This window comes from Macaca nemestrina, chromosome 8, assembly GCF_043159975.1.
Source record: "Macaca nemestrina isolate mMacNem1 chromosome 8, mMacNem.hap1, whole genome shotgun sequence".
NCBI classification, from domain to species: Eukaryota; Metazoa; Chordata; class Mammalia; order Primates; family Cercopithecidae; genus Macaca; species Macaca nemestrina.
In genome coordinates, this window is record NC_092132.1 from 51,541,665 (window position 1) to 51,828,715 (window position 287,051).

The 287,051-nt window shown below is 39.8% G+C and overlaps 3 protein-coding genes, 1 long non-coding RNA gene and 1 pseudogene across 20 annotated transcripts; 1 reads left to right on the plus strand and 4 right to left on the minus strand.

Annotated features, from left to right (window-relative positions):
- Positions 1-13,924: 13,924 nt before the first annotated feature.
- On the minus strand, positions 13,925-26,822 carry LOC139355661 (uncharacterized). Its single transcript, XR_011606483.1, has 3 exons — positions 26,553-26,822; positions 15,043-16,007; positions 13,925-14,206 (listed from the first exon to the last, which is right to left on the minus strand). It is a non-coding gene; the product is annotated as an uncharacterized lncRNA (long non-coding RNA).
- A 13,293-nt stretch (positions 26,823-40,115) lies between these two features.
- On the minus strand, positions 40,116-103,787 carry LOC105497251 (transmembrane protein 67). Of its 10 annotated transcripts, none has more exons than XR_011606882.1 (29): positions 103,533-103,787; positions 102,815-102,903; positions 99,852-99,945; positions 91,897-91,996; positions 90,374-90,443; positions 90,203-90,277; positions 83,201-83,263; positions 77,720-77,874; positions 77,488-77,596; positions 76,740-76,826; positions 75,912-75,977; positions 73,008-73,164; positions 71,735-71,858; positions 69,840-69,945; positions 66,431-66,487; positions 64,840-64,938; positions 62,655-62,753; positions 62,207-62,293; positions 60,994-61,093; positions 60,760-60,899; positions 58,521-58,661; positions 54,255-54,335; positions 53,075-53,191; positions 48,914-49,030; positions 48,705-48,809; positions 47,977-48,079; positions 42,802-42,944; positions 41,711-41,854; positions 40,116-40,446 (listed from the first exon to the last, which is right to left on the minus strand). XR_011606882.1 is itself a non-coding variant. In XM_011768232.2 (28 exons), exons 1-28 carry the CDS (start codon positions 103,753-103,755, stop codon positions 41,774-41,776), a joined length of 2,985 nt encoding a protein of 994 aa, XP_011766534.2. In that variant the 5' UTR covers positions 103,756-103,787; the 3' UTR covers positions 40,556-41,773. The 10 variants fall into 10 exon arrangements, 6 of the variants coding, with proteins under 6 accessions (XP_011766534.2, XP_011766533.2, XP_070924105.1 ...); XR_011606880.1 differs by having other exon boundaries at positions 40,116-40,527; XR_011606881.1 differs by lacking the exon at positions 40,116-40,446 and adding an exon at positions 40,556-41,007.
- A 217-nt stretch (positions 103,788-104,004) lies between these two features.
- On the plus strand, positions 104,005-140,036 carry LOC105497253 (RNA binding motif protein 12B). Of its 7 annotated transcripts, none has more exons than XM_071068006.1 (4): positions 117,807-117,987; positions 118,172-120,373; positions 121,473-121,521; positions 122,385-140,036. In XM_071068006.1, exon 4 carries the CDS (start codon positions 122,413-122,415, stop codon positions 125,416-125,418), a length of 3,006 nt encoding a protein of 1,001 aa, XP_070924107.1. In that variant the 5' UTR covers positions 117,807-117,987; positions 118,172-120,373; positions 121,473-121,521; positions 122,385-122,412; the 3' UTR covers positions 125,419-140,036. The 7 variants fall into 7 exon arrangements, with proteins under 7 accessions (XP_011766544.1, XP_070924107.1, XP_011766539.1 ...); XM_011768237.3 differs by having other exon boundaries at positions 118,172-118,239; XM_011768242.2 differs by lacking the exons at positions 117,807-117,987; positions 118,172-120,373 and adding an exon at positions 104,005-104,023.
- On the minus strand, positions 129,522-159,906 carry CIBAR1 (CBY1 interacting BAR domain containing 1). 2 transcript variants are annotated; one of them, XM_071068008.1, is made up of 9 exons: positions 159,749-159,905; positions 158,961-159,195; positions 156,397-156,465; positions 155,070-155,171; positions 152,239-152,244; positions 149,862-149,966; positions 140,527-140,640; positions 132,551-132,670; positions 129,522-130,565 (listed from the first exon to the last, which is right to left on the minus strand). In XM_071068008.1, exons 1-9 carry the CDS (start codon positions 159,772-159,774, stop codon positions 130,473-130,475), a joined length of 870 nt encoding a protein of 289 aa, XP_070924109.1. In that variant the 5' UTR covers positions 159,775-159,905; the 3' UTR covers positions 129,522-130,472. The 2 variants fall into 2 exon arrangements, with proteins under 2 accessions (XP_070924109.1, XP_070924110.1); XM_071068009.1 differs by lacking the exon at positions 140,527-140,640 and having other exon boundaries at positions 159,749-159,906.
- Positions 159,907-208,692: 48,786 nt separating this feature from the next.
- Positions 208,693-209,855, minus strand: LOC105497355 (zinc finger protein 317-like; annotated as a pseudogene).
- Between the last annotated feature and the right edge of the window lie 77,196 nt (positions 209,856-287,051).

The window sequence follows — 287,051 nt, forward strand, 5'->3', positions numbered from 1 at the left end:
TGACGCCTGTGTTAAACCTGGAAAGTTTGAAGGTGAAATAGAATAAGAGAGTTGAGGCAAAAGGACCAGCTTAGACAGACACAGAGACAAATACGGTGAGTTCTCATATGAAATTTATTCATTCAACAAACTTGTATTGAGCATCTATTATGTGCCAGACACTGTTCAAGGTACTGGGGATACATCACTGAATCCAACAAAGATTCTTGCCTTCATGGAGCTGATATTCTAGCAGGGCAGACAAATAAGAAATAATAAACATAATAAGTGAAGAATGCAGCATGCTAGAAGGTGCGAAGTGTCTGAAGAAAGGGAAGAAAGAAAAAATAGACCACAGTGTGGAGCGGGGAATGCCCAGGATAGGTTCAGGCCTCTAAAGGGCAGGATGCAAGGGTCAGGGAGACCGCTCAGCGTTGCCGCTATCCTTAACCTTCCAAGTCCTCCTCCCCAGTCCTTCCTCCAACTTGTGCTTGAGCCATTTTGCTGAAATGGATTATGTCCCTCCTCTGATTCGAATGATTCCGTGGTTGTCCTCTGGTTTCAGGCTCAGGTCTAATCCCCTGAGTGTGGCTCGCGTGGTCTAACCTCTACCCACATCAAGCTTCTCTTCTGGGGTTGTGTAGCAGGATGAGCCACAGACAAAACTCCTCAGACACCGAGTTAAAGAAGGAAGGGATTTATTTGGCCAGGGGCATTGGCAAGACTCCTGTCTCAAGAACTGAGCTCCCTGAGTGAGCAATTCCTGTCCCTTTTAAGGGCTCACAACCCTAAGGGGGTGCACGGGAGAGGGTGGTGATCGATTGAGCAAGCAGAGAGTACGTGACTGGGGGCTGCAAGCACTGGTAATTAGATCAGAACAAAACAGGACAGGGATTTTCACAGTGCTTTTCTATACAATGTCTGTAATCTATAGATAACAGAACCGATTAAGTCAGGGGTTGATCTTTAACTACCAGGCCCAGGGTGTGATGCCGGGCTGTCTGCTTGTGGATTTCATTTCCGTCTTTTAGTTTTTACTTTTTCTTTCTTTGGAGGCAGAAATTGGGCATAAGACAATATGAGGGGTGGTCTCCTCCCTTAGTTGGAGACATCTGTTGACTTCCTCCCCACCATCTCTCTCTTTTTTCTTTTCTTTCTTTCTTTCTTTCTTTCTTTCTTTCTTTCTTTCTTTCTTTCTTTCTTTCTTTCTTTCTTTCTTTCTTTTTTCCTTCCTTCCTTCCTTCCTTCCTTCCTTTCTTTCTCTCTCTCTCTCTCTTTCTTTCTTTCTCTCTCTCTCTCTCTCTCTCTCTCTCTCACTCTCTCTCACTCTTGTTGCCCAGGTTGGAGTGCAGTGGTGCAATCTCAGCTCACTGCAACCTCCGCCTCCTGGGTTCAAGTGATTCTCCTGCCTCAGCCTCCCGAGTAGCTGGGATTATAGGCATTAACCACCATGCCCAGCTAATTTTTGTATTTTTAGTCGAGATGGGGTTTCATCATGTTGGTCAGGCTGGTCTCGAACTCCTGACCTCAGATGATCCGCCTGCCTTGGTCTCCTTAAGTGCTGGGATTATAGGCATGGGCCACCGCGCCCAGCCACCGCCATCTATTTCTCCCCCGATGCTTCCCTTGGGATCCAGTAGTTCCAGGGAAGTTGGAGGCACCCCCAGCACCAAGCAGAGGCCAATCCACAGCCTCCACACCTGGCCAGGGTAACTGGTTGAAGGGGGCTTCAGATCTAAAGTGATCTAGTTTGGCTTGTTCCAGGAATGCTGGGGACGCAGGGCGTTTCTCCTGTTCTAGACGATGTGGTGTGCAGATGTGAGACCTGGAGCTGGGGCAGACACTTTAGCTCTCGTGGGGAGAATCAGCTTGCAGGTAAATTGGAAGATGGAGGAGAGAAGCAAGATACTGGGGAAGCAGAGCCCCAGACCCGTGACACATGCGCGTTCCAGGACACAGGGCTCTCAGAGCAGCCTCGGTGTCCCATAGCAGTGGCTGCAAAGCCAAACCCTCGCGTCCCACCCCAGCCCTCCTGGGTCAGAAGCATGGCATGGGGTCCAGCCAGCTGCATTTTCAAAAGCTTCGCCTGCTCCTTAAAGTTTGATAACCACAGGTCTAGAGCAGTTGTCTTAGCCAATAAATTCACTTTATAGTTTAAGCCCATTTGAGTCAGTTTTTCCATACTTGTGTCACTTGCCCTTTGAACCAGAAGACTCAGGTGCTGTAAAGAAAAATGGGACTTCACTTGTGTCCCTCATGTTCTTGTAAACCTGCTCAGTGCAGGCCGTCCTCTTGCCACTGGGTGAAAATTTGGGCAGGCTGCATCACTTTTCCACCCTGTCTTTTTCTTTCTTTCTTTTTTAAAAAAAATTATTTATCGTGGTAAAATACATGTAACATAAAATCTATCACCTTTAAGTGTATAGTTCCTTTGCACTAAATATATTCACATTCTCATGAAACCATCACCATCATCGATAAGCAGAAAATTTTCACCCCTAATTGAAATCCTGTTCCTATTAAACACTATTTCCTTCTCTCCCCACCCCTGGAAACGACCATTCTATTTTCTGTCTCTGTGAATTTGACTATTTCAGGTACCTCATGTAAGTACCTACAATAGGTACTTACAGGAAACATACGACATTCCATACAACCTTCCAGGTACCTCATATAAGTACCTAGAATAGGTACCTAGCAGCATCATCTGTTCAAGGTTCATCCATGGTGCAGCATGTGGTAGAATTTCCTTTCTTTTTAAGGCTGAGTAACATTCCACTGTGCGTGCATTCCACATTTTGTTTATGCATGCAGGTGTCAGTGATCACGTTTTGATTATTGTGAATAATACTGCCATGAACGTGGATATTCAAGTACCTGTTCCAGTCCCTGCTTTCCCTTCAGGGAAATTCTTATCACAGATTCACTTCCCCAATCTGCTCTCACTCTCTTTCTCTCCCCTTGGAGTGAGAGGTGTCCTGAAATTGGTTCTGGATACTTGGAATACTTTCTCTTGCATCTCGAAGCCTCAGTTCGAACAAGCAACTCAGTATCCTGTAAAGCCCATGAACTGTAGCTAATCACCTGTTATCTCTCTGAAAGTCTGAGTCATAGCCTTACCCTCAAAGAGGAAAGAAACTCACATGTGTTTTAGAGGCTGCCAAGCACTCTGGAAAGGGCTTTACATGTTTTTATCTCATTATACTGTGTAACGACCTTGTCAAATAAGGATTCTTATCTTCTTTTACAGAACAGGAAGCAGCTTCAAGAAGGCAAGTAGTGTGTCTGAGTTCCCACAGCCAGAAAATAGAATCAAAACACAGGTCTGGGTCGGGCACGGTGGCTCATGCCTATAATCCCAGCACTTTGGGAGGCCAAGGCGGGTGGATCTCCTGAGGTCAGGAGCTCAAGACCAGCCTGGCCAATATGGTGAAAATACATCTCTACTAAAAATACAAAAATTAGCTAGGTGTGGGGGTGCACGCCTGTAATCCCAGCTACTCAGGAGGCTGAGGCAGGAGATTCACTTGAACCCAGGAGGTGGGGGTTGCAGTGAGCCGAGATCATGCCATTGCCTCCAGCCTGGGTGACAAGAGTGAAACTCCGTCTCAAAAACAAAACAAACAACAACAACAAAAAACACAGGTGCTGTTGGCCTGCTAAGCATTTCCATGATTTCTTCATTCTACTCTATATTCTTTTGTTGTTGTTTGTTTTTGAGACAGGGTCTCACTCTATTGCCCAGGCTGGAGTACAGTGGCACAATCATGGTTCACTGCAGCCTCAAACTCCTGCCCTCAAGAGATCCTCTCACCTCAGCCTTTCCAGTAGCTGGGACTACAGGCACACGCCACCATGCCTGGCTAATTTTTGTATTTTTTGTAGAGACAGGGTCTCACTATGTTGCCCAGGCTGGTCTCAAATTCCTGGGTTCAAGCGATCCTCCCGTCTCGGCCTCTCCAAGTGCTGGGATAACAGATGTGAGCCATTGCACCCTGCCTGTTATACTCTAGTTTCGTGTCTAACTGGAGAGACGAAACTGTGAACAAATGAAGTGTGGAGGACTGACCACATGTTAACTCTTAGAAGAGAGAATACAGGGTGGACTACACTGTTTTGAGAGTAGCCTGTGGTGAAGGTTGAACTTGATCAGGACCTTGGAGAATGAATAACATTTAGATAAACAGAAGGTAGAAGAGAGAACATTCTGGGGTGAGGGGTACACTAAGGCAAAGGCAGGGAGGAGAGCATTCAAAGGACAGACATTGGACCTTCCTAAGTAGTAGGTGCCTGTCAGAGAGAAGTAAGCAATAAGGTTAGATCAGAAGGTTCTGCTCACATTTGAACCAAACTGGAAATCCAAGCTTTTTGAAAGCAACATGGCATAACACATACAGTACGGGGTTAGACTTGGACTTGGAACTCTGCCCTGTCCATGTGGAAGTCATTTAAATGCTCTGATGCTCTGTTTCCTTCGCTGTGAGCTAGCGATGATCATAGCTACTCCGTGCGGCTTTTGTAAAACTCCGTGATGGTGTGTGTATAAAGTGTCTGTCCCAGGCCTGGCACAGAAGAGCTCAGACGTGGTAGAGGTTGTTGCTGTCATCACTGTTATTGTTATACTCAGCAGTGCATTCATTGGTAGGGAAGCACTGGGAGTTCCCAGAAACAGAAGAGGTTGACTAGGAAAATTTGTCTAGCAACAGAATGTAGTCCGGATGGTTTAAAGATAATGTGGGAGGCAAAGGAGACTAGGAAGAGGTTCTTAGGTTATTGGGACACAAAACCACAAGGGGCTGAGGCACGGTGGAAGGAACTGAAATGAAGAGGAAGAGATGGCAGAGCTCACTGGGGCTTGGAAGTAAAGTATTAAGTAGAGGAAAAAGTCCAAAACAACACCAAGCTTTCTAGTAAGAATGATGAGGAAGAGGATGGTGTCTACTAGTGTCAGACACTAAACATAAGGAGGGAGAGCTGATTGCCTGGGAAGTACAGAGGCCCCAGGGAAGCTATGAGGCTCAATTCTGGGCATGTTGAATTTGGGAGGATGATAAGACATTAAAATAAAATAAAACCCACTTTGTTTTATACATGGGGTGAGTTGGAATTGACACCAGAGTATATGGGGAAAAATCAGAGTGCCAGAGAGAACATAGCAGGAGTGGATTGGGGAGTGAACTGACAACACTCTTCATATAAAAAGTTTTCATTGCCTGAAGTTAGTGGCAGAAAAACCATGCACTTGCTTGACTGAGAAGGAAGCCACAGACCCCCCGGCACCATGAGACCTGAGTGGCCGTCCTTTCTTACCTAGTCCGTGGATAGTACTGCACCAGGCAGAGTGGCGCGTGCTCCATGCTATGGCTGAAGGAGGGAAGCCCGTGTTTATGGAAAGTTTCATGTCTTCACTGCTGGGGAACTCTGATCTTTTGTCTATATATACCTCATGTGTCAGTTAATATAATGCAAAGTTAATACAACAGCACTGATCCTCATGTGACGATGCTGGCATTCAATATATATTCTATTGGAAATTTCCTGAATATTTCTAGTTTGCTAGGATACTATTCAAGACCACTGCAGTATATATTACTTGAAAGAGTTAATATCGGTCCCCCAATACTTTAACTATGACCCATTGCTTTAGAAAATTAAAATGGAATTAATTTGGTTTAACAATCACCTGATTTTATCTTTCTTAGCTTTTTAGAAAAAAAAGCTTATTTCAGCAAAAATTACCTAATGCAAGAGCTGTTCTGTGAGTGAAGACTTTCTTTTGATTTCAAATCATGTCTATTTCTATGTAAATCACAGTGTTGATAATTTCTCCAAAGAGCCAGCACATCAGAATGTGGTCCATTTATTATTTAAATGAAATGGCATGCATCATTAGTTGAGTCCTTGAGATAGGTTCCATCTTATTGCTACTCTGAGTTCAAGCAGATTGTAAATAAAAGTCTAAATTTTATACAAGCAATGCAATGTCTTTAAAAGTGCCTTCCGGGTAGGAAGGGGGTGAAAGGAGAGAATTTCATTCTTGCTTTTGTTTCAGGGCTACACTAATGTCCAGTGTCAACTTGAGCATTTATTTGTATGTACAAACAGACAGCAAACACAAACCTGAAATTTCAAATCTCTAACTTTTCTTTTTGGCACATGTTGCACTATCATAAGCTGCTAGATCAGGTAAATGGAAAACCAAGCATACAGAAGGATGTTTTGATTTTTATTTAGAGAATCTGAATAATAACATTTAAGATTTACTGAGGGTGTCCCTTCTATGTACTCCCATTATACCCTAACAATCTCCGGCATAGACACACTGGGGTGTGTCTATGTAACTCTTCTTCCATGAGATTGTTGATTCTATGAGAGGAGACCACATCTGCCTTGCTCACCATCAGATCCCCAGTATAGTTCTTGTGTCAAATTGTAATATGCATGCAATACATATGTGAATATCTAAATCCATGAACGATGGCAATTAAGCTGTTTCATTTAACTAGTTGCATGGAATTCTAAGATATCTTTTTTTATTATGAAAGGCTGGGCGTGGTGGCTCTTGCCTGTAATCCCAGCACTTTGGGAGGCCGAGGTGGGCAGATCACTTGAGGTCAGGAGTTCGAGACCAGCCTGGCCAACATGGTGAAACCCTGTCTCTACTAAAAATACAAAAATTAGCCAGTCCTGGTGGCATGCATCTGTAGGCCCAGCTACTCGGGAGGCTGAGACACGAGAATTGCTTGAACCTGGGAGGCAGAAGTTGCAGTGAGCCGAGATCGCACCACTGCACTCCAGCCAGGGCAACAGAACGAGACTCCATCTAAAAAAAAAAAAAAAAAAAAAAAAAAGGAATGATAGAAGCTTACAGCTATATAGGCCTTATAAGTGATTTAGTGCAGTGGTTTTCAACTTCAGATGCACTTTTTTTTTTTTTTGGAGATGACTGCAGTGTGGTAACATGATCTCGGCTCACTGCAACCTCTGCCACCCGGGTTCAAGCAATTCTTCTGCCTCAGCTACCCAAGTAGCTGGGACTACAGGTGCGTGCCACCATGCCAGGCTAATTTTGTATTTTTAGTAGAGATGGGGTTTCACCATGTTGGCCAGGCTGGTCTTGAACTCCTGACCTCAAGTGATCCACCTGCCTTGGCCTCCCAATGTGCTGGGATTACAGGCGTGAGCCAGTGTGCCTGGCCCACTTACTTATTTTTATTCATTTTTAGAGTGTATATTTGCTGCATACAATATGTTGTTTTGAAATACGTATACATTGTAGAATGGCTAAATCGAGCTAATTAACATATGCATTACTTCACATACTTTTTTGTGGTGAGAACACTTAAAATCTACTCTCTTAGCAATTTTCAAGAATGCATTATTACCTATAATCACCATGTTGTACAATAGATCTTTTTAATTTATTCCTCCTGTCTAACTGAAATTTTGTGCTGTTTGACCAATATCTCAGCCCCACTCTCAACTCCCAGGACCCACCATTCTATTCTTGCTTTTATGAGCTCAACATTTTTAGATTCCACATATAAGTGAGATTGTGTGGTATTTGTTTTTCTGTGCCTAGTTTATTTCACTTAACACAATATCCCCCAATTCCATCCATCTTGTTGACAGAATTTCCTTCTTTTTTCAGGCTGACTAGTATTCCACTGTGTATATGTGCAGTGGACCCTTCATATCTGTGAGTTCTGCATCGGTGGACTCAACCAACTATGGATTGAAATATTTGAGAAAAATATGAATAGTTGCATCTGTACAGAACACGTACAGACTTTTTGTCTTTGTTTCCTAAATAAGACAATGTAATAACCATTTACAGAATGTTCACATTGTATTAGGAGTTATAAGTAATCTAGAGATGATGTAAAGTGTGCAGGAGGATATGCACAGGTTATATGCAAATACCACACCACTTTATGTAAGGAACTTGAGCATCTGTGGATTTTAGTATCTGGGGAAGGTCCTATGGATACTAGGAGAAAACTGTACCACATTTTCTTTATCCATTCATTTATTCATGGACACTTAGGTTGATTCTACATCTTGCATATTGTGAATAATGCTGCAATGAACATGGGAGTGCAGATATCTCTTCAATATACTGATTTCATTTCCTTTGTATATACACCCAGTAGTGGGATTGCTGGATCCTATGATAGTTCTATTTTTAATTATTTGAAGGACCTCCATAGTGCTTTCCGTAATAGCTACACAAAGTTACATTCCCACCAACAGTGTGCAAAGGTTCGCTTTTCTCCACTCTCTCTCCAATACTTGTTATCATTTGTCTTTTTGGTAAGAGTCATTCTAACAGGTGTGAGGTGATATTTCTTTGTGCTTTTAATTAGCATTTCTTTGATGACTAGTAATTTTGAGCATTTTTTCATAAACCTATTGACCATTCATTGTATGCCTTCTTTTGAGAAATGTCTATTCAGATCCTTTGCCCATTTTAAAAATCAGATTATTTGTTTTTTCCTTTGAGTTGTTTGAGTTTCCTACATTTTGGCTCTGCCAAGTCATATGTTGAAATTTGATCTCCATTGTTGGAGGTGGGGCCTGGTGGGAGGTGTTTGGGTCATGAGGGTTCTCCCATGAATGGCTGGATGCCATTCTCAAGGGTCTGAGTTCTCACTCTTAGTTCCCAAGAGAACTGGTTGTTGAATACTATAAACACCTCTATACAAATGAACTAGAAAATCTAGAAGAAATGGATAAATCCCTGGACACAGACACTCTCCAAGACTAAACCAGAAAGAAGTTGAATCCCTGAATAGACCAATAACAGGCTCTGAAATGGAGGCAATAATTAATAGCCTACCAACCAAAAAAAGTCCAGGACCAGATGGATTCACAGCTGAATTCTAACAGAGGTAGAAAGAGGAGCTGGTACCATTCCTTCTGAAACTATTCCAATGAATAGAAAAAGAGGGAATCTTCCCTAAACCATTTTATGAGGCCAGCATCATCCTGATACCAAAGCCTGGCAGAGACACAACAAAAAAAGAGAATGTTAGACCAATATTCCTGATGATCATTGATGTGAAAATCCTCAATAAAATACTGGCAAACTGAATCTAGCAGCACATCAAAAAGCTTATCCACCACGATCAAGCTGGCTTCATCCCTGGGATGCTAGGCTGGTTCAACACATGCAAATCAATAAATGTAATCCATCATATAAACAGAACCAAAGACAAAAACCTCATGATTATCTCAATAGATGCAGAAAAGGCCTTTGAGAAAATTCAACAGCCCTTCACGCTAAAAACTCTCAATAAACTAGGTACTGATGGAATGTATCTCAAAATAATAAGAGCTATTTATGACAGACCCACAGCCAATATCATACTGAATGGGCAAAAACTGGAAGCATTCCCTTTGAAAACTGGCACAAGACAGGGATGCCCTCTCTCACCACTCCTATTCAACATAGTGTTGGAAGTTCTGGCCAGGGCAATCAGGCAGGAGAAAGAAATAAAGGGTATTCAATTAGGAAAAGAGGAAGTCAAATTGTCCCTGTTTGCAGATGACATGATTGTATAGTTAGAAAACCCCACTGTCTCAGCCCAAAATCTTCTTAAGCTGATAAGCAACTTCAGCAAAGTCTCAGGACACAAAATCAATGTGCAAAAATCACAAGCATTCCTCTACACCAATAACAGACAAACAGAGAGCCAAATAATGAGTGAACTTCCATTCACAATTGCTTCAAAGAGAATAAAATACCTAGGAATCCAACTTACAAGGGATGTGAAGGACCTCTTCAAGGAGAGCTACAAACCACTGCTCAACGAAATAAAAGAGGACACACACAAATGGAAGAACATTCCATGCTCATGGATAGGAAGAATCAATATCATGAAAATGACCATACTGCCCAAGGTAATTTACAGATTCAATGCCAGCCCCATCAAGCTACCAACGACTTTCTTCACAGAATTGGAAAAAAACTACTTTAAATTTCATATGGAACCAAAAAAGAGCCCACATTGCCAAGACAATCCTAAGCCCAAAGAACAAAACTGGAGGCATCATGCTACCTGACTTCAAACTATACTACAAGGCTACAGTAACCAAAACAGCATGGTACTGGTACCAAAACAGAGATATAGACCAATGGAACAGAACAGAGCCCTCAGAAATAATACCACACATCTACAACCATATGATCTTTGACAAACCTGACAAAAATAAGAAATGGGGAAAGGATTCCCTATTTAATAAATGGTGTTGGGAAAACTGGCTAGCCATATGTAGAAAGCTGAAACTGGATCCCTTCCTTACATCTTATACAAAAATTAATTCAAGATGGAGTAAAGACTTAAATGTTAGATCTAAAACCATAAAAACCCTAGAAGAAAATCTAGGCAATACCATTCAGGACATAGGCATGGGCAAGGACTTCATGACTAAAACACCAAAAGCAATAGCAACAAAAGCCAAAATAGACTAATGGGATCTAATTAAACTAAAGAGCTTCTGCACAGCAAAAGAAACTATCATCAGCATGACCAGGCAACCTACAGAATGAGAGAAAATTTTTACAACCTACCCATCTGACAAAGGGCTAATATCCAGAATCTACAAAGAACTTAAACAAATTTACAAGAAAAAAGCAAACAACCCCATCAAAAAGTGGGTGAAAGATATGAACAGACACTTCTCAAAAGAAGACATTTATGCAGCCAACAGACACATGAAAAAATATTCATCATCACTGGCCATCAGAGAAATGCAAATCAAAACCACAAGGAGATACCATCTCGTGCCAGTTAGAATGGCAATCATTAGAAAGTCAGGAAACAACAGATGCTGGAGAGGATGTGGAGAAATAGGAACACTTTTACACTGTTGGTGGGACTATAAACTAGTTCAACCATTGTGGAAGACAGTGTGGCGATTCCTCAAGCATCTAGAACAAGAAATATCATTTGACCCAGCCATCCCATTACTGGGTATATACCCAAAGGATTATAAATCATGCAGCTACGAAGACACATGCACATGTATGTTTATTGCGGCACTATTCACATTAGCAAAGACTTGGAACCAACCCAAATGTCCATCAACGATAGACTGGATTAAGAAAATGTGGCACATATACACCATGGAATACTATGCAGCCATTAAAAAGGATGAGTTCATGTCTTTTGTAGGGACATGAATGCAGCTGGAAACCATCATTCTGAGCAAACTGTCGCAAGGACAGAAAACCAAGCACTGCATGTTCTCACTCATAGGTGAGAATTGAACAATGAGAACACTTGGACACAGGGTGGGGAACATCACACACCGGGGCCTGTCGTAGGGTGGGGGGAGGGGGGTAGGATAGCATTAGGAGATATACCTAATGTAAATGAAGAGTTAATGGGTGCAGCACACCAACATGGCACATGCGTACATATGTAACAAACCTACATGTTTTGCACATGTACCCTAGAACTTAAAGTATAAAAAAAAACCCACAAGAAAAAAAAGAGATTTCTCTGAACAAATTGTATGCCAACAATTGGATAAGCTAGAAGAAATGGATTAATTCCTCAACACATATAACCTACGAAGACTGAATCATGAAGAAATAAAACATATGGCCGGGTACGATGGCTCATGTCTGTAATCCCAGCACTTTGGGAGGCTGAGGTGGGTAGATCATCTGAGGTCAGGAGTTCAAGACCAGCCTGACCAACATGGTGAAACCCAGTCCCATCTAAATACAAAAAATTAGCTGGGCATGATGGAGCATGCCTGCAATCCCAGCTACTCACGAGGCTGAGGCAGGAGAATCGCTTGAACCCAGGAGGCGAAGGTTGCAGTGAGCTGAGACTGCACCATTACACTCCAGCCTGGGCAACAAGAGTGAAACTCCATGTCAAAAAAAAAAAAGAAAAATAGAGAATATATGAACAGATCAGATCAATAACCAGTAAGGAGATTGAAACAGTAATAAAAAAAGTCTCTCATCAAATAAAAGTCCAGGATCTGATAGCTTAATTGTTGAGTTCTATAACCACTTACTCTTATCATTTGATATTTTCCTTTATATTGACTCCCTTTTAGGCATTACAACTATTTTAAAATAAAACTGTATATCATTTGATAACTGGGCAATCTGTTTCAACTGCTATACATAGATGAAAAATGAAAATAAAAGTAAGGAGAATAAAATGTAATTAAGTTCTAGGTAGATAAAATTGTCTGCTGATGACACTCAGCCTGAAACTTGTCTCATTAAAAAGAAGTACTTGGAAAAATGTCATTAAGTTGAAACTTTCTCCTTGACAAAATGATTCAAAGAGAATCGAAACGGGGTGACTTTTCTATTGTATGTGAGTCATATAATAAATTCTGAAATAATTAATTCTGTTATTAATAAATACATCCTGCATTCACATAGCACCTATAATTACCTCAGGAACCATGGTGTTCTACATAACATACTCTGTAAAATACCATGCTCCAGGCACAATTGGAGAACTGCTTGTTTTATGGATATTTTTGCAATGGCTGTCTAATCAGAATGATTAAAGATCGAAATACATTAAGGATAGAATTCTGGCATTAAAAAATCTGTAAAAAATGGGGAAGAAAATAAAAAGACAACTTTCTTTTGATATGCCCCCAAAAGGAAATGTCTACTGAGAACCTCTTTTACTGAGTTTCAAGCTCTTTACAGATTACTAAGTAATCAAGTCTGATGCCGATTACACACCAGTACACACTGTTTCAGTGCTCTCTTCAAGCAGAAGAAGCAAAAACACTGAGTGCGATTAAGAAGGTGACAAGAAAGAGATGGAAGACCCTACTGTTACTTGCAGCCAAGTCAAATGCAATTAACCTATGTTTTCTAAGGCAAAAATTTTTTTCAGGCAAAGTTTTTCTTATCAGACATCCCTCAATGGGTTGAACCAGTGGTACAGGACAAATCATGAAGGGGCATGAAACTGATGTGTGCTTCCTCAAGCATTACTCTATAATGAGAAAACATTTGCTGGAACAAGCCTTATACTCTCCATCAAATGCAGACTTGGCACTCATTCCATTTCTTTTTTGGAGGCTGAAAATGCCTTTGTCTACTGGCGCTGTTTAAAAGTTGTCTAATCAACATCATCATAATGCTGTGTCCCTCCTGCGAAAGCCAGCTGGGATCTCTGGTTCTATCAGGGAGCAAGTTTTAATACAGCCACTTTTCTTTCAACATATTGGCTGGGAAATCTCCCCTGCTGGGAAGTAAAAAGCTTTAATTTTGTGAATCATCAAAGCTTTTTCTTATACATGGTGTAGAATAACCTTTCCTTTGCAGAAGGTCTAATCCAATAGCCTCCCAGACCTCAGGATGTCACCAAATGGCATGTGCGTGCAAGAAGAACAAAGGAGGAAGCCATTCAAAGCCCAGCTGCATATTGCATAACACCTTGAATTAGAAAATCCACGACCCATAAAACGCTTACCTACTTTGTGGAGTTTAAATAAAGCAGAGTGCTGCTCCTCTTTAAAGAACTGCTTTACAGTTATCTTCCTGTCAAAATTCCAATTATTCTATGACTCAGTGGGTAAGTGTTTAGCTTTTTGAAAACTTTTTTTGGGGTAAGAATGTGAACAAGTTTTTATGAGAAGTTTGTAAAGGAAAAGTTTATATAATAATGCTCAGCTGCAACAAATACAAATATATTTTATTTCATTATTTGAAATAAAATACTTTCTTAATGTTTTAAGAATTAGATCTTCTCTATGAAATTGATGAACACTTTCTTTGGCACCTCTGAAGAACATAGTAATTCCCTCCTATCTAGGAATTAACTGGTGTCTGTGACAGCGTTGGGAGTATTCAATATGCACCTCTCTCAGACCTTCGGGCTAAGATTTCTGTATAAGAAGAATCCCAGGCTGAAAATTTTTATGTACCAGGGATTCATTTTTCCTCATTTTTACAAAACCTGTGCATGGGCACTTTTTGTTTCATCTGTACCAAAGACCAGCTGCTGCTCACTTTCTCCACTTCCATTTAGCTCTGGGGACAAGGCTAGATGATACTTCTCAACTCCCCTTGCAGATAAGCCTGGCTCTGTGGCTCATTCTGGCCGAGGGAACGTGGAAAGAAGTGATGCGCTCACCTTCAGCCTGGCCCATAGAAACCTCTCCCATGCAGTCTTCTCATCCACAATCCACTCGCTAAGTGGCAAAGGATCCAGGCAAAGAAGTAGAGGCTCTAAAAACGTATCCAAGTCACAAAATGAACCATTACATGCTAATCATAAATATCCACAACGTTGAACTTTGAGTGAGAGATAAATTTTTATTGTGTTAGATCACTGATATGTTAGAGTGCTATTGTTTTTGTTTTTAAAGTAGCTCTTAATATAATCACCCGGTGTCCTTGCTTCTTTCTTTTGGCCTCCCTCTGCTCTCCTCTTTTTCTTGCTCCTATTATCTTTCCTTATCATATGATTAAGTGTTTCTGATTTAATGACCAAATCAAAATACCCTTAGTGGATTTAGGATTAAACCCTTGATGGTGTTGAAATAATAAGCAGACTCAATTGATTTAATTTGGAGAAAAGGTTTCGCCAATTCGACTTCTTAAAACATTTACAAGTTAAATATTTAAGATAACTTTTATTAAACAACTGCCTGGGTGGATGGGCATTTATCTGGTTTAGAGATCACATAAGAATCAAGGTAATTAGGACTAACATGGTGATCTCAGTGCGAATGACCCAGAGGATGTGTACAAGACAAGCCTCTGCTGATAAGAAGGAAAACTAATGTGCATGAACTTGGAAAGACAGACTTGGAAACTCAGCCAACTATCTTTATTTGAATGGCCCTGCGGCTTCTGTTGGGCACACATAGATGTTGAAACACAGGGTCAAACATCTGTATGAGTAGGCCAGAATGAGTATCAGTACTGCAAATAACTGGGTGAAGCTTCCAAAATCATTAAAGTTTCAAAAAAGCTTTTCACAAAAAATCTAAAATGAAAATTCCAGTCTGATTTTGCACAAGCTGCTTTCTTTCAGACTCCGTTTAGTGGTTATAACTCACCCTCTTCTCTTTTCCATGTAGGCGGTTCTCAAACTGGGCTCAGTTAAACCTGTTCAAAGGCTGTCTCAAGAAGTGGGCTCCAGGCAATTCACTCTGGATTTAACCAGAAAAGCTTCATTTTGAGCTGTTTTGCAAACTGGGTTTTAGCATAAGCATTTATTTTTGTGTGTGAGTGGAAAGGTTCCTTGACTTTAAAGGGGCACAAACCATTGCTTTACATCTTAGCTGGACATCACATCTATTGTCAGAGTTTTAGTCTCACAAATACCCAGTGATGTCCAAATCTGAATCTATGGCACATCTCTTTTCTGAGCACCCCCCTCATAGTCCCACTCACATTTCACATGTCCGCTTACTGGATGTCTCATAGACACCTCATCACAATATTCCTGAAATAGAACATATTATGCTGCCTACTCTTCTTCCTTAATTAATGACATCACCATTCACCCGATTACTCAACATAAAACTCTGAATCATTCTGACCCCCTTTCCTCTCCCTCTCTGTATCCAATCTGTCATTAGGTTCTGTTTTGTAAAGCGTCCTAAATATCCTTTAAATATGTCCTTTCTCTCCACCCTCACTACCACTGCCTTGGCGTAGGCCCTTGTCATCATCCTTCATCTGGATCATTAAAATAGTCTCCAGATGGCTCTCATATCACTCTGCTTCATGGCTGCCTTGGGGGTTTATATAAAATACAGCAGAAAGCATAACAGTTAATATTTACGTTTAGCTTTGTAGTCAACCGATGCTTTCATGTACATTGTCATATTTAAGTCTCACAACATCCCAGCAAAAAGACATTGTGATTATTCTTAATTCAGAACAGGAAAATGATGCCTAAGAAAATTACCTTGAACAAGGAGTCTCACCAGGTCATAGTGATTTGAACCCAGATCCAAAGGCTCTAAAGTTTATGCTGATGACTTTAAGCCATACCTCCAAACAGGCATCACCATGCCTAAAAGAGAAAGTGCACAACCTTTAGTCTGAGAAAGCCTCTTTACAGTCATGCCCCACAGAGCATATTTAGTAGTTAATAATAGAGTTCTAGAGTTAGAACTCACATTATAGCGTGAAACCTTAGAGAAATCATGTAAACTCTCGAATCTGCAGTTTCTTAATTTCTTAATCTGTGAAGTACGGCTAATAATAGAGTTTATCCTACAAGGTTGTTGTGGGGCTTAAATAAGGTCGTGAGTGTGAAGCCCTTCACACTTGGCCTGTTCCAGAGAAAGTGCTCAATGAATGTTGGTTCTTGGTACCGATTTATCAGCCTCATCCTGCACCATTTCCTTTCTGTCCTCCACCCTTCAAACAGACCAGACCACATTCTCCACGACTTCTTCTTTGAAGCCTCAAAAATTCAGGTTGATGACTCCCTGACCACTTTATACCACCCCTACAGTTATATACTTGGTCGGAGAGTATAGCCTTTAAGTCAGCAGTGGATTGTTCCCTGGGGTTGGTCAATAGGGCCTTGAGAAAGTCCCCACACAACAGAATGTTCTTCCCACAAACTCTCACTGGTCTCCTGCTTTAGGCTTCCCATCTCCTTGCCCTGCCTCTTCCCCATCCCCTACCATTTCTGACTTTAGATGTGTCCCCTAGGCTTGCCCTGGCTCCACTTCTGATCTCAGCTCCACACCAGTGCTGTGCTGCTGGGCAAGGCTTTGGCATCTTGGTCCTACTGTCTCTGGCGTATGACCTCAGTCTGTCCTGTTTCTAGCTTTCCTGGAGCTGACAGCTCCCAGGGACTGATCAACAATGGTTCAGATGGGATGATCATAGTTCTTATCATACTGTTTCGTGTTATTTCTTTGTCTTTCTTGTCCATTAGGATAAACTCTTCCAGGACAGAAAGACCTTGTCTTTGATCTTAGCAGATCCTTCACAGCACCAGGTTTAGAATAAGTGAGTGCCTGTTGATTGAATAGACTATTCTTTCTCCACATAGAGGCATCTGATAGCACAATCTTCTGAAACTGCTGTTGTACAACCACATTCAAATTAATGGGAGGTACATACAACTGTGGTCATATGTGAAGTTTTTTTCCCCACCAGAATAATATTTTAAAAACCTCACCCCTAAAATAGTTTTAACAAATTATTTTCCTGCTGGGTGCTGTGACTCACACCTGTAATCCTAGCACTTCGGGAGGCCGAGGCGGGTGGATCGCCTGAGATCCTGAGTTCGAGATCAGCCTGGCTAACATGGTGAAACCCTGTCTCTACTAAATATACAAAATCAGCTGGGCATGGTGGTGCATGCCTGTAATCCCAGCTATTCGGGAGGCTGAGGCAAAAGAATCGCTTGAACCCGGTAGGCAGAGGCTGCAGTGAGCCGCAATCGCACCATGGCACTCCAACCTGGGCAACGCAGTGAGACTCTGTCTCTAAAAAAAAAAATTATTTTCCATTATGTGCTGACAAGTTTCTATAAATTCGACTATGTCATCAACTGTCCTCATTAATTTAGTTTCATTCTACACATTTTCACTGTTAACCCTTTGCTTTTCATCAAGCACTTTGTTGATACTAATCCCTTACTTCTGTACATAGAGTCCTTGAAAGGAGTTTTATGTTTGTGTTTTCTTGCTGCACCTTATTGAGTAACTTTTTCCAAGTACAGTATATGCTACATAATATTGCTTAAATTGAAATACACAGACATTTTTGCAGCTACAAAATAACCTCATTTTGTGTTTGATTAAACTATCACAGCTTTCATTAGACACATTTTTCTTTAACCACTGGGCCTTATTTTTATTTATTTGTTTATTTATTTATTTATTTATTTATTTATTTATTTATTGAGACGGAGTCTCATTCTGTCACGAGGCTGGATGCAGTGGCATAATCTCGGCTGATTGCAACCTCCGCCTTCGAGGTTCAAGCAATTCTCTTGCCTCAGCCTCCTGAGTAGCTAGGATTATAGGCATGGACCACCACGCCCAGCAAATTTTTGTATTTTTAGTGGAGACAGGGTTTCACCATGTTGGTCAGGATGGTCTTTATCTCTTGACCTCATAATCTGCCCGCCTTGGCCTCCCAGATTTCTGGGATTACAGGCGTATGCCACCACGCCCGACCTAGTTTTATTTTTTTTACTTTTATGTTATTATTATTTCTCTGAGACAGAGTTTCACTCTTTTTGCCCAGGCTGGAGTGCAATGGCGTGTTCTCGGCTCACCGCAACCTTTGCCTGCTAGGTTCAAGTGATTCTCCTGCCTCAGCCTCCCGAGTAGCTGGGATTACAGGTATGCACCACCACGCCTGGCTAATTTTGCATTTTTTAGTAGAGACAGGGTTTCTTCATGTTGGCCAGGCTGGTCTCGAACTCCCAACCTCAGGTGATCCACCCGCCTTGGCCTCCCAAAGTACTGGGATTACAGGCGTGAGCTACCGCGCGCCCGGCCTTATTTTTTTAAATCTGTAAAACAGTAAGGTTGCTTAGATGAGCACTTTCTTTTCAGCTCCACTGCCTGTAGTGTGTGGTTGTGAGATGTGACTAAAAACTCTGGTGTCTCCTTGTCTCAGGTGATCTCAGAATAGAGGAAAATTTAAAAATTCTATTGGTTTACTAAAAAGAAAAATGTACTTTGAAATTATTACTTTTTAAAGGAAATAAACTTTAGAAAAATGCAAATTAATGCAACAACGAGATACCACTTTTTATCTATCACCTAAAAACATATGGGTTAGGGAAATGCGCATTAATGAAATGAGATACCACAAATTGCCTACCAAAAACATGATTATCCCTGGTGTTGGGAGGCATTATTGTACACCACTGGTGGGAATGTAATTTGGTGCAATTTTCATGGAAGGCAATTTGACAGTATGTATTCACCAGACTTAAAAATGCATATAACAGCTGGGCGCCGTGGCTCATGCCTATAATCCCAGCACTTTGGGAAGCTGAGGTGGGCAGATCACTTGAGGTCAGGAGTCTGAGACAAGCCTGGCCAATATGGTGAAACCCCGTCTCTACTAAAAATACAAAAAATTGCTTGAACCCAGGAGACGGAGGTTGCAGTGAATCAAGATCGTGCCACTGCACTCCAGCCTGGGTAACAGAGTGAAAGTCTATCTCAAAAAAAAAAAAAAAAGTATATAACCACCCATCTGCAAGGGGTTAATAACCAGAATATACAAGGAACTCAAACAACCCTATAGGAAAAAAAAATCTAATAATCTGATCAAAAGATGGACAAAATATTTGAATAGACATTTCTTAAAAGAAGACATACAAATGGCAGAGGCATATGAAAAACTGCTCAAGGCTGGGTACATGCCTGTAATCCCAGCACTTTGGGAGGCCAAGGTGGGTGGATTACCTGAGGTTGGGAGTTCGAGACCAGCCTGACCAACATGGAGAAACCCTGTCTCTACTAAAAATACAAAAAAAATTAGCTGGGCATGATTAGTGCATGCCTGTAATCCCAGCTACTCGGGAGGCTGAGGCAGGAGAATCATCTGAACACGGGAGGCGGAGGTTGCAGTGAGCTGAGATCATGCCATTGTACTCCAGCCTGAGCAACAAGAGCAAAATTCCATCTCACAAATCAAATCAATCAATAAATAAATAGAAAAGCTGCTCAATATCATTGATCATTAGATAAATGCAAATCAAAACTACAATGAAATATCATCATTGATAGCAATGAGATATCAGCTAAAACGGCTTTTATCCAAAAGATAGGCAGTAACAAATGCTGGTGAGGATGTGGAGAAAAGGAATCCCTGTACACTCTTAGTGGAAATGTAAATTTGTACAACTACTATGAAGAACAATTTGGAAGTTCCTCAGAAAACTAAAAGTTGAGCTACCATTATGATCCAGCAATCCTACTGCTGGGTATATACTCAAAAGAAAGAATATCAGTATATTGGTGAGATATCTGCACTACTATGTTTGTTACAGCACTGTTTACAATAGCTAAGATTTGGAAGCAAACTAAGTGTCCACTGACAGAAGAATGGATAAAGAAAATGTGGTACATATACACAATGGAGTACTATTCAGCCACAAAAAAGAATGAGATGCAGTCATTTGCAATGACATAGATGGAACTGAAGATCGTTATGTTAAATGAAATAAGCCAGGCACAGAAAGACAAACACCACATGTTCTCACTTATTTATGGGATCTAAAAATTGGAGCAATTAAATTCATGGACTAGAGAGTAGCAGGATTGTTACCAGAGGCTGGGAAGGGGAGTGGGGGCTGGAAATGAGTTGGGGATGGTTAATAGGTGCAAAAAAATAGTTAGAAAGAATGAATAAGACCTACTATTAGATAGCGCAGTAGGGTGACTGTAGTCAATAATAGCTTAATTGTACATTTTAAAATAACTTACAGAGTATAATTGGATTGTTAATAACTCAAGGAATAAATGCTTGGGGGATGGATGCCCCATTCTCCACGCTGTGCTTATTTCACATTGCATGCCTGTGTTAAAACATCTCATGTACCCCATAAACATATACACCTACTGTGTACACACACAATTTTTAAAAAAAAGTAAAATTGTTCTTATTAAAACAAAATAAAGAAATAAAAAGGCATATAACCTTTAAGCCAGAACTTACTCTTTTAGAATGTTCTCCTAAAAATATAATTGAAAATAGATGCAAAGCTTTAGCTAAATGGTGGTTCACAGCAGTTTGATTAGAAAAGAAAAGCTCTTTGAATGCTTGCAAATTGAATGAAGTACCATTTCCCAAACAAGCAAGGACAGATGTTTGGGGCTACTGCTCTGTAAAAATTGTGTGGCTGGACACACAATAGAGAAGAAATATCTAATCACTCCTCTCTGAGGCTGAACCATTGGCGGGAAGGAGGTAAAGGCCACTTTTCTTTATCCCTTCCCCAGCTCCATTTCAGGACAAACCAGAGGAAATTGCACATCTTACAAGCTGAGCAGCAAAAAGCTAGAAGGTAGAAGAGGAAGAAAGGAGGCCAGGTCAGACCTACTTCCAGACCCCATCTGAGGGGGCGGGTTCCGGAACACCAAGAAGACTGGGCGCAAGGAAAGCTCTCTTGTGCCACCTTGTAATCCCCACGTGGGTATGCATCAAATAGAAAGGCTCCCTTCTGCTCATAGGCTGTACTGATGTTTCTTCTACATGGTTAGAATTTATTTTAAAGTTTATGACAGAAAATAATTTAAAGGTCCAACAATGGAAGATGGATTGAAAAAAATGTTTATAGAAGACTTTACTAACATGAAATAATATTTACAATATATAGATGAGTGAAAAAAGCAGGTTACAAAAAAAGTATGCAAAGTTATCTCATTTCTATGAAAAACAATACATACACACACATATATATATGTACAGCCACAAACAGAAAAAAATATGGAATAGTGATATGGTTTCAATCTGTGTCACCACCCAAATTTTATGTAGAACTGTAATCCCCAGTGTGGGAAGTGAGGCCTGGTGGGAGGTGATTGGATCATGGGGGTGGTTTCTCATGAATCATTTAGCACCATCCTCTTGGTGCTGTTCTAGTGACAGTGAGTGAGTTCTCACGAAATCTGGTTGTTTAAAAGAGTACGGCACCTTCCTTCTTCCCTCTTGCTCCTACTCTGGCCTCCTGCTTCCTCTTTCCCTTCCACTGTGATTGTAAGTTTCCCGAGGCCTCCCTGGAAGCCAAGCAGATGCCAGCATCATGCTTCCTGTACAGCCTGTAGAACCATGAGCCAATTAAATCTCTTTTCTTTATAAATTACCCAGTCTCAGGTATTTCTTTATAGCAGTGTGAGAATAGACTAATACTGATAGCATACTTTAAGGTGTCAACAGAATTCTAGGTACTGGTGTTAGATTCAGTAGCTAATAAGACAGACAAGACCCCTACTCATAGTGCTTTTATTCTCATGGGGAAATACATAACATAAAAAATAAGCCAATAAATAAACATATAATATGTGCCACATACTGTTGTCCGTACTGGGGATACAATTTTGTGAACACACTAGGCAGTTATGGTCCCTGTCCTAACAAGTTTTCTTGTCTGCCTTCTGTGTCTGCTATGAATAGCGAAGTGAGGAGGCTGTGGGGACCTAGGAAAGGGACGCCTGACCCGGTCACGAGGGATCTGGGAAAGCTTCCTGAGGAGAGAAGTGCAGACTAACAGCTAAAACATGAGTAAGGAGTAAGGCAGCTGCAATAAGAGAGAGCTTTCCAGAGAGAGACCAGGGCAGGTTTTCAGACCTCAAGGAGAGAGGGAAGGAAGGAGGGCAGACAGACACACGGACTGGCTGAATGACTGACTGCTTTATTCCAGGAATTCATTCTGGTATCTGTGGCACTTAGGGTTTGAGCATGGATGGAACAATGCGGAGTAAAGCAGCCCGGGAAGCAGGTCATGAAGCCATGTTAAAGAGGGCTTGGGCTTGACCTGGAGTGATCTCTCAAAGGTCATCATGAGTAGTTCAAGGGCTCAGTAAATCAACTTAGCCCTAGTGTGTACTTCTTTAGGAAGAAACCATTTTTTAAAATAATAGTATCTTTGAAACCCATTTCTGAAGAATATTTAATTACAGGGAGATATACTTATGCTGTGGTGCTTAAAAGAGCAGGCTACAAAACAATGTGTATAGTATACATGGTAACACCTTTATGGAAAAAAGTACAAATATGATATATGTTATTTGTAATGCAAAGAAAAATGTCTTAGGGAAATACGCTAAAACCAAAATGTAATCTGTGGTTATCTCTAATGATGGAATTACAGGTAGTTTTTGTTTTCTTTTCTTTATGTTTTCTATAGTTTTCAAAATTTCTACAATGAAGTGAATATAAACTCTTTTTATAATCAGAAAAAAATATTTGAGTGTGCTTTAGGGACAGAGAGCAGAGCCATAAGGGTTATACATCACCAAGTGACCTTGCCTATAGGCAATTATTCAGGAGAAAAAAATAGGCTCAGCATTGAAGTCTGTCCAGGCACAGCAGCACACGCCTGTAGTCCCAGCTACTTGGGAGGCTGAGGTGGGAGGATCGCTTGATCCTGGGAGGTCAAGGCTGCAGTGAGCTGTGATTGTACCACTGTACTCGATCCTGGGCATGGGCAACAGCGCAAGACCCTATTTCAAACAAAACAAAACAAATAACAAAAAACACTGAAGTCCGGGTGGGACTCCAGGACTCACATTTTTTACTTGCAGTAGATTTTACTCACATTTTTCTGTAACAATTTGAATTGCAATGTGAGCTGCACTAAAGGAAGCGCTGTTTTTTGACAGCACACATAAATTTCTCTATTGGCAGATAGGTTTCACCAGTAAAACTAATATGTATGCACATATTTTTGCATGCCTAAGCATATCATTTGTATATGCTTTAAACTTTTAAGTCCTGTTTCTAAGAATTCTGTGCCACACTCGTACTTGACAAGCCAGGTAAAACAGCGAAATTAGATCATTTCTCTATTAAACTATTCTCAGCCTGGCTATGGCTGTCCTAAGGAGACTTGAGTGCTAGCTCTCCACTGAGGGGCTTGCCAGCGACCTTGGACCTACCACAAAACTGCTTTGGGCTTCAGCTTTCTGAACCACAAATGAGCGAGGTAAGCTACCATTGCTAAGGTCGCCTAAATTCTATGATTTTGGGACTTCTTTCCCATTGAAAAACTTGACAACATCCTAAAAACAGAGTGAAGACTGAACACTCTTTCATTTGTTGACTAAAGAAAAAGCGTCAGGCTTTTTTTTCTGAGATGGAGTCTCCCTCTGTTGCCAGGCTGGAGTGTGGTGGCGCGATCTCGACTCACTGCAACCTCTGCCTCCAGGGTTCAAGCAATTCTCCTGCCTCAGCCTCCTGAGTAGCTGGGACTACAGGCGCATGCCAACACGCCTGGCTAATTTTTGTATTTTTAGTAGAGACAGGGTTTTACCGTGTTGCCCAAGCTGGTCTCGAACTCCTGAGCTCAAGCAATTTGCCCACCTTGGCCTCTCAAAGTGCTGGGATTACAGGCATGAGCCACCGCGCCCGCCCGAGCATCAGGCTTTTAAAGAATTAAAGCTAGCTTTATTTAGAAGTCTTCCTGGGGACTGTGGACCAAGGCCTGGAGCCTGGGAGCAGTCTCTTGGCTCTGGCACAGTTTTTCATCCCACTGCTTATATATAGGTGGTGGGGGTTCAGTACATGCAAAATCACATCAAACTTCCTCAGAAGTTACATTAAAGAAGAATCACATCACGGTTCGGGTGTAAGAGTACATCTGGTTATAAATTACAGAGGCATAATCACTAACCCCATCTGACGTTATCTTATGTGTAGGACAAGGCAAGGACCAGGTCATTTATCTTTTAAGGAGTGTAGTGACTCAGGCAAGAGACATGGGGGGCCTATGTGCTCTCTCCTGTTTTGTCTTCAAAGCATCTTTCCAGAGAGCTGCATGTCCCACAGAGTCAGGGACTTTATGAAATTGTGTTGCCAGGAAGAAATGAACAAATATGGCTTCTTATGTTTGCTACTTTGTCTCATATATTTTACAAGTTTTACAGAAATGAATCAAGTGCTATTTTATTATGCTTAATTTTTTTAAAGTTACTTATTTATTTATTTATTTTTTGAGACAGAGTCTCACTCTGTCACCCAGGCTGGAGTGCAGTGGCGCGATCTCGGCTTACTGCAAGCTCTGTCTCCTGGGTTCACACCATTCTCCTGCCTCAGCCTCCCAATTAGCTGGGACTACAGGTGCCTGCCACCACGCCAGGCTAATTTTTTTGTATTTTTAGTAGAGACGGGGTTTCACCGCATTAGCCAAGATGGTCTTGATCTCCTGACCTCGTGATCCACCTGCCTCTGCCTCCCAAAGTGCTGGGAGAATTTGTAAATTTTTTTTTTTTTTTTTTGAGATGGAGTCTTGCTCTGTCGCCCAGGCTGGAGTGCAGTGGCCGGATCTCGGCTCACTGCAAGCTCCGCCTCCCGGGTTTACGCCATTCTCCTGCCTCAGCCTCCCGAGTAGCTGGGACTACAGGTGCCCGCCACCTCGCCCGGCTAGTTTATTGTATTTTTTAGTAGAGACGGGGTTTCACTGTGTTAGCCAGGATGGTCTCGATCTCCTGACCTCGTGATCCGCCCATCTCGGCCTCCCAAAGTGCTGGGATTACAGGCTTGAGCCACCGCGCCCGGCCGTAAATTTTTTATTTATGTATTTTTTGAGATGGAGTTTCACTCTGTCGCCCAGGCTGGAGTGCAGTGGCGCAATCTCGGCTCACTGCAACCTCTGCCTCCCAGGTTCAAGCGATTCTCCCGCCTCAGCCTCCAGAGTAGCTGGGATTACAGGTGCCTGCCACCACACTCAGCTAATTTTTGTATTTTTAGTAGAGATGGGGTTTCATCACGTTGGCCAGGCTGGTCTCAAACTCCTGACCTCAAGTAATCTGCTGCCTTGGCCTCCCAAAGTGCTGGGATTACAGGCATGAGCCACCACACCCGGCCCAATTGCTATTTTAAAAAGAAATGTCTGAAGTTGCTTTCACATTCTGGAAGGTGGAATAAACAAGTCTGCTCTTTTGCTTGAGAAATACCTAGAGGGGTCTTTTGATTATAGAAGGTGGTCTCTCCAAGGCATATTCTGGAAAAAGGGGATTCTGGCAGATAACTAAATTGTACTGTAAGTAGAGAGATGGTGGAGTTGCAGTGCTAAAATGAGGGGTGGCTGTATCAATGGAAGTGACTTTAGCTCTTTCCTGTAGCCTCCATTGGAGCCCCTACCCAATCCAAGTAACATACAATCTAAGTAAAAATAGTGTGCTTCAAAGCAAAGCAGACTTTGAGGTAAGACCTCTAGCCCCAGTTCCCAATCAGGCTGTTCTTGCTGAGCTCCTTCTTCTGTATAGAGAGTTTCTGAGTCTCTGCTGGCGAAGGAGAAAGGTACAGGAACCCTGGGGACTCCAAGAAGATGATACAGAGGAATGAGGGTAGAGAGGAAAGTCGGCCCTAGGAGCACAGCAGCAGGCAAGGCCCTAAAAGGACGGATAGTAATGTAAATTTCCTGTGCTGGAGAGTTGACTAAACGACTTAGAGGATGGCAAGACCTGATGTACAGCTTGAAGTTGTTTTCCAAGCAGTGCCCCTCTCCATCACCCCTGACTTTCAGCAAAGGTTAAAATATGCAATTGTCTAATGTTAATGGTGCTTCAGAGAATGAAGGAAACGGAATCCGTGTAGGGGATTCACCCAATGAGGTGAAGTGGTAGAAGTAAGAACAATAGCTGCAGGGCAAGATGAGAAACGGGAATTCAGCAGAACCTTTCAGAGAGAGATTACTTGAAGAACAGAAGCCACCAGGCCTTCTGCACACTCTGCTCCTCTGCTGTGACGTCCACCACACACACAGGCTAACAAGCACACGCACACGCACACATGCACATGCACACAAGCACATGAATGCACTCATGCACACCCTCCCAGGAATCCTGAGAACCCTGGAAGGAGGCAGGGCTTCTCAGAATATTTGGTTTGGGAACTGGATACTCACCATTTCATTTGGATATTACACGACAGAGTATTCTCAATAGATTGGAAGATTGGCGAATGGCTTTCATTTGACTGTAAATGACAGAAAAAATAGTCCCGTTATATTAATAATATTAAACCATCAACAGCTGTTATTTTTCTTCAAAAGAGAGTCAAAATGTCCATTGTAATAGAAATCATTTGTCCAATTGTTGGCAAAATGTTCGACAAGTTCCATGTTTTAATCTCTTGCTTCATCAGCTGAGCTAAATGCACACCTTGCACTCACATGTGCTTGTTAACCTGGCCATTCTTTCATTCTCAAGGCCCCCTGTCTTCCTTGGGCCTTTTCTAAGATAACTTAAACTTAAGGGGGCTCAAAGAAAGGCCTGGTCGACTCACATGGGTTGTCTCCTCTTACTTGGCACAGTGATTTTAAAACTGGAAATGATTTTAGTGCTGGGTGCTTTCTATGCTCCCCACGTGGTGTGTGTGAAAGTGGGAGCACTGAACATGTGAGTGTAACAGGAGTGAATATTCCAGATGTGCTGCGGGTCTCAAGGACCTGGCTTCACCTGGATTTACTCTGTTAGTGTCCACGATCATCACAAGCTGAGGAAGGTCCAGACCCTCACTGTACTGTCACTTCTAAAATCAAAATACGAGATCATGAAATGATTGTGTGAAGGCAGAACTTTCTTGGATTATTCATCGAAATATGTGGGCAAATGCCTTTTGTGTATGACAATTATAACAAGAATTCCTGCCAGGGAGAGCTTGGCCTGTGTTAGGAAAATACCATCCTGCCTGAGGTAAAAACAGTCTACAGAAGCTGGGCTTGGCTTGTTATATTATAAGAAGCTCCTGGGTGAACCCAGAGGGAGGGTCTAAGTGTGGATAAAATGATACTCAGTGTGCTTTTTCTTATTGTCTTACAACAATCAACACACAAGATTTCTGTGATCAAATGTCTGCGAGTTTCTCCCCAACAAGCAATCAGTTCTGCAGCAGACACCAACCTGGCGCTACAGTTCAATTTTGACACTATCTGTCTGGAGATAGTGTCAGATCCCACAGGTTGAAGGCTCAGTCCCCAGGATCACCCCAGCTCCCAGATACCAGTCACATGTCAGGGCCTCCCAAAGTCCTGACAGACTGGCTTCAATTTGGGATTGCTACAACCACTCTTTGGGTTGGGTTAATTTGCTAGAGTGGCTCACAGAACTCAGGGAAACACATTGACCAGTTTGTTATAAAGGATATTACAAAGGATACAGATATATGTAGAGTGAGGTATGGCGGGAGGGGTGCAGGGCTTCCACAGGCACTCCACCCTCCAGTTATCTCCTGTGCTCAGCCATTCGGAAATTCCCCAAATGCTGTCCTCTTGGGCTTTTTATGGAGACGTCCTTGGATAGACATGATTGACAACCATGTAGAAATGTGTTTGGACAAAAGGATATGATCTCATGCTCATAGACTGAGTGGGGAGACCCAGCAAAGCCTGTCTGTTCAGGTTCTCCTTGGCTTCTCTGTGCAGCGCTCCTTCCTCCAGGTTATGGGGCAGGACCCCTTCTGAAATGGGAGTCTTACGGCCTGCAATCACACAAGGTAGCTCAGGGAATTTATGGTCAGCTCCAAGACGGAAAAGTAGGGGAAGATTCCTGTCTTGGGGAGAGAAAGAAGGGTGGGGGAAGGTCAGAGAAAGATTCTATTTTCTAAAGCCTGATTCTGAGGCCTAAAGTGCCCCCCCAAGATTATAACAAAATACGGTAACAAGGGCTATGGGAGTTATGAGCCAGGAACTGTGGATGAAAAAATATATATATTTATACATTTATATAAATTTTAATATATTTATATATATTATATTTATATATATTTATGCTTTATATAAATTTTTATATATTTATTTATATATTATTATATTTATATATAAATATATATATGTATATATTTTCATCCACTATATTTTAAAAATACCATGGAGAGAAGGGGAGAGAAAAAGAGAGAGAGGAAGAAAGGGAGAGAGGAGATGTTGTGCTGTTTCATAATGGGGCCTCTTGAATCCTCAGAAAGTTAAAAAAAAAATCACAGAATGCTTGGTGAGACTGCATTTCTTGTGGGAACCATAGAGGAACTGAGGAGCCAACCAGTTCTAAGCCTACGTGATCACAGGGAGCAGAGGCCCCTGGCTGCATTTGAGGGATATGGCCATGCTTAGAGGGAGTTAGAGGAGCAGACCCAGTGAGCAGGAGTGGAGGTGCTGTAGCAAGTGTTAGTGCTTGGGAAGTGAACACGGCTCATTAGTGAAAAGACACACACACACACACACAGCACCGATAAAGGAAATCTCCTGATTTTGAGGAAAGACTTGAGTGAGAGAGCTCAAGGAAGTAGTTTGTTCTGTCCATCTGGGACATACGGTGACAAATCCTTACAGGAAGAAGAAAACTATGCCTATTTCTGCGCTTGAATGGAGTGCAGGCATTCCTGGAAACTGCGGCCGGTGTACTACTACAAAGAAGAGTCTGTTTTCCCCCTGGGACGATGCTTATAACAGAGCGGCATCCTGACCAATAACTCAGCATCACGCAAGCCATAAATAGAACCAACTGCGTGTCACAAAAGCAAAGTATTAACTTATATAATTACCTCAAATTGTAAAATTATTTCTTAATTTCTATAAAATAGGCATAAATGTACTGTACACATAATGTTACAAGAGACTCCAATATGCTATAAAATGAATAACCATAAAAACAACTAGTGTTAACATGAATATAACATGAAATGTTATAATAAAAATGAACTAAACACTTGACTAACGATATTTTGTTTGCCTTCTTAGCAGTTAAATATAGTTTTATGGCCCAACATATAGGTATAATCTTAAAAGGGCTATTCAAGAAAGTGAGTTAATACTTTTTTTTTTTTTTGAGACAAGGTCTTGCTCTGTCACCCAAGCTGGAATGCTGTCGTGTGATCTCAGCTCACTGCAACCTCTGCCTCCCAGGTTCAAGCAATTCTCCTGCCTCAGCCCCCCGAGTAGCTGGATGTTGGTCAGCCTGGCCTTGAACTCTTGACCTCAAGCAATCCACCCACCTTGGCCTCCCAAAGTGTTGGGATTACAAGCGTGAGCCACTGCCCCTGGCCTCTTTTCTCTCGATAAGTGTTCCCGAAATAAGCACTGCTGTTTGAAGTCAGTCAATTAATCAAAAGTTCCTTAAGACACATGGTAAATACTTACTACTTATTTGTTGCTCTTGTTGTTGTTGAGGGTGATGATGATGATGGTGGTGATGGTGGTGGTGACTTCTCCAAAAACACTTCATGGCATATAGCTACATGTTCTTTTAAGAGGTAGGACCTTCTGGAGGGTATCAAGTGAAATAAGTTCATACTATGGTGTACCTGACATGGAACAACTGGGGAGCAGTGGTTTGGAGGTACTTTATGAGTCAGGATTGCATTAAGCTGCATGGAATGTAATCCTACCTGTCTGTAAATAGGGCTTTGTCCTTCCCAATAACAAGAAGTGGATGCAGCCTGGGGCTGACACAGCTGCTCAAGATAGTGGTCAAAGACCCAGCTTCTCTACCCGCCTACTGTACATCCTCACGCTCCTGCATCTCCAGACATCATGAACACATTCCAGGCAGGAAGAGAGAAGAAGGGCAAAAAGTGTGTACCAGCATATTTATTCCTTTTTTTTTTTTTTTTTTTTGAGACAGAGTCTCGCTGTGTCGCCCAGGCTGGAGTGCAGTGGCGTGATCTCAGCTCACTGCAAGCTCCGCCTCCAGGGCTCACGCCATTCTCCTGCCTCAGCCTCCCGAGTAGCTGGGACCACAGGCATCCGCCGCCATGCCCAGCTAATTTTTTTGTATTTTTAGTAGAGACGGGGTTTCACCGTGTTAGCCAAGATGGTCTCGATCTCCTGACCTCGTGATCCGCCCGCCTCGGCCTCCCAAAGTGCTGGGATTACAGGCGTGAACCACTGTGCCCGGCCATTTATTCCTTTTTATGAGGAAATCAATAGCCTTCTCAGATGCCCCATCAGCAGACTTCTCCTTGCCTCTCATTGGCCACCATGAAACAGGGCTTCTTAGCCACAATGGAAACTAAGAAGATTCCATCCCAAATGAAACCAGTGTTCCATAGTAAAAAAAAAAAAAAAAAAAAAAAAAAAAAAAAAGAAGAAGGGGAGCCAGGCACTGTGGCTCATGCCTGTAATCTCAACACTTTGGGAGCTGAGGCGGGAAGATTGCTTGAGCACAGGGGTTCAAGACCAGCCTGGGCCACACAGTGGGATCCTCATCTCTACAAAAAATACAAAAATTAGGCAGGCAAAAAATTAGGCAAAAAATATCAAAACAAACAAACAAACAAACAAAAACAGAAAGAAAGAACAAATACAAAAATTAGGCAGGCGTGGTGGCACATGCCTGTAGTCCCAGCTACTCAGGAGGCTGAGGCAGGAGGATCACTTGCCAACCGCCCAGGCTGAGCCTGGTAGGCTGCAGCTGCAGTGAGCTATGATTGCACCACTGCACTCCAGCCTGGATGACAGAGTGAGACTCTGTCTCTTTTTTAAAAATTAAAATAAAATAAAATGAAGAAGGGGAGAATGGATATTCCACAGGCAACTATCAATATCCTCCTACAGGTTGATTTATTTTGAGGTAATAAATCAGGGCTTTGCTGCAGCATAATTCATACTATGAGTCATGTTTAAATGGCAAGGTCATAACAATTTTTTCGCATATGTTGTCTGAGTTTAAACTGCTGTACTTTTTATAAATTCTGCCATGCTCACCTTCTCAAGATTATTATCTGCCATTTAAAAATATATAAAACTGGCCGGGCATGGTGGCTCATGTCTATAATCCCAGCACTCTGGGAGGCTGAGGTGGGCGGATACCTGAGGTCAGGAGTTTGAGACCAGCCTGGTCAATATGGTGAAACCTTGTCTCTACTAAAAATACAAAAAATTAGCTGGGTGTGGTGGCATGCACCTGTAATCTCAGCTACTTGGGAGGCTGAGGCAGGAGAATCGCTTGAGCCTGGGAGGCAGAGGTTGCAGTGAGCTGAGATTGCGCCATTGCACTCCAGCCTGGGTGACAAGAGCGATACTCCATCTCAAAAAATAATAATAAATAAAAATAAAAATATACAAAACTAAATTTTAGGATAAATGACATGTCCAAGAACAAGTGGGCTCTAATGAGCAGGAATCATCTTCATCCAGCATTTTACATGTAGAACATTATCAATTGCAGATCATGACATTAGAGAAAGAAGAGGACTTAGAGATTATTGGACTTATAAATGAAACAGAAGCCTAGAAAGTGTACCTGATTTAGCCAAGGTCTAGTTATCAACAGAGATAAGACTAAAACCTAAACTTTAGAACTTCCAGTTCAGTGTACTTTCCACTACCCAATTAAATATATATCTAACTTTGGAGCCCATTTCTTTTGGGAGGAAGAATTGAGTCACACAGCTTTCACTTTATCCCCATCATTTCAGATTCTTTTCTAACCCACTTACTTACAGAGTCCCTCAAGACCTGAATAACAATGCTTGTTACTTAATGACTTACTGAACACATCATTATGGAATAAGTTATACTTCCCAAGATAGTACAACTATATAAATGAGTCTATTATGATCCAGTTATTCTGCCTGTAAGGCAGTTAGCTTTAAGGTTTCTTATTTCAGTTCTCAGAGCTCACCATCACAGGAGGCCAAATAGGCAGCCTCCTTCGATGTTGTAATTTTGTATGGGAAGGCTTTATGTGTACACCCAAATGGTCAATTGGGAAAAGATGGTGCAATCCATGTGGTCTATCCCTCCCTCAAGAGAGATAACTCCTTTCAGCATCCCTGTCTCATTTCCATAATGCATATGCAGAAGGATGTAAATGTCAGGAAGCCACTATTATTTGAGCAGCTCTAAATTATCTAAAAATTCTTCCCTCTTGAGCCGAAATTCACCATTTCATAGCTTTCATTCATTGAGCCTAGTTCTGCACCTGGGAGCTATATGGATATCAGCTCCTTCTTCTATGGGACAAATATTTGAAGAACACCATCATGGTTCTGGTTCATTTTTTCTCCAGTTCCTTCTATTATGCATGGGCATCTCAGCATCCTTCACCATCCTGATCACCACCCTCCCAATAAAATCCAATTATCAAAGTACTGATACCCAGACACGTTCAGAACCAGAAACAATACCATGAATAAGGTTTGAATAGCACCCAATAGGGCCATTTCCTCCTTTATTTTGGACACTCAATTAATGTGGCCTTAAATTACATTAACAATCTCATCCCAGTGTTGTTCCATATTGAACCTGTGGTCAGTTGAAACTGTTATTGTTTTTTCTGGAGCACTGTCCTTGCACCAGCTTTCCTTCTCTGGAATGTTGTACCTATACTCCCCTCAGGCATACCACAGAAGCGGTCAAATAAGTAAATGTGTCACATGAATTTGTTTTGTGGCTGTCAAAATAATAATTCAGTCAAAATGACGTACTGTATTCGTTGTATGCTGACCTATTCCAGGCACTGTGCTAACAACTGTACTTCTATTATCTCCCTCAATCCTTATGACAACCCTTTTGAAGCAGATATTATCCAGGTTGACAGACAAAGAAGAGGCTCATAGGCTGGGTGCGGTGGCTCATGCCTATGATCCCAGCACTGTGGGAGGCCAACGTGGGTGGATCATTTGTGGTCAGGAGTTTGAGACCAGCCCGGCCAACATGGTAAAACCCCATCTCTATTAAAAACACAAAAATTAGCTGGGTATGGTGGCGCATGCCCGTTAATCCCCGCTACTCGAGAGGCCGAGGTGGGAGAATTGCTTGAACCTGGGAGGTGGAGGTTGCAGGGAGTTGAGATCGTGCCACTGCACTCCAGCCTGGGCAACAGAGTGAGACCCTATCTCAAAACAAACAAACAAACAAACAAAAACAACAACAAAAAAAGAGACTCATAGAGGTGGGAGAGTTTGCTTATGATCATATGCAAAGGAAATAGAGAAGTTGGGAAATCAAAGCCAGGCCTGTCAGAATTCAAAGTCTTTGCTCTTAGCTAAAATTCTACTGTGCCTCTTTATCCTTAGCATACAGAAAAAAAAAAAAGTAATTGAATGATGGCTCTTCCTGCAGTTTTATAACCAAGGAGAGCAGACAGAATAAGAGGAATGGGTTTGGAGTTCCATTTTGTTTAGATTACAGGACAGATACTCTTGGGCGTAAAACCTTATAGCCTTTTACTCTCTGGGAGTTAAAGCTAAAGTGTTCTAGTCATTTACAGAAATATTTAAAATGTCAATTTAATGAGTCTCCCTGGCAGCTGGCATGGTTGTGCTCATGCGATACAAAGTAGCTAAAAAAATATACAGAAAGGCATCTAAATTCTTATTAAAATATCAAAAATCAAAGCACCATGCAAACACTGGCCACGATTATCTCCAATCAGCTGGCTTGAGTTTCAAAGCTCAATAAGTGACATAAGAGGAAAAAGAGCTCTATGATTCATTTTAAAATCTTTTTTTTAAAGCCCTGGTCTGCTACCAGCTGTCCCTTAACTCCTCACAATGAGAGCAGCTGCAAAAGAAAACTGCCAACATGAAAACATGATCAGAATAATAGCTGACCCCAGCAAGGAGCAGACCTTTCCCAAACAGGATTAGATCACTGACTTTGGCTTTGTGTTCTGAGCTTGGTCTGTCACCCTTCTAGGTAACAATCCTTTGAAACTGTGTGTAATGACGGCTTTGAGAGAGGTTCCAAAAAATGAGAACTGTTCAGTGGATTGAACGATATTCAGCTAGCTAAAAAAAAAAGACAAAATCTTGTTCTGTTTGCTGTAATGGTGAAGACTGAAAACCCGAAATTAAACGGAATAAGGCACTTAGTTTTTTTCTTACTTTGAAACTATATTCTTAACTCTAAATAAATCCCTTTTTGAATCCGGTCAATTCTGTCAAATGGTCAATCTAGACCCTCTGTAGACAAGGATACCCCCATATCAGGGCCTTTGCACATGCTGTTCCTTCTATCTGGAAAATTTCAAACTCATTACCATCCTATAGTCCTCGCTAGCTACTGCTCTTGCTTTGTCTCAGTTAAAGTATCCCCTCCACAGGCCTTTCCAGACTACCCAAACTATCATAAGTATGCTAGTTTTATGTTCTTGTACCCTACAGATGGATAGTGCTCTATAGTAGGCAAAATAACGCCCTCACACACCCCCACCCACCCACCAAAAAAAAAAAAAAAAAATTCATATCCTAATCCCCAGAGCCTATAAATATGTTACCTTACACAGCAAAGGGGACTTCGCCAATGTGATTAAGCTAAGGATCTTGAGATGGGAAAATTATCCTGAATTATCCAGTGGGCCCAATGCAATCACAGAAGTCCTCGCAAGTCAAAGAGGGGGTCTTCCTTAGAGCCTCCAGAAGAAACCCAGCCAGGCTGACAAGTTGATTTCAGTGCAGTGAAACCCATTTCAGACTTCTGCCACCCAGAATTGTAAGATACTACTTTTATGTTGCTTTAAGTCACTCAATTGTGGTAATTTGTTACAGCAGCAATAGGATAAGAACACAGTACTTACTGTGCTTTTATTAATTTGTTGTTCTGTCTTTTCTGTTTAACTATAAGCTCTGTAAAAGTAAAGGCAAGGTCTTATCTACCTCCAAATCCTTAGCACCTAGTGTCCCATTGGGGACATTGTATATAGAAAAAGGGCGTTATATACTTTTGATAAGAGTTTGATTTTTAAAGAGATTTTAATGTAATATGTATTTCATTAAAATGAAGGAAGATTCTCGAATCATTAGATAATTCGTTCTTAAATTTTTTCTGAAGCATGACCTGTTTTGTGACCCTATTCCCTAGGAGATGGATGAAAGTATATCATCTCTAATTTTAGCATTCAATTCCCTAACCTGGGTTTTAAAAACTCAGCACTAGATTTAGAATGCACTGTAGTCATCTGAGCTGCCCAGCACTCCGGTGCAGTAAAGGGAGAGACGACAGAAGTTAGGAGGCGGACAAAGAGTGAAGTGGAGGACAGGGAGAATGGCGTTCCTCTTGCTTCCGCCATCCTGTGAGCACACCTACCTGTGAGCTACAGTCAGAAGGGCCCCAGCCCGGTCCTGAAAAGCTTACTGTGCGCTCCGCTGCCATCTGCTGTCAGCCATGGGTTTGGTTAAATACAAACTGCAAAGGCTTCAGGTCTTCCTGTCTTTAAGATTCAGGATAGTCCAACCAAAAGTTACAGATTAACGCGAATCCCCTCACTTTACATAGTAAACGGTATGAAAGTTCTTCTGCTCCACACATTCTTGCCCACACATGGGATTTTAAGTTTTTAACTTTCAGCCATTTTGTTGGTTTTGTAGTGGTATCACATGGTTTTATTTTGCCTTCTTATGACTAACAAAGTTGAGCACTTTTCACAGGTCTTTATTGGTCATTTGGAAACCTTCTTTTGAGGGATGGCTGCTTAAGTCTTGCTCATTTTTCTATTGTGTTGTCTGTCTTCCTTATTGATTTGACGAGTTCTTTATTCAGGACAGGAGTGCTTTGTCCAATCTGTTTGCAATTTGTTTTTCTCATATCGAGGTTTGTCTTTTCATTCTTATAATGGGGTCTTCTGATGTACAGTGTTCCTGATTTTAATGTAAATTCCAAATTTACACATATAAATTTATAAAAGTATAATTTAACGCAAATTGTAAAGTCCAATTTACAAATCTTTTATTTTATGGTTCATCTTTTTTGGGTCTTATTTTGAGACAGACAGGGTCTCACTCTGTCACCCAGGCTGGAGTTCAGTGATGCGATCTCGGTTCACTACAACCTCCACATCCCTGGGCTCAAGTGATCCTCCCTCCTGAGTAGCTGGGACTACAGGCACACGCCACCATGCCTGGCTAAGTTTTTGTATTTTTGGTACAGACAGGGTTTCACCATGTTGCCCAAGTTCTCTTGAACTCCTGAGATCAAGTGATCCACCCACCTCGGCCTCCCAAGGTGCTGGGATTACAGGCATGAGCCACCGTGCCCAGCCTTTTTGGGATCTTAAGAAATTTTGGCAGGCTAGGTGCAGTGGCTCACGCACAGGTGTGTAATCCTAGTGCTTTGGGAGACTGAGGCTGGAGGATCGCTTGAGGCCAGGAGTCTGAGTCCAGCCCGGGCAACATAATGAGACTCTGTCTCTACAAAAAAATTTAAAATTATCCAAGCAGGGAGGCATGTGCCTGTAATCCCAACTACTCTGGAGACTGAGGTGCGAGGATCGTTTGACCCTGGGAGGTCAAGTCTACAGTGAGCCATGATTGTGCCACTGCACTCAAACCTGGGCAACAGAGAGTGACCCTGTCTCAAAACAAAACAAAAAACTAAAAGACCTACATGAAAGTCATGAATATATTCCCCTTTTATCTTCTAGAAACTTTACCATTTACCCTTTCACATTTAGATTTAGCATCTACCTGAAAGTGATTTTTGTGTAAGTATGACATAGGGGCATGCGTTTTTTCCACTGAGATATTCAATGGCACATCTATAAACACCTTTCCCTTGCTGCACTGCATGCTACCCTTGTCATGTGTGTATATACATATCCACACACCTGTGGACTTCTTCCTGGACCTCATTCTACTGATCATCTGTGATTATTTATTTATCCTTGGGCCACAGCCATGTATTCCTTGTAATGATAATAATTACAATGGAAGCAATAATTATTATAAAAATAACAGAAGCAGTTATTTTTTAAAACCCACAGACAACTGTGTGGCAGGCAGTTTGTCTACCGCTACTTCTAGCACACTCAGTAAGGAGACAGTGTCTTAATGTAGTCTCTAGTGGGTCTAATCTGGGTCTCTCTTTCTGCACTAAATATTAATGGGCACTACTACTACTATTACTACTACATAGCTTATATTCACATAGCATTTACTACGTGCCAGGCACTTTTCTAAGCACTGTACACAATAACTCATTTAATCTTCCCAATACGTCTTTGAGGTAGGTGCTATTTATCTCTCTTACAGATGAGAAAATTTAATCATGACTTGCTCAAATTGCCCAGCCAGTAAGTGATGCAGCCAGGACTTGAACACAGACCAGTCTGGCTCCAGGGTCTGTGCTCTCAACTACTACCCTTGGTGCCTCTCTTATGGGTAGTGGGGCAATGTATTTTCTTGCAAACCACAACATGTAGCCAGGCAACAGAGAGCAAGAGCACTTATCTCCAACTTGGTTAAACATTCCATGCAAGTGATGGAGATGTGGCCCAACATAAAAACCTTTAATGATGTGACTCCTGTTTTCCTTTCCAACCTCATCGCCCTCCAAAGCCTCCAAACATACTGTTCTGTGTTCTTTTATGTAGTGATGAGTGAGGAATGACAAGGGGAGACAGGAAAAAGTTTCTTACACTCACAGGTCCTAGAAACAGATGGCGCAGCACACCATGCACAGCCACAGGGGAAAGCGCCAGTCAGGAGGCGGGAGCACCAGGAGCCAGGGGAGAGCCTGGGCGCTTACTGGAGTTTCCGAGGAAATGGTAAGGCAGGGCGGGGTCAACAGTTTGGGATCGGCTCGTTGGAATAATTTCAGTGTGCTGTAAACTACAGAGGTAGTCCCTAGTTGCCTGTTACCTGGCCCTGGGATGATTTAAGGAAGAGGAACATTGCCTCCTGGGGTTTCAGGGCCACAGAGGAGGTGTGGCTCAGGGCTATAGTTCGTATATCAAAGGTATGCTCCCACCTGAGTCCTTTGCTGTCTAGAAGAATTGGGGACCCCCAGGAGGGGCAATCACTCCCCAGAAGGGAAGTTTCTTGAAATGACAAAACATCTTATACAATTTTTAAAATATAAGTAGTACATATACTCTGTATTCAAACTGCCCGTAGTGCCCTAAACTGCCATGTGCTGCTTTGTCTCTGAGCACATACTGTTCCATGCTTTGGTTGCATTTTGTTTGTTTGTTTGTTTGTTTGCTTATCTTAAAATCTTAGATCAAATCCGCTTCCCTGAGGTCAAAGCCCTGATGACCCAGAAGTACAGTTAAGAGCTTTCCTTACATCACACCATGGAACTGCAGCACGTTTCATATTGCTGTCATTATTGGTTAATTTACCTGTTTCTCCTGCTAATTATAAGACCCTTCTGAGGTGCTGGGAGTGGGAAGAGGTAGAAACACTGTTGGAATGAATGAGCAAATGAAAAAAACTCTCCCTCCCAGAGACAATACTACACTCTTCCTGTTCTCTCCACCCTCTGTCATGAACCGTGTCTCCCACAGGGGTGTTTTCTCCTTTTATGTTTTATGTGTATCGCTGACTTCTATCTGGGCCTCTTCCTGGTGGAGCTGGGGGTGGCTGAGGAAGAAGGTGGGCTCAGAATTTTCATTGGTCAGTTATTGAGATCAGTAATCTGAGTTTTAATATCATATTATTAATTTATTAGCAATATAAAAATATACTTCGGGGCAGATATTTTGAACTAAAAATAAAAATTCCCGCATTCGTATTTACTCAACGTTAAAATCACATTTTAAGAAACTAATCCTGGCCAGGTGTAGTGGCTCACACCTGTAATCCCAGCACTTTTGGAGGCCGAGGTGGGTGAATCTCTTGATCAGGAGTTCAAGACCAGCCTGGGCAGCATGGTGAACCCTTGTCTCTACAAAAAATCCACAAAAAATTAGCTGGGTGTGGTGGCGCACACCTGTTGTTCCAGCTACTTGGGAGGCTGAGGTGGAGGACTGCTTGAGCCTAAGAGGTGGAGGTTACAGTGGGCTAAAATCATGCCACTGCATTCCAACCTGGGTGACAAGAGGGAGACCCCATCTCTCTCTCTCTCTCACACACACACACATGAAACTAAGCCTTACAATAAGTGGTAAGCAAAAAATATTATTTTCATTGTAGAAATGTAGAATGAAGCTCAATGATGGCAAATTACTTTGTTCAAGATACCAAAGTTTGTAAGTGACGGGCAAAATTCTAATTTGAATCCAGGTTCTGTTGCTAAATTTGGAGGATTTTCCATTAAGCCGCACTGCTCACTGCTCCTTGACTTACATTTGTTTCCCCTCAGCTTTTATTTGTCACTATTTACAAAAAAGATACATGCTTCACGCTTGCAAGCGCTGAGTTAATGATCATTTTGAATGTTCCTCAATGTAGGTAATCAGCAAAGCCTTCTGAAAAGGCAGTTAGGACAGCAATGCCAGAGAAGCAAGCATTTACAAATCTCCCATAACAGAGACACTGGTCTACAGAAGTATTTTAGGGCCCTGTACATTTCTAAGGAGCACACAAAGTACACAACAGCTTATAAAGAACCTCTCTAGGTTTTGTTTCATTATGAAATGATGAAGAGACATCAAATGTTTCTAGAAAATCAGTAAAATCAGGGATATAAGATTCAAAGTACAGTGATTGGGTACTACAGAAATAGACAAAGGGTAATGAATCTAGTGAATAATTATGCACATGATCAGGAAATGTAAATTGTGACAATGTGAACAAAGGAGTCGACAGTGTATGAAAATCTGAACACATTTTTATGCATCTAACCAAAATAAAAATATCATACAAAATTAATTTAGAATGATTTTAAATGTTTTCTCTGTTTTAATTTATCAGCAAGTAAGCCAATTGATCCTTTATTGTGAAATTTAATACTTAAAAACATTTGCACTAAAATTAACTTCTTCTATGTTGAATGATGGTTGAATTTCTTTCATACGTTTCTGACTGAGTGGTTTTAAAAATCCATGCCGGTACATGTATTTATCTCTGCAGCTTTTATAAAGGCATTCCTGTACTGTGATCCTTCAGAAACTGCACTTTCAAAGACTTCCTTTTCAGTCATCCTCAAGATTCAGGGAAATGTAAAAGATTCAACTTTGGCAATGGCTGGGACCTCTGCCCCAATAATGCTATATTCCTAAATGCTACTCCGTGAGATATACATTAATGAAATAGAAAACAGAAACACCAAATGTTTTAGTATATATTTTCAACTGAGAAAATATAAACAATATTTATACAGTATTCCATTTTAAGTATTTACACAGCATTAACATAGAAAGCAGTGAGAAACGATACATTTACAGTTTTTTGTTTTTGTTTTTTTCTGAGACAGGGTCTTGTTCTGTCGTCCAGGCTGTAGTGCAGTGGTGCTATCTGGCTCATTGCAGCCTCCACCTCCTGGTTTCAAGCAATTCTTGTTCCTCAGCCTCCCAAGTAGCTGGGATTACAGGCCACCACATCCAACTAGTTTTTGTATTTTTTGTAGATATGGGGTTTTGCCATGTTGGCCAGGCTGGTCTTGAACTCCTGACTTGAAGTGATCCACCCGCCTTGGCCTTCCAAAGTGTTGGGATTACAGGCGTGAGCCACAGCACCCAGCCTTACTGTTTGCTATTTACAATCTTTAAACATAATTGAAAAGCAAAGATAACTCTTAAAATATTAAGTAATTAAAAAATATAAAAAATGATATTGGGAAAAATGTCATATATGATAACTTAATAAATGTAAACTATATTAGAAATGCAAATATATTGCATGGAAAGAGCATACTGACCTAATACAGGTATACAAAGGAATGAAAAGATATCATTTCATGAGATGCATATCAATCCAACAGTGAATTAATCCACTGCCAACTAGGGTAAGCAATTAGAATAAGGCAAATTGAATCAGCAATAATACAATTTAAAATTTCTAAGTAAACTTGAAAATATCTTTCAACATTTATTTAACCACAAGCACACAAAACATGAAAATATCAAACTGAAAACTAGTCTTAAACTTGGAATCGAATTACTTTGTCAATGTGAGAAAATTCAGGCAGCTGTCAGTTTATAAAATAATCCACAGAGAAAATTGATGGGGACTGTTTTAATTATCATTAAAAAGTATTATGCTGAAAGCAACATTTAGATTTTTTTTTGGCCTCACTGTCAGTGTTAATTTATTATTTACTGCATTAAATACCACACACAATGGGAAAACAATATTTTCTGTTTTATCACATTATATATTCCAAGTTATAAAAATAAATCTTTCTGCAAATAAAAAACAAAAACAGAATAGTTTGCATTAAAAGTTTTTAAAATATGGCAAACTAACCTGATATCATGACATTTTTTTGGCCATGATTATACTGAGTCTTTAAGTTATTTATTCAGGAAGTTAAATCAAAAATCTTTGATCCACCAATGTTTTGGACACCAAATTCTTTTGTCCTACTGTATTACGGATATATCTAAAAATCTGGAAAATTAAAATAATTCAGAATGAAAAGAAATATAAACAAAATTAAATATGCACATCAGTTAAAACATCTAGATTAAATTAGCTAATTCTCTCAACTATTTTCATGTATCAGGCATCTGAATCCCATGGTGATACACAAAATTATTTCAAGATGATAATTTTGTTCATAGTTTCAAAGCAATGTATGTTCCCATTTAGAGTAAATTCTTATGAATTAATAATACAAATTCTCTCATGTTCACAGGGATACATTTTAAAATATTTAGAAAGGCAACTTTCTTCTAAGTCTAAAACTAAGGAAACATCAAAAGAATCTACTCGCTAGGGAGAGAATTTCTGCACAATTCTAGATCACTGTCAAGGACTAATAAATTGCATCTTACTCATATATACTTCTTTGACATAGTGGAGAATATTTAGTTGATAATAACACCATTTCAAGAACAGATTTGCCATTTCTTGAGATCTCTATTTCAGGGTCCACACTCATACACAAAGTTGCTTTTCATCGACACTGGTAGACGAGGTGTCAAAGCTGCAGGCTAAAGGGGGCTTCCCTTTGGTGCTGAGCCCTGAGCTAGCTCTCCAGTGCCTGTTTTTTTGTTACTTAACATCTGGTGGAGAGGGTGGATGGGACTCTAATTACTGTTCACTTGTAGCATCTAGGAGACTAGTAGTTAAATGTCTTCCTATAGGATTCCTCTTCCATGTATAATCAAGCAACTGATGCCCTCCACTAGACCTCAGTATTTCATTGACCCTAAAGGACAGAGTACAGTTGGTTGAAATGTTATTCCTCCTTTTGGTGGGGTTAGTCATATTCTAAACCTTTACAAAATTGTAGTAAAAGTAGACATTGTTACTCTCTGCTATGAAAATATCTACTTCTAACATATTTCTCTCAAGAAAATGAAGGGAAATGTAGAAAAATTTTTAAAATTTACCTCTTGTTGTAGATATGTAAGGAAGGATGCTAAAATAAAATTTTGGCAAGCCAAATCCACAACACAGAAGAACAGCAGATCAAAAATAAGAAGGGTAGCTTCATTTCCATAATACAGGACACTGCTGAAAGAATAACCTTCATCTATTAAAAAAGTTTAGAAAATATAAATTAGAAATTTAAAAAAGGAACAAGTCTGTGATAAATTTCTGGTGACAAAATCTGGATATTTAAAAATAGCACATTAGAAACATACTATATACAATAATTCATGGCTTACACAAAAATAAACAAAATAATTAAATTAAAAATAAACAAAAATTTTAAGATTTGCTCATCTAAAAGAGGTTAGTTAAAAAACTCATAACACCTCCTATAAAGCAGTTTTAACATTAGGACCAATGGTTGGTAACTGCTAGTAGTGTAAGTTTCAAAGACCAGTTAATAAATAGCCTTTCTCTATTTCTTTATGTAACTAAAAGCTAAATTAATCTTACAAACATTCCCTAAGATAGAGTATATTAGAGAAAAAACCCAGCAAGGCACAGAATAGTACACAGTGTTCAAGAGTTCAATAATTTATTTCAAATAGTCCCCTTAAGGTTTTGCTCTAAGTTCTCTTCTCACTCCACCAGCGGGTTTCATCCTTATTGGGATGTGAACACCCTTTTAAAAAGATTATGATGAGGCCGGGCACAGTGTCTCATGCCTGTAATTCCAGCACTCTGGGAGGCTGAGGCAGGAGGACTGCTTGAGGCCAGGAGTTCAAGACCAGCCTAGGCAACATAGCGAGACTCCATCTCTACCAAAAAAAAAGAAAAAGGATCTGGTGGTGCACACCTGTAGTCTTAGCTATTTGGGAGACTGAGATGGGAGGAGTGCATGAACCCAGGAGTCTGAGGTTATAGCGAGCTATTAATATGATTGCACCACTGCACTCTAGCCTGGGCAACAGAGCAAAAACCTGTCTCTAAACAAACAAACAAACAAACAAAAAACTACAAAAGCCTGATGAAAGCTAAAGACCCTTCCACCAGGAAAAAAAAAACAAAAAAAACTATACATATACAAGTCTTGCCAACAATTTCAGGGAAATCCAGAAAACCACTGAAGCAGCCCGGGGATACCCAGTTAGGAACATCTGCTTTATACAAGGGGGCATCTGGAGTGCTGGTAATGTTCTCTCTTGAAAGGGTACTAGTTACAGGGGTATATTCAGTTTGTGAAAATTCACTGACCTATAAGTTATATCCTTACAAAATATGCACATTATACTTGCATATATAATCTTAAAAATAAACCTGTTTTACATACTGTCTCTTGGTGATTTTCTACTAACACTGCTCCAGCAATGACTTCATATGATAGCAACTCCTCAATTTATTGTGTGCTTCTACTTTCTCCTACGACCTGGTCCCTTATATTTAATGCCTACTGGATACCTCTTCCTAGATGTCCTAAAGTACCTCAAGATGCAACATACTGAAAACTAAATTCATCCTCTTTCCCTCAAAACCTGGTCCTCCTTCTGTATTGCCTCTGTTATTGAAAGGCACCACCACCCACTTAGTCACACAGCCAGAAGTCTGGATAATTTTTGACTAGTCTTTTCCCTTAACATTTCTGGCAATCCTTTCTTCTCTAGCCCCACTGCTACTGCCTTAGCTCATAGTCTCATCAGCTCTTGATGAAGACGAAGATAGTGAGGCCAGGAGCGGTGGCTCACACCTGCAATCCCACTTTGGGAGGCTGAGGTGGGCAGGTCACTTGAGGTCAGGAGTTCGAGGCCAGCCTGGCCAATATGGTGAAACTCCATCTTTACCAAAAACACAAAAATTAGCCAGGTGTGGTGGCAGGCACCTGTAATTCCAGCTACTCGAGTAGCTGAGGCAGGAGAATTGCTTGAACCTGGGAGGCGGAGGTTGCAGTGAGCCAAGATTGTGCCACTGCACTCCAGCCTGGACAACAGAGCGAAACTCCATCTCCAAAAAAAAAAAAAAAAAGAAGAAGAAGATAGAGAGATGGAAGAATACAGTTAGAAAGAGGAGGAAGAGGAAGGAAGACTGAAGGAGAAAGGAAGAAAAAAAGCAGGAAGAAAGAAGGTGACTATTGTATTATTAAAAATAATAGGGCCAGGCGCGGTGGCTCACGCCTGTAATCCCAGCACTTTGGGAGGCCGAGGCGGGCAGATCACCTGAGGTCACGAGTTCAAGACCAGCCTGGCCAACATGGTGAAAACCCGCCTCTACTAAAAATGCAAAAATTAGCCAGGTGTGGTGGCACACGCCTGTAATCCCAGCTACTTGGGAGGCTGAGGCAGGAGAATCACTTGAACCTGGGAGGCAGAGGTTGCAGTGAGCCAAGATCACACCACTGCACTCCAGCCTGGGCAACAAGAGTGAAACTCCATCTCAAAAAATAATAATAATAATAATAACATTTCCTTTTCTGAGTGCCTGTCCATAACAGATACTTTACTGGGTTCTTTATATTAACACATAATAACTCCACAAAACTTTTAGAGGATTGTAACCAATTTTACAAAGAAGGCATTAAAGTTCAGAAAGGCTAAGCAAGTTTCTCAAAGTTCACAAAGCCAGTAAATGGTAGAGTCAGGTTTTGAATCCAAGACCAGAAGACTTTGAAAGCTACAATATTTTTGTTTGTCTGTTTTTGTTTTACAGAGACAGGGTCTTGCTCTGCCACCCAGGCTATAGTGCTACGGCATGATCATAACTCACTGCAGCCTTGAACTGCTCAAGTGACCACCTGCCTTGGTCTCCCAAAGGGCTGGTATTACAGGTGTGAGCCACTATGCCCTGGAGGAAAGCTATAATCCTAATGTCTAAACTATGCTATTACAATTTTGCATCTATTTAAACTCAACTTGTAACCTACTAACAGAGTAATTCTCCAATTTACAAATCAGATCTGCTTAGCACCCTTCAGTGATATATCCATGTTCATTAGCAGTGGTTTCTTTTTCTTTTCTTTTCTTTTTTTTTTTTTAAAGACAGAGTTTTGCTCTTGTTGCCCAGGCTGGAGTGCAATGGCGCGATCTCAGCTCACCACAACCCCCGCCTCCTAGGTTCAAGCAATTCTCCTGCCTCAGCCTCCCAAGTAGCTGGGATTACAGGTATGCACCGCCACTCCCGGCTAATTTTGTATTTTTAGTAGAGACAGGGTTTCACCATATTGGCCAGGCTGGTCTTGAACTCCTGACCTCAGGTGATCCGCCTGCCTTGGCCTCCCAAAGTGCTGGGATTACAGGCATGAGCCACCGCACCCGGCCCCATTAGCAGTGGTTTCTAAATCATTTTGATCATGCATCCCTATCAGAATAAGATGTTGAGCATGCAACCCATAATAGATATAATAGAAATATTTTATTAATTACTACTCCATATAAATTTAAAAATAGATTAATGGTGATTAAATTGCAAATTTATACAAATAGACATTTTAATATTTTCTTCTCATGCCTCCATGGATCAACTTATATACATCTTGTGGGGCAAAAAATTTAAAAAAAAATTTTAGAAACAACAGGTTTACAGAATAGAGTGAAACTCCTTAGTGTATCAGGCAAGGCCTTTGTAATTTGGTCTCTGCCTTCTTTATCTTTCGAGTGCTCTCTTCCACTGTGTCCCACTTCATATCAGACTTTATAAAGTTTGAAAGTGCATAATGCACTTTGTGCACTGTTTTTGAATCCCCTTTTCCCTGTCTGCATGAATGTCTTTGCCTCCCTCTCTTACCTTAATCCTCTCGGTTGACAAACAGCTACTGAGTTTTTAAAACTCAGTTCAAACTTCTCCATGTTGCCTCTTCTGGCTTTACCTCATATCTGGTTAGATTTTCTATGCTCCCTTCTGTCCTAGGCACAACCTGTGCCTGTACAGACTTCTATGCCAGTACCACCCTCTTTATTCACATGTTTGTCTTCTATAGTCTGTTAAACAAGATACCCAAGGTAGGGATCATTCGTCTGTGTATCTCAGACTGACACAATATCTGGCATGCAATAACATATGGGTAAAGGATATCTAGGCCAGGGTATTGGTTATACCACTTCCATTCTTACTCATATGTCATCAGTCATACTACAAATGACATGTATACTATCTTTTTAATATGAAACCAGGTTTAATCACTATTCCTGTCACAAATATTAGCAATTTTTACAAACTTGGATAAGATAAAAACTTAAGTATTAAAGATTAATCACAAATGTTATTCTTCTTTAAGTGTTTCATATGTTTGGCACTAAATGAACGTTCCAATAAAATCTGAATTTTATTTGTTTTACTATCTCTTCCATGTGGACTGTTGATTCTGAAATTCACCTTTTCTACTTTCTTATAGAATCTTTTATGTGTTTGTTTCCTGCTATATGACATAATAAAATAGAACACAGAAAAGAATTATAATTCATGAGGTTAACTGAGTTCATTGTATTTCCTTTGTTTTTATGTAAAGTTGTTATTATTATTTGAAACAGAGTTTCACTCTTGTTACCCAGGTTGGAGTGCAATGGAGTGAACCCAGCTCACTGCAACCTCCACCTCCCAGGTTCAAGTCATTCTCCTGCCTCAGCCTCCCAAGTAGCTGGGACTATATGTGCCTGCCACCATGCCTGGCTAAATTTTGTATTTTTCAAAAAGGCAGGTTTCACCATGTTGGCAGGTTGGTCTGGAACCCCTAACCTCAGGTGATCCACCTGCCTCAGCCTCCCAAAGTGCTGGGATTACAGGTATGAACCAATGCGCCTATCCATAAAATTATTAAATCAAAAGAAAAATATCAGCTGGGCTCGGTCGCTCATGCCTGTAATCCCAGCACTTTGAGAGGCCAAGGTGGGTGGATCACGAGGTCAAGACATCAAGACCATCCTGGTTAACATGGTGAAACCCCGTCTCTAGTGAAAAAAATTAACCGGGCGTGGTGGTGGGTGCCTGTAGTCCCAGCTACTCAGGAGGCTGAGGCAGGAGAACGGCGTGAACCCGGGAGATGGAGCTTGCAGTGAGCTGAGATCATACCACTGTACTCCAGCCTGGGCGATACAGCGAGACTCCATCTCAAAAAAAAAAAAGAAAAAAAGAAAAATATCTACAAGCACTTTTTTCTCAAACTTTGAAAACAGTTATCAAGTTCTACAAAGGGATTTAAAAGATACCATTGTAAAAGATGCTTTTTTCCATTGGTTCCATGAATTCCATTCCAAGAATTCTTTCAAGAAGCAACTTATCTTTTATAAAGTAATCCATTTCCTTATGAACCTAATAAAAAAAAAGACAGCATCATTTCAAAAACAGCAGTGAAATAAATGCTTTGCAATTAATGTAAAATCAGCAGGAGAGAAAATGAAAAATGAACAGTACACAAAGAAAATCTGTTCTTCAAAAAGACTGAATTTACTACACTGAAACCTGTAACAAACTTCTCTATAGGAATGTTTTAAATTTTAAATGCCCTTACTGGTATTTAGGGCTAGATATACTGAAAATCAATTTATAAAATGCTTTTCAGAAGTACAATCATAGCATAACACAAGGATTTCAATAATGAATAATGCAGTAATATTTTGGGAACTGGCTAACAAAATTCCAGTGTAGATATAGTATAAGGGAATCATCATTATGTTAACAGACAAAGAAAATTTCATTTTACTTTTGCATAACCTAACTCTATCCCTAAGCCATAGTTTGTTAATGGCTAGAAATGTCTTTTAAAAATATATTATTCCTAAGTATTGAATGTGACAGACAAAAAAAGGGAAGGTCCTAAGCAGGGGAGTTCTAAGTTTACTGACTTGGTTGACTTGAAGAAATAATTGACATTCCCACTTAACCTTTTAAAAACTGCATTTGATCCCAGCTTAAATATAAATGTTGACATACATACATGGTCAATGAAGGAGCCAAGAAATTTATTCATCATATGATATGCCTTTATACTCTGCTCAAAAGTATTTTCTGATGAACTCAATAGTCTAGCAGGACCATTCTTCTAACGTAAAAAAGAGAAATGAATAAATACAAAGTCTTATGTTCTTGGTATCTAAAAAACATTAAATATTGACAGAATATATCTGAACTGTACTTTATACAAACCCTTATTAGTGTCTCATGAATTCTGTCATAATGTTGTCTCATCTGGTTAGAAATTGCAATCTCAAAAGTCTGACCATCTGTGTTGGGTACCAAACCTCGCTGGCTACACAAATTTTCCTGAAAAGTTAAAGAATTTAAGTTAAGATCAAAATTATAAAAAATTTCCTGCCTCAAAAAGAAAATACAGACTGTTTTTTAGCTGTTATCATGTATTACAAGATTCAGGTGCTAAGTGAAATTCACTGAAACTGTATTTGAGAAACAGATTCTACCATTATCCAAGGTTCCCAGATTTTGCTAATTTCTGCTTTATTCTAATTCATACTCCCTTACAGGTCTTTATATCATCTCCTTTGCTCTACTTAAAAAAAAAAAAAAGAAAAATACATGTATATTTATCTATATATTTACATGTATATTTATATTTATATTATGTATATTTACATGTATATTTATCAATATCTAAATATATATATTTATATATTTATATTTATCACATATACATTTATATATTTAAGTAGAGCATATATATATTTTTAGGTAGAGTATATATATTTAAGTAGAGCAAAGGAGATGATATAAAGACTATATATATGTTTATTGTATATTGATATTCTTAGCTTCCCTTATAATGAAGATTATTGCTCTTTTAATGTATGCTGAAAGGTCTTGCTTTGGAGTTAACTAGTTATATAATTGCAAATGATCTTTTTTGTTTTCTAAACATTTTTGAGATGCTTCCTTAATTAATTCCAATAAAACATAGTGATACATGACCAAACAGTTAATGTTATGAACCAGATACCCATATTCATTTTGGGTTTCCCTGATACAACTTGGATCCTGACAACCACAAATATGTAAAAAATTTTTGGCCGGGCGCGGTGGCTCAAGCCTGTAATCCCAGCACTTTGGGAGGCCGAGGCGGGCGGATCACGAGGTCAGGAGATCGAGACCATCCTGGCTAACACGGTGAAACCCCGTCTCTACTAAAAATACAAAAAGAAATTAGCCGGGCGTGGTGGCGGGCGCCTGTAGTCCCAGCTACTCCGGAGGCTGAGGCAGGAGAATGGCGTGAACCCGGGAGGCGGGGCTTGCAGTGAGCCGAGATCGCGCCACTGCACTCCAGTCTGGGCGACAGAGCGAGACTCCGTCTCAAAAAAAATTTTGATTGGATTGATGCTTCAAGGCTCGACTCAAGTTCTCTGGCCTATATAAAGCCTGTCCACCTACTCCAGAGGTTAATATTTTCCTTCTTTGTCTAAATCTAACCTGAAAACATAATATGGCACTTGGCTTTCTACACAGTTAAAGGGAGAATACATATAGTGAACTTCTTTATTGAAATTTTTTTTTCTTGATTAAAAACATGCATGCCATTGCAGAAAATTTACAAAATAAAGAGAAATACAAAAAAGAAAAGAAAAAAAATTACCTAGTCTCAACACCCAGAAATATAGATATATTAAGGAATTTCATTTCCAGTCTTTTGTCTAAGGGATGTACATATAAATCGCATAAAATTGGGATCACAATGACTTCTTTTTCACTTAACGTTATAGCCTGAGCAATTCCCCATGTCATTAAATATTCTATAAAACATGATTTTACCATCTACTTAAGATTTCACCATAAAGGTAAGAGAATTTATTTAATATTCTCCAATTTTTACATACTTTTTCCCTTATAAATAATTCCTGTGATAAAGATCCTGAATTTAAGTAGCTGTTCATATTGTTAATTTTTCCTTGAGTTAACATTCATAAAATCAGTGAATTAAAGATCATGAACCTTAAAAAGCTCTTGGTATATACGTTGCCCAAACACTTTCAAGAAGGTCTGCATAAATTCAACCTGCCACCAGTAGCTTTGTGATTGCCCATTTCACTGTGTCCTTGATGCTATTAAGTATTAGCTTTTCTAAAAAAATTTTGCTAATTTGAAGAGGGGAAAATCATTATTTTTATATTCAGCTCTTTGATTATGAGTTAAAATCTTTTTAGAGGTTTATTAGTGTCTATTGGTCATTTTTCCATTGAGATTTTAATTTAGTGTTTTCTTAGTGATTTGCATATCTTTCAATATTGTTATCAATATCTTTGTCATATTTATTATAAGTATTTTACTCTAATTTACTACCTTTTATTTATGATTGCTTGATATGTAAATGTACTATATTAATAAAGTAACATCAATTAATATTTTTTTGATGCTTTCTATTCTTTATCCTTAGAATATCATCCTCCAGTCTGAAATATTCTTTTCTAGGTTCTTATGGCTTCATGTTTTACATTTAACTTTTTAATCACAAGGTAATTTCTAATGTTTAATCAAGTGATCCAGTTCAATGTATTAAATAAATTCTTCTCTGAAATGCCATTATCACGTATCAAATTCTTACAAGTCACAGGTATGGCCCTTAATCACTAAATCCTCTTGGTTTTTCTGCTTAAGCACATCCTATTCTCTAAAACATTTTATTATGGAAGTTTTCCAAATGTACATAGTAGAGAGAATAGTAAACCATTCACTACCTAGCTTCAGCAATTACTAATATTTTATCAATTTTGTTTCATCTATCCTCCCAAATTTTCTTTTTTCTTAGAGTATTTTAAAGTAAAACCCAGACCATGTCATTTCATCTGTAAATGCTTTGTATGCATTTCTAATAAGAACTTTAAAATAAATAACTACCATGCCATTTTCATACCTAACAAAATTAGTTATTTCTTAACATTTAGTCCACTAAAAATCTCCCAGATTTTTTAAATAGTTGGTTTGTCTGAATCAGGATCCAAATAAAGTCCACATATTGTATCAGATTGGTTTGTTTTTCAAATCTTTCTTATAATGTAATAGTTCGTACACTGCCACCATCATCCTTCCTTTTCTTTTCATGCCATTGATTTGTCTGGAGACACTAAGTAATTTATCCTGTGAGGCAGCCTATACCCAGACCTGGCTAATTACTTTCTATGGCGCTATTTAATTTGTCCCTTTATCGCTTGTATTTCCTGTAAACTGGTGATTAGGCTAGAGGGTTGATTATACTCAGGTTCAGTTTTTTAGGCAAAAATACTTCATTGGTGTTATATACTTCCTACTGCATCATGGCAGGAAGTGTATATGTCAGTTATCCTTATTTTTATTTACAGGGCGTCTAAATTACGTCAACCTGATCCCTCATTATAAAGTTCCCTGTCAACAATGACTTGTTTAGCATCCACTGATGATGGCAGATTACATTCATCAATCCATTAGTCGCTGCAAAATGTTAATTTTTCTAACTTAGAATTCCTTCTACTTTCTTCTATAAAGAGAAACTTTCCCTCATGAATTATCTGGTTACTGTGAAATACAGTTCATATAGGAACTACAAGATAAAATTAGATTCTTTGCCTCTGTGGATGTTCAGGGTGAGCTGGTTCCTAGCAATTTTTTTTTTTTTTTTTTTTTTTTGAGACAGAGTCTCGCTCTGTCGCCCAAGCTGGAGTGCGGTGGTGCGATCTCGGCTCACTGCAAGTTCCGCCTCCTGGATTCAGGCCATTCTGCCTCAGCCTCGTGAGTAGCTGGGACTACAGGCGCCGGCACAATGCCCAGCTAATTTTTTTTGTATTTTTGGTAGAGACGAGGTTTCACTGTGTTAGCCAAGATGGTCTCGATCTCCTGACCTCATGACCCTCTCGCCTTGGCCTCCCAAAGTGCCGGGATTACAGGCGTGAGCCACCATGACCGGCAGCCTCTAGCAACTTTCAAAGTGATCAATAGGCCAGGTGCGGTGACTTACGCCTGTAATCCAAGCACTTTAGGAGGCCAAGGTGGGTGGATCACCTGAGGTCAGGATTCAAGACCAGCCTCGCCAACATGGTGAAACCTCGTCTCTACTAAAAATACAAAATTAGCCGGGTGTAGTGGCAGATGCCTGTAGTCCCAGCTGCTCAGGAAGCTGAGACAGGAGGATCACTTGAATCCAGGAGGCAGAGGCTGCAGTGAGCCAAGATTGGGCCACTGCACTCCAGCCTGGGTGACAGAGCGAGACTCCATCTCAAAAAAAAAAAAAAAAAGTTATCAATAAAGACTTAAAAAAAAAAAAACAAATCCAAGATTTATAAGAATCCATTTCTCAACTTAAAAACAAAAAGATGTAAAACATTTTCATACCGCTTCTCTTTTAAGGTTCATATTCATTTCTTCCATATTAGTATCTGCATGCCCATGTACTGATCTACCATGAATGTAATATCCAAAACATTTGTGGGATAATAGAAACACTGATATCTATAAAAAGAGAATAAAAAGAAGCAATTAGCAACTCTTATGCAAAACAACAAAAAATTAAGTTTTCCTTAAAATTGCTTTCTTTTTCCCAAAATAATGAAGATTGTATTCTTGGGAAATATATAAAGAGGATAATACAGTAATCAAGGATAATAAGGTTTTTTTTTAAAGTGTTTGAAAAAGAGATTGAAGATATTTTCCAAGAAAGGGAGAAATAAGTCTGTGCAACATAGGGAGACTCTTTCTCTACAAAAAAAAAAAAAAAAAAGTTGAGTCGTTGGTGGTGCACACCTGTGGTCCCAGCTACTTGGGAAGCTGAGGTGGGAGGATTGCTTGAACTCAGGAGGTCAAGGTTGCAGTGAGCTACGACTGCACCACTGTACTCCAGCCTGGGTTACAGTGCGAGCCTTTTCTCGAAAAAAAAGAAAAAAAAAAAAGAAAGGAAAAGAAGAAACAGCGTTGATATACAAACAATTTTCAGGGGTGCTGGAATTAATGAACTACTTGGAAGCATAAGAAATTCATAATTAAGAAACTGTAAATAAAGGTGAAAAAAACAGGCTGGGCACAGTGGCTCACACCTGTAATCCCAGCACTTGGGGAGGCTGGAGGCAGGTGGAGTTCAAGACCAGCCTGGCCAACATGGTGAAACCCCATCTGTACCAAAAATACAAAAAAAAAAAAAAAAAATTAGTCCAGCAGAGTGGTGCACACCCGTAATCCCAGCTACTCAGGAGATTGAGGTGTGAGAATTGCTTGAACCCGGGAGCCAGAGGTTGCAGTGAGCCAAGATGGTGCCACTGCACTCCAGCCTGGGTGACAGAGCAAGACCGTTTCCAAAAACAAACAAACAAACAAACAAAACACACAAAAAAAGATGAAAAAACTAAGGCAGTAAATATTAACTTGTAGCTCATTATAATTATCTCTGGAATTAACAACCAGTGGAAAATTGGACCAAAAATTCAGTCATACCAAATGACTTTTAAAGCCTCTCTTAACAAACTCATGACCTTTAAAAAGGGAAAGTAACAGTTGCAAGATGAAGTCAGAAAGTACTTACATTACTCATAGAGCATAAATCAACGAACTGTCGAATTTTATCTTCTATAAATCTCTCATAAAAGACAGCAAAGAACACGATCTGAAACATTAAGCCAAGTTTATGTTTATTAGCTTTTAGGATTTTAATTTTCTGTTACAGCCAGTGTAGTATCTTAAGAAAAAAAAAGTTCCAACCAAAAGCACAGTGGTCTTTAACAGTTCCTATGTGATAAAGTCCTACTTATCATTTCTGAGTCTTCTGTCGAAGGGAGGAGGATTTTGAAATTGTGTTGAGTCATTGAGGGAATCTATTTTGAGTTTTGAAAACTTTCTGTGTCATTAAAACAAGCTATGACAAACACGTGGGAAGAAAGAAAAAGTCTTTTAAAAATGTAGGACAAATCAATGCATCGATGGTCAGAATTATGTTTGGTTTTGTCATTTTGCTCATCTAAATTCCAAGACATGAGAAAATTCTCTACTTTTCAAATTAATTTTCTCTGCCAGAACAGCACATAAAAAGCATATATCTAGTATTCTAACTATAAAGTATTAAAAATTCATATGGAATGGTTTCCAGTATTTTCTTAGATTTAATAGTAGAAACAGAAATTTTATAAATAAAAATTTTACCTGGTACATCTTTTTAGACATGTTTCACAAAAAGGTAAAATTTCCTAACTCCCCTATTTAAAGCTGTCCCCACTGTCCCCCATTCCTACCCTCCACTCTCCTCCCTTCTTTTTACTTTCTATCTCATGTCCCTGCTGCATCTCTTCACAGCACTTGGCACAATCTGTCATTTGTTCCTGTAACAGCATATCCATAAGCTCAGCACAGCATCCAGTACATAAAATGCACTTAAATATGTGAATGAATAGATAAGTGAATCTACAGTAGCTGACTGCTGAAAATGTTTTCCTACATACTCTATATACATATTTTATTTTATTTTATTTTATTATTATTTTTTTTTGAGATGGAGTCTCGCTCTGTCACCCAGGCTGGAGTGCAGTGGCGGGATCTCAGCTCACTGCAAGCTCCGCCTCCCGGGTTTACGCCATTCTCCTGCCTCAGCCTCCCGAGTAGCTGGGACTACAGGCACCCGCCACATCGCCCGGCTAGTTTTTTGTATTTTTTTTAGTAGAGACGGGGTTTCACCATGTTAGCCAGGATGGTCTCGATCTCCTGACCTCGTGATCCACCCGTCTCGGCCTCCCAAAGTGCTGGGATTACAGGCTTGAGCCACATCGCCCGGCATATATATACATATTTTAAACCTCTTTAAAGGATGTCAAAAACAGCAATATTCAAGGTTTAAAAATTAAAAGACACCACTTAAAAGCTGAAGAGGCTGGGTTTAAGGAAATAGAAGGAGTGAACAATAAAGCCTGACATCATTAGAATCAAGAAGAGTTTAGACAAATTTACAAAACTGTAACAGGTTGTTAAAGGAACTCTCAAAGATTCTTGACAAATATATAAACACTGATCATTTTAGAATATTACCATGGAGAGAAAAGGTTTACTATCCAGCTGACAGCAAAGTGAGATGCAAAGAATGAAGTTAGATGGTGGTGTCTGAGATTGCTAGGTGCTGTCCCAACAACCCTTTCTCCTTAGTAACAGATTCCTTCCTTGAGCAGGATATACTGCTGCCCAGCTGAAAGGTTCTAGTGCGGTTAGGTGTGGCCATGCTATTAAGTTCTAGCCAAGAAGATGTTGAAAGGCACTTCTGAAAAGGCTGTTAAAGAAAAGGTGACCTTACCTACTTCAATTCCCTCCTGTAACTTCATTGACCATTATGGACCATGAAGGGACTGTGGAGATGGAAGTCCCTTGTGGCTGGGCAGAAGGACAGGCTTCTGGGTCCTGACAGTAGCACTAAGCCACCATTCCACTCCAGCCCTGTACTTTGGACCTCTGCTCATCTTTTTCATGGGAAAGACAAGGTTCTCTTTGATTTCAGCCACTCTTATTTTGTTTTTGATTGTGTTATATTCAACCAAATATGAAAAGTTTCAGATGATACTGCTTTAGACTATCTACATCCAGATGAATCTGATATACTCACAAAATACATTGGTATATTGTACAAAATATTTCCTTACTATTACATTGATGGTAAACATCAAACCCCATAGTCTTTTGATTCTATCTTGTTTCCAATTCTAATATGTTTGTTTTCTTTTTCTGGTTGTCAGCTGTCCTTTACTAACTCTATCCCTGTAGTTTCAAGTTTGAGTAAGTCTCATCAATTTAAAATAAATATATATTTAAAAAGTTAATACACAGATTACTGAATACCACCACCTGGACCTAATTCTCTAAGAATATGCTCTCTTAAAAATATTTCAATCTGGCTCACACCTGTAATCCTGGCACTTTGGGAGACCAAGATGGGAGGATAGCTTGAGCTCAGGAGTTTATGACCAGCCTGGCCAACATGGTGAAACCCCGTCTCTACTAAAAACACAAAAATTAGCTGGGCATGGTGGCAGGCCCCTGTAATTCCAGCTTCTTGGGAGGCTGAGGCAGGAGAATCGCTTGAACCTGGGAGGCGAAGGTTACAGTGAGCCGAGATCACGCCATTGCACTCCAGCCTGGGCAACAAGAGTGAAATTCTGTCTCAAAAAAAAAAAAAAAAAAAAAAAAATCGCTGGGTGTGGTGGCATGTGCCTATAGTCCCAGCTACTCAGGAGACTGAGGCAGGAGGATTGCTTGAGCCCGGGAGGTTGAGGCTGCAGTGAACTATGATTGCATCATTGCTCTCCAGACGGGGAGACAGGGGAAGACTGTCTCTAAAAACAAAAACCAAACAAACAAAAATCTCAAAAGATCCTTAAAAGTAGGCTGTTCTAGGTAGATAGCTATTAGCCAGCTATAGGAAGTTAAAATTGGTCTCTCTAGAGGTCCTATCTTCATGTGCTGATTATAAAAGTTAAGGAAATTTTAAACAGAAGGACTCTTTCTGTTTATGAGTACCTGAAAGTTAGATGCTTGCTGCTGCTTCTTTCTTTTTCCTTTTTTTCTTTCCTTTTTTTTTTTTTTTTTCTTTATAGCCTCTACTAGATCCATGGGACCTGAGGCTAAAAAGACTTATTTTTACTTTTAGTCATTTTAATAAATATTTCAAGAAAAACTCCACAAGGGGTATGAGCAATTTGAGTAAGGTTTCATGATATATAAATAAATGTAAACAATAAGTTATGTTTCAAAAGAAAACAACATATTTAGGGTAGCTTATCTGTCCCTGTATTTACATATAAACTAAACAAGGAGTCTGTCCTATGACTATAAAGCTGCAGACTCTCAAAGGCCCTTCAGAGCCCCACTATCGACAAGAATGTGAACTCTGAAATCAGGCTGTCTGAGTTCAAATTCCAGTTCTGTCAGTTCCTAGTCACATGACTTCAGGCAATTTTTTTAGCCTTCCTGTGTCTCAGTTTCCTCATCTATAAAATGAGGATAATAACAGAGCTTATCTCTGAGGGCTATTATAAAGATTGAGGCATTATTAGGTATAAAGCAATTACAATTGTCCTTTAGTATGTTGGGATTGAGTCCAGAAACCCCAAGTATACCAAAATCCACCCATATTCAAGTCCCACATTCAGTCCTGCTGGAACCCATCTGTACAGAAAGTTGACCCTCTACAGATGCAGAATTTGCATTCTGTGAACACTGTATTTTCTACTGTCAATGAGTTCAAGTAGTTTAACCCCATGTTGTTCAAGGATCAACAGTAATTACACTTGATCTTAGCCTAAAGGCCAAGAAGTGATGGATCAACAGTAGTTAATCAGTACAGTGACTAACACAATGTAAGACTTGACTACTGGCTGGGTGTGATGGCTCACACCTGTAATCCCAGCACTTTGGGAGGGGAGGAGGGTCACCTGAAGTCAGGAGTTCAAGACCAGCCTGGCCAACATGGTGAAACCCCATCTCTACTAAAAATACAAAAAAATTAGCTGGATGTAGTGGTGGGCGCCTACAGTCCCAGCTACACAGGAGGTTGCGGTGGGAGAATTGCTTGAACCTGGGAGGCAGGGGCTGCAGTGAACCAAGATCATGCCACTGCACTCCAGCCTGGGCGACAGAGTGAAGACTGTTTCAAAAAAAAAAAAAAAAAAAAGAACTGACTATTAGCTTATTGCTCTTGTCACCTTCTTTCTGCTACAGAAAGAAGGATGTGGTCAATGTTTGATGATAATCAGTAAGTAAGCAGAGTTATAAATAAGTAATGTTACTTAGAAGTAATATTACCTGTATAATTCCTTACCTGTATAATTCCAATGGCTAGCCAAAGAGCAGCAGACACTGCATATCTCAAAATGCGGCTATAAGGAGCTACATAGCTAGATGGACTTCTAGAAAGACTAGAAGATGAGTCCATTAATGCCAAGTTCTTGAATCCCACAACCTGGAGTAAAAAGGAAAAGTAATAATTTAAACAGACATGGATAAAGAAAACTACTTGACTGAAAATAGAAAACCTCTCCCTACTCACCTTGAAAAACTAAAATATCCAAGTTTGTATAAACAGTAGAAAATCTAGATAAAAATAATTATTATCCAGTATCTTAACTACAAAGTATTTATTACACAATATTTAGTTAGTTCATTTGGCATTCTTCTCAATATGACTAAGGGTCAAATATAACCTTATTGTCATACACACTGACAGGAATACAAATTTAATTCAAAGGATAAAACTTTCATTAGTAAACTACCAATGAGGGAAACCAACAACTAGTATTTCATGAGTATTTGACATGTGCCAGGCACTGTACTAAACATTTTTATACTTTAAAACAGTATATTACAAAATGTCTTCTAAAGGGCATAAGTTCTTTGAAAAAATAATCTATGTTTAAATACATTTGGTCCATCCATTACACTCACTTCCATGCTTCCCACCCTTGTAGAATAAAGGCTCTGAGAAGTTTTACAGTAAAAGGTACTACATGATTATACTGAATCCAATATTTTCCAAACTTACTTGACTATAAAACTTTTTCATGTAACATCTTTTAAAGCTGAGGAAACTCCTAAACACACACACACACACACAACTTCAAAAAGAAAAGAAGTATGTGAGGTAACAGATAAACTAGCTTGATTTAGCCATTCCACAATGAATACATATATCAAAACACTGTATTGTAAACTATAAACATATATAAATTTTATCTGTTCATTTAAGAAAAACCAAAATACTACTTCAAGTGAATTTTGGAAGTATTGCTCATATTATTTAAAGGCTCTAAGGATACAAACAGTCTTCTACCAGTTTTACAAAAATAAAGGAAGGGAAAGGGGAAAGAGAATGGAAAGAAAGAAGAAAAAAGAGGGAAGACAGACAGACCTAAGAGTTAATGATTTATATTCAATCTTAATTAAGCAGATAATTCCTGAGAAAACCTATTCCCATATAAACGGTTTCCATGTTCAGTCTTATACTTAGTACTGAATACTTTCTTTAATAATTTCAACTAAATCCATGAACTGCAAATGTATAATAAATATGTTGCATCTTGTTCATTTTAGCCCCAGCTCTTAGCACAGAACATAGTCTATAGTAAGTTTTCAATAAAAATTAGTTGAAAAATATCAAACTTATAATAGTGATTCTAATGCAGGGGAGAATACGGATCAGGGAGTAGGGAGCTTTTTCAAAATATAGATACCTGGGGTTACCTCAAAGCTACTAAATCAAACATAGTCTCTAAGGGTGAGCCCGAGCATAGGTATTTTACAAAAGATCCCCGAGGGCTTCTGATACAAACTATTGGTTTTAAAGCCACCCCTTACACCTAAAGCAGTCAAACACACAGAGACAGGAAGTATTATAGAATGGTGGTTGCCAGGGGTTAGGTGTAGCAGGGAATGGGTACAGGGTTGTTTAAGGGGTATGGAGTTTCAGTTTTGCAAGATGAAGAGTTCTAGAGATGAATGGTGATGATGATTTTGCATGACAATGCGAATGTACTTAACACTATCTTTTTTTTTTTTTGAGATGGAGTTTCGCTCTTTTTGCCCAGGCTGGAATGCAATGGCGCGATCTTGGCTCACTGCAACCTCCGCCTCCCGGGTTCAAGCACTCCTCCTGCCTCGGCCTCCCGAGCAGTTGGGATTATAGGCATGTGCCACCATGCCCAGCTAATTTTGTATTTTTTGGGAGAGACAGGGTTTCTCCATGGTGGCCAGGGTGGTCTCAAACTCCCGACCTCAGGTGATCCGCCTGCCTTGGCCTCCCAAAGTGAGGCGTGAGCCACTGCGCCTGGCTGACTTAACACTATTAAACTCTACACTCAAAAATGCTTAAGATGGTAAACTTAAAAAAAAAAAATTGTGGTAAAATATATAACATAAAGTCACTCCTTTTTAATGGCTTCACAACAATATTTCAACCTTTAGAGAAATCTTCCACTTTCATGAAAACTTAGTTGGAATTATATTAGTTTAATATTTATAAGGTACATGTAAGTTGCATATAATCACATCAAAACAGTTTATACCTCCAAAAAGAAGAGGACAGTAAGTACTTGAAATAGTGAATTAATTTTTCTCACAGTCTGAATTTCATTCCATTCATTTGCTACAAAATATGTTCTCCATATGCTTACAGGAACAGTGGCACTTCGTACACCACCCTCACCTGGTCAGAAAAATAAAATGAGTAAAAGAATTCTACCTCCTTTGCTCTGCAAGGATAGCAAAAGAATTTTGGTACAAATGTATATTTCACTTACCTTCAACAGCTTTAAGAACCTTTCCTTTAGGTCGCTCCCAATCAATAAAGAATACATCTATTGTAATCTGCGATATGAGCTTATGCAAAAATTGTAGTGCCTGAGAATGACATATAATAAAACACCTGAAAGAGTACCAGCATTAAGCCTGCTTATAAAACCAATATTGACTCTTTAAGAAACATACTGTTATCACAAGAACATATACGTTTATAAGTGAATTCACATGAAGTTATAATACCACTAGGGGATCATTAGAAGCTCATCAGATAACCTGGAATCACCAAATTCACAGAATTTTCATATACATTTTACTTTACCTTCCCTTTTTATTTATTTCTTTAAAATAGGAATATGAAAAGAGGAGACATTTTTCCTCCTCACATAGGGACTTATATAATTGACTCTTTCCCAAAGATTCTAGAAGCACACCTCGTTTTGTAGATCAGTTGACTTCTTTATAAGTAAAGATATTTTCAACTATAGCTTGTTTTTCCTAAAGTTTTTGAATGCTCTGTCTGTTTTTTCTATTTCTGCTATTAAGATTTCTGATTTTTACAGAATGCGTTGTTGAAACACATCTTTCTCATTTATAGAAGCAATATGTTTAAACTGAGGCATTCTTTCTAGTTGCTGCATTATTGATCAAATAAAGGATAAAAATCTAAGTATGGGATACTTCACTTCGAGAAGCTCCCAGCCAGTGGAAAAAGGAGACACTTAATATTCACAGTACAATGGGATAAGGACTATCAAGAGGCATATAAAGAGCTTCACCTACATTGATAGAGAACACTGAGTTCAGGATGGGGGTCATAGGAAGAAAGGAGCAAAGGAATCTGGAGACAGACAAAACAGCTTTAAGATCTCAACACTTTATCCTTGATTAATGGAGACAAAATTCATGCCTGAAGACATTTTGTCCCATTGTGAATGTATCATCAGACTTTAAGGAAAGTTATATACTGAAATATCATTTTATCAAATAAGCCATACAAATTTATGGCTTCTTTGAAAAAAATATTTAAGGCAGATTTTCAGACTGAGCATCTACTACAAATAAAAGTAAATTTACTGCATAAAATAATTAATGCTTTCTTTCAAAACCAAAGTGAATTTCACACCAAAGATTTTTGAAAGCATTTTAATTTTAAAGACTTATTAGTTCATTAGCAGGCCTTTTAAATTTGGTAACCTGTCCTTTAAAACTTACCTTCAGAGCAAAGGCACATCCAACATAAGTGACAAAACGTTCTTCCTGAACTGGCATTGGTAGCAAAACAGAGACAGACTTCTGTGCCTATAATAAAAATTACTTGATTAAATATAATCACACAAAGTGTTTTTTTTTTTTTTTGGGAAAGGAGGGTCTCAGTATGCTGCCCGGGCAGGACTCAATTTTGGACTCACAGGATCCTCCCACGTAAGTCTTCCAATTGAACAAGGTTTTTCTTAAGCACAATTTAAAAACCAAAGAAAGCATAAAAGAGGAAGATAGCGATGTGATCGATAAGCTCAGCACACTCAAGGAATGGAGAGTTGGGCACTTTTCTTAATACTGTTGATCAAAAATTCTCCCAAACAAAAATAGTTCCTTTATAAAGAAAATTTTTCAATTATTCCGATATTGGCAGTTGGGGTAAATTCAGAAACTCACTCACTTTGAAGAAAATAAGCCAGTAAAGACCTGTTCCCACTGTGATGATAAAGAAAACATTGGCCAGATCACCAGCATAGTACACCAAGAATTTCATAACTGTCTGCAATTAAAAAAAACGAATTAACAGCTGTTTAAGACTCAATGTATAAACCACTTTTAGTAATATTACCACTTTTATACATCATCCACTACGTTTCTTAAGCCTGAAACCTCGTTTCACATATCCACATATGATCTGGCTATAAAGACCACCTGCTTCCTCCTCCTTGCTACCTTTTGGTTCCTTACCTTTCTGGCCATTCCTGGTAGCCTCTTTTTTCAACTCTTCTCATCTTTCACTATCTAAGAAAATTGAACTGCTTCCTAATTTTCTCTTAGTCCCCTTTAATCTCTCCTCCACACTAACACCAGAGTTAGTTTTCTAAAATGTGAATTGGATTGTGTCACTTCCCTTGTTAAAAATGAACAACTCCTCACTGCAATATAAATTCCTGATCCACAAGGTCTTTCACAATATGGGCCAAAATTAACTTTTTAGCCTCATCTGCCAGTTCTAGTCATGTAGTTAGTCAATGACTAACCACTCCATACTTTCATCTCGAATATTTTGTGGAATAAAATGGGCATTGTTTTACCAAATATTCTTCTCTTTCTCTCTCTGGCAAGCTCTCATGATTTCTGAGAGCACAGACTATGTCTGTCTTTGCTCACTATCACATCCTCTAGTTCCTGGCAGAGTGCCAGACACTTAGACAGTAGAGCCTCAGTGACTACTGTAGAATGAAGAGATAATCCCACTTAAAGTTCACTTCTCTAGGAAGCCTTTCTGGACTATCCCAAGTAGTAAATCAAGTCCCCCTGCTGATTCCTTAGCTCACTGGCTTTGGAATCAGAAAGATACTTTGGTTAAAGTTACCCGGTAACCTTTCTCATGTTCTTCATCGGCAAAATGGAAATGTCTATTACTGAGTTGCTGTAAAAATCAAGCGAGTAGAAAATTTAACCTTTGCCTCAATTTCATCATGTGTAAAATGCGAATAATGATAATAACCTAACTTCAAAGAGCTACTGTGAGGATTAAGAAAATTACATACATAAAGCTTTAAAAAGTGCCTGGTACATGGTAAATATTTTTTAAATGTTTGATAAAAATAAAAGGTTAAATATGAAGTGAAAGTATAAAGTTAATAGAATAAAATGTGGACTATCTTTGTGATCTTGATATAGGGAAGGTTTTCCTAAACAAGATCCTAAAAGCACTGAAAAAATATTCAGATATGATGATATCAAAACTAAAAGTTTCTGGCCAGGCGTGGTGGCTCATGCCTGTAATCCCAGCACTTTGGGAGGCCGAGGTGGGTGGATCATGAGGCTAGGAGTTCAAGACCAGTCTGACCAACATGGTGAAACCCCGTCTCTATTAAAAATACAAAAATTAGCCAGGCAAGGTAGTGCATGCCTGTAATCCCAGCTACTCAGCAGACTGAGGCAGGAGAATCACTTGAACCCGAGAGGTGGAGGTTGCAGTGAACCAAGATCGTGCCTCTGCACTCCAGCCTGGTGACAGAGTGAGACTCTGTCTCAAAAAAACAAACAAAAACAAAAACAAAAACAAAATCAAACCTGAAAGTTTCTGTTAAACAAAGGACCACATGGATAAAAATGACAGATGGGTCACATATTTATTTGTTCATATATTTCAACATCAGAAACCAAAAAGGGGTTACTATTTAGAAAATAAAAAAAATCCTTCACATAAACAAGAAAAACTGGAAACATAATAGAGAAGTAGGCAAGGGATATAAACAGGCAGTTAACAGAAGGAAAAACCTGAATGATTAAAATGTATATGAAGAGTACAGAGAAATGAAAATGAAATCAACAGTGACATACTACTATATGCCATGAGATTGGCAAAAATTGGAAAGGCTGGAAAAATATCAAGTGTTGCCAAGTTTGTGCAGAAATAAGAAGAGCATTGCTGGTAGGAATATAGACTGGCATACAGTATGGTGGGAAGAAAATGAGGTATGCATTTACCATATGACCCAGCAATACTTATCCTAATTACATACCCCAGAAAAATTCAATGCAACTTCTTTACTTATCCTCTAGCTGTGTCTTATGAAAAGGATCCAGAAGAGTCAAAAGATTAAAATATTATTTAAAAACCGCTGAGATTATACCTGTAAGTCAATCATGGGACTCCCAATGCGCCTCTTCCATCCTGCTGTCTTCAAAAGAGATGCTAAAACAGCTAGCCCACCCAATACACCCAAAGCAATCTAAAAAACAAAAGAACAATTGAGAATTTATGTAATTTCTCTCATTGGTGTTCAAAAACACTGTGAACAGAAAGTAAGGAAGTGCTCAAAAAAATGGTGGGGTGGGACATGTTGAAAGGACACAGGAGTCAAGTTGGAGGAACTTGTAATGGCCAAATGTGGGACAATTTGAACAAGAAAACAAATAGTAACATATTATAATTACTAGAATAAAATAAATACGAGTTCACACTGATTTAAAAATAAATAATCGAATAAATAATGTGAGCAAAGGGAGAGTTTCTCCTTATAGTAAAGTTCCAAATAAATAAAAAAGTAATTAGGGAAACAGAAAATCACCATCAGGCAAATATCACAGTGAAACTTTCTGCAGGTAAGAATCATCAATCGATGCTATTCAATAAAATTAGAGGGCTGGGTGTGGTGGCTCACGCCTGTAATCCCAGCATTTTGGGAGGCTGAGGCGGGTGGATTGCCTAAGGTCAGGAGTTCAAGACCAGTCTGGCCAACATGGTGAAACCCCGTCACTACTAAAAATACAAAAAAATTAGCCTGGTGTGGTGGCATGCACCTGTAATCCCAGCTACTAGGGAGGCTGAGGCAGGGGAATTGCTTAAACCAGCAAGGTGAAGGTTGCAGTGGGCCGAGATCACACCACTGCACTCCAGCCTGGGCAATAGAGTGAGACTCCATCTAAAATAAAATAAAATTAAATTAAGAGGGCCGGCTGGGTGCGGTGGCTCACCTGAGGTTGGGAATTTGAGACCAGAATGACCAACATGGAGAAACCCCATCTCTACTAAAAATACAAAAATTAGCTGGGCGTGATGACACATGCCTGTAATCCCAGATACTCAGAAGGCTGAGACAAAAGAATCACTGAGATCATGCCATTGCACTCCAGTCTGGGCAACAAGAGCAAAACTCCATCTCCAAAAAAAAAAAAAAACAAAAAACGAGAGGGGGAGAATAAGAAGAATAGAAGCAGGATGTTTGCATAATTTCAAAGAATCTTCCCCATGAGATACTTATTTTTATTTATTATTATAGCATCACTTTGATGGCATCTTTGCCAAAACTATATGAACTCAATTTGATCATGGGAAAATACCAGACAAACCCAAATTAAGGGCCAAAATAATGGACCAGTACTCTTCAAAAGTATTACGGTCAAGAAAGACTAAGAATCTGTCACACATTGTAAAACACTAAGGAGCTATGACAGCTAAAAGCAATATGTGACGCTAGATTGGGTCCTAAAACAGAAAAAAATTCAATAGTGAAATTCAAATAGCATGTAGATGAGTTAATAGGACTACATCAATATTAATTTCCAGATTATGATCATTGTGCTAAGGTTATGTACGCTAACATTAGGGGAGGCTGGGGAAAGAGTATCTGGCAAATTTGTTTTAGCAACTTTCTTGCACATCTGAAATTATTTAATTATAAAATACACTGTATATATTTTAATAGGTTAAAATAAACTTACATCTGTCTGGACATGTGCTTCTCCATGATCCATTTCGTATGTGACTGAGAAAGAAACCTGGTATTTAAAACAAAACAAATTAGCTATACTGAAATTATGTAATACAAACTTACTTTTCTTATAAAAACACATTTGTAGCTGGGTTTTACCATAAACACTATAGTTTCTAACTATCAATATTATTAGAGTTGACCTTTACTTACATGTAAATAGATATGCTTTTGAGAATTATTTGTGCTACTTTAAATATCTCTTTCACGCACATTAAAAACGGGGCTTGTTAGGAGATAAGTTAAATTCATGCACAGACTAATCATATTTCATTTTCTGATAGACTTCTGTAACTGAGGAATTTGACTAAACTTGTACATTAGGAATTTAGCAACTGGGTAAACCACCAGTTGCTAAACCATAGATTAATCAAAGATCTGAACAAAATCTTAAAGATACCACTACGTTAAGAGACAAGAGAAAGAAGAACCTAGTAAAAGGTCAGAGAAGAGGACTGTGAGGGGTAGGAGAGGAAGATACTTAAGTCTTACCATGGTCACAGAATAGGGAGTTTCAAGAAGGAGGAGGACATTGAGTACAGTTTCAAATGTTGTATAAATGTCAAGGTAAAGAAAGCCACTATACGTGGAAACCATCGCTGACTTTCATGAAAGAGGTTTTCAAAGAAGTAAATGGCAAGAGCCAGACTGCAAATGATGAAAGAGTAAATGGTTGGGAAATGAAGAGATACATTAGCAAGCTGGGCAGCTGGCAGAACTGAATAAAATGTTTGTTTGTTTGGTTGGTTGTTTTAGTTTGTTTTTAAGATAAGGAAATCTGAGAGTTTTTATAAACAAAGGAAAGGGACTCGCAGAGAGGCTGTCTGAATAAGACATTAGGGATGGAACAGGATATTGGAAAATGTACTATAAATGAGTTTAGATAGAAGATTAGTTTAGGAAGAGAGGAGGGGACCTTCTTTCTTGGAAACAGGAACAAGAAATGGGAAGGACAATGAAACAGAGATTCTGAAATATTAAAGAGGAAATCTTAAGGAATTCATGTTAGATGGTCCTGATCTGCTCAAGACTAGATAAAGAGCAGAGACATAGTTGGATGTTTACAACTGATGTAAAATTTTGCAACAGCTGCCATGAGAAATTAAGAAATGATGAAAGAATTGTATATTTTATAATTAGAATAATTTGAGGTAGACTTCATGTAGTTTCATGACTTAACTTTTTTTTTTTTTCTTTTTTGAGACAGTCTCACTCTGGAGTGCAGTGGTGCAATCTTGGTTTACTACAATCTCTACATCCCAGGTTCAAGCAACAAGAATTCTCCTGCCTCAGCCTCCCAAGTAGCTGGGATTACAGGTAACCACCACCATGCCCAGATAATTTTTTTTTTTGTTATATTTTTAGCAGAAACAGGGTTTCACCATGTTGGCCAGGCTGGTCTCTAACTCCTGACCTCAACTGATTTGCCCACCTTGGCCTCCCATAGTGTTGGGACTACAGGCGTGAGCCACCACAACCAGCGGACTTAACTTTTTTCTATTTGTTATTTTTCAATTTATCAAGGCTTAGTTTAGAATTATTTTGGACAAGAATAATATTTAAAGAAAAGACTCAGAAGTGTTTTACATTAAAATAAATATATATATATATACATACACACACACACACACACAATTATTTTATTTTATTTTTTTTGAGACAGAGTTTTGCTCTTGTTGCCCAGGCTGGAATGCAATGGCACGCTCTTGGCTCACTGCAACCTCCTCCTCCCGGGTTCAAGTGATTCTCCTGCCTCAGCCTCCCAAGCAGCTGGGATTACAGGCATGCACCACCATGCCTGGCTAATTTTGTATTTTTAGTAGAGACAGGGTTTCACTATGTTGGTCAAGCTGAAAATAAATATATTCTTGATTACTCATAACACCCCTCCAGGAAGTTTTAAACCAGGCAGTCTTTTGTTGTTACCAAGTATGTTTTGGATTTTCTTCTCCTCTCATTACAGTGTATGCAAGCTCGGTCAATGGAAACTAATTTTAGCACTGGATTAGGTAATACAAATGAGGATGGAAAATCTTTAAAAGTTATACTACATATGTATTTTTACTTAATTAAAGTTTGAATCCAATAGCAGTCAAGTACAAGTACAAGCACAATAGAGAGGCCAAAAGCACCGGCTGAAGGAACTAGAATATTAAAATACAGAAGTAAAATAGTAGAAATTCAAAGTTCTTACAGAGTTTGGAGGTAAGAAATGCTATGCTCCACTTCTCATGTTTTTACAGAAAGAAGGGAATAGCCACTTAATCTCTAGGAGGAAAAATATAGAAGAATTACCTCTGTTTTTTTACCTCTATCCCTCTCTCATTTATCCCTCCTCAAAGCAAGATGCTTTATCTGACTGGAGAAGTTGAGAAGAGGAACTGAGCATGTGTAGCTCAACCTTCTCTAAGCTCATTCTCTGTAGTGCAGCCTAAGAGGTCTCGCTTCCATATACAGGCCCACCCAGGCAGAAGAGGCCTTCTGTCCTGTAGTTAAGTTTAATTTAGTTGACGAAGTAGTGGGAAACCTATTTGGCTGCAGGTCCAAACTACATCCTCTAGTTCATGTTAGCTGTACTAGTTATAATGCTGATAATTATCATCTCCTTCTGCCTGTTGAAGTATGTCTCTATTAAGTAGGTCACAGATTGGTGAGCACACATATGCCCACTGTAAAGTCTGAGTTCCTGGCCTAATTGGGCAAAGACATAAGATTTTTTTTTTTTTTTTTTTTTTTTTTTGAGATGGAGTCTCACTCTTTTGCCCAGGCTGGAGTGCAGTGAAGTGATCTCGGTCTTGGCTCACTGCAACTTCGCCTCCTGGGCTCAAGCGATTCTCCTGCCTCAGCCTCCAGAGTAGCTGGGATTACAAATGCGTGCCACCACCCCCGGCTAATTTTTGTATTTTCAGTAGAGACAGGGTTTCACCATGTTGGTCAGGCTGTCTCAAACTCCGGACCTCAGGTGATCCGCCCGCCTTGGCCTCCCAAAGTACTGGGATTATAGGCGTGAGCCACCGCACCCGGCCCACAAAATCTTAACAAAAGCAAGGTGGCCAAAAAGAACAGGAGCAGACATTGCACACCTCAGCATACCCCAGTATCCCGAACAAGGATACTAGGCTGCTGGTGAGACTTCTACTGAAAAACATAATCCATTCTTACTTTTTTATACTCAGGATCCATACGAACTCACCTCTCACCATTATTAGTAAAAAATAATTAAGACTTGACTATATGTAGAGAAAGGTTTATTTAGAACTTAAAAAAAAAAAAAAGACTGTCTTTTGACCAAAATGTAAACTGAATCAGTATTATACTCTATTTATACATACAAGGGCACTGATTAGTCAGGAACTCACCTTCACAGACTGGCTATTGGCGTCTTTGATATCAATGTCACTGTAGGCAATGGTGATTAAGGGAGGGTAGATGTTTCCATTTATTGTGTTGGGTACAAGGTGGACGCTATTTAAAAGAAAATACATTTATAGTAATCAGTATATCTAGGCCCTTAAACATACATTTAATTTACCATTTGTTTTGAATTTAATATGAATTGTCTGATGATCTCAGAACCAATCAGTTAACAAGGACTAAGGAAGGTTACACATAAACTAATGATGACAACATAAGCCATCTTCAGTGATCAAGACTTGAACATTAAAATATACCATCTGATGGTGTAAGATTAAAGAAAAAACAAACTAAAAATGTACCATCTGAGATAAATTAGAAGCTCAATCCAAGTCCTATGAAGTTTACAGATGAAATCACTGAAGAACTATAAACTATCTTTGAGGAATAATCAAAAGTACAGTGCTACATGAAGCCTAAAGAAAGGCAGATAAGATCTTGATTTCAAAAGAGAAAGATGAATTCTTAACAAAATAATATATGTCAAGCCAGGTGCAGTGGCTCATGCCTGTAATCCCAGCACTTTGGGAGGCCAAGGTGGGAAGATTGCTTGAGCCCAGGAGTTCAAGACCAGTCTGGACAACATAGCAAGACCCTGTCTCAAGATAAACAAATAAATAAATTTTTTAATTAAAAAAAAAGTGTCAGCTGTAATATGGTTATGGCACAAAGTGAGGTTCATTTTAACAAATTCAATGCATTAGTACTGTATAGTTTGTGAATTCAAAAGGAAAGTGCCAATCACTAGGGGCCACCATGGTTTCATCAAGAACACATCAAGTCTGACTAGGTGCATTTTCATTTTTACTAGAATACCGTATTAGCAGATTGAAGAAATGCTGAAAACACAGTACATTTGGATTTCAGCATGATACATAACAAAGTTTCTGCACTGTTTACCTCATAAGATTATGAGAATCAAAATGAAACAACTGAAAAAAAAAGTATATTGAAGTACTTCAAAGTACCAAACTACTGTGAGATGATGGTGTTGATTTTTTTTTTTTTTTTGAGACGGAGTCTTGCTCTGTGCCCCAGGCTGGAGTGCAGTGGCGCGATCTCGGCTCACTGCAAGCTCCGCCTCCCCGGGTTCACGCCATTCTCCTGCCTCAGCCTCCGGAGTAGCTGGGACTACAGGCGCCCGCCACCTCGCCCAGCTAATTTTTTTCTTGTATTTTTAGTAGAGACGGGGTTTCACCGTGTTAGCCAGGATGGTCTCGATCTCCTGACCTCGTGATCCGCCCGTCTCGGCCTCCCAAAGTGCTGGGATTACAGGCTTGAGCCACCGCGCCCGGCCTATGGTGTTGATTTTTATCAGTGTATTCAAGGTACACATCATAAAACATTACAGTGGGAAAGTCACTAAGATTTTAGAGATCTCACACTGGAAAAGAAAGAGAAATTTAAGTGGTGCAGTACTAACCTAAGGTACGATCACAGTTAGGTTATCCTAGGAAGAGGGGGGTGTTGATAATTAATCTGGGTAAACCCAGAACAAAAGTCACTGAAAGAAATGAGGATAGGGGAGTCCTAAATATCACCAACCATCTGGCAAGCTCTTTCTAAAACACCAATTTCAGCTCACTGGTATTTACTTAGCTATTCACAGCCCATTCTAATTCAGCAGGTCTAGAGGGGGACCTGGCATGTGAATTTTGACCTAACTCCTCACTCTTCTGTTATAGTTTCCCCCTTGGCTATTCACTTTTACTGGTCTATGCCAATCTACACATATACCTAAAATAACCTGACCAACTTCCTTATTGTTTTCATCTACTAATGACTGGCAAACACTTCCATTATATTTTCCCATAAATAATATCATTAGACATTTGTTTACCTCAGTGATATTTGGGTAGCAACTCGAATTACTCTTGGCTGACTTCCTAAGTCATTTTCTCGTCCACTTACTGCATCCACTAAGAAAATGCGCCGAGTTAGAAGCCACTTGCCAGAGTTGCTGTCTTTTATTATAAAAAGAAAAAAGTTTACTGTACAAATTTAAAAGATAAAATTATTGTTTTAGATAAGATGGCTGCAAAAAGCTACTAGTATAAGAAACACCTGACAATGGCCTTCTCTAACTCATGTGAATGTCTTCTGATTTTTTTTTTTTTTTTTTTTTTTTAGAGTCTCACTCTGTCGCCCAGGCTGGAATGCAGTGGCGCAATCTTGGCTCACTGCAAGCTCTGCCTCCTGGGTTCACACCATTCTCCTGCCTCAGTCTCCCGAGTAGCTGGGATTATAGGTGCCTGCCACCACACCCAGCTAATTTTTTTGTATTCTTTAGTAGAGATAGGATTTCACCATGTTAGCCAGAATGGTCTTGATCTCCTGACCTCGTGATCTGCCTGCCTCAGCCTCCCAAAGTGCTGGGATTACAGGCGTGAGCCACCGTGCCCGGCCTCTTTTGTTTTTTTTTAGACAGGGTCTCACTCTGTTGACCAGGCTATAGTGCACTAGCATAATCATGGCTCACTGCATTCTCAACCTGGGCTCAAGTGATCCTCCCACCTCTGCCTCCAGAGTAGCTGGGACTACAAGCTTGCACCACCACACCAAGTTAATTTTTTTTTTTTTTTGTAGCAACAGGTTCTCATCATGTTGCCTGGGTTGGTCTTGAATTTCTTGGCTCAAGCAATTCTCCCCTCTTGGTCTCCCAAAGTGCTGTGATTATAGGTGTGAGCCACTGCGCCTTGGACTTGAATGTCTTCTGATTGTTTGAACTTTGCATAAATTTGGAAGGCTTTTCCCTGCAAATTACCTGAAAAAGCGGAATTTTATAATATGAGTAATAACAAAAGAAACTAATTTGTCCAAAAAAGCATATTCAGGACAGCTTGAAGAAAAAGCCCCAATTTACAGTTATACTAATGTTTCTCAGGATATACCCTCAGCAACAGTATAATTTCTTCACGATATGTCTGGTAATAAAATTAGTAAAAGTTTCTAAATCCACCATCAATATATTGTTTTATTTTTTGGTACATTGTATAGAACCATATAAGAGAGAATTCATGACCTTTCTTATGTGGTTTATTAAATTATCGTGTAGGTTAACTTATTTATTGATTTCTGCTCAGGGAAAAAAGTGGTATGTATGGATGTCTTACCTTGGTTCACAAATATCTTATTGTGTTGAAGATTTAGGTTTAACACAGGCACAGCCAAAATATATTGATGTTGATTTTCATCAGCATATTCAAGGTACACATCATAAAATATAGGAGTGGGAAAGTCAATTAAGATCTTAGAGATAGGAATCTCACACTGAAAAGTAAAATTAAAAATAAAAGCACATAAAACAGCAACTTAAAGTACTAAAAAGCAAAAAAAAAATCACAATTGAAAATTAGCAAGCATATTTATTATCTTCAGAATGTTTTTCTAGTTGTGCAAAATATCTTTATACTACCTTGTTTATATGCATTTCCATTTGCCTTCCAAAACCTGAATACTGTAAATATGATTATTTTATAAGGACCAAAAACACTAATAGTAAATAACTGCTTTGAGAACTTTGAAAACTTCTTAAGCCTCAACTCAGATGAAGGAGGTATGTTTTCATTCTCAATATTAAGTGTACATCAGTGAAAAGGTTTAAAACTACTGTCCTATGGGATAAATTCCCAATTTTTTCTCCTGCTGTACAATGATGTCTATGATCTGCCTTCCATTAACCAAGCCAGGTTTCTCTCTCATTACTCCCTATCTGTCTATGGTGGTCCATTCATACTAATCTACTTGTAGTTTCTAAATATGCCATGCTACTGTATGCCTCTCTGTCATTGCAAATGTGGCTTCTGTCTGACATTTCATTCCCCACTGTATTCTCCTGGAAAACTCATATTCATTATACAAGCCCAAGTATCACTTACTTTGTGAAGCCTTTCTATACTTCCCCAGGAATCAGTACCTTATACAAACCTATAGAATGACACTTACATTCTTTGCAATTCTTTGTCTATATAACTGTTTTGCCTACTACACTACGAAGAACTTGAGAGTTGGCCAGGTTCAATGAAATAAAAATGCTTTTTAAACCTGACGGAACATTGGCTCCACAGTTTATGTGACACAAGTCTTTGAGTAAATTACCTAATTACTTGGCATAATTTCCTCATCTGTGAAGCACAGATATTATGTATCTCACATAGTTATTTTATGAATCAAATGGAATAATAATGATAAAATGCTGAGCACACAGAGACAGGCATTACATAAATGTTGATCTTTCTGGCCTATGTTAGAAGCACAATAACATTTATTTTAAAAACAACAACAACAACAACATGTAAATCATTTCTGACAAAAGAAGTAAATTCATGTTCATGGTAGAAAATTTGGAAATTATAAACAAGAAAACAAAAACAATTTCTGACCCCACTATCCAGAGGTAATCACTGTTAGTAGATTCTTCCAATCTACTTTCCATAATGGTATTTTTTGTTGTGGTTTTGTTCTATGGTTGTGTGTGGAACTTTATCAAGATGTATTTTTACAGACTAATGAATTTATATGGTTTGGCTGTGTTCCCACCTAAATCTCATCTTGAACTGTAGTTCCTATAATCCCCATGTGTCATGGGAAGGACTGGAGGGAGGTAATTGAATCATGGGGGCGGTTACCCTCATGCTGTTCTCATAATAGTGAAAGAGTTCTCATGAGATCTGATGGTTTTATGAGGGGCTTTTCCCTTTTTTGCTCAGTATTTCTCTTCCTGTCACCGTAAGTTTCCTAAGGCCTCCTCAGTCATGCTGAACTGTAAGCCAATTAAACCTATTTCCTTTGTAAATTACCCAGTCTCGGGTGTGTTTTTATTAGCAGTGTGAGAATGGACTAATACATGCATGTCTTTCAAGTATTTAATGGCTCATAATATTCCTTAGTAAGATAATGTAATTTCAAAATAGGTACCAAAGTAAGGAATGTCAGAGAAGGAAGGAGAAAGAAAAAAATGGAGGAAGATGAAGGAATTATTTTTGTTTGTTATTAGGGGGTAGAAGAAGGGAGTAACCTTTATTAGTCATTTAAAAAAAAGTAGCATTTTTACGTTATTTCAAAATGCTCAGAAGTAAGCATTACTTTTTAAGACCTATAAGCCTAGAAGCAGATAAACAATTTATTACGAAGATGTATTATATGATGTTTAAGACTCTAGGCTGGGCGAGGTGGCTCGCACCTGTAATCCCAGCACTTTGGGAGTCCGAGGCTGGTGGATCACTTGAGGCCAGGAGTTTGAGACCAGCCTGGTCAACATGGCAAAACCCCATCCCTATGAAAAACACAAGAATTAGCTGGGTGTGGTGGTACATGCCTGTTGTCCCAGCTACTCAGGTGGCTGAGGCACATGAATTGCTTGAACCCAGGAGGCAGAGATTGCAGTGAGCCAAGATTGCAGTGAGCCAATATCGCACCACTACACTCCAGCCTGGGCAACAGAGTGAGATTCTGTCTCAAAAAACAAAACAAAACAAAACAAAACAAAAACCTCTATAGATAACAAGGTGCTCTGTTTATGCCACTGAAATTAAGCTTTTCTGTACCCAGGTAATAAAAAATTATATTAATTAGTGAAATTATTCATCACTATTAAAAACATTTCCGGCCAGGCACAGTGGCTCATGCCTGTAATCTCAGCACTTTGGGAGGCTGAGGAGGGCAGATCACCTGAGGTGGGGAGTTCGAGACCAGACTGACCAACATGGAGAAACCCCGTCTTCAGCCGGGCATGGTGGCACGTCTGTAATCTCAGCTACTCGGGAGGCTGAGGCAGGAGAATCGCCTGAACCTGGGAGGCGGAGGTTGCAGTGAGCTGAGATCGCGCCACTGCACTCCAGCCTGGGCAATAAGAGCAAAACTCTATCTCAAAAAAAAAACACAAAAAACAAAAAACAAAAAACAAAAACAAGAAAAAAAAAATTCCAATCTCAAAATTTAAGTATTATTCCAATTACTGCTGATATGATATTTTGAAAAATAAAGCTAAAATATAGTCTAATATAGTTCAAACTTACATTTTGTTGGTAGGTTGTTCCAAATGAATAAGCAGCATTTAGCCTTGTTTCTGTGTCTGGACAAAGCTACAGTAAAATAATACAACACATAAATATCTCTCACAACTGTTTTCTATTCTTATACTCACCCAAACATGGATATATGCTCTACATCATACTTATGTAATGTATCAAGGATATGAAAAGTTAAGGGAACATCTGTTATAAATTAAAGTCATAACTTTAAAGAAATAAAGCTTTGCCAGGCACGGTGGCTCACGCCTGTAATCCCAGCACTTTGAGAGGCCAAGATGGGTGGATCACGAGGTCAGGAGATCAAGACCATCCTGGCTAACACGGTGAAACCCCGTCTCTACTAAAAATACAAAAAATTAGCCGGTGCTGTGGCGGGCGCCTGTAGTCCCAGCTACTCAGGAGGCTAAGGCAGGAGAATGGTGTGAACCCGGGAGGTGGAGTTTGCAGTGAGCCAAGATCGTGCCACTGCACTCCAGCCTGGGTGAGAGAGCGAGACTCCGTCTCAAGAAAAAAAAAAAAAAAAATTAGCCAGACTTGGTGGCTGGCGCCTGTAGTTCCAACTCCCAGTTATTCGGGAGGCTGAGTGAGCCAAGATCGCGCCATTGCACTACAGCCTGGGCGAAAGAGTGACACTCCCTCTCAAAAAAAAAAAAAAAAAAAAGAAACTTAAGAAATTCTAATTTAAAGCATCAGAAAAAAAATCAACTTTAGTATGTAACTGATGCTTTATTCGTACAATAATCTAATCTTTTCCTCTTTGCCTCAGGCAAAAATAATGCACATTATTAATTCTTTAACTAGAATTGTGCTTACCTGTAAAACACCTCCTTCTAAAGTTTGCCACTTGAGAAAATTTCCTCTTATGTCATAGGAAGCAGCAACAAACTTCAGTTTTGTATTCTGATTAAAGAAAACAAGAGCAAAATCAGGTCAAATACTCTGAAAGTCATACACATCCTATAAAGAAATGTTCATCGTTGACAAATTACATTCAATTACCTTTATTTTGAGGCTCAATTAATCTATTTCTATGACTAAATACACCTAAAATAATTGGACTGTTTTTTTGCATGAAAATTATTATTCTAGAATTGAGAGGCAGCACTAGTGACAGAGAGACTCCTTTCGAACCTGTTAAATAGGAGGCAGTGTGGGAGAACAGTATCTCCTCATTCTGGAAGGTCAAAAAATTAGAGGTGGGAATTTGGCCCTGTGAAGTGCTGAGCAATGTCACAGAGCCCCAGTCAATCTTTGGAAGCACTTCTTTAAGGTATGGAAAAACAGGACAGAGATTTTTTGCATTTGGTGTTGAAAACTACTCTTCCCAACCCTACAAGTATTAGTTCTTGTCATAACCACATAATCCAGAAGTATCCACATATTCAATACGACAGCTAAACTCTATACTGTTTAGTTCTTGTAAGTTGTTGACATTTATATTTAGTTTAGTAACTGAGTTTGTAGCAATAACCTAAAAAGGTAAGAATTATAACTTTCTTATTACCTTTTAAAATTATAAATCAAAAGGTAGTTATCCTCGAATGATATTAGACATTTTTACCTGGTTTTCTCCTTTAAAACTGAAATTTGTAGGAAGAGAGGTAGAACTGAGCACTTGAGGTGCTAATCCTAACTGGTCTCCATAAAACAGCCAAGGAAGATTCTGTCTCCTATAAACAGTTACAACTGTTTTAATAATGGAGAATAAATATTTCTTATTAATATTTGTGAATATATTAATAACTGCACTGAATTCAGTCAAAATAACATTTCATCAATCAAAATATCCTTACCAAAATGAAATAGAATGAACAGTGCTCAGTCCAGCAGTATTTTCAAAGATAAACTGAAATAGTCGACATGCATCAAATGTGGCAAAGTCGTAAGAATTCATGTTCATCACACATATATTTCCAAGAGCTTGACAAGATGTTAGATTGGCATATACCTACAACAGAACAATGGCAAAGAAAAGTAACATGAACCTGAACAGTCTATGCAAAAGTTGATATAAAAATTTTACTTTGTGCAGGTCCGTTCCAAGATGGCCAAGTAGGAACAGCTCCGGTCTGCAGCTCCCAGCGTAATCAACGCAGAAGATAGGTGATTTCTGCATTTCCAACTGAGATACCTGGTTCATCTCATTGGGACTGGTTGGACAGTGGGTGCACCCTATGGAGGGTGAGCTGAAGCACGGTGGGGCATTGCCTCACCTGGGAAGCGCAAGGGGTCGGGGGATTTCCCTTTCGTAGCCAAGGGAAGCCATGACAGACTGTACCTGGAAAAACAGGACAACTCCACCTAAATACTGCGCTTTTCCAATGGTCTTAGCAAACGGCACACCAGGAGATTATGGGTCCCATGCCCACGGAGCCTTGCTCACTGCCTGCACAGCAGTCTGAGATCCACAGCGAGGCAGCAGCCTGGGGGAGGGGCATCTGCCATTGCTGAGGCTTGAGTAGGAAAACAAAGCAGCCAGGGGAAGCGCGAGCTGGGTGGAGCCCACCGCAGCTCAGCAAGGCCTGCTGCCTCTGCAGACTCCACCTCTGGGGGCAAGGCATAACTGAACAAAAGACAGCAGAAACTTCCACAGACAAACGTCCCTGTCTGACAGCTTTGAAGACAGCAGTGATTCTCCTAGCATGGCGTTTGAGCTCTGAGAATGGACAGACTGCCTCCTCAACTGGGTTCCTGACCCCGTGTAGCCTAACTGGGAGACACCTCCCAGGAGGGACCGACTGACACCTCATACAGGCAGGCGGGCACCCCTCTGGTACGAAGCTTCCAGAGGAAGGATCAAGCAGCCGTATTTGTTGTTCTGCAATATTTGCTGTTCTACAGCCTCCGCTGGTGATACCCAGGCAAACAGGGTCTGGAGTGGACCTCCAGCAAACTCCAACAGACCTGCAGCTTAGGGACCTGACTGTTAGAAGGAAAACTAACAAACAGAAAGGAACAGCATCAACATCAACAAAAAGGACATCTACACCAAAACCCCATCTGTAGGTCACCAATATCAAAGACCAAAGGTAGGTAAAACCACAAAGATGGGGAGGAACCAGAACAGAAAAGCTGAAAATTCTAAAAACCAGAGCATCTCTTCCCCTCTGAAGGATCGCAGCTCCTTGCCAGCAACAGAACAAAGTTGGATGGAGAACGACTTTGATAAATTGACAGAAGTAGGCTTAAGAAGGTCAGTAATAACAAACTTCTCCAAGCTAAGGGAGGATGCTTGAACCCATCGCAAGGAAGCTAAAAACCTTGAAAAAAGATTAGATGAATGGTTAACTAGAATAAACAGTATAGAGCAGACCTTAAATGACCTGATGGAGCTGAAAACAATGGCACAAGAACTACATGATGCATGCACAAGCTTCAGTAGCTGATTCGATCAAGTGGACAAAAGGGTATCAGTGATTGAAGATCAAATTAATGAAATAAAGCGAGAAGACAAGGTTAGAGAAAAAAAGAGTAAAAAGAAACGAACAAAGCCTCCAAGAAATATGGGACTATGTGAAAAGACCAAATCTACGTCTGATTGGTATACCTGAAAGTGATGGGGAGAATGGAACCAAGTTGCAACAGAGCAAGACTCCGTCTCAAAAAAAAAAAAATAATTAAAAAAAAAAAAGAAAACCCCATTGTCTCAGCCCAAAATCTCCTTAAGCTGATAAGCAACTTCAGCAAAGTCTCAGGACACAAAATCAATGTGCAAAAATCATAAGCATTCCTATACACCAATAACAGACAAAAAGAGAGCCAAATCATGAGTGAACTCCCATTCACAATTGCTACAAAGAGAAAAAATACCTAGGAATCCAACTTACAAGGGATGTGAAGGACCTCTTCAAGGAGAATTACAAACCACTGCTCAATGAAATAAAGGAGGACACAAATAAATGGAAGAACATTCCATGCTCATGGATAGGAAGAATCAATATCATGAAAATGGCCCGACTGCCCAACGTAACTTAATAGATTCAATGCCATCGCCATCAAGCTACCAATGACTTTCTTCATGGAATTGGAAAAAACTATGTAAAATCCATATGGAACCAAAAAAGAGCCCACATTGCCAAGACAATCCTAAGCAAAAAGAACAAAGCTGGAGGCATTACACTACCTGACTTCAAACTGTACTACGAAGCTACAGTAACCAAAACAGCATGGTACTGGTACCAAAACAGATACATAGACCAATGGTACAGAACAGAGCCCTCAGAAATAACACATCTACAACCATCTGATCTGTGATAAACCTGACAAAAACAAGAAATGGGGAAAGGATTCCCTATTTAATAAATGGTGCTGGGAAAACTGGCTAGCCATATGTAGAAAGCTGAAACTGGATCCCTTCCTTACACCTTATATAAAAATTAATTCAAGATGGAGTAAAGACTTAAATGTTAGACCTAAAACCATAAAAACCCTAGAAGAAAACCTAGGCAATACCATTCAGGCCGTAGGCATGGGCAAGGACTTCATGACCAAAACACCAAAAGCAAAGGCAACAAAAGCCAAAATTGAAAAATAGGATCTAATTAAACTAAAGAGCTTCTGCACAGCAAAAGAAACTACCATCAGAGTGGACAGGCAGCCTACAGAATGGGAGAACATTTTTGCAATCTACCCATCTGACAAAGGGCTGATATCCAGAATCTACAAAGAACTTAAACAAATTTACAAGAAAAAATCAAACAACCCCATGAAAAAGTGGGTGAAGGATATGAACAGACACTTCTCAAAAGAAGACATCTATGCAGCCAACAGACACATGAAAAAATATTCATCATCACTGACCATCAGAGAAATGCAAATCAAAACCACAACGAGATACCATCTCGTGCCAGTTAGAATGGCAATCATTAAGAAGTCAGGAAACAACAGATGCTGGAGAGGATGTGGAGAAATACGAACACTTTTATACTGTTGGTGGTATTGTAAACTAGTTCAACCATTTTGGAACACAGTATGGCGAATCCTCAAGGATCTAGAAATACCATTTGACCCAGCCATCCCATTACTGGGTATATACCCAAAGGATTATAAATCATGCTACTATAAAGACACATGCACCCGTATGTTTATTGCAGCACTATTCACAATAGCAAAGACTTGGAACCAACCCAAATGTCCATCAATGATAGACTGGATTAAGAAAATGTGGCACATATATACCATGGAATACTATGCAGCCAGAAAAAAGGATGAGTTCACATCCTTTGCAGGGACATGGATGAAGCTGGAAACCATCATTCTCAGCAAACTGGTACAAGGACAGAAAACTAAACACTGCATGTTCTCACTCATAGGTAGGAACTGAACAACGAGAACACTTGGACACAGGGCGGGGAACATCACACACCGGGGCCTGTCTTTGGGTGGGGGACTGGGCAAGGGATAGCATTAGGAGAAATAAGTAATTTCTTATTTCTTATAAATGATGAGTTAATGGATGCAGCAAACCAACATGGCACATGTATACCTATGTAACAAACCTGCACGTTGTACACATGTACCCTAGAACTTAAAGTATAATTTAAAAAATAAATAAATAAAAAGAAAAAAATTACTTTGTTTTCATTTTGCCTATTCTAGGGCAGGCATGGTGGCCCACAGCTGTAATCTCAGAACTTTGGGAGGTAGAGGCAGACAGATCACTTGAGGTCAGGAGTTTGAGAGCAGCCTGCTCAATGTGGTGAAACCCTGTCTCTACTACAAATAGAAAAATTAGCCGAGTATGGTGGTGGCATGCACCTGTAGTCCCAGCTGCCCAGAGGCTAAGGCAGGAGGATCTCTTGAGCCCAGGAGACAGAGGTTGGAGTGAGTCAAGATTGTGCACTCCAGTCTGGGCAACAGGGTGAGACTCCGTCTCAGAAAAAAAAAAAAAATTTTTTTTTAACCTATTTTAATGATAATTTATTTTTGTTTGTATTCTCTTGCTTGTTAAAACCTTTCCTCTAGCTTAAGTAGAAAATAAACTTTCCGCTTGGGAAGAGAAATAACACAAACATTTTCATTGTAAATTTTAGCCTAAAATATAAAGACAAGAAACTGAAAGAAGAACTAAGGAAAAACTCATAGTATGACATTAAAACAAACTCAGACTATATTTGAAAGAACAATAATTTATATATTAGATCTTACACATAAAATCTAATCCATTTTGTTTAAGTAATCTGCTTTATAAATAACAAAATGAGATCACTTGTTGAGTTTGCCTCTCAACTTTCTTTCTCAGTTTTCCCTATCAGGAAAAGGCAATTCCATTTTTACAGTTATTCATGTGAAAAACTTGGAACTTTTTTTCTCTCTTGCCCCTTATCCAGCTCATGAGTAAATTCTGCCAGCTAAATCTTCAAAGCAAAGCTGAAGGTAAACGCTTCTCTCATTTCTGTAATACCACCCTTGTGCAATGAATGGTCCACTGCCTCTCACTCAGATTACTCTAATATTCTCCTAAATGGTCCCTTACCCCAACAAATTCTATTCTCCATGCTACAATGATCCTTTCAAGAACTGAAGTTCTATCATGTCGTCCTTTGCATGAAATCCTTCTATTTCCCTTAAAGTAAGCTCCAGGGCTTTGCCGTAGCCACTCCCTACATCCTTGACCTCATTTCCACTCGTTTCCCTGCTCACTCTGCTCCAGCCACTCCAGCCTCCTCCTCCTCTCTTAGGCATGAATAAGCCAGTAAACTCTGCTTTCAGGTCTTTGCTCCTGCTATGGTTTCTGCTTAGAACATTCTTCTCCTTGATGTTTACATGGCTCACTCTCACTTTTTTCAGTTCTTTGCTCAACTATAACCTTGTCAGAGATGTCCGTCCTGATCACTATATAAAATATCATCCCCCACCCCCTCTATGTACTTTACTCTTAACTATTTGCCTTCATAGCAGTTAGCACAACCTGACGTTTACTTAGGCTGTGACTCCATGAAGGCTTGTTTTTTTCTTTTTCTGAAATATCTAACCTGATTTAAGAATTGGGCCTGGCACACAGTAGGTCATCAATAAACATTTACTAAATGACAGTCAGTTTCCCCTAACACTCCATTTCAGCTAAAAAAGCTTGGAGACATTCAATATATGTACACTAAATAACATCTTCTTTATATATTCCCTTTCAGCCCATAAGAAAGGGTTTATTCTTCTTATAAGATTATGACCAAGAAGCTATAGCTACTTAGAAATAAAACTTTTATTATCTGGGTAAATAAATGGTATAATTCTTCAAAATAAAATGAAATTTATTTTTAAAAATTCAAACTTACCCAACATGCAGCTGCTGATGATTGCAAATACTTTGCAAACCATTCTGAAGTTAAAGACACGCCCTGTAAACCAAAAGATAAATTTTAAGTTCAAATGATCTCAATATGCATATTGTTGAATGGGAAATGTCTCACATTACTTTCACAATGTTAGTAGAAAAAAGATACCAATAGGAATACAAGAATTGATTTTAACCAATGTCAGTTATTATAAATAGGACCGCATTACAAAATAATCACACTTAGGCAAAAGATATAACAAGACAAAATGTGTCTATAATCCAAAAATACTACATGCCTATTTCATTAACATAAAAAATAAACTGGCAAAAGAAAAAATAACAGATCCTGACTTAGTATTGAGTGGTTAACATTTACTGGTTTAGAATTATTGTAAATACTGTACTGAACTGGCAAGCTATAAAACAAAATGGGGGGAAATAATTTCACGTCTCCAAAGTGGTGGTGCTCAAACAATGGTGGGCATCACAATCACCTGCAGAACTTTCTAAAAACAAAACATGCCTGGCTTCATCCCAAACAAAAAGGAATCAGTATCTCCAGATGAGACCAAAGCAATTACATGGGTTTTGAAGGCTACAGATAAAAACCTCTAGTTAAAAAACACTGCTTTAAAGCTTATCTGCACATCTTGCTAAAATATGAGAAACTAAGAAGCACCATTCAGAGAAAATTATCTGGGCACACACGTAAGTGATACAACTAAATTATATGAATATGGCACCACAGTGATCAGAGAAATCTATAATAAAATTATGAGGTACTATTTTTGTATATTTAATAAGCAAAAGTTATTTTGTAAGAAAAAATATGCATAGAAGGCTGGGGAACACATGCACAAGAACTGGTAAAAAATGAAATGCAACAAAACAGTACTGACAAATGTATGTAAAATGGAGCCACATACAATGCCACTGATAGTGTTAAAGTTGCGTGATACTTTTATAAAGCAATATCCATATACTCTAACCCAGAAATTTAGGAACACTTAGGAAATTTATCTAAAAGCAATAATCCCTCTAAATGGGAAAACATTTATGTGCATAAAATGGTTGATGGCAATATAGTTAATAACTGAAAACCTAAATATTCTCTGGAGATACCATTATACAAATTTTAATGCATAAGCCAGAATATTGTGGAACTATTAAAAAATATAATTATACAAGGTGAATCTGGAACATGGTATAGAGAAACCAAAGAAATCCCTAAAGTCTAAAGTCACGTCAAAACAACACAGGAGCTATGCTGAAAGGAAGTTCAAATTTGGTACAACTTGAATGTCAAAAAGAAGAATAACAGTAACAGATTATAACACAATGAGTAAACAAAGATTCTATGAGTTCATAATAAAGCTTTTTTTTAAAAAGAAAAAAAGCACAGAGAAAAAGTAAAGTGCTTCTACAGACAATTGCTAGCTAATAAATGTAGAGGGAATAATAGGATTGTTATTAGAAATGACCAGTTTAATAACTGATACAGGCAAGATTCATTAATGAATACTAAAATGGATATGGATAATTTACAATGTCTCAGACTAACGTATTAATCACAATACCTTTACAATGGAGAGAAGTGACAGACATAACTATGAACAAGAAATCAATTTTTTTTTTGAGACGGAGTTTTGCTATTGTTGCCTCGGCTGGAGTGCAATGGCGCGATCTTGGCTCACTGCAACCTCCGCCTCCTCTGTTCAAGCAATTCTCCTGCCTCAGTCTCCCGAGTAGCTGGGGTTACAGGAGCCTGCTGCCATGCCCGGCTAATCTTTGTATTTTCAGTAGAGGTGGGGTTTCACCATGTCGGCCAGGCTGGTCTCAAACTCCTGACCTCAGGTGATCTACCTGCCTCAGCCTCCCAAAGTGCTGGGATTACAGGAGTGAGCCACCACGCCCAGCCTAGCAATCAAATTTAGTACCACCAATAACTGGACAACCTGACAGACATTACATACCCCTTGTTGTGATGCAATGGGAGGTATACAACATCTATATAATATCTTGCAAAAATATGTTTCACTGAGTCTAATCACGAGAAAACAATCAGAAAAATAGAGGAGAAAACCACAAAAGCAAAGTGAAGCAGGGATATGTTCTAAATTAAAGGACACTAGAAAGACTAACTGCAGTTAGTCCTTGATTGGATCCTAGGTATCCCTTCCCCCAAAAAAGGCAGGGAGAATAAAGAACACTTTTGAACAACTGGGAAAATTTGGGTATGAATGAATATCAGTTAATAATATTATGTTAATTTTAAATTCCTTGGGTGTGATTCTAGGAAAATGCCTTATTCTTTGGAGATTCACACTAAAGTATTTGGAGTGCAATGTCATTATGTCTACAACTTATTTTCAAATAGCTCAGGGGAAAAAAACATTGTGTGTGTGTATATATTTATATAGAGAGAGAGATAAAGCAAATGTGGCAAAACATTAATAATTCGTTAACCTAGGTGAAAGACATATGCATAGTCATTGTTTAATTCTTTCAGTTTTTCTGCAATTTTGAAATTTTTCAAAATAAAAGTTGGGAAAACCAAAAACCACAAAGATAGTTCACTATTAATGTCTTTGAGGGAAAGGGAATGGGGAGACACTAACTCATGTATGTGAAAATTTTTTCTGATTGGCAAGTATATTCCAAGAGTAGGATGAGTAGGATTGGATGCCTTGTTATAAAATTATACAAACAGAATTATGTTCCAATTTTGTTCTCTAAGAAAACTTCCAACCTTAATGTTCAAAGCAGACTTTTCCAATTAGGAAGAATGTATGTTATGGAGTCAATACAAATATTTCAGTCTAACTGGCAATTACAGTCTTAACATAAAACTAATAAACATGTATTCTGGTTTATCAATTAATCTAATCTCGTCTGAGTTTAATTACTTTAAACAAGCCCTTAGAATCTGACTGACTTACAAGTACATGGATAAAATTGAGTTCTTATTCTTGCAAACTGAGACTACGCTAGGGTAGTCAAAACATCTTAACTAGATTTTGCTTACACGTTTTATACTCTGGCTACACGGCACCAATCTGAAAAGCAGCTGCAACATGATTTAAAATCAGGAATCTCAAATCTGTCCTTAGGAAAGAATCAGTGTTCAGAACTGGTATGTTCAGCGCACAATTGCTGTGGTGATGTCATGCTCTCCCTGGCCAGGTCTGAGCCTCAACAGATGAGAGACAGACATTCATAGCAAATGGAACCACTCTTCTCATTCCTCCTATGGGCCCCTCGCCTCTCCTCCCTGCCCTTGGGCAGTATGTGGGATGCAGGGATGTGGAATCCGGCTGACCTCGTTTCCTCCACCCTCTGCCTCATGGCATCTTGGCAGGACTGGGGGGTCCTCTAAGACAGCAGGCACCCCTTGCTGGCCTCTTATGGCCATTGCCTTCCAGGCAGCCTTTTTCACGGTGGCGAGAGCTACCCCATAAGCCCATCAGGCTGCTCTTCCCTGCTTGCACCAGTGTTGGCTCTGCTAGACCTTTGCTGTGCTCCTGGAGTGCTCCAGGTTGTCCTTCAGGTGCCCCAGGCCGAGCAGTGGTGTCCTTCCTGTTTCCAGTGCCCAATCCTCCAGTCGCCACTGCAGTGTCTGCATGTGGGACCTGGAAAGTTTTGGGGAGGGTCGAGATGGTTTTTTTTTTTTTTAATTTAGTTTTAAATTATTTTTAACTTTAAAAAAATCTGGTATGTTTAAATGAAATACATTAACTGAATCAGAACAACATTAAGGATGGAACAGTTCCTCCCTACCCACCTATCAAAGAAGTCTATAATGGGTCAACTGCACGGTGCTAGCAGAGGAGGGAGAATGTGGGGGTGGAACAGAAAGTGAGGGGGTTGGAAGATTGGTCACATTGAGCATATAAATAAATTGAGGATAATGAACCCCAGATTTCTCACTCCTGGAGAAGATACTTCAAACCTATCAAACGGAAAGGTGAGAAAGAACCCTGAAGTATTGCTTCAGAATTAAAGGGATCAGTATGAGCTATTTTATTTTATTTTATTTTATTTTATTTTATTTTATTTTATTTTATTTTGAGACAGAGTCTTGCTCTGTCACCCAGGCTGGAAGGCAGTGGCGCGATCTTGGCTCACTGCAATCTCCACCTCCCAGGTTCAAGTGATTCTCCCGTCTCAGCCTCTCGAGTAGCTGGGATTACAGGAGCACACCACCACACCCAGCCAATTTTTGTATTTTTAGTAGAGACGAGGTTTTACCATGTTGGCCAGGCTGGTCTCAAACTCCTGACCTCAAGTGATCCACCTGCCTCAGCCTCCCAAAGTGCTGGGATTATAGGCCACCACGCCCAGCCCTTTTAGTATACATACATAGACACAGAAATAGTCATAGATGTGTGTATGTATATATGTGTATATTTCCTAGCTATGTTTGGTGAGAGGACATACTAAGTGTGTTAATCTCGGTTTCTAAATATTTATCCTACGAAACTGATTAAGGAAATGGCTGATTCTGGCCTGTAATTCCAGCACTTTGGGAGGCCGAGGTGGGCATCACCTGAGGTCGGGAGTTCGAGACCAGCCTGACAAACATGAAGAAACTCTGTCTCTAGTAAAAATACAAAAATTAGCTGGGTGTGGTGACACATGCCTATAATCCCAGCTACTCGGGAGGCGGAGGCAGGAGAACCACTTGAACCCGGGAGGTGGAGGTTGCGGCGAGCTGAGATTGTGCCATTACACTCCAGCCTGGGCAACAAGAGTGAAACTCCGTCTCAAAAAAAAAAAAAAAAAGAAAGAAAGAAAGAAATGGTTGATTCCAGGTCTGAGGCAGGAAAAGTACAAGCTTAGCCTAGAAATCTTGTATCATAAAGTAAGCAAATGTTCAAAGAATGATGGGAACATGTCAAAGAAAAAAAAAAAAAACACGCAGGAGCCAACTTGAAGGGACTTTTATTCCAGATATAGGACAATTTGAACACCTAAACAAATAATGAGTATGCTGGATTATAACTAACTGAATAAATTAGGAACCCACATATCCACGTGGACATTAATTTTAAAAAATAAGTGTATAAATTGGGAAGAAGAGATAGTTCTTCCTTATAATAGAATGTCAATTAACAAATGTGGAAGTAATCAAATGTGGATAGAAATAAAAAATTAACCTTTGGCAACCATCACAGTAGTGGTCAACAATGGAGACTAGTGCTAGTGAGTTAAAGGTTAGTGAGGAAGTGTAATCTCAGAAATACGCCTCACAAAATACTAATCAATTACAAATGGTAAATGGTAACTTTATGGTAGTCATGGTGACTTTAGGGCAGGTGATCAAGGTTAACAGCATCAGTGGTGGCACAGGTAGATACTGTGTGCCCCTGGATGTGATGCAGTCCACTGAGAAGAACATGACATCTTTTTTGTGGCTTTCATCTAAGCAGGTACTCAGTATGAGGAAAGTATCTATAGGATGGTAAGGCCTGTAATCTTCAAAACTGTTGCATTCATGAAAGACAGGAAAACACTGAGGACCTAGTTTCAGATTGGAGGAAGCTAAAGGGACATGACCACTAAATGATTGGGGATCTCAGACCAGAAAGAACAAAGAGTCATTGCTGGGACTTCCAGCAAAATTATTTCAACTTAAATTTTTTGAAAAAGGAAAAAAGGAAGATTAAAGGCCTGCAAATGTAATAATCATATACAGATATGCACTCCAATCTGGAGAAGAATGCCCCAGAAGACACATATCTTGTTACAGATCAGCCAATTTTTGGATAATCTCAGAGCTCCCTATGTATTTTAGCTTTATTTTGCTGTCTTGTAACTACTTGGTACTTGCCTGTCTTCCTCACAAAACTATACTGGAGGAGAGCAATATTTGCCGGATTCATCAAGATCCTAGATCCCACCCTCATTATTGCTATCCTCGCAGTCCTCTTAATCACTCCTATATTCAATAATAATATTAACAATAATGATATTAACAACCAGATCACACTTTGTCCACCCTTAACTCTGGCGTACTAAGCATCTTCAATGTTTATTCATTAATTCCTATTCTAACTCTCAGTCATCTAACTCCTGTTCTCTCTGATTTGCAACTTCTGTAGTTCCAATTCCTCTACTTACTTTCCATTTTATACCCTAGAAGTGGTTATCACCAACACCTGCTGCCAAAGCTCTAACTCTAGGCCTCAATGCTCTCATCCATAAAATAAGAAACAATTGGCTGGGTGTGGTGGCTCATGCATGTAATCCCAGTACTTTGTGAGGCTGAGGTGGGTGGATCACGAGGTCAGGAGTTCGAGACCAGCCTGGCCAACATGGTGAAATCCTGTCTCTACTGAAAATACAAAAAATTAGCCAGGCGTGGTGGCAGGTGCCTATAATCCCAGCTACCTGGGAGGCTGAGGCAGGAGAATCGCTTGAACTTGGGAGGCGGAGGTTGCAGTGAGCCGAGACTGCGCCACAGCACTCCAGCCTGGGCAACAGAGCAAGACTCCATCTCAAACAAAAATAAAATAAAATAATAAGGAACAATCTGGCCAAATGAGAATAATCCTGATTTCTCCAATGATTACTATGTACAGACACTGTGATAAAGGTATTTTTATTATGTCCAATTTACAGACAATCAACTGAAGCTTTGAAATCTTCTCAAGGTCCAAGGATACAAAACTAATGACTTGCAAATCCAGGGTTCAAATCTAGAGTTTCTGGTGCCCGTAAATGCATTATACTGCATCCTACACAGAACATATACCAGATATTTCTGGTGTAAACATTCTGTAGCACACTGAAAAACAAACAGGCTATGGTACAGACTCAGTACTGTACTTAGAAATTATAATGCTGAATTATTAGACTAATGTTTCTTAGATTGATTTTTTTTTCTGTTTTAAAATGATTTATACAAAAGTGTTTCTCATTCTAGCCTGAAATTAATTACTAATGGATGAAATGTAGAAAATTTCTTAACAACAGAACAAAAAAATTGAAGCATACTCACAACTTCTCCATAACGTGCAGTTGAAATTCTACGTAGAGGAAAATTCCCTGTGTTGCTGAAACATAATCCCCCTGTCTTCATAAATAAATGAGGGAAAAAATAGAAGCTTATGAAAAGGCATAAGCAATTGAATTAAAAATATATATACTTTATCAATTTGGTTAGCCTTACTAAAATGTTAGGTTCTGAACATGCACAGGACTTGCTGGTATTAACAAATGTTGGCTCACATCGGATGCACCTGTTCAATATAACAAAAATAATTTTTAAAATGTTAATAAATTATACTAAACCTAATTTAATAGAAAAGCTGTCTTTCTAAACAATGGATTAGAGTAGATTCATTCAGTGAGCAATTATGTAAATATGTTAAACAAATTTAAAATAACACGGATTTGAACAGTTTTAGGCCATTCTGTGTTACAAAGTATAAAGTAAGTAAAACTAATCAATAGAAGAGTATTTTTTAACTACATGGAATGTACAGAATGAATAATTCTGAATATCAAAGATAATTAAGTCACTCAACTAACAAAAGAGACCAACAAACTCATATAAATGAAACCCAATCAATTTTTACAATTAGTTATATCAAATATGCTTTCCTTATTTTATGTGCCACAAAGTAAAAAGGTAGCATAAGCTGAAGAGAAATGCATCTCTAGCTCCTATCAAAGCTACAGCCAACACTTTTAAATAAATTCTATTTATCATCTTTGCTTATTTTAGAAAAATACTTCATATTTTTCATTAATGAATGAGATAGATGGGGGAGGGTACTGGACCAGTGATGAGTGAATATATAGGTATTCTTCACTTGCAAAATAGAGCAGGTAGGAGTGGGGCTGGGGCATGACGTAAAACAGACGAGGCTTGGGGAAATATTAGAGGGGCAAAAAAAATCGGTATTTGGATGCCGTAACTCAGGTCAGCCTTAGAAAAAAGATGATCCAACACTAAGTAGCCCTCAGAAAAGTTGCTCAGCTATTTTCTATATTAAACTTGGAAACTAAAGAAAAAACTGTGCCTGGAGGGAAGTCATGATGTAGGCCTCTAAAAAAATTAAAGAAGCTGAAATTGGTATATATGCTTAAATTAGAGGGAAGTATATAGGCAGGCAGGGGTGTGTGTGTGTGTGTGTGTGTGTGTGTGTGTTTCACAAACACATGCACAAAGGGGGAACAGGAAGCAACAGAAAATGGGACTATAAATCAGGGTACCTGGGCTATTATTAGTATACATTAATGTTTTATGTATTATAAGAGCTTTAGTACAGTACTTAGCACATAATTATATTATAGATTATATACCAATTACATAACAACAAACAAAAATAGCTACCCTTTACAGAGTGGTTACTATATAGCACTATACTAAGAACTGTACTTACTTATTTCTGAGCCATTACAGCCTATGAAGTGGGTGGCAATAGTACCATTCCAAAGACAAGGGATTGTGAAGTAGTGAGCTATCCAAGGTCAGACAACTAATAGACTGGACCAAAATTTGAACCCTAGTGTGTCTCATGCTCTAGGCATCAACTTCTGTATCTGTTAATGTCTACTTCTATCCTTCCTTGGGTTATTATGAAAACTAAGTGAACTAAGTGATATGATAGGAAAACATTCTTAAAAGTACATATACATTAGTATATAAGATGATATTAATGAAGTCCGCCCCATCACACTGCTTACCTGTCTCCTAAAGCATTTGCTACCATAAAAGAGTTTTCATTTCCATCACAGAGCTCACAAGTTGCTTGAGACAACAATGTTCCATTAATATCTCTTTCCACTAAACAGTTTAGAAACAAAAAAAAGATGTAACTCATAGTAAACATATAAGCTTCTACATATTCAGAAAATATTTAACAAAACCCAAGTGTTACTATTATTCTATTAATTTTCAAAACACTTTATTTGCATTAAAGGCATAACAAGTATCTCCATAATAAAGTATAGAGAAGTGATCCCTTCATACCCATCCATGCCTCCAAAAAAAAAAAAGAGAAGTGATGCCTTCCCTATTTTCACATAGTAAAATACAGAAAATCATTTTCCAAGTCATCATAACAATTAAGTCAGTATTTTTTTCCTCAAAATTGTCTTACCTCTTATCTATACATTTCTGTCACACTGGGATAGTGAAGCAAGTATTTTCGTAGATTACTGATAAGTTTCTGTAACTTAGAAGGCTTTTAGTAGTATCTATTAAAGTTTCAAATTCACATCCTTACAACACTACAATTTTGTTTTTAGATACCTAACCTACAGAAACACTTGAATATGTACATAAGTATATTCATTGAAGGATTATTTGTTAGAAACAACATGAATATTTAAAATAGCAGAATGGTGGTATATCCATGCTACAAAATACTATGAAACAGATGAAAAAGAATCAGGTAAGGCCAGGTGAGGAGGATCATGCCTGCAATCCCAGCCCTTTGGGAGGCTAAGGTGGGTGGATCACATGAGGCCAGGAGTTCAAGACCAGCCTGGCCAACATGGCAAAACCTTGTCTCTACTAAAAAAATACAAAAATTAGCTGGGCATGGTGGCTTGTGCCTGTAATCCCAGCTACTCAGGTGGCTGAGGCATGAGAATTGCTTGAACCTGGTAGGTGGAGGTTGCAGTGAGCTGAGATCACACCACTACACTCCAGCCTGGGCAAGAGTGAGACCCTGTTTCAAAAAAAAAAAAAAAGAATCAGCTAAATCTAACAGAGTATCAGAGTATACCACTAACTGAAAAAAGTATGCTAGAACAATATTTGTGTATGAAACATTTATGCAAACATACCACTTATGTTTCCTGTGGCTATATAATGTAGATCCTTATAACAGGGAAAAAATTCTGAATGTGCACACACACACGCACACACACACATGTACACACACACACACACAAAAATAACCAGTTACTTTGGGGTTGAAGGAGCAATAGAAAAACAGTATTGGGAAAAATGGTCAAAAAGGACTTTAGTCTTATCCATAATGTTTTAAGTTTTTGCATGGTAGTAAAAAGTAATTTTAACAAAAGTAAAGATGAGCAACTTGTTCCTTCTACAGTCATCCCTGTCTCAATAAATGACAGCTCCATTTGACCATTTACTGTGGTCCCAGTCCTTAAGAGTCTCCTCATGTTCCATATTAAAAAAATAAAAATAAAAAAATTAATGTGCAAATTCTGTCAGCTCTCTCTTCAAAATATATTCAGAAACAGAATTATTTTCTCTACCTCTACAACTAATATTGTGGCCTGCCGGGTACAGTGGCTCATCGTGGCCTGCCGGGTACAGTGGCTCATCTCGTAATCCCAGTATTTTAGGAGGCCAAGGCAGGATGATTGCTTGAGGCCAGGCATTCAAGACCAGCCTGGACAACATAGCAAAACCTCATCTCTATACATACACACACACACACACACACACACACAGCCGGGTGTGGTGGCACGTGCCTGTAGTCCCAGCTACTCAGGAGGCTGGGGCAGGAGGATCACTTGAGCCCAGGAGGTCGAGGCTGCAGTGAGCTGTGATAATGCCACGGCCCTCCTGCTTGGGTGACAGAGCAAGAGCCTGTCCAAAAATAAAAAATAAAAATAAAAAAAAAAGAAAGAAAAAAGAAAAAACTCTGGCCCAAGCACCATCATCTATCACCTGGGCTTTTGTAACAGCATCTTAACTGGAGTGCTGGTTTTGTGCTCCATGCAGAAGCTAAAGTGAAGCTTTTAAAACTTCAGTGTGATCATGTCACTCTTTTGCTTAAAACCTTCCAAATGGCCTCCCATCTCACATAGGACAATTTCAAAGGTCACTAACACAGCATAAAGGTCTTACATGATCTGCACACTATCACCCCAATTTTTCAGACCCAGATGCTTCTACTTTACTTTACTTCTTTGCTTTAGCCACATTAGTGTACTTTCTGTTCTCTGAAAAATGCCAAATATACTCCCATCTTAGAACCTTAGTACTTGCTATTCCCTCTGCTTAGAATGATGTTCCCCAGTCATCCTCATGGCTCTGTCCCTCCCTTCCTTCAAGTCTTTCTTAGATTTCACCTTTCCAGAGAGGACTACCATGATAATGTATGTAAAATAATACCCTATTCTCTCTCCCTTCTCTTGCACCATAGAGAATTTTAATCACGAAATAGTACCCTCTAAAATAGCAAAATACTGTTTCCACAGCTGTAACCTAACCCGAAGGGGCCAGAAGATGTCAGAGCCACTGTTTAGAGAAAGCAGCGAAGAACGTTCCTTTCCCCTACTTCTCATCCACAGATATCTCAAGAGCATCTAATTTAGGGAATGAAGAATTATAAGAATTACAGTAACATAGCTACAGTAATAGAAACATAACTTGAGTGGTTAACTATATAAGATTTCAAACTAGTTTTTATTCTTCCAGTAATTAACTGGCTTACACACATGGCTGATATCAAGTGTACCAGTATGTATTTTCTCTTGATATTAACTTGTGCTGTCCAATACAGTTACTGTTGACTGTGGTTACTAGCCACTTGTGATTACTGACCATTTGAAATGTGCCTAGCCAGAATTGAAATCTCAAAAATTTATTAAGAACAAAAGAACAGGCTGAGCATGGTGGCTCATGCCTGTAATTCCAGCAATTTGGGAGGCCAAGGCGGGCGGATCACCTGAGGTCAGAAGTTTGAGACCAGCCTGGTCAACATGGTACAACCCCATCTCTACTAAAAAAATACAAAAATTAGCTGGGCGCAGTGGCAGGTGCCTGTAGTCACAGCTACTCAGGAGGCTGAGGCAGAAGAATCACTTGAACCTGGGAGGCAGAGGTTGCAGTGAGCCGAGATTGTGCCATTGCACTCCAGCCTGAGCGACAAGAGTGAAACTCTGTCTCAAAAAAAAAAAAAAAAAAAACAAAAGAATGAAGATATCTCAAAAATTGTTCACCTTGATTACCTGTTCAAAGGATAATAGTTTAAATAATATTAGGCTAAATAAAGTATATTATTAAAATTCATTTCATGTTTCTTTTTACTATTTTTAATGTGTAGACAAGAAAATTTAAAATTACATATTTGGTTTGCATTGTATTTCTACTGAACTGCACTACTTTAAACAAACGCCAGCATATTTGGCCTTAACAGTTTTTATTCCAAATTTATGATTAAATCTGACTTACCTTCATCTTCCCATAATCCTAAAATTTACAGTAGAAATAGTACATCATGAAGTGTAACAAATTTCATATTGCCATCCAACTCATAAAACTTTCATTAGCCCCATCCCTAAGAATACACCCCCCAAATACCGTGAGAATCAAGTTAATATTTTCAATGGAGGCAAGAGTGCCAATGAAACTACTAAGAAGCCAGATGCAGTAGATTGCTTAAGCCCAGGAGTTTGAATCCAGCCTGGGTAACATAACAAGATCTCGTCTCTAAAAAAAATAACACCAGGCAACTCTAATCCCAACATATGGGGAGGTCAAGGCAGGAGGACTGCTTGAGGTCAGGAGTTCGAGACCAGCCTGAGATATATAGTAAGACCCCCATCACTACAAAAAAATTTGTTGAAACGAAAAAAAAAAATTGAGATAATTTAAAAATTAATCTTTGAATGGGTAATATATAAAATATAAAAATGAAAGGCACAAAAGGATTTATTTTATTTTTTGAGACAGTTTTGCTCTTGTCACCCAGGCTGGAGCGCAGTGGCATGATCTCACTCACTGTAACCTCCGCCTCCCAGATTCAAGTGATTCTCCTGCCTCAGCCTCCCAAGTAGCTGGGACTACAGGCACCTGCCACCATGCCCGGCTAATTTTTGCATTTTTAGTAGAGATGGGGTTTCACCATGTTGTCCAGGATGGTCTCGAACTTCTAACCTCAGGTGATCCACCTGCCTTGGCCTCCCAAAGTGCTGTAATTACAGGCGTGAGCCACCGCACCAAGCACAAAAGGATTTAAAATGAAAATTAAGTCTCTTTCCCGCCATTCCCAGGCACTCAGTTCTTCACTCAGGAGGCAGCATTGTTACCAGTTTCTTATGAATCCTTTCAGAAATAGCCTGTGTATATACAAGCACATATGCATACATAATGGTCTTTAAAAAGCTAAATAGTGGAATACCAAATACATAAAATAGTGCTGATAACAGGTTCTCAATAAATACTTGTAGATGAATGAATAAATTATTCTATATCTTGCTTTTTTACTCAATATATCTTAGATTTCTTTCCATAGTAATATGTGTAGAACTGCCTCTTTATTTTTCCACAGTTGCATTCTATACCATTGTATGACTATATCATAATTTATTTGGCTGATCTCATCTTGATAGACTCTTATATTGTTTACAATCTTTTGTCTCAGGAATAATGTTGCAAGAAAAAAACATTCAACACTTCTTCAGGCATATAGTTAAGTGTATCCAAGTAAGAAATTTCTAGATGAGAGCTTTCTAGGCAAAGATAATCTGTATTTTTAATTTTGATAAACACTGTAAATTTGCTCTCCACAGAGGTTGCACCAACTTATAATTTTCCCTATTAATACATGAATAACTATTTCCCTGTATCCTTATAAATACATTGTCAAAGTTGAAAAAGTTTCTTTTTGTTGTTTTCATATGGAGTTTCACTCTTGTTGCCCAGGCTGGAGTGCAATGGCATGATCTTGGCTCACTGCAACCTCCACCTCCTGCGTTCAAGCAATTCTCCTGCCTCAGCCTCCAAGAAACTGGGATTACAGGCACGTGCTACCATGTCCGGCTAATTCTGAATTTTTAGTAGTGACTAGGTTAGTCAGGCTGGTCTTGAACTCCTGAACTCAGGTGATCTGCCCACCTCGGCCTCCCAAAGTGCTGGATTACAGGTGTGAGCCACTGTGCCTGTTCGAAAAAGTTTTATAATAAAATCTGGTAAGTTAAAAATAAAATCTCATTTTAGCTTTAATGTACATTTCCTTACTCTGAGTAAGGTTCAACATTTTTTCTCATGTTTTTTTCTATGTGAACTTTATTTACGATTTTTGGCTATTTTTAAAATTGGGCTATTCATCTTACTTTTATTTATCTGTAGGACCTTTACATTTATTGAAGAACTTTGACCTCTGTCTATTGTATGCATTAATATTTTTCTTTAGTTTGTAGTTTGGTTTTTGGTATTATAATTTTTATGGCATTTTATAAATTCACCAATTTTTCCTTCTGTGGTTTTTCTTTTCTTTTTCTTTTTGTCTTTTTTTTTTTTTTTTTTTTGTAGAGACAGAGTCTCTCTATGTTGCCCAGGCTGGTCAGGAACTCCTTGGCTCAAGTAATCCTCCCACCTAGGCCTCCAAAGTGATTATTTTTGGTCACACTTAGACCTATTACAACAAAACTATACAAGTTTTTCCTACATTTTCTTTAAGAACTTTCATATATTCATATTTAGTATTTGACTCATTTGGAGTTTAATTTTCTCAGAAATAAGGTAGAAACCCAACTTGGTGTTTTCTCAGTTTTCCCAGCACCATTTACCAGTTTTATCCCCACTTGGATGAAATGCCACTTTTTGCACATACCAAATTCCCATATGAATTGAATCTATTCTGACTAAGTTCCATCAATCAGTCTGTGTACCCATAAGCCTGTCATACATGTGATTATAGTAGCTATATAATATGCATATTATCTGATGGGGTAGTTCCTTCTTTCCCTTCTCAGAATTTTCTTAGATCTCATATATCTTTCCTGATAAACTTCAGAATTTATTTGTATATTACCCCAAAACAAACAAATAATAACCTGATAGAATTTCCGAGGGTCCTTTAAAATATACAGTCTGGTAGGAGAGTTGGCATCTTTCTAATATTTAATCTTCCCATGCAAAAATAGAGAATGCATTTTCACTTATAAAAGCCTGCCTTCATATCCCTCAGTAATACTCACAAATTTCTTCAATTAATTATATTGTACATTCCTTCTAAAGTATATGCCAAGGTCGGGCGCAGTGGCTCAAGCCTGTAATCCCAGCACTTTGGGAGGCTGAGGTGGGCAGATCACCTGAGGTCGGGAGATCAAGACCAGCCTGACCAACATGGAGAAACCCCGTTATCTACTAAAAATACAGAATTAGCCAGGCGTGGTGGCACATGCCTGTAATCCCACCTACTCGGGAGGCTGAGGCAGGAGAATCGCTTGAATCCGGAGGGAGGCTGCAGTGAGCTGAGATTGCACCATTGCACTCTAGCTTGGGCAACAACAGTGAAAACTCTTGTCTCAAAAAAAAAATCCAAAAATTAAAATTTAAAAAAAAGGATATACCTACTTATTTTTTCTTTTTTGTTGCTATTGTATATGAGGTATTTTCTTTCATCACTGTTCATAGTAATTTTTAGTCATTCTCTTGGGTGTTTTAAACATACAATCAAATCATCTGTAAACAATGATATTTTACTTTTTTTGCTTGTTTGTTTGAGACAGGGTATTACCCTGTCGCTCAGGCTGGAGTGCAGTGGCACCATCTCAGCTCACTGCTGCCTTAACCTTCCAGGCTCAAGCGATCTTCCCACCTTTGCCTCTCGAGTAGCTGGGACTACAGATGCATGCCACCATACCTGAATAATTTCTTTTTTATTTGTAGAGATGGGGTTTCACTGTGTTGCCCAGACTGGTCTCGAACTCTTAAGCTCAAACAATACACCTGCCTTGGCCTTCCAAAATGTTGGGATTAACGGCCTACCTTTTCTTTTCCAGTGATAAATATTTTTTTTCTCTTACTTAAGTGCATAGTTTGCACCCTTTTCCAGGTCCTGACATTAATAGGAACGCTTACACTTTTTGCCTATTAAGCATCAACTGGGCCGGGCGCGGTGGCTCAAGCCTGTAATCCCAGCACTTTGGGAGGCCGAGACGGGCAGATCACGAGGTCAGGAGATCGAGACCATCCTGGCTAACACGGTGAAACCCCGTCTCTACTAAAAATACAAAAAATTAGCCGGGCGAGGTGGCGGGCGCCTGTAGTCCCAACTACTCGGGAGGCTGAGGCAGGAGAATGGCGTGAACCCGGGAGGCGGAGCTTGCAGTGAGCTGAGATCCGGCCATTGCACTCCAGCCTGGGCGGCAGAGCGAGACTCCGTCTCAAAAAAAAAAAAAAAAAAAAAAAAAAGCATCAACTTGGTTTTTGAGTTGAGACATACATATTTTATCATGTTATGTTAAAGAAGTAACCATCTAATCCTACACAATTAAGAGTTTCAAAAAACTCAGACAAAACTCTGTATTTTCTTCTCAATGCCTGCTGATGTCTTAAGTATCACTAAATTTGTACAAAAATAATTTTTATAAACACTATTAAGGGCTGGACACAGTGACTGATGCCTATAATCCCAGCACTTTAGGAGGTGAGGCAGGAAGATCTCTCGAGGCCAGGAGTTCAAGACCAGGCTGGGCAACATAACAAGACCCAGTCTCTACAAAAAATTTAAAAATTAGCCAGCTGCAGTGGTGTATGTGTGCAGTCCTAGCTACTCAGGAAGCTGAGGTAGGAGGATTGTTTGAACCACTACAAAAATATTAAGTAATCATTTAACTATTTAAATTAATGCCCTTTTCAAAAAACAAAAAACAAAAACACAAATGAAGATTTATCACTACTTCTTTGTAAGGAATCTAATTCTTACCTAAAATATGGCCAGCGGGACAGTGGCATTTTCCTTCGGCAGTTAAGCCACTAGGGCAAGAAATGCAGTTCCAGCCATCTTCTGTAACACCTTTCTAAATTAAAAGAAAAAAAAAAGCTTTTCTCTTTTTTAATTAACTTTCTTCTTCATAATCATGTAAGTTCAAAATGCCACAAGAGTATGTAACTGCAGTGAATATTCAAATAAATCATACATATATGAGCCACATAAAAATTCCCTGGAGAGATAATTCATGCTTATATTCCAAAATTAAGCTCTATATTATTACTATGTCCTGACAACTATTAAAGGATTAACTGTGGATAATAGTTCTCTCTTCTTCAGGATCTTTAATTCAAATGGATGCCTACTTTCATAATTATTTGTCATTTACTTTTTCTGTTTACAAATATAAAACACAACACAACACAAAAAGATTGAATCAATAGTCAGTTAATAGGTTAATCTCACCTATTCTAAAACTTTATTCTAATTTTAAAAAATTCAAATACATAAAAAATTTAGTCCACGCACGGTGGCTCACATCTGTAATTTCAGCACTTTGGGAAGTCAAGGTGGTTGGATCACTTGAGGCCAAAAGTTTGAGGCTAGCCTGGCCAACGTGGTGAAACCTCGTCTCTACTAAAAATACAAAAATTAGCTGGGTGTGGTGGTGTATGCCTATAATCCTACTTGGGAGGCTGAGGCACCAGAATGGCTTGAACCAGAAAGGTGGAGGTTGCAGTGAGCTGAGATCACGCCACTGTACTCTAGCCTGGGCAACAGTAATACTCTGTCTCAAAAAAAAAAAAAAATTCATTTATGATTCAAAATGGGTAAATTTTATGAAATATAAATTATACACAGTCGTTGAAATTGATTTATGAGAATATTTTCTTCTATCCATTTATGGCTTGTACTAGTACACTTTTTTTTTTTTTTGAGACAGTCTTCGCTCTGTCACCAGGCTGGAGTGCAGTGGCACGATCTCGGCTCACTGCAAGCTCCACCTCCCGGGTTCAAGGGATTCTCCTGCCTCAGTCTCCCGAGTAGCTGGGACTACAGGCACATGCCACCATGTCCAGCTAATTTTTGTATTTTTAGTAGACATGGGGTTTCACCACGTTTGCCAGGATGGTCTTGATCTCCTGACCTCGTGATTCGCCTGCCTCGGCCTCTCAAAGTGCTGGGATTACAGGCATGAGCCACTGCGCTCAGCCTGGTAAAGGTTTTTGATAAAGTATGACAGCATTCAAAATTGGGCTTATTATATTATATGGTTTAGGAAAAGCCTGGGGCAACAAACACAATAATTACAAACACAGTTGTACCCAAAGTTCATAAAGAACAAAAATAATGCCACAAATTATTTTAAATTTTGGTTGAAAAGACTGAATTTATCAAGAAATACTCCTATTTTGCAATACATTTATATAGGACTATTTATTTATTTATTTTTTTATTTTTTTATTTTATTTTATTTTTTTTGAGACGGAGTCTGGTTCTGTCGCCCAGGCTGGAGTGCAGTGGCTGGATCTCAGCTCACTGCAAGCTCCGCCTCCCGGGTTTACGCCATTCTCCTGCCTCAGCCTCCCGAGTAGCTGGGACTACAGGCGCCCGCCACCTCGCCCGGCTATTTTTTTGTATTTTTTAGTAGAGACGGGGTTTCACTGTGTTAGCCAGGATGGTCTCGATCTCCTGACCTCGTGTTCCGCCCGTCTCGGCCTCCCAAAGTGCTGGGATTACAGGCTTGAGCCACCGCGCCCGGCCTATTTATTTATTTTTTGAGACAGAGTCTCACTTTGTCACCCAGGCTGGAGTGCAATGGTGCGATCTTGGCTCACTGCAACCTCTGCCTCCTGGGTTCAAGTGATTCTCCTGCCTCAGCCTCCCAAGCAGCTGGGACTATAGGTACACGCCACCATGCCCAGCTTATTTTTGTATTTTTAGTAGAGATAGGGTTTCACCATATTGGCCAGGCTGGTCTCCCGAGCTCATGATCCACCAGCCTCAGCCTCCCAAATTGCGGGGATTACAGGCATGAGCCACCATGCCCGGCCTATATAGGACAATTTAAAGATTACAATAACTTAAAAAATGTCACTGAAAAACAAAATGCTTAGCAGCATTTTATCATGGGTAATTCAGGTAGGATCAACATCTGCAAAGATATAAAATAAATGGTAATCTATTATAAAGATGTAAAATAAATGGTAATATAAAAAATGGTAATCAGACCTACAAGTAATACAGATAGCTGTAAATCAGGACAATTGATAACTTCAGATTAAATTCCCAGAATTAATATTTTTTATATGACAACGAAAAGAAACATTACTGTAAATGTCAGACTGTTACACAGACTTTTAATTATTCAACATGATTGAAAAATATATTTGTTAATTGAGAATTATCATATATAGTAACTACTAATTTTTCAAAAATTACGATATAATGAAATTACTAACAAAACAGAAACAGACATTATTTAACCTATTTATTAATGCAATTGGTATTTCATGAAATAATTACACCTCAGATATCATTATGAACATCAATCATCATATAAACTGTTGACATGATAGGTCTAAGACAACTCCATTTGCATCAGTCAAAGAATATACACATCCCAAATTGCACACATCCCAAACTGCTCTATATATTCCTTATTCATCTAATTTTCTTCATAATCGAGTTATTCTATGAGTAAAAACAAAAACTTAAATTTTTACAGCTTTGTGGTTTTTGGGATTTCAGATTTTTAAAAGAAATACATTTCTGTTTTCTCCAAGTTTGCATAAAATTTCGCTGATTTCCCAAAACTTACTCTAGTAAAAATAAAGTTAGCATAGTAATTTTAAAGTTTGTGGGGAAACATTAAACATTACATTATAGTTTGAAAAATAAAGATATTTAACTTATTACTTTTACAGTTAAGTTATTTTAAAATAAATTATGCATACCATGTTTTCTGGGCACTTTTTACAAATAACAGCAGGTCCTCCATTATTAGAGATCATCTGAAATCCTGGTAGACATACACATGAAGTTCCTAAAAAAAAAAAAAAAAAAAGCCAACTTTATCCTTGATAAATAAAAATAAAGTTCCAAGATAGTGAAACTTTTAATAAGTCTGAAGATCTTGAGAAGCAGTATAGTGATTAACAGCAGGATTCTGGAGCCAGTACTGCCTGGGTTCAAATCCAGAAACATACTTCTTGAGTTAGTACTCCTACTCGGTTGCATGACCTTGAACAAGTTACTAAACTCTCTGCCTTGGCTTCCTCTACAATAAAAAGGAGAAAAAAAATCGGTACCTACCTCATAGTATTAATATGAGTATAAAATTAGTTATTATACATAAAGGTCTTAGACTGTCACACACAGCTGGTATTGTGTTGCTACCATTTTAAGCGCAAGTATAACTAAACTATTAAACTACTTAACTGCTGCTGGAAATTTTACATTTCTACGTCACTAAACAATATATATGTATTCGGGCCAGGCGCGGTGGCTCACGCCTGTAATCCCAGCACTTTGGGAGGCGGAGGCGGGTGGATCACCTGAGGTCAGAAGTTCGAGACTAGCCTGATCAACATGATGAAACTCCATCTCCAGGGACTAGGGATCGACCAAGGCGGGAGTGTTACTTTTGCCAGGGCCCACCTCAAACCGTCTTACCTCGGGCATCCTGCCTCTGGTTAACTCCACACGGAACACAGGAGAGCGCGGAGATATCAAAGTACTGGTTGTTGTCGCACTTCTCTGGCTGCTGGAAAGGGAAAGAGAAGGTCTGGGCCTGTAAGAAGCGAGGGAGGGACAACAGGAGGAACACGGTCACGGCCCGGGCAGATAAGAGGTACCAAGCCGCCATTGCCACCTCAGCCCCACCGCGCGTCGCCATGGTACCGACGCTGGCAGCCTCACAGGCGTCAGTCCCCCATCAGCCTCTGCGGCAGCTCCGCTGAGCTGATTGGACAACCCAAGTCTGGGTACCGGAAGTCACTGCTGGTGTTGCTTGGTTGCTAGGTTACCAACCCTGCGCGAAGTTGGCAGGTCCAGTAAAGAGTAGGTTAGAGGCCGGCTAACCCTGAAGCCCAGCGGTATTTTCAAAAGTGTATAGAGTTCCTCTACTTACGATAGGGCTGCCTCCTCCCCTCAATAAACCCATCGTAAGTTGAAAATATCATAATTTGTCGAGTTATATTTACATCAGAATTTATTCAGACTAGGTAATTTTCACGTTAAAGGAAACATGACTTGTAGTTTAACAATTTGATGTCAAAAAAACCCACTGACTTAAAACCTAGTGAAGGATTACTATAGCTTAAGCACTGAAAAAATAAAAAATTTTTCCTGCCAGGTCTGAGCATAGGAAATCATGTATGTGAGACAAAGTAGGAAACGGAAGAAACCATGTTTGCTCATTCTGTTGCCAGCGGAATTTCACAAAGCCCCTGATTCAGTGACTGAACACAGTCCTCCAGAAGAATGCCCTGAAGACAGTAAGAGGATAGAGCACAGGTTTCCACAACTGTTGCTTGAATCACTTCATTTTCTAAAAAAACACGTTCAGTGATCCTAGCTCTTGCCTCTTTCTGTACGTAAGATAACGTCTGACAGGATTAAAGATTATGCCTCTGTAACCTATAATCAGATGTACTCTCCAACCAAAACTTTGATGAGATTTTGCTCCAGTGTAACTTCTGAGCATGTTTAGTGTAACTTTTGAGCACATGCAGAGCTCCATCCCTTGATAATAGAAACTGTGGGCAGAACCGCTGCTTTGGAGCAGTATAACATAAACTCTTTGAACGACTCCCCAGTGTTGCATTCCTCAGTAAGACTCCAAATAAAACTAACTTTGAGTCTTTAAAAGCCTTATTTTTTTCTTTAGTTGACATGTATATAAAATGAGATCACCTTTACACCTCTTGTGAATAAAAGAATCTAAGCCTGGTGCTGTGGCTCACGCCTCTAACCCTAACATTTTGGGAGGCCACCGCAGAAGGATTGTCTGAGCCCAGGAATTCAAGACCAGCCTGGGCAACATAGTGGGACTCCACCTCTACGAATAAAATTTATTTTAATTAGCTGGGTGGGTGGCACATGCCTATGGTCCCGGCTACTTGGAAGGCTGAGGCGGGAGAACCATTTCAGCCCAGGAGGTCAATGAGCCCAAAGGCTGCAATAAGCTGTGATCGTGCCACTGCACTCCAGCCTGGATGTCAGAGACCCTGTATCAAAAAAAAAAAAAAAAAAAAAAAAAACTTGGACAAATATATGGAAACTTTTAGAGTTAGAGACCACTTGCGAGGCTAAGGTAGAAATCTAGAGTCTAAATTGGAGCCATGGAAGAAAGGAGAGGCAGGAGAGGATGAATAAAGGAGCTATTCAGGAAGAAGAATTATGAGAATTTTATGATTTGGACATAGGAAGTAAAGAAACAGAATCAAGGATAACTTACAGGTTTCTGATTTGGGTGGCTGGGTAGATGGTTGTGATATTAAAGGAAGATACCTGTGGCAGATAGCTTCTAAGCGAAAACTTATTGGATAAATAAAATTTTAAGGTAGAAATGAAAGTTATAGGAATATCTAACATGGTGGGGCGCTGGGGGGTGAATAATAATAGAAATAATAGGTATTAATAGCTTGTTTTTGTTATCAAGCAAATGAGCTCTGTATCCAATGTGCGCACAGAAGCTAATACTATGTGGCACAAGCTTTTGAGGAAAAAAAGGCTTTATTTGCACAACTATTCAGCAAGGATATAGGAGTGCATTCAAATCTGTCTCCCTGATTTGGCGTCTGGGGTAAACTCATGGGCTTGGAAAGCCAAGGGAAAGGATTTATGAATGTGTCCTGGCAGGCTGATTGGAGGATTTAAATTTGACCATTTAGAAAAAGGTATGTAGAGGCCGATTTTAGGCCCGATCCTCCAGTCAAATGGACCCATCACTTTTGAAAGAGTTCCAAGTTCAGGTTCCAGTCACGTCCTGGTCTTCTTGGTTCCAAGGAAAGGATTCATTGGTTTTGGGTGTTGTTAGAGGTCCAAGCTTTTTCTATTGTACACGCCTGGGCTACATGACTTGCAGTTTTTGGCTCTGTTATATCTAAAAGGTAACACGATATTTTGTTATCAACAGGGTAGGCCCAGTTTGGGCTAGTCCCATGGAGACACTTTTAATGTGTCCGGTATTGCAATATCTCATTTGATCCTAAATTGGGACTGTTATCATCACCTTTAATTTACATGAAATAACCAAGGCTTTGAAAGTATAAGTGACTCTCTAAGGTCACACTTAATTCATGGTTCTAACCCTGTTAATTTGACACCAGAGCCCATACTTTTCTTCAGTTTGTTGTTGTTGTTGTTTTAAACTTTAATTTAGGTTCAGAAGTACATGTGCAGGTTTGTTATACAGGTAAATTGAGTGTCTTGGGGGCTTGGGGTACAGATTATTTCCTTACCCATGTGATAAGCATAGTACCCAATAGGTAGTTTTTTGATCTGTACTCTCCTTTCACCCTGCATCCTCGAGTAGCACCCAGTATCTATTGTTCCCTTCTTTGTGTCCATCTGTACCCAATGTTTAGCTCCAACTTATAAGTGAGAACACACAGTATTTTATTTTCTTTCCTGTGTTAGTTTGAGATAGGAGGTTGGCAGGACCGATTTCACAGGATAAGGTCATAAAGACCTGGCTGATAAAACAGGATAGGTAAAGAAGAGGACTGAAACCTGCTAAAACCAAGATGGTGACCAAAGCGACCTCTGGTCATCCTCACTGTTCATTATATGCTAATTATAATGTGTTAGCATGCTAAAAGACACTCCCACCAGCACCATGACAGTTTGCCCATGCCATGCCCACTTAGAGAAGTTACCCTATATGGTCTAACAAGGGAGGACACTCTGTTCCAGGAACTCTCCACCTTTTTCCTGGAAAACTCATGAATAATCCATCCCTTGTTTAGCATATGATCAAGGAATAACCATAAATATACTCAGTCTAGCAGCCCATACCATTGCTCTGCCTATGAAATAGCCACTCTTTATTCCTTTACTTTCTTAACAAACTTGCTTTCACTTTATTCTGTCAGATTGCTCTTGAATTCCTTCCTGCACGAAGCTGAGAACCTACATGGCCACTCAGGCTGAACCCTAATTTTGAAGTTTGTTCTGTGACAAGTTCGCTTTGGATAATGCAGAGCCCACACTCTTAAGTCCTGTTTTTTATTGTTGCCTTTGAATCTCTGGATGTGCTTTTCTGGGCAGGAATAAAGAAAAGCTAAAGGCAAGTAAGTTCAAGACGAGATTAATGAATTAAAATATTACAAAGAAGGTGAAAAACAGAAGTGGAGGTTGTGCAGAAAGGGGAATTAGTGAGGTTCAGATCTTACAGCTGGGGTACTTTGTGTGGTGAACCCTGTGCTTATTCCCAATCTCCAGACACTTAGTGCCCTTTTGATTTGTTAACCTTTTGTGTGTAACTTGTTTTTTACTCACTTGAAGTCTTCAGGATGTTCCTCTCTGTGCCCTACCTTCTCATTTTTCTTAATTTTACAGTGATATATCTGGGCATGTTTCATTGTCATCTTTTGTGTGGAACACGTGTTGTAACGTTGCAATCTAGCAAAGAAACTCATGACCTTTAAGACTGGGAAATGATTTCTTCTATTAACTATTCCTTTGAAGACTTTCTCTCCATTTTTTTTTGCCTTTCGGACACCCTATTTTTCAGATACTAGACCTCATGGACTGTTCCTCTAATTTTCTCAGATTATTTTTCCATTTTTCTTTTTTCTTTTCTTTTTTTTGAGACGGAGTCTCACTCTGTTGCCCAGGCTGGAGTGCAGTGGCGTGATCTCGGCTCATTGCAAGCTCCGCCTCCTGGGTTCATACCATTCTTCTGCCTCAGCCTCCCGAGTAGCTGGGACTACAGGCACCTGTCACCACGCCCAGCTAATTTTTTTTTTTTTTTTGTATTTTTAGTAGAGATGGGGTTTCACTGTATTAGCCAGATGGTCTCGATCTCCTGACCTCGTGATCTGCCTGCCTCGGCCTCCCAAAGTGTTGGGATTACACGCATGAGCCACTGCACCCAGCCTCTGTGTGTATGTGTGTGTGTGTGTGTGTGTGTGTGTGTGAGAGAGAGAGAGAGAGAGAGAGACGGAGTTTTTTTGCTCTTGTTGCCCAGGCTGGAGTGCAGTGGCACTATCTCGGCTCACCACAACCTCCGCCTCCTGGGTTCAAGTGATTCTCCTGCCTCAGCCTCCCAAGTAGCTGGGATTACAAGCATGTGCCACCATGCCCGGCTAATTTTGTTATTTTTAGTAGACACAGAGCTTCTCCATGTTTGTCAGGCTGGTCTCGAACTCCTGACCTCTGGTGATCCGCCCACCTCGGCCTCCCAAAGTGCAGGGATTACAGGCGTGAGCCACCAAGCTCAGGCTTCATTTTTCATTTTATTTTGTTTGATTCTACTTTCTGGAAGATTTTCATGAGCTTATCTGTCAAACATTGCATTGAACTTTTCATTTCTTCTATTATAAATTTAATTTCTAAGAGCTCTCATTTGTTTTCTGGCTATATCTTAATTATGGTATTTTTGAATTCTTCCATGCTGCAATATTTTATTTCCCGGAGTACATTACAAATAGTGTTTTAAAGTTTTCCTCTGTTGTATAATCTGTTTCTTCAAAGTTCTGTTTTGTATAAAAGGCTTTCCTCCTAAATCTGGTGATCTTTTGCCATTTACACACGTACAAAAGTGGGTGGCCAGGCACAGTGGCTCATGCCTGTAATCCAGCACTTTGGGAGGCTGAAGCAGGTGGATCATCTGAGGCCAGGAGTTCGAGACAAGCCTGGCCAAAATGGTGAAACTCCGTCTCTACTAAAAATACGAAAATTAGCTGGGCGTGGTGGTGCATGCCTGTAATTCCAGCTACTCAGAAGGCTGAGGAAGGAGAATTGCTTGAACCCAGGAGGTGAGGGTCGCAGTGAACTGAGACTGCGCCATTGCACTTTAGAACCGGCAACAAGAGCGAAACTTTGTCTCAAAAAAAAAAAAAAAAAAAGTAAGTACACTGACAAGCTAATTAGAAGCTCTACAAAGACAGGAAGGGCTTGTTGACCAGGCTACAATGTGTAGAGTGACTTGCCTGGGTTGTTTCTTAGGGCACTCCCTCATTCTTCCTGTCCCCTTTCCCTATTCTATTGAGATGATCAAATTTCTCAGAAAGATTCTTCTCCTTGGAGATTTTAATCCTGGGTGTAATATTTAGAGGGTGTGAGTTTCATCGTTCACATGATGCCCTTCTTTTACATATATTAAATAGAATCCCCGTTTGCAAATGCACTGAGAATAAACTTTCAATCTTTTGTTGGAGTGGGAGAGAGACAGGTTTCTAGGTATTGGAAGGAAAGTGCTTTGAAAGTTGATGTTCAGTCACTTCTGTTTTCACTCCCCTCCACAAACAGAAGGTATTATTGTCTCCTAAGCCTTTGAGGACTTCTCTGGTGCATGTAAGATAGCTTCTTAGCTCTTCCCACTGTTAATTTAGGATTCAGCTCTCTTGGATCCACAGAAGAAATGATCACCTATCCACTTGCTTCCTGCTTGCAAAGTTTTATTGCTGTTCCTCTTACCCTATTCTCTTTATTCTTGTTAGTTTTTGTCTTTTTAAAAGTTTCTTCTCTGTTATTTTATTAGAATTTCCGGAAGGAGTGGAGATAAATACCTGTGTTTAAACTGTCACATTAAACTGGAAGCCAAAATAACCTGTTAACCCCTCTTCATGAACATACTCTTACCACTCTCTAATCTATTCTCCATACCTCAGCTGGAGTACTCTTTTGAAATGCAAGTCCTAATATATCCTCTGCCTGCTGTTTTTCCAATGGAAAGATCAAAGTCCTTAACATGAACCCTAACCCTCAGCATGGTCTGACTTCTTCTTGCAGCCCTGCATTGTCCTGTGTGCCCCTGGTCTGTACCTGCACTGACCTTCTTTTCCTTCCCTGGATGCTGCCAAGCCTTTTCACTTCTCTGCCTGGACCACTCCCTCCCCTTCCCAGCAATTTCCTTTTATCTTTTTAACTCCTCCTTTCCAAGCAGCTCATTCATTACTTCTTCAGGGAACATCTCCCACCCTTCCTGACCAGGCCAGGCTCTCCTGTGAAATTCTTTCAGAGTACCATGGGCTTCTCATCCATAGCACTTATCCCTGTAGTAAATTCACATTTAGTTGGGTAATTCTTTCATTAGTTTTACTTTTCAGAACTGTAGGCTTTGTGAAAGCAAGGATCGTGTGTGTGTGTGTGTGTATATGTGTGTGTTTTGGTCACCACTGCCTCCTCAGCATAGCACTGTGCTTGGCATATTGTAAGCATTTATTTCTGTCATTATTTTATTTTTATTTATTTTTGTATTTATTTTGAGAAAGGGTCTCTGTCACTCAGGCTGGAGTGCAGTGGCATGGACATAGCTCACTGTAGCCTCGGCCCCCTGGGCTCAAGCAATCCTCCCACTTCAGTCTCCTGGGTAGCTGAGACCACAGACAGGCACTAGCATGCCCACCTAATTTGTGTATTGTTTGTAGAGATGAGGTTTTGGCGCATTGCCTAGGCCTCAAACTCCTGGACTCAAGTGGTCCTCCTACCTCAGCCTCCCAAAGTGCTGGGATTACAAATGTGAGCCACCACCCCTGGCCAATTTTATTTTGTTTTCCTATTTTTTCTTAGAGATTGGGTCTCAGACTGTCACCCCGGATGGAGTACAGTGGTGCTGTCATAGCCTACTGAAGCCTTGAACATCTGGGCTCAAGCAATCTTCTGGCCCCAGCCTCCCAAGTAGTTGAGACTACATGTGTGCACCACCACATCTGGCTTTTTTGTTTTTAAAATTTTTTGAGAAGCAGGGTTGGGGGTGTCTCACTATGTTGCCCAGGGCTCACCTAAAACTCTTGGGCTCAAACAAACCTCCTGCCTTAGCCTCCTAAGTAGTTGGGATTATTGGTGCAAGCCATCACACCTGTTTTACATTGTAAGCATTTAATACACATTTTTTGTAGTGGAAAAAATAAAATGTGTCTCATTTCTTTCCTTTAGTTTATTGTTGGCTTCCAAACCATGAGGGGAACTTGATGTTTTCTCCTCTCATTTCATCACAAGGAAGAGGATAGAGGGCCAATGTTGGTTTGGGTCCAGGACAACAGAACCTCTGAAACTGCCTTTGCAAAGATTATGACAGTGAGAGAAATCTAACGTGGCTTCACCCCATCTTGCTTCTAGCCTCACAGGCTAGGGGTGCTCATTCCTGGGTGAAGGCCAAGCTAACTATGGGAGGAATTAGTTTCTAGTTTAACTTGAAAGCAAGGATGATAATAGCCCTTTCCTAAAACTAACCCCTCTTGCTCAGGGCCCAAAAATTGCCCTTGTGAAACTAATGAAAGGGCACAAGATTAAGATTATGGGAGGGGCCTGAATTTTGCTAAACTGTAGATGTAGTTTCTACAATCCCTTATTGCTCAGGAGTCATGTGGCCATAGGTCACAAGATTTGTGACTTCCTCAATTGCTCCCATAGAAAACATCACTATTGTAAAACCTAAGATTGTTCTTTTGAGATATTTTTCAGACTGACCCCACCTGGATTCATGACTTATGACTCAATTGGTCCTATGCCTGCCCCCGCAACCCCTCCCCCACATAGAGGTGTACTCAGTGCAAGAGGATTGTTTTCCAGCCCTCTATGATTTCATCCCCAACCAATCAGTTGCACCCATTCCCTAATCCCCTGTCCACCAAACTATCCTTGAAAAACCCTAACCTCCAAACCTTTGGGGTGACTGATTTGAATAATAACTCCATCTCCCATATGGCCAGTCTTGCATAATAAACTCTTTCTTTACTGCAATCCCATGGTGTCAGTGAATTGGTTTCATCTGTGCAGTGGGCAGTAGAAACTTCTCAGGCGACCACATCTCTGACCACTGTCCTAAAGGACAGAAGATTTTTTGTGTCCATATGACATGGTCTTTGTGAGACAGAGTAGGAACAGGGCACAGTTTCAGCTCACCGTCACTTAGAGTACTCTTTCATGCATTCCCACTGATCACAAAATCCATACCACTATCACACTGCTAAGAGTCCTTTTACTTAAAGAATTCAAGGAACTGGCCTTAGGAGATAAGCAAGGTTGTGGAGTGCCCTACCTTGGGAAGGAATATTAAACAAATTATTTATAGCCTTGTTGCCTCAGGCCAATCTACCAGGTGGCCCATTACTCAAGATAAGCATTGCAACCAGTAATGCTGACCTGCATACCCTAATCCTGAAGACAATTCCCATGCTTTGCCTAATAAAAAAGCCCAACTGACTCTTTTCTTTGGAGAGTCGGTCAGGGAATTCTCTCCCTCTTATGCCTTGGCATAAGCTGTCCCTCTTATGCCTTGGCATAAGCTCCAATGAAACCTTGCCTGGGAAAACGTTTTTGGCCTCATATCAATCTCTATTGGATTGAGAGCCCAAGAACCTATTGCTGTTAACATTTGAGTTTACACTTTTTGGTTTTCTCCTTAAATTCTCTCTCTCTGTAGAGTTTGTTTTTAGAGCTTTAGGTCTTCCTCTTACTGCTTTCTTCTGTTTTATACACCTGGGATTGGATGGTACCCAGGCGGAAAGGAAGGCTAAGCAGAAGGACATCCTGTTTTACATGGGGTCTTGCCCTATTCACTAAATGGATTCACCTGAGATTTGTGATCCAAAGCTCCAGCAGTAAATCAAGAGATTTTATCCAGTATCCTTTCTACATACCTCCTTTCTGAACCTATAACATTGATAGAGTGTCAGTCAAGACCCCAGAGACAAGACTCCCATTTAACTCAGGCAAAAAATTACCCAAGTTGGAATTTGGAGGTCCTGTTCAGTTCTATCTACCACAAATCATTTGTTAATTCTGTTGAGTCTCTTGAATCTAACTTCTGTCACACACAACTGACCAGACCAAGCTCCTTTATTTGATCAGCAGTGTCCAAATCATGCTCCAATAATCCCTAGGAGTTTTGTAGTTGCATCTCTGAGGACCACTGCAGGGGACAAGTTGGCAAAGAGCATGAGGGACATCAGAGAAACATGCTATGTGACTTTCTTGGTGCTTTACTACGTGTCTTGCTTAATGTTTATATGTGTATGTGTGAGTGTGTGTATATGTGTGTATGTATGTGTGTACTAATTTTATCTACACAACAACCCTACTATTTTCATCTTCCTTTGATACATGAAGAAATTAAGGCACAGAGAGATTCAGCAACTAAAGTGATATAGCTGGCAAGTAGCAGAGTTAGGCTTGGAACTATGATATTCTGATTTCTGAGCCAGCTTTCTTGATTTCTACTTTATACTGGAGTTTACTGTGTACTGGGGATTGTGCTGAATGTTAATGATTTCATTCATTTTTCATGACTGCTCTGTACAGTGGGTACTATTGTCTTTACTCTTTCTCTTTTTGCTTTTTTTGTTTTTGTTTTTGAGACAGAGTCTTGCTCTGTCACCCAGGCTGGAGTGCAGTGGCATGATCTCGGCTCACCGCATCCTCTGCCTCCCGGGTTCAAGCAATTCTCCTGCCTCAGCCTCCTGAGTAGCCGGGACTGCAGACACGTGCCACCATGCCTGGCTAATTTTTTGCAGTTTTAGTAGAGACTGGGTTTCACCATATTAGCCAGGATGGTCTTCATCTCCTGACCTCATGATTCGCCCGCCTTGGCCTCCCAAAGTGCTGGGATTACAGGCATGAACCACTAAGCCTGGCCTTATCTTTACTCTTTCAATGAAGAAATATAAGGAATTTGTTCACAGTCATGGAGTGGCAGAGCTCTATTCACACTTGGGTCTGCCTGCCCTGAGAGCCCACTGTCTTAATCCCATTACACACACATCTTCCTGTGTGTAATGACTAGTGGATTGTGTGTGCTTTCTCCTCTGCTAGAATGTGAGCTCTTTGAGGAAAGAGGACAATACCTTTTTTATCTTTGTCTTTCAGGAGACTTAGCAAGGTTCTTCTTCTTCTATCTTTGTCTTTCAGAAGCCTTAGCAAGGTGGCGGTTGTTTTTGTTGTTCTTTCTTCTTCTCCTTCTCCTTCTTCCTCTCCTTCTCCCTCTCCCCCTCCCCCTCCTTCTTCTTCCTCTTCTCCTCCTCCTCCTTCTTCTTCTTCTCCTCCTCCCCCTCCTCCTCTCCTCTTCCTCCTCTCCTCCTCCTCCTCCTTCTTCTTCTTCTTCTGGAACTGTGGTACAGAGGACTTAGCAAGGTTCTTGACTCATAGTCAATGATGCTTAATAAATGCTAGATTTGTTACCTACACAGTGGGTGGATTTGTTAGCTTGGAAGGTGACAGTCCAATGACCACAACCAAGGAGGATTTAATGAGGGGATTTCATTACTTGCAACAAGTAAGGAGGACACTGGGGATAGTTCCTAAAGCAGTGCTTCTCCAAGCAACACTGAAAACAGTGCTTCTATTGGGCTGGTTAGCTCAGTCATTGTATGTACAGGTGGAGTAAAGACAGCAAAGACACAATTGTCAATCATGCTTCTACATAAGTTGCATGTATAGAAAATGGTGAATAAGCTCTTCCCTGGGCGGGGATTTTAGCAGGGTAGTAAAGGGAGTTCACCAAAGTTCATCTTCAACTCAGGCATTTCTGGATCCGAACGGTTTTGGTTTTTGTTTTTCTGGGGCTGAGCTTCTTCCTAGAACTTTTTTGAAACAAAGAATGCAAGGTGAAACAGTTATAAGTGGGTACTTTTTCACAGTGCATACTCAAAACCCAGGACCTTGGGTTACAAATTGACTGGAAGTCAAGGTATGGAGGCTCTCAGAGTAGAAATCAAGGAATTAGTTGAGAAGATAAAGGTCCCAGAAGTTGAGAAGATTAAGGAACTCTGAGACCAAGTGATAAAAGGCTCTTCGTGTGGATGCTAAAGACCGAGGAAAGGCAACTGAAAACTCTCTGACACCAAAACTGTCCATGAAGGGTGGGTGGTGGTGCAGTGTGGCGAAACACCCGGAAGGCTAATTATCCAAGCAGAGTCACAGAATGGCCACAGCTCAGGGTGGTCACCATGTTTGGGGTCTAGTCTTCTGTTTTTCCATTTGAGAAACTTCATTTTCTCTCGATTCCCCAAAATGATTAGGTTTTCATGCTGACACACCAAAGGCATAAGAAACTGTTCAATAACCAGAATATCATGTGACTATGCTCAAATTACCTTGACCAGAATTTTCTTGTTCTGATTATAATGGTATGATCATCTAAGAAAGGCAAGGGGCAGACTAGAAAAGGCATTCAGGTGGAGTATGGTGGCTCACGCCTATAATCCCAGCATTTTGGGAGACAGAGGCAGGCAGATCACTTGAGGTCAGGAGTTCAAGACCAGCCTGGGCTACATGGCGAAACCTCGTCTCTACTGAAAATAGAGAAAAACTTAGCCAGGCATGGTGGCACATGCCTGTAATCTCAGATACTAATGAAGCTGAGGCACAAGAATCCTTTGAACCCAGTGTGCCAGGATTGTACCATTGTTCTCCAGCCTGGGTGACAGAGTGAGACTCTGTCTCAGAAACACCCAAAATGGACAGACATTCAATATAGTGTCCTCACTGGAGAAAGTCTGTGTGAATAGAAGGAGAGTGGTCAGCCCAGAACAATGAAGGAGGTCATGGGAGGCTGGCAACGCCTGTCAGAGCTTGCTCAGGGGACAGAGTCTGATCTGAGCACACTTGCTCAGGTGAGTCCTGTAGTAAGTGGTCATTAAATGACAGCTGTTATTTTTGTTAAGATGAGTGAGGATGTCTCCAGGGAGTCTTAACTGAGAATCACCTTTTGAGATTAGGTAACTCATGTTCTATTTCTTAGAGTATTGCTTCTGTATTCTTGTTTGAAGGAGTCTGCCTCTGAGGACAGAGTCCTCTTTCTGTGCAATACAGAGTAATGGCTTCTGCAGGCAAACCAAGTAGGGTTCAATTTTGCCTGGCTTTTTGTGCAAGCTATGTAATCCTCCATGCCTCAGTTTCCCTTATCTGTAAAACAGGAATAATAATAGTACCTACCTCCAAAAGTAGTTGTAAGAATAAATTGAGATCATGCATATGTCCTGCAACATAATAAACTCTCAATAAATGTTAACTTTTTTTTTTTTCTTTTTGAGACAGAGCTTTGCTCTTGTCACCCAGGCTGAAGTGCAGTGGCATGGTCTCAGCTCACTGCAACCTCCTCCTCCTGGGTTCAAGAGATTCTCCTTCCTCAGCCTCCTGAGTAGCTGGGATTACAGGTGCCCGCCACCATACCCAGCTAATTTTTGTAATGTTAGTAGAGACAGGGTTTCACCATGTTGGCCAGGCTGGTCTCGAACTCCTGAACTCAGGTGATTCGCCTACCTCTGCCTCCCAAAATGCTGGGATTACAGGCGTGAGTCACCATGCCTGGACAATAAATGTTAACTTTTAAGGTCATGTTCCTGAGACTGCAAGGCCAGGACCAAACTATGGATTACCAAAGTAAATGATATCTAGTCAATGAGCCTAGCTCTTCAGAGTGACATCCTCTGCTTCTCTACAGATCGCCTTGACATTTCAAACAAGTCACAAATACTTATAATAGTCTCACTTATTTACATATATCTGAGACATACATATTTACTGAACGTTTCCCACAACCCTACTAGTAGTATCCCCATTTTACAGATGAGGAAACTGAGGCACAGAGAGGATAATTTGTCCAGTGAGTAAAAGATGGCTCTCATTTGTGTTAACCATCTTTTTATTTTCTTATTAAACTACCTCTTCTTTCTTATAATCTTATCATTCAAGAATGGGTATTTTGCAGTGAGAAAGGGATCCACAACTCACTTTTTCTGTCATCTGTAACAATGTTTTTAAAATGTACTTTCTGCTTAACGAGCTTTGAATCCATCCACAAACGCACCAAGTAGCTATATAACGTGGTGGACAACTTTGTTATTTGCAATTGATAAAACCAAACACAAGGTTGTTCACCAGCTATTATGTAGCAGGCATCACAGAGTATACCTGTAATAGTGATTTTTCATTACTGAAATTTCAGTACTGGCTCATCTGTTCTCTTGTTTCAAAAATCCAGAAGTTGGGAACACATTTATAAAGACACTTTACAAGGTTATTAATGTCTATAAAACCGACTAAGCATGCATTTATTAAGCCCCCAGGTGTTGGGATTGTACTTGGCGAACATCTAAGGCAGTAAAATTACCTTTTCTGTGGTATTCTACGGTCTACAGGAGCTTTTTTATTTTTATGTTTTGAGATGGAGTCTCACTCTTTTGACCAGGCTGGAGTGCAGCGGTGCGATCTCGGCTCACTGCAGCCTCCATCTCTCGGGTTCAAGGGATTCTCCTGCCTCAGCCTCCCGGGCAGCTGGGATTACAGGCGCCCGCCACCATGCCAGGCTAATTTTTTTTTTTTTTTTTTTTTTAATTTTTAGTAGAGACGGGGGTTTCGCCCTGTTGGCCAGGCTGGTCTCGAACTACCGACCGCAAGTGATCCGCCCGCTTCGGCCTCCCAAAGTGCTGGGATTACGGACGTGAGCCACCGCGCCCGGCCACAGGAGCTTTTTAGAAGATGCTTTACGCCACACAGTAATGCAACACTGAAAAGACAAGTCGCCTTTTCTCTGCTTTTGCATCTCTTTCCTTAACTTCTGGAAATCTTGAATTTCCACAGTTGTCTACCGAAGATTCTCAGTACATCTACCATCTGAGCCTTGACTGTGTCTCCGAATTTTCTCCTGTTGCAAATCGAGGTCCCTGGACTGGGCACAATCTGGGCATGCGCAGAAGCTCAGCCAACTCGGGGCTCCGCCTCCCCTCCTCTAGCAAGGGGAAGCGGGTGAGCGGCAGCGCGCGTGCGCAAGCGTGGTGGTGGGATACGCCTGGAGAGCGCATGGGCAGAGAAACCTTACGTCCGTTTGTCCGGACCGGAGGGGCAGTGGGCGCCATCTTCTTCTAGGCTCACTGAGGGCTCTACGTGTTCTGGGGAGGCTGCTGCGACGAGGAGTGCCCTCAGCCTCCGGCCTTGTGTGTCCGACTCGGCAGCAGTGGTGTGTGTTTATTGCCAAGTGCGAAGCAGTTCCCCTCGGGGCGCCGGGGGTGGGGAGGGCTGGGCGACCAAGCCGGAAGAACCGGGAAAGGCGGGACCGGCGGCCGCGCCAGTATCTAGCGTAGCTCCTGCCGTTAGGGCACCCTCTTTTCTTGCTAAAACACCGACTCTCCCTTTCCCGTCAGCTTCCATGTGGTGGTGTATGTGCGCTTCCCAGGGATCTTGAGAGTGAAGATCTCGAAGGATTTCATAGGTATTTCTTTTTCTTTGCTATGTCATCGTAGTTAGTAGTGGCAGAAAAGCGCTGCAGGCCCGGCTCGTTAGGCTTGAGAAGGGCAAGTGTTTTCAGTTAGATTTGGGGGCAGTTCACCCTCTGGCGAGGTAGGGTGGAATGTTTGCCCTTGAGACGGCGTAACGGAAAGGCACAGAGGTTGGGCGGTCCAGGTTAATTTGAAGGCTGATTTTGGCTGAAAGTCTGGCAACAACATCGGATCCCACGTAGCAACTTTGGCCTGGCGCGAAAGAAGGAAGCTCTGACCCCTGGGAGTTATGGACAAAGGCTTTGGGCTGTAGAATCGATGCCTTCGGATGATTCCCGTTTGAGGATGTTGGGAGAAATCCTGTGCCGTGTGGATTCGTCTTCATTTACAGTTCTTCTTAGGGACTATGGCTCTCATTGGTCATTCCTTTGGTTTTTATTTTAAACATCTACATTATAAAAGGTGGATCATCATAAAGAATAATTGTGGGTTGGTGTAGATTATTTTCTCCAGGGGAAACTCACGTTTAGAGTGCGAATATGCTACATCATGACTTTGGGCTTTACGAATTAGTCGCAAAGAGTTAAAAAAATTCTCTCTCTCACCATATCTGGAAAATGACTTTTTCTTCGCTAGTTAAAAATCAAATGGATCTAATGAGATATTACTTATTCAAATTCTGCCTCCCTCCCCTTTCCCTCTCTGTATCCCGTTAAATCTTGATTAGAAGATACACATTACATATTGTTTAGCTATAATGATGATTAAGTGGGATGAATCGTATAAAAATAGAAGTTATTTAAAATGCGCTTTTAATTTCACTGACTTAAGTGACCTTTTAGGGACCCACTTTCTTTTCATAGAAATTTTAACAGATTATTGTCTTCAAATGAACACAAAGGCACGAAAATACTTTTTGCATTCATAACTAGAAAAATGCAAAATTTTAATTGCAGACTAGGGTAATTTTCGTGTTTTGCTTTCTGTAATTTAGTGTGTTAAGAGCTGAATTTCTGGAGAATTTGCTTAAGGAAATAGCATGTTGGAACCACAGAAGTGCCCATTTTGAGAGCTGGTCTTTTATAGTTGGTCTCCAAGGTGTGATACTGTGGAGGCATAAATGGTACATTACCCTACTGTCTCAGGGGCAGAGAAGTTTAAGCATTAGTTGTGTTTAACTGTGGCAAATGAGAGTAAGCTTTTTAAATAGTCTGCTTGAATTGGAATTCATGAGATTTGTGCTCATGAAACTACTTAGTTAAAAGATCTTACTAGAGATTTTTTTGAATTTGAGATATAATTATTCCTTGAAATGTCTCTAATTTCTCTTGTAGATGAATTTATGTTCCCAGGGTAAATCCCTTTAAATTTTTTTAAAAAGCTTAGGAGAGACAAGAATATGTATATCTTACGGTGCTTTCTAAAATATCTTAACAGTAAAAGAGTAGCTAAGCCAATTTGCATAGGAGGGAGTCTTGGGACTTTAATATGGATAAGCATTCCAGAAGCCATTTATAGTTTTTGTTGAAGTGTTTGTATGGATATTGGTTTGTTGAAGAAAATAGGCTTTTTTTGGGTTGTTACTGTGCAAATACTTGAATAGCAAACCTCATTAATATTTTTCAGATGTAGAATGTGTGAAGTAATTTGATGTCTTTGCTAGTTTAGCTTCTAGTTAATCTATGGACCCTTTTTAAAGGAAAACAAACAGACCTCAGTGAATGTATCTTCAGACCCCCACTTTGGGGAACAGTGGTACTTAAGTGTAAGTACTGGATTCTTGATTAATGCAGCATTTATTTGTACATTAAAAACATGTAAATTACGCCAGGCGCAGTGGATCATACCTGTAAATCCTAGCACTGTGGGAGGCTGAGGCAAGCTAGTTGCTTGAGCCCATGAGTTCCCTACCAGCCTGGGCAACATGGTGAAACCCTGGCTCTACAAAAAATACAAAAATTAGCCGGGTGTGGTGGTGCACACCTGTAGTCCCAGCTACTTGGGAGGCTGAGGTGGGAGGATTGCCTGAGCCTGGGTAAGTCTAGGCTGTAGTGAGCCAAGATCGCACCACTGCACTCCAGCCTGGGTAGCAGAGCGAGAGAGACCCTGTCTCCTCCACCAAAAAAAGTGAGTGTAAATTATAATTATTATTTTGGCAAGTCTTCGTGAAATAGTTTGGGTATCCCTGAAAGTATTAAACACAGACTTCTTTAAAAAAAATACATCGAGATTTTCAGTAAACTGGTAATCCCAGTATTCCAGGTTAATTTTTACTTTTACTTTCTACATCATCATTTGGGTTTCCTTAGTAGAGTGAAGAATAGTTGTTTGAAATGGAAATCTGCTATTGGCATTACTAATAAGATAAATAGCATTTTCTGTTTGGCTGAGAAGAATTTTACCAGTTAACTATTTTTGCAGTATAAGGAGTGCTATTGAGATTTTTAACTTTAGGGATATTGTAGTATTTGCCTTAATTATACTGGTATTATGAAATTTGGTTCTGTGCTCAGACGTGTGAGCTGTTTATGTAGACCTTTAAATTGTATCCAAACAGTAGCCCATAGGTTTGGATTTATTGTTATAAAAATTGATTTTTGAATTTCAGGCTTTGCTGTTTTATTCATTTATTGTATAATTTTGAATGGTTGCCTTAATTTGATTTGGTCTTATGTTTTGAAAGGAAGGAGAACAAACAGCACGAGAGTTGGATATAAATATGTACTAGGTATTTGAATTTTCATGTGGCAAAATGATTGAAGGTCTTTTTTTTTTAACTTTTGGTATTGAGATTTTACTTGTAGAACAGTTTTTTGAAGTAGATGTAAAACTTGTGTACAGCAAAATGTATAGACCATAAGGATAGAATTCAGTAAACCTTGATAAATTTATACACCCATGTAACTACTACTGCATTCAAAATATATAACATTTCCATCACTCCTTTTTTTCATGCTACTTCCAATCAAGGAGCAGTTGTTCAATTTTCAGCAAGTTTTAAATTTTTAAATAATTTTTATGTCTATTTGAATATTGTATCTCCTTTTTGCAGAAGGATGATTAATTTCCCCTTGGAACAAAATACCATTTTGTAACACCTGTAATTGTGGTTCCTTATACTGCTTCACTTTTGATAGGTAATTCTGAAATGGATATCCTAATCTGGCGTTGTTTAAGATAAATTACAGGGTTCGAGGATTAATTATATTTCATTTTCTTTCCACAGTTAAGTTGCTTTTACAGAATTAACAGGTCTCCAAGAAATTGTAAAAAAGGTAAGATATCCAGAGTTTAAGGCTTTTTACAGAGGCTTGACAAAAAACATGTGAAGTAGAATAGTACATCTAGGTACCCATGGCTTCTGTTCCCTTTTTTTTTTTAAAGACAGGGCCTCACTCTGTCACCCAGGCTGGAGTGCAGTGGCACAGTTGCAACCCATTGTATCCTGAAAATTTCAAATTGGGCTCAGGCAGTCTTCCTGCCTCAGCCTCCTGAGTAGCTGGGACTACAGGTGCATGCCACCCTGCCTGGCTAATTTTTTCTTTTTAGAGACAGGCTCTCGCTCTGTTGCCGAGGCTGGTCTTGAACTCCTGGCCTCAAGCGATCCTCTTGCCTTGGCCTTCCAAAGCCTGGAATTATAGGCGTGAGCCATGATGCTGGCCCTGGCTGTTGTTCTCTGTGTCTGGCCAGTAGTAGGCAATTTATTATCATGAGCAGAAATTACATACTAACCATAGATGACTTTTCTAAATATGTAAAATTCATTGCAGTTGATAAAATAATCTACAAAGCTGTCATGTTTCAGTAGAAGATAAGATTCTAAATGAGTCTGAAAGTAGTTTGGTCTTCTTGTGAAGCAGCATTTGGCAGACTTACAAAGGAAGATTTGATATTTTTGATGTTCCTATTGTATAGAATAGGTGATACGAAATGTTTCTTCAAGGTAGTTGGTTTATTTGTATTTTTAGATGGGAGAAAGTTTTCTTTAATAATTAGATATCAGTATTTTTGTGAACTTGTATCTTGTTTTCATTTATAAATGTTGAAGGAAGCAGGGGCCAGGTAATTATTAAGCTTAGTTTGGGCTAAGGTACTTCAAAAATAAGACTTGCTATTATGTGTACCTTTTTGTCTGCAGGTCATTATTGCTGTGGTTTGAACTCAGCATGGCTGTAGTCATCCGTTTACTGGGGCTTCCTTTTATTGCGGGGCCTGTGGATATTCGTCACTTCTTCACGGGATTGACTATTCCTGATGGAGGAGTGCATATAATTGGAGGGGAAATTGGGGAGGCTTTTATTATTTTTGCAACAGATGAAGATGCAAGACGTGCCATAAGTCGTTCAGGAGGGTTTATCAAGGATTCATCTGTAGAGCTCTTTCTTAGTAGCAAGGCAGAAATGCAGAAGACTATAGAAATGAAAAGAACTGATCGTGTAGGAAGAGGGCGTCCAGGATCTGGGACTTCAGGGGTTGGCAGCCTATCTAATTTTATTGAGTCTGTTAAGGAAGAAGCAAGTAATTCTGGATATGGCTCTTCAATTAATCAAGATGCTGGGTTTCATACTAATGGTACAGGACATGGTAATTTAAGGCCAAGAAAGACAAGGCCATTGAAGGCCGAGAATCCTTTCTTGTTTCTACGAGGTTTGCCTTACCTAGTAAATGAAGATGATGTACGTGTCTTTTTCTCTGGTTTGTGCGTGGATGGAGTAATTTTCTTAAAACATCATGATGGCCGAAATAATGGTGATGCCATAGTAAAATTTGCTTCATGTGTTGATGCTTCAGGAGGTCTTAAATGTCATAGAAGTTTTATGGGTTCAAGATTTATAGAAGTAATGCAAGGATCAGAACAACAGTGGATTGAGTTTGGTGGTAATGCAGTTAAGGAGGGTGACGTTCTTAGGAGATCTGAAGAACATTCTCCACCAAGAGGAATTAATGATAGACATTTTCGAAAACGGTCTCATTCAAAATCTCCCAGAAGAACACGTTCTCGTTCCCCTCTTGGATTTTATGTTCACCTAAAAAATCTGTCCCTCAGTATTGATGAAAGAGATTTAAGAAATTTCTTTAGAGGTACTGATCTGACTGATGAACAGATTAGGTTTTTATATAAAGATGAAAACAGAACAAGATATGCCTTTGTGATGTTCAAGACTCTGAAAGACTATAATACTGCTCTGAGTTTACATAAAACTGTTTTACAGTATCGTCCAGTTCATATTGATCCAATTTCTAGAAAACAAATGTTGAAGTTCATTGCACGTTATGAAAAGAAGAGATCAGGGTCACTAGAGAGAGATAGGCCTGGACATGTTTCACAAAAATACTCTCAAGAAGGTAACTCTGGCCAGAAGCTGTGCATCTATATAAGAAATTTTCCATTTGATGTTACAAAAGTTGAAGTGCAGAAGTTCTTTGCAGACTTTCTTCTTGCTGAGGATGACATTTACTTGCTTTATGATGACAAAGGTGTTGGTCTGGGAGAAGCATTAGTGAAATTTAAATCAGAAGAACAGGCCATGAAAGCTGAACGTTTAAACCGACGAAGATTCTTAGGGACAGAGGTATTATTAAGACTTATATCTGAGGCACAAATGCAGGAGTTTGGTGTAAATTTTTCCTTGATGTCCAGTGAAAAAATGCAAGCTCGCTCAGAGTCACGTGAGCGAGGTGACCATTCTCATTTATTTGACTCAAAAGACCCACCAATATACTCAGTTGGTGCCTTTGAAAACTTTAGACATCAGCTAGAGGACTTGAGGCAACTGGATAACTTCAAGCATCCCCAGAGGGATTTCCGGCAGCCTGACAGGCACCCTCCAGAAGACTTCCGACACTCCTCAGAGGACTTTAGGTTCCCCCCAGAGGACTTCAGGCACTCCCCAGAGGACTTCAGGCGACCTCGGGAGGAAGACTTCAGGCGGCCTTCTGAGGAGGACTTCAGGCGTCCTTGGGAGGAAGATTTCAGGCGCCCTCCGGAGGATGACTTCAGGCACCCTAGGGAGGAGGACTGGAGGAGGCCCCTTGAGGAGGATTGGAGGCGGCCGCCGGAGGAGGATTTCAGGCGGTCTCCCACGGAGGACTTCAGGCAGCTTCCCGAGGAGGACTTCAGGCAACCCCCTGAGGAGGACTTCAGGTGGCTCCCAGAGGAAGATTTCAGGCAGCCACCTGAGGAGGACTGGAGACGGCCCCCAGAGGAGGACTTTAGGCGGCCTCTTCAGGGAGAATGGAGGCGACCACCCGAGGATGACTTCAGGCGGCCCCCAGAGGAGGATTTCAGGCATTCCCCTGAGGAGGACTTCAGGCAGTCACCCCAGGAGCATTTCCGGAGGCCACCTCAGGAGCATTTCCGTCGGCCACCCGCAGAGCATTTCCGGAGACCACCTCCAGAGCATTTTAGGCGGCCTCCCCCAGAGCACTTCCGGCGGCCACCCCCAGAGCATTTCAGGCGCCCACCCCCAGAACATTTCAGGCGCCCACCCCCAGAGCACTTCCGGAGACCGCCCCAGGAGCATTTCAGGCGGCCGCCTCAGGAGCATTTCAGGCGCTCCCGAGAGGAAGATTTCAGGCACCCACCAGATGAAGACTTCAGGGGCCCTCCTGATGAAGACTTTAGGCACCCTCCTGATGAGGACTTCAGGAGCCCCCAGGAGGAAGATTTTAGATGCCCTTCTGATGAAGACTTCAGGCAGCTCCCAGAGGAAGACCTTAGGGAAGCTCCGGAGGAGGACCCTAGACTTCCTGACAATTTTAGACCTCCTGGTGAGGATTTTAGGAGCCCGCCTGATGATTTTAGAAGTCATCGCCCTTTTGTGAATTTTGGTCGTCCAGAAGGTGGCAAGTTTGATTTTGGAAAGCATAATATGGGAAGTTTTCCTGAGGGGAGATTTATGCCTGATCCAAAGATAAACTGTGGTTCAGGTAGAGTAACTCCTATTAAGATAATGAATCTTCCATTTAAAGCTAATGTTAATGAAATTTTAGACTTTTTCCATGGTTACAGAATCATACCTGATTCAGTTTCAATACAGTATAATGAGCAAGGCTTACCTACAGGGGAAGCCATTGTTGCTATGATAAACTATAACGAAGCTATGGCTGCTATTAAAGATCTAAACGATAGGCCAGTTGGGCCCCGAAAAGTTAAGTTAACTTTGCTGTAGAGAGAGAGCATTTCTAAATTCAGTTATCTTCTTTGCAGTATTGATGGAGTAAAATACATTTGTTTTAAAAAGTGTGGTTTTTTTTTTTTTTAAATTATCTAATGAAATATTTTATTTTTGACCTGTGAATAGAACAAATGTAAATAGTAGAATGTGAATCTGGTTTTCTTTTGCTTGCAAATTGCCATTAATTTTTTTTTCTAATTTAAAATTACATATGCTGTTTTTTCCTTTGATGGGGAGAAAGAACTAATTCCCTGAGTTCATTCATTTTTGTTGATGTCATGGGTAAGCTTCAAGACTTATTGAAGTAGAGTTGTATTTGGGGAAGATACATTTTATATTCACTTTTTTTTCCCCATTCTGTAGTCTACATCGTTTACTCAAACTGTATAAGGAAATAGTGACTGTTCAGGTTTGGCATTTTCATTGCTACTTGCCTGCAGATATAATGCCCTCTTCCTTGTCTGAGATATTACTGTGTTAAGTGTCCTGTTAATTATAAATAGTTCAAAATGGACAGACTGTCAACTTGAAATTTACTTATGTAAAAAGCTTAGGTGATTCTTAGGGTTTCCATGTTCATAACTTTACAAAGTTTTATAACAATAAAATTGCAACTTAATAGAACTAATTAACTTGTATTTGTATAAAAAGAAAAAAGAATTGCAGCTTGATACTGTGAAGTTTTTCAGTAACTTCATTAAACCATATTTATGATGGGAGGGACCAGACATTCTATAGTAATAATGTATAGTGCTGTGTATAATTCCATGGTTTCTTCAACATCTTATCAACCAAATACGATTAATACAACATACGCAAAAGACAGTAAAATAAGAATCTAATTATAGGTGCAAGAGGACTCAGGCTTATGCTGGGAAGAATCTGACAAATGGTATAGTTTTCCTAGGAAGAATTTACTGATGAGTCACATAACTTGCATGTAATATTAGGTTCTCATTTTTTAGCTTCAAAACTTTGTGTCCATGCAAAGACTCCATAACTGTTAAGACTCGTGTGGTTGAATTTTGACTTCTTTGATATTCAGCATTTAGTGCATACATTTTGCAAATAGGGAATTTGATTTTCTGTACCCATAATATTATTTATGGCTAACATTTATTAGGCACTTACTATGTGCTAGGCACTGTAAGCACTTTACATGCATAATCTCAGTATTCCCTATGAGTACAGGGTTAATTATTTACCTCTATTTCACAAATGAGATAATGAAGTGGGAGGTTAAGCAACTTGCTTGAAGTCACAGGTAATAAATCATGGGGCCAGTTTTAACCCAGACAGACCACTGACTCCAGTTCATGCTTTTACTGCCTCACTTTTTTAAGTGGTATTTTTAATTAGGAAGACCATGCTAAAGATACTTTCAAGGATAAGTGATATATTTTCTCACTTCAGTTGTTGGTTTAAAATTAGCATAAAAAGGTAAAACCAGCATGCTCAAACATTGAGCTCAAACATTGACATTATTAATAAAACCCGAGTGACTTTAAAAGTTTTTTTCTATCCAGGGTTTCTCTTGGGATACGCACATTGTATATTACTGGCTTATATTTCACAATTGCTCATTTTATTCAACATGATTGACTCTGGTTGGCCTTTTATAATTTTCATGAAACATAATTTTCCTCAGTTCTGTAATCCAGATTTTCCCCATTGAGTAAATAAGAATACAATTGAATTTGCATAGGGTAATTTAGACATTTAATAGGATATTGCATAGGTAGAATACTTTGTCAGTACTTAGTTACTACCTGTATGTATTTTTGTGTTACTTTTCAGTGATTTAAATCTAACAAATCTGCTTAAATTTGTTTTAGTGAATATCCTGCTCACTATGGAATGAATAAACAGGTAAATTTGATACAAAAAAGCACCGCAGTATGATTCTTTAAGCTTGTAAGTAGCTAAGATAACATTAAATTGTTTGGAATATCCAAACCAAGCACAATAAAGAAAGTAGAAAGAAATATTTTTAATTGAGCAGAGATTGTATAGATGGTTCATTTGGTCACCCATCTTGAATATATGGAAAGTTAAAAAGTACTTCTCAAATACAAAGGAATAAAGCTAAGATGAAGCTTAACGTGAGGAATTACTTACTGTGGAACTGCTTTTCAAACTAGGCTGAGGTGGGATGGTGGTGGTAGTTAAGAGGCCAGCTATAGTAAACATAAGCTTTGTAGTTTTATTATTTTAAGAGCCAGAGTCTTGTTCTGTTGGCCAGGCTGGAGTGCAGTGGTCTGATAATGGTTCACTGCAGCTTCCAACTCCTGGGCTCAAGCTGTCTTCCTGCCTCAGCCTCCTGAGAGCTGGGACTACAGGTGTGTGCCATCTTGTCTGGCTAACTTTTTTTTTATTTGTAGAGACGGTCTCACTGTGTTGCCCAGGCTGTTCTCAAATTTCTGGCCTCCTGGCCTCAAGTAATCCTCCCTCCTTGGTCTCCCAGAATGTGTTGGGATTACAGGTGTGAGCCACTGTGCCCAGCCTTGTATTTTGATTTTTAAATTATGTGAATATTTCATTTTACTCCATAATATATCCGGGCTTAATATTTTTAAACTTCATTATAAAATGTTTATTACAGAAGTGGTGTCTTCTAGTTGGGAGCCATCTTTGCACATCTCTCTCCAACTCTGCCTTTAGTGATATGTCAATAACAAATTGGCCATGACAGGAGTATTTTACACCATGGAAATTGATAAATGCAGCAAATCAAGGAATTCCCCTTCCGTTGTCCCCCAGAGAGCCAGCTTCCCAGCACCTCATCAATTTCAAATATAAAAAAAGAACAGTAAATTTTCATGTACACATAACTCAGCTTCAGTAATTGTCATCTCATAGCCAGTTTTTCCTCTCCTATCCTCAAGGTATACCAGGTACACTGGAGGTGTATTCTCTAGTCTGATATCCAGTGGCATTTGTCTTAAACATTTTTGTCTAGAAAGTATCTAAAAAAATGTAGATCATGTCTAGAAAGTCAATCCAACAACCAAGAGATAGGTAAAAATCATATTAGGAATGCATTTCTATTAATTTACTGATATCACTGTTAAGAGCAGTGGTTCTTGATCCATATGTCACCTGTTAAGTAGTGACCTTGCTGCCTCTGTTTTTGCAGTAAATAATAGCTGTTGTTTATTGAGGTGTATTAGAAACTATATGATGTATAATTATGTATGAATTAACTATCATTTAATTCTGATAATCCTAGTAAATGTACTACAGGTCGAGTATTCCTGATCTGGAAATTTGAAATTTCAAATGCTCCAAAAATTGCAAGCTTTTTGAGTGCCAACATGATGTTCAAAGAAAATGCTCATTGCAGCATTTAAGATTTCAGATTTTTGGGTTAGGAATGTTGAGCTGGTATAATGCAAATACTCCAAAATCTGAAGAAATCCAAAGTCTTAAATACTTCTGGTCCCAAGCACTTCAGATAAAGGATACTCAATTTGTATTCCTATTTTGGAGATAAGAGATGGAGACTTACAGGCTGGGTTGGTTGGATTGGTTGCCTGTTTTTTGTTGTTGTTGCAGTGGGAAGCTAGGAATGGTTTTTTACATTTTTAAGTGTACTTAAGTCTTAAATGGTTACATAAGTACCCGTATAATAGTCTTGAATTTGCCTCAACCCACCAAGAGTAAAAATGTTTACTATCTGGCCCTTTAAGAAGTTTGCCAACCTAGGTCTGGTCTAAATAATGAAAATTTTACATTAATGAAGGTATTTTCATGGATAGTATTCCTTTTGTTCTTAGAATATTTCTCTGAGGTAGGCAGAATGTATGTTTTATTCTAGAATTATTGGTTTATGCAGTTTTAACTTTACAAATAAAGCAAATCATACTCAAGAGAAGTTGCTATTTAGTAAACAGCAAAATAAATATAATAACTGTTTTCCCCTGAACTACAACCAAATTTAAATACTAAGTGAGGAAGCAGTAAATATCCAATGATAATCTTGAGTTTCTTAATATCAATTTATTTAGGGTTTTAAAAAAAGTACTGAAATAACTTTGTCACTTAGGACTATTCTCAGGAAAGAGTGCTTTGTTAAGAGCCATGAATGACAAAGTCAGAAGCTTTCTAGAAATCTTTATTTTTCTGTTATGAATAATTGCATTTTCTAATTATCCCAAATGATTTTATAAATTCCCTTTTATATGCCTGCCTGGGATCCATGAAATAAAAGTATAATTCCTTACCAAAAGAGAAGCATCAGAGACACTGAAAGGCTCCAATTGTTTTATATTTTCAGAAATAAAAGTGATTGTATACCCTTTTATTAACTGCATGGTAGCTTGGTAAAATTTTTATAGAATTTTTAATGATTTATGGTGTTCTGTGATGAGGCAACATTCCACTAAATTAGCCTTCCAAAAGTTGCAGTATCATGTATAAGTATGACAGTTTTGTTTTAAAACCAGAGTCAGATTGAATGTGGCTTTTTTTACAGCTGAAATGTATGCCTTATGTGTATTCATAACACATTGATATCTTAGTGTCACATTATCTTTATTCTTTGATTATACTCTTGAAAAGTAAATTTACTTATCAAATGATAAAGTTTTAAGGGAAAGTAAAAAAAAAATATTTTTTCTTAAGGCTTCATGGAATAGAATTACATGTAATCAGAATGACTACATAGGACCCTTTTCTGGTAATGAAAGCATGGAGTCTTAACCAAAAAGCTAAGCAGAATTGTTAGATCTTTTGGTTTCTGTCATAATGTACTATTGGAACTTCAAGTAGATATAGTACATTAATATGAAATACTTTGAAATACACCATCTTTGAAAAAAAAAGGTACTTACACAAAAATCACCTAACACTAGTTAGGATGTTGAAATGACTGGTATGTAATATTTTTTAAAGCCTTCATTTTTGGTCAGCATAAGTTTCCTTTAATTATTTTTCTGTTTCCAGTTGGACTTCACTTTGAGGCTTAACATATCAAAGTGAGTATAAAGTTCTATAGTTTAGTCATTGTGGATTCCATGTCATTTATGATGAAAATGGAAATGTGTAGTTTACTTAAGAAAATTTTCTTCTTCTGTAACATCTAACTCTTCATCCTCATCATCATCTGCTTGTTGATCCTTTCTTAGTCGACAAGTGGATACCTGTTAAAAGTCAACACACTTTTTAAAATAAAAATACTAACTTAAAAAAATTTTACATGCTTGGTATGTTTTTATGCTATTAAAGGGCACACAACAAATATTTCAAAAAAAAGTCCATGTCATAATTTTTAGTAGTGACAATTCCCTATGAATTTTAAGGTCAGAGGCCAGTTTTTTCATTCATATTTTTTTTTGAATAAAAATGTGTAATTAGCCATTTGATTTTAGTTGGATAGCCATCAATACTTCAGAAACACTACTTTAAAAGTATAGACTTAGTATATTATGAATGTTAAAAATAAATTTTGGGTCACAAAAACAGCATTTGAGAATCATAAAATGGATGGCAAAAATAGAAGGATATTTCAGCTAGGCAGTGGGACAGAAATACTGATGTAAAAGTAGTGTGATTTAAATGGAATGAGTTGAGAATCTGAACTCACCAGTTTTAAGTTGCCTGACTGCTGCCACATAGGGCATGTTGCTTAAAACTTCTCTGAGAGTGATTGTATCTAACCCAGAGGACATTTGGGAATGTCTAGAGACACTGTTGTTTGTCACTATTGGGGCTGTGTGTTTATGTGTGCTGCTGGCATGTTGTGGGTAGAGGCTGGGATGCTAATATCTGCCTAATATTGTCACAATATACAGGACAGTATTCCATCCCCTTCTTCCTTCCTGGTGGGCCCAATTATTTGTCCCAAAGTCAGCAGTGTTGAGGTTGAGAAACCTGGGATAATGCATTCTAAAGTGCTATACAAGTGTTAGCTAAGGTAACATTATTAGTTGTAGTCAAAACCTTTTTTTTTTTTTTTTGAGACGGAGTCTCGCTCTGTTGCTTAGGCTGGAGTGCAGTGGCCCAATCTCGGCTCACTGCAACCTCTGCCTCCCAGGTTCACGCCCGTCTCTCGCCTCAGCCTCCCGAGTAGCTGGGACTACAGGTGCCTGTCATCATGCCCAGCTAATTTTTTTTTTTGCATTTTTAATAGAGATGGGGTTTCACTGTGTTAGCCAGGATTGTCTCGATCTCCTGACCTCGTGATCCAGCCACCTCGGCCTCCCAAAGTGCTGGGATTGCAGGCGTGAGCCACTGTGCCCGGCAAAACTTTATATGGACTATAAAAGTAAATTTATAGAATTTATGTTCAAAGCACTTAATGCTGGAATAATAAAAATATAATTGGGTTGGGGGAGAGATACATATAAAACAAAATAAATGCTTAGAGGAGAATCAAATGAAAATAGAAGGTATGAAATTTACCTAAAAGTTGTATTTTGAAAATAGTTTGTTGAGTTGCATATTCTGAAAGCTAGATATGAAAAGGGCATAGCTCTCTAGATGAGGGTTTGGCAAGTTGTGGCCCAGCCAGCCTCCTGCTTTTGTAAATAGAATTTTATTAGAACATAGTCATACTGCTTTATGTGTTACTTATAGTTGTTATTTATAGTTGTTGGGGTAGAAACCATATGGCCCACAAAGCCTAAGATACTTAGTCTCCACATCTTACAGAAAAAGTTTGTCAGCCCCTGCTCTAGATACTGGGAAACTCAGGCTTTCTGGATGTAGACAAAAATGATTTCTGTGTTCAGTAAAAGCCATTTTTTGGTATAATTTGGTATTTAACTTTATAATTTAATCAGATCCACTAAGTCTTGATAGTGAGATTTAAACCTAAGTTTGACTTCAGAATCTATGCTCTTCATATTATAGAAGATAACACATCTGCATGAGCATTCTTCTGTCTTTTCCACTTCTGCTCTGAAGTGTTACGTTTTAGAGAGTAATATGTAATTACAGTATAAAAGATACTTAAGAAATAACAGAGCTGCAACTTAGTGCAATCTTCTGTCATTATAGAAGAGGAAATAGGTCCAGGGGAAGGTAAATTACCTGAGGTGGTATGACTGAGGGGAAACATTTTTAGAACTCAACAATTCCAAAGGCAGCAGCTCAAATTCCTTTAAGAGTATGGTTTCTTGCTCACCTGTCCTGTTCCAGATACACACTTAGCTGACAGTGATCTCTGAAGAGGTGACTTTGAATTTGCTCGTACAATATCTAAACGAGATGAATAATCTGGTGCATACAGAGAATTTCGGAAAACCTATTATAATGATAAAATAGCATTATAAAGTAGATGCTAAACAAAAGACAGTCAAATTAAGTTCCTTAGTTTTTTGTTTTTTTTTAAAACAACTGCCCCCAAATAGACAAAATTCCAATTATTGTAAATGTAAAAGAAAAAACAAAAGCTAGAAAGATAAAAGCTAAAAATTCTATTTGAACTATGCAAGATGATGATAGATATTAAACAGTAATTAGTCATGAAACAAGCATTTAAATGCTTTTGCCAGGAGAACTGCAAAAGTTGAGACCTTCCAAGAGCATGCAGGCTAGTAGGGAGGCTGCGACTCATACCTTTGAATCCTTCTGTTCTGCATATGGTCAACTCCTACCAATTTAACTCTGCAGTACTGCTATGAAAATTACATAAGACTAAATTGGAACCACTATAATGTATGGATTCCAACCTTACTAGGGTCTGGAATGCCATGACTTGTCAGTTCTCTTTCCTTAAGGCACTATTTCCAAATGTTACCACTCTCAAGCCTTTCTAGCTCCATCTTTTCTACCCTATCCCCACTACTACTCTAATAGACTAATTAGGTAAGGTTATCAGATATGAATCTCTTCAACTTTCTTCCTTTCCCTTCTCTCTTTTTAAAAATACCATTCTCATTTATTTCCAATGTGCATTTTTTCCTTTAACCAAAACTTCAAACCCAACCAGCAAACAAAAGCTTCTGTTGTCCACAGGTTCCCTCTCCTAGAAAACAAGCTCAAAACCAGTCTCTTTTTTTTTTTTTTAAGTTATCTCAAGGTATAACTTCTTAAACTTTCTAGAATATTCGACTTCATCTCCATTTTTTTTTTTAAATTTCTATTTATTTATCAACAAACTACAATTGAGCTTTTCACCTTCCACTAAAATTGCTCTTGCTCACATCACCAAGGTCTTTTTTTCCTTTTCATCCTCACTGACCCCTTCCTGAAACTTAAATGCTACCAAGCTCTTTCATTGTCCTAGTTTCTCTATTTCTTTACATCTCTTTTTCTACTACTTACACCTAAAATATTTTTAAAGGGTTTCCGTTAGGCCACTTTTTATATATAAAAACAATGCTGCTGTGCACAGTGGCTCATGCCTATAATCCCAGCGCTTTGGGAGGCCAAGGCAGGAGGATCACTTGAGCCTAGGAGTTTGAGACCAGCCTGAGCAACATGGCGAAACTCCATCTCTCCAAACAATTAAAAAAGCAGTCAGCCAGGGGTGGTGGTGCATGCCTGTAGTCCCAGCTACTTGGGAGGCTGAGGCAGGAGAATCACTTGAGCCTGGGAGGCAGAGGTTGCAGTGAGCCAAGATCACACCACTGCACTCCAGCCTGGGCAACAGAGCGAGACCCTGTCCCAAAGTTTCTCTGCAAGATCTTATCTACACTGTTAATGACTACCCTTCAACTAATCCCCTGACAAGCATACCCTGTGATAGCTGTATTCATGCTCCCAATTATCTCCTGCTCTAGACCAGCACTGTCCAGTAGAACTTTCTGAGATGATGGAAATGCTTGCTGTTCTGTACTGTACGAAAACGTAGCCACTGGCCATGTGTGGCTACTAAGTACTTGAAATGTGGTTCATGTGGCTGAGGAGCTGAATTTTTAAATTGAACTTTAAATAGTTATGTATGCCTAATGGCTACTGAACAGTGTAGCTCTAGATTAGCTATTACAATAAAAGACATTATCTTTTACCTAGAAGACCAAGCTATAAGCCTGGGCATTCTCTCTAAATTTCTCACCTGACACTTTGGGAGGCTGACGCAGGTGGATCGCTTGAGCCCTAGGAGTTCAAGACCAGCCTGGGCAACATGGCGAAATTCCATCTCTACAAAAAATACGAAAATTAGCCAGGCATAGTGGGACGTGCCTGTAATTCCAGTTACTTGGGAAGCCGAGGTGGGAGGATCACCTAAGCTCAGAGGTCAAGGCTGCAGTGAGCCATGATTGTGCCATTGCACGCCAGCATGGGCAATAGGATGAGACCCTGTCTCAAAAAAAAAATTTATATAAAACTTACAGATTTTCTCACCTGAGGCACTTCTCTTTTATTGACTCTACATACCATGCCTTTATAGCTTACTTTTTATTTAAGGCCAAAATATGTTATTGCTGTCTTTTTTTAGACAGGGACCCCTCTGTCACTCAGGCTGAAATGCAGTAGTGCAGTCATAGCTCACTGTAGCCTCGAACTCCTGGGCTCAAGTGATTCTCCTGCTTCAGCTTCCTGAGTAGTTGGGGCCACAGGTGTACTTTGGCTAATTTTTTCATTTTTTGTGCAGACAGTGTCTTGCTATGTTGCCCAGGCTGTCTCAAACTCCTGGCCACAAACCTCCTGCTTCAGCCTCCTGTAATGCTGAGATTACAAGTGTGAGCCACCATGCTTGGCCTCTTTCTCTATTCTAAAACTTTCTGTGACTCTTGACTGTAAATGCAGAACCTAAGTTATACTATGCCTTTGCAATGCTGGTTCCTTAGCCTAGAATTACAGCAAACTGTCCTTCAAGAATTACTTGTCCTTCAAGAACAATGTAAAACGCCATCTTTCTTCTACATTCCCCTATTGTCTGAGTAGCTCCTACTGTTCATACTCTCAAGTATGGCTTTTAACTCAGTGTTTTGTAATCGATTATGTATCTGTCTCAAGTTCTCTCTTAAGCAAGGGAGCCCTGTTTTATCTATGCATCTCCCCCTTGGCAAATAGAAGATGTTAATTAAATTCACTTTTGCCAAATGAATGATGTTAACCGTTAAGTTGCAAACATAGTTAACATCATTCATTTGGCAAAAGTGAATTTAATTAACATCTTCTATGGGGGGGAAAAGGAGACCCAAATTAGGGGATGGCTATACATTCCTTTAAATCTCAGAGAACTGCAGGACACGGAAGGAATCAAGGATAAAACATAGGAGGTAAGACTTGTGTTTTAAAGTAATTCAGGGATGCTAATTAGGTAAACAGGTTACCAAGGACCAAATTCAATTTTGGTGCCAGACATGGACCACTGACATCCTGGTATGATATAAAAATGCAATGACTTGGGCCAGGTGCGGTGGCTCACGCCTGCAGTCCCAGCACTTTGGGAGGCTGAGGCGGGCGGATCATGAGGTCAGGAGATCGAGACCATCTTGGCTAACATGTTGAAACCCTGTCTCTACTAAAAATACAAAAAATTAGCTGGGCGAGGTGGTGGGTGCCTGTAGTCCCAGCTACTTGGGAGGCTGAAGCAGGAGAATGGCGTGCACCCGGGAGGCGGAGGTTGCAGTGAGCCGAGATCATGCCACTGTACTCCAACCTGGGCAACAGAGTGAGACTCCATCTCCAAAAAAAAACAAAAAAGCAATGACTCATTAAACAACTGGTATTTGGAGGAGAAACATTTTTCTTAAAAACATTCCTTTAACTTTTCTAGCAAAGATGGAATTTAAAGTGGGAAATGGAAAATAGTATGTAACCCTTGGAATACAAGTCTATACCAGTTAAATATTTATTAAAATTAACATTTTACTCCAATTTATTGGCAATAATGCATTTTCCAACATGGTCCAGTATTTCTTCTAAGAGCAGTTCTCAAGATCTGAATGTGCTCTGAAGTTAATACAGAGGTGACCTGACAATACTTTTTTTTTTTTTTCCGTGAGATGGAGTCTCACCCTTTCACCCAGGCTGGAGTGCAATGGCGCGATCTTGGCTCACTGCAACCTCTGCCTCCCAGGGTCAAGTGATTCTTCGGTCTCAGCCTCCCAAGTAGTTGGGATCACAGGCACGTGCCACCATGCCTGGCTAATTTTTTTATATCTTTAGTAGAGACAGAGTTTCACCATGTTGGCCAGGATGGTCTCGAACTCCTGACCTCATGATCCGCCTGCCTCAGCCTCCCAAAGTGCTGGGATTACAGGCCTGAGCCACCGCACCTGGCCGACAGTATTTTTTTGTGAAAAACAATTAAGATGGTTTGTGATACAACTAGAGGAGCCTAACTACAAAACACTGGCTGCAGCTGGAATACATCTCAGCAGTTCTCACAAAGCATGGACTATCTGGAAGAATAGCAAGTTATTTCTCAGTCTTTTTCTGCATGTTTTCTTTGCTTCTTTCCAAGAAACCTTGTATTTACAGGATCCTTCCTCTTGGTAGGTACCTGTTTGATACTGTATCAGTTACATGAATTAGTTACTTCCCCTGGTCCCACAATTCTCTCCAGACTGTTCTCTCCACAATTGCTATATGGCATAATAATAAATAGTTTATGCCCGTGGTTCATTGAACATGTGCTCGTGCCCTATACTGTGCTATTTTGCTTTTGTTTTTTTCCATGACATGCCATGATTCTCAACTGTATTGTTTTAAATACACTGTTCTTTCTTCACAACAGTCCTGCCTCAGGACCTTTGTATATCTATCTATGCCCTCTCCCTGAAAGTTTTTGCCAGGCACCCTCCCATGCATCTCTCAAGATTCTAAGAGATCACTCTGATTCTCCAGACTATTTGTAACCCTCCATTACACACAGCACACTTTTTTTTCCCCCTTTATAGGACTGGTCATATTATTAAAAAATCGTTAGTTATTTTTTTGCATGTCGAATTCCCTGGTAGATTTAAAGTTACTGCTTTGACAACCTGGACTGTTTCTAACTTAGAATGCTAAATCCTTCACACTTAGAATGGTGCTTGGCGCATATGAGGTGCTCAATAAATAGTTGTTGAACAAACACGACATGAGGTAAGTACTACAGTATCTCCATTTTAGAAAGGAGGAAGCTGAAGAGCGAGTAAGTTAACTTGCTCAGTATTACTTCACTAGAAAGTAGGGGAGTTGATACTAAAAAAAAAATCTACCACATATTCCTGAGACCTTTAGTTTTACATAGAGCTCTTTTCCCACAAACTACTTAGATGGCTGATTAAGAGTAGTGGTAAGTTATAAAGGAAGTGGTGTAACAAAAAAAATACCTAGGGCCTCTGGGATAAGAAGGAAAACCTTGGGGACTGAAGGGCTTGAAGGAACTTTAAGGTCAGTTAACAAATGGCATGTCAAAGGTATTATACAAAGAAGAATGAAAATACTTATAAAGTGGACTACAGTCTTGAAGAAGAATTGGGGGATCACTTTTGAACCGGCCACTAAATGCAGTGTTATTTCTTGCAGGAAATGATTAATGTTACTCAGCAAGAACCATACTTCTGGAAGTCTAATGTAGAGAGGATTAAAGCATAATGGGCCTTGTAGTCAGACTTCCGGATCAGACTTTCAGCTCTGCTACTTAGTAGCTATGAGATCTCTGGGAAGTTTCTTAACTTCACTATGCTTCCGTTTTCTCATCCACAGAAATCAGAAATAAGTACTTTCATCAAAGTTGTTGAGAGGATTAAAATAATATAGTTAAAATGCAAAGATCAATAGCTGACTCAATGTAATATGTAAACATTTGCTATTTTATTATTTTATAAATGACAGATGAAAGCTTGATAGTCAATTTTTTTTTGGGGGGGGATGGAGTTTCTGTTGCCAGGCTGGAGTGCAATGGCGTGATCTTGGCTCACTGCAACCTCCGACTCTTGGATTCAAGCGATTCTCTTGCCTCAGCCTCCCAAGTAGCTGGGATTACAGGCGTGTGCCACCAAGCCTGGCTAATTTTTGAGATGGGGTTTCACCACGTTGACCAGGATGGTCTCAATATCCTGACCACGTGATCCGCCTGCCTCGGCCTCCCAAAGTATTGGGATTACAGGCATGAGCCACCGTGCCCGCCCTTTTATTTTTGGAGATGGAGTCTCACTCTGTCACCCAGGCTGGAGTGCAGTGGCACAATATAAGCTAACTGCAACCTCCGCCTCCCGGGTTCAAGTGATTCTCTTGCCTCAGCCTCCCAAGTAGCTGGGATTATAGGTGCCCACCACCATGCCCAGCTAATTTTTGTATTTTTAGTAGAGACGGGGTTTCACCATGGTGGCCAGACTGGTCTTGAACTCCTGACTTCAGGTGATCCACCCGCCTTGGGCTCCCCAAGTGCTGGGATTGCAGGCGTGAGCCACTGCGCCTGGCCTTCATAATCAAGTTTTAAAAGCAGGACATGAAAAGGAGTGAAAGTTAAGAAACCTTAGCTGTAGTGTTTGGAAGTAACACTTGGGAAGTCATTACTGACAAATAGAGAAATATAAATATGTATATATAACTGATATAAAACAAATTAGATTTTGACATTAGAAACATATATACACATACTGTAATATGTACTTTCTTCATTTTATTTAACCTATATTCTGGTTTTAAGTTTCCTGAAGCCCATGGAGTAATGGGACGGGAAGGCTCAGAGGATCTCTTTATTGATAGTTAAGATACAAATAAAAATTAGGCCAGGCGCAGTGACTCACACCTGTGATCCCAGCACTTTGGGAGGCCAAGGCGGGCAGATTACGAGGTCAGGAGTTCGAAAGCAGCCTGGCCAATATGGTGAAACCCCATCTCTACTAAAAATAGAAAAATTAGCCGGGCGTGGTGGCAGGCACCTGTAATCCCGGCTACTAGGGAGGCTGAGGCAGAAGAATCACTTGAACCTGGGAGGTGGAGGTTGCAGTGAGCCGAGATCGCACCACTGCACTCCAGACTAGGTGACAGAGCAAGACTCCGTCTTGGAGGCAGGGGGAAGATACAAAAAAAAATTGGGGGGAATCTTCAAATTTGTTAAGTGGTAGACACTTCCATATTTTATTAATACAGAATTCTTGTTATATGTTGGGATTACATGGCTTTTTTCACTTCTGTATTAGAGATGAGATGGGGAAAGTATGTCCTGAACAGTTTACTTCAGCATAAATACTTTCGTACCTTTATTTTTTCCTTTTGGAAGGTAAGAGGGTTGGATATTTACAGAACTGCTCATTGAGGACCAGGCTTTGATATTTACTTGCTCTAATGTTAGTTGGCCAATCAGAATCTGCATTTAACTAAAACCATCAGCATAAAGCAAGCTTACATAACCTACATTTATTTCATAGCTTAGTGATTACATTACATAGTCAGAATCCTGATTCTGCTATTTACTAGCTAAGTGGCCACAAATAAGTTATTTAAATCCTCTTGGCCTGTTTCTGTAGTTGTAAAATGAGAGTTACAGCAGCACCTACCACCTAAGATTTTGAGGTTTGAATGAGAAAATGCATGTAAAGCTTTGGGTATTGTGCATGATGTAAACACTCAAATGTTACTGAAGTCACTAAATGTTAGTTATTTTTTAGCACACTTCAGTGGGCTTATATCACCAGTCAAAATGATACACAGTATTTTATTTAATGGCTTTATGTAAATTGTATTTTACTAGCTATTAATAAATTAACTCCTGGAACTTTTGCCATGGTTAATTTGAAAAGTTGAAAATAAATGGAAAATCATAAAAATTCATCTGTTTTGGATTATACATAATAACCACTGTAGTGTTCAAATTTAAGATATTAATCATGGCTGGGCGTGGTGGTTCATGCCTGTAATCCCAGCACTTTGGGAGGCCGAGGTGGGCGCATCACTTGAGATCAGGAGTTCAAGACCAGCCTGGCCAACATGGTGAAACCCCATCTCTACTAAAAATACAAAAATTAGCTGGGCATGGTGGTGGGCACCTGTAACCCAAGCTAGTTGGGAGGCTGAGGCAGGAGAATTGCTTAAACCCACAAGGCGGAAGTTGCAGTGAGCTGAGATCACACTACTGCACTCCTACCTGGGCAACAGAGTGAGACTCTGTCTCAAAAAAAAAAAAAGATACTAATCACATACAAACTAATGTTCTCTTTTAAATATTTCCACATTAAAAGAAGAACTGAGCTTAGATAGATATAGTCCTACCTCTAAATCTTCATCTTCATCAATGTTTTGTATATTCTGGTAGGCAGCAGTGTAGACCTCTAAAGCTTTGCCGTGAAATAACATTTCGATTGTGATAAATTCAGAAAATATAGTCTAAAAAAAACCAAAGAATTGAATTTAAACAACGATTTAAATTTCTTTATGAATATAGTAACTTTATTCCTCACTATAGTCTTGGTACTTTATAAAATACAGAAGTATCTGTTTTTCTACAGGGCAAATAAAGTACAAAAGATAACTGAAAGAGAAACAGTTGTGAAGACCTTTTGCTGCCAAACCTTCAAATTATACAAAGTATTTCCTTTATCACCATTCACTTCCATCTTATTTTTTATTTTAGTTAGTTCTCTTTATACTTAGTAACTGACATTTATAATAACAGAAGATCTGACTAAAATGTATGCTACTGTATACTTTTAATACCATATGCTTATTATTAGAGCAGTTCAGTTATGAAGCTGGTGTTTTAGCAATTCCAACTGATGTTTAAACAGTAGAACATTTTTTCAACAGGAATTATGTTCCACACTATATGCTACTTGTATTCTCTAAACATAAAGGAGTTACTTGGTAGTAATGACACTCCTGCCACTGATGATAATACCATATATTTGCATAGAGCGTTCCAGTTTACAGATATTGACTTGCCCAGTGTTGCTCACAGATAAGACTCTTTAGACACAGATCTGATTCTAAGGCTATAAGGTTATAGCTCATTTAAGGTTTTTCTGCTATTGCCCACTGAACTGTGCTGTTCTTGCCGGAATCAATAATTTCCTTCACAGATAAACTGTGCAGGTAACCTCTATATAAGCATGATGGAAACTTATGACAAGGAAGATCATGAACAAAAAGTATGAGTGAAGATGTGCATGTTGATCTAAGCAGGGGGTGAGGTAATCAGTGGATAGGGAAAAGATGGAAACCAGGCAAGTTTTTAATAAACATGATCGTATCATCTTGTTAATTATAACAAAATAAGCAATGTAGAGAGAACTGGGCTGAATAAGAACAAGGCAGAAAATACTCAAGCATGGATTATATTAGAAGGCTAGTCAAATACACATTTCCCTTCATCCCTGCTCTCCTAAGATAACCCAGAAAAGAGTGGTCATATACTTTGGAGGACAGCCATATAGATAATTATCAGTGGCCTGTGATTCTTCCCTCCAGCCCCATTCTTTCCTAGATGATTAGAAAAACACTTAAGGGAGCATTAAGAGGCTTTGATTGCTACTCAGTGATATATGTCATTCTAACTGAGAGGACAGGGCCTAGGTTAAAAGAGACTTGTAACTATGATTCACAATCACCCTTATTGTCACTTCATGTAAGTTAGAGAGGGCTCAGGTATACCAGGCTGGCAACTGACTGATAAACGGCCTTATGCTAAAATACAATTTTGGATTTCATATTAAAGTATCTCTAGATACCCAGGAATACTTTAGAGGAGGAATGGCTTCTGACCAGGGCTGGGATCTACTCTTAGTTGTTAGTGTCCTTATGATAGTTGCAAACCAGAAAGGAGTCAGGTTTTCTTGAGTGTGGAAACTCCTAGAGGGAAAACTGAACTAAGAGTTGATGACAAGCCAAAACACCCATTTTTAATGCTCAAGAAATAAACTAGTCAGGCACAATGGCATGTGCCTATAATCCCAGCTACTTGGCAGGCTGAGGCAGGAGGTTCCCTTGGGTCCAGGTGCCCCAGACTAGCTTGGCAACATTTGGAGACTTCTGTCTCAACAAGAACAACAAAGTCAACTAGCTAAATTGGACGTAGTGACTAACAGTAAAGCCTCTATCTTGTTTGATTAACAAAGATCTTTGACGAAAAGGTTTTAAGAACATTTTGGCAAAGAGGAAATGACAGCTCTCCAGAGTATAGGATATAAAGGATGTCAGGAGAACTGTCTACCCATTTGAAAATTAAAGTTATATATCCATGTCATAACACTGCAAAACACAGCTGCCAGCTCAATATTTAATGTTTAAAATATGTTAAAAATCAAGAAAGTATAAGCAATACTTATATAACCTAGGGGATGAAAACCTTTCTAAGCATGACACCAAGGAAGAAACCAAAAATAAGACAGATAGATCTGGCAATAAAAAGAAAAGAGGTGGCAAAAACACTGTAAGCAGTAAAATGAGAAAAGACATTTGCAACATACTTTCTCTTTCATTTGAAGGGCTAACTGTCTCAATATAAACAATTTTTAGAAATTAGTAAGAAATTCCAACATCCAACAGAAATATAGGTTAAGGAAAAATATAATTTACTAAAGAAATGTATTGCTAAATATATTTAAAAAGCTCAGCAGTAATAATGCAAATGATACTGATTTTTTACCTATCGTCCTATTAAAAATACTGCAACTTATGGTGTCAACATTGTCATATAAAACAAAAAACACATCAGGTGCAGTGGCTCATGCCTGTAATCCCAGCACTTTGGGAGGCTGAGGCAGGTGGATCACCTGAGGTCAGCAGTTCTAGACTACCCTGGCCAACATGGTGAAACCCCATCTACTAAAAATACAAAAATTAGCTGGGCATGGTGGTACACGCCTGTAATCCCAGCTACTCGGGAGGCTGAAGCAGGAGAATCACTTGAATCCAGGAGGCAGAGGTTGCAGTAAGCCAAGATCATGCCACCATACTACAGCCTGTGTGACAGAGCGAGACTCCGTCTCAAAACAACAACAAAAAAACCAAACAAACTCATCATTGTACCTGTGCTTATGCAAGGTTTAGTAGGAATGTAAACTGGTTTAACCTTTGTGGACAGAAGTTTTAAAAATATATATTAACATTAAAAGTGTATGCTCTGAAGGAGGAGCTCCACATCTGGTAATTTATCTCAAGAGAATAACTGGGCTAGCAGTTAAGGCTGCTGTTTAACGATGTGTAATGATGCAGTGACAACTACAATTGCAAAAATAACCTAGACATTCACCAATGAGGACTGGTTAAATGAACTAGTATAACCATACTGCAGAATATCATAAAGATAACAAAAAATAATATGGATCTGTTTCTTGGCATAAATATATCCAAAGTTTTAAGAAGAGATGCTATATATACGGTGGTCCCATTAATGTATAACTGTCAGGGCTAAAAATAGTACCTTCTTCATAATGATGTTTTGAGGAATTAATGAGTTTATTCATGCAAAATGCTTAGAATGGTACCTGGCACACAGTGTTTAAGAAATGTTTGTTATTGTTATTACCATGTCTCTGTATATATGCATAGGAAAAATCTGGAAGGGTAAAATAAAAAATGGTGAATATTTTTGGGTGGTAAGACTAAATTTTTCTCTATAATTTTATGGATAAGTTTTACGATTTATATTTATAATAAAAATAAAGCTATAAAAAATTAATTATGTTTCTTGCTTATGTCAGCTACTTCACTACATACTGAGTTCCTATCCCCGTTTGTTACAGGAGTAACTCCTGGTTAAGTACCTTTTTTGTAATTGTGAAATTCCCTTGACATTCATCATGTACTGATGACTTTTCCTAATACATGGAAACAAATGGGATTGTGATTTTTCTCTCATTTTGTACACTAAGTTCTATAACAGCCCATTTCAGAGAGACACTCTGCAAAGTTCCTATGAAAAGTCTGTCAAAAATGTATTACTTTGCTGTTTAATTCCAATACCAAAATTCAAATGGACTTATCAATTAAACTCACCTCAAACACAGTAATGCACACACAGTTATGAGTAGTGCTCACTACTGCCAATCATTTCTGCTTCCAGAGTGGTTAAAGGAGCCACAAACTCTGCCCCTTACCAGAAGCAGTAGCCTGGTAACAGGTAAGAATAGGAATGTTCTGTCTGTTTCTCCCCAAATTAAGAGTGGTACCAATAATCTCACTTTTCCAAGTATTCTTCTCACAGAAATGTTTATGAGACATGCTAAGATCAACATGGCAATATGTGAATATTGTTATTAGAAATAAGGGGGCCAGCCAGGCATGGTAGCTCACGCCTGTAATCCCAGCACCTGGGGAGGTCAAGGTGGGAGGATTGCTTGAGCCCAGGAGTTCGAGACCAGCCTGGGCAACATAGGGAGACACCAGCTCTTTTAAAAAAAACAAAAACAAAAAAAGGAGCTGTAATGTAACCCTTTTGACTGATCTTTGAGGCAACCTTGTGAGATTTCTACATCCCTCTTTATCATAAAAGATCCCAAATGTGGCCTTACTTGGAAAGGAAGCAATTTGACAGTAATGAGGAATGATGTGCAGAATGGAGATTGAGAACCCTAACAGACTCTGGTATTGATAATCTGGTGCTCATGTTTCTGGGAGTTTGCTAGGGTTATGGGAGGTTGCATTTAAGTTGTAGGTTGTTGCAGAAAACAAAATTTATATGTGGAAAATCCAATTTATCTCAATTTATTAAATTTATCTCAATTTAACGAATCTACTAAAAAACTATTAGAACTAATAATCAAGTTTGGCAAGGTTGTAAGACATAAGTCAGTATGCAAAAATCAACTGTCTTTCTATACATTTGTGACAAGCAATCTGAAAATGAAATTAGGAAAACAAACCCATTTACGATAGCAACAGGAAGTATAAAATAGGAAGAAGTTTAACAAAAGATATGCACAATTTATATTCTGAAAACTACAAATAGTGCTTAAAGAAATTAAAGAATATTAAAATAAATGGAAAAACATCCCATGTTCATGGACAGGAAGAATTACTCTTAAGATGTCAATACTCCTCAAATTAATCTACATATTTGATATAATCCTTTTTTTTTTTTTGAGGCGGAGTTTCACTCTTGTTGCCCAGGCTGGAGTGCAATGGCACGATCTCGGCTCACCACAACCTCCGCCTCCCAGGCTCAAGCAATTCTCCTGCCTCAGCCTCCCCAGTAGCTGGGATTATAGGCATGCGCCACCACGCCCAGCTAATTTTTTGTATTTTTAGTAGAGACGAGGTTTCTCCATGTTGGTCAGGCTGGTCTCGAACTCCTGACCTCAGGTGATCCACCCGCCTCGGCCTCCCAAAGTGCTGGGATTACAGGCATGAGCCACTGCGCCCGGCCTCGATATAATCCTTATAAGAACCCGAACTGACTTCTTTGTAGAAATTGACAAACTGATTCTAAGATTCATACAGGATTGCAACAGATCCACAATAGCCATATCAATTTTAAAAAATCTGAAGAAAGTACGAAGACTCACATTACCTGATTTAAAAACATACCATAAAGCAATGTTAGGACAGTGTGGTACTGGCATAAGGATAGACACATAGATTAATGAAAAGGAACGGGAGCCCAGAAGTAAAACCATGTCAACTGATTTTCAACAAAGATGCCATGACCATTCAATTGAGGAAAGAATAGTCTCTTCAACAAATGGTGCTGCAACAACTAGACAGTCACATGCAAAATAATGATATTTAACGTTTACAAAATTTAACCATATATAAAAATTAATTCAAATGGATCAAAGACATATAAGAGCTGCAACTATAAAACTGTTAGAGAACATAGGAATAAATATTCATGACCTTGGATTTGGCAGTGGATTCTTAGTTATAACATCAAAGCACAAGTAAGAAGAGAGAGAAATTGGATTTCATCAAAATTAAAAACTTGTGCTTCAAAGACACTATCAAGAAAGTGACAAAGCAACCCACAGAATGGGAAAAACTGCAGATTATCTGATAAGGGACTTCTATCTAGAATATATAAAAATCTCTCACAACTCAGAAATAAGACAATCCAGTTAAAATAAGGGTAAAGGAGCCGGGCATGGTGGCTCACGCCTGTAATCGCAGAGCTTTGGGAGGTGGAGGTGCACAGATCACCTGAGATCAGGAGTTCACGACCAGCCTGGCCAACATGGCAAAACCCCATCTCTACTAAAAATACAAAAATTAGCCAGGCGTGGTGGTGCATGCCTGTAATCCCAGCTACTTGGGAGGCTGAGGCAGCAGAATCACTTGAATCTGGGAGGTGGCGGTTGCAGTGACCTGAGATTGCGCCACTGCACTCCAGCCTGGGCGACAGAGTGAGAATCCGTCTCAAAAAAAAAAAAAAAAAGAGAAAAAAAGGGTAAAGGATCTCAATAGCCATTTGTTCAAGGCAGATATACACAGATGGCCAAAAAGCATCATCAGGCAAGGCACAGTGACTCACGCCTGTAAATGCCAGCACTTTGGGAGGCTGAAGTGGGAGGATCACTTGAGACCAGGAGTTCAAAACCAGCCTGGGCAACATAGTGAGACCTTGTCTCTATTTTAAAAAAAGAAAAAAAAAGCATCATCATGGAATGCAAGTCAAAACTATAATGAGATGACTATTACAATGAAACTACTACTTCAAACCCACTAGGAGGGCTGATGAATAGCAAGTACTGAGGATGCAGAGAAGTTGTAACCCTCATATACTGCTGGTGGGCAAACACAATGGTGCGTTCACTTTAGAAAATAGTCTGGCACTTCCTCAAATGCTTAAGCATCAAGTTACCAATAATTCAGCAATTCCACTCCTGGGTATATATCCAAAAGAAATGAAAATGTATGTTTACATAAAGACTTGTACGTAAATGTTTATATTAGTATTCACAATAGCCAAAAGGTGGAAACAACTGAAATGTCCTTGAAATGAGTAAACAAAATGTAGTATATCCATACAATGGAAGTTGGTCAAAAAAAGGAATGAAGTACTGATACATCCTACAACATGGATATGCCTTGAAAGCAGGCTAAGTGAAAGAAGCCAGTCACAGAAGTCAATGTATTTGATGATTCCATTCTATGAAATGTGCAGAATAGCTCGATCCATAGAGATGAAGATTAGTGGTGGTTGCTCAGGGTTGGGAAGCAGATGGGAGCAAAAGCTAAACTGTACAAGGTTGAAGTGATGACAATGTTCTAACATGGAGTGGAGAGACATACATACATACATACTATATCTATCTATCTATCTATCTATCTATCTATCTATCTATCTATCTATCTATCTATCTATCTATCTATAGATATATATATATATCTGTGTATACACTCAAAACCAGAGTTGCACAGTGAATTATAGCTCAGTGTTTTTAAAGTGTAGGTTTCTTCCTGTCTTTTTAAAATTTTCTTCTGTGACCAAGAGACTTCCTGAAATCAAGAGACTTCCCTCTTTTGGGGGCATAATAGAGAAAAGCTTAGAAGCTCTTTTCTTCTCTGTGCACCCTCCACCGTACAGCACCTTACTACCATCTCCTGTTGCTTCAGGAAATCCCAGGTAGCAGGAATTGTAGCTGGGAATGCTGCACTTTCTCTGTGGGGTTTGGTACTCTGTAATGCTCAGGGAATTAAAACCAGCATCCAGGCAGAACACAGAAGTGAGCCCAAAGATCAGAGTAGAGACAAATTTCCATGTGTAAATGAAAAATTTGCAGGTCTGAGGAACAGCGATGGAGCAAGGAATCAGTTTCCCATCACTAAAGAAGCCTTTACCCAACAGTGGAATCAGGCATAGCTCACAAGTCTCCATTCCCATTTTTCAGGTTAAGGTTAATTAATTATCTTAATAATTCTCCTTCCTCCCTCAGTTTAAGAGGGGATGTCAGCAATTATAAAACTTTATACCCCGACCATACTCTCCTAGCTTGGTAAAGGAATTTGTCTCAGGACAGCCCCCTGAGATGTTCTTCTGTGGGTAGCAATCTACTATTACACAGAAGAGTACAGAGCCTGTGACTAAATTGAGAAGCTCAGAGATCCTTTGAAACTATGACAGGAAATTAAAGAAAATAAAAGATGTAAATGAATACTGTTTCATGGATTTCAGAGATAAATAATATAATTAAGTGGCAGATAATGCTTATTTTATTGAAAGAATATAGCTTATGAAGGAAGATTTGTCAATAGTAGCAAAACAAATATTTAAAGCTTGTTACAGGAAAATCTTCAGTGAGCCAAAAAGAGCCTTAGATGAGTTTTAAAGTCTGTAAGATGGTCATAAGAGGTCCTTCAAGTGTTTCCACGATGGTTATCAAAAAGACCTGCTGAATTTCATGATCCCCAAGAAGTTTCAAATCTACAAATGTGTTAGAATAAGGCAATTCTTGTGATTTTGTTGACTAAGATACCATATCATAGTAGATGCAAATTTATGTGGTTGGCTACTATTACCCTGTTTACTTATTTGATAATATGTAGTTACTACAAAGTATTAAGCTATAAAAATTAATGACTGTATTATAACAGAAATCACACATTAAAAAATTGGTTTATAGCTCCTATTTCTGGCTATTGTACTTTGGGTAAAATATTTATGTCTCTGCTTAATTTCTTTTTTTTTTTTTGAGTCAGAGTCTCACTCTGTCACCCAGGCTGGAATGCAGTGGCATGCTCTTCTTAGCTCACTGCAGCCTCCACCTCCTGGGTTCAAGCGATTCTCCTGCCTCAGCCTCCTGGGTAGCTGGGATTACAGGTGCATGCCATCATGGCTAATTTTTTTATTTTTAGTAGTGATGGAGTTTCGCCATGTTGGCCAGGCTGGTCTCAAACTCCTGACCTGAAGTGATCTGCCCGCCTTAGCTTCCCAAAGTGCTGGGATTACAGGTGTGAGCCACTGTGCCTGGCTGCTTAATTTTTTAATAACACCACCTCATCCTCACGGAGTTGCTGTGAAGACTGCAAGAATTTATGTCAAGTGCCTGTTGTAGCGCCTGGTATATAAAAACACAATAAATGTTAGTTCCCCTTGATTAAATAGTATTTGTTATAAAAAGCTGAATATCTGGCTACTGTTTGGAAATGTTGGTCTTTTATATACCACTGTTTCCATTTTTTTAAAAAAAACCCACGATATATTTTATTTATAATATTTTTTGCTTTTTCTGTTTTCTTTTTGTTGTTGTTGGGGGGTGGGGTGGGCAGGGTCTGACTCTGTTGCCCAGGCTGGAACACAGGGAGTGCAGTGGCGCAGTCATGGTTCACTGCTGCTTTAACCTCCCCAGGCTCAGTTGATCCTCCTGCCTCAGCCCCCTAAGCAGCTGGGTCTACAAGCATGTGCCACCACACCTGGCTAGTTTTTTGTAGAGATGCGGTTTTTCCATGTTGCCCAGGCTCGTCCCAAACTCCTGGCCTCCACTGATCCACCCGCCTAGGCTCATGCTAGGATTACAGGCATGAGCCACTGTGCTTGGCCCCTTATTTATCATATTTTCTTTATAAGGGGTATTTATGGGCTAAAAAATTCAGAGTAATTTAAATTTTTCATGAGTTTAAAGTAAAAAATAAGGTTAAAAACACATTTTGAACCCTAACAGTTACTTTATTACCTTTATATCCTTCATTTTCTGCCTTTCAAAGTTGTTAATAGTTTCCTCCAGATGACGACTTGTTCGGCTAGCATCCATTGCAGCTCTCTGTAATTCCGTTTCTGCCTACAAAAGTATTCCCCAACCAAAGATATAAAAAAATCAAATGAGAATTCATTCAGTTGAGCTTACTGGTAAATTCTACCATTGTGCAGTACTGGCTTTTTGGTATAACAGTGTAAATTGTTAATATTATATTTTACCATATATAATAAAATGATCTATGTAAGCACATGCAGAATAAAAAACTTTAGTGACATGATTCACGATCTAGAAAAAAAAAACCCAAGGACAAAAACTACCCCCAAATCCTTCCCTTTCTGTCTACAAAATCATTTTTTTTTCCCAGACATCCTTGGATAACCTACTGTAAAACCATGTCCCATATTTTCTACTGCTTCCCTATTTCACTACCTGTGCCATTTATCAAAAATTATTTTTCTTTTGTCTCTCTCTCCCCGTTAGCCATTTCTCCCCTGAAAAGGACTTATGACTTAGTAAAGATTATTTCAATTCTCTCAATTACAGATTATCTCTTATTTTTTTTTTTGAGATAGAGTTTTGCTCTTGTTGCCCAGGCTAGAGTGCAGTGGCGCAATCTCGGCTCACTGCAACCTCCGCCTCCTGGATTCAAGCAATTCTTCTTACTCAGCCTCCTGAGTAGCTAGGATTACAGGTGCATGCCACCATGCCCAGCTAATTTTGTGTATTTTTAGAAGAGATGGGGTTTCATCACGTTGAACTCCTGACCTCAGGTGATCCACCTGCCTCAGCCTCCCAAAGTGCAGGGATTACAAGTGTAAGCCACCGTGCCCAGCCTATTATCTCTTACTCTTTATGCTTATCTCATAGGACTATTGTATGGATTACATGAAATCATCTTTGGAAAGGACTAAGGAGAGTGGCACACAGCAGAGAGACCTACAGCTATGACAAGTTCTACCACTGAGAGTTTGATTTTTTAAATGTACAACATTGAGGTATTTTGGGTTAGCAGGTATATAACCAAGACTCTTTCTGCCTTGCTTGCTTCTACTTGTTCTCCAAATGCGTTAATATTCCTAACTCTATAATATCCTCATCAGGTGGAATATAATATACACTACAAAATATTTCAGCATGGGATTTCTACTTGTAGATTCTTCTTTACAAGACAACCATGTTACACTGCTTCTATTTAGTTAATGCTTATTACAAAAAAAAAAATACACTAGTAACTAATGAATTAGATGGCAAGTCTAACACATTTGGACATGTACTCATAATATCTGATCTGTACTGTCCAATCAGTATGGTGGCCACTAGCCATATGGGGCTATTTTCATTAAAACTAATTAAAATTAAATAAAAAATTAAAAACTAGCTCCAAAGTTACTCTAGTTGTATTTCAAGAACTCAATAGCCATATACAGCCAGTGGCTATAGTACTGTCAAGTGCAGAATATTTCTAATCTAATTGTGTATCTCTCTTTAAGCACCTCCTCTGCTAGAACAAAAGTTGCCCAAAAATATTTAAGATTTTTTCTTAAACAGTAACACAGAAATTTAAAAAGGCACAGCCCAATTTTCGGATTAAATTCTTCCTAACAAAGTTTTGTTTCTTGTGCTAATATTATATTTACTCAAAAGTCACATATATCATCATTTAATAATTAATCATAGAAAAAGTTTGCATTTGTTGTCAAAGTTCTGTGATAAGTAATACCGTGACATTTAGCTTTTGCTTTCTTTTTCAAGAAAATGTATAAATTGAAACAAGTAAAAGGGTTTACTATAAGGATCCATTTCTTGACACACCACTCTATTACCCACCTGTGACTGAAATTTTTCATAAAGGAAAAAATACATTTCAAAGAGAGTGTAACAATTCTTTCAACAAATTTATATACCCATAGAATTATAAACACTTACAATTAGGTTATATATTAATTGTAACCATGTATCAATTATGGTTACTTTTGTAATTAGGTTCATTCAACTACACATTTTCAAGATACTAAGTACTTAAAATTATATTCATTTATACCTCTCTGTATTTGTATATACATTTACCATATGGCTGCAGAGTTTTTAAAAATCATACAAACTTTCAACTTATTCATAACCAGGAATCAAAAACAATTCTCTATATTTCTGTGTTTGAGATTCTTTAAACTACAACTTCATTACAGGAAATTCAAAGATAAAATAGAGCTCCTCTGAAGACTTACTACTATGAAAAAAAATTTATTATGAGTAAAACAGTTACTTGATACACGTTATCCTTGTGCTAGTGAGAATATTCAAGCAGACTAATTCCTAATACTGTTTATTACACCTGACTGATGCAGCTCTTTACTTGTGACTACTTCCTTTTGACTCATGTCTTTACCCTCCTCATTTATTGATATTTTCATTTTAAAATTTAGAAGGCTAAGTAGAGTTGGCTAAATCAGGAAAGCATGGGGAAACAGAAGCCATAGCTGGGATATGTATAGCTTCACCTTCTATCACCCTCCAGCAACTACTATTTATTTCTGAAAGTCTCAAATCCCTTTACTTGAGCATAGCAACTCACCCAAAGTAACACATCCATTTTTAGCAAAGAGAATATAGATTTCTAATATTTCTTCTTTTCACTGAAAATTCTTCAAAATTCTATAATTCAAAATTCCAACTTGAATAGGAAATGCTTTGGATTAAAATACTAAGACACAACTCCATGAATAAAGATACTGGTATATTAAATAGAATTAGTTAACAGTTTAAAATGATTTTTAAAAGGGTAAGCCAGATTGGTATTTGTCACACTGCATTACAGGAAGCTCGTTTAGAAGTCACCCGGAGTCCTACTTTGGGGGTGAGCAGGCAGAGCCCTGGAATTCTTCTTTTCCCTATCCTCTCTATCAGAGTGACTCTATCTTTTCTTACATACCAAACTTAAACATACTTCTACATAGATGAATTTTAAGAGTTTATCCTGGGAAATATTCCATGATACTATGATTGAATATTTGTATATTTATATTGACTACATTTGTATGTGGATTGTCCTTCATGTTTTGGTCTCAGGTTGTCAAAATACACAAGTTGCAGATCTTATCCAGTGAGCACATTGATTCACCTGTGGCAATAACCTCTTAGGTAGTATTTATTTCCCCACCATGTGAACCCACAGACCTGCTTCATCTGTGCTCTAAGATTATCTCCCTTCCCCAGCAGTTTACAGCACAGCATCCAAGTCAGAAAAATGTTTGTCTTAGGAATAGATTCGTTTCTGTGTTTAGTGTAGATACCAGTACTCCTGATTCAATCTTGCCAACTACTCAGGATTCCAGATGTCTTCATATATCACCACCTCCCCCACTCCAGGCCACAAAGAACAAAATAAAACAAAAAATTTTGATCCCTAGCTTAATTCTTAAACACTGGTGAATCCCCCCGCCCCACCCCACAGCCTCTGCCTTGATCTCTAGTTATCAGTCATAAATTTTCCAGCATTCTCTGGTTTGTCTGACTTGCTTAAAAAACAGATTCTATCATCTCCATTTGCAGATCTTATGCCACTATGACCATCTAGATGTTTCTGTCCCAGTCTCCAGTAGGCACTCCACTCCCAGCCCTATGGCTGCCCATTTTTGTTTAGTACAAAGTTGGGCTTCTGTACCTTTGGTCCAAAGGAAGAAGGACCAAGCAACTGGTGCAGCCCCAAATCGCTGCTCAAGGGACTCCCCTCAGGAATGGAGGTGTTCTGGAACCTCAAATGCTCTCAAAGAGCCACTCCTCATGTGGTTTCTGGCTGAGCTGGGCAGTAACAACCTTAAGGAAGTAGGAAGGAGACACATAGAAGAAGGAATGGAAAAAAGAGGCAGTAGGGATGTTAGTGCTTTCTTTTTCTTTTTTTCTTTTTTTTTTTTTGAGACAGAGTCTCGCTTTGTTTTCCAGGCTGCAGTGCAGTGGTGTGATCTCAGCTCACCACAACCTCCATCTCCCAGTTCAAGTGATTCTCTTGCCTCAGCCTCCCAAGTAGCTGGGACTACAGGCACATGCTACCATGCCTGGCTAATTTTTGTATTTTTAGTAGAGACGGGGTTTCACTATGTTGGCCAGGATGGTCTCGGAACTCCTGACCTCATGATCTGCCCGCCTCGGCCTCCCAAAGTGCTGGGATTACAAGCGTAAGCCAATGCGCTCGGCCAGATGTTAGTGCTTTCTACACAGTCCTACCTATCTTAGTTGCTGGCAGTTAGGCACTATTTTGTATGCTTTTGTTTAGTAATGAATAAGGCACATTGTAGTTTAAGAAATAGTCATGTTTAACAGAAGAAACTTATTACAGTAGACAGTCGTATCTAGGTTTGTGTCCAACTTGGATCTTAATTTTACTCTTAAGTCTCCCTCCTGAGGTTAACTGGCTGGAAGTCATGATTTCACATAGTTGTTTTATTTCTTTTCTTTTTTTTTTGAGATGAGTCTGGCTCTGTCGCCCAGGCTGGAGTGCAGTGGCGCAATCTCGGCTCACTGCAAGCTCTGCCTCCTGGGTTCATGCCATTCTCCTGCCTCAGCCTCCCGAGTAGTTATGACTACAGGTGCCCGCCACCTAGCCCGGCTAATTTTTTGTATTTTTAGCAGAGATGGCGTTTCACTGTGTTAGCCAGGATGGTCTTGATCTCCTGACCTTGTGATCTGCCTGCCTCGGCCTCCCAAAGTGCTGGGATTACAGGGGCGAGCCACCACGCCTGGCCCACATAATTGTTTTATTTCTAAAAGATGAAGGAAATTAAATGGGAAAATTTTCTTTCCTTTTCTTAAAACAGGGCATAGAGGACACTGATATATTAGGATTAATGATAGATCTTTAAGTTAATTGTAGAATTAATATTTAGTCATCACCATGTGAAAATAAAATTCAGAAATCTGAATTTACTCTTTATACAAACATCTGAATTTTTTGTTTGTTCGTTTGCAAAGTCTACTGTGTAAAACAATATAAGGGGATTTGAATTAGGTGGTGTAACCTCTTTAAAATTAGCCAATTTCTATACTGAGAATTCCTAAATGCATTTCTTTTCAATCTTTATATTCAAATTCTCTACTCATTTAAAAGTAAAAATGCACAATTTCTATATACATTTACTTTTGTACTCCATACCTTAAACATTTTTTTAAAGACCCAAATTCAAAGGATACAATAACATGTCGATCAGATGGGTTTCGCTGACGTGTTCTTTCTAACTGAGTTAATTGCTTAGCTTCTCGATTCCTTGCTGTGAATGTTGCCTTGAGGTCATCCTGCAAATTGACATTTTTTTGTTAGTAAAAATGTCTGACTTAAGAAAATTCACACACTCTGTTTTAAGAATGGAAGAATACTTCTTGTGTGATCCTGGTACCATTACCACAGGAATTACAAGTATTACATAATTAGTGTCTATGTATATGAGAATGTGTTTAATATTCTCTCAAAATAATGATACAATTTCAGTGCAAAACTATTAACCATAATAGATATACGTATATAAATGTGTAATTTTGATGATGGTAGTGGTTACATGGGTATAAACATTTGTCAAAACTCAATGATCACTTAAAATGGAAGAATTTTATTGCACATAAATCAGGGGCTCCCAACTCCCAGGTGTATTAGGAACTGGGCCAGCACAGCAGGTGAGCGGTGGGCGAGCTAGTATTAAGGCCTGAGCTCTGCCTCTTGTTAGATCAGAGGCAGCATTAGATGCTCATAGGAGTGCAAACCCTATTGTGAACTAAAGAAAAATTGTCTTCCACAAAACCGGTCCCTGGTGCCAAAAAGGTTGGGGACTGCTGATGTAAATTACACTTCAATAAAGTTAGTTTTAAAAATAGAACTCTCTCACACATTTTAAAAGTCTAAATGCTATCACCTGCTTTAAACAAAAACTTATATTCATATAGTAAAACAATTTCTGTCCATATATTTTTCATGATTATAATTATTTTAAAGTTTCCATAATAATGTCTGTTGTCTATGTTGCTACAGTATACTTAATAAGCTCACTAAAAATATTTCATTATTCTTAAAGAGCTAAGGGATCTTTCAGAGTAAAAAGAATGACTATATACTAGTTTGTATTTCTTTTTTTTTTTTTTTTTTTTTTTGAGACAGTCTCGCACTGTCGCCAGGCAGTGCTAAGATAGTGCAGTGGCACTATCTTAGCTCATTGCAACCTCTGCCTCCCGGGTTCAAGCGATTTTCTTGCCTCAGCCTCCTGAGTAGCCAGGATTACAGGTGCACGTCACCATGCCCAGCTAATTTTTTGGTATTTTTAGTAGAGACAGGGTTCCACTATGTTGGCCAGGATAGTCTCAAACTCCTGACCTCATGATCCGCCCTCCTTGGCCTCCCCAAGTGCTGAGATTACAGGTGTGAGTCACCACTCCTGGCCACTACTTTGTATTTCTTATTAAAAAAACAATTGGAAACCTCATACTCTTTGCCAGAGTAACTCATAGTAAGTGAGAAAATGGATTTACTTACCCGTTTCATTTTCACAATGGTCCCATAAGCTTTCAAGGGTTCAACCACTTTGGCTTCAAGTCTTTCAACCTATTGAAAATTATTAAAATTTTAAATTAGAATGTTTAACCTTTTAGCCTATAAATAAAAGGCTAATCACTAGAAATTAATAAGACTCAGAATCTAAACTCAAACACATTAAAAACTGTTAAGCTGCACAGTAATAGTAAAAGTAGAAAAGCATCTGAAAAGCAAAATGACAAGAAAATGTCTCAGGTTTCCCAGGAGCTCATCCTGGCCACATCATCATCTTAGGATTACTTTGTTACCTTAAAGTAGTAGTTTAAGTGTGTTAAGACAGCTCAAATTTTAATACAGCTAACATTTTCAGTGTGTTCAGCACAGTACTGGATACTTTAGGTATATTATCTCTGAACTATAATAGCTCAACTTTTCAGAAAAGAAAATCAAAGCTGAAAGACAGAGCATCTTGGAAACATTTAAAGCAATATAACCTTCAAAAGCAAAAATGCTTAGAGATCACTGTATTTGCTGCATTTTTTTTTTCTGAGAAGCCATTTGTGAATTATCAAAGCCTACAGAACAAGATAAATGGTCTGAGTTGCTGAGCTGTCAAACTGTATGTCTCATCTCTGTTTCATTTAGAATTAAATAGTGTTTCTTAAATGTTATAGTTATGTTTTTAAATCACATTTTGAGTAATTACTTCTTTTACAAGTAGCACTAGTGGAAGGCACTGAAGAGACATATTTTTTTTTAAGGTAAGTATTTAAATACAGCATAAGAAAAATAACTCTTGGACATTAAAATTTTTTCTCTCAAGATAGGTGACATGTATTCAATTGCTTAAAATGAACATGTAATATTTTAATCGCAGGAAAAGGGCTTTTTAATGATACATATTTATATAATTGACAAATACACTTAATTTCATATTGATTTTTCTTTAGTTTCTGTAAACAAAATGTATATGACTGTTTCATTTTAAAATGTTAGGAAAATAAAAATCAACTTCCCATTAAGTATTCAAATATTAGAAATCCTAAAATCATGGATATTCAGGACAGTTTGGTTTACACCATTTCTTATAATCCATACTGATTATTCAGCTTAAGGATTATCTAAGTCTTATTTCTGTTCTCCTTTTTGTTGCCTACCTTTTTGTCATTGTTCATTAGGACCTCCACCATTTGGTAAGCAAGGGAAATAAAAGGAGAACAAATGCAAATCAATTCACTTTGCTATTTGATAAATAGCATAAAGGTTTTCTACAAAGGGGCACTGAAATTATTGGCTAAAATAAGATTTTAGGATTACCTGTGAATATAAATTATCTTTGAAACATTAAGTTCCCAGTTAGATGTAACTGAGAGTTACTTGTTTATAACAGAAGAAGTTTCATGACAAGAACTCAACATTTTTCTAAAAGTACCTCCAAACATTACTCTTCAAATTTGTATGGATAGCAATGATGAGTTCAATTTTTTTTTATACTCATTCTATTTTTTGAAAATTGAAATTTCCATTTTAGGTTCTGATGAGAAAAGTACAAAAAAGCAACGCATTTCTAAATGGGCAACTTCTGATAAGTTCACCTATGTTGTGAAACTGAAAATAAATACAAGTAAAAGAGCTCATTAAGTATTTAAAGGAAAAAAATGGGCTTTTAGAAAGAAAACAATCACAAGGATACCTCTCCTGCTACCCAGAGCAAAAAGTCCACACGGTGTCTCAGTATTGGTTTGCTTTCATGATACAATTCATAGCATTTTGTTGTTGTTGTTGTTAGTAAACCATTGGTCAATTTTCCAGTTGGATGCAGCAATGATCTCTTGCCCATTTATTAATAATTTATCCATCCACATTACCATTCCCAACATTTCTATCTCTAGTCATTCTTTAATATGTACTTACGTGCCACACAAGACATTAAGTTATGCTTATTTTCTTCCCCCTGCGTACTATTCCCACTACCCCCAGTAAACAGCCACCCCTTGGCCAAAAGTTGGCAAATAAAGTGGGGAAATTCAAGACTTCAAGATTCCCTAAAATTTAGCTTGAAAACGGTAAAACAAAACACAGAAAGCTTTTTTTTTTTTTTTTTTTTTTTGAGACAGTCTTGCTCTGCCGCCCAGGCTGGAGTGCAGTGGCCTGATCTCGGCTCACTGCGAGCTCTGCCTCCCGGGTTCACGCCATTCTCCTGCTTCAGCCTCCCAAGTAGCTGGGACTACAGGAGCCCCGCAACCTCGCCCGGCTAATTTTTTTGTAGTTTTAGTAGAGACAGGGTTTCATCGTGTTAGCCAGGATGGTCTCGATCTTCTGACCTCGTGATCTGCCCGCCTCGGCCTCCCAAAGTGCTGGGATTACAGGCGTGAGCCACCGCGCCCGGCCGAAAGCTTCTCTTTAATAGATTCACACAGTGTTATAGACATGAAAATGTAGGTTTTATCAAGTTTGTATCCACCTCTGCAGTTAGGTAGATTACAAGTGAAAGTTCCCACGGTTCCTTCATCCACTACTTCATGGCTCATTCATAACAATGACACTGTGATCTCACGCCATACCTCTGCTTGTCGATAATCCTGAAGTTTGGCAAACTCATCAGCAAAGTTCATCAGGCCCAGCTTTAAATGTGGGGTCTCTGTAGCAGCATACGCGTTGATTTCATTCACCAGGAGGTCGGCTTTGTCTCTCAGCCTGGCAGTTTTCCGCACATAGGCAGCGAAGATTTGGCACAGTTCTCCAAAATGCTTCTCCACATTTGAGACAGCTGTTTGCAGTTGTTTCGTTTGAGCGTTCCTAGAGAAAAAGGTGACACAAAAGGCAAAACACTCTGGTTAGAGATGAGAAGGCTTCACGTTAATGTAACATGCAAACATTCCCCGGGCATTCTGCAGCTTTGAAGGCACAAACCCACCAACGATCCACCGTCTCCCGGCGCGGACTGCTCTCCATGGGGTCCTGACCTCACTATCCGGACAGTGTAGGCACAGGAAGAGGCACAGGAAGAGGCCCAGGCCGGGTGGGCCTGGCCTTAACTGGGGAGGTGGCTGCTCCGCGCAGCGCGGCCTGGGAGCCCGGCTGCCTCCAAGGCTTCTGCACTGTCCGCGGCAGTGTGGGGACCCGAGACCCGGAGGCGTGGATGGGTGGCAGCCGGCCGGGCCCCGGGCTCCCCTTCGCCGCCGGCGCTCGCTGCAGCCCAGGGAATTAGGCCCCAGGCCACAGCGGGGACCGTGCAGCTTGCCGCCCAGGGTCGGAATTCGGCGCAGAGGCCCCACGGACAGAGGCTCCACTTCCCTCACCCCAGCCCTCCAGTGTGGGCGGCCCTGGGCAGCTGGGCTCGGGCTGTTACCGGTTTTCCAGGGTGCGCCTCATCATGCTGCCTCGCGCACGGCAGGGGACCTTGCGGGGGCCCAAGGACGGGGACTCCAAGGCGCCTGGGCGCGCGCTGGGGCGCAAGCAGCCGCCGGGAGCCGGAGAGCCCGCCCCTCGCGCCGCCGCGCCAGCCCGGGCGTTTCTATGGAAACGGGGTGCGCGCCCCCGCGATCAATGCCCGAGGCAGCCTGAGCGCTGCTGGGGCTCGGAAAGCGCAAAGCAGCGAGGGACCGAGAGGGGTGATGGCGCGCCCACCCCTGGGACCGAGAGGGGTGATGGCGCGCCCCCCCCTGCAGAGCCGCCTGCGCGGTCGTCCCGCGCGTCCCTGCCGGCGAAGCCTGTGGGAAGCACCGTGGGGCTGCGGCTCCTCCATCCTCTCTAACAGCCGCGGTTACCAGACACCCAGCCTCCTCCGAGCAGGGGAGAAAAGACGCCGGTCCGCCGGGAACTAGTAGGGAGACGTGAAACCAGAGGCCCGGGGGTCCCGTCTCCGCCTGTGCGACTTGTAGTCTCGTACCAGACGCGTCCACTTCGCTGTTTAATCTGAAAACGTGGGCTCTTGAGAGCTGCCCTTGGAAGGAGCGGTGCTTACTGCCTCACCTTTAACTTTTCATTTATTCAGCAAATACGTATCAAGTTCCGACTTCGCGGAAGAGATTGTGTTAGACACTGGGAATAACAGAAACATAATTAAGAAGCAGGGGTCCCGGACCTGAAGGGCCTGAGCGTCGGATGAGGAGGCAACGCTTACACCGAACCTGTGCTGAGATAAATAACGAACAGTTCTGGCTCTCAGGGTTGGCCTGGGGCAACAAATATTCAAAAATACTAAAACCCCAAACAAACAGGACGCTCTCCTTTGTCCTTTGAACGCCTCTGTCCTTTTGACCCTCCCGGCCTTCTAGTGTGCTGCTTTTCCCAGTAAACACTGCAAGGACTCCATTCAGACTTTATTTATTTATATATATTTTTGAGATGGAGTCTCGCTCTTTTGACCAGACTGGAGTGTAGTGGCACAATCTTGGCTCACTGGAACCTCCACCTCCTGGGTTCAAGCGATTCTGCTGCCTCAGCCTCCCGAATAGCTGGGATTACAGGCGTGCACCACCATGCTGGCCTAATTTTTTGTATTTTTGGTAGATACGGGGTTGCGCCATGTTAGCCAGGCAGGTCTTGAACTCTTGGCTTCAAGTGATCTGCCCCCCTTCAGCCTCCCAAAGTGCTGGGATTACAGGCGTGAGCCTCAATTCAGACTTTATCTGCTTGGAGAAACCTCTCTGGGATCCTCCCACACTTCGCTTTTTCAGGCAACGTTAGGGCCTGGTCCTAACGCTTTGGGACGGGGCCCTAATACTGTCTGGAGGAGCGAAGTGCAAAGTGTTGGAATGCTAAAACAGTACACTTTGTTGATTTTGTACTGTCTCCTATACTCTAGACTTTGAGCCCTTTGAGACAGAGGAAATGTGATTTTGGTCTCGTATTCCTCACTGCAGTGTGCTGCTGATTAAAAGTTTTTATTTTGGACAAATAGATGTCCGCCGTCCTTTGTTTTCAACTTCCCCTATTCGCTTGTGTTACAATGTGTACCTCTCTTTGCTCCTTGCCTTCACTCAGCATGTTATTGGTTGGATGCCTGGTGTGTTCCAGGTATTATGCTCGGCTTTGAGGTTGGCACAGTAACCTAAGATCAGAATAGTCTATGCTTTTAGAGAGCTCACAGTCATGTGGCAGGGATAGAAGCTAATCAAACAAAGATGTGTAAAATTGCCACTGAGGTATGTGCTACTGTATCCACTTCTGCGGTGTAACAAATCACCACAAAACTTAGTGACTTTTTACGATTGTTTGGCTAGCTTGGGATTCTGAGTGGGCTGGGTGGTTCTTTTACCTTGGTTCTGCTCAGCAGGGCTCTTACTCACCTTTCTGGTCAGCTGGCAGGTGGATGATCTAGGGGGACTGACTCCTGTGTCATGGCATTGGCAGGTCGTCAGCAGGGGCCACATGTTTCTCATTGTCTAGCATGTCAGTCAAGCTTCTTTCCATGTTTTCAGAGTTCCAAAACAGTGGAGCAGGACAAGTCAACTGCCCAAGTGCCTTTCAAGTCTCCGCCTGTGCCTGTGTTATGTTTGCTGATACCCTATTGGCAGATGCAAGCCACGTGGCCTAGACTGGCGGGATCAGAGTAAGAGGGAAGTGGAAATGCTATGGATGGTGTGGTTGCTAGAGGAATTGGTGGCTACTTTTCCAGGCTACTATTAGGGGAAACTACATGGCAGCAATTGAGCGTATACTTAATATAGAGCTTTAGTTTGAACTTGTCAGGGAAGGACTTCATTGAGAAAGTGACATTTGAGCTGAGATCCAAATAGGAAGGAGTCAACTAGGTGAAGAGGGAATGAAAAACAGTCCCAAGAGAAGGACAGTATGGGCAGTTTGCCCGCTTGCCTCTCCCAGCCCCATTCCCATCCCTACCCAGAATTTCATATCTCAGAAAATGGTACTATTGTCCAGCTGATTGTTAAGTCAAAAACCTAGGAGTTACCCTTTCTTTTCTCCAGCCACATGGGCAATTCCTATCTGTTCCATCTCCAAAATATATCCTGAATCATTCCTTCTTCATTTTTTTCTACATCCCCATAATCCAAGCTACGACCACCAGTCATCCTTACTGCAATCCTCCCTTTACTAGTCTCCCCATGTCCACTGTTAAACATTGCAGTGTGAAATCAAACGTGTAAATCAGATGATGTCAACCCTCCAAAGCCTCTCAGTGTGCTTCAAATAAAAATTTAAATCCTATTCTGGCTGTTAAGGCTTTATCTCATTTCTGTTTACCCATCTACCTTCTCTTGCTGCCCCACTGTCCCATAGACACATGTCATATATATGTATATATATATCTACACACACATATATATGTGTGTATATATACACATACATATATATACACATATATATACACACATATATATAAGCTTCTCTCTCTGTGTCTATCTGTAGATAAACTTATCTCAGAGTTAGTTCTGTGTTTGTAATTCTCTCTGCCTGGAATGCTCCTTCTTCAAGTCTTCACATGGATGGCCCCTTTGTATAAAATGGTGCTTAAAAGCACCTATGAGTGGAGCTTTCTCTGATGATCAAATGATTCTATCACCCTGTTTTGTTTCCTTTGAAGCACATGTCACGTCCTGAACTTAACCTATTTATTTACATGCTATTTCTGTCTTCTCCCATCCATGTACTAACCAGGTTGGACCCCACTTAGCTTCCAAGATCTGGCATGTTCAGGTATGGCCGTAGATCTATTTCTGTCTTCTGTGACTAGAATATATTCTCCATGAAACTAGCCATGTTGTTACCTGTTCACTTTATATTCCCAGTACCACCCCAGTGCTTGACTCATAGTAGAAATTCAATAATTAGTTGAGTTTATCAAAGAATAAATACATAAATGAGTGAAAACCCCATGACAGGGAACACAGTATGTGTGAGGACATGGAAGAAAGCTGATCAGGGTGGAGTGGAGGAGGTGGCATCATGTTCTGTCTGAGATTTAGTTGGAGGGGTAGTTGGGGACCAGGTCGTATAGGGTGTTTTGGCCATGCTAAGGAATTTAGAGATTGGTTCTTGTATTAGTCAAGGTTCTTTAGAGAAACAGAACCAATAGTCTGTGTTTGTAAATATAATATGATATAATATAATAATATATAATATATTGTATAATTTTATTATACAATAAAATTACATTGTGTAATATAATATACAATTATATAATATATATAATTACTCCATAATTACTTGAGTAATTATGGAGGCTGAGAAGTCCCCAAATAATTATGGAGGCTGAGAAGTCCCCAAATCTGCAGTTCACAAGCTGGAGACCCAGGGGAGCCAATATGTCATTTCAGTTCAAGTCCAAAGGCTGGAGAACCAGAAGAGCTGATGGTTTATTTCCCATCTGAAAGCAAGCAGGGTGGAGACCCAAGGAGAACAGGTGACTGAGTCCTACAGGGAAGGCTAGAAAAGATGACAAGTAGCAGTCTGTCATCAAGCAGTCTGGTGGGAGCTGTTTCCTCCTACTGAGACTTTTTCCTATTCAGGCCTTTGATTGACTGGATGAGGCCTGCCAACATTAGGGAGGGCACTCTCCTTTATGCAAATGTTAGTGTCATCCATAAACACGCTCACAGACACATGCAGAATTATGTTTGGTGGAATGCCTGGGCACCTGTGGCTCAATCATAATCACACATAAAATTAACCATCACAGTCATTGTCTGTGTATCAATGTGAAGCTATTGATGTGTTAAAGCAAGTTATTTATTGTGTAGCTTTTTTTTTTTTTTTTGAGATGGAGTTTCGCTCTTGTTGCCCAGGTTGGAGTGCAATGATGCAATCTCTGCTCACTGCAACGTCCTTCTCCTGGGTTCAAGCAATTCTCCTGCCTCAGCCCCCTGAGTAGCTGGGATTACAGGCATGTGCCACCATGCCCGGCTAATTTTGTATTTTTAGTGGAGATGGGTTTCTCCATGTTGGTCAGGCTGGTGAGAAGCTCCTGACCTCAGGTGGGAGGTCTATTGTGTAACTCTTAAAGGTGTTAGCAAATGCTTGGTAAATGGTGTCATAATTGTTGAACAGACGCATATTGAATTATCCCTCTTCAATCTGCACTCAATATATGGAAATGAAAGTGCTCAAGGAAACTTCCTCCTGAGATATGGGCTGTTGATCTTACTCTTCTGTCAGCAGATACCTAAAAAACATGCATTAACACAATTGTTCTCAAGTCTTTTTACTACTTGGAGGCATGCTCTTTCTTACAGGCTACACTTTTTCCAGGGACACATTATCTCATCAAATAGGAGCTGGGGGCCTGGGAGGACAAGTGCCTTGGCCAGGGTTGTGAGATTAGATAGCAGAAGAGCTGGAACTGAATCTTTGTCTTCTTTCTTCAGTGTTTTTTCCAGAGTACCAGGATCTCTTTCTCTCTTAAAAGTGATTTATTTTTATTTTTATTTTTTTTTGCAAATCAAAGCCACAATGCAATATCACCTTACTCCTGCAAGAATGGCCATAATAAAAAAAATCGAAAAATAATAGATGTTGGCGTGGATGTGGTGAAGAGAGAACACTTTTACACTGCTGATGGGAATGTAAACTAGTACAACCACTGTGGAAAACAGTGTGGAGGTTCCTTAAAGAACTAGAGGTAGATCTACCACTTGATCCAGCAATCCCACTCCTGGTTATCTACCCAGAGGAAAAGAAGTCATTATACAAAAAAGATACTTGAACATACATGTTTATAGCAGCACAATTCACAATTGCAAAAATATGGAACCAGCCCAAATGTCCATCAGTCAATGAGTGGATAAAGAAAATGTGTATATATACCATGGAATATGAGTGAATTATACTTAGCCATAGAAAGGAACAAAATAATGGCATTTGCAGCAACCTGGATGGAATTGGAGACCATTATTCTAAGTGAAGTAACTCAGCAATAGAAATCCAAACATCAGATGTTCTCACTCACATGTAGCAGCTACGCTATGAGGTCACAAAAGCATAATAATGATACAATGGACTTTGGGGACTCGGGGGAAAAATTGGGAGGGGGAGGCGAGGAATAAAAGACTACACATTGGGCACAGTGTACATTGCTCAGATGATGGGTGCACCAGAATCTTAGAAATTACCACTAAAGAACTTATTCATGTAACCAAACACTGCCTGTTCCCCAAACACCTATTGAAATAGGAAATTAAATAAAATACAAAAAAGTGATTTTTTTTTTTTTTGCAAAGATCGTAAACACATTGAAACATTTGAATGTCATTCCATATTTGGAAGAAGGAGAGTGTGTGTCATAGGATCCATCTATCACTGATTATAGCATTTCAAAATCTCTGGAAATTGTTGTTCCAGGTTAGAAGCATTATAAGGTCTGACTTTTCTGAACTACTATGTGATATTTATTTATTGTGAAAACAGCATAGTATTATTTTGTATAACATTGAATGAACTCCAATTTATTTAGCATGTTTTAAGGGGGGTCTAGTGGAGGCAGAGAGTTGCATTAGCTTTATTTACATATTTATTCAGCATTGCTTGCTGAGAACTTGCCACGTACTAGATGCTGAATTTAACATTTCTGAACTCATTTCTCAGAGCAATGTGGAAGGAGACACTATAAAGGCAACTGGCTAATTTTGTTGAATTCTTTTTCCAGTCTTATTTCATCAGCAATTTAGAGATGATGATGTAGTTTAAACTAGATTATTTTTATTTAAAGTATATTGTTATTTTGCTAATTGGAGTTTCCTCCTTCCCTTCTCCAGTTCTGTTTTAGAAATAAGAAAGATGTTAAGTGACCAATCATGGTATATTGTATTTATTTGTTAAAAGTAGATTTGTGCCTAACAATATAGCTCCAGATGCAGCTGTTCCATGTTAAGTAGCTTAAACAAATTGTTTTAACGATGATATATATAAATCAATTTTTTTTTTTTCCAACAAAAGATTGAGTGTGTATTTATTTACATGCTCTTAAAAGGTTCAGCATTTGAGGAATGTCGGGACTCCCTCTAGTGGTAAATTTAATACTTAAAGTTACTTGGTCAAGCACTGGAAGACAAAGGGAATAGAGTGAAATTGCCCTGGATTACTATCTCTTTTATGACCAGTTTTTAAGTAGAAATCACCTATTACTGGTTTTCTTCTTAGTATAATAGGGAGGGAGTACAATTAAGTAATTAAGCACAAGGGCTTTGATGGGCTCTGATGTCTAATATCTGGATTTAAAGTCTGACTCCACCACTCTCTCAAGCATTAGCAAGAATTACTTGCAGGACATGTTAAAACACAGTTTTCAAGGCCCCAGCCCTGGAGTTTCTCATTCAGGAGGTCTGAGTTGAGGATCAAGAACATGCCTTTATAACAAATTCTCAGTTGATACTGAACCTGCTGGTCCCTACCACACCTTGGGAACCACTGACCTAGACTCCTGGAGTGCCTCACATTCCTCAGGGGTTAGCTCTGGGGTTGTGAAGATTAAGCGGAGTATTAGATGTTAAGTGCTTAGTATGGTACCTGAAATAGTAAGTGGTCCACAAAGGTTAGCACCTACTAATACCACAGATTTGTCAGTCTTTCTCTAAGTTGGAGAATTCAAAAAGGGAGAACTTTGTAATAATATTGTTGTTGAGCTAATATTGTTAGCTAAGTTATATCAGCAGTCTTATCATTAAAGTCTTTGTGCCTAACACTACATAAGCACCGTTAATATACCTATTGCATCAGTCTAATTATTAATATATTCATCTTTTTGTGAATTGATTAGAAAAATTGATACAAAACAAAAGAAAAAACACACATGGGAGGGTATGTTAAGGAGACATAGGAGTCAATTAAAAGAGCTCTGGATGGCCAAAGCTCCAACAATTTGAACAAGAAAATAAAGTAGTAATGGATAGTAACCCAAAGTAAACAATTTAATATTCTTGAGTCCATGCTGAGATTAAATTAATGAATGAATGGAGAAGAAGAGACAAATCTCCCACAGAATAATTCCAAATAATTTATGTAGCTTCTCCATCCTCAAGGAGGTGGAGTAAAAGTCCTGTCTCCTTAAGTGTGGGCTGCACATAGTGACCTCTTTCCAAACAGCACAGTATGGAAGGAGGAAAAAAAAGTAATTTTCCCATAGAGAAACATGACAAACACTACCTCAGCCAGGTGATCAAGGTCAGTATCAACAGCTATGGGTTATGTTCCTAGTATGTACCCTTTTTATGACATGATGGAAATAGTGTCTTACACCTGTGGTTTTCCACCTCCAAATCCATGACCCCAGTGTAATTTTGAGAAAAATGTCAGATAAATTCCAATAGGGTGAGATTTTACAAAATACTTGACTAGTACACCTCAAAACTGTCAAGGTCATCAAAAACAAGGATAATTTGAGAGACCATTATAGTTAAGAGGAACCTAAGGAGACATAAACTTCTATTAAGTGTAATGTGGCAACCCAGAACAGAAAATGAGCATCAGGTAAAAACTAAAGAAATCCGAATAAAATATGGAGAAAAATAAAGTAAAACCTTTTTTCTTTTAATTAATTAATTGATTTCAAGACAGGGTCTCATTCTGTCACCCAGGCTGGTGTGTAGTGGCATGGTCATGGCTCATTGCAGCCTCTACCTCCTGGCCCCAAGTGATCCTCCCACCTCAACCCTCCAAGTACTAGGACCACAGGCAAGTATCACCACACCTGGCTAATTTTTTGTTTAATTTTTTAATTTTTTTGAGACACAGTCTTACTCTGTTGCCCAGGCTGGAGTGAAGTGGCACCATCTCAGCTCACTGTGACCTCTGCCTCCTGGGTTCAAGCAATTCTTGTGCCTCAGCCTCCTGAGTAGCTGAGACTACAGGTGCACACCACCATGCCTGGCTAATTTTTGTATTTTTAGTAGAGACAGGGTTTCACCATGTTGGCCAGGCTGGTCTCAAACTCCTGACCTCAGGAGATCTGCCAGCCTCGGCCTCCCAAAGTGTTGGGATTACAGACGTGAGCCACCATGCCCGGTAATTTTAAAAAATTTTTATAGAGATATCTCCCTATGTTGCCCAGGCTGGTCTCAAACTCCGCAGCTCAAGTGATCCTCCTGTGTCGGCCCCCCCAGAGTGCTGGGATTATAGGTGTGAGCTACAGCACCTAGCCTTTTTGTCTTTTAGAAAAAATATTGATACATGATCATTATTAGAAGTTTCGTTAACTAGCCGGGCGAGGTGGCGGGCGCCTGTAGTCCCAGCTACTCGGGAGGCTGAGGCAGGAGAATGGCGGGAACCCGGGAGGCGGAGCTTGCAGTGAGCTGAGATCTGGCCACTGCACTCCAGCCTGGGTGACAGAGCGAGACTCCATCTCAAAAAAAAAAAAAAAAAAAAAGAAGTTTCGTTAATACTGAGAAGCATAATATAGGAAAAAATAACAATATTTTCATTATAAAATGTCAATATTAGGTGAACATTTTTCTAGATCCATCTATTTATCTGGAAGGTCTTTACCTTATAAGGTAGAACTTATATATACATAAGTTATATGTATGTTATATACGTGTATTTATAATGAGAGGAGTATATAAATAAATAAAAAGACAAAAAGCTTTACTTTTTTGTTTCTCCATATTTTATTCAAATTTCCATATATATATATATGGAAATCTGAATACAATTCAGATAAAATTCTGATAAGATATATCTTCCCATGAAGATCACTTGAGCCCAGGAGTTTGAGACCAGCCTAGGCAACATAGGGAGATCTCATCTCTACAAAACAAAAGAGACAGCCAGGTGTGGTGGCACTTGCGTGTTTTCCTAGCTACTTGGAGGGCTGAGGTGGGAGGCTCACTTGGGCCCAGGAGGTCAAGGCTGCAATGAGCCATGATTGTGCAGTAAGTTAGATATATGTAAGTTACACACACATATGTATACATATAAAACATGTATAGATATGTTATATATAATATATATGTTACACACATATTTCTTCCCATCTACTTTACATATATATAACTTATATCTATATAAGTTATGTAGTTATATATAGGTTATACAGGTTATGTAGTTATATTTAGAGTAGACAGGAAGATCTTATAAAAATAGGATTATAAAAATAGAATTTTTGTGTTTGATTTCTAAATTTACTTTGGGGTTTTAAAATGTTTTCACATTATGAAATATATCAAACATACAGAAAATAACAGACACCTATACATTCACTGGGGAGATTTTACTGTATTTGTTTCAGAATTTTAATAATCAAAAGTTCTCATGATAAAAAGTAGTCTTCAGACCAGTAGATTTTTCTCATGATAATCACTATCTTCAAGATGGTGTGTATTCTTTCCATGTCTACTTTTATACTTCTCCTTTATATATATGTATGCATTCATGATGTATACATATATATTTGTTTTTAAACTTTATATAATTGGTATAATATTTCATATATCTTTTTGAAATTTACTTTCTTAATACAACACAACATTATATCTTAGAGATTGATCCATGTTGTTACATTTAGTGTTGTATAGATTTCTGTCCTATGAATAATTCACAATTTCTTCTGATGGGTATCAGTTGTTTCCAATTTTTTCTATTGTCAAATATGCTGCAATGCATATGTGCTTGATTTTCTCTAGAGAATCTATATAGAAATGGCTGGTCTTTTCATGTTGTTTGTAATAAGTTTTGCAGAACAGGAGTTTTCGTTTTTCTTTTTTATATTTTGAGATGGAGTTTCACTCTTTTTGCCCAGGCTGGAGTGCAATGGCACCATCTCAGCTCACTGCAACCTCTGCCTCCCAATTTCAAGTGATTCTTCTGCCTCAGCCTCCCGAGTAGCTGGGATTGCAGGTGCATGCCACCATGCCCAGCTAATTTTGTATCTTTTTTTTTTTTTTTTCAGTATCAACAGGGTTTCGCTATGTTGGCCAGGCTGGTCTTGAACTCCTGATCTCAGGTGATCCACCTGCCTCGGCCTCCCAAAGTGCTGGGATTACAGGCATGAGTCACTGCGACCGGCCTAGGAGTTTTCAATTTTGGATTTTTCATCTAGCTGGAAATTTATTTTTGTATATACTGCGAGGTAAGGGTCTAACTTTATCTTTTTCCATATGGGTAGTCATTTGTGCCAAATTTGTTTATTGAATTATTTATTCCCATACCAACTAATTTTTATTACTACTATTGTGATATACCAAATTTCTAGACATAGGTTGACCTTTTTCTAGGCATTCTTTTACTGGCCTATTTGTCTATTGCTGTGCCAATAATGACCCATTTTAATTAGGGATATTCTGAATAGATCAAGTTACTTGAAACCATGAGAAACTTGTTTATAGATTTGTAAGATAAATCACTTTGGCTTTAACTTGAATAAATCTTTTAATGGATGCAAAAATAATTTATTTTCCTAATCTACTTTTTTGTATAGCTTTATTGAGACATAATTACCTACTACATATTTCACATTTAAAATGTACAATTTAATAATTTTTTGTATATTCACAGAATTGTGCAACCATCACCACAATCAATTTTAGAATGTTTTCAACACCCCAAAAAGAAACTGCGCCTGTTAGCAGTCACTTCCTATTTCCCTCCAGACCTCCCAGTTCTAGGCAATCAGTAATCTCCTTTCTGTCTTTGTAGATTTACCTCTTCTGCATGTCACACAAGTGGAATCATAAAATATGTGGTCACTTGTGATTGATATCTTTTTCTGAGCATAATGTTTTGAAGGTTCATTCATGTCGTAATGTGTTTTAATACTTCATTCTTATCACTGAATAATATTCTGTTGTATGAATATTCTGGATTTGATTTATCCATTCATCAGTTGATAGATATTTGGCTTTTTTATATTTTTTAGCTATTATGAATAATGCTGCTATGAGTATTTGTGTATCACACGTTTTTGTATGGACATATGTTTGCATTTCTCTTGGATATACACTTAAGAGTGAAATTACTTTGGTTGGTTATTTACTATTGGGGGAGAAAAACAAAAATAAAAATAAAAAAGTAAAATTGCTGTATCTTATGGTAATACTATGTTTAATCTTTTGAGGAACTTCTAGACTGTGAAGTGGTGCAGCCACTTCACTTTTCTTTTTCTTTCTTTTCTTTTTTTTTTTTGGGACGGAGTCTCACGCTGTCTCCCAGGCTGGAGTGCAGTGGCGTGACCTTGGCTCACTGCAACCTCCGCCTCCCAGGTTCAAATGATTCTCCTTCCTCAGCCTCCTGAGTAGCTGGGATTACAGGTGCCCACCACCACACCCGGCTAATTTTTTTATTTTTATTAGAGACAGGGTTTCGCCATGTTGGTCAGGCTGGTCTCGAACTCCTGACCTCAGGGTATCTGCCTGCCTCAGCCTCCCAAAGTGCTGGTATTACAGGCGTGAGTCACCGCACCTGGCTACCACTTCACTTTTCAAAATAGCTGTACCATTTTACATTACAGTGCTCTAATAGCAGCAATACATCAGAGTTCCAATTTCCTTTTTTCCTGTTACTTTTATCTATGTTTTTATATAGAAACTATATAGTTATGTATTGTTTTATATAGAAACATACAGTTATGTATTGTTTCTGTATCCAGTTTGATAATCTTTGCCTTTAATTGGTGTGTTTAGGCCATTTACCTTTTTTTTGTTTGTTTGTTTGTTTTTTGAGACAGGGTCTTGTTATGTTGCTCAGGCTGGTCTCAAAACTCTTGGTCTCAAGTGATCCTCCTGCCTCAGCCTCTCAAAGTGTTGGGATTACAAGCATTAGCCACCACACCCAGCCTAGACCATTTATATTTAATGTAATAATGGATCTAGTAATATTAAAATCTACCATCTTTCTAGTTGTTTTTAAAATTATATTCCATGTATAATTTGTTGAAAGACCTAGGTCTTACTGCCTCTTGATGTTTTTGTTAATGTCCTGCGTCAGGCTTACTCCGTGTAGTTGGAATTTATTCTATGCCTATAATGGGAGATGTCTTCTGGCTCCAATTCAGCATGTGCCCATGGGAAATGATTACCACAAGGGATTGCTCTATCATAGTGGCAGTCAACTCTGAATGCATATTCATTATCTGAAGGGCTTTTAAAAAATGCCAATGCCTGTATCCTACCAATAAAAATTATACTTTATCTGGATTGTATCCTAGCAATTGATAATTTTAAAAGCTTCCCAGATGATTCTAGTGTGCAACTAGATTGTAGCCTCTGGGCAGATCATGAGTGAGAAGCAGAAAATTCTACTGTCATGGGTTTTCCTTGCTGTTTCTCTGAGCTGCTTACTTACTACTTTTTCTCACTTCTGTCAAAGTTTGGGGGAATTCCTGGGATTTAGTTGAACTTAACATTTTCTTCATAACCATTCCTTGGAAGAAGGTATGGGGATTATGATCCTGTCTTGGCTGAAACTTTTCAGTCTATGACATAATTTAGTATCTCTTACTGTGTTGATTTTTTATTGTGGTTTTTGGTTAGTTTTTTACAACCTTTATTTTGTTAGATGTTAGAAGGAAAGGATTCTGTGATCTAACTTTATTCTATCATCTTTATCTGAAATTCTTTAAACTTTTTATTGTGTTATACTCCTTTCTCTAATCCTCACAATAACCTGATGAAGTTGCTGCTACAACTACTATTATTATTGTTATTATTATTTTTTTGAGACGGAGTCTCGCTCTGTTGCCCGGGCTGGAGTGCAGTGGCACAATCTCGGCTCACTGCAAGCTCTGCCTCCCGGGTTCACGCCATTCTCTTGCCTCAGCCTCCCGAGTAGCTGGGACTATGCGCCCGCCACCATGCCCGGCTCATTTTTTTTTTGTTTTGTATTTTTAGTAGAGACGAGGTTTCACCATGTTAGCCACGATGGTCTCGATTTCCTGACCTCGTGATCCGCCCGCCTGGGACTCCCAAAGTGCTGGGATTACAGGCGTCAGCCACCGCGCCCAGCCACAGCTGCTACTATTACTAGTAGTTACGGATTTTTCATTGTACAGATTCCTGTTTTCTCATTTGCAAAAAGGAGACAGTAATGGTGCCTGTCTCATGTGTGGATGTGAAGATGAAATGAAATAATGTGTGTAAGACATTTTTCATAATGCCTAGAACATAACCAGTGCTCAGTGAATGTTAACTAAGTAATTCTTCCATGTAAGGGCAGAGTATCTGTGTTCTACACATGGCCCGTTAGTTTTATGCACTGGTCACACTAATTTTAAAAAAGGATAAAATTAGATATAAAAATTATTTTTTTCTGAGAAAAACGTAAAAATAAGCTACTCTATTTTGGTTCATTTTATAAGTTTTTTTTTTCTCTGTCCTTTGGACTAGAAGATTATTTTTCTCAACTAGAAAAACATGTATTAGCAATCAACTGTATTTTACATTTTAGCTTCATTGTTCTACCCACATTTGTTTTTTCTTTATTTTCAATGTTGGTATGAGTTTTCTCTTTTTCTGAGTTTTTAGAGATATTTCAAGTGAGCAGTTGAATTTTTACTTAATCAGTGTATGACAACCAATTGCAATGATTATTCTTTCCGATGCTCCAATTATCCAAGAGTTGGCTGGTGGGAGCCCATCGAGCTGGCACTGGTGTTGACACATTTCCAGTTTTCTTAAATTTGTCCTGTGTTCTGGTACAAGATGTGTCAGGCTCACCTTGTAACTTTTCTGCTCAAGAATTGAAATCAGCCAGTTCTCTAAGGAACAGCTAGACATCATTTTAAACTGAAAACTCCAAATTCCTTATTGATCTATTCTCTCAAGATTATTTTGGGAATAGCTAGCTTGCTGAGTAGCGTTGAAAGCATCCATTTTGACTGCTAGCTGCACTGGTCACTGAAACAATATGTGTATCTTTTTCACAATAGAATATCACAGTAAGAAAAAACTGAGATAAATCTATAGCTCATTGGGCCGTTATACTCTTGACCTAAGGTAGCGAAATTCTGAAATTGTCTTTGTGAGATAATACATTTTTCTTCTGCTGGAGACACTTTCATGCACTTTAACATATAGAATTAGCCTAATGAGAAGAAGGCAATGTTTCTTCATATCACCAGTTTTTACAAATACTTCTCATTCTGGTAGTTAGAGAATCTAATAAATACAGTGTTTACAAATACCGTGAAGTAAGAAGTTTAGTAATTTATTGGAATATGTCTAGATCCGCTAACTGAAGCATTTACATAATTTTCAGAAACATTTCCTTTTTAATCCAGATGATGTTATATAAAAATATATTTCTTCATTTTTAAAAATGACAGTGTACTTCAAACTTTTATTTTCTTAAAAAATTTTCCCACATATCTGTTGCTTTGTAATTACTATAAAAGTTATAATACTTAGACCGGGTGCAGTGGCTTACACCTGTAATCGCAGCCCTTTGGGAGGCTGAGGCGGGTGGATCACCTGAGGTCAGGAGTTCGAGACCAGCCTGGCCAACATGGCGAAACCCAGTCTCAACTGCAAACACAAAAATTAGCTAGGCGTGATGGCAGGTGCCCATAATCCCAGCTACTCCAGGGGTCGAGGCAGGAGAATCTCCTGAACCTGGGAGGTGGAGATTGCAGTGAGCTGAGATTGCGCCATTGGACTCCAGCCTGAGGGACGAGAGTGAGACTTCATCTCAAAAAAAAAAGTTGTAATATTTAAAAAAAAACCCTGAGAGGTGTAGAACCAGTGTTCTACATAATTCTCCTCTGTAGCACTGATCACAATTCTAAGTAAATACTTGATTGGTAATGAGCACTGCTTGTGCCTGTCACTCTCTAAGATTGTAGATTGCATCTCTGCATATGTGACTGCACTGTTCACCACCAGATGCCCAGGACCTAGGACACTTTTTTTTCCCCCTTTATCAACTTTTAGTTAGATTCTGGAGGTACATGTGCAGGTTTGTTACAATGTTATATCGCATGATGCTGAGGTTTGGAGTATGACTGAACCCCTTACCCAGGTAGCTAGCATAGTACCCAATAAGTAGTTTTTCAACCCTTTTCTCTCCTCCCTCCTTCCTTCTTCCTTCTTGTAGTCTCCAGTGTCTTTTTTTTTTTTTTTTTTTGAGACAGGGTCTTGCTTTTTTGTCCAGGGTGGAGTGCAGTTGTGCGATTATAGCTCATTGCAGTCTTGAACTCCTGGGCTCAACCAATCCTACTGCCTCAACTTCCCCAGTAGCTGGGACTGTAGGCTGGTGCTTCCAAACCTAGCTAATTTTTGTATTCTTTGTGGAGATGGGGTCTTATTATGTTGCTCAGGCTGGTCTCAAACTCCTGACCTCAAGTAATCCTTCTGTCTCAGCTTTGCAAAGTGTTGGGATTACAGGCATGAGCCACTGTGCCCAGGACTGGGCAGTTCTTATATGTAATAGATGGTCAATAAATTTTTGCTGAATACATAATATTTGCTAAAATATAAAAACTCAGAAAAAGAGAAAACTCATACCAACATTGAAAATAAAGAAAAAATGAATGTGGGTAGAACGATGAAGCTAAAATGTAAAATACAGTTGATTGCTAATACAGTTTTTCTAGTTGAGAAAGGTAATCTTCTAGCCCAATCCAATTTGTAATTTGCCTCTTAAATTTATGCTTTCAAACTAGCAGATAATTAAATTGATGCAGTCCATTTTAGTGGTAATATTTGTTGTTGTAATTTGCCTTTTACATTTTGAAAACACTGTTCCAAATTGATATCGGTTAAATGTTCACTTTTTCCTCCCCTGTAGCATTTGTAAGGTTTGGTTTTATGCAATTAACTTTTAAAACCATCCAAAAGTTATTTTATTGTAAGTTGGGAGGGAACACTGTTATATGATATCTCTAAATGGTAATTTCCCCCAGTACCGTTGGTTTAGTAGTATATCCCTTCCCTGATAATTCGGGGCCCCATGTATAATTTCTTTCCATCCCATTAGTCTCACAGATGGGTCTCTAAAGTATAGACCTAGAAATAAGATGAAAATCCTCAATCACAAAAGTGTTTTTGACTCTATCCTGATCTTCATTTTTGCACACTTTGCTCCAGGAATGCTGGAGTTGTTAGAAACAGTGGAAATAGGCACTGAACTTCTGGTCACTTTGGACACCCAGCTAGCTCTGTGTTGTCAGGTCTGCCTTGAGAAAAGTTTTCATTTTTTAAATAGATACTATTCTGGCATTCCTTCTCTGGGAATTGCATTCAACAGCAGATAACAGGGATGCAAGTGCCTTAGACAAGATCAAAATTTATTTTTCTCTCACATCAAAGATTTACAGAGGTAGGCATTGCCTCTTCTACGGAGTCTCCACAGAGTTATCTAGAATGTAGACTTCTTTCTGTTTTGCAGTGAGATACCATTACATATAGAATTCTGGTTTCCACCAATTTTTGGAAAGGCTAAGAGCAAAAAGGGTGTTCCCTAAAGGTCTGTCCCGTTTTAAAGGAGACTTTTAAAAGTCTCACACAACCTCAGCTTACATATCCTTGGCCAAAATTAGCCACGTGGTCACACTTGGCTGCAAGGAAAGCTAGGAAATGTGGTCTTTTATCAGAGAACATTGTTTATCTGAATAAAATTGGGGTCCTATTAATAAAGAAGAAGAGGAGAATGAATCTGACATGGACAATAGTATTTTCTGGTGCACCTACCAATTTGTAGATTCCTTAAACAGGCTTCCTGCTTCTCGAAGTATGGTAAATGCCATGATGGGGGTGTCTTCGTCTGTCTTCTGTTGTTGTAATATAGTATCTGATGCTGGGTATTTTATAATGAAGAGAAACTTATTTCTCACCGTTCTGGAGGCTAAGAAGTTCAAGAGCAAGTGCTGGCATCTGATAAGGAACTTCTTGCTGTATCATCCTATGGTGGAAGGTGAGAGAATGGTAGAGAAAGAGAAAAAGGGACTGAACTTGCCCTCTTGTAATGAACCCACTCCTGTGATAACGAACCCAATCCTGACATAATGACATCAATCCATTCATGAGCATGGTGCTCCCTCCATGTCCCAAACACTTCCCATCAAGCCCCACCTCCCAACACCATCATATTGGAGATCAAGTTTTTAACACATGAACTTTGAGGGACACATTCAAACCATAGCAAGGGCACAGAAAGATGGCAGGTAACTGAAAGTGGATACACTGAAAGATATGGGAAATCAGCAAATCCACTTTCAGCTAGCAGGCTGTTGGATTCTGTATCCTGTCCTTGTGTACAAAATATCCAAGAGTCTTCATTATGTAGACTCAAACTCAGCCACTATGACATGGATTCTTCGGCTCTGTCGTTATTGCTGTTTGATGATAAAAGACATCTAGAGAATTAGTACACCTTCCTATTTGTGTGATAGACATTGGTGAATTCTGAATTCATGCTCCTATAAGCTCTTACAATGGATACATACCCCACTGTCAGCAACGAGCTAGTCAGTGCCTACATGGACATTTTTAAAAGAAGTATTGAACAATTTTATTTAAGTTTCTTTACAGAATGTATACACATAAAATGAGATTGTGTATAATAGACAAGGCTACTTAGAGATCATATTCTTTTTTTTTTTTTCTTTGAGACAGGGTCTCACTGTGTCTCCCAGGCTGGAGTGTAGTGGAGATCATGGCTCACTGCAGCCCTGACCTCCTGGGCTCAAGCGGTCTTCACACCTCAGCCTCCCCAGTAGCTGATCCTACAGGTGTACACCACCACCACTCCCAGCTAATTTTTGTAGAGATGGGATTTTGCCATGTTGCCCAGGCTGGCTTTGAACTTCTGCACTCAAGGGATCCACCCACCTTGGCCTCCCAAAGTGTTAGGATTATAGGTCTGAGCCACCTTGCCAGGTCAGAGATCATATATTGAAGGTCAGCATGAAACGAATTCTTCCACCATCACATCCCCTTTCCACAACTTTGGAGGAGTCTCCTCTGCTTGACTTTCCCAAAGTTGCCTATTGTCAACGTCCTTGATCTTCTGGACTTCACGCCCAGATTATTTCATTGTGAGTCATTCCACTGACCACTGCTATGTGGCTTACCAGCTCTGGCTCTTTGGTCTGCCCTGTTAACACTCTTCTGCACAATATCCTGGTACCTCAAAGAACTGTCTGCCAAATGGGCAACTTGGCTACTCTACCAGCCACTGTGTTATTATGATCATTTTTTTACATTAATATTTCATTTCTATTGGCTAGAATTTTTTAAAAAATTTTTAAATTAAATTTTTTTTTTTGAAATAGGATCTCACTCTGTCATCTAGACTGGAGTGCAGTGGTGCCATCACAGTTTGCTACAGCCCAACTCCCAGGCTCAATCGATTCTCTCATCTCAGCCTCCTGAGTGACTGGGACTACAGGCACTTGCCACTATGCCCAGCTAATTTTTGTATATATGTGTTTTTCTTTGGAGGGATGTGGTTTTACCATATGTGTGTGTGTGTGTGTATGTATGTATGTGTCTGTCTATCTATGTATCTATGTATCTATGTATCTATGTATCTATGTATCTATCTATCTATCTATCTATCTATCTATCTATCTATCTATCTATCTATCTATTTATTTTTAGAGATGGGGTCTCACTATATTACCAGGCTGTTCTTGAACTCCTGAGTTCAAGTGATCCTCTGCCTCCCAAAGCTCTGGGATTACAGGTGTGAGCCACCTTGCTTTACCCGCTCTCTCATATTTTAATTCACATTTCTTTGAATTGTAGTGAAGTTGAGCATCTTTTAAAATACGTGATTTCTGGTTCCTTTTAAAAACATTTTATTTGGAAATAATTTCAAACTTAGCAAAAGCTGCAAGTATAAAAAACAGTACAAGGAACATACACCCTTTACCATGGTTCCTGAATTGCTAATATTTTACCCCACTTGCTTTATCATTTGCTCTCTCTGTGTATGCATGCATAGCTCTGTGTGTGTGTGTGTGTGTGTGTGTGTGTGTGTGTGTGGTGTGTATAATTTTTACTGAACCATTTGAAGGTTACAAATATTATAGTCCTTTACTCCTAAGTATTTCCATGTGTATTTTATAAGAAAAGGAATATTCTTGTATAACCTCAATGAAGCTATCAATTTTATAAGTTTACATTGGTATAAGACTTTTAAAATATACTTTTTCTTTTTTTGGATGAATATATCTCATCTAAAATGCAATACTTTAATCTACCGTTCATATCCCAATTTTGTTCACTGACCTAATAATGTTCTTGATAGCATTTTTCCCCTCCAGCAAAAAATCCAGTCTAGGGTAAGTTATTGCATTTGTCATGTCTCTTCAGCCTCTTTTAATATGAAACATTTTCATAGCCTTCCTTTGTCTTTTATGTTGTTGATATTTTATAAAAATATAGTTTGTATCCTCCCCAACTGACTTTCTAATAAATAAATTTCTGTGGTAGAATTTTCATCATTTTGTCCTTGTCTGATGTTTTCTCACAACAAGTTGGAGTTACGCATTCTTGGCCAGCATTCTGCATAGTTAATGTTGTGCCATTCTCAGGATATCACATCTGGAGGCACGTGTTGTCCATCTCTCCATTATTGGTAATGGTAATCATTCTTTTTTTTTTTTTCTTGAGACAGAGTCTTGCTCTTTTGCCTAGGATGGAGTGCAGTGGTGCGATCTTGGCTCACTGCAACCTCCATCTCCTGGGTTCAAACAATCCTCCCACCTCAGTCACCCAAGTAGCTGGGATTACAAGCATGTGCCACCCCACCTTGCTAATTTTTGTATCTTTTTAGTAGAGGTGGGATTTCACCATGTTGGCCAGGCTCGTCTCAAACTCCTGGCTTCAAGTGATCCTCCCGCCTTGACCTCCCAAAGTGCTGGGATTACAGGGGTGAGTCACCATACCTGGTCCTGGCCAATAGTTCTATTGATGATTGTAACAGTCTTATGTCAAGTTTCTAATGAGCTTGTCCTAAATGGCAGATATATGTGAAGTTCTAGGTTGAAAGATGAATAAGATAATTTCTATGTTAATGAGATTATAGCCCAGAGATGAAGCAAAAATGTAACAGAAAAATGACAATAGCATTGTTGAGTGCTGTAATAGAAGCACGGACAATGAAGTAACTAAATCTACCCTCAGGAGTAACTCTAGCCAGGGATGTTGAGGAAGCTTCACAGGAACAAATCATTCATGAATAGGGACCATGTTTATAGATGTTTTATCCTACATGGCACTTTGCCTTATGCTCATTAACTAAGCATTGAATAAATGAATGAAAATAAAAGTCTATGTGCCCCAAATAAAACTGATGTCAAAATATGGCATGTAGATTATTTAATTTTATCTCTCTTTTTGGCTTACCATTGATGACAGAATCTTACTCCTTTAAATGTTTTGAACACTAAGAAAATATATTTACATGCTGAGAGAAAATGCTCATAGTAAATTATGTATATAAATGTGGTATATAAGTTTATGATATAAGCTTTTCTAATACAGTTTTATATTCATTAGAGACCTTGATTATGAAATTGAAGTACGTACAGAATCATAGATCTTAATGTAGAAAACAATTTCAGGAGTGCATCCACTCCAATTCCTTCTCTTGGAGCAGAGGCCAATTTTACAGATGAGGCCTTGAGGCTCAGAAAAGTTTAATGCCTCAACCAGATCAAGGCTATGTGGTCATCTAGGACTCTATAACCCTGATTCAATGCCAAGCCTCTTCCTGGCAATAATTGGTACTCAATCCGTATTTGCGGAGTGAATGATACTCTTTCCTCCTAGTGTATTGTGATTTCCACTATCCATGCTGAACTTTTAGGAAGCTTTAGGAACTTTTAGGAAGTCACAGCTAATCCTCTAAGCCATATACTGAAGTTCCAATTTCTATTGCTGTGAATCATGTAAAATAGCTCTGTCTGAGATGCTGGCAAGGTTGTGGAGAAAGGGAACACTTATACACTGCTGGTGGGAATGTAAATTAGCTCAGCCACTGTGGAAAGCAGTCTGGAGATTTCTCAAAGAACTTAAAATGGAACTACCATTTGACTCAGCAATCCCATTACTGGGTGTACACCCAAAGGAATGGAAATCATTCTACCATAAAGACACACGCACACGAATGTTCATTGCAGCACTATTCACAATAGCAAAGACATAGAATCAACCTAGATGCCCATCAGTGGTGGACTGGATAAAGAAACTGTGGTACATATACACCACGGAATACTACACAGCCATAAAAATGAATGAAATAATGTCTTTTTCAGCAACACGGATGGTGGTGGAGGTCATTATCCTAAGCAAATTAATGCAGAAACTAAAAACCAAATGCTTCATGTTCTCGCTTATAAGTGGGAGCTAAAGATGGACACAAAGAAAGGGACAATAGACACCAGGGCCTACCTGAGGATGGAGAATAGGAGGAGGGTAAGGATGGAAAACCAGCTATTGGGTACTATGCTGATTACCTGGCTGATAAAATTATCTGTACCCCAAACCTCTGTAACACACAATTTACCCATGTAACAAACCTGCACATGTACCTGCTGAACCTACAATAAAACTTGAAAAGAAAAAAAACAATAACTCTGTCTGAGAGAACTATAACATGAACCATGATTGTAGTTATACATTTTATAGTAGTCATATTACAAAAAAGAGTCAAATTAATTTTGCTAATACATTTTAGCTAATAAATATATCAAAAATGTTAGCATTTCAAAATGTAAGCAATATAAAATTATCGACATATTTTATATTATTTTTTCATACTGTCTTATGAATTTCGTGTGTATTTTACAGCCCATTTCAATTTTGACTATCCAAATTTCAAGTGCTAATATCTGCACGTGGCCACTGGCTACTGCATGGTCCAATATTCAGCATGTATAATGGACAGTGCAGATACAGAATGACCCTTGATAATCTGTCATCTTTGTGCTTGTCATTATTCAATATCAAATACCATAAGGCAAATGACCCAGAGAAGGGTTTCCTCTCTCCACCTGACTGTGACATAATCTCAGGGATGTGGGTACAAATCTTTACTTCGAACTGCAGAATTTTGGAGATGGATGAGACAACATAGTAGTACTTTAATAAAAATATGCACATATAACTACTTGCTTCTCATGCTTATGGCATCAACAACTAGTTGTGATGTTTTCAAAATTAGATCATGGATAATATGTTTATCTGAATTGACTTCCATATCTCTTATATAGATTGATATAATACAACTTCAAAATAAAATTGCTCACTCCTAGATTTGAGTAGGGGAAGAAGAAAGGTAGCTTTGGTGAAAATGACATTCAGAATTTTTTTTTTTTTTTTGAGATGGAGTGTCACATTGTCCCCCAGGCTACAGTGCAATGGTGTGATCTCAGCTCACCACAACCTCCACCTTCCAGGTTCATGCGATTCTCCTGCCTCAGCCTCCTGAGTAGCTGGGATTACAGGTGCATGCCACCATGCCCAGCTAATTTTTTGTAGTTTTAGTAGAGACGGGGTTTCCCTATGTTGGCCAGACTGGTCTCGAACTCCTGACCTTGTGATCCGCCCACCTTGGCCTCCCAAAGTGCTGGGATTACAAGTGTGAGCCATCACACCCAGCCTGACATTCAGAGTGTAAATTCTTTTTAAATATGTCAATAGGGAACATTTTTCTTGGCTGCTATAAAAGGTAGAAGCCTTTAATAAGATAACGTTTTAAATTAGTGGGTAAAGACAATATAATTAAGAAATTATCTTGGGACAACTGAGCACTCATATGTGGAACTGTAAAATAATAAAATTGGATCTTACATTTTCTTCTATACCAACATAGTGCCATGTGGAACTAGAACATTTTTTCTCATACATTGTTGGAGGGGTATGCAAAATTGGAGGGAATCTTGGCAATATTGATGAGACTTGTATGCTTGCAATTTTATGAATTTATTCAACATGCATATTTGACTGACTCATGCCTGTAATCCTAAGACTTTAGGAGGCTGAGGTGGGCAGATCGCTTGGGGCCAGAAGTTTGAGACCAGACTGGGTAACATAGTGTGACCTTTTCTCCACAGGGGAAAAAAAAAAAAAAAAAGCCAGGCATGGTGGTGCCCATTGAGCACTATCCAAATTTGAAGTGTTCAATATCCGTGTGTGGCTATTGTATGGTTCAATATTCAGGAGACTGAGGTAGGAGGATCACTTGAGTCCAGGGGTTCAAGGATGAAGTGAATTGTGATTGCCTCACTGCACTTCAGCCTGGGTGACGGAAGGAGACCCCATCTCTTTTTTAGTTTTTTGTGATGGGGTCTCCCTCTTTCACCTAGGCTGGAGTGCAGTGGCACGATCTTGGCTCCCTGCAATCTCTGCCTCCTGGGCTCTAGAAATCCTCCCACCTCAGCCTCCTGAGTAGCTGGGACTACAGGTGCGAGCCACCATGCCCTGCTAATTTTTATATTTTCAGTAGAGACAGGGTTTCACCATGTTGGCCAGGCTGGCCTGGAACTCCTGGACTCAAGTAATCTGCACACTTCGGCCTCTCGAAGTGTTGGGATTACACGCATAAGGCACCGCGCCCTGCCAAGACCCCATCTCTGAAAAAAACAATAAAACATATATATTCATACATGTGAACACAGAAATATGTAAAATGTAATTCACTGTAGCAAATAGTTACAATAATAAAAAACTGGAAAACAATGAAAACGTCTGTCATTATAGGATTGGCTAAATAAATCATGATACATCCATATAGTATCTTACTATATATTCCTTTAAAAATGAGACCTCTCTAATGTCCTGACATAAAATTTACTTTAAGATATATTGTTAAGACAGGCTGGGCGCGGTGGCTCACGCCTGTAATCCCAGCACTTTGGGAGGCCCAGGCGGGCGGATCACGAGGTCAGGAGATTAAGACATAATCTCAGGGTTGTGGGTACAAACCTTTACATAGAACTGCAGAAGTTTGCAGATGGATGGGACAACATAGTAGTACTTTAATGAAAACATATGCATATAACTACTTGCTTCTCATGTTTATGGTATCAACAACTAGTGATGTTTTCAAAATTAGATCATGGATAATACGTTTATCTAAATTGATTTCCATATCCCTTATGTGCCACCCCTGGATAACACGGTGAAACCCCGTCTCTACTAAAAATAAAAAAAAATTAGCCATGCCTGATGGCGGGCACCTGTAGTCCCAGTACTCGGGAGGCTGAGGCAGGAGAAGGGTGTGAACCCGGGAGGCGGAGCTTGCAGTGAGCTGACATGCCACTGCACTCTAGCCTGGGCAACAGAGCGAAACTCCGTCTCAAAAAAAAAAAAAAAAAAAAAAGATATATTGTTAAGACAGAAAAACATGACACATGATCTAGATTAGGAGTTGGCAAACAATCCAACTGCTGCCTGTTTTTGTAAATAAAGGTTTATTGGAACACAGCCTCTTCTCTGACATATTGTCCATGGTTGATTTTGTGTATGATGGCTGAGTTGAGTAGTCGCTGTAGAGATCATACGGGCTGAAAACCAGAAAATAGTTACTATTAGGCCCTTTACAAGATATTGTGCTTGGCCCTGTATGCTACTATCTGCGTTATACAACTTTTACTAGTTTTAGAAGAATAGGAAATAATTGCAAACTACATACACCATTTTGCAATTGTAAACGTGAAAATATTCTTAATGGTGTGTTTGTTGAAATGCCCTGCCTTTAAGAAACTTGGCATAAAGATCATCAAGGATAAATATAAACATGATTTTTAATATGATCCATTCCATTTTCCTATGAAAATGATCATATTATAGATTCATTCTTGCCAAGAAAAGCAATTATGAAGATGGAAAAATTAATCAACCAATTCATTATTTTGTATACAAAGTACTGATTTGAAGTTTGAGGTTTTAAAATTTTTTTTTTGTTTTCCTGAACTCACTAAAACAACTGCCTGGTCTTGCTCGAGACAAGGTGGCAGTGTAGTAAGAGTTACTAGTTAGCTGGGTAATGAACATCACAAGGTCTCAGAGTGTGAAGGCTGGACACGATGCTCCTTAAAGCCCAGTGCTAGCCTACCATTGAATTATTCTGTGATTCAATAAACTCTGGCCTTCTTGTTACTGTGTTGTCAGCAGACTCACTTGGCTTTCAGTGCATTGCCGGGCCTTTGAAGGGGATGGTACTGCGCCTAGTCAGGGATAGTCTGAAGTTTGCCGGTTGCTCTCTCTGGACACTAAGATGGTGACTGCAATGACAAGTTCACTCAGTTCAGGCTCCCCTTTTTAATAATAGACTGTTTTACCTGAGATTTCAGAGATGTCAAAATGATTTATTGAGAAAAATTGTATTCACATTGTGGAAATGAGTTATACTTAGATAACTAGGTGATGTAAGTATTAAAAAATATAAAACAAGGTTATGTTAATATCCAGCCATACAGTGGGGGTGGTGCTGGATTAACAGGAAAAATCCTCTTCAATGTGGTTGCTCTTGTGGGGCTACTTAGCTAGGTTCTCCTCTGGCCCAAGGCTCCTCTGCTTTTCTTCTGAAGTTATCCCAGCTTTGGCCAGTCTGGTTGTTCTGACAGACCCATAAACATTTTCTTTCTTCTTCCATAAAACACTTTTATATTTCTTTGGACCCCCACACAAAAGAGAGCCATTGTCATCTCCCTGATATCTTACCCAGGATTTCCTCTGACTCTCATTTCTTTGTATTTGCTGAGTTCTGATCTTGCGTACCTGCTGCTGACAGTCTGGCCTCTGTTTGCATGGTCCCAGCCCCTCATTGATATCCCATCTCTCAGTGTTTAGTCATGCCTGGTTGAAACCAAACCAAACCGATTTTTGTTAATGCCTATAATCACAAACATGGTCCTTGCAGAACTGAGGACATCTCAGCCAATAATCACGCTAATAAATCTTCCCCATCATGAGCTCCCTACACTGCTCTATGTCTCCGAGACACACTGTGTTGTTTCTTGGTTCTGCTTCATGCTGTTGCCATGCTTGACTGTACCCTGCACTCTCTACCTGGGAACACCTCTTATCCCAGCTCAGTTGTCTCTGACTCTCCTGGAGAGATTTACACTCTGTCCTTTTCAATCCTTGTTTTGTTCTTAAATCTATTACTGTTCATTGTATTGAAAGGCTTCATTTTTGAGCTTGGCTTGCTCCTTGATTACAAATTGTGCATTAGTCATTTTGTATACCAGGTGCCTTGTACACCAGTCACAGAATACGTCTTTGACACGAGGTTGTTGAATGAATGTGCTGTCCTTTAAAATTTCTGGCAATCTGAAGAGTTGAAGTTTCTACAAATGTCAAGGAAATTATGACAGCAAATTTATTCTCTACCAAATATTTGTTAAGTACCTACTATGTGCCAGACTCTGATAAACTGCTTGGCACACGTCCGTGAATAAAACAAAGATCTCTGTACTCTTGGAGTGATGAATGCAGGCAAAGAATAATAGATACAATAAATAATTCAATTCTATAGTATATTAGAAGGAAAGAGGTGCTACAACAAAAGAAAAATAATGAGGAGCGCTGTATCATGGTGGGCAATTTTGAGTCCCCCCATTGTTGCTTTCTAAGTACAGTATCCAGTAAAATCCAACAGTTGAGCCAAACAGTGTAAGCACTTTCTGAGCTCATTTAATTCTCATACTAGTCATAATAGCCACACGGGATAGATATTAATCGTACTGTTCTCATTATACAGATTAGGAAATGAAGAGAAGAGAGATTCAGCAACTTGACCAAGGTCACATATGGTACAACTGGGATTTGAACCCAGGCAGTCTGATCTAAAAGTTCAGGTTCTTAATTAGTGTTAATCGGCACCCGAATATCTATGGGAGGTGATAAATTCCCCAAATTCTTCACATCACTTAAAAAATTTAATGAAAAAATTAATGAAATATCACCTTGATATTTACAATATCCAGTGAAAACACACTGTGATATTAATGAAATATCACTCGATATTTATAATACCCAGTGTTCACAATTTGTGATATTGACAACATGTCGCTCTGATATACACACGTTGATATTGGCGATACATTGCTCCCTTGCTCTGATATTTGTAATTATGCACAGTGTTTACATGCAGTGATATTGATGGTATTATCGCTCTGGTATTTGTAATTACATGCAGTGTTTACACACCGTGATATTGCTGACATATCACTCTGATATTTGAATTACACGCAGTGTTTACACACTGTGATACTGACGATATATTGCTCTGATATTTGTAATTACATGCAGTGTTTACACACTGTGATACTGACAATATATTGCTCTGATACTTGTAATTACACACAGTGTTTACACATTGCGGTGCAGTGTTTACACACTGTGATACTGACGATATATTGCTCTGATATTTGTAATTACACGCAGTGTTTATACACTGTGATACTGACAATATATTGCTCTGATACTTGTAATTACACACAGTGTTTACACATTGCGGTACTGACAACATATCGCTCTGATATTTGTAATTTCTCACAGTGTGTAAACACTGTGATACTGATGACATATTGCTCTGATATTTGTAAATACACGCAGTGTTTACACACTGTGATACTGATGACATATCGCTCCGATATTTGTAATTATTCACAGTGTTTACACACTGTGATACTGGTGATATATCGCTCTGATATTTGTAGTTATGTGCAGTGTTTACACACTGTGATATTGGTGACATATTGCTCTGATACTTGTAATTATGTGCAGTGCTTACACACTGTGATATTGCTGACGTATTGCTCTGATATTTGTAATTACACGCAGTATTTACACACTGTGATATTGGTGATGTATCGCTCTATTTGTAATTATGTGCAGCATTTACACACTGTGATATTCAAGACATATCTCTCTGATATTTGTAATTATGCACAGTGTTTACACACTATGATATTCACGACATATTGCTCTGATATTTGTAATATGCAGTGTTTGCACACTGATATTCATGACATATCGCTATATTTGAAATTACATGCAGTGTTTACACACTGTGATACTGATGACATATCGCTCCGATATTTGTAATTATGCACGGTGTCTACACACTGTGATATTCACGACATATTGCTCTGATACTTGTAATTATGCGCAGTGTTTACACACTGTGATATTCATGACATATCACTCTGATATTTGTAATTACGTGCAGTGTTTACACACTGCGATACTGGCGATGTATCGCTTTGATATTTGTAATTACGTGCAGTGTTTACACACTGTGATACTGATGACATATCGCTCCGATACTTGTAATTATGTGCAGTGTTTACATACTGTGATACTGACCACATATCACTCCAATATTTGTAATTACGCGCAGTGTTTACGCACTATGATACTGATGATATATCGCTCTGATATTTGTAATTTGCGCAGTGTTTATGCACTGTAATACTGGCGATATATTGCTCTGATATTTGTAATTACGTGCAGTGTTTACACACTGTGATACTGACAACATATCGCTCTGATATATGTAATCATGCGCAGTGTTTACACACTGTGATACTGGCGATATATAGCTCTGATATTTGTAGTTACATGCAGTAACACTGCGATATGACATATCGCTCTGATATTTGTAATCACGCACAGTGTTTACACACTGTGATACTGATGACATATCGCTCTGATATTTGTAATTTGTTCAGTGTTTATGCACTGTGATACTGGCGATATCTTGCTCTGATATTTGTAATTAAGCACAGTGTTTACACACTGATATTTTTGACATATAGCTCTGATATTTATAATATACAATGTTTACACACTGTGATATTGATGACATATCGCTCTGATATTTGTAATTACATGTAGTGTTTACACACTGTGATATAAATGAAATATCACTCTGACATTTATAACATCCAGTGCTTATGCACAGTATTTACAGACTGTGATATTAATGGAATATTGCTCTAATATTTATAATTTCCAGGGTTTACACACAGAGTTTACACACTGTGATATTAATGGAATATCACTCTGTTATTTATAATATCCAGGGTTGACACGCAGTGTTGACACACTGTGATGTTAATTAAATATCGCTCTGATAATTATAATAGCCAGAGTTTACACACAGTGTTTACACAATGTGATATTAATGAAATATCACTCAGATAATTATAATATCCAGTGTTTACACACTGTGACATTAACGAACTATCTCTCTAATGATAGTTATCATATCACAGTGTTTACAAAGAGTGTTTACACACTGTGATATTAATGAATTATCTGTCTGATGATGGTAATGATATCACAGTGTTTACACAGAGAGTTGACACACTGTGATATGATAAATATCAGAGCGATATTTCATAAATATCACAGTGTTTACACAGAGAGTTTACACACGGTGATATTAACACAATATTGCTGTGATATTTATCATATCACAGTGTGTACACTGTATATTTGTATGTACATATCACAGTGTGTATACACTGTGATATTAATGAAATATTGCTCCAATAGCACAGTGTGTACACATTGTGATATTAATGAAATATCACTCTGATATTCATTATTTCACACGGGTTACACAGAGTGTACACACTGTGATAATAATTAATGAAATATAACTGATAATCATCATCTGTCTACATGCTGGGATATGAATGAAATGTCGCTATGATATTCATCATATCACAGTGTGCACACAGAGTGTACACAGACTCAAAATATCAGTCTGATAATCATCACATCACAGTGTGTACACAGACTCAAAATATTGCTCTGATAATCATCATATCACAGTGTGCACACAGAGTGTACACAGACTCAGAATATCAGTCTGATAATCATCATATCACAGTGTGTACACATTGTGATATTAATGAAGTATCACAGCGTGTACACACAGTGTGAATGAAATATCGCTCAAATATTCATCATATCATAGTGTTTACACACTGTGATATTAAAGAAATATCGCTCTGATATTCATCATATCATAGTGTGTACAGCGAGTGTGTACACACTGTGATATTAATGAAACATGACTCGTATATTCATCATATCACAGTGTTTTTATACTGTGATATAAATAAAATATCCTTCTGATATTCATATCATGTCACAGTGTTTATGCACTGTGATACTAATGAAATGTTGCTCCAATAGTCATATCATCTCACAGTGTTAACACGGAGTGTTTACAAACTGTGATATGAATGAAAGAAATTCTCTTGGATGTTTATCAATCATCTCACGGTGTTTACACAGAGTGTTTACTCACTGTGATATGAATGAAAGAAGTATCGCTTGGATGTTTATCAATCATCTCACAGTATTTACACAGAGTGTTTACTCACTGTGATATGAAAGAAAGAAATATCACTTGGATGTTCATCAGTCATCTCACAGTGTTTACACGGAGTGTTTACTCACTGTGATATGAATGAAAGAAATATTGCTCGGGTGCTTATCAATTATCTCACAGTGATATTAGCAGGAATATAAAAGATATGCTAAATAATACCACAGTGGGTGTACACCCTGTATCTATCCAAGATACTCTGGATAATATCACCAGGTTTACACACAGGGTGTGCACCCACTGTGATATTAGCAAAAGTATCTATTCAGTATATTCTGACAAATATCACACACTCTGTGTGTACACCCACTGTGATATTAGCAGGAGTATCTATCCGAGATATTCTGACTGATATCACCAGGTGTACACACAGGGTGGACCCTCACTGTGTTATTAGCAGGAGTATCAGTGCAAGATATTCTGAATAATATCACCCAGTTTAAACCCAGGGTGAACACCCACTGTGATATTAGCAGGAGTATCTATCCAAGATATTCTGACTAATATCAGCGGGTGTACACCTTGTGTGTACACACTGTGTGATGTTAGCAAAAATATCTATCCAAGATATTCTGAATAATATCACAGGGTTTACACACAGGGTTTACACCAACTGTGGTATTAGCAGGAATATCAAAGATATTCTAAATAATATCACAGGGTGTACACCCACTGTGTTATGAGCAGGAATGTCAAAGATATATCCTGCATAATATCATAGGGTGTGCAACCACTACGATATTAGCAGGAATATCAGTTTTCTGCATAATATCACAGTGGGTGTGCAAACGCTGTGATATTAGCAGGAATATAGACTCTATATTCTGCATAATATCATCTGGTGTACACACAGGGTGTACACCCTTTGTGATATTAGCAGGAATATTGAAGATATATTCTTTACACACTGGGTGTGCACAACCAATGTGATATTAAGAGAAGTATCAAATATATATTCTGCATAATATCACAGAATGTACACCCACAGTGATATTAGCAGGAATATTGAACGTATATTCTGTGTAATACCACCCGGTGTACAACCACTGTGACATTAGCAGAAATATCGAAGATATATTCTGCGTAAAATCATGGGGTGTACATCCACTGTGACATCAGCAGGAATATCGAAGATATATTCTGAATAATACCACATGCTATACACCCACTGCGATATTAGCAGGAATATGGATGATACATTCTGCACAATATCACAGGGTGTACATCCACTATGATATTAGCAAGAATATTGAAAATATATTCTACATAATACCACCGGGTGTACACACAGGGTGTACATCCACTGTCCTATTAGCAGGAATATCAAAGACATGTTCTGCCTAATATCAAAGGGTGTACACCCAGTGTAATATAAGCAGGAATATCAGAAATATATTCTGCATAATATCATGGGGTGTACACCCACTGTGATGTTAACAGGAATATCAGAGATGTATTCTGCATAATATCACAGGGTGTGCACCCACTATAATCTTAGCAGGAATATCGAAGATATATTCTGCATGATATCACAAGGTGTACACACAGGATGTATACCTACTCTGATATTAGCAGGAATATTGAAGATATATTCTGCATAACATCACAGGGTGTACACAAGCTGTGATATTAGCAGGAATATGGAAAATACATTCTGCATAATATCATAGGGTGCACACACAGGATGTACACCGACTGTGATATCAGCAGGAATATCAAAGATACATTCTGCATAATATCACATGGTGTACACCCACTATAATACTGGCAGGAATACTGAAGACATATTCTGGATAACATCACAGGGGGTACACCCAAGGTGATGTTAGCATGAATGTCGAAGAGATATTCTGCATAATATCATAGGGTGCACACACACTGTGTACACTCACTGTGATATTAGCAGGAATATCAAAGATATATTCTGTAAACTCACTGTGACATTAGCAGAAATATCAAAAATATATTCTGCAAATATCACAGGATGTACATCCATTGTGATATTAGCAGGAATATTGAAGATATATCCTTCATAATATCACAGGGTATACACCCACTGTGATATTAGCAGGAATATCAGAGATGTATTCTGCATAATATCATAGGGCGCACACCCACTGTGATGTTAGCAGGAATATTGAAGATATATTCCAAAGAGAGGAGGGTATAATGAATTCCAAAGGGAGGAGGGATAATGAGTCATGTTTGACCCCCACTTTTCATCATGGCCTGAACTAGTTTTTCAGGTTAACTTTGGAACGCCCTTGGCCAAAAGGAGGGGTTCATTTAGATGGTTGGGGCGCTTAGAGTTTTACTGTTTGTTTACATTGGCTAGCGTGTTTCTTGACTATTCAATTTGTTCCAAGAGGCACATCTATTGGCAGGTTCTTTCAACCTGAGAAAGCTCATTAAAAAAAAATGCGAAGATCTGTTGGCACGATCCTGAACCCCTGGAAGATCTGTCTGGATGCATTCTTCTCCAGGAGGTGAGTAAAGGTGAGATACAAACTGATTGCTCTTGGGAGAGGAAAAAAAGGTTTTATTTAGTGCAATAAGGTCTTAGTTTCCAACCACTCTATGGAACCCCTGGTCCTGGTGGCCTGGGCATAACTAGATGGGAGCAGGAAGAGTATCATCCTATGAGCCTTAAGGAGTAGCTGACTACCCTCCATCTTTCCCTTAGTTCCTGGTCCAGAAACTGTTTGTCTATCACAAAGTTCCTCAACCTGGGAACTGTTGACAGTTCAGATAATTCTTCATGGGGCCTGCTATTCTATATATTGTAAGACATTGGCTGGGTGCACCTTTAATCCCAGCATTTTGGGAGGCTAAAGTAGGAGTATTACTTGAGCCCAGGAGTTTGAGATCAACCTGGGCACCATAGCAAGACCCTGTCTCTGTTAAATAGTAAAATGATACATTATAAAATTATAAAACTGTACATTGTAGGACATTTAGCAGCACCTGTGGCCTCAACCCATTAGCAATCCCCTTTTACCTCCCCAGTGTCAGGTCGTGGATACCAAAGAAGTCTCCAGACATTGCCAATGTCCCCCCTTGGGGCAAAGTTGGCCACGGATGAGAGCCACTGATCTACCATGACCCAGAACAGTCAAGGAAAGGAAAATGCAGGGAGAAGTGAGGGGAAGACCCTGGCTGTCTTACAGCCCAGAACAGAGTGGACCTAAGATACTGGCCTCTAGTTAAGAGAGTTTTTTCATGAAGAATGAGGCCTTAGGTCCAGAGTAGAAGAAACACCAAAGCACATTTGCTGAATAAACAGATAAACATTTTTAGGTTGATCTCAAAACTCCAGAAGACAAGAAACCTTGTCTGTTCTTTATTATTTTTTAAGGATGGAGTCTCGCTCTGTTGCCCAGACTGGGGTGCAGTGGCATGATCTCAGCTCATTGCAGGCTCTGCCTCCTGGGTTCAAGCAATACTCCTGCCTCAGTCTCCCACGTGGCTGGGATTACAGGCACACACCACCACACCCAATTAAGTTTTGCATTTTTAGTAGAGATGGGGTTTCACCATGTTGGCCCGGCTGGTCTCAAGCTGCTGAGCTCAAGTGATCCACCCGCCTCAGTCTCCCAAAGTGCTGGGATTACAGGCATGAGCCACCATACCTGGCTGAAACCTTGTTTGTTCTTGATATCTGCTTTTGTCCCTGATGCTACTGTGTGGAAGATTTTAAGTAAATATTTGCTAAATTGAATATTCATTCTGTGTTCAGTATGTTAGGCCATTACCCTAAGCATTTTACACGTGTTAACTCTGTTAATCTTCACAACCACCTGTGTGGCATTGTATTAGGCCATTCTTGCTATGAATAAATATCTGAAACAAAGTAATTTATAAGAAAAGAGGTTTAATTGGTGCATGGTTCTGCAGACTTGGTGGGAATCCTGGTGCTGGCATCTGCTTGGATTCTGGGGAGACCACAGGAAGCTTTTATTCATGGCAGAAGGTGAAGGGGGAGCAGGCACAGCTCCTGGTGAAAGCAGGAACAAAAGAGGGTTGGGGGAGGTGCCACACATTTTCAAACAACCAGATCTTGAGACTCACTATTGTAAGGACAGCACCAAACCATAAGGGACCATCTGCCCCCATGACCTAAACGCCTCTCACCAGGTCCCACCTCCAACATTGGGGATTACATTTCAACATGAGATTTAGAAGGGACACAAATCTAAACTGGATGGGGTGGGTCCCACTATTATCTCCATTTTGCAAAAAGGGAAATAGCAACACAGAATGATTCATGGAAATCACTGACTTGTCACTATATTATCTAAAAAATGTCCACTTACTGATTTTTAAGGTAAGACTGTCCCATAAATTCTGCTTTGTGGACTGTTTGATGGAAAGATACGTGTCTTTCCTCCTGCTGACCTCCCATCTTCTTGGAGGAGTTCTGTACTCCTTAGGTCTGGTGCAGAAAGTAAGTTCCAGCAGCATGTAGGGTGCAATTCCTTCTACCAGCTGAAACACTGAGGAATATGTCTGCATGAAGTTGGCTGAGTCTCCGTGGCCTTTATTTAGGGATGTGGAGTCTCCCACTCCCTAGTTGTATCAACTGACCAAACTCAACTCTATCCAGGATAGTGTATTAGCCCGTTCTCACACTGCTAATAAAGACATACCCATGACTGGGTAATTTATAAAGAAAAAGAGGTTTAATGGACTCATAGTTCCACATGGCAGGGGAGGCTTCACAATCATGGTAGAAAGCAAAGGAGGAGCAAAGCCACATCTTACATGACTGCAGGGAAGAGAGCGTGTGCAGAGGAACCGCCCTTTATAAAACTATCAGATCTCTTGAGACTTATTTACTATCACAAGGACAACATGGGAAAAACTCACCCTCAAGATTCAATTACCTCCCACTTGGTCCCTTCCACTACACATGGGGATTATGGAACCTACAGTTCAAGATGAGATTTGAGTGGGGACACAGCCAAACCATATCAGACAGGACCATCTCCTAACCACCGTAAATCCCACTCCAAATATGGAAGACCAGCCCAAGAAGAGAAACACAGGAACAAAGGCTACTGTCCTCCAATTCTGGGTCATACTATTCTGCAGAAAAGAGGAGACTTCTGTCAATCAACCAGATAGGATACCATCTGTGGACAACTCCTATCTCCAACACTTCCAAGCAAATACCTGCTTAGGATCTTCCACACAGTAGCTTCTGCCAAAAGATATATATAAAATAGAAGGTCTAATGTCTCTAAAAACAAATGGATGGTGGCCCTCAGGTGTCTTGAAAATGCTGTGCTTTCACCTGCATGCCTTGACACCTGAAGGGGCAGAAGCCTGGGGCTGCTGAGTAGCGCTGGCAGGGTTTGCTCTGTACCAGTCATAAAGAGAAACAGAGATAATCAGTGAGATTTATGGTTTCGAGGCCTTTTAAACATGAGCTGTTTATTCCTAGGATCTGAGTATCTTTATAAAGAATTTCAATCTCATGAAATAAGGTGCTTTGGTCTGCTGGCATGATTTCGTGTTCAGCATCCCAGAATCATAAACCAAATTTTCTTCCACCTGTGTGCAATGTGCAATGTTCTGTTTCCATCTCTAGAATGCTCCATGTGGCTCTTTCCATGTGTAGTTTCCAGTGAAACATGAAGGACTCTAATTGAGCGCCTGCCCACATCTCTGCAGCTCTACACCTTCCACTAAGGACACAATAAGACCTCCGCTGTGAGAGGCTCCACAGAGTACTACGTTGGTGGTGAGAAAAGGATTGGGGGAGAGGGGAGGAGAAGAGCAGGGAAGGGAAACCAGTGGTTGGAAATCAGGCTTTGATTCTTTACAGGAAAACATGGTTATTGCTGTTCAATAATGGAATGAGCCACTGGGAGAAGTGTGATCCTCTCCCATTGGTTGCCTGGAGAAGGATTGGGAAAAATTATTATTATTATTTATATTAATTGTTAACATAAAGGTGCATGAGGAAATTTTGGGGGGTTCACTATTTTATTTTCAGATGGAGTCTTTTTATGTTGCCCAGGCTGGTCTTGAGTTCATGAGCTCAAGTGATCCTCCCACTTCAGCCTCCTGAGTAGCTGGGATTATAGGCACACACTATTGTGCCTGGCTAATGGTTCACAATCTTGATTTTCGTAATGGCTTCATGGGTGTATACATAGGCTGAAATTTATCAGGTTGTATACTTAAAAAATGTGAATTTCCCACATGTTAATCACATCTCAATAAAGCTGTTCCCCTTACTTAGATTCTTGCAATAATACACTGGCCTTGTGGCCAACTGTAGAAAAGAATGGCCACTGTGTCTTTTCTTAACTGTATCCAAGCCCCATCCATGTAACTGAGGGCCCTTTCACCTTGGGCTCACCCATGATTGCACTGGCTGATGGGGTGTAGGCAAACCCAATACAAGCTCTGTTGGAACTCTCCAGCAATGTGTTAACAGGTCTTACCTGGATGGCTGGGGGATGAGACCTTGAGTGAAGAACAATAAACTCCATCCTACCTAGAAACTGACTGCAGAAGCCAGTCAAGAGAACTCTCAGGCCAAGCACAGCCTAAAATATCAACCAACAAACCCTAAATAAATGGTGGTGGGGTGTTGTTGTTATTTGAGAGACAGGATTTTGCCATGTTGCCCAGGCTGGTCTTGAACTTCTGGACTCAAGTGATCCTCACGCCTGGCCTCCAAAAGTGGTGGGATTATAGGCATGAGCCACTGAGTCCAGTCTGGTGGTTTTTTTAAACCACTATGTTTAGAGTGGCTGTGAAACAAAAGCTCATAGAAACAGGACCCTTCATTCCATTCCCCAATTGGGAACCAGTTACTTTGGTCAACTGCAAATTTCATCAAATGTCAATTGATTTCCATCAACTTCCAACTAACACTTACATTGAAACTGACAGACTAACATATTGATATATGTGTGTGGGCTGGGCACAGTGGCCCAGCACTTTGGGAGGCTGAGGTGGGAGGATTGCTTGAGCCCAGGAGTTTGAAACTAGCCTGGGCAACATAACAAGACCCTATCTCTATAAAAGTAAAACACAGAATTAGTCAGGCATGGTGGCGTGTGCCTATAGTCCAAGTACTTGAGAGGCTGAGGTTGGAGGATTGCTTAAGCCCAGGAGGTTGAGGTTGCAGAGAGCTATGATCGTGCCACTACACTCCAATCTGAGTGACAGAATGAGACTGTCTTTAAAAAAAAAAAAGAAAAAGGATATGTGTGTGTTCTACAATCTGTCCCATATTACCCTTCAAGCCTGCCTCCTACTCCAAAGATTGTCTTTTATCTGCAGAATGTAACATACTGTCATTTTTTTCTGTGCCTTTGAACTCTGGATTAGCATGCTTATTTGATTCTACTCCTGAACTCTTAGTAAGCCTTCTACACTTAGCTTGCATCATCTCTTCTATTTAGATTTTCTTTATGGTCCAAGTTCAACATCCTCCCCATTTGGGGCCTCCCAAATGGATTCACCTGCCATACTAGGAGTCCTATCTACTGTTGATATCCCACTTCTCCTACACCTTTACTCCCTTAAAGGCAGGACTATGTCTTATTGATCTTTCTTCCCAAAACCTAATTAAAAGTGGAGGTCAGTTAGCTGATATTCACTGGGTGTATATAGTAGGTTCCCTAGGAGGGAAGAATTCCTGAGTGGATTGGATGTTACCTAAATGTTACACAAGACAGAGATGGTCCCTGCTGGAGAGGCTCCAAGAACTGAAAATAAGACTCAGACAAGAAGACTGTGTTCCTGTAATTAGAAGTTCCCTCCAGAGACTGTGTGATACTCTGTCTATTCTGAGAATTGGCAGGGAAGTGCAGTGAGATCCAACAGTCATGGGTCACTTAGGTTGTCCATGGAATTCATTATTTTGATGGAGAAATTGGGCATAGAGGGAATAGTTATGCTGGTTTCCCAAGGCTCATTTAAAAAATGGCCGACTTTACTCAATGCTGAGAGAAATTTTACTCAGTGCATTTTATTCAGTGCTGAGAGAAATTTTACTCAATGCATTTTACTCAATGCTGAGAGAAAGGATGCTTTTCCCTTTGGGCCTGGCCTCTAGGGTACACATTCTTTTTTTTTTTTCATACCCATCTACACCCAGGGAGTAATTGCTGTTTCTTCACTAATGAGCCTAGGAAAACTTTTGACCAAGACTCGCTGAACATTCAGCATTTTCACTCAGGGATGTAAATTGCCCTTACTACATACCCAAAGTCCTGCATGGAAGCACTGCAAGGGGGAAAGGAAGGGATTTCAGGAAGCCAATGCAACACCGTGAGCCCCTCTGTCATGCGCTCTGCACCCAACAGAACCACTGGTTGATGCAGGCATGAAAAGGGTCAAGAGGTGAAGCGAGGGCTGAATGTCAGGGTAAGAACTTGTTACTGGTCCCAGTTTCCAGCTGGTAAGTTAACTCTTTGCACCTGTCTCTTTCTCTGTAGAAAATAAATGACTACCCCGCAGTGCTGGTGGGAAGATTGGTGAAGCTATGTAAAAAGAGCTCCAATCTGCCATCTTCTTGGATGAGGTAGAGAAAAATTATCACCAATGTTAGGTCAAAATAACTGTCAAGGTCCAAGGCTGGAAATTCTGTCTCTAGGAAGCAAACTGATTGATTTAGATTCTTGAGGAGTAGCTAGATCGGGTTAACAATCAGTTGTTAAGCTTGGCATGGTGGCTCACGCCTATAATCCCAGCACTTTGGGAGGTCAAAGCGGGTGGATCACTTAAGTCCAGAAGTTCGAGACCAGCCTGGCCAACATGGCAAAACACCATCTCTACTAAACATACAAAAATTAGCCGGGTGTGGTGGTGTACGCCTATAATCCCAGCTACTCAGTAAGCTGAGGCGGGAGAATCGCTTGAGCCCAGGAGGCAGAGGTTGCAGTGGGCTAGGATAATGCTACTGCACTCCAGCCTGGATGACAGAGCAGAACTCTGTCTCAAAATAATAACAATTAATAATAATAATAATAATAATAATAATAAACTTTTATTCTGAACTCAGAAAAGTAGCAGTGGGCTAGTTAAAGACAAATCAAGGAACTCATGTTGCTTAAACGGAAGGATTTTCTTGGGCAAAAGATTAAGATCTTGGAGGCCAAACCTGTCTCTACTAAAAATACAAAAATTAGCTTGGTATGCTGGTACACACCTGTAATCCCAGCTGCTTTGGAGGCTGAGGCAAGAGAATCACTTCATTCTGAGAGAAACAGGGTCTCATGGAGCAAACTGGAATTGCTCTTGTTGTGACAGAAAGAAATGCTTGGGTGATTCCTCAATAAGGATTCCAAGCTCTCTTCTGTTTTAGGAGAAACTGAAATGTACAGGAAAGCTGCCTCTTGAGGATTTCTGTGATGATTTTGCTCCCTAAAAAGTTAAAGTGACCAAAAATGAGTGTAAGCTGTACACTGTACAAATTTAATGGGTCAGTCCCATCTGTCTATACTCCTATTCGAGTTTACTCTTCCTCATAGCATTTATTCTTACCAGTATGTACTTTTTTCCTAGTGTTTATATATTTGCTTGCACTCTGGCTCCAAAGTTTAATGTCAAGAATCCTATGAATGTGACCTGTTTTGTGTACTGCTGCCTTGCCAAAGCCTATGAATACCTGGACGAGAAAGTCATCAGTTAATTCCCAGTATTTATGAGAAGGTAGCATGACACCAGTGGCATTTTAGTGTAGCTAATAAAAGTTGTTGTTTCGTAAGTGATGGAGGCAAAATGGGTTATCCATTCTGACGAGGTCTCTAAGTACAACATACACTGCAACCACACTGATAGCAACTCTTAGACCTTCTCAAGAAACACAATACCCTTACACTCACAGCTTCAAAGGGACTAGCAGTGAGCTGAGATCATGCCACTGCACTCCAGCCTAGGCAACACAGCCAGACCCTATCTCCAAAAAATGTAAAACCACTTAGCTACAGAAGCTCAAAAATGAAAACGTGAAAATGGGAGACGGCAGAAGGCTGTTGGAGAGGGAGTCTGAGGCCCTCAGAAGAACCAGTCATATAAGGAAGAACGTTAAGAAATAAATCTGTTCTTAAAGTCAGAGTCCACCACTCGCATGCTCCCACCCTGGAGGCACACTACATCTTCTGTTTGTGCTGAACCACAGCAGCTGCCTCTCCATGTGTCAGAAAGAGGGCTGAGCACATGTGAGGACATGGACAGCATCTCCAGCAACACAGGAGTCCAGGGTCTTCACAGTCATGAGGTCCCCACCGGCCCTCCAGACTCAATCTCAGCCTCTCTATTGTGGAGCTCGGATTCCTATGTGATTGGGTTCTGCTTGCAGCAGAAGGTGGTTTGAAGACAACCTTTTAATGACACCAGACTCACTTGTCATCATGTCATGGCTGCTGATGGGTACCTGAGACATCTTCTTTGTAGGATTTCCTTGTTCCTTAGACAGGGTTCTTGGTGGAATAATGGGAGGTAGAGAGGAGGGCATGTGTGGGGGTGTCAGTTACTGCATATTGAATAAATCAGGCTTGGGGATGGGAGCAGAAAAACATATTGCCTTTTCTAGTTGTTACACAAGGCTGTGCACAGCTAGGCTTATTACCACTACACCTATCTCTCCCTTCACTCCTTCCTGGGTGGCCAGGGAAGGCCAGGAGGCAGTGTGTTATTGGCTTAGGGGACCGCCACATTCAGAGCAAATCCAAGCTACACTGGGGAGAAGCACCTGTTTTCCTAAGGACCTCAGACATCTAAATTTTAACAAGTCACTAAATGGATTCAACAGATGAAAAGGATAGAAGAGTTACTGAACTTTAAGATATATCAGTAGAAGTCATACAAACTGGAAAACAAACACATTAGAAGAATGAAACAGGAATCTCAGAGTCCTGTGGCACAACTGGAGTCCCAAAAAGAGAAAATGAGGAAGAAAACAATTTATGAAAATTCATGAGAATTTAAAGCAGGAACTCAAACAGATACTTGCAAACTAATGTCCATATTGTAGGGGCAACAAAATTTCACCTACATCATCTTAGGATCCCAGCTGGGCCCAAGAATTAAACTGACATATGATTAGGTTAACGGATCAAGATAAAAGCATATACATTTATGTGTTGTTTGTCACTGGCTTCTCTTTAGATAATTATCTTGAGTTTTCAACAGTTTGACAAACAACACATTATATACAGGGGCGTATTGTTAAGAATAACGCCAACTTTTAGTCAGAAACAATGGGGGCCAGAAGACAAAGAAATGACCTCTTTGAAGCATACCCAGGCCGGGTGCAGTGGCTCATCCCTGTAACCCCAGCATTTTGGGAGTCCAAGGCAGGCAGATCATCTGGGGTCAGGAGTTTGAGACCAGCCTGGCTAACATGGTGAAACCCCATCTCTACTAAAAATACAAACATTTGCTGGCCGTGGTGGTGCATGCCTGTAATCCTAGCTACTCAGGTGGCTTGAGGCACAAGATTCATTTGAACCTGGGAGGTGGAGGTTGCAGTGAACCGAGATCATGCAACGGCACTCCAGCCTGTGTGATGGAGACTCTGTCTCAAAAAATAAAATAAAATAAAATAAAAGTCAAAGTATTTTCAAAAACTAAGGTGAGGAGACTTCCAGGTAACTAAAAACAATGGCCACTGAGTGGTAGGCAACCTCCCCAAATCTCCTCTCAAATGCTATGAAGTAACTCCACAACTATGAATCTTCTACAGAAAACTATACCTTCAACACTGCCTTTAAGACAGAGAGAATGCCAAAATTGCAAAATAGCTATGAGTAAAATGAGATAAAACATGAAATCTTAGCACCATGGTTCCACACATGCCCACCTCAAGGCTCTGTGAGGTAAACTGCAAGAAAGAGGGACAGCTGGTGGGGGCCTGAGACAGAGCTTGAGTGAGACCCTCAAACTTATCTACCCTTAATTTGAAAATGCAAAAAACAAAACAAAAAAACCCTGGCCAATCATAGGAGAACTGAGGAAACGGACTTAAAACTATGTGTCATTTACAGGACGGAGCAACTGTGTGTCTCACACAGCTAATAAACACATGCCCAAGACTTTATAAAGAGGCTTAATGGATTCACAGTTCCACATGGCTTGGGAGGCCTCACAATCACGGTGGAAGGCGAATGAGGAGCAAAGTTATGTCTTACATGGTGGCAGGCAAGAGAGCTTGTGCAGGGGAACTCCCCTTTTTAAACCATCAGATCTGGTTAGACTTACTCACTTATCACAAGAACAGCACAGGAAAGACCCGCCCCCATGATTCAATGACCTCCCACTGGGTCCCTCCCACAACACATGGGAGCTATGAGAGCTCAATTCAAGATGAGATTTGGGTGGGGACACAGCCAAACCATATCAAAGAGTCTTCTAAGAACAAGGCTTCTGGAAGACAGAAGCAAAGGGAGAGGGATCCTTTGGCAATTGGGTGGTGAAGGAAAAAGAAAATTTGACAGTCTTCCAAGACAAACGCCAAATTGAAAGACTCACAACCTCTCTCCTACCTTTGTTGAATTTTCCCTCCAGGAGCCCAACTAGGTTCTTACTGTGAAGATTGACCTGGGGTAGGAAAGAGTATTTCTGATTTATACCCAGAGCATTCTGTTCTTGGTAAGGTCTGCCCTCAAGGGAAACTATGTTGCTAGAGACTAAACTACTGGGGTTTTAACAAAACCTAACTGACCTAGGGGAAGAGAAATATCCAACTCAGGCTCACTAAAGACTGAGACCTACTCCTGGCATTATAGACACTTCACTCTCTGCACGGTAACCACCACATCAGTAGGGCTCCTGTATAGTAATAGGACTACAGTTAGAGGCATTGCAAGGCTTAGCTCCTATTTCAAGTCTCTAGGAAAACTGAAAGACAACAGAGGGGATAAGAATAAAGACACTAGAGGAAATTTTAGCCTCTGACACCATCACTACAGCAAGCAGTAAACAGAGACTAACTTCTAGCCAGAACAACCACGGTGAAGGCATTTTTTACTGCTGTTCCTATCACTGAATGCACCATGCCTGGCTTTCAATAACAAGCTACAAGGCACATTAAAAGGCAAGGAAACACGTAAGTTTAAGCCAACAGAGAAAGCATTAGAACCAGCCTCAGATATGGCAGAGACTGTGCAATCATCAGATTGGGAGTTTAAAATAACTGTGGTTAATATACTAAGGGTTCTAACAGAAAAAGTGGACAATACGCAAGAACAGATGGGTAATCTAAGTGTGATAGGAGACAGGCAGGGCTTATTTCCTAGTCTAGACAGAATGAAATAAAGTGGCGGAACCAGCAAATGGTGCTGAAGGCACTCCAGGTGCGCTCACTGCCCATCAGCATAAGACACTCACACCAGCGCCATGACAGTTTACAACTGCCATGGCAACACCCGGAAGTTACCACTCCTTTTCTAGAGCTATCTGAATACCCCATCCCTTAATTTGCATGTAATTAAAAGTGGGTATAAATACTGCTAGCCAACAGCCCATATGCTGCTACTCTGGGCACACTGCCTATGAGTAACTGCTGCTCCACAAGGGGCAGCTACTCTGCTGTGCCCTGCTGTTTCAATAAACCCAATTTCTTTTACCACCACCAGCTCTTGAATTCTTTCCTGAGCAAAGCTGAGAACCACCTGGGTGAATCCCCAGTTTGGGGGCTCATCTGCCCTGCATTATCAGCAGAAAAATGGAAACTCAAAGAATCAGAAGGAAATATTAGAAATCAAAGCCACCATAAGAGAAATGGAAGAATGCCTTTGATAGGCTAATCATCTGAACATGGCCAAAGAATCAGTGAACCTGAAGAGACACACCACAGAGTGGGAGAAAATATCTACAAAACATATATCCACCCAGTGGGCTCACATGTATATAAATCAATAAGATAACGTGAGTATCTTCTTGTCTGACTCCACAAAATAGTTTGTGGGAATATAAACTGTAGAAAACCATATCATAGAGTCTTCTAAGAACAAGGCTTCTGGAAGACAGAAGCAAAGGGAGAGGGATCCTTTGGCAATTGGGTGGTGAAGGAAAAAGAAAATTTGACAGTCTTCCAAGACAAACGCCAAATTGAAAGACTCACAACCTCTCTCCTACCTTTGTTGAATTTTCCCTCCAGGAGCCCAACTAGGTTCTTACTGTGAAGATTGACCTGGGGTAGGAAAGAGTATTTCTGATTTCAGTGGCAGCATCCACTGAAAATGAACAAATGCGTCTCATATGACCCAACAATTTCTGTCCAAGGTATGCACCCAAGACAAGTACACATACCATGCACAACCAGAAATATTAACATGTACTCGTAACATATTGTGATTGGGGTAATCACAATAACCCCAAACTGCAAAGTTCAATGGTCATCAGTACAAGATGCTTAAATGAATTGTGGACGATTCAAACAAAGGAACAGAGTAAAATGTACTAGTTAGAGATACAGGAAACAATATGTATCATTTCACAAAAATATTGGGAAAATTAAGATGGACAGAAGGAAAAAAGAAAGAATGCATACTGTATGGCTGCATTTGCACAGGGCTCAAAACAAAAAGTCAAACCATACTGTCAGAGTCAGAATACTGGTTACCTACAGAGTAGAGTGTAATTTGGAGGGAAAAAGAGGAGGTGTCTGGAATACTGGGAATATTCTTCCTTGACCTGGTGGTTATGTAGAAGTGTTCATGTGATAACTGGTTTGTATACTTATGAATTAAGCACATTTCTATATGTATGTTACATTTCAATAAAACCTGTTTTAACACACACACACACACACACACACAGGGTATTATTACACAACCACTGTAGAAATGACGTTGGCATTATACTGATAAGATGAACATGCACAGACCTTACAACCCAGCAACGTCGCACTCCTTGAAAAAGTTACCAGGGCTCCAGAAGGCATGTACACCTTACAGCACCACTGTTCATAATTGGGAAAAATGGGAAAAACCAACTGTTCATTAGCATTACAAAGCATAATAGTGGGATAATGATAAAATTATCACTGCCTGGAAGTGAAAATGAAACTCTGACTATATTCATCAATGTGGTTCTCAAACCACTCCTCCCACTACTTAATCTGTCCGCCATTACATTTCACTTGAATTCTGCAATGACCTTCTAACTGGTTTTTGTTCATGTCTCACCCCTCTTTAGCCTTTCAATCCAGAAACCACTGTGATCCTTTTGAAAACTGAAATTGGATAGTTGTCATTCTTCTGTTCAAGATCTAGTTAACCAGCCAGATGCCCTTGTGAACAGTCTCTGATACAGCTTTGACCTCATCATCCTCTTATGATGCCCAGGCTTGCCTCACTCCCGCACACCAGCCCCTCTGCTGTTGCAGGGCTTCCCCAGGCACAGTTCTTCTTCGTGGCCTTTGAGTTGCCAAGGGCGATCTTCCTGAGATTAAGGACACATGCTTGCAGTTCCCTGACATCTCTGCTTAAATGCAAGGCTTTCCCTACCCACCTTATAGCTTCCTTCAACCTATGTGCTCCCTCCATAGTTATTTCCATTGCATTTACCGCCACCTGATACACAACATGTTTACTGGTTTGTTTATCAGGTGCCCCACACCCAAGTACCACTAGGGCAAAAATTTGGAGCCACTGCTATAGACCCTGGACACCACAGAGCAGTGCCTGTGCCTGGCATAAAGGAGGTATAAGCTCCAGAACCAGACACCAGGGTTCAAAGGCAAACACTGCTACCAGCTAGCAGGTTGATCTCAGACAAGTAAACCTCAGCTTTTGTGCTTCAGATTCCCTGTATGGAAAACAGAGACGCTGATGATACCTGTCTCCTTGAACTTTTGTGAAAACTGATACACATGTTATGTATATTGTATACATGTTATGCCCACACATTTAGGTACTAGTTATAAAACTCACCAATGACCAGGTGTATGGGCTCCAGGCAGCATCCAGCTGGGTGTAGAGCCCCCCTCCCATCAATAAATAAATTAAATAGAAAAACAAGCCAGGTGTGGTGGCACATGCCTGTATTCTCAGCTATTTAGGAGACTGAGGCAGGAAGATTCTTTGAGCCCAGGAGTTTGAGTCTAGCCTAGGCAACATAGTGAGACCCTCAATTATTTCATTTTTTAAAATAAATAAATTTAAAAGGAAAACAAATATCCATAGCAGCTTAAACCAATAATCAGTTTTATTTTTTCTCATGTGATAGGAAGTCTGGAAGTAACAAGTCCAGGGCTGGTGCAGACACTCAAAGAAGCCACAGGGTAGGCCAGGGTCACTGTGGGCTTTCTGCAGTCACTTCCTGATACTGTGGCTTTCATCCACATGGTCATAAGGTGGATCTTCCAATACTAGGTACTGGATGTCCTTATAAGGTGAGAAGTAGGGGATAAAGTAAAGCGCAAAACATACAGGGAAGAATTCAGGTTTAAGAACAACCCCTGTTCAAGAGCTTTCTCAGAAGCCCATGCGGTGACATCCGCTGATTTGTCAGTGGTCAGGGTTGTGGGACATGGATGGTCGTAGTTGCAAGAAAACCTGTAAGAGATTTAAAAAAATAGCACACCTTACTAATCTGACACAACCTGGATTTTCTTCATATGGGAAGAAGATGAGAGTGGACACCAGGGAAGCCACTAGAAGTATCTGCCACTCTTGGCTGGACAGCAGGCTGCAAACATACCACCACTTCATGGGGACGTCATGCTCTGGTCACAACGCATGTGAATGAGGTGCCAGTAACAAACCAGTACTGAGAAATACCCACATGTAACACAGATGTAAATACGTGATTGGTCAAGTAGGTTGTCCAAAAGGCAATTAGGACGTTATCAAGGATGAAGCTACAGTAAAAATACTATATACAAACCTTTTGTGATGAGGCTTTAGGGCTATTTAGAGGAGTGTAACCTTAAAAATAAAGATGAAAAACGTATAAGTGGGGTCTGTTTTCATGATGAGAGATTAAGTGCAATCCTGAATTCACACAAAAATCCTGTTGGAGTTCTCCCCCAGTGAGAATATTCACATGCACAAGTGAGGGGACCATGGCTGGAATCATTTCCACATAGGAATTGTCAGCACTGATTGTGTTTTAAAGGTTTTGTAAAAGAAATTTCTCCTAGCGTAAGTGCTCAGAAGATTCAGAAAACTGAGTAATTGTTGTAGGGTAATAATTGAGGAACCTGACTGCATGATTGTTTTCAACCTCAGCAACAGTGACGTTTGGGGGCACATAACTCTTTGTTGTGGGGGGCTCCTGTGCACTGGAGGGTACTCAGCAGCATCCCTGATGTCTTCCTACTACAAGTCAGGAGCACCTTCCCCCAGTTCTAACACCAAAAATGTCTCCAGACATTGTCAAATGACACCTGGACAGAAAAATTGCGGCTTGGCTGAGAACCCCTGCTGCAGACAAATGGTCAGTCAAGTTTCTCTGGAAAGGGACAGATGACAGGAAGTATTTCAGACTTCGTTGGCCATATATGTTCTCTATTACACATTCTTCCCCTTTAAAGATGGACCAACTATTGTTAGCTTGCAAGCCATACGATAGACAGCCAGTCATGGTTTGTGGACCTCTTCATGACCTTCCCACATTCCTTACTTCACTGATTTCTCTCTTCAGTGTGATTTCTGTCCTGAGGAATCCATTGAGACCAGGAAGGGTTTCCCCAGTCACTGCATTTACAGAGATTCTCCCTAGTGTGCTTATTACTCATGGGCCCAGAGGCTACAAGTGGTGCTGAAGTCATTTTGACATTAAATGCCATCCTGGGGTTTCTCGCTGTAAGTCCTTCTGTGATTGTTAAGAGCTGAATGTACCCTGAAGGCTTCTCCATGCTACAGATGTACATTTTCACCCCCAGCGTGAGTTCTCACAAATCTCCTATGGGATGAGAACACCTCGTCTTCCCACAGTTTTTACAGGAATTGGACTTCTCCCAAGTTACATGGATTCTTTTGCACCCAGCAAGGTGCGGGCTGAAACAGGCTTCCTCTCACACTCGTGAGATCTGTTTTTGATCTGAGTAATCCTGTTTCTTTAAAGCAGGCGTGCTCACTGGAGCCTTTTCCACACGAACGACACAAAGAGATTCTCTCCCCGGTGAGTTTTCACGTGGCTCCTGAAGGAATAATGATCGCTGAAGGCTTTCCCGCAGACAAGGCATTCACAGGGCTTCTCCCCGGTGTGGATCCTCCTGTGCATGTTCAGGTTGGAGCTGATGCTGGAGGCTTTTCCATAGTGATCACATTCCTACGGTTTCTCCCTCCTGTGGCTTTGCATGTGCGTCTTCAGCGTTGACTGGTTCCTGAAGGCTCTGCCACACTGCCTACACTCAGCGTGTTTCTTTACAAGGTGAATGCTCCTGTGCCTCTGCTGGGATAAATAATCACTGAAGACTTTCCTGCAGGTGGCGCATTCGTAACGCCTCTCTTGTGTGTGTATCTTCCTGTGTGCAGTGAGGTTTGAGCTCCCTCTGAAGGCTTTCCCGCAGAGATCGCACCCATACAGTTTCTCTCCAGCGTGAGTTCATGTGAGTCTTAAGGCTGGACTGGTTTCGGAAGGTTTTTCCCACACTGCTGACATTCCACGGGTTTCTTGACGATGTTACTTCTCATGTGTTTCCTCCGGGAGGCGAGATCGCCAAAGGATTTCCCACATTCTTTACATGCATAGGTCTTCTCCACAATGAGGTTCTTCTTGTGCAAATTAAAAGTTCGGCTTCCAGCGGAAGGCTTTGCCGCGCTGCGTGCATGCGCAGGGCTTCTCCCGGTTGTGATTCGTCACGTGCTCTTTGAGGTGGGAGGGGTGCCGGAAAGCTTTCCCACAGTCGTGGCACTCATAGGGCCTCTCTCCGGTGTGCGTTCTTTTGTGTGCAGTGAGATGGCAGCTCCGGCCATACGCCTTCCTGCACTGATCACTCTTGTAAGGGCTCTCACCAGTGTGAACGCTCATGTGGATTTTCAGGGCTGAGAGGGTCCAGAATGCATTTCCACACTGACTGCAGTCAAAGGGCTTCTCTTTGAGGTGAGTTCTTGCGTGGTCCTAAGGGCTGAATGGTCGTTGAAGGCTTTCCCGCCGTCGCTGCACTCGTAACGCTTCTCCCTGGTGTGTATTCTCCTAAACCGTTCATGAGAAATCCGCCCCCACAATCCAATCACCTCCCACCAGGCCCCATCTCCAACATTGGGAATGACATTTCCGTGTGAGATTTGCATGGGGATACACATCCAAACTATATCAGAGGGTCTCAAAGAACTGGTGGCCCTGAATACAAATGCAAGAGATTTTAGCATCTAAGTGACTCTGACAGGATGTGGAGCAGGGAGTCTAGAACAGCTGTAGGATCCATGAACTCAGAGACGTTCTGCCCCGTTTCTATGTGATACGTGAAACAAAACCAGGATAATTAAAATGCTGTCACCCTGGATGAGTTAGTACAGATAGGTTAATTTTTCAGAGCTGTTAAGGCTGCTTAATTTCTCTTTTAATTTTCTTTACAGCATGGCAAAAGCAGTTCTATTTTTCTATTTCTACAAATCTTACTCTACTCTTATTGGGATCTGTTTTTCTTCTCACCAGGGCCAAGACTGGGATGAGGCAACCCAGGCTGGTAGATAAGTGTGCAGTATTTAAGGAGGGGCTTCCAGTGCCAGTCAGACAAGCACAGGGCTGGCTCAGAGTGAGTGGCAGCTGCACTCACAGACCTCACCTCGACCTAGCCCTGCTCCTCAGTTTTAGATCTTCCTCCTGCATCAGGTTTGTGGTCCAAAACAAATGTTGCTCCAAACTGTTCCATTATGAGCTCTCTTGTGACCATAATTCTCCCAATATTTGATTTTATCCCCATATTCAACTTAATCATAGTGTCCCAGGATATTCAGAATTTGCAGATGTAAATATTACAGAGAGAATAATTCTTTTGTTACTTTTACTGACTGGTATTTCTTTCTGTGCGTACTAGGACTATTTCTACTACTGTTATTCATGTAAATATAGGCCCAGCATGGTGGCTCATGCCTGTAATCCCAGCACTTTGCGGGGCTGAGGCGGGAAGGTCACTTGAGGTCAGGAGTTCAAGATCAGCCTGGCCAACATGGTAAAACCCTGTCTCTACTAAAAATACAAAACAATTAGCCAAACGTGGTGGTGCATGCCTGTAGTCCCAGCTATTTGGGAGGCTGAGGTGGGAGGATCACTTGAACCTGTGATGTGGAGGTTGCAGTGAGCCAAGATCATGCTACTGCACTTCCAGGCTGGGTGACAGAATAAGACCCTGTCTCAAAAAAACCCTTATATATATATATAAAAAATTATATATACAAAATATATAAATATATATAAAAATATAAATTAAGAATTTATGATTTCTAAAGGACAATTACAATTGCTAAAATAAAAGCAAAATGGAAACCCACAACAAAAGACCTAAGTAAATAGCTTTTTTTTTTTTTTTTTTTTTTTTTGAGACGGAGTCTCGCTCTGTCGCCCAGGCTGGAGTGCAGTGGCCAGATCTCAGCTCACTGCAAGCTCCGCCTCCCGGGTTCACGCCATTCTCCTGCCTCAGCCTCCCGAGTAGCTGGGACCACAGGCGCCGCCACCTCGCCCGGCTAATTTTTTGTGTTTTTAGTAGAGACGGGGTTTCGCCGTGTTAGCCAGGATGGTCTCGATCTCCTGACCTTGTGATCCGCCCGTCTCGGCCTCCCAAAGTGCTGGGATTACAGGCTTGAGCCACCGCGCCCGGCCAGTAAATAGCTTTTAGATTACACACAGCCAAAAAAAAAAGAATTTGTTTCTTAAATACAGTCTGCTGCATAAATGTCCCCTGGAGCACTTTAAGTAATTCTGATACCCAGATCATATCGAAATTCAATTAAGACTCTTTGGGGTGGGCTGATGAATTAGTACTTTAACAAACTCTACATGAAATTTTTATGAAGGCTGAAGTTTAAAAGCTACTTGTAGCAATAAATGCAAGGTAAGCAGAAAAAGAGTTGAGAAACATAAATACGGCTAAGAACCATGAGGGCAGAAGATAAAGAACTGAACCATTTCCAACTGGAGTTACCTATGAGAGACAGAGAAGGAGCCCAGGCAATAACTGCAAAATATAGTGGCTGTAGATTTTTCATTTCAGGAGGAAAATATAAACAGATTGAAGAGATGAAAAGAAATCTTAGGCACAAGAAACCAGAGAATACCAATGGTAAAAAGATTATCTTAGCAGCAACCAGAGGAAAAAAGACAGGTTATCTTTTGAGCAATAGTTTTCAAAATTTAAGTTACATCAGAGTCACCTGGAGGTCTTGTTAAAACAGACTGTAAATATCTCTCTATTAAGAAACAAACCAATCCTGGGCATGGTGGCTCACACCCATAATCCCAGCATGTTGGGAGGCCAAGATGGGTGGATCACTTGCATGCAGGAGTTTGAGACCAGCCTGGGCAACATAGCAAGACCCTGTTTCAAACCAAAACAAAAACTTCACATTTCTAGGCCCCATCCCCAGGTTTCTGATTCAGAAGATCTGGGGTGTGGGGTCAAAGAGTATGTATTTCTAACAAGTTCCCAGGTGATGCTGATGCTGCTGGTCAGGAGACCAGACCCCAAGAACCACTGCTTTAAAGAAACAAACATTAGACCAACATCTGACTTCTCATTAGCAACCGTGGAAGCCAGAAGATAGTGGAACATCTTCATAGTTCTGAAATAAAATATAAAATCTTATAACCACCAAAAATGTCCATGAGAAAGAGGGAAAAATAGTATCTTTGGGCTTGCAACCCACAGAAAAGAGACATTATGAAAGACGTACTTCAGGGAGAAAGAAGTAATCCTTTGATTACTTAACCAAAGAGTGTAAGAATTACATCAGAGTATAAGAATTAAGTAAAGCACTCAAAATGGCAAATGTGAAAGTATAATGAAACAAGAAATGACGGTATGCAGCAACAATAAAAATTTCTTCTGATATTTAAAAAAAGAACTAAATATGTGCAAGTATGATTTATCAATAAAGAAACCTGAAAATGCGTGGTAAGAAAACTATGTAAATCAGGAGAGTAACATATATCTAAATCTAGATTTAATGAACAAGCATGGGTAAGAATTGTTTAGAACAACCACTGAAATAATAGAGTAAATAATTTCAAAATGTACAGAAAATAAAGCAAAATGACAAAAATACTCAAACGAAGCTAGAGAAAAGAAAAAATAGAAGACAAATGTAACATTCAAATATGCTAATACAGAAGATGTTAATGGAGTTAATGCTTTAACTGAAATATTAATATTCACAGAATAGATCAATCCAATTTTGTGCTATGTACGAGAGACATCTAAAATAGAATACAGTAAGAATGTAAATAAAAGGATATATAAGGTAAGTAAAAAGAAAAGAAAGCTGCTTTGAATTTTAGTATTAAACAATAGATTAAGGCAATAAGGCTCATAGAGAAAAATGAAGTATTACATAATAAAAAGAGTTATAAATCAAGAAAGAAGTGTGTGTGTGTTTTTAAAACATAGCCTCAAAAGAATGAAAATAAATACATAAATAAAGGGACAGAACTCTGAGGAGAACTGATGAAGCCACCACCAGAGCTCTCACAAATCCAGTTCAAGCAGGCAATTCAATAACTCCATGCAGACTGAACATGATGAAACAGCATTTCCTAACTATAACATCCAACTACACACGGGGCCATGTATGTCTCAGAAAATGCTTGACCACAGAACAATGAAGTTAGCAAACAATGACCAAAAGGTAACCAGAAAAAAAGTCGTAGAAATGAAAATTAAAGGAAAAAATTCTAAATCTGCATGCCGAAGAAGCCATGATATTTGATATTTAAACTTAAAATACAATAAAATATGATACTGCAATTGTTTGCCAAAGTAATTTTTTTCTTTTAAAGTCAGTTTGATTGAAAGATAAGGAATCTCTTTACAGCAGGGGGCAGCAAACGATTGCTTTTGAACTATGTATAGGGCAAATGAAAATTGTAGCAGTAGCTTTTCTGTTTAATTGTAAGTAATAAGCCCCCAAATAAGACAATGGAAATCTTCCTTGGTCTTTTCTTTTTTCTTTTAGAATAAAACTACTTTCAAGCTAAAAGTAAAACTTAAAAGTATTACTTTAAAATATTAAATTTACAAAAAGAATATGTGATACCATCTTGATCTGAATCTTAATATAAATGTCTAAAAGTAAAACTTAAAAGTATTGCTTTAAAATATTAAATTTACAAAAAGAATATGTGATATAATCTTGATCTGAATCTTAATATAAAAGCATCACTAATATTTTTTCATTTTGATTTCATAATATGTTCATATGCCAGGTCTTGGGTATTATTTAAAAATATTTTAATTGCTTTTATCACAACTAGAGAATGGAATAAAATGGGTATGTATTTATGCTGATATATTTTTAATTAGCAATGCAATTTAAAATTCATGGCCTGATACTATGGCTCATGCCTGTAATTGCAGCACTTTGGGAGGCTGAGGCGGGAGGATCTCTTGAGGCCAGGAGTTCGAGACTGGTCTGGGCAACATAGCAAGACCCTGTCTCTACAAAAATAAAAATAAAAATTAGCTGGGCATGGTGGCACATGCCTGTAGTCGCAGCTATGCAAGAGGCTGAGGTAGGAAGATCCTTTGAGCCAAGAAGTTTGAGGTTGCAGTGAGATATGATCTTATCACTGCACTCCAGCCTGTGACAGAGCAAGACCTTGTCTCTTAAAAAAAAAAAAAAATTCCATGTATTGGCTGAGAATAGTGATTCATGCCTGTAATCCCAGCACTTTGGGGAGGTTGAAGTGGGAGGATCACTTGAGTCCAGGTGTTCAAAACTAGCCTGGGCAATACAGCGAGACCCCTGTCTCCCTCTATAAAAAAATTCATGTATGTAAAAATATTTTTTTCAAATATTAAAGAAGTATAAAAAATGACAACCAACTTAAGTATTAATTTAGGTTCTCTAGGTTGTAAAAAAGTACGTTTGCACATACTATAAATAAAGAGTTGGGGGTACCTTTAGAGTATTTTAAAAGAGATAATATATAGAATAGTACTATCTCTGTTTTGTCTTTAAAGAACTTAAAATAGCAATAAATAGCAACTTATTTTTTTTTTTTTTACAATTTTTTACTTTATTTTTATTTTTTGCGGGTGCATAGTAGGTGTATATATTCATGGGGTACATGAGACATTTTGATATGGGCATGCAATGCATAATGATCGCATCAACGTAAGGTATTCATCCTCTTAAGCATTTATTCTTTCTTGTGTTACAAACAATCCAGTTGTACTTTTAGTTACTTAAAAATGTACAATAAATTACTGTTGACTGTAGTCACCCTGTTGTGCTATCAATTACTAGATTTTATCACTAATTCTTAGATAACCTTATGGGCAAACTGAGGCTTAAATCTAATTTCCTTAAATCAAATGGAAGAATTGGAAATGAGACACAAGATCCCTAGCATTCTAAAGGACATGAATTTTAAAGTTGAGGAAATCCAAGGTTCTCTATTAACCACTGTGCAGACACTAACCCAAAGTGAGGAGGGTAGGCATTACTCATGAAGAAGAGTAGGGGTGCCTGAGCCAGGACAGTCGGTGCTACAGGAAGGGGGGAGGGGGGCCTTAGATGAATTTTACCCTCCAGGCTGCTGGGTGATGGGAGAGGTCCAACTCCTGTAGAGGTTCTTTTTCGGGCTGGGTTATCGATGGCACGGGCATGACTAAGGCAGACTTAGGCCAGGAGGGGGTCTTCTGGTACTCTCTAAAGACCTTCTTCCAAAATGTCTCCTCTCATGGGGCCACCACCCGGGGTCCATTTCTTTTACTTGGAATAACTCTCATACTAGCTGTTTTTCATGATTTTAAAAGAGTAGCTACTACTCTTTAAAAATAAGAAATGTACAAAACACCAGAAAGGAAGTCGAGAGAGCCCCACTCTTGACTATCCCAGCCAAATCATTTGCCTTGAAAAAGAAAAGAGGCCACGTGCAGTGGCTCACGCCTGTAATCCCAGCACTTTGGGAGGCCGAGGTGGGTGGATTACCTGAGGTCAGGAGTTCGAGACCAGCCTGGCCAATATGGTGAAGCCCAGTGTCTATTAAAAATACAAAAATTAGCCAGGCGTGGTGGTAGGCGCCTGTAATACCAGCTACTCGGGAGGCTGAGGCAGGAGAATCGCTTGAACCCAGGAGGAGGATGTTGCAGTGAGCCGAGATTACGCCATTGCACTCCAACCTGGGTGACAAGAGTGAGACTGATTCTAAAAAAAAAAAAGAAAAAAGGAAACATGCCCAAAGGAAAATGCATTATCCTACCATTCATTATTAACACTTTAGGAGGCTTATTTTCTTCGCCAGGCTTCTTCAGATTAGGGAAGAAGAGTTAGCCTTTCTTCCAAGGCTCATTCCCCAAGTCTTAGCTTGTAAACCCCTTGCTCCCGGGGTCTTCCTCTCTCCTCTACTATACTTCCACAGCCCCTTAGGTGGCATCGTTGTAGTTCTGTATTGTCATTACTGTCACACCATGTTGCAGTTGCCTGTTTACTTGTCTTAGCCCCCACCTCCTTGAGGCCAATAATTATTTCTTGTTCGTAATTAAATTCCCTAGACCCTAGCAAACGCCTGGCACAGACTGATAACTGAAGGGAAAGGAGTCCACAAGGGTGAGGAGGAAGAGAGGTTTTCCTGTCAAGGGAGGGAAGGTATTGATTCTGGACATAGGGAAAGGATGATTGTGGTAAAGTCAGAGGTCTAGAGTTGGTATGGAGGGAGCTATGAAAGGAGGTATAAATTTCCTGATATTGCTCAATAGTTGTCTTTGGCCAAAGGGAGAGAAAATAATTATCTGGACCCTTTTGGGTTCCAAATTAAGAGCTGGATTCCATTTTCTCTCCCCCCTTTCACTTTCCACTTATAGGACTTTATTGTTTTATTTTTATGAGACAGAGTTTTACCCTGTCACCCAGGCTGGAATGCAGTGGCGCAATCTCGGCTCACTGCAACCTCCACCTCCCAGGTTCAAGTGGTTCTTGTGTCTCAGCCTCCTGAGTAGCTGGGATTTTAGGCGTGCACCACCGCACCCGGCTAATTTCTGTGTTTTTAATCTTGCCATGTTGGCGAGGCTGGTCTCAAACTCCTGGCCTGAAGTGATCTGCCTGCCTTGGCCTCCCAATGTGCTGGGATTACAGGTGTAAGCCACTGCACTCAGTGAGGACTTTATCTTTGACAAATAACTTTCCACCTCTTTTTCTCAATTAACAAATATAGGTAGAAGCCCTACTCATAACACATTTGAGGTACCAAGGAAAGTTCTATGCATGGGGAAATAGTGTATATTTAATATATGGCCAAATTTTATATATTACATAATATTTGTATTATATATAATATTTGTATATTTTATATGTAATATAACATTTTATATGTACAATAAATATATATTACAACATTATATATGTACAATACATATTACATATTTATATTACATATATTTGTACATTTATATATCTGCATAATATTTCATATTTATATGTTTTTCCCTTTTTTGGTCCTGACTCTAATTGACCCCGGGTCCCACTTCATTGACTGACATGCTTTGTAAAGACTCCTCTCAAACTTAAGCTCCTATGGAGTGTTGAAAAAACATTAATTTTATTTTTTAACTTTTTTTTTTGAGACAGTCTTGCTCTGTTGCAGGATGTGATTATATTTCACTGTGGCCTCAGCCTCCTGGGCTCAGGTGATCCTCCCACCTCAGTCTCCCAAGTTGCTGGGACTACAGTTATGGGTCACCAAGCCTGGCTAATTTTTACTTTTTTTGTAGAGATGGGATCTCGCATCTCACTGTGTTGCTCAGGCTGGTCTTAACCTCCTGGGCTCAAGCGATCCTTTTGTCTCAGCTTTCCAAAGTGTTGGGATTACAGGTGTGAACCACTGTGCCAGGCCCCTCTCTGGAGTGTTTTTAACTCCAAACCCCACCTTGCCCTACCAGCTGAGCCTTCTCAACAATATGAGTGCTTCCTTTCCTGAACTGCTATGGAGTCATGTTTACATCTTTCTTTTAACTCTTAAAAGGTCTACATGGTGTTAGTTTCAGGATTTTGTGTGCTAACCTTCTTGACTGGAAGTTAAGCTCTTGGAGCTGATTTCTCTTTCTATCCTCTGCGGTGTTCAGCACTGTGGGTAGCAGAGTTTCTACCTCTAGGCCTTTGCGCTTGCTGCTTCCTTGGCCAGGAGTGTTGCCCCCACATACTGGCATGGCTAGTTTTTTCCCTTCATTGAGTTCTTGACTGAAAAATCACCTTTTTGACCAGGTTCAGCGGCTCACAGTTGTAATCTCAGCACTTTGGGAGGCAGAGATGTGTGGATCTCTAGAGACCAGCCTGGACAAGGTGACGAAACCTCATCTCTATAAAAAATACAAGTTAGCCAGGCACAGTGGCAGGAGCCTGTAGACCTAGCTACTTGAGAGGCTGAGGCCAGGGGACTGCTTGAGCCCAGGAGGTTGAGGCTGCAGTGAGCCATGATTGCTCCACTGCACTCCAGCCTGGGTGACAAAGTGAGACCCTGTCTCAAAAAAAAAAAAAAAAAAAAAAAAAAAAATCATCCTGTGCCACAACATTTTGTAGCTCCTTTTTCTGCTTCATTACTATTTTTTCCTTAGCACAACATACATCTAGCATTCTATATTTTAAAAACTCATTTGGTTTATTTCCTGTCTAGATTGCAAGTTCCATGAGGATAGAGATTTTTGTCTATTTTGTTCATAACTGCATCCCTAGTGCTTAGCACACAGTAGGAGGCCTATAAATATTTAATAAATAAAGGAATAAATAGATCACAGCATTAAATAAATACAGTAGAAATGAATCAGAGTATATAGGAGTTGGATCTGAGCCTAGAACTAATGTCAAGGGAAATGAATGATTCCTTCCAACATGTGTAGAAAGGCACTAGCTAAATTAATTCACATTTACCTAGATCAGTTAAGTTTATGAAAAGCCAACTAATTGTCTCATTGGTGTTTGCAATCTTTTTTTTTTTTTTTTTTTTAAATAAAGAGTGAGTGTATAAAGATTTCCAACTTATTTCAGCAGACCAAGGGGTCTTTGTCTCCTGTATTGCCAGAGAAATGATTATGTTTCAAAGACATCTGTTCAGCTCATCATTTTTGTTTCCTCCTGTGGTTTATACAATTGAGCCCATTGGTACATATTTGTTTACATAATGTGGCATATGGCATTGGTCAGTTCTGGCCATAGAAGTGTCCTGAAGATTTGCGGTAGCACTAGGCCTCACAATGTGGTTTTTGTCATTGAAAAATGAGATTTCTTTTCTGGTAAACAACTGAGAACTAAGCCTGTTGACAGGAATTTTGAATGGAAACATTTAGATTTCTCACTCTATTGCAAAATAGTGAGTTGCAAGATCTAGTGAGCTTATACTAAAGAAGCAGTTCTTTCATTAATTGAAGGTGAACTTGCATCTGGGCAAATTTGGGTAACTTCATATGCCAGGACGAGACTTGGAAAATACTTAGAATTTGTAAAATAAAAATTAATTTTACCTTTCATTCATGTGAATGCAAATATTTCCCATAAATCCTTGCCCTTGAAAAGCTTTGCAATTTTGTTTTGGAGGAAAGAAAAAAAATAAGAGAAATAGGAATACTCTTAGGAACATTATAGAGTTTTGCTTCTAGAGCAAGAGGGCTTTATCTTATTAAACTCTGATTTATTTAGTCGATTAACCTCAGCTTAAATTGGAATACTTGGTTTTGTCAAATAAAAAATAAATCCAGGCTTACTAAGGAGACAGTTTATTCAAAAGGATTATGGCAAGGAGGGGAAGAGACTATTGCAGTAGGGAGAGGGAAACTGTTGCAATAAGGAGAATGCTGAGACCATAAAATCTTCTGGTATTTCAAGAATTAGGTTAAAAGGTTGTTTTTCCTGCTCACTGCACTCTCTACCTCCCAGGTTCAGTAGATTATTCTGTCTTAGCCTCCCTAGTAGCTGGGATTACAGGCACCTGGCACCATGCCTGGCTAATTTTTGTATTTTTAGTAGAGACGAGGTTTCACCATGTTGGCCAGGCTGGTCTCGAACTCCTGACGTCAGGTGATCCGCCTGCCTCAGCCTCCCAAAGTGCTGGAATTACAAGCGTAAGCCACCATGCCCAGCCCTAAAAAGTTTTTTTTTTTTTTTTAAATTAATGAATGAGGCAAGAAAGACCTGGTGTGAGGAAGTGGAATGAACGCAGTGTATAGGACCGTAGAACAGGGAGCGTTTTATCCTGATCCAGCCTATTTTCCAGTAGACAGCCATAAATAAGGGTGAGACGCTGGCTTAGGCAGAGGGTGGGCTAAAGTTCAGGGACCCGGAGGAAGGATCAGTTTGGCTAACAAATCATTTTGTTCCTATTGATCAGTAGGGACAAGAAGTTCATTTATTGTAAGCTAATCATTTATGAGCCAAAAAAAGATACTTTAGAGGGTCTGTGTCTGATCTTGTCATAGGTGAAAAAGAGGTGGCCATAAGTCTTACCTCTGTCCTGTAGAAAGGGTGGTTCTTTGCAGGAAACAGTTTTATGGAGCACAGAAAGGTGGGGGCATTAATCATTTAACCTTTGATATCTTCTGGGAGGACAGGGGTCAGGTAAAATTCAACACTGCTAGCTTCTAAACCCAGAATGGATTAGAATAATACCCTGGCCTTGTTATCTCTTGTTTATAGAAGGACCACAATGAAAACAACTGGATAGTTTTAAATTTTGACATTAAAAATTTCCTCTCCAGGGTGTTTCTGGAAAAAAAAGGGGAATAAAGTCTTCCTTTCTTTCTTCACATGTGCAGAATGTGCAGGTTTGTTACATAGGTATACGCGTGCCATGGTGGTTTGCTGCATCCATCAACGTCATCTACATTAGGTATTTCTCCTAATGCTATCCTTCCCCTAGCCCCTCACCCCCTGACAGGCCCCGGTGTGTGATGTTCCCCTCCCTGTGTCCATGTGTTCTCGTTGTTCAACACCCACTCATGAGTGAGAACATGCAGTGTTTGGTTTTCTGTTCCTGTGTTAGTTTGCTGAGAATGGTGGTTTCCAGCTTCATCCATGTCTCTGCAAAGGACATGAACTCATCCTTTTTTATGGCTGCATAGTATTCCATGGTGTATATGTGCCACATTTTCTTAATCCAGTTTATCACTGATGGGCATTTGGGTTGGTTCCAAGTCTTTGCTATGTGTGAATAGTGATGCAATAAACATGTGTCATGTGTCTTTACAGTAGAATGATTTATAATCCTTTGGGTATATACCCAGTAATGGGATTGCTGGGTCAAATGGCATTTCTGGCTCTAGATCCTTGAGGAATCGCCACCTTGGCTTCCACAATGGTTGAATTAATTTACAATAAAAGAGTGTTAAAAAGGAAAAAGGTTTGTTTAGAGCTTTACACATGCAGATAAATTACATATTAGGGGATACATCATCTTTAGAACACTGATTAATTAAAATTATCATTCAGAAACTTTACCATAAAGCCAAGCAACCAGCCCATCTTAAGCTACTTGCTTTAAAAAAAAAGACTTATTTCCAGATCATCTAGGAAATTTCATCATTCCACAATGAGTGACAGTGTTAGGACAGAAAGTTGTATAAAGATAGAAGGAATTAAACATAAAAAGCTAGGTGTTTCCTTTTGTTGAGTGTGTTAAAAAAAGACCATAAAAACTTAAAATTTAGATTTATTATTTTCATAAATATATCATATTAGATACATTGACTTAGAGATAATTGCCCGTTTTATTTTCTTTCTAAGCTATGTATTCATATTAAATTCTGATTTTCCTCAAAATAGTTCAAAGAAAATGAGGAAAGTTTGTATGAGGAAAATGTATAATTCTACTGAGCTTCTGAAATTCCAGGCATACACAAAAGTAATAGAAACAGAGTAGGGGTGGGGAAACTTTTGAGGACTCTTTTGTAGGTATGGCCATCTTACAGGGAAATTTATTCTTACTGGGCCAAATCCGTGAGGAAATCTGGTATCCAGATTGGGTTTTGTCGCTCACCAGTGGGGTGACCCCAACATCACCCAAATTTTCTTAGCTTGTTTCTTCATCTGTTAAATACAGAGTAGATGGCCTGCAAGGGTGGGTCTAGCTGTAAATGTTCACTGTATTATCTTAAAGCTAGAAATTCCTTGATTTATGAAGCAATTTATAAAACTTCAGATCATCAATAGTTTTCAGTTCAAAAAGGTTTGCAGGAGTTGCAGTTAGGAAGGAGAGTGGGAAAGGAGAGATCAGAAAGATATAAAGTAGATGGCACAGGAGAGAGATATTCTCTGAAAAGAGCTAAGTGCTCAGAGACAAAAATAATTCTTGCTGGTGACACTCTCCCCAGCACCCTGCCTTCCTCCCTCCTTGCTTGGTATCTGCAGGTTCACTGCTTACGCTAAGTAACTCCCCTCTTCCTATTTTTCTTCTCTTCCTCCTCTTCAGTCTGCAGAGTACTCAACCTCTCACCAGCCAGACTCACTTTGCTTCGTGTCTTAGCTGCACCTGTGACAACGCACCACCTTTTCCCAGGGCCTCATGCATACAGTGTAGGAAATGCCTTCCATTGCTATTTCCATTTCCAGACAGTAGATGTTGCTGGTTTACTGTCAAAAAGGCCTTCCTGATTGTCCATTTATAAATGTTCTGATGTCTCGTATAACAGATTTGATGTTGAACTGCCTGAGAGTTAGATGTGCTAGATTTTTACTTGTTTGTAATCACATCTTCTAGGTAGTAACTTCACAAATGTACGTAAAATTTGCAAATAGTCCCTCCACATTTTGGACATTTCTATAGAAGAGTTGTTTTCTGATTCTGATGCCAAGTGATAGGGAGAACTAGCTCTCTGCCTTAGAGATCTTCATTAAATTGTGCCATCCCCATGAGTTACGTTTTGGAGTTGTTGTTGTTGTTGTTTTTTTTTTAAATTTGTATAATTGACAATATCTTCCAGCTAAAATTTTGCAACTCTGGTTCCAACAATAGTTTTTAAAGAAACTTCAAGTTGTATCACCCATTTGATTTTTTTTGTCTGTGTATATTTCCCTTCCTTTTTAAGCCAGAAAACATCCTTTAGTCTTTTTTTTTTTTTTTTTTGAGACAGAGTCTCACTGTGTCGCCCAGGCTGGAGTATAGTGGCCGGATCTCAGCTCACTGCAAGCTCCGTCTCCTGGGTTTACACCATTCTCCCGCCTCAGCCTCCCGAGTAGCCGGGACTACAGGCGCCCGCCACCTCACCCGGCTAGTTTTTTTGTATTTTTTAGTAGAGACGGGGTTTCACCGTGTTAGCCAGGATGGTCTCGATCTCCTGACCACGTGATCTGCCCGTCTCGGCCTCCCAAAGTGCTGGATTACAGGTTTGAGCCACCCTGCCCGGCCCAAACATCCTTTAGTCTTAAAGGATGCAGTTGAGAATCAGTTTTCTGGAAACAGCTTGCCATTTTCTTTTTAATGCTGTGGCAATAAGCTAAAGAGAGTGTTATAGAGTAGAGATATATATCTGCACAATAGATAAATAAAATGATATGCCACCATTAGAAATATCTGCCTACCTTTTGTAAAAATTCCAGAGATGACTTCATGAGAAGTATCTTAAGCATTTTCATGAAAAACAAAATTGTGAAGAAAATTTATCATTACAAAACTTGTAATTTTTGTAACTCTAGTGACTGATGATTCTAATATATAATTTTATTTATTTTGCTAAATGTAGGCTTAAGTATAAATTAAATCTACACTAGTGATTTTTTTCTTAGTTAGGTATAAATGTATTAGATTTATATGAATGTGAATCTGTGTATTTCAAATATAAGTTATTTTTCTAGGGGCAGTGGTATTTGACCAAATGATATTTATAGCCCCAAACCTAAATGCATAAATTAGAATAAGGAGGGTTTAACTTCCATTAGAAGTTTAAAAAAATTCATTGTTTTTCACAAAACCTTGAATCTTACTAGTTTTTCTTAAAAATGTCTAATTAAAAAAAATCAATCAATCAGTTCTTGATGCTGTTGTTTAAGAGGGTAACCTAACTAAATTTTAGGAGCTAAGTTGAATTTTTGATGAGTTCTGCTATTAGCATTAAAAACACTTAAAAGTGTCCCATATATTCTCAAATCCAGTGCTTTCAAATAGATTATAATCTAAAAGTGATCTCTGACATCTCTCCTAACAGTGGAGAGGCTATTCCTGTTCCCCTCCTAGTTTCTGGTTACCTGACTGCCTGAGCACCAAACACAGTGCCTCCCTGACTTATGATGGAATTGTGGAGCTGTCAATTCTAGATTTATTGCTTAGTTTGGGAATGAGCCGTTTCAGTAGCGCATGCGCTGCAAATCCTTCAGAACGAGCAAACACTGTTCATCTGAGACAAAATATTAGTCTACACCTCACATGCCTGCAATTGTAAGATTATGCAGGATTTTTTTTTTCTGAATAAAGTTAAAAATCCAAAATGACGACACAAATTTTTAAACTTCATCCTAACTCTGCGATATTGCTGTCTGGCAACAGCCTCAGCCAAACCCATGATTTAGATTTCAATCTTAGTGAGCGAGAAATCATCTTCAAGAGCCAGAATACACAAAGCAGCAGTTGCAACAATATCCTTCTACAACACAAGTTAGAAAGAACGTCAAAAACACATTGCCAAAATTATTAATTTTCTAGAGAAAAATCACATGAAGCAAATCTGCTCGTAGAACCAATACAGTTGCATGCCTTGAAAAGTGCTTTAACTAGCAATAATACACAGTTATTGAATTATATGTTCAAGACATTGGAATTCTTGTTAATTTATACTTTAACGGTTTCATAACTCAACTTACTTGAAGAAACCAAATATCTTTAAAAGCTGAAGTTTGGAGGACTCAGAATATTTTCTGGAGCCAGACTCAGTGCCTCATACCTAAGAATGAGACAAGGAAGGGTAAGGATGCAGGTATTATATTATTTCCTCTTCCTCCCTTCCGCTTCTCAGAACCAGTCACTATTGGATAGGACAGTTTTGCTCAGAAGTTCTGTTTTCAATTTCAGTATCGGAGACATAAACCAACCTTTCTCTCTTCCAAACAATAGTATTTTTAATAAAACTTATTTCTGTTTCTTCCATCAGGTTCAAAAATCAGTGGCCATTTGAAATCTTTCCTCTCCTTTGATCCTCCTGTAAACCTTCTCTACATTCTTTCTCTAAAATGTTTCCTCTTTGGGATCATTAAAATAAATGTCACTCTCTCCTTCTCACACTGGATTTGACAGGTCAGATTCAAATTAGTCTATCTACAACATTGCTTTTTATCTTTTCCCTCATCTTTTCTAGAACTTAGAGTTTAGACCCTATTGCTGGTAAGAGCAAATACTGACTTTTTTGGTAATTTTTTTGTTTTTTTTGAGACAGGGTCTCACTCTGTTGCATATGCTGGAGTGCAGTGGCATGATCATAGCTCACTGCAGCCTCGACCTCCCAGGCTCAAGTGATCCTCCTGCCTTGGCCTCCTGCATAGCTGGGACCACAGGCCTGCACCAACATGTCTGGCTAATTTCTTGTGTTTTTTGTAGAGATGGGGTTTTGCCATGTTGTTCAAACTGGTATCGAACTTCTGGTCGCAAGTGATCTGCCTGCCTCAGCCTCCCAAAGTGCTGGGATTACAGGTGTGAGTGAGCCACTGAGCCCACCCATTGCTTGTATAGTTTGAAGACCCTGACTTGACTGTCATGGTTCTTACTCTTCCCCCCACAATGGTAAGGCTGCTCTGACACCACACCTCCCCCCTGCCTTGTACCTCTTTCTGTGATTGTTCCACCTCTTGGCCATAGTTCATGCCCTCTCTGCCCAAGTTTTCTTTTTGCCTATTCAAATTCATTATATTCTCCATTCCCATCACATTGCAAGTTCCAGTGCTGCAGTGTTCCCCCAGGAGTGCCCAACTGGCCCTTTTCCTGTTGGAAGTTCTTTGCTAGCATCTCTAATGGACATTCCATGGATTTCCTTGCATTCTTCCTATGGTCTGCCATGACTGCTGCTGTATCTCCAAGAATATTTCAAACTTGTGAAGGCTGAGACTACTGATAATCTTTCAAGTCGCCCACCATGTTTTTGTTGTGGTTGTTGATGGCATTTGTTTTCTCCCTTAGGATTCCAAGGACTGCTCCCTAGAACACTCTTCACACAGGAGAAGGTGGTGGCTGTTCGTTTGCAGGTTCCTTTCTTTTGAAGAAAGAAAGAGGATGGTGTGTGATTGGAAACATAGCTTCTACTGATTGACTTTTCTCAACAGCTTTGTTGAGAATGTAATTGACATATCATTAAATGCACCTGTTTTAAGTATACAAGTCAATGAAATTTAGTCTATCTACAGAGTTATGTAACCTACACTACAATCTAATTTAAGAATATTTCCATCACCTCCAAAAGAAATGTTATTCCCATGTTCAGTCATTCCCCTATCGACTGGCATTTAACACACCAATATTTTAAAACAGTGAGTGATTCACAAAGTCTCCATTCAATAGTATGGCTACTGATGAGAGGGAACACTATTAAGCAATTTGCTTTTTCTTTTCTTTCCTTTTCTTTTTTAAAATTTACATCCAGAAGTCTAGACCTCACAACTATTAACCAATTTTTGATGGATCTTTCACTCTATTATATATTTTCCCACCACTTATGAATGCCTCAATCTATTGTTTGGGTATTCCAGTTTTAGAAATTTTGTTTGCTTTTTGATACATCAAACTCCAGTATGTAAGAACATTCACTTCTTATGCAATTGTAAATTTTTTTTTTAATGAGAAACTTTTGTCAATAGGACAAGTAATTCAAGTCATCTTGATTGAACAGGTAAGTCCATTCGATTTTTACAACACTGAAAAAAGGGATTATTTGTTTTCTAGAATCTGCTGGGTACAAAACCTTCTTAAGTGATACTTATGGGAGTAAATTAAGCCTGATCTTAGGATGAAAAATGGTAGATGAAGGTCTGTGTAGCATTTCTTCAAAGAACTGTAATGGCCCTGGGTCAAAAATGCTTCCAGATAGTTTTAGTGTCAACCTGATAATAAGTCTTCATATGCTTACATGTATTTGTTGATTAGACATTTTCCAGTGTGAAAGTCAGACAACTGATAATGATTGTTATTATTATAACTATCATTTCATCATGTATCAGGCACTTACTCTAAGCCAGCCTCTGTACAAGGCACTTCACATTTATTATATTTAAACATTCTATCAACAAATGTAGAAGAAATTATTAATCTCACTGTACATCCAGGGAGACTGAATTTTACATCCAGGAGACATTTTATATTCTGGGTCTCAGAAACATGAAGTAAGTTGCCCAAAGTTACACAGCTATAGGCTGGATAGCTAGGATTCAATCCAGTGACATTGAGCTCGAAAGCCCATGTCTTTTCCACTAAGGCTCAGTGACTCCTGGAAAGGCAACTTTTGGAAGAATGAGTCACAAAGTAATTGCAAGTAAAGAAGTGGAGTGAGCAAGCCGCAGTCAGGCACCTCTTAGAGAGGACAAGCCTTGAAGTAATAGGTCATGAGCAAGGTTGGGGTGAAGTGGGTGTCCTTGGGGAGAGGAAGGGGCCTTCCTTCAGCTGTGAAGAGGACCCTAGGAAGGGAGCTGCAGGACTGCTAAAGACACCGCTCTCAGGCCCTGAGATTGCAGGCGACTGGCTCTGATAGGAAATGTCCTGGTGCTTACTACTCATCACATGAACTAGGAAAAACTACGAATTGATGAATCCTTCCCCTGCCCCTAATTCCCCTCACATTTCCCCCAGGAAGCAATGAAAAACGCGGAAAAGAAAGAATTTAAAGCACAAGAAGGAAAAGTATGTACAGATTGGCAAGGATATAAGGATAAAGGGTTAAGAAATAATTATAACAGAGTTGGGACTGACCACTAGATACTTTTCTATGCAAACATGTCAGGTCCTCTTGAAGAAATTGTTCCTCTCCAAAATATTTTGGGGGCTAAATTATATATGCCACACATTATTTTTCAAGAAAATCTGTTTGGCTTCATCTTAGCTTCAGTATTTAAAAGACCTCAATCATCATTCTATTTTATACTTTATGATTTTTTTCAGATTCCATTTTCTCAACATTTAATCAAATTATTGAAACAGAAATGGGAAAACATGGATTTCTTCCAAATGGCCTGAGCATTACTTTATAATTTGGTCAGCTTGTGGATGTGAAGGAAGGTTCTATAGTTTTGTCATAAAATCTGGGTGTGGACTTTCAATTTTAAAATGAACATCTTTTGTGAAAGTTACTATATCACTTGGTACTAGAATTTTTACAATAAATATTTTTCTTCATTCTTTTTTCTACTGAGCTGAAACTTTCTGGTAGGTGAGTTTCTGTCCAATATGAATGATGGCAGACTTGAATTAACAATCTTTTCGAAATTGAAAAAATAGTGTATTGATAAATTGTGTGTGAGGAAAAACCTTGACATTGCATGGTGAATTGCAATTTAAAATAACTTAATTTTCATAATATGTATGTATATTCTCATAAGTTACACTTGTTGATAGAATGTTTAAATATAATAAATGTGAAGTGCCTTGTACAGAGGCTGACCTAGAGTAAGTGCCTGATACATGATGAAATGATAGGTATAATAATAACAATCATTATCAGTTGTCTAATCACATGCCCTTGTCTCTAACTACATATATATGTAAAATAGCCCATTTAAAAATAGTCTATTTTAAAACGAGACAAAACTACAAAATTGACTCAGAGGAAAATTGAACAATGGGGAAGATGAACTTCCTTTGACCTGGGATAAATGAAAAAGTGATTTCAACCAAAAATAACATTTCTCCCTGCAGAGCAGGAGGGTAATATATGGAGATACTTTTGCAGCATCCAGACGTGTGATTTCAGGATGCTGCCAGATGTTATATGTGTTCCAGGAGACCTCACAGAGTTGGGTAAGAATATGCTGCCTGAGCCACACACAAGGAGAGACCATGGGCCAATAAGGAAAGATTGCTGCATAAATCAAGCCTGCCAAAAGCTGCTGTAGGAGGAGGCTCAGGAGCCCCCCAGATGCTTGTGTTAGTTTGTCCCATGAAATAGGAGGCAAGGCTACTCAGGGTGTGCTGAACCAGATCCAGAGCTTACTCCCAATTCCTTTCAATGTCCTCTTCTCTGAGGATGTGGAAGGAAAGGACGTGCAAGGAAATCATTCAGATTATGGGGAATTCAGTTCAATTTTAAATTTCAGGCCCCAATGACATCACTGAAATAGTGAGGCCTGCCTGTTATATGTGGCATCCTTTTTATTTTATTTATTTATTTATTTATTTATTTGTTTATTTATAGAGACAGGGTCTCACTGTGTTGCCCTGGCTAAAGTGCAGTGGTGCTATCATAGCTCACTGCAGCTTCAAACTCCTGGGCTCAAGCAATGCCCCTGCCTCAGCCTCCTGGGTAGCTAGGACTGTAGGCATGCACCATCATGCCCAGCTAATTCAAAACAGTTTTTTTTTTTTTTTTTTTTGTAGTGACAAGACCTCAATATGTTGCCCAGGCTAGGCTCCAACTCTTGGCCTCAAGTGCTTCTTCCACCTCCACCTCTTAAAGTGCTGGGATTACAGGTGTGAGCTACCACACCCAGCCTATGTCCTCCTTTTTAGCATTCATTACAAATGGGCTGATTGATTCATTCATTTCTTAATTTCTTCCTTTCTTCATTCATTCAGCTGTCAAATGTTAATTGTATTATCATTTTGCTAGGAGCTAAGGATTAAAAAAGGCGGTGGTCCAGCCCATGAGGGACTTGTAAATAGGAGTTAATAACCATGGTTTCAAAAGTCCATGGTGATCAGGGACAGCCTCTTTGAGGACAGGACATGGAGGCTCAACCTGAAGATGGGGAGAAGCCAGCCATGCAGAGGAGGAAGAACACATTCCAGGCACAGGCAATACCAGGGGCAAAAGCCTTGAGCTCTAAAATCTTTGGGGTACAAAGGAACTTGATACTTTCAAGGCACAGAAAATGACTTTCTTACACAGAGCTTTTTTTGTGAGTAAGGGAGAGTGACACAGACAGGGAAGATGGGTGGGTGCATGCAGACCATATAGGGTCTTTTTTTTTTTTTTTGAGACAGTGTCACTCTGTTGCCCAGGCTGGAGTACAGTGATGCCATCTTGGCTCACTGCAACCTCTGCCTTCTGGGTTCAAGTGATTCTCCTGCCTCCCAGGTAGCTGAGATTACAGGTGCCCGCCATGATGCCCGGTTATTTTTTGTATTTTTAGTAGAGACGGGGTTTCACCATGTTGGCCAGGCTGGTCTCCAACTCTTGACCTCAAGTGATCCGCCCACCTCAGCCTCCCTAGGAACGGAAACTACAGGTGTTCACCCCTACCCCTGACTAATTTAAACACTTTTTTTTTTTTTTTGGAGAGATGGGGTCTTAGTATGTTGCCTAGGCTTGTCTTGAACTCCTGGCTTTAACAATCCTCCCACCTCAGCCCCACAAAGTGCTGGGATTACAGGTGTAAGCCACTGCACCCAGGACTGTAGGGTCTTTCAAGGTGAGGCAAGGAGTTTGGAGTTCCTTTGAAATGAATTTGGAGGTGGTTCAAGGAGCTTGGGCAGGATGAGAAATGTAAGCTAATTTATATTTTAAAAAGAATATGGGGTTACTGTGTGAAGAACAGATGGAGGCAGCAAAAGAAGAGGCAAGGAGAGCGGTAAAGAGGCTCCTGTACTGGTCTGCATGAAAGGACAGTGGCTTGTGTTGGGGGGTGAGAGGACAGAGTGGGGACGTGGCTGACTGTGCCCATAGAATCCGCATGGCTGAGTGTGGGGGTGGTTCTCTGCTTGTTCTTATGGTTCACCACTACAGAGCCCTTTGCTCTGGGAATATAGTTTGAAAATCATTGATTCATAGCATGCAAAAGAGGTTGACTGCAAACTTCAGACATGTAACAATCATTTGACTGAACTGATCACATTACCTAGTGGTTAGATATGCAGTTCTAAAGCTAAAATTCTAGTTTGTCATATTCAAAAGTTACAAGACAATTTTTGATGATGGAAGTGTATTTTCTGAGGCACAAAATAACTGTTTACCACATGTTTTAGAAATAATTTCTAAATCCTTACTTTCGACCTCATGATTGACATCTTGTGATTGAAAGTCAAGATCACGGCAGCAGCATAAACAAGGGAAAAGGCCATCAGGAGGAAAAAAAGAGCAGAGATTGTTGGAGCCAATGATTTAATGGCACAAAGAAAAATAAAACCTAATCATGTTGCTGTGCTTGATCTCTTTTTTTTTTTTAAACGCTGCTCCTTCTTTCGATAAATGGTATTTGGAAGGTTAAAACAACGGCTTTGTTTTTTAGGCCTCAGGCAGGGTGTGCTCCTGTATTTAATTTTGCTGCAGTAACGCATGCCCTGATGGCGCGCAGGCTTGATTATTGTAATTCTCTTTTCGTAGGACCTCCAGCAGGGCTTTTCTGTCACTTGCTGCTCATGCAGAATGCAGCGGCACATCTGCTGGCTGATTTGAGAATGGGCAATCACATTACCCCATCCTGTATAATTTGATATGTGTGGGTCACTGAGGACTCCGGCAACGTTTCTTTGTTTCTTTTCCTCTCTCTCTTTATCTCCCTTTAAAAAAAAGAGAAAAATTACATTTCCTCTGTATCCACGCCTTTCTATTTCCACAGTCATTTATCTTTTCTTAGGGAGAATTGTGTGACATTTTACCTACTCCCAAGTCATGCCATTTTAGGCTAAAGATATCTATGCTGTTTGTAACATGAATGACAAGAAAAAAAAAAGAATATATGACAAGATTATGAGGCATTGTTTCAATATAGTTTTAATATATTTTATTTCTACTTAATAAAAGAGGTTTATATGTCTGGAAGGGTGAAAATGTTCTGTTCTATTCTGTTCTGTTCTGTTCTGTTCTGTTCCGTTCCGTTCCGTTCCGTTCCGTTCCGTTCCGTTCTATTCCATTCCATTCTTCATTCCATTCTATTTCATTCTTCTGCTCACCAATTTTTAAGCCTGGCAGTGGCCTGCAGGAGAGGGGCAGCCACTCCTGATGTTGCAGCTTTGCCTGGAGTTGGTAATGTGGCTTTTGACCCACATGGTTAGTGAATGCTAAAAAAGCTGTGGATGCAGAAACAGGGAAGTCAGGAATCATGACCCTGCAGGCCCCCCTGGGCCATCGGTAGTTTCTGTTTATTTTCCCATGAGCATCCTAGTTTAAGATTGTTTGGAATGGTGGGAAATTGGATTTGAAGAAAGATCAGCAATTTGTGTGCACCACTCTGGGTTTCTATCCCATGGGGAAATGCATGACGAGGCATACAGGTAGGGGACATACATGCTGCCTTCAAAGCAGGCATTGGGTGTCTGATTCCCTTCTCTGATGTTCTCTTCTCTGATGTTAAGCACATCTCTTAACATCTGATGTTAAGAGATATCAAGGGCATGAGGGAAAAGGAAGAGGCTAAAAGAGGTGGTAGGCAGCTCAAATAGAGTATTCCACCTGCCTCCGCTACCCCAGGAGACAGAGGTGGGCTGATCCTAGAAAAAGTATCTAAGTGGCTCTGGTCATAACTAACCATTTCTTGGTAATACCCAATCTTTCTTAATGGTCTTCTACAACATTTGCTGCATTTATTCTTTCGATATTCTTAGACATTAGGTCAATACTAGTCTATTCAAAAAACAAGAACAAACTTGAGGAAGAAGAGACCATGTGCAAACTGTAATTGCTATTATTAGACACTGGTGTAATTTACTCAAGGTGATGACTGAAGTGTCCCCAGGATGACATAGTTGGAGGCTGGGGTGAAAACCCTAGCTTTTGAGTCACTATTCTAGTTCTCATTAGTGTCTCTGTAGGCAGGTGATTTACATATCTGCTCCTCACTTTCTTCATGTGTAAAATGTGGATAAGTGTATCATCTTTGAAGTGTTGGTATGAGGATTAAGTGAGATAAGGGTCGTGTAGCTCCTACCAGCACCTTTTTTTGGCTCCTTCAAGGTTAATCTTGAGTTCTGTCTACGTTGGAGAGCACTTCCTGACTAATCACATCTACAGTGTGGCACATGTTTACTTTATGTTGCTATGTACTACTAGTTAAGTATGTATCTTATGTTCCTAACTTGTGCAGGTGGTTTCTAATGTCTTTGAGAACACAGCCCATGCCTTGTATTTTTTTTGGTGTAGGCTATTGACTCTAGTATGGTGAGTTATATATGAGCCACACTTAACAGAGATTGTCCACTGATAACTGGAGTGACTTGCTGACTTTGTAAATTCAGTAGCATCCCCAGTGATATTCTTAGGGAGCACTATATGAATCACTGTGTCATGTCTACAGACATTCTCCCAAGGATTCGGCACTTCTCTTTGAGACAGGTACCAACCTATATACTTGGAGAATTTATCTGTCTCAAGACAGGGTAGCAGAGAGCAGGAAGCCATGGAGAAGAATTTCCCTGGAGCATTTTTCTCAAACACACCACTCTCTTTGGTAGTCTAGGTTCTAACTGTAGCCTGATGATGATGACAATGATGGTGATAACAGTAACAGCAATGATGATGATGATGGCTAGCACTTAAAATCTTAACTACATGCCAGCACTGGGCCAGCATTATCTCATATGATCCTCACAATGACTCATGAGCTGGGAATAACTATAATCTTTTTTTTTTTTTTAAAGAGGCAGAATCTTGCTCTGTCACCCAGGCTGGAGTATAGTAGAATGATCACAGCTCGCTGTAATCTTGAAATCCTGGGCTCAAGCGATCCTCCCACCTTGGCCTTCTGAATAGCTGGGACCACAGACATGTACTACTGTGCCAGGATAATTTTTTTTAATAGATAAGGAAACTGAAGTTCAGAGATACTAAGTTACTGTTAAGGCCACAAATAACTTACTCAAAGTCACAGAACTAGTAGATCTTAGTAGGTATGAAATATGAAGAATAACTCCAATGTTTTGCTTTGGAATCTGACTATAGCATAGAGAAAAGTGGACTGTGTGCATACATGCACATGTGCACACATACATACATATACATATATATATATTTTGTGTACTGTTACTTGGGATAAACTAGATGGAAAGAAACTCCTCATTAATTCTGATTGATATATTTAATTCTATCTATAGAATGACTTTTAACTCAGTGCAGTAGTTTTTTTTCTATTGTATAGGTTTGACTTTCCTGTTTTGTGACATATTTTTGTCTTGGGAAAATAACTTTATTCCAGCAGGTTCCTCCTTCCATCCCTCCCTTCTTTCCTTCCTTCAGCCAACAGACATATGAAAAAATGCTCATCATCACTCGCCATCAGAGAAATGCAAATCAAAACCATAATGAGATACCATCTCACACCAGTTAGAAGGGCAATCATTAAAAACTCAGGAAACAACAGGTGCTGGAGAGGATGTGGAGAAATAGGAACACTTTTACACTGTTGGTGGGACTGTAAACTAGTTCAACCATTGTGGAAAACAGTGTGGCAATTCCTCAAGCATCTAGAACTAGAAATACCATTTGACCAAGCCATCCCATTACTGGGGATATACCCAAAGGATTGTAAGTCATGCTACTATAAAGACACATGCACACATATGTTTATTGCGGCACTATTCACAATAACAAAGACTTGGAATCAACCCAAGTGTCCATCAGTGACAGACTGGATTAAGAAAATGTGGCACATATACACCATGGAATACTATGCAGCCATAAAAAAGGATGAATTCGTGTCCTTTGTAGGGACATGGATGAAGCTGGAAACCATCATTCTCAGCAAACTATCGCAAGAACAGAAAACCAAATACCGCATGTTCTCACTCATAGGTGGGAATTGAACAATGAGATCACTTGGACACAGGAAGGGGAGCATCACACACTGGGTCCTATTGTGGGGAGGGGGTTGGGGGGAGGGATAGCGTTAGGAGATATACCTAATGTAAATAATGAGTTAATGGGTGCAGCACACCAACATGGCACATGTATATATATGTAACAAACCTGCACATTGTGCACATATACCCTAGAACTTAAAGTATAATAATAAAAAAAAAGGAGCACTACATGAAAAAGGTAAAAGTTGTCATTATTAATATACTTAATCTTCAGACAATTGGATAAACAATATATGCTTTATTTAGTGTTAGATAAATACATGGGAAAAAACATAATATGCCTAACTTACAATATCCTAGATTGAGCAGGTCCATAAGATCTTTCAGGTGACTGTCAGAATCTTTTAGATATAGCTAGACTCATAGTTTTTGCTTTGGGATTTTACAGATATTTTCATGAATGTTTGCGATTACTTTCATTTTTTTCCATCTTTTAAAAAAGTGTGTATGTTTGTGTTTTCATTTGGGGAAATAGCCAAAGATCTTATTGAAAAACAGAGAGTACAAGATGGCTTAGATTTTAGGTCAGCTTTGACCTGACCTTCTTGTGGCCATGGGTAATTCAGTTGACTTCCCTGATCCTCAGTTGCTTCATTCTTAAAATGAGAGAGCTGACATAGGTGCTTGGATTTGTATGGATACATAAAAATACATTATGCTTTTTGCATGTAAATATGCTTTCAATGTACATAGACTGTTGCATATCTTTTCCATTCATCACTATGAAGTGGATACTTACATGGGTGAATGGAATAGAGTGTGGATCAGGACTTACGCGGATGAGTGGAATAGAGTGTGGATCAGAGATGAAGGGGAAATATAATATAGGAGAGGGAGCATTGTGTTCACTGATGACAACAGAGCGCTGTGGGCCCAGGAGTGTTACTAGCTCAACTCTCTTTACTCAGGGACCCCCTTTTTTTTTGAGGAAGGGTCTCCATCCTTGACCCAGGCTGGAGCGCAGTGGTGTGATCATGGGTCACTGCAGCCTCGACCTTCTGGGCTCAAGTGATCCTCCCACCTCAGCACTACAGGTATGCACCACCATGCCAGCCAATTTATTTATTTGTAGAGGTGGAGTCTCACTATGTTGCCCTGGCTGGCCCCCAAATTTTTTTAAAAATGAAGAAATAAAAAAAGAGAGCTGGACAAAACAAGTGGTTCCCAGTCTTTTAAATCTCACCAACTAGTCACACGCAAGAGCAATGTTTGAATTGACAAATTGTATTTGGTAAGGACATAAACAATCTAGTGTATTACCTTCATTTTATACATAAAATGACATTCAAATACCTAAAATATGAGAAGCATATATTATCAGAAAAAAGACGGTCCTTTGAATTCAAAAAGTCTACCTTCTGGAAAACTCATCACATTGTCCTTATTTTTCTTACTTTTTCTTGGGCTGATAAAAAGAGTCATTTTATATAGTCATGGGTCCTAGGACTGGCATTTGGAAACCAATGAGTCTTTTCCAGAATTACATTCTAAGAGTCTTGTTTGTATTTTCTGGGAGAGAGCAATTGGGCAATGCTCTCCTAGGCTTGTGTAAAGTCCTGAGGCTAATGTCTAGGCTGTTATTAATCCAGGGCAGGGAGGGGAAGAAGCCTTCTGTGTTTGTTGTCTTCTAGGGAGACTAGCTGAGCTGCTCTTTGTGTGTGGAGGGAATGCGTGTATGAGCACATGTGCCTTTGGACACAGTGGGGAGCACTGAGATGGAACCTTTGTAACCCTGCTGGGATTATCATCTTTAGATCGGGTTTTGCAATTAGAATGGTATGAATAACATAAATAAACTGATGGTGATTTACCTTGCCTTTTTATTTCATTTCCTGGAGTTTTATGACTTGAATTTTGCGAAAATCTCTATTATCAGTCGGCGGGTAGCCCACCCATCTAAAATTATATGTTGATTGTCTGAGAAATAATTTTTCCCCAAGGAAGACTGACATTGACATAGCACTGATTTAATTGTTAAACCATTCTGCTTATTTTCCCATAGCTTTGTGACCACGGGTAGGTATCCTTTCTGTGTTCTGAGGGCACTCAATAACATTGAACTAGTAGTACTGTCTGTGGGAATCAGGCTACACTTCAGTGTGAAAACCTGCTGAATGTTCAGGGCTCAGTTTTCTCCCTTGTGTCTGGGAGGATAACAACCAGGCAGTTATCTCCTGGCGGCATGGATGAGAGCCTCCTTAAGCCCCATCAGGATTCTCTGACGTTACTGAGCTCTCTACCAATGTATATTTACTGCAGGAGTTTCCCATCAGCTGAAGCCAAAATTTCTCCTCAAAGTCGTAGTATGTATAGTGGTATAATAATAAATGTTCCTTAAGAGAAACTAGAAAGCACCTTGGATTATTGCTGTTAGCATATATTAGTCCTCTGAGCTTTGGACTTTTTCTGGTCAGTCCAGTTTCAGCGGCAAAAGGCCAAAGTTAGTCTTGATCCATAGGCACAGTGCAGTGGGGAAAAGTTAGGTAAGAGACATGTCTCCCTTTGTTTAAAGTTACACAGGGGTCTTAAAAGTCATGCTTCTGATGTTTATACTAGGTTACTCTTTCCCTCAAAGAAAGACGTTAAGTTCATTAAGTGGAAATTTCAGTCACTTTCCTCCAATTGAGTGTTGTATATAATTAAGCTTATTGTCTTTTTTTTTTCTTTTTTTAAAGTTTTGTCTTGGTAATGGATTAGCTGTGAAAAATAGCCTCTTTGGTGAAGTCAGGACCCTTCACAGGTGGGAAAACAAAGAAAAGGGGCATGTAATAGATTGAGAGAGTGGTAGCCTAGAAAATGATGTGTGTTTGTTCAGCCAAGACCTCCAACCTCTGCTCTTGTGTTGTGTACTTCCTTCTTTCTAGAAACAGAAGCCAAGTTTCACTCAAACTAGAACTGTTATCAATCTTTATCCTGCAAATTCTTAGACCTTAAATGATGAGACCATCTAATTTCAGCCACCCACAGCACACATTTTACTCCATTAAAAAATCTATCCCTGCTATCAACTTTTCACAATCATTTACTAAGTGTGGGAAGCTTCTATCTAAATATTTATCTGCATTCTCAGCATAATTACATAATCTAGGTCCTCATAACTTCTTGACTGGACTCAGGCATGATCCTCCTAATTTGCTTCCTCAACCTCAGTCTCTTTCCCTTCCAGTTCACTCTAAGTATTTGTTTTGGATTTATCTTTCCTCCAACCCCATCGTATCATCATCTTCCCTAAATTAACTGGTATCCAGTGCATCAAGTCTCAACTCTAATATTTGGCTTCTCCATGATGCGTCTCTTCCACATGCACTTACTGAGAATCAACAATGCATCAGGCATCGTGGATGCGAATATAGGATACAAGCCTTGGCTGGGTGCGGTGGCTCATGCCTGTGATCCCAGTACTTTGGGAGGCTGAGGCGGGTGGATCATCTGAGCTCAGGAGTTCGAGACCAGCCTGGCCAACATGATCAAACTCCATCTCTAGTAAAAGACAAAAATTGGCTGGGTGTGGTGGTGGGTGCCTGTAATCCAAGCTACTCGGGATGCTGAAGCAGGAGAATTGCTTGAACCCGGGAGGTGGAGGTTGCAGTGAGCTGAGATCGCAACATTGCACTCCAACCTGGGTGACAGAGCAAGGCTCTGTCTCAAAAAAAAAAAAAAAAAAAAAAAGCCTCACTTTTTTTACTTTCTTTTTTTTTTTTGAGAGGGAGTCTTGCTATGTTGTATAGGCTGGTGTGTGGTGGCGTGATCACAGCTTGTTGCAGCTTTGACCTCCCAGGCTCAAGTGATCCTCCCGCCTCAGCCACCAAAGTAGCTGGGACTACAGGTGCATGCCACCACGCCCGGCTAATTTTTGTATTTTTGGTAGAGACAGGGTTTCACCAAGTTTCCCAGGTTGGTTTCTAACTCCTGGCCTCAGGTGATCACCCACCCGCCTCAGCTGATCACCCACCCGCCTCAGCTTTCCAAAGTGCTGGGATAACAGGCGTGAGCTACCGTGCCTGGCTACAAGCCTCACTTTTGATGAACATCGATTTTTGTTGAGAAAAGAGATAAGTAATATGGGAGGAAGTTCCAGAATCAGGGAAGGCTTTGCAAAGGAGGTGCCCTTAGAACCTTGTCTTGAGGGAGTGGAATTCATCAGATAAAGGGGATTTTTCCAAGAAAAAGGAAGTACATGAAGAGAGATAAAAGGCCACTGAATAGAGAGCTGGCATGATTTATAGGTTAGCTCAGGATGACTTGAATAGGAGGGGCTGCAAGTGAGAACTGTGAGAAAGGGGTGGCTGGAGCCTGGCTGGGCAGACCATGGTTCTTATCTTCCCAGCAGAGGACCTCAGCTCCCACCAGGCCCACCTTTTGCCATCTTGCTCCTTCTGGCGCCTGGGCCCTCAGTCAGGTTTCCCTCAATAGGAATGTGCCATTTTCCCAGATCTTCCAGTCTTTTAAGGTGTGATTCTCAAGCCACCTGCTCTAAACAGCCTGCCTAAATTTCCATGATCCTCTTTACAGTACTTCTGTTTCTAAAATTTGTTTTGGATAATAAAATTTATATAAGATAAAAGATATTATTGTAATCGTTTTAAGGTGTACAGTTCAGTGGCATCAAGTACAGCCACAATGTTGTACAACCTTGACCACTGTCCGTATCAAGCACTTCTTTATCTTCCGCAACTGAAGCTCTATACCGTTTAAAAAAGAACTTGCTGTTTCCCCCTTCTCCCAGTCCCTGGCAACCACGGTTCTACTTTCTGTCTCTATGACTGCTCTAGGTACCTCCTGTGAGTGGAAACATATATTTGCTATTTTGTGACTGGCTTCTTTCACTTAGCATAATGTCTTCAAGGTTCATCTATGTTAATAACATAGCAAGGTTCATCTATGTTGCAGAATTTCCTTCATTTTCAAGACTGAATAATATTTCATTGTACGTACCACCATTTATTTATCTATTCATCTGTAAACATAGGTGTACACATACCTGTTTGAGTCCCTGCCTTCACTTTTTTGGGGGGTGTTTTTAAGCTTTTGAAATATTTTTCAAGCCAGAAGTGATGGCTTACAGCTGTAATCCCAGCACTTTGGGAGGGCAAAGCAGAAGGATCGCTTGAGCCCAGGAGTTTGAGACCAGCCTGAGCAACAAAGCAAGACCTCATCTCTGCTAAGAATTTGGTATGAAATCATTAATTGTCTCATTTATTGCTGATATTATTTTATAATGCTATTGGACACCTACTAAGTGCTAAAGAATAGGCACTTAATGTACAGCAACAACCAAAGCCACTAACACTGATTGAGCACTTACTGTGTACTAGGCACTGTTCTCAAGGCTTTACATGTAGTAACACATCCAATCCTCAGAATAACCTCATGAGACGAACACTTATTATCTGCAGAGGAGAAAGTGGATGCACTGAGGAGTTGTGCAATGCTCCCAAGGACACATAGCTAGTAAGAGGCATGTTTCATCAACTCTCACTGCAACCCAGAAAGACAAATGTTACTGTTTTCATTTATTCAGATGAGAAAATCACTATCAGAGAAACTAAGTGGCATATCTGATACAACGCAGTTCCGAAACAGCAGAAATCAAATGCACCCTTGCTTCACCTAACTCCAATTCTCATGCTCTTTCCCCTGCCAAGTATCTTTATTTCATTTTATTTCTTCTACTAGATCGCACACTCTTGAGAGAAGAAAACTTCCTTCTGATTACTGCACATTTCTAAGCACGTAGCCAATGATCATTAAATATTTGATTTCTCATAGTTAGGTTAATAAGTGGATAAATGTGTAGAGTTCAGGGAAAGGATAGAATTGTTCCGAATGGAGACTTGAGGACTTTGAGGACAGGGGAATGGAAAGAAATGATTTAAAATAATACTTTAACAAAGAAATCAGTGCTCAATTCTCATTGTTTTTCCAAGTCTGTGTGTCATAATACATGGCATGTTAAGTAGGCTGCATTCCATGCAAAAAGCTATTGATTATTCACAAGAATTACATTGCTCTCGTGAATTATTAAAATTTGCTAATGAGATGACAAGCAGACCAAAACTCCCATCAGGCTGCTGTTTCTGTCCTGCCATGGAGGGACCTTTTCTGTTCAGAGGGGAGAGCTTTGCAGTGAGTCAGGCTGGGAGGGGATGGCTGACAGGGCAAGTCAGTGTGCGGATGGATGGCCCCAGTGGGAGGAGGGCACGTGTGAATTGAGAAGTAGGATCCATCCATTATATAAAAATAAACAATAAGCAACTTTTGAATCGCGGTGCTGTATTTCCTTCTGGGATTCAAATGACTACACAAACCACTTGAGCTTCATTTTTATGGTTTATGAAGCCCAAGGGAATTATACACTCATAATTTATAGTTGCTGGTTCCACATAGTGTTTATGGCTCCGTATGCTATGTATGATGATATCGTGTACATGCCTGTACACAGGGTTTAATTAATGACCTAGAGATTATCCTTGGCCTGACTTATTGATGTCTGTGTGTTGGAAAACACGTGCTCATATGCTGAAGAGTAAGAGCAGTTCAGGGCTGAGAGCAGCAGCCTTGGAATTGCAGAGCTGATCTTTGGGATTCTGCATATGTCGTCACCTTTCCAGCTCATCCTCTAAGCTTTTGCAAAAAGTGAAGCAATTAAAAATTAGATTAGATTTTGAATCCCTTTGATTCTGTTTCTTTCTGTATTTTTTTGGAAAGCACAATGGACATAAAAGTTGCAATTGATTTTTTTTTGAGCTACTCTTTCTTTCAGAAGCAATTAGCCTTCTTCTTTTCTGCAGCTGGGGGTGAGTCTCCTGTAGTGGACCCTTGCAGGGTTGTCTTTTGGGATGTGAAGAGAAGAGAGAAGGTCAGGGATGCGGGTTGTAATTTCATTAAATTTTTTCTTTAGAGTAGCTCTTGTTAGAAGGAGATTTTAGAATGAAAGATGGAAAGTGACTTAATTAGATTGAGTTCAGTAGTTTTCATACTTTTGAAAATCCATATATTCCTTCTTTACAGAAACGTGTATGTAGAAGCCAACATACAAAACAGATAAAATAGTAGCCATTTTAGTCTCTCTGGGCAGTTGAGAGGCAGTGTGGTGCAATGGTTAAAAGAATAAATTGTGGTGTCAGACTGCTTGGGTTTGGGTCCCAAGTGTTTCCTCCGTATGGAACTGGGCAAGTCATTTAACCTCTTTGTGGCTCAGTTTATCCATCTTATGTTGGGGATGATAACAATAGAAGCTACCTCATAGGGTTTTCCTGAGCATTAAAGGAAGGACTTAATATAAGTTAAGCTTAGAATAATGTTTTGCATTTGGTACTTTCTATCAGCTACTGCTATTATTATTTGACCTACTTAAGGACTCAGTGAAGCAGCTTGAAAACCTCTGAATTATTCAAATATTTATTGAATATCTACTATGTGACAGGCACAGTTCTAAGTGCTGGGGACATGGTGGTGAACAAAACACAGTCTCTATTTTTTTGGCTCTTATATTCCTGTGGTCTAGAGGGTTGGCAAATTTTTTCTGTAAAGGGCCAGATGGTAAATATTTCAGGCTTTGTGAACCACAGGGGGCTCTATCATCACTACCCAACTCTGCTGTGGTAGCACTTAAGCAGCTGTAAACAATATGGAAATGAGTGGACATGATTGTGTTGTAACAAAACTTTATTTATAAAACCAGGAAGTGGTAGGGATTTGGCCTGAGTGCAGAGGTTTGCCTCTTGGTCTAACCTAACCATTCCTCTTATAAATAAGACAAGCGAGGCTTACGTCACATAATAGTGGCAAAATCAACATGGGAATCCTGTTTCAGACATCCATTGTAGTACTGTCTCCATTCATGCTGTCTAATGTGCTGGCTTTGCTAGGGCCTTGGCCTTTTCCCCTCTTGTTTTTCAAGTTGTACAGTGAGTGAACTGGGTGGAGGAGGGAGTGTTGAGGAGTCCTTTCAGCAGGTCCCATGATCTGGTTGCTTTCTTATTCTAATTCCCCAGTGTCCTAGTGAGCAGAGAGTAGTGTGTATGTGTGGAGCAGAAGATGAGGTGAGGGGCCGGGCCCGGTGGCTCATGCCTGTAATCCCAGCACTTTGGGAGGCCGAGGCTGGTGAATCACAAGGTCAGGAGTTCGAGACCAGCCTGGTCAACATGATGAAACTCCATCTCTACTAAAAAAATACAAAAATTAGCCAGGCATGGTGGTGTGCGCCGGTAATCCCAGCTACTCAGGAGGTTGAGGAGGGAGAGTTGTTTGAACCTGGGAGGCAGAGGTTGCAGTGAGCCAAGATCATGCCACTGCACTCCAGCCTGGGGGACAGAACAAGATTCCATAAAAAAAAAAAAAAAAAAAGAAGAAGAAAAGAAGAAGAAGAAGAAAAGATGAGGTGAGGATGGGAGAGAGATCATGCATAGTTCGTTTAGCGCAAGTGCAATGGGGAGCCATTGTCGTATTCCGAACAGATCAACACCATGCTCAAGAGAATAGAGTTGTTCTAGCTGCTCTTGATAATGGAGTGCAGAAGCAGACTTGTTAGGAGCCCACTGTATGGATCCAGATGAGAGGTGATGTTGGCTCAGGCCGCACCATGGTGATAGTGATGGATGGAAAAAGGGATAGAGGACAGATCCTGGATATATATTTTGAACGTAGCACCAATAGGTATTTCTGACAGATCGAAGGTGAAGTATGAAGAATGAGAGGAGTCAAGGATGACTGTCTGCTTATAGGGTTCATAGAGTTCCCAGGCTAATCACACAGCCGAAGAACCTTCTTTGAAGTATGGGCGAAGTAAGAGGAGTGACTTATTCCAGGTCCCAGGAGCAAGGAATGGCTGCACCTGGTCTAGAAGACACAGCTCTATCTGTCTCCCTTTTCCATTTACCTTCCTTTGCTTTTTTGAGTTAATCTTCTTGCTTCTGTGAGTCCACAGAGCTAGGTGCCTGCCATAGTTTGAATGTGTGCTCCCAAAAGCATGTGCTGAAAACTGAATCCCCAATGCAACACTGTTGGGATGTGGGGTCTAATGGGAGGTGTTTAGGCCATGAGGGTTCTGCCTTCAGGAATGAATTAATGCTGATTATAAAAGGGCTTGAGGCTGGGAGTTTGATCTCTTGCTCTCTCTTCCCCTTTTGCCTTCTGCCGTGGGATGACGCAACAGACGCCCCCACCAGATGCTGGCCCCTTGATCTTGGACTTCACATCCTCCAGAACTGTGAGTCAATACATTTCTGTTCATTATCAATTACCCAGTCTGTGCCATTCTATTATAGCAATACAAAATGGGTTTGACAGTGTTCCTCCACCCCTGACCCTTTCCACATCATCCTGTTTTTACTTATCCTTCTCACAAAATTTCCCTTTCTGTTTTGTAATTGCCTGTTTTCTGTCTCCTCCACTAGGTGAGCTCTTTCAGGACTCCTAGCGTAGTGCTTGACACATAGTACATGTTTAATAAATGTTTGTTTTATGAAGAAATAACCAAGGTTTTTCAAATTGCCTTTCTTCTCTCAATTACAGCCATTCTATAAAATCTCATTGTTGTTTCCTTACAGTTTTTCTTCTTTCACTGAACTTTGGTTTGGTGTTTTCTTTATATCTTTTTTCTCTTAGGCTCTTTACGTGGGTTTGCTTCATGTTTTCTATTTAGGAATTTCCCCAGAGCCTGTCACAGTGAAGGGAAAAGTCTTTTGATTTTCATTTTAAATTACATCCGTTAAACAGTAACACAACAAGTAGTAAGGCATTTGATATTTTAAATCTCTCTTTTAACTTCCTTTTAGTTTCTCAACAGGTCTCTTGGGGGGCATGTAAGTTCAGAGCATCTTGAACTTATATGCCCCCTGAGGACTGGACGGAGTTGCAGTGGTGTGGGTACTTCTTGAACGTGTGTTGTGCAGCTCGAAAATGTGGGGTCTATGCATGCCCACAGTGTAATGCATCTGCCTAACCCCAGTCTTCTCTTTTGGCATTACTCTAGTTGGAAATTTGCTGTAATAAACACCAGGTGTCAACAATCTAGACAACCATGCCCTGACTAAATCTTCTCAGGATGAGGGTGCACCTGCTGGAAGCATCTTCCAGAACTGCTAGTCGCTGAAGCTGCAAATTCACATAATCCTTGCTTTTAACTAAATCATTGCTCTGTGTCCTGCAAGCTATAAAAAGACAGAATCAGGTTAGAGGACATAATGGGTAAAATGCCTGTTTCTTTATTTTTATTTTTTATTATACTTTAAGTTCTGGGATACATGTGCAGAACATGCAGGTTTGTTACATAGGTATACGCGTGCCATGGTGGTTTGCTGCACCCATTAACCCATCATCTACATGAGGTATTTTTCCTAATGCTATCCCTCGCCTGACCCCCCAACCCTCCGACAGGCCCCAGTGCGTGATGTTCCCTCCCTGTGCCCATATGTTCGCATTGTTCAACTCCCACTTAGGAGTGAGAACATGGTGGTGTTTGGTTTTCTGTTCTTGTGTTAGTTTGCCGAGAATGATGGTTTCTAGCTTAATCTGTGTCCCTGCAAAGGACATGAACTCATCCTTTTTTATGGCTGCATAGTATTGCATGTTGTGTATGTGCCACATTTTCTTTATTCAGTCTATCATTGATGGGCATTTGGGTTGGTTCCAAGTCTTTGCTATTGTGAACAGTGCTGCAGTAAACATATGTGTGCATGTGTCTTTATAGTAGAATGATTTATAATCCTTCAAGTATATGCCCACTGATGGGATTGCTGGGTCAAATAGTTAAAATACCTCTTACTGTGACCTGAACGATATATTTTTATTCTTATTTATTCTCTTGCACATTAGCTTTTGGGAGACATGAGTCTTTTCATTGTCTTAAGAAGGGCTGTGAGCTAGAAGTAGATGATTTGTTGTCGTATTTTTGGCCTTATGATCATAACATAATTCTTCTCAATTCAATGATAAAATAATAGATAATGTTTATCAGCCTGGCATTTTGAGTATTCCACATATACTCTTATTTAATCCTCACAATAATTTTAAGGTAGGTGCCATTATTATTCCCATTTTACAGATGAGGAATGAACTTAAGTAACTGACCCTGTGATGGTTAATTTTATGTGTCAGCTTGACTGTGCTGAGGAATACTCAGATATCAGGTAAAATTTATTTCTGAGTGTGTTTGAGAGGATCTCTCTGGAAGAGATTAGCGTTTGCATTGCTAGACCGAGTACAGATCACCCTCACCAATGTGGGCAGGCATTCTCCAGTCCATTGAAGGCTCCAACAGAAAAGGCAGAGGAAGGGGGAATTTGCTCTCTGCTTGAACTGGGACAGCCATCTTCTCCTGCTCTTGGATATCCTGGTTCTTGGGCCTTTGGGCGTGGACACTGGGAGTTTCACCATTGACTCCCCTTGTCCTCAGGCCTTCGGGCTTGGAATTACACTACTGGCTTTTCTGGTTCTCCAGACTGCACACAGCAGATCATGGAACTTCTCTGTCTCCATCATCAGGTGAGCCAATCCCTCATCATAAATCTCCTTCTTTAAATTTATGTGTATCCTATTGATTCCATTTCTCTGGAGAACCCTGATTACTTCAGGCCCCAAGACAATATTTGTACAGCCCAGGGCATAATCATTGTCATCAAATGGTATTTGGATATCTATAGGCTCTATGGTATTGTGCTAGCTTACATTCCGTTTTTACTTATAAATATTTTAAATCATGAGTTTTTTTGTGGGTACAGACTAAATTTCAAAAAGCCTAAAGGTTGGCCAGGTGCAGTGGCTCACACCTGTAAAGCTAGCACTTTGGGAGGCTGAGGTGGGTGGGATTTCTTGAGCTCAGGAGTTTGAGAACAGCTTGGGCAACATAGTGAAACATTGTCTCTACTAAAAATTAAAAAAAATCAGCCAGATGTGGTAGTGCGTGCCTGTAGTCCCAGCTACTCAAGACATTGTGGTGGGAAGATTTGCTTGAACCTGAGAGATTGAGGCTGCAGTGAACCATGATCGTGCCACTGCACTCCAGCCTGGGTTACAAAGTAAGAGCCTGTTTCAGAAAAAAAAAAAAAGCCTTATGGTTAATTTGTGTTTAATATGGCATATAATATTTTATAAAAATTCTCAACAGTTATATGCCACTGTAGTATTCATGAAGTGCTTTTATAGGCAATATCTCTCTTAATTTTAGTGTTCTGTTGACACTCAACCTATTCTATTATCAGAATCATACTGGTCATCTTAAGTGCAGAGAAATGTCTTGTCCCTCCTTTTCTTTTTTAATTTCTCCCAGTTCCCACCTTCCCCCACATCTATTGCTTTAGAATATTCAAATACTTTCATATCAATTACTCCATGTAATTCTCAAACCAGTTGTCTGAGGTAGATGTTTATTCTTTCCATTTTGTTGTTGAAGAATTTGAGACTTAGAGAAATGATGTGACCATTGGTGGGATGAGGTAGAAGGAGAAGTCAGAGAGGTTCAAAGTGTAGGAAGGGTTCAATCCACTGCCGCTGGCTTTGAAGATAAAGGGGCCACAAGTCAGGGAACATGGCTTCTAGAAGCTAAGAACAACCCCTGAATTCTGCCAACCACCTGGATGAACCTAGAAGCACATTCTCTCCTAGAACCTCTAGAAAGGAACCACCCCTGCTGACAGCTTGATTTCAACCCTCTAAGACTCTTGCCAGAGGATCATCTGAGCCAGGTGGTACCTGGACTTTTGATCCATGGGCATTGTGAGACAATAAATTTATTGTTTTAAGCCACTAAGTTTGTGGTATTTGTAAGAGTAGAAATAGAAAGAGTGTAATCGCAAAGTTGTTCAGTGGTGATGCAGGTGATGCCAAATCCCACACTGTTTCCACTGGCTGCCTGGGACAACATCCAGTGCTGTGGTCTTCTAAGGGAGGCAGGGGCATCCACCCCAGGGTATGCACAAGATGATCCGTTGAGGTAAAGAAAAAATATATATCATCTCAACTTTTAAATGTATAGTTCTTTTAAGGTTTCATAATGTAATTAATGTGTTAGTATAATAGAATATTATATAATTTTCACATAGCATGTTTCCCTTTTTTTTTGTTTGTTTTACTAATAGGATTGCATGATCAAAGTGACTGTTCACAGTGACCTACAGGAGAGCAGAACACTGAGTCAGCATGCTGTAGTGGAAAGCTCACTGTGTTTGGAGTTGGAATCACAGATTTTATTTCTGTATGTGATGATAATTGGTACGGTGGCTTTGGCTAAGCCACTTGATATCTTTGGCTTGCATTTCCTTTTGGAGCTCGAGGTAGGCATCAGGTATGTTCCCTGAGCTTTCCTTGAGAATGTGGAGATGCCACATGGACCTCTAAATCAGTAACTACCATCTCCGAACCATGTCTCTGTTCTGAACCTCTGTTAACGTCTTTGCTATTCCCCCAGCATCCTGACTTAGAAACCTCACACCCATATTCAAACAATTGCCAAGCTCTGTTGGGTCTACCTCTATAAAGTCAATAGAATTCATCTTGCTCTCTGTTTTCTTATGGCTGAGGATTTAGTTCAGGTCCTCATCAGCAGGCTTGGATGATAGGGACAGCCTTTTAACCCCTCTCCGCATCTCTAAGTGCCACACTGCTGCTGGTTGTCTGTCCAAAACATAAGCCAAAATATATTTTTCTCATGAAAACTTCCTTTACACGGCTTTTAGCAAGGCCCTGTGGAATCTTGCCTTTTTCGTCATTACATTCTGTCTAAGGAACAAGATGTGCACTTAGTGGCGGTAATCTTGTGTTATCTCGAGTACCTGAGCGTGCTGGTGGTGACTGGATGAGGTGTACTAACACCTGGCTAACGGAGCCCCCAACACTGAGGTTACTCAGAGCAACTGATCAGAGATTGAGGGAGACTAGAACCTCACTCTCTGGGACCATTAATTTCTGCTTCCTTTGCACTTTTTACCTCTTAAATATTCCATTTTTACCAAGGTGTACACAGTAGGAATGAAAGCAAAGCCTTGAGGATTTACAGAAATCCACGGAAGGGCTCTAGAGACACTCTCCTTGTGAAGATACTGGGAGATACCATGGATATAAGCTTTGGTTTCCAAATACATGATTTATAGGCCTGAGATCCTTTAGGTTATTAAGCTATAATTTAGTGTACTTAAAAGGAATGTATTAATAGTTATCTTTGTGACTTTGGAAATATAGACAGCATAATCTTCATCACCATTTTATCTATCACCCAAAAGTATATTTAAATGTTTCATTTATTTTCATTTAATGTGTAGGATCCAATCAGCTATTCCCTTTTTCATTTATTCCCATTGTTTAGGCAAAAAATAAAACTTTGTTCATTAAATTTATAAAAAATATTTCTATAACCCTTATTGTGTACCAGGAACTGTTCTAAAAACTTTGCAAATTTTAACTCATCTAATTCTGTGAGGTAGGTACTATTATAATTAGCTCCACTTTGCAGATAAGGAAACTGAAGCACAGGAAAGTGAAATAACTTGTCTACACAACTCGTTTGCCTTTAAGGTCAGATACTATGTTACAGACCTGATCTCGTTGCTCCCTGTTGGTCTCTCTCTTTCTGGTCTTCTTTCTGTCTCATGACCTTGTACAAGTATGCTCGGCCTAGTATATAGGCCTTCTTTGTTCTTCACTTCTTCCTTCCCAATGGGGAAAGTATTATGTTATGAATATATTTCAGAGTGACAGAATTCTGATGGCCACAATTTCCTTAACAGTGGTAATTGATGAATTTTAATGCAAAGGCCAAAATAGGGTTTGTATTTTCCTCCCCTTTATCTGTGCTTCTCAGGGTGTCTTCCTTGTCTCTGTTGGGAGGACCACCTGCCATGCCCATGTTCAGTCTAACCTGACTCTGTTGGGAGGACCACTGCTCATCTCTGTGTTCAGGCTGCCCCGTCTCTGTTGGAAGAACCACCTCCTATCCCCGTGTTCAGGCTGCCCCGTCTCTGTTGGAAGAACCACCTCCTATCCCCGTGTTCAGGCTGCCCTGTCTCTGTTGGGGGAGCCACTGCTCATCCCTGTGTTCAGGCTGCCTCCTTTCTGTTTTGGGAACCACTGCTGATCCCTGTGTTCAGGCTGCCCCGTCTCCGTTGGGAGGACCACCGCGCATCCCCATGTTCAGGCTGCCCTGTCTCTATTGGGACAGGCTGCCCCGTCTCTGTTGGGAGGACCACTGCCCATCTCTGTGTTCAGGCTGCCCCATTTCTGTTGGGAGGACCACCGCCCATCCCTGTGTTCAGGCTGCCCCGTCTCTGTTGGGGGAGCCACTGCTCATACCTGTGTTCAGACTGTTCCATCTCTGTTGGGAGGACTACCACTCATCCTTGTGCTCAGGCCACCTGTCTCTGCTGAGAGGACCACTGCCCATCTCTGTGTTCAGGCTGCCCCATTTCTGTTGGGAGGACCACCGCTCATCCCTGTGCTCAGGCTGCCCATCTCTGTTGAGAGGACCACCGCCCATCTCTGTGTTCAGGCTGCCCCGTCTCTGTTGGGAGGACTACTGCCCATCCCTGCATTCAGTCTACCCTATCTCTGTTGGGAAGATACCATGCATCTCTGTTTTAAGGCCCAGTACCTTGGAGTTTTTCCTGACTCCTCTCTTGCTCCCTTAACCCACATCTCATTTTCTACAGATCCTGTCAGTTCTACCTTCCTAGTCTGTCCTGATTCAAACAATTTCTCTTCTCCTTCTCCATTCCCAGACAGGTCCATACCACAACTGCTTCTTGCCTGGACCATTACAAGAGCCTCTTTTTGGTCTCTTCCTCCCTTGCTCCTTCCAGTATGTTCTTCACAGGCAGCCAGAGTGATCCTGCCATTGCTCTTATTCAACTCCAGTGGCTTTGTGTCACTCTCAAGACACAGCCTGGTGTCTCACTGTGGCCTCCAAGGCCCCTCACAGCCAGGCCCACAGCTGCCTCCCCATCATCGTTAGTTCATCTCTCCCCTGCCTGCTGTCTCAGGTCCACTGGCCTTCTCCCTCCTGCTCCAGCCTCACTCCCAGCTGCCTCCCACCTCAGAGACTCCCTGTCTACCAGCTCTCCTGCAGCCTGGAATACTCTTCTCTCAAACCTGACCATGGGTGTTCCTCCTTCTTCTTCAAGTCTCTGCTGTCTTCTAACCCTGTTTGTTTTCCTTCAAGGCACCTGACTTTTTTGCTATACATTTATTTGGTTTTATGTTCTCTCTCTAGAATATAAGCTCCATGGCATCAGGAATTCAGCACCTGGAAAAATAACTGCACATATTAAGGCTTTATTAAATATTTGGAATCAATGAATGAATGCATTTTTGAAGAATTAAAAATGAATATGGGAGAAGGGAGTTGGATATTTCCAAAAAACTTCTGGTGACAGAAGCAAGGGAGATGGAAGGCAGTGTCTAGGAGTGAGTCCCTTCCCTCGACAGCAAAAGGAAACTTGCTTCCCTCAAGGAACAAAGCAAGCCTGAGTTGAGGGAGCCCTCCCCACCTCGTTCCATCTTACCCAGTTCCATCTTACCCACCTATTGCCTGCCTGTGTGATCCCTGGTCTGTGGGTTGGAGGCTTAGGGGAAAGCACCTGATTGGCCATCACTGAGCAGAGCAGCGCTGCTTTTTTGCAGTTCTGCTCTGCAAAGGGTCTCTCCAAGAAAGGGCTTATAGGAGCTTAGTGCAAAGGATGACATTCCCTCCTTGGGATGGATTAGCAGGCACTGAGGACTTATTTGTCACTTGGGACCAAAGTCCTTTAGGAGAAACTTAATACTTTGGTTGAATAGCAGAGGCTTTCTCAGGGAAACTCTCCAAGGAGTTTCTGCCCAGGCCTCCCAGGGTAGAGCAGTGATTTGTAGCAGTTGTAGGTCTCCTTATATTCTAGTTTCATCTCTGCCCATTGATTTTGCCATTTGCGGCTCATAATGGAAATGAGGATGGCAGGCACAGATGAAGCACTTACTAGACTCTCCTCTCTGTCTTGTAGCTGGCACACTCCTGGGGAATCAGAAAAATAGGTATTTGCTTCCTTAACTCTTCTCTGGGTTTCAGTAAGTTGGGGTCCTCTGGAAGGTGGACATCAATTCTGTGGATTGGTTCGTATTGAACAGTGAGAAAACAGATGAAAGGATTAGGACCACCTCCCACCTAAAAGCTTAAAAGAGAATATGTTATAGACTGTGGCAATTTATACTAATTTTAGGAATATACTTTGCCAATATGGGATGAAAAATATGTTTTGTTAAGACGTGTTCCCTTCACCCAGGTCTTAGGGGGCAATGTAATGTTTACTGCAGCTTTATTATGATGTGGGAATGCCAGTATGTATTTGCCTTAAGAAAACCCAAGATAAATATTGTAGCATCTCCTGCATTTAGAGGTCAGTCTGGAAGACAGCTTTGATCTGAAACAATAAGTGAAAAAGGCCTTTGAGATACAAAGCAATAGACTCATTGTCCCTGCATTAAAGTCAAACTCCTTCCTAAAATCTTCACTGATTCCCGTTTAGTATTCTATTTTCAGCCTTTCCAGTTGTCTTGTTTCCCAGCCCATAGAAGCTAAGAAGCAGAGGGCAGAGGAGGTTGCAAGTCGGAATCACTCTGATGGAAGAGTGAAATGACAGCTGACAGCCTGACAGCTAGGGAGGTGACAGCAAAGCTTTCACCAGAAATGCAGGGCTGCTGCCACTAGCTTGGAATTGTTGGGTTTGTCTGCAAGGCCAGGACAGACTCAGTGGGGACCGCCTGCAGATGTAACACATGGGAAGAGACATTAGAGGGCATGGCTTAAACTGGGAGCATGTTAATCTCTAAAAGTGTTTATGAATTTGCCAAGTTAAAGAGCTATGCTTGGGGAAGAAGCTGGGATAGGGAAACTGAATAAATATTACTTGGCACAAACTGGATGCTGGAGGATCAAAAGATACGGTTTCCAAGGTAGGTGGGTATGAATGCTAATAAGCAGATCAAGGTGATTGTGGGTGTCTGGGTTGTTTAGAAACTAAATTAGGAGGGTTTGGGGCTGGCACAGTGGCTCAGCCTGTATGCCCAACACTTTGGGAGGCTGAGACAAGAGGATCACTTGAGTCCAGGAGTTCAAGACCAACCTGGGCAACATAGAGAGACCCTGTCCTTACAATTAAAGAGTTTGGGTTTTTGTGGCAGGGTTCCTTCTATATAGCTATTTAAAAAATGTTGGCATAGACCAGTACTTTCAACATGGAGAATGTACCCTCTAGGAAGGGCATATGATAATCTTAGCTAAGTGATATGTACAGTATTTAATGCCTTTTTATACAAATGTAGAAAGAAATTAAGCTTTAGTTAAATAAAAATTGACAGTAACATTTGCATGAAACTTATAAATAAATATACATATATTTGGGGGTGTGCTCAACTCAAGTACTAAATAAACAGTGTTTGGAAATGACTGGCCTATAGAGTAATATAGCCTGATCCAACAACCTACATGAATTCTTCCAATTTCCTTCTGCCAACTTTATGTGCAAATGTATCCATATCTGTAACCTTGTTTTCCCCCTTCACTCCTCTTCTATGGAAAAGATGTGTTTTAATGGAAGGGGTGGCCTGTTGCCCTCCTTCTGAGGGTGGATCCTCCACCTGCATTCAGGGTGCCAGCCCCACCAGTTAATTTTGAAGCCTTACTTCATAAATATGTTCTCTCTCCCTCACTCACATGTTAACTGCTTTTTGGCTCAATGTATGAATAGTTTCACAACTCTTCCATCTTAAGAAACACTCTCCAACTCTCATCCTGAATCTCTTGTCCTTTTCCCCCACAACACCCTGCCAAGTTTTTGCAAGTGGAGCCCGAGCTCCCTGTCTACACCCTTTCCTTTCCTTTTACCTCTCTTCCCTTGCAATCTGAGTTCTGCCCTCTAATGACCCCTTCCTGTGTGTCGCATCTGCAGGCAGTCCCCACTGAGTCTGTCCTGGCCTTGCAGACAAACCCGACAATTCCAAGCTAGTGGCAGCAGCCCTGCATTTTTGGTGAAAGCTTTGCTGTCACCTCCTTAGCTGTCAGGCTGTCAGCTGTCATTTCTCTCTCCCATCAGAAGATTTCCAGACACTCAGATTTCCATGGAAGCTGCCCTGGCTTTAGTTCTCTGGCCCTAATGACCAACAATCACCTAATGCTGAATCCGGAGCACACTTGCTACTGCTCATTTTAGTCAACCTCTCTTTGGTGTCTTGACTATTCCTTTTTTTTGAATATCTTCTTTCAGCTCACTTCTTTGTTAACACTCATGGCCTATATCTACTTTGGAAACCATCTCTTTTAGGTAAAAAACAAACAAACAAACAAACAAAAATCATCTTTGCTCTAACCCAGTTCCTCCCCCTATATATCTCTATCTTGATGAATGCCAGCACCATCTGCCCTATCACCTGAGAGTGAGACTCAGCTCCCCACTAATAAGCCAGTCAAAGGCACTCTTCACTTCTGTTACTGCGTTTTTGATTTCTAGCATTTCCTTTAGATTCTTTCTTAGCGTTTCCATCTCTTTACTTAGATTGTCCATCTCATCTTGCGTATTGCCTACCCACTTTTTCCCTTACAGCCCTTAACAGAGTTCTTGTATGAAATAAATTCCCTGTGTGATAATTCCGACATCTGTGTCATATCTGAATCTGATTCTGCTGATGGCCTTTTCTCTATACACTGTTTTCTCTTGTCTTTTGGCATGCCCTGGAATTTTTTGTTGAAAGCTGGACACGTTATGTTGGGTAATAGGAAGTATGATAAATAGGTCTTTAATGGGAGGATTTATGTTAATCTGGCAAGGAATTAGGCTGTATTTTAGTTGCAGGTGCCAGAGGATCAGTTTTCTCTAGTGTCCTTGTTTCTGTCCTGTCTCTTGGCTTTGAGGCGTCCCTATACACTGTTTCTTAGAGGCAGCGTGGGTCTTGCACCTCTTTCAGCTGTAATTGGCGGTTATTACACTGGAGCCTGTTGGTGTGGTGGGAGGGTTTGGGGAAAGGAAGGAAAGCATTCTACAATCTTTTGATTAGGTATCAGTCATTTGCGGGGCCTGGGTCTTGAGGCTGCGGCCTTCACATGTGTTTCTATCCCTCCTCCCATGGCATAGCCTTTCCCACCTTGTCCTTGGTCAATCCCTGGCTGCAACTTTCCCAATCTATTTCCTTGAAGCCCTGTTCCTTGATGACTATGGGATTGCTTTTCCATCTTAAGTGAGATGGAAAGGCCGAGGGAGCTGGAGTGAGAAGAATTCCTTTCCTCCGGGTGAGATAAGGTTTTGGAATTGTACACAGGTGAAGTATTTTCCCTGGAGAATAGACCTTTGTTTTGGAGAGGGCTCTGGGTGGGCTTCATGGCAGTGACTCTTCCCTTCCCTGTGCCAGGGCCAGGAGGAGATCTGGCTCAGATCCTCACTGTGAAAACCTGGTGGGCTCCTGAAAGGGATCTGAAAAATCCAAGACAGTGTGACCCCCAAGACTGTGGCCCCCAGGAATTTCTCACTCTTACACTCGTTCACACTCTGCCTCTAGCAATTCATCAAAGTTACCATTTAGGTGTTTCTACCAGTTTCCCCGCTCCTGAGGCTGGTGCTCTAAGTAAACAGATCTTGGTTGTCATATCTTTAGGATGCACCTATTTTTCCAGGTTTTAGGATGGTGCTTTGATCTGCTGCCTTAGTTCTATGATAGGTTCAAGAAAAGTTGTTGATTTTCAATTTGCTTTTTCTTGTTTTAAGGATAGGAGTGGTGGTTTCCAAGATCTTTACATGTCAGCGCTGAGATCTAAGTCTGCTTCAACTCCTAGTCTCTTGTCTTCCATATCCAAATCCTATTATGTCTGTTTCCAAAATATCTCTTGAGACATCCTCAGCTTTAGTTCAGGGTATGGTGACTTTTTGTCTGGATCGTCGCAGTGGTCTCCTGACCATTCTTCTCATCTCCAGTAACATGCTTGTTCAGGAGATCCTCTAGGTCTTGTCTTAGGACTGTCTAGCCCCCTTAGTATAGATATGGCATCCTGCTACTGCCCCTGTCCTCTAGTCCCTTACAATCTAGTAGAAAAGACCAAAGGCTCAGGGGCTGGAGACAATGTTGAGAATGTGTTTTATAAGAACTTTAAAATAATTGCTCTCATTTCCATTGCTTTAATTAAATGATCTCTTTAAACCAGAACATGTTTAAAGATGAAAACAGATCAAAGAGGAATAAAATTCAGGTAGGACAAATTTTAATGTATGGCCTTTCTATTTATTGTTGCAAAATACACGATTCTTTGTGATCACACTGACATACCCATAATATTTTGTATTGCATAGAGGAAGGGACTGGATCAAAACATCTTTAATTTAGGTCATGACTGCAATAAAGTTATGTGGATTGTGATGTGACACACATTCTCTCTGAGCATACATGAAGCTGGGCGTGAGTAAGCTGAGGGCCCATGGCATAGGCATTTGACCTATTTGCGACCTCAGGTGCTCTGAATTCACTTCCAAAGACCAAATGAAGTGATAACCATAATGTGTCAACAGTCCAGAATTTAGCTGGCCCGGGAGATGCTGCATTAGTGTCCTATGGGCGAAGTCTAAATTAGATGGCAGTCAGGTATGTACACAGGATCGGTCATTACTGCGGGCAGATGTGCACAGCTAATGGCTGGCAGTGGGGATTGCTGCAGGGGGAATTCCCTGATAAAAATGAGTTAAAATGAGACAGTGGATTATCCAGAAGGGTGCTTTTCCACAGACTACACTTTTATTGGTGAAAGCAATCAAAGGGAAAAAAAGTCGAGCCATTAAAAACGAGAGCTGCTGTAATGTATTTATTTAATATTATCAGCATAGCACACAACTGTATGCACAGATATGAATTTATTTCTCTTAGTCTGAGTAAACTAAAGAAAATATTGCTTTTATTCTTTTCCAAATAAATGTAGATGGGAGGCTGGTACATTAAGGCAATGTAGGAATCTCATGTACAGGGGCAGAGGGACTACTTGCAAAAGACTGGAATCTTTATGCATGTAAGCCAAACTGCCCATGATCTCATTCCACCACAGAGAGCTTGCAAGCATAGCTCCCAAATCACAAAGAAAAATCAGCGCGCAAGTGACCTGTGTATTAGCATCTCTGCAAATCTCAGGCAGAAGCTGAGATTTATATACACTTTACACACCCCTGAGGAAATGCCCATTTTATGCCATTGATAGGCCAGATGTATTTTCCTCTGTGAAATGTGATCAGAATGTAGTTAGAAGAAAATATACTGTGTATTCAAAAGCAAATAAATGGTATTTTAATAAACTCCTTGGTTGTTTAGAATCGGCAACAATATCAAATTAGTGGAGTGGTATGGAAGGGTTATTAGTGTGTGACTGGGACTATGTGGTTATATTTGCTGCAGTGCACTGATTTACTTCTAGAGCTGAATGGAAGATTTCGCATGTCCAAAAAACTTTTTCTCTGAATATGATTACTAATGTGATAAGATGTCTCACATTAGATAGTGTGATTCCTTGAAAATGCCAGTATGGATTTGAATCTTTTTTTTTTTTTTTTTTCTGAGCCAATCTTGTATGGAAGGAAAGAAATAAAGATGGCTTTCAGGAACAAATACACATATTTCTGATACAACTTGCTAGAGTAATCACACAGACTGCTATTATTCTACTGTGTGCATTTTACTGTAACAAAGTGATTAATATGCTTCAAAATTTGAACTTATGGACTGAACTATTTTAGTGTCATGTCATCAAAATACACAAAAACCTGACAAATCTAATTTCTTTGTAATCCAAAGTAGTAAAAAATTATATGTGTATTTATAATGTGTAGGCATTTGAATGGATTGTGTGACATAAGCGTGGACAATTATATACAGGAACATGAATAAAACATGTTTAAATGCATACACAAGGCAGACACCAGCCAAAATAATTGTAGATGTGCATGATGAATTAGGATGAAGATTCATCCTTTAATCTCTTCTAGACTTTGGATCACAATATTTTATAGAAGACTAAATACTTTATGGGAAATATCTGGGGAAAAAGGCATAATCTATAACCTGTGAACTACAGGGATTTTAATCCTTAGTTTTATGTGAACCAAAAAGATGAATAAAACATTGTTAGTGTTTTTAAACCTCTCTGAAGGGGTCCAAAGAGAGGATGGATTAGTGACAATGGATTTAAAGACAGGATTAACAAGGGTTGCTCCTGAACTGAAGGCATTAGAAGCCAACTTTACAAAGTATTGTATTCTCACAAGTGGATTTGGGCGTAATTTGGGACGACTGATGGGTCCTAAGGAACCAGTAACCCATAGCTTTGCTCTGGTATTTGTCAAAATCTTACAAAATTGAAGAATTGTTTAGAGAAAAAGAAAGTTTGTAGGTGCCCACTAAGGATTAAAACAAGACATGTGACTGTTCAACGAATGGCCCCAAATTCGTTGATACTCCACCCGTTGAGAGGAGGTGTCTGTGATCCCTGCCTTTGAATCTAGGTGGGTGTGTGACTGCTTCAGCCCCTTGGATGCAGTGAAAGTGGTGCCACTTGATTCTGAGGCTTGGTCAGTAAAGGCCATATAGCTTCCACCCAGTTCCCTTGGGATGCTCACTCTGGACGGAACCAGCTGCCATGTAAGGATGTCCTGTCACTGTGAGACTGCCAGGCTGGAGAGGCACATATAGGTGCACTAGTTGACAGGTGGCATTGACTGCCAGCTGTGAGTGAGCTGACGTGGACATCCACTTGAGCCTGCAGTATGCATTTTTGCAAAGACCCAGGCATTGAGGTGCACAGACAAGCCATACTGTTTTCTTTATCCAAATTTCAACCCATAGAAGGGTGAGAATAGGCCGGGCGTGGTGGCTTACGCCTGTAATCCCAGCACTTTGGGAGGCCGAGGTGGGTGGATCACCTGAAGTCAGGAGTTCGAGACGAGCCTGGCCAACATGGCAAAACCCCATCTCTACTAAAAATACAAAAATTAGCCAGGTGTGGTGGCGGGTGCCTGTAATCCCAGCTACTCAGGAGGCTGAGGCAGGAGAATAGCTTGAACCCAGGAGGCAGAGTTTGCAGTGAGCTGAGATCATGCCACTGCACTCCAGCCTGGGCAACAAGAGCGAGACTCAGTCTCAGAAAGAAAAAAAAAAAAAAGGTGAGAATGATCAAGTTGTTATTTTATATTTTATTCTGCTAAGTTTTGGGGTATTTGGTTTGTAACAGTAGTGACTGGGACAAACCAAGATTTCTTCAACTTATTTTTAAATAATTATTACTTGGGGAACATGTTAAAAATAAATGCCTGCATTTTACCCATGGAAATTTCTGACTTAATAATCTGAGGGTGGGGTGAGGGTGGATAAATCTGTTTTTTCTTTCTTTCTTTCTTTCTTTCTTTTTTTTTTTTTTTTAATATTCCTTGCACCACTCTATGGAGAAATCTGCTCTTAACAAACAGTATGGAAAATTAACTCTATGAAAATGACTCTAAGATGCCACATGATTTGTTGGCCAATTTTGATCTATAAATTTTTCATGACAAACATATTTCTTTGGTTACTTGGAATGGGCCCATGGGCCCATTGTTTTCCTTATTTTATGATGGTGCAACACACCACTTCAGGGGATGTCTGTCTTTCTAGTCCCACTAGTGAAAAAGCAGCAAACAAGACAAGCACACTCTCATTTATTTATTTATTTATTTTATTTTTTATTTTTTTTGATAGTCATTATTAGTGTATTTTGATCAATTAGGTTTAAAGTAATTATTGGGTTAGTCTTTTTTTTTCTCACATATCATTTTTTAATTATTATTATTATTATACTTTAAGTTCTAGGGTACATGTGCATAACGTGCAGGTTTGTTACATATGTATACTTGTGCCATGTTGCTGTGCTGCACCCATCAACTCGTCAGCACCCATCAACTCGTCATTTACATCAGGTATAACTCCCAATGCAATCCCTCCCCCCTCCCCGCCCATGATAGGCCCCAGTGTGTGATGTTCCCCTTCCCGAGTCCAAGTGATCTCATTGTTCAGTTCCCACCTATGAGTGAGAACATGCGGTGTTTGGTTTTCTGTTCTTGTGATAGTTTGCTTAGAATGATGGTTTCCAGCTGCATCCATGTCCCTACAAAGGACACAAACTCATCCTTTTTTATGGCTGCATAGTATTCCATGGTGTATATGTGCCACATTTTCTTAATCCAGTCTGTCACTGATGGACATTTGGGTTGATTCCAAGTCTTTGCTATTGTGAATAGTGCTGCAATAAACATACGTGTGCATGTGTCTTTATAGCAGCATGATTTATAATCCTTTGGGTATATACCCAGTAATGGGATGGCTGGGTCATATGGTACATCTAGTTCTAGATCCTTGAGGAATCGCCATACTGTTTTCCATAATGGTTGAACTAGTTTACAATCCCACCAACAGTGTAAAAGTGTTCCTATTTCTCCACATCCTCTCCAGCGCCTGTTGTTTCCTGACTTTTTAATGATCGCCATTCTAACTGGTGTGAGATGGTATCTCATTGTGGTTTTGATTTGCATTTCTCTGATGGCCAGTGATGATGAGCATTTTTTCATGTGTCTGTTGGCTGTATGAATGTCTTCTTTTGAGAAGTGTCTGTTCATATCCTTTGCCCACTTTTTGATGGGGTTGTTTGTTTTTTTCTTGTAAATTTGTTTGAGTTCTTTGTAGGTTCTGGATATTAGCCCTTTGTCAGATGAGTAGATTGCAAAAATTTTCTCCCATTCTGTAGGTTGCCTATTCACTCTGATGGTAGTTTCTTTTGCTGTGCAGAAGCTCTTTAGTTTAATGAGATCCCATTTGTCAATTTTGGCTTTTGCTGCCATTGCTTTTGGTGTTTTAGACATGAAGTCTTTGCCCATGCCTATGTCCTGAATGGTACTACCTAGGTTTTCCTCTAGAGTTTTTATGGTGTTAGGTCTAACATTTAAGTCTCTAATCCATCTTGAATTAATTTTCGTATAAGGAGTAAGGAAAGGATCCAGTTTCAGCTTTCTACTTATGGCTAGCCAATTTTCCCAGCACCATTTATTAAATAGGGAATCCTTTCCCCATTTCTTGTTTCTCTCAGGTTTGTCAAAGATCAGATGGCTGTAGATGTGTGGTATTATTTCTGAGGACTCTGTTCTGTTCCATTGGTCTATATCTCTGTTTTGGTACCAGTACCATGCTGTTTTGGTTACTGTAGCCTTGTAGTATAGTTTGAAGTCAGGTAGCGTGATGCCTCCAGCTTTGTTCTTTTGATTTAGGATTGTCTTGGAGATGCGGGCTCTTTTTTGGTTCCATATGAACTTTAAAGCAGAAGCACACTCACATTTAGCGCTAAACCAGAGTAGTGAGAGGGAGGCCAATGAGGCTTGGAATAGGTGGGGAGTTTTGTGGAGAAAGTGGTCTGGAGTAAGATCTTTGACACTGACAGCATTGGAGCTGGCTTAGGGGAGAAGGAAGATATCACAGGTGGCAGATGGCAGCAGGAGGACAGTAGAGAGTGGGTGGAGAGGCCACCTGGCCAGAGCCTTGGTGGTAGGGCAGAGATGCCAGGTAGGATCCATCAGACAAAACCAGGAGGTATCTTTTCTCCTGAGTTCCCAGCTTCTATCATAGCTCTAGGGGTACTTTATTGCACTTGTGTATTATTACTGTTCGCTCTAACGACAACAATGGCAACCTAAGCCATCTTTGACTGCTTTCTGTGTGTGCATTGCCCTTGTTTTGCCCACATCTGTCTCTTGCCTTTCTAGTGCAAAAATAATGTCTTATTCCTCTTTATCCTGTGATTAGCTTGATGCCTGGCACATGGTGGGCATAGTTATAACTATTTGTGGAGTAATAAGAGAAAATGATAAGAGATCGTATTTAGGGGGCACTTGCTGGGCACCAAACCATGTGGAAGGCACTTTAAATGGATTATCCTATTTAATCCTAACAGTAAATCTATCAAGTGTAAGATTATTATTCCCATTTTACTGAATGGGGAATGAGGCTGATTGGCAACCTGCCCAAAGTCATGCAGATGGTGAATAGTGGTCCCTGCATTCTGACCTGGAGAGCTGGATCACAGAACTTGACTCAATGAATTAATGAATCTGTGAAAGAGAATGCATTGTCTATCACTCTTGAATTCTCCATCAACTGCCTGGGACACTCCTTTTGCCCTTCCTTGCCTAGCTAACACAGACTCATCCTGCACTGCTCTTTCCTTCTGGGGGCCTACAATGACAGGGCCCTAGCTGTCCTCTCTTCTTCCCTTCCCTCTCTACCTCCTCTTTCATTGCTCACACTGAAGTTGAAATTACTTGTTTCATGTCTCCCCTTCTATCTAGACTGTAAGCATCATGAGGGAAGTGTTCACATCTGTCTTATTCCCTCATCACGGCTCCCTCAGCTCCCAGCATGGGGGTGGCACATGGCAAGCTCCCAGTGCAATGTTCCTGATTCATATCCTTTATGTGTATAGTACATACTACATGCTAACAGGGTGGTATGTCAAATATTCCAGTGCACACAGTGTTAAGTCCTGGGGATACAGAAATGAGGAAGCTATGCTGTCTATTTTCAGAGAGCTCAGTGTTTATCTGGGAGACTGACAAGGAAACAAACAGATGCAAGCCTCTGAGTGGAGGCCGAGGTGGGAAAATTGTCAGAAAATGCAGGCAAGACGAGGAGATTCTTGAGCTGCCCTTGCAGGATAAGTACTGGCTAGTCAGATGAATATGGGAAGCAGGGATTGGAAGGGTACTCTAGGCAGAGGGAACAGCATGGGTGGAGGTTCAGGAGTGTGAAAGGACAAGGTACGCTCGTGTGATGGCATGAAGATTGGTGATGCTGGAGGCAAGGGTATATGGTGCCATCACAGGACATGAATCTGCCAGCAGCAATGGGGATAAGCCATGAAGGACTTGATCAGGTGTGATGAGATTTGAACTCTCTCTTTAAGGAAATGGGAGTGTCCTTGGATATCACTCATTCAACCAACATTTAGAATAGGTTCTTAAAGAGAGGCTTGAGTAATATGTGGTGGTGCTCTGGGAGGTCACACTGACTAGCAGCACCTCCAACATTTGTTGGGGGACAGAAATTGTGCTAAATGTACTGCGGTGCATGGAACAATTTAACACAACATGCCGTGAGAACCCCGGTAGAGAAACACTGCATAAAATCTCTAACTAAAAGCTTGAAATAAAGTCCCCAAATATTTACAGGGTCCAAGAAGTGAATACTTTTATATATTTAGCAAATCTTATTAATAAGGGAAGAAAATAGTTTCTCTTGACTCTCTCTGTGCATCAGTCTTACAAGGAATAATTTATTTAAGGGTTGATTCCACAGAAACATAAAACGGTAGCATTTTAACTTTTGTATCTGAATCAAGGATATTTTAATCTTCTAGTTCTTCATACAATGTATTCATTTATTCTCATGGTCATTCATTTGGTCAACAAATAGTTATTGAACACTTTTTGTGGGCAAAGCACTGCTCTAGGCTTAGGAGACACAACACGAACAAGATAAGCCAAGATTCTGTCCTCATACAAGAGGGAGTTTACAACCCCAAGGTTCCAAAAGGATATAAAACATGAGACAGATGACTTAATTGCTTTTTCTTTTTTGCAGGCCAGAATTATTGATGTGAGATTTCTGAAAATATAACTAGGGCTACATTTCTTCCTAACTAGACAAGCTCGTATCCCCATGGGTGTATGCATTGCCCGTGCCTTGCAAGAGAGGTAGATGTAGCCAATGTCATTACTGCCAATAGTGAACACATACCTAGGACTGTCTTGGGACTAGGAGAATTGAGGATTTATTTAAAACTGGGAGAGCAAGAGTTAGCACCTATAGGAAATCTTGCCACTTCAGTTATATTAACTGTCACAGATATTTCAGCATAAAATCCACGGCTAAAAGGACACTAGCATTGACATAACTGGTTGCAAAAAAGGCAAAATCCAAAGGCTGCCCAGAATCCTTTCAAAGCAGCGTTGTTTTCACTTTATTTCTCTTCATTTTTCCACACCTCTTTGCTGGGGGCAGCCAGGCAAGAAGAAGAAAGATACATAGGAGAGAAGGAGGGTGTTCATTGTTATGTCATCATCATTATTATTTTATGGATTTTTTGTGTTTGTGATACTTCAGATAATATTCTTCTTAATTTGATGGAGCGGAAGAAAGAGAGCTCAGATAGTTTCCTAACCACTAGCTCGATGTAATTGAGGGAGAGACCAAGGGAAACATTTCTACTTACAACTAAAGCCAAAGACACAAAAGGTAGAGAGACGCCATGAAGCCATAATTAATCACACCGAGTGCTTACTGCTGTGGCAGATACTTTGTTGAGCTATGACCTGTTTTGCCTTTCCTGTGCGCAAAGAGCAGGGGGCCACTCTTTGGGTCCACTTACCTCAGGGAAAGTTTGGACCAGAAGGGAACTTCTCTTCTTGTCTTTGGTGAAAGCCTTAACTTGTTGAGGCGATTATACTAACGTGCCCTGGATGTCAGGAGACAGATTAAGAGGACAAGTGAAAGAAGGAATAACAGGAGAGAGATGGGATCCTTCAAGACTGACCATATCTTGGAGTAGTGGGTACCTGTGCTCTGTTCCCATAAAGTGGCAGGAGGTGGCAGGGCCTCAGAAGGGAGAGGAAATATGGAAAGCTAGATCCTAAGCACAGAGTTTGCCAGTCAAGGCAAAGATTTCATTGTCTATTTTGACACAAGACCACTAAGACCACTGGGGTCAGTGTCCCTTTATAAACAAAGTGAGCCTGGACTGTAAAGAACCAGCTGTCATCAGAGGGATGGAAAACTGGAAGCCTATCTCTACTTTCTGGATATCCATGTAAGCCTCTCAGGTTTCTGTAAGATTCTGGAGAGAGTAAGGTGTCAAGAACTATGAAAGGTCTCACAGCTTACCCTACCTGCAAGCTGATAAGTTAACTTATGATTGTTTCATAAATCTGGCAGACGTGAGACTCTTGGGGCAGAGATGGAGGGTAGTTTATTACTCACAGCAATACCAGCAGCCAGAGTATTAGCATTTTTGCATTGATTCCCTGGGCCCCAGTGCCCATAGGGTGATGTGAACAGGGCTGGATGATACCTGCACATGCAATAGGTTGCATGACAGGAGAGGACCTCTGAGCTTAGGGATCGCCAGTCTTGTATCATGGCCAGTCAGCATGCTTGCCCTTTGCTCTGAAGGAGACACCATCGCTACCTTTCAAGGCTGTTTGCTGTGGAAATATTTTTGAAAAGATCATCAGAGACAAAGGGCAGTCAGCGCCTCACAAAATGTACAGAAACCCAAAAGACCCATGGAGAATGATCTCCCAACAGAAGGGAACTTCAACACGGACTGAGACTGAAATCCTGTCATGGAATAGGGACTTGAAATCAGATTTAGTTTGGTTTAAAGAAAACAAAGAAATATAGAAATATGACATTTCTTAAAAGTAGAGTCCGTGGAATAAATTTTTCACCTACTGCATGCTTCACGCGATTTATCTCATGTAAGAGCATGAATTTTGGAGTCAGCCAGATCTGAGTTCAAATAATGGTCACCACTTCCTGGACAAGTCATTTAACTCTTCAGCTTCTGTTTGCTCACCTGTGAAATGGTACCAATAATTTCTGCCTCAAATATGATTGAGGAATCGGTGAGGTGATGCAAGAAAAGAGCTTACACAAGCTTGTCCAACCTGCAGCCCACGGGCACCATGTGACCCAGGATGGCTTTGAATGCAGCCCAACACAAATTTGTAAACTTTCTTAAAACATCATGAGATCTTTGTGGCATTTTTTGATTTGTTTTTTTTAGCTCATCAGCTATTGTTAGTGATAGTGTATTTTATGTGTGGCCCTAGACAATTCTTTTTCCAATGTGGCCCAGGGAAGCCAAAAGATTGGACACCCCTGGCTTAGCCTATTGTCTGGCATAGAGTAGGTGCAAAATCTTTGGGAGCTATTCATATTATTTAAAAGCACAATAAATGTATATGGGAAATGTAATACAGTAAGTGTATGAGGGAAATACGGCAATTGAAGGTAGGAAAAGAGAGATTTATTTTTCAAGTCTTCTGCCTTATCTCTGAGATTCTCATTCTTTTGAAGTGGAAAGCTTTTTCACTGGCATTTAGGTTGGAAAAAAAATTCAAAATTTCCTGCCAGTACCCCTCATGCTTTTCTCTGAGTTGATATATGATATAGAAACATGATTACTTTACAGAGAAAATCAAGCCTAAAGAATAGGAAGGCCTTAAAATGCAGGTTGACCCAAAGACATACAATTAGAACAATGGACCCAGGCTGGGATTATAGGAGTGAGCTACCGTGCCTGGGCCAGTAAGGATAAAAATTATTTTTCATATGTGCCATGATGTGAAAAAGGTTACAACGCAGAAACCCATTCACCTGGGAACCCATTTATTGGCCAGTGCCAGGGTGAACCTGGAGACCAGAATGAAGTCCTACCAATGTCCAGGCTAGTGGCTTAAGGCTGCTTGTGCTTCCCCAGGTTAGGGCAAGAGGGCTAGCCTGATGTTGGACTGGAGCAGAGACAGATTTCAAAGTAAAGACTTTCCTGGATTTAGGTTTGAAGAAAGAAGCCAGACAAAGCCAAGTTGACCACAAAACCACCCTCTCTTTAGGGCTCTTGTGGCTGTGCTTGCAGCGTCTAGAACTCGTTAGCCGATCATTCCCCACTCCCACATTTAGGTAGCTTTGTTCCTTGCTGAAGTTCAAGAACATTTAGAGTCTGTTCTGCCGCATCAGATTGCAGAATTTTTTAAAAAATTGAGTGGGTTAAGTAACAAGCTCAGATAATCATGCTCAGCTCTTATAGCAGCGTTTGAGTCATTTATTAATGCAGGGACATTAATCTGCTCTATTATAAATACAGGATGATTACCCAGATGATGTGTGAAACTCTTTCTAAATTTATTTTCTTTCTTTAGTCCAACATAAGAACTAACATATGGGTGCCTTTGCCATGGGCACATGTGGATGAGGTCAGTTATGAAGTAAGCAAAAACTGATTGATACCTGGGTTTGATTTTAAGGATCAGTCTGTCAGTAAGTACATTAAGGCCTTCTACGACTGGAACAAGGCATTAGGGGCACAGGGACAAATGAAGTAAAAACCGTAGGCACCAGCCCCAAGGGATAGCAAGGGAAGGAGGGCCAAGCTAAGTACTCATTAGAGTAGGTGAAAACTTGGAAACCCATGGAAGTGAGACCCTCCAACGTGGAGGAGCCTGGCAAGGTCACCTGCATGCTGGAGGAAGGTATGCACCTAAAAGACAAGAGTTTTTTTTTTTAAATCAATTTTTATTTCTTTTTTTAAAAAGTAGAGACAGGGTCTTGCTATGTTGCCCAGGCTGGTCTTGAACTCCTGGCCTCAAGCAACCCTCCTGCCTTGGCCTTCCAAAGTGGTGGGATTACAGGCATGAGCCACCATACCTGCACCTGACCAAAGACAATGGTTTACACCTCTGACTTGGAACTTCAGGTTAAGGATTCTTAAAAAAAATATTGAATGGTTTCATCCAATGTAAGGTAAGTGATTGTGGAAAGAGGCAATTTTGGGCTTCATTCTTTTTGTTTTTCTTGTTTTTTGAGATGGAGTTTCACTCTGTTGCCCAGGCTGGAGTGCAGTGGCATATTCTCAGCTCACTGCAATGTCTGCCTCCGGGGTTCAAGCTGTTCTCCTGCCTCACCCTTCCCTGTAGCTCAGCTACAGAAGTGTGCCACCATACCCAGTTAATTTTTGTATTTTTAGTAGAGACAGAGTTATACCATGTTGGCCAGGCTGGTCTTGAACTCCTCGCCTCAGGTGATCCGCCTGCCTCAACCTCTCAAAGTGCTGGGTTTACAGGCGTGGAGCCACTGTGCCCAGCCTGGACTTCATTCTTTTAAAAAACAAACCCAAAAAATAGCAACAACAAAAAGAAGGCAAATCTTTGGTTAACTGAGCTGTGATGTGATTTGAGAAAGAAAGAATGATAGATCTAAGATCCATGCTAAGAATTTGTAACATTTCTTATCTTTTAAGCTCCTGCATTTTTTTTTTTTTCTCCACAGTGATTATCAGTATGCTTTGGGGAAAGAAACACATTTCAGGAGATTGGGGGCTGGTAACTTGTTACTAACAGGAATTCTAATACTAAGTGTTCGGCTGTTGGCTGTGCCGGACTTATCTCTGTCACTGCAAAGCTCTGCTTCGCACCTTTGTATGTTGGTGACAATTTGTGGGAGGCTAAAAAGGAAATGGGAGCCACATCTCACACTGGTAATGTGGGCTGAAGAGAATAGAATGGAGGAAAGAGGCAAAACAGAGATAGCGAGAACTACTGAAAGCAGAAAAAAGGGAACCAGGGAAACAGGATTCTTTGGAGAGTCCTGAGATAGTGGGGGTGATGTTGATTCATGCTTGAGGATTTTTTTTTTTTTTTAATTGAAGCTTAGGTTGTCCCAACACCCTTGCCCCCACAGTGCCAGAAAGTTTTATGGGGATATCTGATGGCTAATTATTTGGTTATAAAGGCCCCTGTGTTTTTCTCTGAGCAACAAGGAAGGAGTGGTGGGTACTACAGAGACCAGCCAACTCAACAACCAACCTTGAAGGAAAAAAGCCTCAAGAGATTGAGAGGGTGATATAGGAGAACAGGAGAGCAAGCCGACTTTTCAGCACTGTGGCCTGCAGTGGGGACAAAAAGGAAGCCGGCATATGTGGCTTAAGAAATTTAAAAACCCTTGTGGTTTCCACAGAGAGCAATAGCCGTCATGTGCCATTTGTCCCCACAGAAGGCATCAATTAGCAATGCATGCATTATAAATTCAAAGAAAAGGGGTAAGAGGAGCCACGGAAGCTTCTTGGAAGAGATTTGGCTTCATTTTCATTTTAAAGAGTGAGAGGGATTTGGCTAGGCCAGGAAGAGAAATATTTAATGATAGCTCTCATTCTAAGTATTTCCTATGTGCCAGTCCTGTGCTATTTTACACGTTATTCGATTTAATCCCTGGAAGGCTTATTTAACAACTAAGCAAAATGAGGTTGAGAGAGAGAAAGTCCATTTTCTGATGGGTGGTGTGGCTGCGTTTCATATCTAAGAACCTGGGACGCCCACGACTGTTTTTAGTTGCTATACTTTGTGGTCTCTGTAGTCCAGACCATGTGGTTTTACATGGGGGACAATACTGCCCCCTGGAGGGTATTTTGAAAAGTGGGGGTGGGGGGAAGTTTGGGGTTGTCATGTGAATGAGGATTCTCTCAGCATTTAGTGGGAGAGATTCAGGGTGCAAAACATTCCGCGATATAAGGGCAGTCCTGTGCTGTGAAGAATTGCCCCAAATGCGGATGGTTGAGGAACACTGCAGAGAACAGCGTAAGGGTAGTAGGTTAGGCGACTGCAAATGAGGATCACCAGCAGTAGGTCCATGGGAGCAGAATGGAGACGTGTCTGGTTAATGTACAGACTCACTCTGGGGGGAAATGTGTGTTTGCTTCTCAAACATTCCACGTCCTTTCCCTCTTCTGCTGGTTGTTCCCTTAAACTGGCTTTTCTTTGCACAGTTCATTCTTGTCCTTCAGGTTTTAGAGCAAATACAATCTCCTCAAGTAGGTCTTTTTGAACCATGACCCAGTTCATTGCATTATTCTTGTTTTAGTTATCCATTGCTATGTAAAATTGCCCCCAAATTCAGCAGCTTGAAACAACAAGATCTGTTGTCGCAGATTTTCTGTGTGACAGGAATCTGGGATCCAGTGGTTCCAACTCAGGATCTCTCCTGAGGTTGCAGTCAAGCGGTCCGCTGGGGCTTGGGTCATCTGAAGGAATGGAGGATCCACTTCTGAGACTGTTCATATGGTTGTTGGCCACACAGGCCTCTCCAGAGGGTCTCAGTGTCCTCATGACATGACATTTGGCTTCTCCCTCAGAGGGAGACAGAGCATGAGAGTGACCATGGTCACTATGGTATCTTCTATAACCGAATCTTGAAGATAACACGCCATCACCTCCACTATATTCTATTGGCCAATCAGACTGACTCTACAAGGTGGGTCACTGACTCTGGTCACCAACTCTCCAAGATGTCCCCAGTGCTCCTGCCTCCAGATATCCATGCCCTTCCCAAGAGTGGTGCACTGGGGCCATCTTGGAGGCTGCTGACCATGGCCCTGCTTATTTTCTTCATAGCACTTATCCCAATCTCGGATTATCTTGTTTATTTGTTGATTATCAATCTCTTGCCCACTAGAATGAGATCACTAGAATGAGGGCAGTGATCTTGATCTCGCTCACTCCTGAATCTCTAGCTCCTAGAAGAGTGTCTGACACAAGAAGTATTGCTGAAACAATAAATACATGAGTGAACCAAATGGTAAAGTATAGGAAGTTACTAACCAACCTCCATTTCTGTCTAAATTTATATATTTTTAAATGGCATTTGTTGGTGGTTATGTTGCAAGTTGACTTATAAAATCACTCACTAGAAGAGGCAGGAATGTGAAATACATGTTTAGTTTGACTTTTTAACTTGATAAATGATGTAAAAAGAATAACCTAAATTTTTAGTCTTTCTTTTGCATTTTACCAAATACAGGCTCTAATAATCAAAATAGCCTGATATAGTACATTATGGTTTTAAAATTGCTTTCACATTTCTATACTTCACTTGATTTTAATGATGCCTCACTTAAATTGATAGAACTTATGTTTGTAGATGAGATATCAGAGACTTGGAGAGGTCAGTGACTTGCCAAAGGAATACACTTAGCAGGTAACACAGAAACCTAAACAGAGCCTCTCTCACCAAATCAAGGACATTGTCCCTGAACCCAGGCTGCCTTTGCTTAATGCTTTCCATAACACCTCTCTGATAATTTTTAATAATCTTACATAAAATGAATAGCTATTCTGAGAATAACTTATTTTCTTTCAAATGTACATGTACTGTTTCTTGCATAGCAGAAAAATCGTATTAGCTTACCATTATGGCATGTGCTTTGAATTGTTTATTTAATTAGTTGTCATTTTTTTCACTGCGTGCTGTATACCAGCACGGTGTTAGGTGCTGCATATAAAAAGGTGAATAAGATATGCACCTTGATTTTTTTTATTTTTTGAGATGGACTTTTGCTCTTGTTGCTCAGGCTGGAGTGCAATGGTGCAATCTCAGCTCGCAACCTCCACCTCCTGGTTTCAAGTGATTCTCCTGCCTCAGCCTCTTGAGTAGCTGGAACTACATGCACCACCACGTCTGGCTAATTTTTTGCATTTTTAGTAGAGATGGGGTTTCATCATGTTTGGACAGGCTGGTCTCAAACTCCTGAACTCAGATGATCCACTGCCTTGGCCTCCCAAAGTGCCACTTGATTTTAAAGAATGACATGTTTTGTATTTTCTTTTCCTAATTCTAGATGCAACTTAGGTGTTAGGAATTTCTGAAAAATATAGAAATTAAGTTTAAAGAAGAAAACCAAATCACTTATAAACCAACCCCCAAGTGTTAACTACTATCAATTTGTCATGTTTTTCCCCAGTGTTTCATGTGCATTTATAGGTACTGCCCTATAATACTGTCAAGTAAGAAAAAAATCACGTAGGTTTATTCCACGTTTCATTAAATCTGATGTAGCCCCTAACCTACTTGGTTTTGGGTTGTCTGGTTGTTCTCATGAGGTTGTAAAAGACCCCAAAAGCTTATGCCATTTGGGAAAATTGGGAAGGCTTCTGATTTCTAGCCCATTGTGGCCCCAGCCCTCATGGACCATTCAATGATGGAGGCTCCCAGGTGTTATGGTTCCCAGGGACTGCTGTTCAGGCCTCAGGTCAGCATGAGCAACGCCCATGTGGCGCACATCAAAGGGGGTCAGGGAGCAGCAGCTCATCCCTGGACTCCTGCATCTCCCCAGGCTTCGGGAATCCAACTCTTTCCTTGAGTCTGGGCCGTGCCCCACCATGACCCTTAAATCATCCTCATCCTGTAAAGGTTCAGCTTGTTCACTCTTGCTATGACTGAAACACTAAAGATGTTAACACCTTTAAAAAATAATTTTTATGGATTCTTAGTATTTTACATATTTATGGGGTACATGTGATTTTTTTTATATGCATAGAATATGTCATGATCAAGTCAGGGTATTTGGGGTATTCATCACCTTGAGTATTTAGCATATCTATGTGTTGGGAAGAGTTCAAGTTCTCTCTTCTAGCTACTTTGAAATGCGTAATACATTGTTGTTAACTACAGTCACCCTTCTCTGCTGTTGAACATTAGAACTCATATCTTCTATCTAACCATATGTTTGTACCTCTTGACCAACCTCTCTTCCCTCCCCTCCCACCCACACACCCTTGCTAGCCTTTGTATCTATCATTCTACTCTCTACCTCCATGTGTTAACTCCTTTTTGGGGCAATAGAGTCTACAATCTCACAAGCCTTGCTGTTCTTCAGTGGGAGGTGTAGAGGGGAAAATTGCATTCCCAACCCTTTTTAATGATTACTCAGCAGAAATGAAGAGCAGTTGCTATTATTTTATTAATTATGCAGGCTACTTTCTATATTTCTTTTTACCTATATTTAAATTTAAACGATACTGAATATAGTTTTGTATCCTGCTTTTAAACCCAATGTTATATCATTAACATATCCCACGTTATTAAATGTTTTATAAGAAACATGTTTTTCCCACTTTTTGATGTTATACAAAGTTCTGAAATCAATGTTTTTGAATATAAATCTTTGTCTAAGCCTTATGATCAGTTTTTATTTTATTTATTTACCTTTTATTTTAGGTTCGGGGGTACATGCAAAGGTTTGTTACATAGGTAAACTCATGCCGTGGGGGTTTGTTGTACAGATTATTTAATCACCCAGGTATTAAGCCCAGTACCCAATAGTTATCTTTTCTGCCCCTCTCCCCGCTCCTGTCCTCCACCCTCAAATAGACCTCAGTGTCTGTTGTTCCCTTCTTTGTGTTCGTGAGTTCTCATCATTCAGCTCCCACTTATAAGTGAGAATATGTGGTATTGGTTTGCTGTTCCTGCATTAGTTTGCTGAGTAAAATGGCTCCCAGCTCCATCCATGTCCCTGCAAAGGACATGATATTACTCCTTTTTATGGCTGTATAGTGTTCCATGGTGTATATGTACCACATTTTCTTTTTTCAGTCTGTCATTGGTGGGCATTTAGGTTGATTTCACGTCTTTGCTATTGTGAAGAGTGCTGCGATGAACATTTGTGTGCATGTGTCTTTATGGTACAATGATTTATATTTCTCTGGGTATACACCCAGTAATGGAATTGCTGGATTGAATGGTAGTTCTGCTTTTAGCTCTTTGAGGAACTGCCATACCGCTTTTCTCAATAGCTGGATTAATTTACAATCGCAACAACAGTGTAAAAGCATTCCTTTTTTTCCACAACCTCACCAGCATCTGTTGTTTTTTTAACTTTCTAATAATAACCATTCTTGCTGATGTGAGATGGTATCTCATTGTGGTTTTGATTTGCAGTTTCCTGATCAGTGATCAGTGATGTTGAGCTTTTTTTCATATGTTTGTTGGCTGCGTATATGTCTTCTTTTGAGAAGTGTCTGTTCATGTCCTTTGCCCACTTTTTAATGGGATTTTTTTTTTCTTGTAAATTTGTTTAAGTTCTTGTAGATGCTGGATGTTAGACCTTTTGTCAGATGCATACTTTGCAAATATTTTCTCCCATTCTGTAGGTTGTCTGTTTACTCATGATCAGTTTTTAAAATATATCATGCTTTCTGCTCTTAAAAAGTTCACATCTTGTTTGGGACTAAGGGTGGGACAGGGGGAAAATGAGAAAAATAATTTTCTTGTAGGCGGTAGATTGGACAATGGAGATAGAATACCAGGTACAAAGATGACACAAATGGGGCAGTCGAAGCAGCAGTGATAGATTTGCCAAGATGTATTCAGACACACTCCCTTCAGTCCTCTGACTGTCAGTGGTGCATATTTTAGACCTGATCCTGAAAGAGTGGACAAGGTCTTACTACTTGAAGTGTGGCCTCACACCAGCAGCATCAGCAACCTGGGAGTTGTTACAAATGCCAAATCTCAGAACCCATCTGAGATCTTGATAAATTATAGATAGCATCACTCTTATCTCATCCTAAGCCTTTCTGTTCTAACCAGCTGATAAACCTGCAGTTTTAGCTTAAAAACTAATTTCCCTTTCCATCAACCCAGAACCCATGTTTGAAAATGCATGAGCAGTTATTGCTATTATGATGATGACTATTATTACTATTACCTTGATTTTATGGTGTATATTTTCTTTTAAGAGTTGAGAAAGCTTAAGAAACATTACATATCACTAATCCTTACAATATTACTGTGAAATAGGTAGGTGGCAAATATAAACAAGTATCAATATTATGCTAAATCATACTTAAGTATATGTTGTGAAATTCTGAGTGATCTAATGAAAGCAATATCCTTTTGCTTCCGGTGAAGTATTTTAGTTTATATCTTTTATGGTAAATCACTGAGGCTTGGTGGCCTATTATGCTTTTCTTTCTGTTGCCAGTACAAATAATGTTCCTTTTACATTTATATAATATTGGTTTAGGTATATTTTTGTTAAAATTCTAGGCCTGAAGGAGATTTCACAAACATGACCTCAGCGATGCCTCTTTTAGCACCACACATATGAGGAAAGCAGAGGTACTTAGAATTATCAAATGAAATTGAAATCAAAGGCTAGACTTGAAACCAGTCAAATGTGGTTTGAGTCAAATCTGGCCTGAGACTAACTCATTTCTTTATCTTTTTTTTTTTTTAAATTTTAGGTTTTAACTTTTTATTTTTATTTTTTAATAGACGGAGTCTCGCTCTGTCGCCCAGGCTGGAGTGCAGTGGTACCGACTCTGCTCACTGCAAGCTCCGCCTCCCAGGTTCATGCCATTCTCCTGCCTCAGCCTCCTGAGTAGCTGTGACTACAGGCGCAGGCCACCATGCCCGGCTAATTTTTTTTTTTTTTTTTGTATTTTTAGTAGAGACGGGGTTTCACCATGTTAGCCAGGATGGTCTTGATCTCTTGACCTTGTGATCCGCCCACCTCTGCCTCCCAAAGTGCTGGGAGTACAGGTGTGAGCCACCGCGCCCGGCCTCTTTATCTTGCTGGTTATTCTATCCTGTTAGATACAAATTTTAAGTCTCCTGCCTTCATTATCATCAGTTCTATCATCTATTTTTTTTTTTTTTTTTTTTTGAGATGGAGTCTCGCTCTGTCACCCAGGCTGGAGTGCGGTGGCCGGATCTCTGCTCACTGCAAGCTCCGCCTCCCGGGTTCCCACCATTCTCCTGCCTCAGCCTCCCGAGTAGCTGGGACTACAGGCGCTCGCCACCTCGCCCGGCTAGTTTTTTGTACTTTTTAGTAGAGACGGGGTTTCACCGTGTTAGCCAGGATGGTCTCGATCTCCTGACCTCGTGATCCGCCCGTCTCGGCCTCCCAAAGTGCTGGGATTACAGGCTTGAGCCACCGCGCCCGGCCTATTTTTTTTTTTTTTTTTTTTAAGAAAAACAACTGATCTTTAACATTTTAAATAAACTTTTTGAAAGGAAATTTTATATTACCACGCAAATGGAAGACCGGTAAGTACTGCTTGGTATAACTGAAGTAATACTAAAAATAAACACATGAAACCAAACAATGTTATCAAGTTTTAGTCTGTAGACTTTGAGCCTTGGGGCTGGCTCTCTGTTAAGAATGGGGATTTAGCCAGCACTGCAGTGGTGTTAAAGATATATTGGCACCAAACAGACTATCTTCTTGAGGCAATGAAGAGAATTAACAGAGTTACTAAGGGATTATTTTTCTGACTTTGTAATTCAGTGTTATTTAATGCCTACTTGTGGTACTACCTAAAATCATTTCCTTTAACTCCCATAGTTTTGGACATTAATTCTCAGCTGTAAGCAGAGTGGTCTACCAGCAATTCCTCCCAATTATTCCTACTCCTCCCACTAAGTACTTCCTGCCCTCCACCTTTGTAAAGCTTCTCCTACCTGATGAGACTTCTAAAACCATCTGAACTTTTTCAGCCTTCAAGGTTGATCTTAAATTCCTCCTAAAGAAGTTCCTTAATTATCTGGGACAGCGGGAACCTCATCATCTTTTAAATTCCTTTTATAGTATTTAGTTCATATTTATTATACACCAACTTAATGGTTGAGAATCTTGTGGGAGAACCTGTCTATGTTATTAGCAAGGTGGTAAGCTTTCTGAGGCCAACGTGGCATCTTGATCTCCATCTCAGCACAGTGCCTTGCCAGTAGCAGGTGTTCAATAAATAACTGTTGCTTATTTGAGCAAACAATTCTCTGATCCTACTGCATTTATGACTTGACTATCCATTGGCCCACTTGGGCTGTATCTACAGTAGATTGATCGCTCTGAAAGTTCTCATTTGACCTTGTCACTTGGTTCAGTGTCATTACAATAGAAGTAGAAATTTTCAGCAGCCTGTAAGTGAGAACAGTAAGTTCCAATTTATTTCTGCTTTGACCTGGAAGTTATGGTTTGTGCTATTTGTGACTGTGGACAATTTTAGTGACCTTAGAAAAGCCCCGTCTAACTCAGAGAAGGTAAATGAAATCATATTGAAACTTTGGGTTTGGATTCAATCTAGTGGCCCATTCATCTAGAATTCATAGAAAGCATTCCTGGAAGAGGCAAGGAAACCATCTTAGACCACCTGACATGGTTTTCATTATTTAAGACATCAGATCATGCTTCTTTCTTCAGTGTGCAGTATTTTCATGCTCTCCCTATCATGATATGATTACTTTTCAATTTAATCCTTCTCTTTGGGCTCTGCTTGCAAGGTTAATTAACTGTATTTGTCACATATCCTGAAAGGTAATTGCTTCTTAGATTTGGATGTGATATTCCTCAACAGATCACCAAATTGACAAAAACATTGTTGCTGCTGAAATCTTGATATTTCACTTGGGTGAAATGGAAAGTACCAAGATCATTGTGTAAATACTAATAAACTTTCTTTGTTCTTAATCTTCTTTCCTGTTTGAAATCTTCTTTATGTATGGTTGGTTACACTTCATAGTAGGACTTTTAGGATACTTAATGACTGTCAGGAGTTTCTTTAGGAATACACTCTTTCTGCAGAGGTCTTGTTTTCATCTGTAAAATTTTCAAAAACAGAGTACATTTTAAACAATATCAAAGATTAGTGTAAAAGACTGGAACTCACATGGGAACAAAGGATATCTAATCTAAACAAGTAAATCCATAGTTCCCTTTTCTTATTTTTAGTTAGAGTTGTTGAGATTGTATTTTCACAGCCTTTATAAAATTGCCAGTATCTATAGGAATGTTAAAGGGTTAATCCGTTTCGTTTACTTAAATATTCCAAACCACGATAAAAACATTTTTGCACCTAAGAGGAAAGATTGTGGGTGAAAAACTGAAGATACATGATTTATCACTCCCCTCACAAATAAAATTTATTCATTGCATCCACCAGCCATCACACAGATGGTCAGAAAATTGGCTTTGTGTAGGGATGTGGATTCAGGCATGAATATTAATATGAGACAGATGTAAACGCATATTAATATGCATTTGCTTTGCATGGACTGACATTACAATATTTTCATTAAAGAAACTGCATTTGAAAAAGAAAGTATAGGTCACCTTTTACAAAGCATAAAATTGTATAGTGCAATGTATTTGTTGGCTCTGGAAAACTGCTGTTGATAAGAAGTGAAAATATTAATGTTGAATCTGTGGTTGGATGTTTACAACAGAGGCATCAGACCGATTTTGCTCCTCTGGATTAAAATTAAATGATATTTTCTAACTTTAACCACTGGATACAGACTGCCACTTGGGCAACCTAGGAAGCAAAGTCCTGTTTGGATATGATATATGGACAAGTATAAATCATGAGCCTAAGAGAAACTAAACTATCTAGAATAATCCATTCACTTCTAAAACACAAATTTTCAGTGTGAGGTTGCAGTGATGGCAGTGATTCATAAAAATATAAGATTTATGCAGGCACGGTACTTTGGGAGTTTTTTTTTTTTGGTGCGGGACAGCATTTACGCTGACATCAGCGCCAGCATCTGTGCTCTGTTAGTATCTGCTTATGGTAGCATTGTGCTTCCTTCCCAAGTGGAAGGAGAGAACGTGATATTGTAAAAAGCTATTCACATGCTTGCTGCTTTGTACTCACAAACCATTCACAGGGTGTTTTGCCACTAAAATACTGCTTACTGGAGAGAACAGCAGCTTTCTTCTGTTTGTGAATCCCTTTAAAACTGCTGTGTTGGCTCTTCAGACAAACATGATTACATTCCAGCACATGAATGCGCAAGTTAATAATTATAAATGATCTGTTATTGATTATTCACTTCAGCGGTCTCACTAATTCTTACAAAACCTCCATGAAGCTTCTGGATTCCATTCTCTAACCCTCATTTCTCCCCTCAGACCTCTTCATGCCTTTACTGCTCCCACCCATTCAACAAATTCATCTGGACGTCCAGCAATGTGTCCCAAAAAAGAGGCAGAATCTCCTACCCCCTGCATCCCCTAACTAGCATGGTCTAGTGTAGTAAGCATGGACTCTGGAGCAAGGAAGCTTTGGGTTTAAATCCTGGCTTTGCTTTTAACTGGCCATATGATGTAGGCAAATAATTTCACTTTTCTGAGCCTCAGCTTGCTGGGTAAACAAGGGGATAGTTTTACCAGTTTCCACAGTTATCTTTATGTATCAAAAGGGAAAACTTGCAGAAAATGATCAGTATGCTTGACATGTAGCATGTTCTTAGATTTCTTTCCACAGTTTTCTATTTCTTTCTTTTCTACTTCTCAGCTTTCTTGTCATTGTTTTCTGTGTCTTCTCTTTGATTTCTAGCTCCCTAGGTTGTAAGCCTTCAAACTTGGAATGAATGACACCTTGGGCTTGGTGTATTGGGGATGCCATTTCTTCCATCACTCTCTTTACTTGGTTACTGTTCATTTCTGTTTTTCATTTATTTCACCCTCATAATTCTGCGTTAGCCTGTACTATACCTCTCCTGATCTTTTGTTACACAATAGTTTTATAGCTGGCTTCCCCCACGTCCTCATCTAAACCATGGGACAGGTTGACTTTCCCTAAGTATAGCACTGGTCAGGGGTCTCCTTTATTTAAAATCTTTTGGTGGAATTCTAATCCTTAGTTGGCAGCCAGGGTGTTGCTGAACCTCTAAACTACTCTTTCAGGCCAGTGTCTGTCTTCTTGAGGCACAGCTCTAGGGCTGTAGCTAAGTGTGGTTGTCCACTCTTTCCCAAACCTGCTCTCACCTTTTTGCCTTGGCCATTGCTTGGATTCCATCTGGGAGAGTGCACCCTTGCATACCCCAACCTGGCGAATTCCTTCCCATTCAAATAATTCATCTTCCAGGAATTTGTTTTCTCTGCACACATATAGTATTTGGTTTTAGTCCAACAGATGTGTGATGGTTAATTTTATGTGTCCACTTGGCTGGGTCACAGGATGCCCAGATATCTGGTTAAACATTATTTTTGGGTGTGTCTGTGAGGGTGTTTCTGGAAGACATTACTATTTAAACCAGGGGCCTGAGTAAAGCAGTTTTCCCATCCCAGTGTGGCTGAACATCATCCAATCTGTTGAGGTCCTGAGTAGAACAAAGAAATATTCTCTCTGCCTGGCTTTCTTGAGCTAGGACTTTAGTTTTCTCCTGCCCTCTGACGGAAACTCATACCATTGGCTTCCCTGGTTCCTAAGCCTTTGAACTTGGACTGAATGACACCATTGGATTTCCCGGGTCTGAAGCTTGCAAATGGCAGTACAAGGGACTTTCCAAGTCTCCATAATCATGTGAGCCAATCCCTCATAATGAATTCTTGCTATCTTTATATCCTATTGATTCTGTTTCTTTGGAGAATGCTGACTAATACAAAATACTTGTTGAAAAATTTCACAAGCACTTTCATACCCCTCTAATTTATTCAACCTTTATTCCAACTCAATCGTGCATCCATTCTATAGATGAGGAAACTGAGCCACAGAGAGTAGGTACTTCCCTTGGTCACATGGCTGTTAGGTGAAAGATTCAAGATTGTAAACCCAGACAGTTAGTTTGGCTGTAGAATCGGTAATATTAGCCTCATGTGTTCTGGGCCATGCTGCTTCTCAACTTCAAAATTTTAAATATTTCATGTGTCTTCCCACCAGTCTTGTTCCTATTGATATATTACTACAGTTCTCTACTAAACCATCCATTAACCAAAAAAGAAAACACCAACAAGATATCTTTTGGCTGAATTATTGAATCATTTAGCTTTTTCTTTGACATGTTTGAGTCAGAAGATTAAAACCAATGTTTTTCTGAAAAGCGTTCTGGATGGGCTATATATGTCTATATATTCATATATATTTAATGCAATGTATATAAAATACAGTGTAAAATAATAAAATATATGTATCAGATATTTCTTCATATATTTGCATATTATATGTTTTTCAAAGACTGATATGATACAATATTTTGACTCTGGTTCTATAATTCTTATGTATCCTTTGCACAAGTAGTTCATAAACTCCGGATTTTTAACAAGATGGGACATCTTGCATTAAGCAGGCAAAGAACCTTCCTGTGCCTTTAGGCACTCAGTAGTTTCTGGGTAGAAAACAAGCTTGTTTTTCTCACTGCCTTATTTTCAATGTCTAGCATATTGCCCAGAATATGGCTAGTAAACAAATGCTCAAAGAACTATTCTATTTCTTCCTGTTGTTCTAAGTACTCTTAGTAATAAGTTATTTATATGTTAATGTATTCCTGCATGTTTGTTATGATCACCCTTGGTGTGGCTCCTAAAGTTCCAATACAGAGTTCTGCATCTAGTCACTTCCAAAGAAACAAAGGAATGCATCTTTATTTCCCACTTAAGGAAGGCTGAGCATCATAGCAAATAGAGCCCAGGGTGATTACATAATATATTTAATAGGTCCCTTGACCCCACTTCTCTCCATTTGTACAGGCATCCATTTTTAAAAGCAGGAGCTCCTAGTCAGGGACATGAACGCTTCAGGAGATTCATGGATAGGCTTTGGGGTCCATGAGATTGCTGTAATTGTATACAGAATTTTTGCAAATTTTTTTGGGGGAAGAGACTCCACAGATTTTTTCAAAAGAATTTCTCATTTTATCCTCATTTGCCTTTTTAAATAATAAAAGTAATATATTCATACTATAAAAATTCAAACTGTACAGAGAATATCAACTAAAAAAATTCAAGAGCACAGAAGTATATCAAATACAAAGTTAGAAGCCCTTTTTCTTTGCTTTTCACTCTTTTCATCCTCAGCTGCCCTCCTTATAAGGGGATCAAACTGTCATTCTATTTGGAAATTGAGTTTAGTAATACGAGTACTCATTTCTCTATCAGTATACGTATCTTCTTAAAACTTTATTTTGCAGTAATTAGAGATTCACAGGCAATTGAAAAAAAGGAGGTCCTGTGTTTACTTCAAAGGTAACATCTTGCATAACTATAGTGCAGTATCTAATCAAGGAAACTGACATTGATGCAATCCAGGAGCTTATTGAAATTCACCAGTTTTACATGTACTCGCATGTGTGTGCATGTGTCTGCGTGTGTGTGTGTGTAGCTCTATGCAATTGTATTACATGCAGATAAGAGTAACCACCAACATGGCCAAGGCACAGAGATTCTGTAACCACAGAGATTCTTTCTGCTACCCCTTTTATAACCACAGCCACCTCCCTCCCTGCTATTTCTAATCCTTGGCAACCACTAATATTCCACTAATATGGTCTTCATCTCTATAATTTTATTTCAAGAATGTTATATAATGGAATCATGTAATTTGCAGTCTTGAGATTCACTTTTTTTTTTTTTTAAACTCAGTGTTGTCCCTTGAGATTCATCCAAGCTGTTAAGTGTATCAATAGTTCCTTTCATTTTATTGCTGAACAATATTCACATTTGGGATGAACCATAGTTTGTTTAGCCATTTGCCCACTGAAGGCCACCTAAATTGTTTCCAATTTTGGGCTATTACAAAAAAGCTGCTATGAACATTCGTTTACAGGGTTTTGTGTGGATGTAAGTTTTCATTTCTTTGGGATAAATGCCCAACAGTGCAGTTGCTAGAGCACATGTTAAGTGCATGCAGCTTTACAAAATGCTGAAAAACTATCTTGGGGTCCATAGCTTTCTCACAGGTTATCAAGGGGGACTGTGACTCTAAGATGGTTGAACCAAATTGACATGACACAAATTTGGCCTGGGACCCAGGATAAATTTACTTGAAATTGTTAAATAAGGAAACTGCTCTCTTTTCAGTCTTTCTTCTGCTGCTCATAGGCGTGTCATACTAAAACTTGAACAAGTTCTTTGATTATATTTCCTTGTTATTGACAACTGTAGTCCTAACTCCTCCTATTCATCTTCCAATCTTCTCAGCATTGATTATCTGCAAAAGAAATCAGCTTCAACTCTTGCTTTCTAGGATTTTGACTGAATTTGTCAAGCTATTATTATTTATTTACATCATTGACTTTCCACAACTGATTGTTAGTGTCTTCTCTGTTAATTCTGTGTTTGATAGAAAGTTAAGCTCTGTCTATTTACTCTTGCATTGCATTCCCATGTCCTGTTAGTGTAGCTAATTGAAACCCAATATTAACTATTATCCTTTTTGATGCATGGTAAAATTTAAAAGAAATCAACTTTGCTTAGGTTGGTGGTATGAGGTGTATTTTCTAGAAAAGAGAAAGATGATGATAAAAATTGATTAAAACCAAAATGATGCAGGTTTAGAATTTTTTCTAAGTTAAGTCTTCATGGGTGCTTCATTACATGTAAGTCTATATGGTTGCATCTGAGTCTGGGATCCAATGTCCAATGATACCTTGTCATCCGAATTAGACAACTTACGCTCTGGATAGTACTTTCAGTTTGCTGCAGCTGATTTTTATCAGAGCCTCATCCTCACAGATAATCTAGCCTGACAGCAAGTCTTCAACATCTAGGCTTTTTTTCTTTTTTTTTTGGATCTTGGCTAAAACCGGATTAGATTCCAATGATTGTGAGGAAACTGCAGAAAGGGTCTTTGTCATTTTCTTATTTTCTCTTTCTTTTCAGCTAATGTTTATTGAGAGCTAATTAAGTGCCAAAGATGGTGCTGAGCATTTTGAGTGCATTGTCTCATTTAATATTTACAGCAACCTTAAGCACTTAGCCCATGGCTGTCTTATCTGAACCTTCCCATCCCTGTAAAACAAGGGTTCTCAATCCCCAGGCCACGGATTGGTACTGGCCCATGGCCTGTTAGGAACCAGGCCACACAGTGGGAGGTGAGCGTGGGCAAGTGAGCATTCTGGCCTGAGCTCTGCCTCCTGTCAGATCAGCAAGGGCATTAGACTGTCATAGGAGTGCAAACTCTATTGTGAATTGCACTTGTGAGGGATCTAGGTTGCGCACTTCTTATGAGAATCTAATGCCTGATGATCTGAGGTGGAACAGTTTCATCCACAAACCATTCCCTTCTCCCACTGTCCATGGAAAAATTGTCTTCCACAAAACCAGTCCCTGGTGCCAAAAAGATTGAAGGCTGCTGCTCCAAAACATGTTGACTGGTGTTCCCAGCATACTGAATGCTGAAGGCCAGTGGGTGGCTCTCTGGTGTGCTGTATTTCTCAGCCTCCCTCAGCTGAGGGATTAGCTCAGGAAGGCTGGTTGAGTTTGTTCCCAATCTGTTTTTCAAATGTGTAGTGTTGTTGAAATTATATGAATTTATTAAATATTGTATACAATAATGATATAGGAATGGGAAAGGAAGAAGTGTTGTTTTTATGAAAACCAAGTGGAAAGTGTCAAAGGTCTTGATAAGGAAAGTCATTAAACAAGTTGCTCTTAACTTTGGGAAAAAGAAAGAAAATCTGGAAGTATTTTTCACTTAGGTTGTTTTACAAGTGTTTGTATATTCTTGTTCCTCAAAAAAAGTACAGCTGGAAATTGTAGATACATTATGGGTATGGTTTATGCAAGAAAGACAACCCTTTAAGATTTATATCCCACCCGACAAAAAAAAAAAAAATTGGTACTATTTCGAAAGCTTAGTGAATGTTGACTGGTGTGTTTTTAGTTATTGTAAAATGTTTTGGGTATATTTATATCATTTTGGGACTCCTCTTTTAACTGATATTATAACCACTTCCAGGACTGAATTATGCAGAATAAGGATCCTGCAATACTATCATTGCATTTTACTAAAAGGAAACTGAAACTTAGAGAAGTTATGTACCTTGTATTCTTTTACCAGACAACTCCATGATACCCCATGGGATACTGCAAAAGTGAGATTGGATATACATTCCTTAAATGTCAGAAAACTGCTTGATTCTGTATCAAGTTTTTTTTAAAACCTTAAAAAATATTAACCTATTATATGCATTTTGGTGCTTAAAAACCATTTTGATGGTGGTGATAAATCCAAAGCATTGTAATATTTTAATTAAAATACTCAGGAATTTAAAATACTGAATAGAGAAAAAAAGAAGATTACAAACAGTACATATAATGTAAATCAAATTTTTGGGAGAATTGTATACATATATACATATATATATCTTTATCTAATTTGGGGGAGAATTTTGTGTGTATATTTTTGTGTGTGTATATACATACATATATAATGTATATTTTAGATTTATTGTCACCATCAAATACGTATATCTTCACATAAAATAGACCAAAAGGATTTGGTCTATTTTATTATACCAAGTATTAATGATTGTTTTTGTTTGTGAATTGTGAGAGGAGAAATTACTTATTTCTTCTGTTTTTCTCTATTTTTCAAAATTTCCTCTATGCACACATAATATTTTTACAGTCATTCAAAATGTCCTGCAAACCAATCATGGGCTGGATTTCTTCCCTTTCCCCTTTCCCCTTTCCCCTAAAAATATGCTGTTTAGCCTATTATTGTAGTCATCTTAACAATGGGGACATGAAGTCAGGGAACGAGAAGGAAGCTTCGACAATATTTTCTCTTTGTCTGGCCTTTTGGACAAATTGCTATATAAAACAGGCTTCCATTCCGACCTGCTTTTCTGTGATTCCTGACAATTCGTCTCAGATGTTTTTCTCCTGGGTCTACCAGTGCCTTATCAGTACTGCGTTCTGAAGAATTGTGTGCAGTATGGGTTGATTTAACAGAGCTTCTGTCATCCCAGATCTCTATTATGTGTAAGATTATAAGAAGTCTCCTGTCTTGTGACCTGGAATGGCCCAGCTAGAATGAATAATTCACCATATAGTCTTTTCCCTTCAACTATTTATCCTTTACCTTTTTAAAATTGAAGTTTTCTAACAAATGCAAAAAACCATAGGTAACAAGTTTTCAGATTTCATTTCTTACACACCTTTAGTAGATTCCTGAACTATATAAATGTGCAAATGAAAGCTGTCTCTCCCTATCCACTTGGCTTTCTCTGTGTAATTCACTTAGTTATGTCTCTGTCTTTTCTTTTTGATGTAACAATCACTGATGTGAGGATGAACTGTAATGTTACTTATCTGGAATCTAACTGAGTCAGGTATGCCTGAGGAATGCAATGATTAAGTATGTTGCAGTGAGTGTTTTTATGTGAATTTTTTTTTTTTAAATCAGCATTAGTGGAAAAATTGCCAGCTGGTACATTAAGCTTTTAGTTAAAAAACAAACAAAAAAGTTTTCAGTTATAGTTTTCCACAGGAACATGATAATTTATTAAACTTTAACAATTTAATCAAGGAATCAGGGATGGTGGGGGGCCTCTGTGTGAAGTATAGAAAAAAAAACTCTCTGAGGTTTGGTGCAATTTTCTTGCTTTTAATCTGGAGCTCAGAGTGTTTCCAATCATCCTAGCTTCACAGTTGGGAGTTTTTCCTTGGTGTTCTCAGAGACTGTAAAAGGAATGATAAAACAGCTGTTATCAGGCTGTGTGAGAATCTATGTCTTACCTCACCACAATAGGAGAGTGAGGTACAGATGTTGTTTAATAAAGAATTTAAGAGACGAGGTCAGCCTGCCTAGCCGGGATGAACACAGGCTGTAATTACTCCAGGAGAGAACACAGGTTGTACCCCTAGGAGGATTCTCTATGACATCTCTGGCTTTTCTGCCTGAGATCTCTGAGAGGCAGGAATAATGATGTCCGTGGGTATATATTGATGTGTGTATGGGCAAACAGGGAGGGTGGCAGGTGGTAGATTTGAGGGTCACACAATGTTTTATTAACTTTTCCTTTGTCTTCCAAATTTAAGACATTTATGGCATAAGAGTAGTCAGTCCTAAGAGTCCAGTCTTTGACTTTACTTGAACAATTCAATACTCACTGCTAATCCACCTGCCAATCAACAACACAGAAGTAAATGGGAAATGTGTGAGGATGAATCAAATACCTTGTTCATTATAGAGTTTTCATGGGTAGAGAACAAGAGAGTTCCCTGAGATGATCTCTCTGGACAACATCTGAGAACTTTTGCTCAAAATAATCTGATCCTCGAGAGTAGAATCTGATTCTACTCTTAGTATAGCAGGTGACAGAGGCTTCCCAACCACCCAAGTTCAAGGCTTGATCCCTTCCAATGACGGAACACATTGTGCACTTTGGTGGATGAACAAATCACATATGAGTGTAATCTCTCTAATGAAAAGAGTCTCAGGAGATGAGAAAAATCTCATTTTTCATAAAGTACTATCAGTTTTGTCTACCTTTTTAATGGTAAAAGTGAGATATGCTGATTACAAAAAGAAAGAAAAAAACAAAGAGAATAAAGTATCTCTGCATTGTAATGCCATCATCCAATGATAATTCTTGTTAATATCTTGACGTATGTTTTTTCATACTGCTTCTTATGCATGTGTAAAGCACCCCTTACACATACACTTACATTGTTTTATGATAATGGAATAATCACATCCATATTGTCTGACAATCTGCTACTTTCACTTGACAATACACCATGGTCATTATTTCATGTCAATACATTAAGCATGTGTCATCATTTTTTGTAGCCACGTGGTACTCAATGGTATGGATCTGTTGTTATTTACTTGGCTGTTTCCCTACCAATAGACATTTCATTTGTTTTTACTATTTTGCTATTATGATTTTTTTTTTTTTTTGAGACAGTCTCACTCTGTTATGCAGGCTGGAGTGCAGAGGCATGATCTTGGCTCACTGTAGCCTCCACCTCCCAGGTTCAAGCGATTCTCTTGCCTCAGCCTCCCGAGTAGCTGGGATTACAGGCACACACCACCATGCCT

Excerpts from the sequence above, each read along its gene's own strand:
- LOC105497253 (XM_011768242.2), top strand. The coding sequence starts at position 122,413 with ATGGCTGTAGTCATCCGTTTACTGGGGCTTCCTTTTATTGCGGGGCCT.
- LOC105497251 (XM_011768231.2), bottom strand. The coding sequence starts at position 103,755 with ATGGCGACGCGCGGTGGGGCTGAGGTGGCAATGGCGGCTTGGTACCTC. Across the intron at positions 83,264-90,202 it reads CTGCACGTTATGGAGAAGTT|GGCGTGTCTTTAACTTCAGA; the intron begins GTGAGTATGCTT and ends TTTGGTTTACAG. Across the intron at positions 48,810-48,913 it reads TTCATGAGACACTAATAAGG|AAGAATGGTCCTGCTAGACT; the intron begins GTTTGTATAAAG and ends TTTTTACGTTAG.
- CIBAR1 (XM_071068008.1), bottom strand. The coding sequence starts at position 159,774 with ATGATGAGGCGCACCCTGGAAAACCG. Across the intron at positions 140,641-149,861 it reads AGAAAATGAAGGATATAAAG|ACTATATTTTCTGAATTTAT; the intron begins GTAATAAAGTAA and ends GGTTTTTTTTAG. Across the intron at positions 130,566-132,550 it reads GTGTATCTGGAACAGGACAG|GTATCCACTTGTCGACTAAG; the intron begins GTGAGCAAGAAA and ends GACTTTTAACAG.